The 288358-nt window shown below is 38.2% G+C and overlaps 14 protein-coding genes and 2 long non-coding RNA genes across 26 annotated transcripts in view; 10 read left to right on the top strand and 6 right to left on the bottom strand.

Moving 5' to 3' along the window:
• The window catches only part of LOC109044817 (LIM homeobox transcription factor 1-alpha-like), an 18120-nt gene extending 12606 nt beyond the window's left edge, over positions 1-5514 (top strand). Inside the window, exons 4-9 of the mRNA XM_042719338.1 lie at positions 2915-3147; positions 3270-3433; positions 3515-3592; positions 3977-4097; positions 4185-4340; positions 4434-5514. Coding sequence (XP_042575272.1) covers positions 2915-3147; positions 3270-3433; positions 3515-3592; positions 3977-4097; positions 4185-4340; positions 4434-4585 — 904 coding nt within the window. The 3' untranslated portion in view covers positions 4586-5514. The remainder of the gene's footprint in view (positions 1-2914; positions 3148-3269; positions 3434-3514; positions 3593-3976; positions 4098-4184; positions 4341-4433) is intronic.
• Positions 5515-7948: 2434 nt separating this feature from the next.
• LOC122136389 lies at positions 7949-9809 on the bottom strand. Its single transcript, XR_006154100.1, has 4 exons — positions 9680-9809; positions 8972-9111; positions 8269-8387; positions 7949-8180 (listed from the first exon to the last, which is right to left on the bottom strand). It is a non-coding gene; the product is annotated as an uncharacterized LOC122136389 (long non-coding RNA).
• LOC109048816 (endoplasmic reticulum transmembrane helix translocase-like) lies at positions 9717-25042 on the top strand. The gene is made up of 25 exons (XM_042719329.1): positions 9717-10185; positions 10399-10488; positions 11670-11933; positions 12188-12343; positions 12784-12853; positions 13098-13204; positions 13289-13418; positions 13552-13607; positions 13814-13940; positions 14423-14560; positions 14647-14767; positions 15876-16033; positions 16187-16362; positions 17994-18104; positions 18191-18316; positions 19321-19429; positions 19525-19718; positions 19824-19920; positions 20415-20596; positions 20905-21019; positions 21106-21302; positions 21390-21532; positions 21925-22036; positions 22524-22667; positions 24521-25042. Exons 1-25 carry the CDS (start codon positions 9865-9867, stop codon positions 24629-24631), a joined length of 3555 nt encoding a protein of 1184 aa, XP_042575263.1. The 5' UTR covers positions 9717-9864; the 3' UTR covers positions 24632-25042.
• Positions 25043-26057: 1015 nt separating this feature from the next.
• Positions 26058-30684, top strand: LOC109048799 (kinetochore-associated protein DSN1 homolog). Its single transcript, XM_019066470.2, has 11 exons — positions 26058-26160; positions 26467-26497; positions 26703-26967; positions 27058-27131; positions 27250-27322; positions 28440-28521; positions 28618-28668; positions 28774-28845; positions 28953-29100; positions 29713-29800; positions 30140-30684. Exons 1-11 carry the CDS (start codon positions 26129-26131, stop codon positions 30220-30222), a joined length of 999 nt encoding a protein of 332 aa, XP_018922015.1. The 5' UTR covers positions 26058-26128; the 3' UTR covers positions 30223-30684.
• Positions 30685-34420: 3736 nt separating this feature from the next.
• On the top strand, positions 34421-68546 carry LOC109048869 (pre-B-cell leukemia transcription factor 1-like). 7 transcript variants are annotated; one of them, XM_042719313.1, is made up of 9 exons: positions 34428-35635; positions 38873-38974; positions 42472-42545; positions 57291-57535; positions 57877-58067; positions 58202-58337; positions 60931-60979; positions 64760-64846; positions 65764-68546. In XM_042719313.1, exons 1-8 carry the CDS (start codon positions 35451-35453, stop codon positions 64801-64803), a joined length of 1026 nt encoding a protein of 341 aa, XP_042575247.1. In that variant the 5' UTR covers positions 34428-35450; the 3' UTR covers positions 64804-64846; positions 65764-68546. The 7 variants fall into 7 exon arrangements, with proteins under 7 accessions (XP_042575231.1, XP_042575233.1, XP_042575248.1 ...); XM_042719303.1 differs by having other exon boundaries at positions 34435-35635; positions 60931-61087; XM_042719297.1 differs by lacking the exons at positions 64760-64846; positions 65764-68546 and adding an exon at positions 62882-63426 and having other exon boundaries at positions 34421-35635.
• A 1985-nt stretch (positions 68547-70531) lies between these two features.
• LOC109048845 (lysophosphatidic acid receptor 1-like) lies at positions 70532-74462 on the bottom strand. Its single transcript, XM_019066511.2, has 3 exons — positions 74037-74462; positions 72669-73578; positions 70532-70948 (listed from the first exon to the last, which is right to left on the bottom strand). Exons 2-3 carry the CDS (start codon positions 73408-73410, stop codon positions 70623-70625), a joined length of 1068 nt encoding a protein of 355 aa, XP_018922056.1. The 5' UTR covers positions 73411-73578; positions 74037-74462; the 3' UTR covers positions 70532-70622.
• Positions 74463-80815: 6353 nt separating this feature from the next.
• LOC109048909 (bromodomain-containing protein 4-like) lies at positions 80816-135826 on the top strand. 4 transcript variants are annotated; one of them, XM_042719273.1, is made up of 20 exons: positions 80816-80969; positions 90726-90865; positions 122901-123270; positions 124122-124259; positions 124351-124486; positions 124851-125206; positions 125296-125661; positions 125751-125879; positions 126891-127112; positions 127304-127524; positions 127692-128068; positions 129077-129187; positions 129296-129682; positions 130409-131128; positions 131555-131649; positions 131773-131929; positions 132237-132373; positions 132484-132689; positions 132771-133029; positions 133445-135826. In XM_042719273.1, the coding sequence occupies exons 3-20, from the start codon at positions 123031-123033 to the stop codon at positions 133511-133513; spliced, it is 4326 nt and encodes a 1441-aa protein (XP_042575207.1). In that variant the 5' UTR covers positions 80816-80969; positions 90726-90865; positions 122901-123030; the 3' UTR covers positions 133514-135826. The 4 variants fall into 4 exon arrangements, with proteins under 4 accessions (XP_042575207.1, XP_042575215.1, XP_042575200.1 ...); XM_042719281.1 differs by lacking the exon at positions 80816-80969 and adding an exon at positions 80988-81166; XM_042719266.1 differs by lacking the exons at positions 80816-80969; positions 90726-90865 and adding an exon at positions 101742-102417 and having other exon boundaries at positions 132237-132367.
• Positions 135827-139775: 3949 nt separating this feature from the next.
• LOC109049013 (protein PET100 homolog, mitochondrial-like) lies at positions 139776-141657 on the top strand. The gene is made up of 4 exons (XM_019066684.2): positions 139776-139931; positions 140159-140245; positions 140353-140385; positions 140599-141657. Exons 1-4 carry the CDS (start codon positions 139905-139907, stop codon positions 140686-140688), a joined length of 237 nt encoding a protein of 78 aa, XP_018922229.1. The 5' UTR covers positions 139776-139904; the 3' UTR covers positions 140689-141657.
• A 2972-nt stretch (positions 141658-144629) lies between these two features.
• LOC109090215 (syntaxin-binding protein 2-like) lies at positions 144630-154826 on the top strand. The gene is made up of 19 exons (XM_042719249.1): positions 144630-144781; positions 145712-145761; positions 145846-145927; positions 146200-146276; positions 146383-146458; positions 146589-146692; positions 147101-147255; positions 147352-147436; positions 148912-149042; positions 149167-149274; positions 149350-149407; positions 150507-150572; positions 150660-150740; positions 151944-152085; positions 152179-152285; positions 152642-152740; positions 152821-152906; positions 153777-153937; positions 154032-154826. Exons 1-19 carry the CDS (start codon positions 144679-144681, stop codon positions 154103-154105), a joined length of 1845 nt encoding a protein of 614 aa, XP_042575183.1. The 5' UTR covers positions 144630-144678; the 3' UTR covers positions 154106-154826.
• A 10680-nt stretch (positions 154827-165506) lies between these two features.
• Positions 165507-172130, top strand: LOC109090216 (pre-mRNA-splicing factor SYF1-like). The gene is made up of 19 exons (XM_042719234.1): positions 165507-165663; positions 166090-166238; positions 166332-166455; positions 166585-166782; positions 166895-167029; positions 168053-168217; positions 168299-168443; positions 168526-168677; positions 168774-168893; positions 168984-169115; positions 169421-169552; positions 169642-169755; positions 169879-170041; positions 170173-170363; positions 170445-170567; positions 170655-170826; positions 171117-171243; positions 171401-171507; positions 171629-172130. Exons 1-19 carry the CDS (start codon positions 165628-165630, stop codon positions 171688-171690), a joined length of 2547 nt encoding a protein of 848 aa, XP_042575168.1. The 5' UTR covers positions 165507-165627; the 3' UTR covers positions 171691-172130.
• Positions 172131-172691: 561 nt separating this feature from the next.
• Positions 172692-209239, top strand: LOC109093251 (calmodulin-regulated spectrin-associated protein 3-like). The gene is given in 19 exon segments (XM_042719218.1): positions 172692-173421; positions 185363-185628; positions 192973-193113; positions 193745-193831; positions 194069-194101; positions 195285-195423; positions 195503-195642; positions 201991-202084; positions 202226-202271; positions 202449-202513; positions 202693-202765; positions 202857-204906; positions 204990-205114; positions 205622-205810; positions 205812-205903; positions 205995-206088; positions 206168-206280; positions 206707-206825; positions 206973-209239. Coding segments are annotated over 19 exon segments (4302 nt in total). The 5' UTR covers positions 172692-173288; the 3' UTR covers positions 207276-209239.
• A 673-nt stretch (positions 209240-209912) lies between these two features.
• On the bottom strand, positions 209913-214173 carry LOC109093253 (nuclear receptor subfamily 5 group A member 2-like). Its single transcript, XM_042719202.1, has 7 exons — positions 213962-214173; positions 213303-213418; positions 213049-213190; positions 211705-212456; positions 210701-210820; positions 210272-210419; positions 209913-210191 (listed from the first exon to the last, which is right to left on the bottom strand). Exons 1-7 carry the CDS (start codon positions 214059-214061, stop codon positions 209944-209946), a joined length of 1626 nt encoding a protein of 541 aa, XP_042575136.1. The 5' UTR covers positions 214062-214173; the 3' UTR covers positions 209913-209943.
• A 1391-nt stretch (positions 214174-215564) lies between these two features.
• Positions 215565-216521, bottom strand: LOC109093255. 2 transcript variants are annotated; one of them, XR_006154076.1, is made up of 3 exons: positions 216378-216521; positions 216136-216299; positions 215565-215832 (listed from the first exon to the last, which is right to left on the bottom strand). It is a non-coding gene; the product is annotated as an uncharacterized LOC109093255 (long non-coding RNA). The 2 variants fall into 2 exon arrangements; XR_006154077.1 differs by lacking the exon at positions 215565-215832 and adding an exon at positions 216020-216036.
• A 4353-nt stretch (positions 216522-220874) lies between these two features.
• LOC109092512 (shiftless antiviral inhibitor of ribosomal frameshifting protein homolog) lies at positions 220875-225618 on the bottom strand. Its single transcript, XM_042719193.1, has 10 exons — positions 225449-225618; positions 225018-225159; positions 224742-224791; positions 224447-224485; positions 224253-224306; positions 224117-224158; positions 223849-224004; positions 223649-223752; positions 223360-223517; positions 220875-222325 (listed from the first exon to the last, which is right to left on the bottom strand). The coding sequence occupies exons 1-10, from the start codon at positions 225473-225475 to the stop codon at positions 222114-222116; spliced, it is 984 nt and encodes a 327-aa protein (XP_042575127.1). The 5' UTR covers positions 225476-225618; the 3' UTR covers positions 220875-222113.
• An 857-nt stretch (positions 225619-226475) lies between these two features.
• Positions 226476-233597, top strand: LOC122136326 (retinol dehydrogenase 8-like). The gene is made up of 7 exons (XM_042719189.1): positions 226476-226612; positions 227273-227396; positions 228700-228861; positions 231289-231468; positions 231564-231657; positions 232394-232577; positions 232663-233597. Exons 2-7 carry the CDS (start codon positions 227300-227302, stop codon positions 232876-232878), a joined length of 933 nt encoding a protein of 310 aa, XP_042575123.1. The 5' UTR covers positions 226476-226612; positions 227273-227299; the 3' UTR covers positions 232879-233597.
• A 3540-nt stretch (positions 233598-237137) lies between these two features.
• LOC122133948 (neurogenic locus notch homolog protein 1-like) lies at positions 237138-265740 on the bottom strand. The gene is given in 34 exon segments (XM_042719184.1): positions 237138-238959; positions 239041-239138; positions 239221-239368; positions 239463-239767; positions 240356-240511; positions 240514-240523; positions 240609-240699; positions 240806-241034; positions 241130-241278; positions 241562-241888; positions 241971-242473; positions 242594-242706; positions 242800-243054; positions 243619-243751; positions 243884-244068; positions 244166-244322; positions 244484-244685; positions 244775-245003; positions 245116-245268; positions 245356-245589; positions 245826-245971; positions 246063-246255; positions 246368-246478; positions 246559-246792; positions 248038-248151; positions 249376-249489; positions 250456-250641; positions 250764-250919; positions 251008-251241; positions 251320-251442; positions 252052-252387; positions 252475-252617; positions 264091-264157; positions 265380-265740. Coding segments are annotated over 34 exon segments (7386 nt in total). The 5' UTR covers positions 265441-265740; the 3' UTR covers positions 237138-237468.
• Between the last annotated feature and the right edge of the window lie 22618 nt (positions 265741-288358).

The raw sequence follows: 288358 nt of genomic DNA, 5'->3' as shown, positions 1-288358 counted from the left end.
AGAAGTTTTTATATTGTGATGATATTTTCATGACAATTAAAAATGTCTAACCCCGAATTCTCATTACTGTGCTCAAAAAACAAATAAACCATGTTTAGAGATGAGTAAGATTATTGGTGTGTATTTTACTGGAAAATACAATTTTGGTCTTTCTACTTCAGAATTTCACATTTAGTTTAATTTGTCATTAATTTCTATCTTATTTATTCAAATACAACTGTGATTTATAACTCATCATTTTTTATCACATGATTGTAATGAGAATGACACTTTTTTGTATTATTGTACTAAGAATTGGTAGAAATTACTTGAAATATTAACTATAAAAATTATGTCATAAAGCCAAAAAATAGACTTTGTTTTTAAGAAAAAAATAAATAAATTTCACTTATTTCTTTTGGTTTAGAGGTGAAATATGACAGGTTTCATGAGATTTACTCTCAGAGTCAGTTGCTGTATGAGTTTTTAGAGTTGGTCTTCTTTGATCTGGGTGTAGTAGGTGGTGATTTGGGTAATTTGGCATTTTTGGCAGATGGATTGAGACAGATTAGCCATAGCAGCTGCGTTTCGGACAGGATCATCACATCCGCGCAGATTAGAGGCTATAATGTGCGGACCTGGCTGCCTCTCCCTTCAGCAGATTTCTGATATGACACCTTCATCTCCTGCACTCAGTGCTCTTCAACACACACACACACACCAGAACTCCCACCATCCGTCTCTGCAACTGTCATGAAGTCTGCGTTATCCATCAAACGTGCATTTCATCTGTTCCTCACCTCCAAAATGTTTTGTGTTCATCTTATCATGTGTGACAGCATCTATCCTTTTATTTGCCACCTATATATGTGCTTTTAATTTCATTAGTGGTCACTAATGCATGTATCCCTATTATTATTGCTTATATTTATATAGGGCTAGGGATCTGAAGAAACCCTTAAGCACAAGTATTAAAGGAATAGTTCTTGACAGAATTGTCATTTTGATTGAACTATTACTTTAAATAATACCTTGTCCTGCACTGTGATAGAATGATACGTAAAATTAAGTAGCTTTTGATGATTCTCACCTGGTTGAAAAAAAAATTGCATTAAAGGAGGGTCCCGAGACCACAATATCATAAACTTGGGACTTTTGACTCTGTGTAGACAGCAAGCAACCACCTAGCAATTACCCAGAACACCCTAGCAACCACATAACAACACACTCACAACAGCCTAAAATCACGGCAATGCCACATTTGAAATCTACCTTTTTTTTTTTTTGTCTCGTTCAGGTGTTTGACAGTAACTTCACACTGGTTTATGTCACAATTTGGGTGAATGGTGACTGTTGCTTTGGCTTAATGAACTCTGCAGAAGGATTAGATTGTCATCGACACCACATGAGCATCTACAGGTTCATCTGTGGGTACCTGTCAATATTTATGAGAGTACATGAGCACGGCCGTATAAAGGTGCTGGTAAATGTGTGTGTGTGTGAGTATGGTGTGTTTATTCGAGTGTGTGAAAAAGAGAGAGGAGAGATTAACCCCATGCTATCCTCAATCCCTGGTTATGAGTTTACAGCGTCTGTCTGGGCATCGCACTGTTTAAACAACAATCTAATTAATCCTGTCTTTATTAGTTTCACGGAGCTGGGGAGGGAGGCTGGGAGCGAGAGAGGGAGGACAGGGAATTCTGGCAGAAAATATCAAGCAGTGAGGGAGGGGAGAGAGAGGAGGAAAAAACGAGGGGTTTGGTGGGGATTGAAGAGCGAGAGTGCCTTTAAAACAAATTGTGTTGCTGATGAGCCACGTAGAAGGAAAATACAGTTTTAAGAGGCATTTTTCAGTGTTGGTAGCAGAACAAATGACCTTCTTAATACATTTGCTAACTTTTGCACTGTACATCCCTGTATTTGTTAATCATTTTGGAAATGTATTAAGTTTTTTTTACCATAGAGCACAGTGCCAACAACACCAAGGTCATAGGTTCAATTCCCAGGTGACACACTGATAAAATGTACAGCTTAAATACAGTGTAATAAATGTTAAGAAAATTAAACATGTAAAACCTGACATATGAAATAATATATATATATTGGAACAGCTCCTTTAACGTTAGGACAAAATATAATATACATTTTGCATGTGTATTTTGTTCAGTCTCATATTTGATACATCAGGCTTTTATGGCTCATAAAAACTGAGAATATGAAGATCAAGGAGGAAAAAACATTTATATGATCGAAAAGATGAAATTCTGACTTGTGATATAGCTTGTAATGTAAATCAGTAACATCTTATTAAAAGTATATCCGACTACTTACAGTACATAAAATGCATATAAATTGTTACTCAATATCTGACAATAACTTGTTTATATTTGATGGTGAAAACTTGGTAAATACAATGATGATTGAGAGATGAATAAATAAACATTCCTCAAAAGCCAGATGCATCAAATTTCATACATTTTAACATGATTTTTCTTCTTCTTCTTCTTCTTCTTCTTCTTATTATTATATATGGATAAGTAATTAAACCTACATTGGTTCAATCCATTAAATGTTCATCTTTCAAATATTACTAACAATACAAAAGTTATACTTTTAATTTATAAAAATCACTAAAGATCACCGAAGGTGGATATTTTCAGAATTAAACTACTTGCTAAAAAATAATAAACTGTAAATCAGACGTAAATAAAGAGAAGTTTTTTTTTATTTTTTCCAACAAGGTTTTGATCATGTTAGTGACCTTGTGCATATCAAATATAAACAATAGGCTTTAAGGGGTTAAATGATACATTTTCTCTTTTGTGTGACATCTATTGTCTGTTATCAAATATTGCCACCCAGTGTCACAGACAAAACATTGCATAAAGTGAACGTTCAGAAACATATCAATAATGTGTGCCCATGTGTGTGTCAGGTTGTTTGTGCGGAAGTGCAGTGCCTGTCTGCAGGCGATCGGCCGCTCGGAGCTCATCATGCGTGTGCTGGGACAGGTGTACCACCTGGGCTGCTTCAGCTGCTGCGAGTGTGAGCGCCGGCTGCAGAGAGGTGATGAGTTTGTGCTAAAGGAGGGACAGCTGCTCTGCCGGGGAGACTATGAGAAGGAGAGAGAGATGCTGGCTGCCATCAGCCCGGCCCCTACTGAGTCAGGTAACCTCAGTGACCTCGCTCTATCGCTGAAGGTCGTGTATAATAAAAGGAGAAGAGACGTTAACATAGCCCAGAAATGACACTCTTCACCTTTAAGCCAATGCTCAGTTTCCCCTTTGCAGTAAAGAGTGAGGATGAGGATGGTGGTGGTGTCTCTGTTGGTGGGAAGGCTGGGGATGATGGGAAGGAGCACAAGAGATCCAAGAGACCACGAACCATCCTGACCACACAACAGCGGCGCGCCTTCAAGGCTTCCTTCGAGGTGTCTTCCAAACCCTGCCGAAAGGTCAGCAGTCACAGGCCGCTCATGTGCATTACATGTGGAAACAGCACTTGTGTACATCTCATGTATGAACTTTTATTGCAGGTCAGAGAAACTCTTGCAGCTGAGACTGGACTGACGGTGAGAGTCGTGCAGGTGTGGTTTCAAAACCAGAGAGCAAAGGTAAGCTGGCATCAGGTTTTGGTAAACTCCGAAAACATTCCTGTTCGAAACACTGTTTTGCTTCATCATGACTTACCAAGAGAAAAGCAAAAAAAACATCCTTGTTCAATCACTAAATGATATTTCAGTGTTTGTTATTTCTGAGGCTTAGAACATGGCTTAAAAGAGTAGAACTAAAAAGCCTTAATTGAAAGTTTTAGGGGAAAAGTTTAAAGGTTTATAGGCCTAATGAGCTGATGGATGGATGGATGGATACTTTCAAAAAGACAGACAAAAAAGGCAAACACTTTAAGATAGACAGAGAGATAGATGTATAACTACTAGTTGGGAATGTTGTTCCAGGACCAGGGGATGTCAATGGACTGTTGTTTTTTGTGAGTTCAGATAAAGAAGATCGCTCGCAGACAACAGCAGCAGCAGCAGCAGCAGCAAGAACAGGAGCAGATGGGCGGGACGAGGAGGGGTCCGAGCAGAGGGGGTCGCCAGAGTAACGATGACAGCGAGGGTAAGACACAGACACACCGCGGAGTGGACGGATAACTGTGTGAAATGGCTTGATGCAAGGTGTGAACCGGGCTCTGTCTCTCCATAGATGGCTCCAGCAGTCACGGACTGGACGGGCTGCTCTCATATTCCTCTCTGCCACGCCAACAACTGCTGGCTTTGGATCCCAACATATATGGTAGCGAGCAGTTCCGACACGGGCTCACGCCACCACAGCTAGGCCCCGAGCAGATGCACTCCTATGGTGAGGATATCTTCCTGCACCAACTTCAGCATTGGTTATTTTTTGCAGTTAACCGAAATGTTTGTTTGCATTTGAAAACTGACTTCATTTCAGACTCGGTTTTCCATGACTTGGACAGCGATGGAAGCCTCAGTCATCTCGGAGACTGTCTCTTGTCGACTGCCGACGGTGGAGTTCTGGCAGGGCGGATAGGAAACCCCATTGATCGCCTCTACTCCATGCAAAACTCCTACTTTACCTCATGACCCTGGTTCCAAGTGCTCCTCCACCGCTGCAGGGGGCGACAAATAGATTGAGTCTCACTGCAGGCGTCTTTCATCATCAAAACTAATTGAATCCCTCAATCTTATCTAAGTCAAGCCAATAAAGCTCTAACCAACAAAACCAAGACAGGATCACACCCTAAAAATTCAATTTAACACTTAAAAAAAAAAAAGCGGGTGTTAACAAGTGGCTAAATGGGACATTTGGGTCCAAATAGTTGCTTTCATAGCCTCATTGAGTTTATAATCGCCAACTCAAAAAAATTTTTGTGTTGTGCTCATTTGTGAAGATTATCATGATGAACAAAACATGTATGATTCATAAACTTTTGTTGATCACAGAGCTTATTTTCTGCAATTAAAAAATGCTATTGGGTTTTTGTTTAAGGAACCAGGGTGATGCAAACTTCTGGATTGCCCTGCAAATCATCACTGCAGCTCTCTATATCGACTACTGAATGAGTGAATGAGACAGAACTTCTGTCCACTATGCTTGTGGACACCACTACAAATGGCTCAAATAGTACAGTTTGTAAGGATAAAGGGGTGATTTCAGACACAGCCCAAGTCAGTTTCACAAGTCATATCACTCTCCTTTGCCTTGCCATCTTTATGTACCATCTTGAATAGGAATCAGCTTTTATTTAAACCGTACGTGAAAACCAAAAGAGTCTAGCATGCTGCATAAGTCAAATGTACATTAATATTTCTTGTAAAGAAACGAGGTTTATTAAAGGTGCACTCAGTTTTTGTATGTTGACCAATATAGCAGTTGCTTTGGACTTACAGTGACACCTAGTGGTGTGGATGTAGCATCACTCAAACACAAAAGCAAGGTTATTATAGTAAATTAAAACTAAAGCATAAAAAAAAGTTTTCATTACTTTAAATAAAATGTAATTTAACCTCAATTTAATTGCCAATCCAACACCACTCAGTTTCCAATCAAAAAAACCTTAACTTGATGTACTAAAATAACTAAAACAAATTAAAGTTAATAAAGTATATATAGACATAAACTAATAAAAATGGCAAAAACACAACTAAATTACTAAAACTTTAACTAAAATGAAAAATTAAAATTGTAAAATAGCTTTTATGAGTCTTCATTACATGTTATTGTATATTAGTACATAATATTTTTCAAAAGCACTGTTTTTTTATGTGTATATCTCTTTAAATTAGGGGAAAAAATTACGAGTGCACCTTTAACACAATTTAAACTTAAATGTTTCTTTTCACAAATTAAAAATAATGACAGCTAGTGCAGTATTTTCTTTGAATAAATTTAATTTGGTAGGTTGCCAGTTTCTCAGACAGGGTCTTAGTGTTTTTTGTCTTCAAGCCGCCTTAACTGTGCATTACACAATTCAAGAGACAAAATATTAAAAAGAAAATAATGAAACATCAAAGCTGAAGCAGATCTCTCAAAGAAAATATAAGTGAGAGAGTCTTGGCAGGGTTCAAGGAGCAAAGGAGTCACACATACCACAGCGGCTCAGTCAACACTATCAAAACTCACAGGCTTACAGCAAACACACATACCGGCTCTATTAAATCCAACAAGTATGGAAATTATAATGTCATTTACGATTTCATAACAAAACCACAAAAAAGATTTTTTTATTCTTATTTCAGGTTTTGGACACAGGGTAGATTTCCTCTGATAAAAAGTGAGATGTGAAAACAAACTGAGACGACTCTATGATGAGGAAATAATCAGGGTTATTGCTGTTACAGGGTTAGTTAGCCTTACACTTACAGGGTTGATAATAAATATGACATCTATCTCTTTAGTACTGACAAGAAAAATAGCACAAAGCATTAAAAATCCCCCTTAAATGTTACAGGACGTGTACACTTGGCAACGTGTTGCTAATTGTGCTTTATTGTAATATACTAAATGTGTCGGTCACATGACTATTGTTGTAATTAGCATTATCGTTATAAGTGTAGTTATTTACTTCTTTTAACTTCTGTTCTTGTTGGCTATTTTTAACAGCAACAATAGCATTGGAATATTTATGTTGCAGCATGAGACACTGTATATGTGAAATGTATTATTTATATTGAAGAATGTACAGCAGACTTGCATCAACACCATCTGCTTATGAAAACCTTCAAAATCCTGACAAACTGAGATGTAGTTTTTAGTAGCCTACACTGGACATGAGTTGCTGGTAAATCAAGTGTGCAGCTGACGGCTCACATTTTCATGAAGCATTTTGTGATACTGGACTGTTTCATTTAGTGTGGTGTAATATTTCTTTAAAGGACTGTGGTGATGACAGCTGTTGATGGGGAGATGAATGGGACGTCTTCCTGTTTCCTTTAGTGTGATCACTTTCAGTGAATGTGTTTTTGTGTACGGTGTTCTTGGTTTTCAAATATAACTCGTCATTTCAAACATTGACGGTTGGCTGTGTGATTTATGGCTCATGCATTCTGATAAGTACGCGATTCTGGTAAACGAGTTACATTTTGTTCCACTTTTGATAAATGGACCAAATGAAAGGTTTGTTTAGCTCAGTGGTCAAAGGTTCAAAACCCGTGTCCTCCCTCCCGTTTACCCAGCAGGCAAAGCAGTCCTAATCTAATGCCTCCCTACAGTCTTTTGTTCCTGGACGCAGGGAACCGGGGGATATCTGAGGGGGAGATATTACATGCCTGCATTCTTTGGTTTAATATTATACAGTGACGCCAAGGTAAGGAGAAAAACATACAAAGGGACTAACAGAAGAAAAGCCCCATTATAAATGACATTAACCTGCATATTGTAGATTACACGGGTTAAATAACAAGCATCCCAAGCACATAACAACTAAAAACAAACATATTACAGATAATTATGTTTCCATTGCACTGAAGGTAATTAATATAGATCTAAAAATAATTCAGGTTTCAGCAACATGTGAAGCTACTTTAAAAAAAAAAAAACTTAATAGACAAATAAATAAAAAAATAAAAACCATGTTTATCTAAAATTAATTATATGATTTAATTGTATCCTAACTAATATTAACATTCATTTTAATTATTAACTATTAGTATTAAAATAAATAATTTTTTTCTATTATTATCATTTAAAAACAATTTCATATCTCTGATTATGAGTCCACTGCAGGTAGATTCTCACAGTAGAATTTATTATTGGTTCATGAAAAAAAAAATTATATTTATGGATTCAATTGTGCTTTTTGGTAAAAATGTTGCTAAAATAGGATGCTAAATCTTCAAAAGGCCAGAGAACTATAGAGATTAAAAAAAAAGAAGTGCATATTTTATTGCAACTTCATGTTTTAATATCATGAAAACCTTTAAAAAATCTCATAAATAGTGTGAAAAGTTCCATTAACAAAACAAAACAAACATCACATTGAATAGTTTGAAAAAAGTTGTGCAAAAGATTGAGGCTTGTTTTTGTTTTGTTTTTTGAGTGTGTTACAGTACTTCAAAGATAATAAATCTTTTCCCAGCCTATTTCCTCTCAGTACTGAGTATAAAACACCTGTGTTATTGTCCTCTTTAGCCAGAACGGTGACAAAAACCACCTATGTGGGCTGCGGCGCAGCATTTGCTGTTGGAAGAAATGTTATAAATATTTTAATTCATTGTACTTAGTCATACATTCATGTATAATTATAAACACAGACTTTAGTGCTTACCTATTCCTGAAAGGTCGACGGTCTCAACACAGGTAAGGAAAGTGTGAGGTGACACGCTTCTCCAGCAGACAGCGCTCAAACACTGAATCTGTTCAGATCTTCCTTATCACTGGACTGCACTGAGATGAAAGAAAAACAGGAGGAAAACATAATAAATATAAAATACATATTCTTAATCCATCTATACCAATAGATGTTTTATCAGCTATAGGAAAATAAACTGTATTAAATAAAATACTACACCTTTGCTAGTTATTTAATTTGTCTACTAACATATGCAGAGGATTTTTCACTTTTTATTTTATTTTTTTATTTATTTTTAAATGAACATTTCCACCACAGTCTCACTGCATTACATCTCAAATGATGCATTGTGTTTTATAGCATCAAGTTGAAATTACAAATTGAAACATTTTTGGAAAATTTAATTTAATTGAAAAAAACAAAACAAAAAAACTATATGACTAAAAATATTTCATTTTCACTGACACTGTTGTCTGCTTGGCAAACAAGTTCACTAAATTTTATTAGGTTTTGAATATATATAATGGATTGTCATTGATCTGAATAAATAAAAGCATGGTAAAACAACAGTTTAATGAGTTGAAGAAACTCAATTTTATATATATAGAAGAATACACAACTTTTCATGGCCAAGAGAATATAAATGCATTTTGTCTTAAAACATGCTATATGAACATACTGTGATGAAGTGCACTGTGCCACCCTCAGCTTCAGGTCTGGACACTTCTCTTGCCATGATGCTGGATATGAGACGACACAGGCCCCATATTCCCCCAGCTCCTGCTGGCAGTATTTGGCTGTGATGGCCATGCCGCCTCCCTGTTTTAATACAATTTAATATGTATTAGATTAGATTCCCAAAACTGCAGGTTCACGTTTTAAAAGGAGAACTAATATAAGAAACAAATAAAAAATGATAAAAACGTCAAATAGCCTACTCGTTCATACAAGAGGAATGCAGCTTATGTGCCATCAGAGGTATCTTTAACACTTGTAGTGTCAAAAACCCTGTCACTATTATTAATTTTAGTATAATATACTGTACAGATGTAAGAAATTAGTTTTTTTAATTTAAAAAAATAAGAAAATGGCATGATATATTAACATATTTTATTGTATTTAATATCGTTACATGTTTTAGTAGCCTTTTCGCCCTTACAATTATACAAATTATTACAGTTTAAAAACGTAAACTGTAATTTATTAAGTAAAACAATGTTTTTGGAGCTAGACCATTTTGTTTATACAGAATTTTCCTAATAATATAAATAATCGTGCAATATATGCATTTTCTTTTATTATCCCATGGAATGTGACATTTTTTATAATATAATTTCCATTTGAAATTTTCTGTCAATCCGAAAAAAATCCAGGCATGGACATGTACCGGATATTGCGTCACCGGCGTACGTGCTTGCGTATGCGGAAGCTGTCGTATGTGTCTGAAAATCCTCAGAAATCTGTAGAGTGGCCAGACAAGAGGCCGGTGCGAAGCTGCCTTTCTACCATCAGCGCCTGCAAGGAGGAGGCGGAGGAGAGTAGGAGGGTCGACGGAGGAAGGCACACTCTAGAATGGATGAAGCTAAAAAAGAGGGAAATATGGTCGCAGACGGCGTTGATGGGCCGGGGGGGACGCAGGCGCGTGCACCGAGCGATGAGCTGGTGAGATCAGTGTCTCTCCACAGCCGCAGGCCACGTGTGCTGCACGGTACGGTGTTCCCGTTTCTCCTCCTCTACCCAGGCTGCTTATATTCGTGGTTAGCAGTTTACGGAGCTGCCGAGTACTTTGAGGCCGGCCTGCTGGCGCTCGCCGCTCTCGGGATCGCGCACGTCCTGACAGTGCTTTCTGGCTACTGGTCCGTGCACGCGCACTGCTGGCTCACCTGCTCGAAGGTGAAAAATGTGATAACAACAAATATGTGCCATGTAAACATTGAATATAAATATTATTTAAAATAAATAAAGACCAACACATTTGAATGCTCGCTTTTATTGGCTAGGCTTGACTTGACTTAGTAAACTGTCATTCGTCCAGCCATATGTTTGAGACGCATCATAATTTCGCACAGTAAGATGACTGTAATTATGCAATTATATTTTCAACAGGAGTCTGACCCAGCCAAAGCCACCTTTGCAAAAGTTATACCAACACCAAACAATGGTTCGGCTGAATTGGTGCCTCTTCTGAGGGATAAGGTGAGATCTTGTCATCAACATTTAGGAGTCCCACTTATGATCCTCAGCTGTCAAAATGGAATTAAGATATTAAGTGTAGCTTCTTTTTTCTTCTTCTTCTTTTTTTTTTTTTTATAAAATTAATGTAGAATATTTTGTTTCAATAATATTTATTTTGAGGGAATTTCAAGGTAATACACAATATTCCTTTCTTTATTATGCACCATTTATTCCTGTATAAATACAAATATGCGAAATACATTTTCATATTATTTTCAGATAATACAAGGTTTAAGTTAAAAAAGAGAGCAGAGGTATTTTTAAATCGAATGCATGGAAGGCAGATTGGTCATATTTAGTGGGAAAAATAAAGAAAATCATATATATATGATATGTACATATTGAGGTTCATATTCCTAGTATTTTCAGACATTATTATGTTAGGTTTTACATATAGATATATGTTATCAAAGACTACTTTGAAAACATATATAGTGCTTGATAACATATATAGAGCCACAGTGTTCCTGTGGATCAGTGGTAGAGCACTGCGTTAGCATCGCAAGAGGTTGTGGGTCCAATTCCCAGGGAACACATGTTAGGTGAAAAAATGTAAAGCCTGAATGCACTGTAAGTCGCTTTGGATAAATGCGTCTGCTAAATGCAGAAATGTAAATGTGCTTCATCTTGGCTTATTTGTAGATTGTACCTCAAAAAAAATTCTGTACATTTTTGTATTTCCCATTAATTTCCTATGGCAGGCTTTTTTTATATATATTTTTGAAGTGTGACTCTTTTTAAGAGCGATTAGCCTTTTGTAATCACATCCATGATTGTATGCGTGCGTGTGTGTTCATATAGCAAGTACCACAAAAGTCAACAAGTTTCGTGTTTTTCTTATAAAGAAAAAAAAACAATTTTTTTTTGGTCTAAAATGACCGAAGACCACCAGATTATTTAGATAGAATAGACCACCATGTCTTTATTTTTATTGTGATATGGTGATTGTCTCAAATGTTATTATACAGGTGTGTATTTAGGCTTCATATTAATTCCTTAGTTGGAAATCATGAACATCATAAACACCTAGAAATCATGAACACCTGGAAAAGTCAATTGTTCATTGGTCAAAGGTGTGGAAACCCTAATTTTAGGTTATAACAGATGAAAAATGACTATGAAAAGCCTAATTTTTGGTGCAGGATGAGGATGGAGTGGAAATCCTGTCCTTTGAGTTCCAGAAGATCCGTTATGTGTACGACAGCAAGGAGAAGAAGTGCTTTCTGCCAGTGGCATTTCCACTCAACTTTCCCATGAGTCATTTCCAAAACTGGAAAGGCTATCAGGAGGAGGACCAGTTACGGGCTGCAGAGAAGCGCTATGGCACCAACCGTGCAGAGATGGTGGTGCCGGACTTCCTGGAGCTCTTCAGGGAGAGAGCCACAGCACCCTTCTTTGTCTTCCAGGTACGTCTGCAGAGCATGCGGTTTGATTTTACTGATATTTATGGCGTTTTGCATGATGGATTGATGGCCTGTGCATTATAAATACATGAGTGCACTAGAAATACATCATCGTCTTATGGCAGTGGCTCTCAATCCCGGTCCTGAAGGCTTTCTACCACTGAAACTGCTTCGAATAGCTTATACATCCGGGTCAAGGATTGAGAAACACCAGCCTATGAGTGTGGTATGAACTGTATGTTTTTGTCCCCCTGCAGGTGTTTTGTGTGGGTCTCTGGTGTTTGGATGAGTACTGGTACTACAGTGTCTTTACGCTCTTCATGCTCGTGGCATTTGAAGCATCTCTGGTGCAGCAGCAGATGAGGAACATGTCAGAAATCCGCAGAATGGGGAACAAACCTTACATGATCCAGGTAACTGCAGCTCCCGCCTCCAGTTTTGGTCCGTGTTGGTCTATTAACTCTTTTTGAAATGTTCTTCATAAAGCACATAATGCTGGTTCTGGCTTCTGATTGGTCTTTACAGTGTTCCATCTGTGATGTCATCCACAATATAGTAACATATAAGCACAGCTACAATATAATAGAAAACGTTCTGTTATTGTTTGCTTGTCAGGGACTATATGTATTTTATAGTCAAAGAATATGCTTAATAAAACAGGTTTTATGTAGTAACTATTTCATAAAAGGAATATAATTCAAAAAGGAACTTCAGTGCTTCGTGTTAAACAGTGCATATTGGCTGGGACTGTTTTCGAGATACGGCACACCCTCTCTTACTTTATTGATTGGTTAATAAACAGTGATTAAGAATAAGAGAGATGTATAATTTAAGGCATTTTCATCTGTAACAGGTCTATCGGAACAGAAAATGGAGACCTGTGTCCAGCGATGAACTAGTTCCTGGAGACATTGTCTCAGTTGGTGAGTTTCATGGAATCTGAATGGCTACAGTAGCCTAAAAATATTTGTATATCTGAGACATGCATAAAAATATGTCTTTGCATTTTTATGAAAATATTATAAAGTATTTGGCTGCATCATGTGATGTTCTATACCTGTTGTTACTACACAAGTGCTGACTTCATGCATCCAAAAAAACAAATCTAAGTGTAAATCTAATATTTGCGAGCATGTTAATGAGCATCTATTCCTCATGTCATCACAGGACGTTCTCCTCAGGATAACCTGGTTCCCTGTGACGTGCTGCTACTGAGAGGCCGATGCATTGTGGATGAGGCCATGCTCACAGGAGAGTCTGTACCTCAGATGAAGGTGCGCCTGGCTGCTCTCGCCACCGAATCAGCAGCCAGCTTCAGTAAAATCTGCTGTCTCTAATTAGCTGTGTTGTGTCTGTAGGAGCCTGTAGAGGACCTGGACCCTGACAGGATCCTGGACCTGCAGGCAGACTCCCGTCTTCATGTCATCTCAGGAGGCACCAAAGTGGTTCAGCACACCCCGCCTCTCCGAGCCAGTGCAGGCCTGAAACGTTAGTATTCGCAGCTGTGATTGGTCCTTAAGAACCTTTACTTCTATTTTAGCTCTAATGGCCAATATAACTTACCTGTGAGTTTAAAATTTGTATATGTAATCATACTCCCTCTTTTTCTGTCTTTTCACAGCTGTAGACAATGGCTGTGTTGCGTATGTTTTGCGGACAGGGTTCTACACTTCTCAGGTGAGGTGCTTCATCAGGAGACATGTTTTTGAAAGACATTCGTTTAGACATTGAGCTACTATTAATTTAGAGGGCAGTGAAATATTGACAGGAAGCAATTCAGAGAAGAATGATGGATGGGGTTGGAAAAATTAGTCATAATGCTCTTTTTCAGTTTTGTATTAGAGAAATATCTAAACCTTTGTTGTTGTTGTTTTTGTTTTTAGGGCAAATTATTAAGAACGATTCTGTTTGGTGTGAAGAGGGTGACGGCCAACAACCTGGAGACTTTTATCTTTATCCTTTTCCTATTGGTTTTCGCCATCGCCGCAGCTGTGTATGTTTGGGTCGAGGGTGAGTCACATTCATCTCAAATCTTCTTTTATAGGGAGGGATTTTGTGGGGATAGTTTGATAAATTGTCAAAAGTCTTTTCTACTCTATGCACGTCTCTGTTGGCTATTTATACCTTCCAAGCACAGTGGTTATTGTGAAATATTATTACCATTTAACATGCCTGTTTTCTATTTGACTATATTTTAAAATGTAATTTATTCCTGTGATGTTAAAGCTGAATTTTTACTCCAGTCTTCTATGTCACATTATCCTTCAGAAATCATTATTATTATCAATGTTGAAAACAGCCTAATGTTTTATTGGAAACTTATAAATTGAAAGTTCAAAAGAACCACATTTATTTCAAATACAATCTTTTGTAACATATTTACTGTCACTTTTGAACAATCATTTGAACGGTAGCTTAAGTTTTATTTGTGCATGTACGTGATATGAAATTGCTTGCATATCCCAACATACTTCACTCTCTGTGTCTTTCAGGGACAAAGGACCCGAACAGAAACAAGTATAAGCTGTTTCTGGAGTGCACTCTGATCCTCACGTCAGTAGTGCCTCCTGAATTACCCATAGAGCTCTCACTGGCTGTTAACACCTCTCTCATAGCCCTGGCCAAACTCTGTGAGTGACTGCACTGGATTCAACATGAGCGAATCTCACTATTCTCTCCCTTCTCACACTCATCCTCTCATATTCTTCCCTTACAGATGTGTTTTGCACAGAACCTTTCAGAATCCCCTTCGCTGGGAAAGTGGAGATTTGCTGTTTTGACAAGACTGGCACCCTGACAAGCGACAGCCTGGTAGTCCGTGGCGTCGCAGGACTCAGGTGAAGCCTGAACATCTTGCAAAATTATCTTTAACTGATATCTTCCCTCTGCATTGTTGACCCTTAACACAGACGCTGATCACGTGTTTCGATTCAAATATGTGACGATTCAAATCGGTTGAGATGCTAAACAAATCGCGATTCATTTAGGGCTAGGAGTTTATATGAATGTATTTCTGAGGGGAACTAACTGTCTTCAGAAGAGTTTAGATGGTATTTTTTCTTTTCATCTTGCCTCTGTATAATGCATATTAAACTTCAAGTGCAGCGCTGCTTTGTTTACAGCAGAAACCAAGGAAACGCTTTAAGCGCCACCTGCTGGCAAAGAGTGAATCTGTGTCTCATTCAGATCATCATGCAGATATTTTTATGATTATTTTCACAAAACTGAAGTTAAACCATTCTGTTTTTGCTTCAAAATTCTAAATTATACAATCTAATTTAGATTAAAAAATGATCATGTTGCATTTATGCAGCATTTTTGTTTGGATCATGATTAAAATGCAGTGGATGCCTCTAATTTTAAATGGAAAGAGCATTTTATTTAATTTGTGTTACCTATTTATTTGATTTGGGGCTTGTTTTAAAACTGCAATTTAGTTTTGTTATTTACATTTGCATTTTATTTAAATGTTATCATTTAGCAGACACTTTTATCTAAAGCGATTTACAAATGAGGACAATAGAAGCGATCAAAACCAACAAAAGAGCAATAATATGCAATTGCTATATTAGTATATTATTATAGTGTTATTTCAATTTCACAAAGAAATGTTCAGCATTTTGTCCAAGCAATAATAAAAGGACACATTTAATTCATCATTTGTCATAAAAAAAAAAAAAAATTGCGAATTGAATCTTGAGTTGAGTGAATCGTTACCTCACTACTTTTGACCAACGTATTCAGTCTCTCTATATTTTCTCCTCTTTTTAAAATCATAGAAACTCTATTGTGGATTTTTTCTTTTGCTATTGAATTAAATGGAAGCACAAAAATGGGGAGTTTCTGTTCACCATTATTGAAGTGTACCCAAGTATGATGACTTCAGAGAACCCCAGAAATGTGAAAAGCACGTCCATGGTGTCTTTCTGTTCCTCTTTTCCTTAGAGATGGGAAACAAGTGACGCCAGTGTCAGATATTCCAGTGGACACTCATCGGGTGGTGGCTACGTGTCATTCGCTGGTCACACTAGATGATGGACAGCTGGTGGGTGATCCACTGGAAAAGGCCATGCTGACCGCAGCAGACTGGACGCTCACTAAAGGTCAGATTTAAACTTGTTAAACTCTGCTTTAAATATTGAAAACCATTTATCTGTCAGAAAACGTTTTAATCATTTTGAGTTTGGTTTAACGCAACATATAGTAGACACAGTTGAATTTGTGATGTATGACCTGGTTTCTGTCCCTTTATGTAGATGAGAAGGTGTTTCCTCGCAGCATAAAGACTCCGGGGCTGAAGATCCACCAGAGGTTTCATTTCGCTAGTGCTCTGAAGAGGATGTCAGTGCTGGCGTCATATGAGCGCATGGGCTCCACTGAGCTCTGCTATATCTCAGCCGTTAAAGGTGCACCAGAGACCCTCAAGGACATGGTGAGCTTCTCTTTTGCTCTTTAGGTATATGTGTGGTACACTGCTGATAGTTAGGTGTCTGTGTTCTTCAGCAGATTTGTACCAGCTCTGACAAACACTGATAGCACTGCTAATGTTTTTATTAGCTTAGCGTGAGAAGTTCCCTCAGATACTTTAGTCCCAGGGTTATCCTTTACACTGGGTTCTGACTAGAGATATGGAAAACTGTAATACATTTTTAAAACAAAAGTAGATTGGTTGCTAGAACAACTAGTTGACTAGTTAGTCTAGGAAACCCAGTAAAATTATTTCAGTGAAGGGATTGCTTTTAGGAATCCATGATATTGAAAAACAAAAACCTGACGTGGCATGTTTTTCTATGATGCATATTGCGGGAAAAACAAAGAAGTTTGCAAATAATTCATTATTCTAGAATGATTTGGGTGACTGTAGGTGAGTGTATCTGCACAGAGAATAAATAAAACTAATTAAAAAAAAAAAAAAAAAACTTTTTACTCTGAAAATTTTTTTGGGGGGTGAGAATCACACTTTTAGAGCTGAATAATTTTGGAACACTTAAAAAAATGTGAGGGTTAACACTTCGGCCATTTACACTTTACTAAAATCAAGTACAAACCTTTTCAGAAACCATAAAATGAACAGTTTAAAAACTCACTCAGCAACTTTAGTAGGATTTTAACAGAAAGAATGTTAGATTTTTTTTAATCATATGTTAATATAAAAAGATTCTTGCATAATCTTGTAAACTTTTTATTTTGTGTTTGTAACTCTTGTATTATTTCAGGTTTTTGCCGTGAAGATAATCTTAGATGCTGACATGGCAATAAAAATGAATAACTACGAAGGCTACATTCCAGCTCTTTTTAAACCATTCAATATGCAGTAATAATAATTATGTTTTTATTGTGAATATTATTGAATAAATACATTAAACAAAATAGGATGTAGCCTAATTTGCAATAACGTATCTTAATATAAAATTTTAAAATATTTAATTTAGTATTTAATGAAAAATTTTAGTACTGTTAAATTTCAATACAACTACTTTTATCAAAATTTGGTTTTCATATGTTTAACTATCAAACTTTTATTTTGCTGGCAAATAATTATATATGTGCTGTGAGTGTCAGAGTTCAGCATGGCACTGTGTTCGTTTACACACGCACAGATCATGAAATGGTATTCCAGCAGTCAGAGTGGTTTAAGAGTATCTTTGGCTTCAGCATCTCAGAACAGCTCAATTCACTGTAGATGAACCAAGCCGCTCTGAGACGCTGAAACCACATCATGATCATTCCTTATTATCACGAGTGTGTAAACGAACACAGTGCCGTGCTTAACTTTGAAACATGCACCACATAATTAAGTCAATTTTAAAATAGCACCAAGCCATATCGCAATAACGTTTTTATTTCAATATATCATGTGTGTCTCTAATTGCTTTGTTTGATTAGCTGTGATTTTTGCTTTAATGAGGACCAAAACATTTTTTATTGTTTTACTGTTAACTGTTGCTGCCATTTTGACCTAAAATTGAGGGAATTATTTGCTGCATTATAACTTCTGACGACTAAATAGGTGCTATAGATTGGTGGTTCTGAATAATTTATTAAGACACTGTTGTTTTTCAGTTCTCTGAGTGTCCTGCCAGCTATGACGAGGTGCACAGAGAAATGTCACGAGAGGGAGCCAGAGTTCTCGCACTGGGATACAAAGAGATGGGCCATCTGAGCCATCAGCAGGTATTCAGCAGCAGCCACTAAATGAAACGCTAAACGTCACATTTACACATGCTCTGTTGTTTATCTCAGTCTGTTGTTGTGTGCAGGTGAGGGAGGTGACCCGGGACATGCTGGAGTGCAGCCTGCGCTTTGCAGGGTTCATGGTCGTGTCCTGTCCTCTCAAGACCGACAGTAAGACAGTTATCAGAGAGATACAAGAGGCTTCACACCATGTGAGTGGATTAACTCCATATGTTTACATGTATTTAGTTAACACTTAATATGGCAGTATTGGCAATTTTGCACTGTTTAAAATCATTTAAAAAAGATATTAACAGGTGGGTGTTTGTCTTGGATTTTGGAAGTATCGCTAATTTGTACTTGCATTTTTGCATTTGACATATGTATCATAAATCACAATGAAATGCAAAAAGATTTTGGAAAGATTTATACAAGTTGGCCCATAGTGGTTTAGTCAATTAAAGGAACTGGTTTTATATAAATAAATATTAAGTGTTTGGTTATGTCTACTGGTGAATTATCCATTTTTATGAGTTATTTATAAATAATGTTTATTTATATTTATTATGCAAACTAATTTTAAATAATGTATATTAGAATATATAAATAAAAAAATTTATAATTACATGTAAAAGTTGAATTTAGATATATTTTATGTATTTGTATGTACACAATCGTTCAAAAGTTTGGTGTCAGTAATATTTTTGGTTTTAAAAAGAAATGAATGCTTATATTCTTATATTATAATACTTATATTCAGCAAAGACACATTAAATTGACCAAGAGTAAAGAGCAATGTTACAAAATATTTCTCAATATTTCAAATAAATGCTTTTCTTTTGAACCCGTACATTCAAAGTGTTTCAGGGTTTCTACAAAAAATATTAAACTGGTTTAAACATGAATAATAAGTGTTTTGTTATAAGCAAATCAGCATATTAGCATGATTCCAGAAGAATTATTTTTTTTTTAAAGTTACGTGATTTGATATGTTTTCCCTTTTTTTTTTTTTTTCACAATCTGATCAAAGTCGATCAAAGTGTGGTACAATACCACAATATGATTTGTCTCAGTTTTGATTAAATATATAATATGTCTTTCACAGGGCTGTGTGGTTCCTTGCCAGAATATGTATAGCTTTATTAGGTTATTTGAATTCTGTATTAAGGAATAGTTTTCCATCATTTCTAAAATTTGTCACATTATCTGTCAACAGGTTGCAATGATCACAGGTGACAACCCTCTAACAGCGTGTCATGTGGCCAGAGAGCTGCATTTCATCCAGAAGGAGCACACGCTCATACTGCAGCAAAGCCCCAGTCAATGTGTGTGACGTCCCTGACAATACTGCCCTAAAAGAGCTGGAGGAACATATTTTAAGTAAACGTTTTGCTGAATCTGCTTGCTCTGTTTTTTGCAGCTGAATGGCAGTGGGTGTCCATAGACGGCAGCGTGTGCCTCCCTCTACCTACTACTCCAGTCCCTGATTTGGTCAGGCGCTACGACCTCTGTGTGACAGGAGAGGGACTGGCCCGGTTGACCTATGAATCCCGTTTACTCAATGCCCTGCTTCCTCATGTGCGAGTCTTTGCTCGTGTCAGCCCTAAGCAGAAGGTCAGTTTACATGTTCGAGCAACCTTTGCTGATAGTTGAATTATCACGCTGTGTATTCATTGTTGTTCAGCATGGTTAACAGTGTTGATTTTCCTGTCTGTGCAGGAGTTTGTCATAACTAGTCTGAAGGGACTGGGTTTCGTCACGCTGATGTGTGGAGATGGCACAAATGATGTTGGTGCGCTCAAACATGCCCACATAGGTGAGTCATTAAACATGCTGACCTTATTCATCATATACTTATGGATGCTAAACTGGACACTTCCTAATGAAATCTAAGTGTGCAGTTGTAGAGTATCATCAAATATGGGGGCAGCTGTGGCCTAATGGTTAGAGAGCCGGACTAATTACCAGAAGGTTGCCAAAAAACAGGATGCACAGCGCTCTGTTCCACTCTAAATACCCATGGTGCCCATTGCTCCCTGGGCACTGGATCTATAGATTCCGTGTGTGTTCACTTCTCACTGCTTGTGTGTCTAGTTGGATGGGTTAAATGCGAGCATAGTATGGGTTACCATACTTGGCAAATGTCACAAAAAAAAAATGCACAGCATTTTTTTGAAATTGGATTATGTTTTAGTAAACTACTTCAAAAAAACAAAAATAGATTTTCAGACTATTATTTATTTCATGTGTCAGGCTTTACAGGGTTGATGTACAGTAGATGTATCATAACATGTCCTTTGTGTTTACCAGGTGTGGCGTTGTTGGCTAACGCCCCAGAGCACATGCCTGAGAAAAAGAAGAGAAGCAAAGACAAAGAGTACTCCTCAGGAGAGCCCAGACCCGCAGTCCCGAGTTCAGGGGTCAAACCCAGCTCCCGTGCAGCCAGACAGAGACTGATGGCCCAGAGAGAGGAGCAGCTCGCTGCACAGAAGGTAAGCAGCTCGAGTCTGATTGTGGTTTACATGTTTTGAATGTCAGCATTTAACTAGTTCACCCAAAAATGAAAACTCTGTCATCATTTACTCAGCCTCATGTCGTTCCAAACCTGTATGAGTTTCTTTCTTCTGCTGAACACAAAAGAAGATATTTTAAAGAGTGTTGGTACCCAAACAGTTGACGGTAGCCATTGACTTCCATAGTATGGGGGAAAAATACTATTTTTGAGTGAACTATGCCTTTAAGCTTGAATTATTTACTTCATTCATGTAACCATATGTTGCACAATTGACTTGTGTCGTAGGAGAAGATCAGTCAGGTGCTGCGAGAGCTAGAAGAGGATCAGATTCAGGTGGTTAAATTGGGTGACGCCTCTATTGCTGCTCCATTCACTTCCAAACTGTCTTCCATACAGTGCAGTAAGTAACACATGTTTTAGATCAGCTTGAGTGCTCTCGTTTAGTCCTGTGTACAGTTGGCCTAACATTGTCCCATCTGTTTTCAGTCTGTCACGTGATTAAACAGGGGCGCTGCACTCTGGTGACCACCCTGCAGATGTTTAAGATCCTGGCGCTGAACGCTCTGGTTCTGGCCTACAGTCAGTCTGTGCTTTACCTGGAGGGGGTCAAATTCAGCGACTTTCAGGCGACCCTTCAGGGCCTGCTGCTGGCCGGCTGCTTTCTCTTCATCTCAAGGTCAAAGGTGAGACGAGTGTTTTGTCAAGCTGCTTGTAGTTTGTGATGGCCCGAGTTTCACTGACTGTAAGCCATGTCTGTTTTTTGCCTTTAGCCGTTGAAGACTCTGTCCAAAGAGCGGCCTTTACCGAACATCTTCAACCTGTACACTGTCCTCACAGTGCTGCTGCAGTTTGCAGTCCACTTCTGCAGTCTGGTGTACCTGTACAGAGGGGCACAGAGCAGAAGCCCACCCAGGTATGAATGGAAATAAGATACCTATCACCACATGTAAGAGCCCGAGTGGGATTTCCAAGTATCTTTACAGAAGAATTCTGCTGCAAATCTTAGAAAATCCTGGTAACACTTGCAGGTTGTATACATAATAACCCAAAGTATAATTCAGTTTACCATCCCCAAACTTTGGCCAGTGGCTCTTGTTGTCAGATATCATCATCTGTCTTTAAAAATGATGGATTTAGGGTTGCTATATATCTCTTTCAGTGTGAACGCCTCTTTAGGCTGTTCAGTCAGTACCAGACATTCCTTACATGTGACGTCGCTGTTCACATCCGTGTTTGATTTTCATAACATTTGCAATCTGGCTTCATGTTTCACCTCTCTCTTATCATTTTTTCCCCCTCCTGCAGGACAGAGCAGTTTGTGGACCTGTACAAAGAATTTGAGCCCAGTCTCATTAACAGTACTGTATACATCATGTCCATGGCCATGCAAATGGCCACATTTGCCATTAATTATAAGGTACTTGAATTCTTACTTTGATGTTAATCACATATAATGATGATTTGTAGCACATGCACTTCAGATTTCTATTTAATTTAGAGAAATAGTTCACCCAGAAATGTATTTGTGAAAGGAAAAATGCATTGCAATTAATAACATAACAGCGTTTCCTGAAGTGCAAAGTTTGAATGTTTGAATTTTATTTTAATATTGTTTATGAACTATTATAGCACTATTATTTTTTTGAATTAGCTTTTTATACTTCGTTTATATAAGTATATTTTTATTTTTAAGTTTTAGTAATTATATGTGCTCGTGTCATTTTTTTGTAATTGTTTTGTAAGTAGTAATTTTACTACTTTAACTTATTTTATTTCAGTTAGTTGCCAGGGTGCATTTTTACGTTTTAAAACTCTTTTTAATAGTTTTAGTTAACAGTAACAACACTGCAAGTGCAGATGAGATTTGAGACCTGCAGCCTAAGATTTAACACTGTCTTGTTCAGGGTCATCCTTTCATGGAGTCTCTCACTGAGAATCGGCCCTTGCTGTGGAGCATTGGTATATCCGGGCTTGCCATAGTAGGGCTACTGACAGGATCGTCACCTGAATTCAATGAGCAGTTTGCCTTAGTGGATATACCAACTGAGGTATGATTTCAATACATCTCGCTATTCACATACTAGAATGTCAGTGGAAAAGTGTTTGTTAAAAGGCTTCGTAAAAACAAGAATGATAACTATAACCAGGGGTGCACATAAGTGGTCCGTAGGTCCGCATGCGCGACCAAAATAAAAAATGCGCTATGTAAATAAGTTCTGACAGCGCATTTGCGTACCGACATGGCTGTCAGCTGTTAATACACAATTACCATTTTAGATCGACAAACTTTACTATATTAGATTTCTTTTCAAACTGAAAGCATAAATCTAGGCTATCCCATGCCGTTTTCAAAGCACAATGAAAACCTGTGACATTCATTCACTGATGCTCTTTAATCAGCAGCTGCACTAAATTCGGAAGCGCATATACTTACTTGCCGACAACACGCCAAAAAAAAAGCGTGCTGGTTTTAAGTTTGAAAATGATGCAAACGCTTTTATTTATTTTTAGACGCTTTTATCCAAAGCGACTTACTGTTGGGGAATACATAAAGCGATTCTTCTTAAAGAGGCAAACAAAGAAAGTAGTAGTAAATATTAGCATTTTATTTTTAAGTTTACTATAAAATAATTGTATTTTTTATTTGATACTAGGCCTACCTTTCATTTTTAATAATATTATCACACATTATTATTTAGTTTATTATTTTATTTTTAAAAACTAAATAAATAAAGTGCAGTAATATTATAACATTTATTAATTAATTTTTTATAGTTATATTTAATGGGTCACGCTATATGCAGTGCGAGGACCAAACCAAATCTCCAGGTTCTCTTATGAGAACCAGGCTGAAAAAATTCTCCACACAAAATGTTTGCAAGAATAGAATGTATAGTTTAAAAAAAAAAAAAAAAAAATTCTGAAATAATGTGCCATCTGGGTACTTTTGACTTAAATTCTCAACTAGGGCTGCACGATTAATTGCACGTGATTAATTGAGATTGTCATGCGCATTTAGTTAGTAAAGCCGGTTCTGTGACTAGCAGTAAATCTCCATCACCTGCTTTCAGGTGGAGCAGCATTTATTACACAGAGCCATAGTTCTCTGACAAGCTATGCAAAATTGCGTTCATAATCGCAGGCGATATAATCATAGTATTATGAAATCGACTAAATCTTTCTTGATAATGACATCTGTTTGCGTATCTTCTCCGTGAACTACGGCTCTGTGTAGTAAATGCTGCTCCATCTGAAAGCATGTCAAAATACCGCATTTAATAACATGTTTTAACTCCAAATTCACTTCATAACATCAGTCGAGTGTTTAAAATAAATCCTTCTGTGAGATGATGTGGCTTCTTAAACAGTATAATTAAGGCACACAATATTTAATTGTATTCTAAGCAGTGATAAAGGCTATGTCGATTAGCATTTCATTATAAATATACTTTATTATGATGAAAATTATAATAAGAACTCAGATAAACCATATATTGCCGTAGTCATATGTTTATTAGTCACGTTGAATCAATGAGAGCAGTTAAATCTTCTGTTTATTCAGCTGCATTTCCTGGATTTCTTCTTCGGGGCATATTTGGATTTTCAGCGCGAGAGCGCCCTCTGGCCTTTGGATGGAGAGTTACTACTGATCACAGAACTGTGCTTCACTGAAAGATATGCATGACAATCGCAGCTTCTCCCTAATCATGATTTATTGCCTTTGCGATTTAATTTCGATTAATTGTGCAGCCCTATTCTCAACATAATATTAATAAGGATGCAGTGATCCAATTTTTGGATGCTGTATAGTATGCAAATTGGTATTCAGCCTTTTTCTAAGTTGGCCTCTCATGTGAAGCTATTAATAATTAATTTGTTTTTATATTCTTTCTCTTTGCAGTTTAAGTTAACAATAGCCCAGGTCCTAGTTTTGGATTTTGTCGCCGCCCTTTTGGTGGACAGAGTTTTGCAGTTCCTGCTGGGCGAAGGAACCCTGAGGTTGCCTAAATGAACTGTTATCGCCAACAGTCACCAAAGCAGCTGCTGCCCCTCGTGACCAGACTGTGAACGGGCTTTACAGGAACACGGTACTTGACCGATGACAAACTCTGCGAGATGCGAAAGGATGGGTGTGAAACTCAACACTGTACACTACCCAGTGTTCCCTTGTCCTCCCTGTCTCTGTTCTGTCCTAATAATTTGGCTTCATTTTCTTCTACTGACATCTTTAACCACCCCCTCCACTCTGAAGGCCAAGAAAACTACAGTATTGTGTTGAGGGTGAGAGTGTGTTGGTTGAGGCACACGGCTGTGACGGGGCGTTCTGAAGAAGTGTTTCTTTTTTGTTTTGTTTTAATTCGTTTTCATCATTTTGTAAAAAGACCAATCCAATAAAGACTTATAAATGACCAAAAAAAAAAAAGCTGTTGTTGTGTTATTTATTTCCATGACTCTTTCTTATTAAGATTTTAATTTTAGAGAACAAGCTCATTTTGTACTGCTTTGGATTAACCAAGCAATATATGATGATGAAAGGTGAAAGTACATTATTTTTCAATTGTAATTAAGGCTTTAAATCACATCTAGGAATGCAAATAATGACATGATGTGATTGCACAGTGTGGTGTGGGGTGATATGTTATTAAATCCTTTTATTATGTTAGTGGAATATTTCTTCATATCAACATTTCAACAGGCATAGGGTAAAAACAGAGCCTGAAGCTTGTCTCCAGATGAATATCATTTGAATATTATTTTTCAAAAGAAAATGTTCAGGGTACGGAGGGCCTATACTTTCAGAAAAATTTTAAATATGAAAATACACTAAATATTAGTTGCTTTATTTTACATTTATTTTCTATGCACTATTTCCATATTTTTTTTTTTCTTTTATAAATATAAGAAAAATAAACATTCAAAAATAAATAAAAATAATTTTGCCAAAATGGGATGCAAGGACGTAAGTAACAGGATTGCAACCTTTTTGATCATATATGGTAAGATATTTTTGCCAGTATTTCTGATATAATTGTTTTTTATAAACAGAAAATGGAAAACAACCAGAAACAATACTTGTTTGAGGGGAAAAATAAAACGATTGTGTTAATTTCATGTTTTTTTTGTTGTTGTTTTTTTTTACCATTTAAGCTATTTTATTTTTTATAATAATATTAATATTAGTTGTATTAATAATAATATATTCATCTGAAAATTAAGATGTCCTTTATCCCCTTCAGAAGTTTACTGAGCACTGATGCTTCCAGAAAGCTTATATTTCCCATAAATGAAATAAAATGTGTTTACATGATTGTACATCTCTCCTGTTACAATTTTAAGGAATACTTTTTTCATGCAAAGTTTAGTTTTATATCAGATAATATATGATCAAACATAAGTGTCGCAAACCAAAACACGCTACTGTAACGTGACTACAGTTCCCATGAACCCTCACGGCGGACATGAAAATGGGCGGGGCTCATTTGAGTCTGCGCGCGGTCTTTGAAAGAAAATGGCGGAGCTCCAGGGTGAAGGATTCGAGCTGTGAGTGTCTTATTATTTACAACATGGGGCTATATTCCCTAAATGTTTCCCACTGACACGTGATAATAATTTTTCTGTATAAAGAATGTCCTTTCATAAATCACAGCTTTTAGAATAGCGTTTAACGCCGCTGTTGTTGTCAAACAGCTAACGTAAACTCGCCATACCAAGTTCTTTGCCTTGTTAAAGGACAAAAACAGATAACCGTTGTTTAAAATACATTACAGTAAACCGGATGCATTAAACGAGTTTGTGTAATTTATTCGCTGTGTTGTAATGTTCATGACCATTTAATCTCTCTCATAGGAGTGATGCCAGCAACGTCAGTGTTACCAGGGTAACGTTAAATCTGTTTTCGGTTGTTTTTGAAATGTAACGTAATCATCTCATGCTTAGTGCCTGTTATATTTTGAGACTGACTTTGCTTTTAAAATGTCATTATGCATTGTTACAGCTTCTTTAGTCGTGTGAGAAATGCACAGACAACCACTGTACAGTATATGTATCTAATGCTGTGTTGTTTCCGTTTCAACTAACGCTAGGTCTCAGAAGTGTCTCATGGAGTCAAACGGCCTCATAATAGTAACCACATCTCAGGTCCTCCTCAGAAATCACCGTGCACGTCGCCTGCTCCTGAAACAATGCAGCGTTTAGGAGAGGAGGAACAGCCGGGGGACTCAGAGATGAGTATGAGGGAAAGTGGGACTGTTACGGCTCCAGAACGAAGCCGTCGCTCGCGGAGGAAATCCTGGAGGAGATCATCCCGAGGAAGACGCTCTCTGCCGGCCTTCTGCAGCTCCTCGCAGCGTGAGTGCTGAATCAAACACACTTTCACCAGACGTCATGCCGGAGCTGTTTATGATTGTGTTGATTTTCTCTTCTCTTTGTGTCTTGTAGCTCTGTGTGAAACCATCAGTCTGTCTTTGCCTGATAATGAGAGGCTGGAGATGCTAATTAAAGCTGCTATGCAGGTCTTTAAAATGCATATCATTAAGGAAATTAGATTCAGCTTTGTCATCGTGACCATGAATCCGCTTTCTTGCCTTTTCTGACTGAATCTAACCATTTATTTCCCTGCTTTGTGCGTAGAGGACAGTGAAGAGGGCCAGAAATAGTCTGAACACTGTTCCTGGGGTTGATGCAGAGACACTGCAGGCTCAAGGTAAGTCGGGGTGTTCCGCTCGAGCCAGACGTTCTGATTTCTACTTGTCCTGCAAACATTCTCACTAGCTTCATCACAAAGAAATGATGCTAAAGTTTTGGAATCAAAGGATTGGTAAGATTTTTAAATGGTTGATTTTAAAAGGCCTCTTATGCTGGCCAAGGCTGCATTTATTTGATAAAAACAGTAATGTTGTCAGATATGATTACAATTTAAAATAAATGTTTTCTATTTAAATATATTTTAAAATATAGTTTATTCTTGTGATGCAAAGCTAAATTTTCAGCATCATTACTGCAGTCTTCAGTGTCACATGATCCTTCAGAAATCATTCTGATATGTTGAACTGCTCAAGAAACATTTCTCATTATTTTCAGTGTTGAAAATAGTTATTTTCTCTTTTTATATATTTATTTATTTATTTATTTTATTTATTTATTTATTTATTATTATTATTATTATTATTATTTATTATTATTATATATTTTTTTTTTCAGGATTCCTTGATTAACCGAAAGTTGAAAAATAATTTCATTTAACTTAAAAATATATTTTAAAATATTGAAAACTCTTTAGTTACAATATATACATCTTTACTTTCACTTTTGATCAATTGAATGCATCCTTGCTGAATAAAAGCATGGATTTCTTTAGAAAAAAAAAAACTAAATACTAATCAATTGCCACTATCCTTCAAACCTACTCATTTAAAATATAATAAAATTTAGTATGATCACTTATTCTTTATATTTATATATTTATATATATATATATATATATATATTATATATATATATATATATATAGATATAGATATAGATGGATAGATAGGTAGATAGATAGATAGAATCCAAAAAAACTTTTGCATGGGAGTGGTAGTGTAATTGGGGAAGTGTCATTTTCAACACATACTTATATTTCTAAACAAAATGTTTTCTAATCTCAACAAAACCTCATATATATATATTAGGGTTCTGCAGAATTTGCAAACAGTATTGAAAACATCACAGAAAATGCCCATACTTACTGAATTTTGTCCAAAATATAATTATTTTTATAATGAAATTATGTCCAAAATATATGTTGTGATGTAAATATGAATGCCATTCACTTCCAGTTGAATCTTTGTCTGAAGAGTGTGACAGTCTGGCTAAAGACATTAGAAGAGAAACTCAGAATTCACTTCCAACTGTTGAGAGGTAAAAGTAATTTTAATTCCATTCATCATTAGTCCTTCAGTCCTGAAGCACACTCCAGTTTATCACACTTCTCTCTCTCTCTCTCTGTATATGCAGTGACCCTGTTGTTAACGTGACCACTGCACGCATTCAGGAGGACATTAACAGGTAATTCTCTATCTGCTCTCATTCATCCAAGACGTTACAGTGGAAATCTAATTTACTTAATTTCTGTGTTCATCTGCCGTGGTAATGGTCTTCTTGTACTCATGAGTTACAGGCTGAAAGTATGTCATGGGAGTCGCTACTGAACAAACACCGGAGCAAAGCTGACGAACTAGACAAGTGAGCACAACTTCAGAAATACACCAGCACACATATGGATACAGAAGGATGCTCGGATTCATTCTCTTTGAATTTGTTGTTCGCTTTACATCTCTGTCCCGTTGCAGATGTGTGGAGCGGGGTGAAGAGAAGGGGGTGCCACTGGACCCATCATGCTTTGCCAAGTCCTCACAGAGTCAGCTCATTCTGAACAAACCTGACTATAAGGCGGTACTCATGGGACAGCAAAAACTACTCCGAAACATGGAGCTAGTGGTGAGACCACGATGCTTTAGACTTCAGGAGCCATAGAAATCAGTCAGGCCAGCAGTTCTGCCAACATTTTCACTAGTCAAGATTTTAGCCATTTTTATATTTGCTATTAATTTTTACATTTTTGTTATTAAATGTTATGATTTATTTACCATTTTATGGCAACTATACACCGGAGTGGCCCAAACGTTTTACTACAAAGGGCCAAAAATAAAATTGAGGGCTGTGAGCCAAAAGTAAATGTTGCATTACAATATAACTGGGTCAGAGACAAAAAAAAGTTATCAAAACAATAAAAGTTTAATTTAGCTACAAAATATTTCATACATAAGTTTGTGCCCTGTTTTTTTTATATGCATTTTTACCTTTATTTATAGAAGACATCCACTAAAATGTTATTCAATGTAACAAAATGCTTCATATCACAAGGTTTTACCCATTTGTCAGCAATAAGTTTTTAAAATATAATAAAAATTTATTATGCTAACTTATTTTATGTATTTTTATAAGCACAGGTCAGAATGTTTCATTTTTACATAAATATATTTGAGAGAAACGGTTACATGTCTTTTTCTTTTAAAAAGCTGTTTTGAGAGCTGCTGTCTTTCTTCACAGATGGACTCACAGTGTTGTATAATGAGGGAACTGCTGTCTTTCCATGAAAAATCACAGCTGCTGCTAATGGAGACCAGCACCAGACTAGGTGAGATACTAGCCACTTGAAAAATGAAATAATTACATTTATGTAAAAATGTATTCAAATAGAAAACTTATTTTATGTTGTAATAATGTTTCACAATATTACAGTTTTTACTGCATTTTTTATTAAATAAATGCTTCATTCAAAAAACACAAAAAATCTTACTTAGAAAATCACATGCAAAACATCAGCAGCAAATAATGTGCACTACTTACGATGTAAAGTCACATGAAATACAGTCCCAGGGAGCTGCCTTGATTGGGCCAGTTGGTTTTTATTTAGCCCTGTTTATTGCATTTAAACACTGGGTTTTGTTTGTTGGTTTATTTTTTTTTTTCACAGCTTCCAGGGCAGGATTTCAGAATCTCCCTTCATCTCCAGTCAGACAGCTGATAAAAGGACCCAAATCTAGTGTTTCCTCTTAGTTTACAGAGCTGTGATGACTCCCATAAGATGCTGAGCTTCCACAGGAAAGCTCTGTGATCTGATAGGACCATTTTGGTTATGCATTATTTCTTTTTAATCTAACATTTCTACTTTTTGCTATATCGAAATGCATGTCATTTTTATATTAACCAGTAATATAAATTCATACTAGACGTACAGGTGCATAGTCTGCTCTTGCTTTCTCTATGTGGACAGTAATATAAATTGCTGATGAATATTGAATCGTCTTCAAAGTCTGTGACTGTTTTGCTTCATGTCCTCGATTTAGTGAGGAAAGGTTCGGGATGTGTACTTGAAGCTGGACACTAGATGGCAGACTAGTTATTCACCTAGTTACTCAAAGCTCTACTTTTACCCGTGTTGTTTTTTAAAGATGGCTGTTTAGTGCTGTTTTGTACAATTGTAAAGATTTATGAATATAATTAAATGCCTTGACATTTGCTTCAGAGTTTTTTTCCAGTTGGGTCATGTAAAAAAAAAAAAAAAAAAGTTTTTGCCCCCAAATGCTTTTAAATAGTGTCTAACTGTCTAATGGACTAAGGATGATATTCATTCATCCATCACTGGCTTTTTTTTTTTCTCTTCTGCCCGAATGGTCAAATTGAATAAATGGTTTGTGCTGGTGTCTTGTTTCCAGGACAAACATCGCAAGCTTGTATTTATACGCTTTAAGTCATCATTATTAGCTTAAAGAAAAGACACTGTCCTTCGGGCTTTAGTCATGAGCTCTTTGAGGGCCTTTTAGCCGTCTATTATGCTTGTTCTTGTGTGTCCCGTGACCCCTTCCCCCACACTTCCAGCTCTTGTTCTCTATTCACCATCACATAGGGCTGCTGAGCAAGAAACAGGCTTAGAAGATTCCCAGTGATTTCTCCACTTCACATCCTCTCTGTTTATATCACATTTCCATGCCCACAAGACTAAACACAACCTGCTCTGGACTCCCATGGCATAATAATAGTATTTGAGTTTCAACAAGCGATGTTCGCTCTCAATACTGCGTCCGCTTTGATCAAAGAAATTGAAGACAGACGTTTTAACGATCCCAAAAGAAAACCTTTAACCGTTTCAATCTCAACAGCTCGAAAACGAGGTCATTTTTCTCTCCTGCACGCGCGGGCTGATTAGACTTGGCTTGTATTTAGTTTTCTCTGTTAATGTAGGGATGGAGGTGGTGTAGCAGGAGAGTGAGGTTAAGCGTTAGAAGCACTGGGGGTGGCACAGCAAGAGGGATCGATTCTTATTTAGATGAAAATGAGGCTCAGCGCTTGTGGGCCGAGGGTGCATCTGCCTCAAACAGATTTAAGTATACCTATTCACAGTCAAGAGGGCAAAAACTATTCTCATGGTGGCAAATACTTTTAAATTAAATGTCGGTTGACAAAGATTAATGTATGCATGTGATGTATTAGTTGCCTACGTAGACGCACTCTCAAAAATACAGCTTCTTTATCTGGTTCCATGAAGAACCTTTAACGTCTATAGAACCTTTTAATTGGACGAAATGTTCATCATGGAAAAGGGTTCTTTTAGAACATTAAAATGTTCTTTTTTTTAAAAAAAAAAAAGGTTTACTGGAGGGTCCTTTGAGGGACCCAGTATGGTGGTTCTATATCATCACTGTGAAAACCCCCTTTTGGAACATTGTGTGTAAGTCAGATGGTCCTTTTGCTACTGGACATATTTAAGGAGTAGTTCACCCAAAATGAAAATTTGCTGACGATTTACTCACCTTCAGGTCATTCAAGATGATGATGAGCTGACCTGAAATTTAGCATCACATCACTTGATCACCAGCGGGTCCTTTGCCATGAATGGGTGCCGTCAGAATAACAGCTGATAAAAACATCACAATAATCCACACGACCCCAGTCCATCAATTAATGTTTTGAGAAGTGAAAAACTGCGTGATTGCAATAAACAAATCCATCAAGACATTTTTAACTTCAAACCTTTGCTTCGGGGCTGACATTTTTTGGGTGCACTGTTCCTTTAAATCATGCTCCATTTTCAGTAATTAGTTGAAATTGTGATATTTGTAATAAACAAAAATCTTCATTTTAAAAAAAAAATGTAAATGCATGTCTTATGCAAAATAGGCATTTGGTGTCTACTAGTTTAAGATTTATATATATATCATTTTGTGGTTCATTTTACCACTGCGCCACAGGACCGCGTTGTCCATCGGTTAGGAAATGAAAGGAGAAAGATGGAAAGAAATATAGATTTACAATTACTCAAAATCTCGCTGTGCGAAAGCAACGCTGTGAAAACGAGTTCAGGTTACAGTTTGTTCTCTAATATTTTCATTCTCACTTCAGATTGATTAGTGTTAGATTGTAGCCGAGAGATGTGCTACGCGTCAGCATAAACCAGGACCACTTTTGTCCCATTCCTCTCTCGGCGCACACATCATCAAACTCCCATTGAAATGCTCCAGGCTGAGTCTCTCCCCTCCACATATTCCAGCACCCATTCATCTGAGAAGCCTGTCTTTTTTCTCTGAGTGATGAACTACCCCAAAACATCCACGTTTGCAAAAAAAATTGGGACTACTTATTTTTAATCTGAACTGTCCATGCACTTGAAAAAAGACATTGATTTTAATAATTGATGTTATACTTAGCCATATATAGGGAGAAAAACATGAAAATAATATTAACATTTTGTTAAAGTTAATTTTACTTTGTAATTAAGTGAATACTCTGGAGCTTTTATTAACTTTATTTATATATACATAATTACCATAAAGGTTTAGAAAACGTGTGTACATATATATACACTCACACACTTTCTCTAAACCTTTTTGGTAATCTATTTTCTTATGCATAAAGTAATGCACACACTACACAGGTTATATTTTAAAGGTATAGGCTAGTTCACCAAAAAAGTAAAAAAATCTGTCTTTTACTCATCCTGATGTTGTTCCAAACCTGTATGACTTTTGTTCTTCTGCAGAACACAGAGATGATATTTTTAAAAACAGATACGTTTTTTTTTTTTTTTTTTTTTTTTTTTTGATAGTATAACAGAAATCATTAGTTGCCAAAACGGTTTCATTATTAGCATTCTTCAAAATATCTTCTTTTGTGCTCCACATTTCCGGTCCTGTGGCCCAGTGGTAAAATGAACCAAAAAATGCTATATTTAAATGTAAAAAGCAGTAAGGACATCAATTGTCTAATCTGAACACAACTTTCTTCTGAGGCACATGAAAGATTGTTTGAAGAACGTTGATAAAACAAGTTTAAAACAAGTTTAGTTCTCGTTAACTTCCAGTGTAGGCCTATGGACCAAAAAAAAAAAAAGTCTTCCTCTTGTGCAGAAGTCAGTCAGTCATTCAGGTTTCTATCAACATGAGGTGAGTATATGACAGAAGTTTCGATTTTGCGTGAACCATTTCTTTAAGTGCAAAATTTAATTCAATTTTCAGTTTTTTTAATATATGCCTGTAAATGACCAGAAGAGTATTCAAAACAGCTGCTCAGCTAAATATTATAATGTGCATCGTAAATACACCAGTAGCTTGCAATTTACCCAAAGACATGTTATAAAGCTGAACGTTTTGTCCTTATTTGTCCAGAACAGGAAGCATAGCACCATTATCAGACATTTTGAATGTTGGTTTCCGACCATTCAGGTAAGCTCGATTTGCATCTTCTAGGCATTTCATATTTTGTGATATATTAACAGAAATAGTTTTGGTCACAGTGGTTCACTGTGCTTCGTAAAATACAAAACCATCCACTGAAACGCCGATTATAGAATCTGGACACTTCTGCACTTAAACCACCCTTACATAAATTACCATGTTTTTACTACAGTAACACTGCAATTATTAGCAGGCTTGTTGAAGGTTCATTCTTAATAACCCATCAGGGGAGTGAGTGAATACATTTCCAGTCGTAATTATAGTTTCTAAAGACAACAGCTTGTGTGAACCATAGCTACACTGATCAAAGCACAGCAATGGGGCGCCATTTATTGTTTTACCTTTGGTTACCATGGTCTTGCACAAATACTTCGGTTCACCTATGGTTACTAAACAAAAGCCACTTCCACAAAAAACGTGCATGCGATGTGTTTGACAGAGACGCGCAAGTTGTTTACAAACGTGCGTGGACGTGCGAGGCGTGTGCGCGTTCGGCAGCGGCTCTTTTGTGCGCGACGATGACGCACGGGCTCGTATGCAGTAGCGTGAACGCGCGCAGTGGTGCGCCCGCTCAGAGGGGGAGAAAGAGCCGCCGAGGAGGGCAGAAACACAAGAGAGGGGCAAGTCTTTCTACGACAGCACCGCGGCTCGGGAACAAACCAACTGAGTAGAGCTGGCTGGAATGGAGCTGAGCGTTGCCATTCTGAGCCGTTTCGAGTCGTCTATCTAAGCCGGGGCATTTCGCGTAGAGCCTGGGGGCCAGTTTGCTGTTGGTCCCGGGGGTTTGTGGAGCCCGTGTGAATCTGTTGCTAGCAGCGCTCGAATGCTAGTTAGCCCCGCTGCTAAGCAGCTAGCCAACGCTGCGAGTCAATTGTGTCGGAGATCTCGGAAATACGTGTAAAAAAGCGGTTACGCTCATCCGCCGCTCTCGGGACGCGTTTTGACCGTTGAGTTTTTGCTTTTTCCTAAGTGAGGGACGCTAATAAGCGAACGCTAGAGTTTCAATTTCGATTTATTGTCAGCGGAGAGTTTTTTTTCCTCCTCTCTATTAGCTTGTTAGCTGCTCTGCTTGGTTTAGTCCAGCTTGTCGGAGATTTCTACTGTAATATCTGTCAGCGACTACAGCCCCTTGTTCGCGTATTTGTGGACATGAATGATTGTATCGCGGACTGAGAGTCGTTTAGAGAAGCGATGCTTTGAGATGCCGCGCGTGGGGTACTTCATGTTTCCAGGGACGCTTTTATTTTCTTGTTAGACTGCTTTATGGGAGTGCTAGTGTGCAGGGTTATGCTGTAGATAACACTAGAATTAAAACATCGTTTTTCTTCCCCACATGCGAACCGCTTATCCACCTTCATCCATCCACCGCGCGTCGTTTTGATGTGGTTAAAGCCCACGTTTCAGTCGCACTCTCGTTGTTTTCTCATCTAGTGGTCCGCTCGGCTCCACGCTTGTGTTCACGCCGTCCGTGGTACATGGTCGCTGAGACAGGGCGCTGAAACACGCTTTCATTGGTTTGCGGCGGGGAAACGGCGAGATTCGGCTCGAGGTATTATGGATGATCAGACCCGAATGCTGGCTGGCCTGGGCGGACTCGGCGGACTCTCTCAAGCCGATGTGGGTGACCCCGATTCGGTTCGGAAGCAGCAGTCCCTCGGTCAGCCGCAGCAAGACATAGGGGATATTCTCCAGCAGATCATGGCCATCACCGACGAGAGCCTCGACGAAGCCCAGGCGAGGTAAGACCCGTGTGAGGACGAGAACAGAAGCATGGAGGCACTGTTTGATGCATACTTCATCAGTTCTGTGAGGGGCATTACTATAGATCAAATCTACATCTCGTTATAAACAGCGGCTGAAAATCGCATGTGATAGAATGCATTGCACCTTTTGTTTACGTTACATTTATACAGTTTTACTAGAAGAAGAAAATAATACATGTAAAGTGTTTAATTAATCACATTTGTTTGGGCGTTCTTGCATCTTCCCTTTTCAAGTTGTTAAAAGTTAGCGTTGCGGTGTTTGTAGTTTTAATGACTCGCTTTGAAATTAATAAGCATAAATGCATTTACTAAACATTTGGTTGGTGATTACGTAATGTACTTAATTAACGTTATTATAATGAGAAAGCAGAACAGGGGTCCCTGTGGCTGAAAATGATTCATCATCTTTTGATTATAAAGATCTTTGCCGATTTCTGCTCAAATAATACACTAAATATGCACCAAACTGATAATAAGACTACATTTATGCAAGTATTGTCCCCTCCTGGCTTTGGTAAATAGGGCCAAAAAAGGCTTTTAGAGGTCAACCACTATGTTTGTTATCAGGAGCCCATGGGCCCTGTGAAGCCATTTGGTCTAAAGTGAGCGTCTGCCAGATTGAGGCCCCACTAGATAAATGAATTGGATTAATGTGCTACCTCGTCATTAGCATAGATAATCAGCGCGCGCTTAATTAAGTCATCGCCGTCAAACAGCGTCTGATTTAAACTCGAGATGAAAGTAACCGACAGGTTTGACGACTTTCCCGCCTTTTCCCGCAGATTCTGCGCGCGTACAGTCGGCGTTATTCTATTGATCTCTTATGGCTAGCTAGTGACCTGCGATCTGTTGAAAGGTCAGCTCGAGACACCGATCCTGGACAAAAGCTGCCTTTTAATGAGGGATCGTATGTGCGCGTATATGTGTCATTAGCTTGTGATTTTCCACCAAGCCTTTCGACCACCTGGTTCTCGTAATTAATTCACTTCTCTTTTACCCTCCTCCTCCTCCTCTTGTGTTCATCCTTTTCATTGTGTGTTGGGCGCAATCAATTCTCCTATAATGTGTGCGCGTGTGCAGCTGTCCGCAAATTGAGTTTCTATTAATGAGATGGTACACGCAAACATATTGCCTTTATGTCTATACTGCATTTATTGGGTCATAGAGTGGACTTTGTTTCACTTGTGCAAAAGACCCATGAGTTGAATGTTGTGTTGATTGTGTGTTGGTCTATTTGAAAAGGGTTTTGAAGGTGTTTGGATGAAGACAAGTCTTCTAAATAAGGAATTACTCATCCAAATATTAAAAATTCTTTCATTAGTTTGCTGTATAACCTAGCTGCTATTTTCCAAGTCATGAAAGTGAATGAGGACTAATGCAGTCAAGCTCCAGAAATCAATAAGTATAATTAAAATGATAGTCCATATGAATAGTTTAAGTCTTATGACACCATATGTTATGTTAAAAAAATAAATAAATAAGCATAGACTGTAAAAATAAAACAATTTTTTAGTATATTTTACAAAAACAAAAAAAAAGCTGATTCAGTAATTCACTTTAAAAATGTCATGTTTAATTCAATGTGTTACTTGCCATTTCTTTTTAATTGTGAAATTTACCAATTTCTGAGTGAAAATTGTTTCAACACTTAATTTCTTTTGCCGTAGAGTACAGGGAGAACTTTATTTAAGGTCTTTGACAATGCAAAAGTTAGGCCCAAAATTACTTCCATTTGTATAACATGAAGCATTTCCTTCAACTAAGTTTTGAAGCAAGGGGAGTCTTTCAGTGTAAGAGTATTTTTTATTGCATGGATTATACTCAACAATAAAGATAACAAAATATATATTTTAAGAGCTAGATTGTGTAGAAATCACTCTTCAAGGTAACCTATTACTACTTTTTCCCCTCCGCTGTAGCACGCAAATCTAATTCAATCTTCTGCATCTTCAAACTGGCATGAAGATTTGTCACAGCATGTGTCATGTTAATGATGTAAAACACTGTTGGTTCTTGTGTGTCACATAACTGATCATAATATGGCAAGTTTGAATATGCAGAAATGAATTTGATTTGAGTGCTGCAGCGAAGGAAGCTTTGAGTTGTGTGTGAAAAAGCAGTGTAAACATTGTTCAAAGCATCTCATTGACATAAGGGTAAGTGAATGACAGAACAGTTTTTTTGGTGAATGATTTCTTCAAGGATAATGCCAGATATTGTTAGTGATGGACGTAAATGCATTTTCTCTTTAGTCACTTCTTCTCTGTCAGTGATATTCTGCAGTTATTCTTGAGTTTAAGCCCTTGCCGCCTTCAGTTATGAAGCAAAAAAGCCCTTCGGTGCTTCCGCACAGACCTGAAATAGTTCAGATACCTGAGAGAAATATGCATTATTATTTTGTCAAGTGTGGGATGGTTTTAGGGCAGAGAAAGCAGCTTCATTTGCAGAGTGGGGAACTTTACTCCATTTTTACAGGATTTTACATAGTGGTCAGCATTCTTGGACACTGCAATACATTTTGCTCTTTTTTTCTATCTTTTATAAACTGATTTCCTTTATTTGAGACTAATGAAATATGCACAGTTATGGTATCTCATTAAATGGATCTTAATGCCTCTTAAATTAATTAGTATAATGTGTCCCAAACCTGCATTATTTGCTGAGTGGAGGCACGTGCTTCGCTCAAAAAGGGAAAGAGCGCATTAAGACGTGGTCCTGTCTGGATTGCTTTTTCATTGCGTGTTAAAGCAAATGAAATGCACAAGACTTCTTAATTTGCTTTGGCCTGTTGTTGTCACTGCAAGTATTGTAGATAAGGGCAACCTTTAGAAAAGAGCTAGTTAAATGAAGCATTTATATCACTAAATTACTTTTTCTCTTTTATGCATATGTCCTTATTCATTGAGTAAGTTCTTAATATTTGTAGCTTTAGGTTTACTTTGCATTTAGTAGGTACTGATTTGGTCTTTGTTTCGACATCTCAAACATTTTTTGGCAAAGTCAGACTTGTTCTGATTCCATCCTCATATGCCACAGTACTTGATTTCTGTTTTTTTTTTTCTTCTTCTATTGATATGCATTATTTACTGTGGGGGTCTCTGGTCCCAGTGTAAGGGGAGGATGGGGTGGGATGTTATTGGGACGGTGGGAGCAGATGCCAGCGCTGTCTGAGCCTGCTGCCCTGAGCCTCTCACCCTGTTGCCCTGTGTCCAGATGCTGGCCAGAGGAGGCACCGGCGCAGTGGACCCCACAGAGGGAGGGGGAGCTGGGGGGGAGTACAGCAGGGTGTGCCCTGCCGCTCAACTTCCAGCACAGGTCAGTACAGGAGCGCATGAGTACCCCCCCTCCTCTTCTCTCCCCCATCATCCCCTCCATGCTGATGACAAAGAGAAAAATGCACCATCATACAGTTTAAGACGCAGTTTATTGTTTATACAATATATCAGTGGGGCTAAACATTTAAAAGAACCAAACTCAGTCCCATTTGAATAGACCTAATTGTGAATCAAGTGAGAAAGTTCTCATTTCATTCACATTGCCCTGACTCTAAAAATGGGCTATTATTTGGGTCAGTTTTAGTTGTGATAGTCTGTTCAATAACTTATTAAATAGGTTTTATAGATTTTTTTTATGTATTTTTTTTTACTTTATTTTATTTGTAAACATTAATTTATTAAAAATATTATCAATTTCTAAAAAATATCATTTCATTTATAAGAGTTTGTCATTTGTTAAATTAAATAATATATAATGTCAGATTTTTAGATTTCTTCAATTATAAAGAAAAGCATCTCTGATTGAACACTTAAACTTTCATTTTCACAGAAAACTAAACTTAAACCATTCAGTTTCTGTGTTAATTGTCAATAGTTTACAAATATGCACCTCATTATCTCTAGAAATGAGAATATGTGACTTATCCCCTCTTTTGTTTCATTTCATGTCATCATTCTCTTTGTATAATAGCCTGTAATGGCCAAAATATTTAGAATAATGTGCATGAGAAGGTAGGTATACCTGGCGTTCCTTAGCCTCACATTGCATTTTATAAGTGACAAACACCTCAGACTTAACGTAAAACATACTCAAACCACCTCATAAGATGGCCTTTGTTGTAAAATAAATTTGAGTGGTCACCTAAAAGCAGCATATAGGAAAATTTACCCACTCTCAGGCCCTGGATCAAGAGTGAAACTCTCTTAAGCACCACACAGACTTTATATAGTCATAAAATTTATAAAAAAAAAAACTCCCCTTGTCATTACATCCCAGTTAAAGTTTCAGTTGCGACTCCTTTTCATGATCATCCATCCATAAACATGAGTTTGGATTTCTGATTTGTAATGTCACTTGTTGTTTGATTTGTATCATATGACTCATATTTCATTAGTTTTCGAGCAAAAGAAAATAACCTACATTTAAGACTCAGAGATTCATTTTTGCCATCTCATGTATTTAAATGTTTGTGCCTCTTGCATTGAATGCTACATACCTGAAATATTTGGGTGTGAGCACGACAAAACCAACAAAGAACATTTAAGCAACAAATGAAGTCTTGGCTAGAAGTAAATCTGAAGTTTGCTCGGCCTCTAACTCATGTTGGATGATAAACACGACAGCTGGAAGTAGGCAATGTGATAAGACAAGCTAACTAATCAACAGTAACCTATTCAGCATTGCCCAAGCTAGTGCCGTTGCCCATTTCCAACAAAATTACCCAACGTGTTACACTGTGTGTCATCAGCTTAAGGCCTCATCCACCAAAAACAATCTTTTTTTGGGATTTCCCACGTTATCTGTTTGCCTCGGAGCAAAAGGGAAACATTTTAACTTTGTTTAGCTGTGGCGACTGCAGTATTAGGCAGCGAGTTTTGTGGTGTTCAGTTTAGGACTTTCTATAAAAGATTATTCAGGCTAGTGCGGTGATTTGTAGCATCGGATTTCTGTGAAATGCAACACATTTTTTGATAGGTAATGCTTAAAATAGAAACCTTTTACAAGTTGCTGTATTTCACATGATTTGTGGCTTTATCAGTTTCGTGCTCAGGTGGCATGTTAATCCCAGCTGCTAGCTGAACAGCTTTAACGAGTACCCCTCGATTATTGGCATTTGTTAAGGGTTAACAATGCTCCTGGAAAGCATGCTTCATCTGCTCTCTAATACAGTAGCACTGAAATCTGGCTGCGTGTAGATAAGCTCCCCATGCATCAGAGCTTACCGAGCCTGGAAATAAAGTTTGCTGATGGGAGACTGCCCTGAAATGATCGATGATTGGATTTAGCACATATGATTCTGGCTTTGAGAAGAATGTTTCCCCTGCGAGACAGAGGGTCCTCACTTGTTTTGATATTCTCCAGAGCTGCTCAATAAATTAAGCACATTCAGGGTGTAAAAAGGGCTGGATAATACCATTAAAGGGTGGAATGCTTTTCCCTGAAGACAAATGAGGACCATGTGTCAGTTACTCATTTAGCTGGGGTGAGCTGAGACTACTGCTGTATCTTCTCAATCTGCAGACACTGAGCTTTTTAAAAGACTGGAGTCTTAGTGTGTCCATTACATCTTGATTGATTCTGGAGTTGATGTTTGCACCTGTGATTGTAATCATATTCAGCAAAGAACGTTAAAGGTTGTTGGTATGTCTTCAATAACCATAAATCCTCTGGTTTGTTTGGCAGCCAAATGATGCAGGCTTTAAATTGAGACTTGAAGAATCAATCATTAACGATTCTCTAAAAATAGGGTGACCGTATGTCCTCTTTTTCCTGGACCTGTCCTGGCTGGCATTTCTATATTGCCTAAAATGTCCAGATTTTGGCTTTGTTTTCCTATTGACGTACTCTATAGTCCTTATGCATTGTACGTAAACGTATTTGCATTGCTTTGCTTTGACCGATCTCTGTAGACCCCACCTTCTCACAAACCATGATTAGTCAATTATGTACAATGCCTGCACGCTATTGGTCAAACTACTTTTTAGTCATTACCATTAGCAAGTATGAAAACAATAGGAAAACAGAGCCAAAATCCGGACATTTTAAGCACTGTAGTAATGGACCTTTCCGGCTAAAAACGGAATTTTAAATAAAATTTGGTTAGTATTTTGAAATAAATGGTCTAGATAGTAGAATCTATGATTACAGATAATAAAATTTAAGCATGGTAAATGAAGTGAGCACTTATTTTACACAATATATACTCAAAATTCACAAAAATGTGAAAAGATTTTGGGGCTAACTCTAAAACCCTAGGCACAAAATGATTTTGTGTAAAAGAGGCTTTTGTGTATGTTTTCGGTTGATTGTGGCAGCAGTAATTAATCAAATAAATATGAAATGATGTAGAAGGGAATTATATCTGGCCATATATATTTAGATATGTGCAGTAGACATGCCTACTTTCAATCTTTTAAAGAGATGTGGTAAAGTGTGGCAGATTGTGTTGGTCTGCTGCGTCCTTAAGAACTGACCCATTGCCCTTTGCAAAGTTCATTCGGCACATATTTTGTGGGAGCGTTTGTGCTATGATCTTATTTGAATAATTTCTTTAGTCATTCGGGCACTAAAATAACATGTATGCAAAGCATGTAAATAAATGGCTCTATCAGTGGCTTTGAATTTCCCTTTACATGTTTATTTCTCATCGTCGAGGCTATTATTGGTAAATTTGGAAACTGACAGAAGGGCACTTTGTTAACTGGGCACAGTGTTCGACAGATGCCAGTAAATTTGAAATGGCCAATTAGCGGTCGATATGTTTGAAATGAAACATAATCAGAGTCTCTCTAACATTTTCCTTTTCTCTCTTACAGAAAACATGCACTGAACTGCCACAGGATGAAGCCGGCTCTCTTCAGTGTTTTATGCGAGATCAAAGAAAAAACTGGTAAGTCGTTCCCTTACTCTGCCAATGCAGACGTTCTGTGCGAGTTTGTGTCTTGAAGCCACACTCCCACATTGCAAATAGATCTTTTTCATTACTCCGTATCGATTCTGCATTGACCATATGCAGAGACAGGTGTTTAATAATCATCACACTGAATTTCTCTGGACTTTCCAGGTGTCTTATTATATCACCCACTGCAATCATTAAGTGTCATAACAATGGCTTCAATGTTTACATTGTGAAATCTCACTTGAATTCTTTTCAAAGCTTTGAACTAGCAACAAGTGTATTTGCTTTAGTCTCATTGCTTTAGAGGTTACATTTCTCATTGTGAACCCCGTCCACGCAAACCATCCCGGTCCAAACAGGTAACGGCTCCCGCATCTTAACTGGAAGATCCACAGAGTGGTCAGTTTTCTGGCAGATCTGCAGCTTTCTCCCCTCAAAAAGAGAGGCTGACAAATGATTAAATATTTATGGAGGTGTTGGCGTTGTCTTTGTGCCATGGTTTCTCTCGTTTCTTTCCTGTCATATCCTGCAGCTTGAATCCATCTCAGCTTCTGTAACAAGCATGCTCATGTGGAATTACAGTGCAAAAATGATGTGCAGCGGTCTGTTTGTGGCAATCTGTCAATAACCCAGTCTTACTTTCCTATAATTGGATGCAAGTAAAGGGTAGGCTAGAGGAATGGGTATCGGGGGTTGTCCCTGTTGCCAAGGCAACCTGCTGTCTTATTTACCTAATGTCATTCACTTTGATTTTCACATTTAGCCTGCCAGTGGAGAAAGGGCCGGGGAGAAATGCAGCACTAAATGGAAGGTGTTGTCGGCAGTGCAGACAGGCGAAGTTAATGGTCAGAATTTTTCCATACATCACTTCGGTTATCGCCAAACTTAATCTACAATCCGTGTTTTACCCTGAAGACTTCGGCGTAAACGAGCTGATTTACTAGATGACAGGAGCGAGGCCATTACTGTCTGATCTGAGCTGCGGTTTTGCTGTTAAAGCCTGTTTATGGTAAATTCATTGTGACAAAACGCATTTTTTGAACCAAAACTAAAATTCTTTTGTATTTGCAATAAATAGTATTTGGGAATTCGAAATCACAATATATTTTATTATGTATTTGATTTTTTTTTTTAATATACAATTTATAATGCATAATTATATTTATATATTATTTTATATTTTTTAAATATAATAATTATAAGTATATGTGTGTGTGTGTGTGTGTGTGTGTGTGTGTGTGTGTATATATATATATATATATATATATATATATATATATATATATATATATATATATATATATATATATATATATATATATATATATATAAACAAAATAAAATATTACATTTATTTTAAAATAATCTGTATTTTATTTTTATTTTTGTTAACTGTTATACATTCATCCAGCGCTGTACAAAAAATCTCTCTCTATTTCTTGCTATTCAATGGCAATACTTAAGGGGAAAAAAATGGAGTAATTAAAAATGTGGAAACGTGCTGAAACGTCCTTTTGGGAGAATACAAAACATTTGGAAAGTCAAAGAAATTTATATCCTGGATTGATGGCAGCTGTTTTGTAAGCATATTAACGTCTTGTATTATTGTAGTAAAAATCTTGGTCACTGCACAAAAAAAAAATTTAAATAAACGTTAAATAGAATGTGAATCTGGATTCTATTTTCTCTACTCAGTGAGATTTAATCGTTTAAAAAGTCAGTCTAGCATTTGAATAAAAACAACGGGTTTGCATGCTTGAGTTTGCAGAGATTTTTGTTTTGCTTGAAAATCTGCTCGGGCTTTGTCTGAACAGGCCTCAGCTCTGAGTGGAGTTGTGTGGTGGATGGTGTCCATCATTGTGATCAGCACGTCCCCCACCGCCTTCCCAGCTCCATATATATGTATGTGTGTGTGTGTGTATGTGTATATATATATATATATATATATATATATATATATATATATATATATATATATATATATATATATATATATATATATATATATATATATACCTGCACTGCCTCTCTCCAAGACTCCCCGCTGCTTTTATCTCCTGCCTCTGGAATGTGAATTAAAGAAGGCAGCCTCCTCTACTGCACATGATTGTAGTGCTGATCAGTAGTCTTTACATCTGTTTTCCTCAGTCTCGGTGTGTCTGCCTGTGTCTCACTCTCTCTCTCTCCTGCACCGAACAGCAGGGATAAAAGCATGCTGGAGCTCAGGCCTTTCCCTGGTATTGTGGTCTTGTCCTCTCCTCCTCCTCCTCCCTCCTGATGCCTTGCTTCCATTCTTGAAAGAGAAGTCTTGCTCTGAACTCGGGGCTTTGATATGGTAATGGAGGTGGAGGGGAGGGTTAGGGAAGAGTGGGGGAGGGGCATTGAATTCCTCGGTGTGCTGCTGCAGTTGGGAAGATTGTTTTTTATTGTTAAGGAAATGTTCCACTCAAAAGTCACACTAACCACCCCCCTCGCAATTCCCCATCTGTTTAACAATGTTTTAAATGTACGATTTGTTAATTAATCTCCTTAGAAACAAATTAAGAGTGAGATGAGGTTTCGAGCCAATTGTCTCTTCGGTCTTGACCCTCCCCCATCGACTTAAAACGGTTGCAGCGAGTTGATTCTCACCCTTTTCAGCACCCGGACTTTTGTTCTGGCTGCCCAGCTCATCGCCGAGGTCATGTGCTTTTGTACTTTCTGTTTTTATGTTTTTGAATTTTAAATGAAGCACAGCCAATATTATTATAGCTAGTTGATGATTTTGGGTTAAAATGCAACTCAGCGATCACAGTGGAATGTTCGGTCACAAATTTTAGTTGAACAATTTAAAACAAGAAACATTAGGTAAGCTTAAAACAAAAAACATTATTAATATATAATTAGCAATATTTAAGATTCGGCACTATTTCTGGGTCACTAATCAAAGCACATTTGTGACGTTGATCATGTGAACTTTATCAGATGTTCTTGCTTCCACTGAAGCACAAGATGCTCTTTGGATTATTCTCAAGATAATACGGATGACATGAGGTTTCACACAAATTTACGGAGAATACAAATGCATTTTGTAATTCAAGCTAATTTTTCCAATTCCACTTTTCACTCAAATTGTTAAAAATCTAAAATATATATATTTTTAAAAAGTTCAGAATGGAAGCATTTTAACTAGTGAACTTAGATTGTATGTTTAATGGGAAAAGTGTATATTTTATGCTGTGGCCGGTCACCATTTTTTTTCTCTTTATAATTTTAATACTCTTTAAGCTTTTTTTTTGCAGTTCATTTACATAATGCTGTTATTTTTAAAGGAACAAATATTTAATGTCATCTCTTAATAAATATGAGGCCATAAAAACTGCATGTTGAGTAACAGAAAAGAAAAATTTATTCAAAAAAAGTAAAACTGGGCACCAAATGCACTTCCTTTTGTGTCCTACACCTGTGTCCGTGGTACAGATGGAAAAGAAATGTACAATTCTTCTGTTCATAGAGCTTAAAATCCTGAATTTGTGTTTCAGAAGGTTTTCTGGTTAACTCTCTTGGCTCTTCTATAGCTGTTAACTCCCTTGCTAATAGCTCAAAATAGTGAAGTCATGTGATGTTTGAAGAGTACCTACCAGAAGAACCGGCCAAGTCAACTTTACTCTTAGTGCATTTCTGCTGTTAAAATCCCAGAAACAAATAAATGATTTGGCAGGACTAAGAACGCCATGGCCTCAAATAAACCTAGCGCTGTATGAATTAAATATGAAACCACATTGAATAGGCTTTAAAAGGACAAAGTGTCCAGTGCACTGGTGAGCTACTTGAATAGAAAAGGACGTGTCCATGCACTGGTGACCGTCAACTGCATTTCCAGTATCTTTCCAGTTTCCACAAAATAATCATGTCTATTAAATATAAAAACTATCAAAATTTCATTATTAGCAAGAGCACAAGAGTGGTCAAAAATACTGTAAGTTTCAAAATCCAGCTGGCCAACGTTCAGACATATAAACTTGCCTAACTATAGCTAGTGGTGTTTTAACACATTGTTTTACATGATGCATGGTTTGTCCGGTGAAGGTTTGTTAAGATTGGCTTGATATCGGTAATTTATCCTGACGGTTTAAGTAGCAAATCATTCAAAGTGCTCAAACAGTTTGGCACCAACAAATGGCTTTCCAAGTATTGGAAAACCTCAGCTAATGACGCTATCACCTGCACATCATGTAAAATTTCTAGATGGTTTCCATGTAGATGGATGTAGTTCCACAACAAGCCCATCTGGTTTAGAAAAACAAGCTCAAATCCTTGTTTATAACCAACCTGTATGAACTACATGACTCCAGTTTCACGGTCTGGCTGCTCAAAGTCCTAATTAAGGGTTTTTAATTATCATTCATTTTTGAAAGACCTTAATTTGAATCCTCTTGTAAAATTTTATGAGTTGTTGGATATCTCAGACTCGTTTTACGAGGCAGAGCCTGCAGGCCTTCGGGCAAAGGAGCCAGTTGAGTGTGAGACTTTTTACAACTTAAATAAACTGCAATAGAGATGAACTCAGACTAACAGTTACTTGAACAGACCAAACATTTGTGCAGCGTGACTAATGCGTTCAACCTGGCTTCAGAAAAAAAAACGGCAAAAATTACCATTTTGAACATGCATACAGCAACCACACATGTAAAAGCAGCCCCCTGAACATCATCATTTGGTAGGGGCCCTATTTCATTCGGCATTTCTTGTGTGGTGCGCTCTGTCACTCAATCTGTTTTTCTCTCCTCTGTTCCAGGAGTGAGAAAGATAGAGTGTGAAGGGAGGAGAGGGGGGAGAGAGAGACAGCGATAGAGAGAGATTGATGAGGCAGTAAGAGCAGCAGTAATTACTCTGTGTCCATTCCCCACGCCGGATTGGCAGACGGCTAATATCACACAGACCCCTGGCCCTGACAGGCGCCCCCCTTCCCCCCATCACAAGGTCCAGAATGGTGGGGGGAGAGCGTCACCCCGATGCTCGTCTTCATCCTAATGCTGTGTGGGCTGAGCGTCTTTCCTCTCATTACGCTGTTCCTTGAGGAATCAAGCCTTTTCTCAGGACTTGACGAGCTATATTGCATGGTGCATTCTTGAATGCAAGGAAACGTTTAAAAAAACACCCAGGCCCTTTGAGTTGATAGGCCAAGTACTTCCTCTGTGCAAATCGCCTAATTTATTGGAAAATGCAATTTAAAGATGACGTGAAATCTCAGTTGACCCTATTTACTAAATGATGGTGTCTAGTTCTATTGTGTACAATTCATCAGCGTGCGATGCACTCATTTCATCAAAATGTAATTATTTTATGCTTTGCATGTGCTTGCAGCAACTTTTCTGCTGATGTTACCAAGGCTGTGATGACGGGGAAAATATTAACCATTAGCATTATAGAGCAGTGGTTCTCAACCTTTTGAACTCCACGGCCCCCCATTGTTCACAACGATATTCAAAAGTCCCATGAATTTTCCAGTATTTTGCGATTTACTGGATAAGAATTTTTTTAAATAATTTTTTATTCACAATTTGCCATGATTAAATTTTTTAGAAATCGAGGAATCACGATTTTAAATAGAAAAATTACCAAATGTTAGAATTAGACACTTTGACAATGTGCCGGTGATAACAGTAAAGTGAAAAGAACGATCCAACCGCATGTAGGTGCACATGATTAACCACTCACCTTTGACGCGCTCAGTGAAGGACCATGAATATAGCACTAGACGTCATTTACACAGAATGTGCTTTTGTGTTGACAAAGATGTGACGCGGGCAGTGGAATGGGTAAAACATGCAAGAAGATGGGAGTAAAATTCTTTTAACTTGAGCGCCGTCTTTTTAGAATGGCGTTTCATCCATGAGACACTGCAAGAGACACGAGCGCAACAGTCAAACACATCCACGTTTACACAGAAAAAACAATAGAAAAGCAGCACAATTGAAAAAAAAAATCCTGTATAGAACTACTACTGTTTATCTGATATTTCATCTTTGCATCATGGTGACAGGCTGAAAGCTGCTGTTGTTTTTAAAGAACATTTATAGTTAATAAAAGTCTACTGGTGTTATACCTTCAGTCATTTTGAATCTGAATTACCTTGACTTTTGAGATTTTGTAAAATAATTTTCCTCCTATTATTTCTGAACACATATATGTATGTATAAGACAAGTTTGTACAATATGTAGCTCTAGTTTTTGCATCTTTCTGCAAAGATATTTAACAAGTAATTTGTTTAACATTAACATCATGTTGACAACATGTGTGCTGCACTTGGAATAGAATTTTCTTTAACTAAAAGGTTAATAAAGAAAAAGTAACTTGAATCATGTTGTAGTTATATTTTTAAGGTGACTAGTTAAAAATAGTCAAAAAATCGAGAATCGTTCAAACATTCTGGAAAAATTGAGATTTTAATTTTTTGCTAAATAGCCCCTGCCATACATATATATATATATATATATATATATATATATTATATATATATATATATATATATATATATATATATATATATATATATATATATATATATATATATATATATAATGATGTGAAAGTGACGTCACACACACACACATATATATATATATATATAGGCCCGAGGCCCCCTGGTTGAGAAGCACTGCTTATTTTAAGTCACAGAACTTCAATGCATTTTGAATGTTGTATGTCATTTAGCACAAAAAAAATCTAAAACATCATGACCACATTTAACCATATTAATTAAAAATGTTGCATCCTTATTTGTAAATAGCATGTAGACACATTTGTTTGTCACTAACTGAATTTTTAGGAGCAGAGTTCATTGCAGTAGAATATGGTTTTCGCTCTCTTAAACACCCTCACTTTGTGTTTACGGAACGGGATTAAGCACTCGAAAGAAGAGTGACAACCGTATTTAGCCGCGGTGTGTTTCAAAACTCATGGAGATGAAGGTCTAGGGAGCAGTGTTTGAAAGAAACCCATGTCTCTTTAATTAAAGATATGTAAATGTAGCCTCAGCTGGATTACATTAGCTGGCGTGGCTTTGTTGGGGTGGGAGAGAGTCAGAGCCCAACACCTAATCCAGACTAATTAAGGATTAATTACAATTGATGGGAGCCTTCCATCCCTATGTGGAGGTCCTCACTGCAGTCTGTGACTAATCTAGAGCGCTGGAGAGGGGATTTGAGCAGGGGTGATCTGTCAGTTTGCCCCGAGCTCCTCTCACTTTAAGCTTCTCTTGAGGGAGGGAGTTTTGAGTTTCTACGCATGCCATTTGGATTGAGGCATGGCCTTTTGTTAAGCTACAATAATCTGTTTGTCTCACGCAAAGGTGTTAATGCAAACTCGCTCTATAATGTAGGTTAAGATGGAAACACGGATAGTTAATGGTGGTTGCTAATGCTCAAACATAGGGTTAGGGATTTGAACAAACCCTCCAAATAACGTGTACTGTACCAGTTGCAATGGACTTGAATGCTAGCTGGCAGGAGGTGCAATTTATTTATTTTTTTTTTTTAATTAAAATAACTGTTTATTTCTGTGATGCAAAGCAAAATTTCCAGCATCATTACTCCAGTCTTCAGTGTCACATGATCCTTCAGAAATCATTCTATGACCTATGACATGACGATTTGATGTTCATTAAACATTTCTTATTATCAATGTAGAAAATAGTTGTGCTGCTTCACATTTTTGTGGAAGTCAAGATGCATTTTTTCAGAGTTCTTTAATAGAAATTTTGATTTCAAACTCTGTTCTTTTGAACTATGTCTTTACTTTTTGATCAGTTTAATGCATCCTTGCTGGATAAACGTATTAATTTGTTTAAAAAAAAAAAAATCTTACTGAACCTAAATTTTAAACGCCCAAACTATCATTAAGCCTTGGAGATGAGCTCTTTAGCCTTGGGCCAATAAGCAACCATCTAAAATACCTTTGCTATTACATAAACGACATGCGTGAAACCGCTCAGAACACCTTAGCAACTGCACAGCAACATCCTGGCAACCACCCACAACATTCTATCAAAGGGATGGCAACTTTTGAAGCATTTTGAAATGAAGGTGGGAGACATTCTCCAACATTTAGCAGTGGTTCTCATGCAACAATCTGGCTAGCGTCATCACCTATTCCTGATTCTCCTCCTTGCTTCCAACATTTCCTGTACTCTCTTTACTCTCCTATAAATAATAAAAAAGGCCAAAAATAACATTCAAAATGTAGTTTTACGATTGCATGAAGAGCACAAGGAGATGCAGTAAAAGCTTCAGCGCTGCAGCTGTGATCCTCTCGTCTTTTTACTTGAACATGCTGTGCCATTGACCTGTACACATGGCACAATGCGGTGCACACTCTCTCTTTCTCTCTCTCTCTCTCAGTCTGTCTGTCTGTCTGTAAGCCTGAGCTGCAGTGGGCTAAGGTTAGTTTACACACCCCCTCAGTGCAACCAGCCACCACTCTCCCCGGCCCTGTTTGCCTCTGTCATATTTCTCGTTCACTCATTATAAATGGGAGCCACTTCTCTGATCTATTGCTTAATTGCCACCTAATTTGCATAACAGTGCAAATTAACGACCTCTCAAATGAGCGTTCATTTTTCACAAGGTCTTTAGGAGCTCCTTAAGAGGCGGTGCTAATTAGCACAGGAGGCAGCTGTGTTGATGAGCCGGGGAGCAGGCGAGAGGGGGGCGTGTCGGTAGGATGTATCGCCACGGCAACAGCCTTCTTCCTCCTCTTCTTCCCAGAGTGAAGTCATCCAAAGAGGCTCCTTTTGTCCTCGGCGCTCTGTTTCACCTGACCGCACCGAGTTGGCGGAGGTGGGATGGTGTGTGTTCTCACCTGCATGATCTTGTTTGACCGGTCCCTGCGTGCCGAGTGAAGCCTGTTGTACCGCCGCTTGGGTCTATGAAATGCTAGTTGAGTTAATTAAGAGCTGATAAATGACAAGTTGGAGCAGACGGCATGTTTGCCTAAGGTAGGAGTGCTATTCACACCCTAATCGTATCCTCCTTTGTTGACGCTGACCAATGGCCGCTCCTCACAGGGCGTGGACGGGCCTGTGTGTGCGCATGTCAGCAGCCGAGCCACCAGGTGCGTGCCACTGGGTGCCGGCAGACCCTGCTTAACCTGAGCTGCTTACAACAGGAACTTACTGGTGGATTCTGCAGCTTTATACCACCCTGGCACTCGCTCAAGAAGCCCTCCTCTCGTAGCTTCCTCTACTAGCATTCTCTACAAATTCGTCAGCGTTTTTTTTTTTTGGTTTCTGGGATTGACTGTCTCTTCGGTCATGTGTTGTTGCTTAAGTTATTTTGGCAGTTGTCTCTGAACCAGTAACTCTTGTAGCTTTACCAGCACCGTGTACTCCATGGGTGCCCAAACTCGATCCTGGAGGGCCACTGTCCTGCAAAGTTTAGCTCCAACCCTAATTAAACACACCTGAACCAGTTAATCAAGGTCTTACTAGGCATGCTAGAAATATCCAGGCAGATGTGTTGAGACAAGTTGGAGCTCAACTCTGCAGGACCGAGTTTGGAGACCCCTGCTGTACTGGCTGCTGGTAAGCCTGTTGTTTATTCATCACTGATTCTTTGTCTGAAGTTAGCACTCGTTTTGGACTCTTGTTTTTTGTTTCTAGTTTTTATGAAGCCAACACAGCTGCAGGTCTTCTTAAGAACTAGCGTCTGGATCTGCAGTTGGACTACGACTTGCATTTTAATGTGCGTAAAAGACTCTTGAGTTTCCTCAGAGTTCACAAGAGGAATGGCCAGTGTTAGTTAAATATGCATGTGTTGTATGTGTGCATATCTATAAAACTTTTAGAAATATGCTTTGATCAAACTCAAGAACTTCATAATAAATGAACAGATTGCTTAACAAAATCAAGATGTGAGGTTTTGTTTGATTGTTTGTACTGATTTCTGTTGAAGGATCTTATCAAAAGGCAAACCAACCAATACCACAAAACCTCACAGAAGTCATTGTCTATACTTACTGATGGTTATGCCACTAAAACTGTGTCACTTCCTGGAGGATGATGTCATGATGGTTTTTGTCAATGAATTGTGATATTACAAAAGTTAACAGAAAAATGATATTTAGGATGCAGAGTAGATGTTTGTGGTTTAAGGACAGTGTGCTGTCAGTAATCATTTTGAAACAAGTCTCAAATGTACACCAAGGCTGCACCAAAAAAAAAAAAACGCAATATTATGAAATATTATTATGATTTAAAATAGCTGTTTTCAATTGTAATGAAACATTCATTTATATGAATATATCAATTCATTTATATGAAACAGAAATATTTTGTAGCATCATAAATGCGTTTACTGTAACTTTGAGCATTTTAACGCGACAATCTTTGCTGAATAAAAGTGTTCATTTCTTCTCTTTCAAAAACGGTAGTGTAAATAACTGACATCAATGTTCCCCAAAACCATAAAATATTTTTATAGGAGAAAGAATAAAATTACTAAACACCAGGAATATTTAGTATTTACGCAGTATATTAAGGGTGTGTGTGATGGGGGTCAAAAGTAGGAATGGCCCTCGTATTTCACTTCGACTGTAATGGCAATGCAGTCATTTTTGTTTTGAAGACAGATTCCCCTTATTTACATCCCACTTAGCTCTCAGGTTAGCATGTTTGTTTGCGTCCATGTGGGCGTGTTTTTCAGCGTGCACAGATCCCTCCCCCGACGCGTTCGCCTCCCTCCTTTTGATTTATTGGCTGTTGCGGTCAGAGCGTTGTCATTTCATAAGTGTCGCCCCACACTCGTTTGCAGCCCACCGCGATCATCTTCAACTCTTCCTTTCGCGTTCTCTCGTTCACGCTCTCCCTGCCCCCTCTATTTTTCCATCTCCGTCTGCTCTCCTCCTCGTAGTTTTATCTCCTCCTTTGACTCCCTTTTGCTGCTTTCCCCCCACAATTCTCCTCTTTTCTCTTCTTACCTTCTCTTCCCCCCTTCTGCTCCCTCGCGCTCTCCCAGTGAAAGGCTGAGAATACCCAAGGGAGCTGATGCAATTAAAATGCTAATCCTGTCTGTCTACAGAGAGAGGTAGAGGGGGGCTGACAGCATGAGGGATTGCGGCTCACATGGAGAACTCGACTGAAATGGAGAACAGAGGATGGGGGGAGGTGGCTGGGGGCACAGAGAGAAAAGGAGGCGGGGTATGACGGGAGAGCAGCCCAAGCCAAAGGAGGAGGGAGGGTGAACAAACCAGAGAAAAAGACAGACGAGGCCCGAGCCTCGAACACAGCCGTGATGGACTGCTTCTCCAGTAATGCACAGAAAATGGCAGCATTAATGTACTGCTTCCAGCAGCGAACACAATACCTTTGTGTGCGCTTAACACATCACCTGTGCCGTACCTGCACCACGTTCTTGTGCCTGATTATGTATGCGGTCGAACCCAGCCGGGCGCTCTGAATATTTCATACCGCTCTCCAGCTCTGTCTGCTAATGGCTGGATGGCTGCTGGCTTTTTCCACTCGGCCCTTCGCATTTCCCGTCTGCACGTTTTCACCAATCCTTCACAAATGAGGGAATACCTCGCCGTGAGGAGGGTGTGCGTTCGCGTCGCTCATTCATAAATTTAATGGAAGGATATTAGTGCAACTTGGACAGATGCACCGCATTAAAATGTACATTATCTCATTAGCATGGCGGTGTGTTTGTATAAATGAAGTGTGCTAATTGAAAGATTTAACAGGCTGGCTTTATTAATCTTCTTAAAGACATGCAAACATTGAGATGCAGTGGCTTTTCTGGCTAATATGGTCGGGATTCAGAATGTAGTTGTAAGCGTTTACCGCAAAGCTGTTATACAACGTACCCAGCCATAGCAGTATCGCCGCTTTATTCATGGCTACATTATTAGGGTTTTCAAAATCAAGGCTCATAAATTGAAATATAAAGGGGTGTTAGAAATTTAAAGGGGTCCATGTCATCTAGTGCCGAGTTATTTGTGTAATTATCAGTCATCACAGCTTAATTGAGATAATTAGGCTAAAGAAAGGGCTGTATGCTTGAGGTACTGGGCTGGAGGCAGAGCTTTTAATGGATATTGTGGGTGATACTCTTTGGGGAGGTGGTACATTTCACTCTATTGATTGTGGGACTGTGGTCGTAAAAACATCAGCCCTCCCCTCACCCATCAGACTACACACACACACACACACACACACACACACGGGGAGTCTGGGTCACAATTCAGGAAAACAGAGATGCGTTTTGAGTTTAGGCTAGACACATGCTTTACTCAAGTGCGCGTTGCAAGCATATGTTCTTTTGTAATTGTGACACTAACGATGTCAGATGAAATGTACAATTAAAATGTGTGACATTCAGTTAGCTAGCTGTAAACATGTCAAGAGTCTAACGAGCTTTCTCAGCAATTGTTAAGAGTGTTGCTCTGCCTTGAAGATAGTTGAGGTGAAAGGGAAAACTGAGAGACAGAGCACTATAGCACCCCTTGTGGTAATGCTGAGAATGCTTTATAGAAATTTAAATAATTCTTAATAAATAATTTAAATGAATTTAGCTAGAATGAATGAGACATGTTTAAAGCATTTAATAGAAATAAAATATTTGTAAGCACAAATTTTTTAAATACTTTTTGACTTAATTTTTATCCTTTGTTTTATAAATTGAATAATTAGTGAAATAATTAACCACCAGAATGAGCTTTTAAAAAGCAGGTTTCTAGCTTTTGTTTTATAATAACAATAATAGTAATAATTTTAATATTCATTGTAATTTACCACTAGAATGAATGACACAGAGTTCAGTTTTATTAAAAATTAAAAAAAAAAAAAAAAAACATTTTTCTCTGTTTTAAAATGATAACAATAAAAAATTATTGAATTTACCCTTTTAATTAATTTAAAAAATTGTCTTTTATTATTAAAAATCATCATTATAAGAAATGAATGACAAGAGATGAAAATCACATTTGCAAACACTGGTTTTCTGTCTTTTGTTTTAAAGCCTGACCGTAGGCAGAAATGAATGCATGAAATCTTATGCTACAGTGTTATTCTTTATTGTTCCTGTGAAATGACTAAATAGTGTGCCTTCATAGCGCATATAAATCAACAGTATGCTCACATGGTGTTATTCACAAACATAATCTTATTGCAGAAATCACTTTGAATCAAACTTAATGTACTTTAGAATCCGTTCTTCTTTTTCTTTGACTTTCTTTGAGTTTTGCTGGCTGAAAAAGAGAGGGAAAGAGCGAGGGATGGTGAATCGGGGTCATTAGTTCAGGCGGCTGGGTCTGCTGCATTCCTGAGCTCAGAGAGGGGGAGAAACGAAAGATGGAATGTGACTCAGAGAGAAAGAAAGAGGGAGGACCTGAGTGGAGGGACCCTGAAGGGGCAAGAGAGAACAAGAAAAAAAAAAGAGTGCTTGCCAAGGGAAAGAAAAAGTTTTCAAAAAGAACGAGGGTGGGGGGGGGGGGGGGGTTGTGAGAGGGAGAGCTGGAAACAAATCCTGTGCTGTTATTGGGGGAGGGTATGAGCTGAAGTCATTAAATGTGTTATCAGTTAAAGGGAGGATGGGAAAAACAGCTTTGATTTCAGTGGGGATGGTACAGACAGAACATCCACATAATGCTGATTGCTTCCAACACATGGCCTTTTAGTTGCACTTTTTGTGTTTGAAAGTTTCTCTTTCTTTCAATTCACAAACAAAATAAACCCAGTGCACTATTGGAGTCTTTATAGATGGTTTATAGTTGGATTAAAATCCGATCACTGTGCTTACGTGTTCAGATCTACTCAAAGCATTCAAAACAATGTGTGGGGAACTTTTTAAGTGATCTGAATGTGTACATTGAGATATTCCCCCCCTGAACACAGTTTATAGTTGGATTAAAATCGTAATTTATTCACTCAAGTTGTTCCAAATGCCTGTGACTTTTCCTTCCTGCATGAAGTTAAAAAGGAAACATTTAGCAGAAGCTTCTTTTTTTCCCTGTACAGTGAAAGTAAATGGTGTTCACAGCTGTTCCTGAATCACATCCACTTTTGCAACATGGAAATAAAAGCTTAGACATCCTGCTAAATATCTCCTGCAGAAAGAACGTCTTTCAGGTTCAGAATGACATGAGTGTGAATAAATGATGACAGAGTTTAGGTGAACTTTTCAGAAAGAACATTGAATATCTTTTCATGCTCCTTTTTGTTATTTTTATTACATTTAAATCATCCTTTTCTAAATTTACTTAAAAGCAACACCTTTACATGTTAATTCATGTGCCATTGGCATTTCCACCACATTCTCGCACACCACTAGGGTTCGTGAAACTGTGGTCTAGAGGAAAGACAAAGACCCTCGGTGTCATGTATTTCTGTATTATCTATCTTACACTTTGCCCTCAGTCACTGGCCGGGAGTGTGTGTGCATATGTATGGGAGTGTAGGCGAGGTGCTCGTATAGGTGTGAGCGATGGCCTCGTAGCAGGAAGTTGACAGAGGTCTTTCTTTAATTCAGTGCCGGAGAGGTGTGTACTTATGGCTGCTTGTGCTTATAGTGACAGCACATGCTCTGCTGTTATTGGACCCCTTCCACTGAGGTACCATGCTGCCCTCTGCTGCCTCAGCCAGGAATTGCACACTTAATTTAGTAGTTTCTATGGTGTAAGGAAAGTACCTTTAATTCTACATGGTGTGATGTAAAGCTCTCCGTCTGATTGACCCTGTTGTGCTGTTTTGTCTTCTGCAGTGCTGAGCATCAGAGGTGTACAGGAGGAGGACCCTCCAGATCCCCAGATCATGCGTCTGGATAACATGCTGCTGGCCGAAGGAGTGTCTGGTCCTGAGAAGGGCGGCGGATCAGCGGCGGCGGCCGCAGCTGCAGCAGCGGCTGGAGGATCACCGAATGACGGCAGCATCGAGCACTCTGACTACAGAGCCAAACTCGCACAGATCCGCCAGATCTACCACTCCGAACTAGAGAAATACGAACAGGTGAGAATCAGACCCCCGTCTGACCTTTAAGTAATCTCAGCAGATTCTTGTGGGCTTGTGTAATTTTCCTGGTTTGTGTTTTTTATTTTTATTTTTATTTTAATTTTTTTTTTAATCAAATTTACTGATTTCATCCACTGGTGGAGTGATAATTAGAGGGAAGTAATAATAACGTCTTTCAGAAATTTTAGGTTTTATTTCAGATACATATTTGACATCCAAAATATTTGGTGTCTAAGAAATTCATACTTTTATTCAGCAAAGAAGACTTCTCTCAAAAACTTTTAATGGTAATGTATATTTGTATGTATGTAATGGTCCTCAAATCTATTTGAAAACAGGCTTGCAGTGAGTTCACCAATCACGTGATGAACTTACTGAGGGAACAGTCCCGCACACGGCCCATCTCGCCCAAAGAGATCGAGCGCATGGTGGCCATCATCCACCGCAAGTTCAGCTCCATCCAGATGCAGCTCAAGCAGAGCACCTGTGAGGCCGTCATGATCCTGCGCTCTCGCTTCCTTGATGCCAGGTGTGTGTGTGTCTGCTTGTTTGATCTGTGGCTGTTTCTAATAGAAGTGTCTTATTCTAGTGTGCTGCACTATTCCATTAATTATTAACCTGTTATCAATCAAACACTCATTTTTCCACTTACTTTGTCCTCAGACGTAAGAGACGCAACTTCAATAAGCAAGCCACAGAGGTGCTGAATGAGTACTTCTACTCTCACCTCTCCAACCCTTACCCCAGTGAGGAAGCCAAGGAAGAGTTGGCCAAGAAGTGTGGGATCACTGTCTCTCAGGTATAGTCACGCATGGCCTACAAATAGCCCATGTGTATTGCAAAACCTGGAATCCAGTTTTCCGATAATGGAGCGTGAGGAAATCCTGCCCCATTTTTATTTCAATGAAATTATGCAGCTTTGTCAAACAAGGTTTTCATCTTATATAGAAATTGCAGGATCATTTAAGCATCAGTAATTCGTTTGTTGAGATCTGTCCTGTCAATAACGTTGCATCATGTCCATAATGCTGCTGTTAGCGCCTGAGTGTCATCACAAGCAGATACAGATCCGTCTCTGCTTAAGCATTATTTCCATTCTCCTAAGTAGTTAGTGATGCTAATTACTGATATCACACATTTCACAAAGATAAGCACTTTTTGCACATATTGCAGTGATTAAAAATAATATAATGAGGGCGTCATTTACTCGCCCTCATGTTGCTCCAAACCCGTAAGAGTTTGGTTCATCTTCGAAACACAAATGAAGATATTATTAATGAAACGTGAGTGATTTCTGTCCCTCCACTGTAAGTCCTTTACAACAAAACATTAAGGCTTCAGAAAGTTTATAAGGACTAGTACATTACAAAAGAAATTCATAATTCATCATTCATCATTCACACATAAACATTGATTATTGCACATACATAGAGCACATCAAATATGGTAACAACAACATACAAAAACATACCAGCGTTCATAGCATTAATTATAATATATTCATTTGTGTTTTGGAAGGTTTTAAATGACATGACTTTAATGACAGTATTTTTAATTTTTGGCTGAACTATCTCTTTAACTGCAACTGCAGAGTTGAGCTGTGAACTTGTGCTGCGTTCACATCATGTCAGACTTCCTGTAATTACACGTTTCCCACTTGTAAAAACCGTTCATGTTTGTTAAATTCTTAAAGTCAGCTTCAAAAGTTACAGTTAGCGACTTCTACACATTTCTGTTTGATCAGTGCACAGAAATTCTTTGACTAACAATAGAAGAAACAGTTAGGAAGCATTGCAGCTAATGTTAGCTCAGATGTGTGTGATCAGAGAAGCTACAGCTATCATGCACAGCTGGCATTAGATGTCTAGATGCTTACCTTCATAATGGAATGAGATAACATTTTGAACAGATTTGAATTCTCACCAACTGATAAAACCTTATTTTTATTGTTTTTTTTTTTTGTTTTTTTTTGAAGTCATAGCGGGAACCTTCTAATTGAGTGCATTGCAGAAATATTCATTTAAAAATAATTTAAGATTTTTTTAAAAGAATAATTCTTCAAACAAATAAATAATGATACTGTGAAATATTAATTTTTAAAAGAATAATTTTTCTTACCAAGGCTGCAATTATTTAAATAATGATACTGTGAAATATTAATAGAATTTAAAGGGGTCATGAACTGGCATTTTTTTATTATTTTATACCGTCGTCTGAGATCCACTTATGACGTTTGCATGGTTTTTACATTCCAAAACATCAAAATCAATAAGTAATAGGCTATTTTCTACCCGGCTCGAGAAACGCTCAGTTTTTATGGGCGTGACGCATTGAAGACTTGGAAGTATACGCCCACTGCTGTGATTGGATAATAGGTTTGCATAGTAAACAATCTTTTATGTGTGTCTTTTTGACAAGCTACGTCCTTCATAGTTGGAGCCTTCTGTGACTTTGGTTAGACACGTACACATAATCAAGACATATCAAGCAGTCTCAAACAAAGCAATAGTGACACATAGTACAAATATTTTTTACTCCCATAAGTGTGCTGCGCCAGTCCTGTCGGATCCAATGAAGATTGCACAGCATTGCTTTTTAATATCAGTCTCTCTGCAAATCCAGTGTCAACCTGTGTCTTGTTTACAAAGGAATCCACGGTGAAATAAAGCGAACAAACACTCACTGTTTTACTCACGTGAGCTGAAACTTCATTAAAAATAATATATTTGAATCTGAAGGAAGGTTATGCAGCGACTGTTCTTTCACAACCAGGCACTGCACAATATTTTGCGATCTTTAGCGGCATGTTAATTGCTTGGTTGCTCGATCCAGTTTAGTGCCACTTATGTTATATCCCTACTATGTCATGCGTGAATCAGTGGGCGGGGCTACAGAATTAGGTGCTGATATTCTTCTGTGGAGGCGGTGTTTAACCTGTCTGTCGGAAGGGAGGCACATTCCAGGATCTGGTGTTCGCTGGGCCTCGTGTCAATAAAAGCTTTTATTTCAGTAACAAGGACATTTTCAGTTCTGAAACTTACAGGATATTCTTGTAGTATTTGAATTTATTTTAAAATGAAATTTATTCCTGTGATGCAAAGCTGAATTTTCAGCATCAACAATTTAATGCATACTTGCAGAACAAAAGTATTCATTTCTTGCCAGAAAAAATCTTTCTGACCCCAATTTGTTTTTAACAGACGTGTAAACTCTGCAGTTGTTTAAGTTAGTTCAGCAGAATGCAGTGACAACGGCTGGATGAGCACAGGATGAGAATCAGTGTCCGAATCCTTTAAATGAAAATTGCAATTCTTTGAAAAGTACAGTAATGTCTTAGTAGTAGTAGTTCACTGTGATGAAATTGTTGTCTGATTAGATTTGTTTCATCTCAGGTCTCGAATTGGTTTGGCAACAAGAGAATTCGGTACAAGAAGAACATTGGTAAGTTCCAAGAGGAAGCAAACCTGTACGCCGTTAAAACAGCCGTGGATGCTGCCAATGTGTCGGCACAGGCCAGCCAGGCAAACTCTCCAGCAACACCCAACTCAGGTAAAGTGCACGGCAGCCCTCCCGTCATCTCTAGCAGATAGTGAAGCTACACGACGCACACCACTGGCCACAATCACACTCCTGTCTACATGTGTTTCATGCTATTTTCATTCCATTTCAGTTCTGTTATTCATCCGTTCTCAGGTCTGTTCTTGTCTGTCCATCATGAGATCTTTTTCCCCTGTCACAAAGAATGCTTGTTTGTTTGTATTTGCATCATGTACTTGCTGGGTGAGATTTAGATGCTGTTGATCTGGATTGTGCTGTAAAGCTGATCTGATTGTATCTAGGTAACAGCTGTTTTATCTTAAGGATAAAGCAGTCATAGTGTCTTTTTTCTATTGTCCTGGGAGGTTAGATGGCATACATCACACATCCATAGAAAAGTGTTTATGAATGGGTATAGTTGGGCACAGCATGAAGCAGAGTTTAGTTTACGGTTACATAACAACATCACATTAATATGACATTGTATGGATAGGAAGCTGATGTGCGATCACAGGTTTCAGGCTCAGTCAGACAGAAATCACAGTCTGTTTTTAAACTTATGCCAGTCTTGTTAATTTGTTATGAATAATCTTATTTTTTGTTTCTCATCCATCATGTTACAGAGGAAAAAATACAAACCATCTCATCTGATTAAAGCAGGGTTTCCCAAACCGGGGTTTGTGAGGGAACTGCAGGGGTTTTGTAAGTTCATGAAAAGCTAAAAATAACTTAAATCATAAAACATTTTATATTTTTAATAAATCAATAAAGATTAAGGTAAATAAATGATAAACTATTAGTATTATCCATTCAAAAACAATTACTAAAAAGTTGAAATCTATAGATTTTCCTACATGTCATGTGACCATTAACCGTCAACATGCAAATTTGTTGTTAAATGATTAAAATATTAACTTAAAATATCAAGGGATGCTTAGGTAATTATTTGGCTGACAAAAAACTTTGGGAATCCCTGGATTCAAATATTTAATCAGAATTGGATTGTCTAAACGTAGACGTGACCAAATTGTTGTTAAATGAAACACTTGTCTGTTGAATTTCCATCATGTTATATGAAGTCACTTATACCCACACTTATAAAATCACTTATGATTTTGATCATACCATCCACTCTCATCTCTGGCCATCTGAACATTTACTTTCTTTTCTAGTTTTGCATGACTTTTTCCTCTTAAGCTATGGCAATAACCAATAACTTTCCATTGATTACTAAAATATCCTCAGGGTTTTTTTTGTTTTTTTTTTGTTTGTTTTTTTTATCCCTGCCTAAATTATTGATGCTGTTTTGGCTTTTTGTTTGTTTAACATTTTCATGTTACTTTCATATGCACATGCACATCCACACACACTTGTTTAGAGTAGTTGAACCTCTATTTGCTCAGGAAGCAGAATGGAGAAGGTAGGTGATTTAACTTGGTGTTGTCATTTTTAACAAGAACAAGTATATTTTTAAACCCCATCTTCATATCCTGCTACATATCCGGTGGCCGGCATACCAACAATGCATCAAATCATTTAGAGGAAGTAGGATCTTGAGTTGTACACCTTCATGTAAAGCAACAGTCCGCATCAGCACATACGTGATACGTTTGTTCTGTCGTCTCTAGTCAATCGGAAATAGTCCCAACAGATTATCATGACCGTCTTTGGATTTCAGAATGTGACTTGTCCTGACTTTCATGCTCAGCATAGAGAGCAGACAGATTTTCACCACACACTGTAGGCTTTTCCAAAAGCCAACCCGGGCAGGGTTGCGTGCCTGATGGGCTGCGTGTATTGCTGCAGGGTCGTCTGGGTCGTACACGCTCTCTCACGCAGGAGACGCCTACCTCGGGCTGCGTTCACTCGACGGGGATGGCGTCAGCGTCACTCCCGCTGTGCAGCAGCAGCAGGTAGGCACTGAGGACGTCCCCTCAATGCCCTTCCTCTTCCATACCTGCTTACAGTGTAGTGATCTCTTCCCATTTCCCCAAAGCTACAGCCCCAGTCTTGAGTGTAGAGCTCTATCCTGGAAACGAACTCCGCCATCTTCCCTGTGGCATTGCTTCATTTCATTTCTTCGTCAGTCATCCACAGCCATTCCTTTGTCTCCTTCCTGTTAGATGAACTCTTTTCATCAAGGGCTCAACAGTAAGGATGTTCTACTGATGTCCCAAGGCCTCTGAGAGTGCTTTGGGTCGGTGTTTCTGAACAGTCGCCTGCCCCATCACACCACTACTACATGTGTTTTTATGACTCACAAATGTAGAAGTGTATTGTACTGTGAATTTTTTTTTCTTCCTATAAATACAAATTTTGTACCTGCCAAATTTTTTTTTATTATTATTATTAATAAATTGTTTTTAAACCAATAAGTTGTTTCTAAAATAATTTATTTGAAATATTATTCATTTTTATTTTTAACGTTTTGTTAGAAATAAATGTCTTAATTACACTACAGTGAAAGTTTGTTTTGTCATGGTTTTTAAAAAGTCTATTATGTGTTATAAGTCATAAATATTTATGTTAAGAGAACTTTTTTTTATGCTGGTTGAAAGTCTTTTCACATCCCGATAGCTATCCCTAATTGGTCTAAATGTATTTAGATGAATTTATATCATCTGTGGAAGCCATAGGACTATAAAATGTTTGACCAATCATATCCTTCAGTCCGAGGGCTATGATAGGCTGTTCCACCTGCCTGTCAACATTCGTGCAGATATAATGTGTCAACAGACCGGTTCCATTACGCTATTGCAGACAGAGTGAGAAGGTGTTATTATTGTAATATTATGCACTTATGCTTTGTACTGTTCTCACCATTGAATAAGACATGAGGTAATCTGACTGCGTTGCATTCAGTCCTCCACCAGCGCCGTCTCTCATCGTGTTGCTGGTTAGCCTCTGGTCTGCATGTGCATGTTCATGTGTTTTCAAGAGTGATCTGCAGAGAGGGTGCAAACTTAAGCTTTCAAAGCTAGCTTGCTATTTCTAGCCAATCTAAAATCACCTACTTTACCTTTAAGAGAGCATAACTTAAGAAAAAAAACATAAATGATGAAAATATCAGTACAAATATGAGCTACGTGCCAAAACACTTCCTTATTGTTGAGCCCTTATATATTGCTCTGATGCCACATTTACACTGTCAGCCAGTTGTGTTGATTTTATACTTTATTTTTCCAGCATCTGGAAAGGATCAAACCTTGTTGTGTGTGTGTGAAATAGTTTTTCACGTCTGACTTTGAGAACTTTCAAATGTTTCTGAGTTAAATACATATCTGATAAGGTGTGGTAATGTGCTAAACACTTAGTTCTCATTCCTCTCTTAAGTCATCTATATGAGTGCGGTGCAAATCAGTTTGGACTAAAAAGGAAACAGTTTGGCCTTTATTCACATATAAACATGTCAGTTATGTCAGAATTTTCATTTTCTTTCATGACTATAAACAGACAGGGCATCATCATATTAGAGAATTATGTGGTATAGGCAGTGCATCGACTCTGAACTGACACATATATAACATTAAAATGAGTTTGTGTTAGTGAGCATAGATATGGAAAATGTCATTGATTTAATGTATTAGCAGTGTTATTTATACTGTTACTGGTATGACTAAGACACCAAGATAGTGATCGAGTTTGACCTTCGATGCTGATGTGATGTATGTGTGTGTGCTACAGGTGGATATCCTGCACCGTGCTACACACCTGACGGCAGGCTATGAAGATCTGTCAGGAAGTCCTCTTTACGCCCCACACCATCTAAACGTGAGTACAGCACTGACCCACACACACACACAATCTCAAGCCACAGACTGCTTGTTAAAAGAAAAATTAAACCATTTGCTAAAAGTAAGAAACTGGAATGATTTTCAGTAGAGCATTAATCATCATGTTGACAAAGACCTAAAGATAATTTTGAAGGTCTGATGTCTGCAATTTGTGGTTTGTATGTTTCCTGTTTCAACACGTTTTATGTTCTGGTGTGAAGTTCTCTAGAAGATGCTTATCAGTCAGCTGCAGCTGAATACTGTATGGACACACGATTTGAAAAAACCCCTAACACTAAGAATTAAATCCATTTTTACAGAAATTCTTTTTTGCAATTGTTTTTTAAATCATTTGAAGTATTATGCCGTTTTATATATTTTTTAATTATTATAATTACACTACTGTGGTGAAAACATTAAGGTCTGTAAGATTTTTTTTTTACCATTATTAAAAAAGAATTCTGTTATGCTCACCAAGGCTGCATAATACAGTGATATTATGAAATATTATACCAAGTTAAAATTATTTAAAATATATTCTATTTAAATATATTTTCTAAAGTTGTATTCCTGTGATGCAAAGCTGAATTTTCAGCATCATTACTGCAGTCTTCAGTGTCACGTGATCCTTCAGAAATCATTCTGATATGCAGATTTGCTGCTCAAGAAACATTTCTCAATATTATCAATGTTAAAAACTGTTTTTTTAGGAAACGTGATACGTTAAGTATTCATTTCTTTTAAATAAATTCTTGCTGACCCCAAACTTTGAAATGGGAGTGTATCATTTTCATATAAACACAGTGTTTCCATTCATCTATATACAACATTCCATGCATCCTTATTGTTTTGCTGCAAAGTCTTCTGTTTCATTGCCTGTGCTACTTAACCTCATACATGTGACTCTCTCCACAGGCTAACAACAGCTGGCAAGACAACACCAACCCTTCCTCCATCACCTCTCCACCAGGACCACCTGGCAGCATCCACTCTGACACCTCCAGCTAATGAGGCTGGCACCACACACACACACACACACCCACACACACACAGAGCATCTCACCATCCAGTCTCGCCCGTTCTCTCCTGCTCACAGCTTTCGTCCTTCACTCTAGCAGATGTAAAGGTCTTCCATAGTCCTCGTTCCACTTGGTGTGCCAGGGTTCACACGCTGAACCAGACTGAAACACACGCACTCTTCAAGCAAAAGACACAGAACGTCACATTTGCTGAGGATGAAAAAAAAAACAAACGTCCTCCACAAAGGTCTTCACAAAGGGTGGACGGTCTACGCCCAACTCCATGTTACCTTTCCTGTTTCGACCTGTCATGATGGGGATTACGCAACAGCTCCCTCCTTGCTTTTACCAAAGTGCTGTCAACGGTTGTTGCACCTTCTGCTCTTCGTAGAACAACCTCAGACAACTAAACCACAAAAACACCCTTCAGCCTGCTTTTTAATATGGTTTCCAGTCACTGCTTCTGGCTTGCTCACAAAACAATCTGTTCTGCATTGTTCAACATTGTGTTAAGCACAAATCCTGTCAATAACACTTTGAGCTGCTGGTTGGATGGAGAGAGCTCCGGATCCATCAGTGTAAAAGTACGCTTTAACTAGCTGATGGCAGGAGAGTACGGTGTGAAACGGGAGAAACGCGGATGATGTGCGGTCGGCTACTACGTGTTTCCTCAGTCTACTGTCTCAACAGAGATGCTGACGTTGACCTTGATTTTAATAGTTTAGCTACACTATTTTTTCCTGCAGCCTTTTGTCCCCCTTTAAAGATGCACCAGCCACCAAATAAAAGACCCGACGAGAACTCTAAGCCCTTGTGTTCGGGAAAAGGGGTGTGGACGGATAGCTGGAGTATTCGTTTGGATTGGGACACGGGTGGGTATTTAGAAATATTTTTAAAGGGAAAGAAGAAATAATATTCCACTGTCTTCCATGCATGTAGGGTGTTGAGATGTTTTAGTGATTCCATTTAGCCTGTTTTTGTTTTTTTTTTTTTGACAAAAAAAAAAATTAATAATAATTATAAAAGCAGAGGGTGTGAAGAACAGACCAAATAAACAAATGAACTTCTCCAGAAATGAAAACTTCATACTGCCCAATCCAGTACTTCGTGCTGGTGTTTGGTTCTCTAGGATTTGCGGGATATTTTATCGCACGTTTTCATAACCGTGACCACGTTTCGTGAAAACCTTTCTGAGGAGGCCATAGCAGTTAACCAATAACTGTTACAGAGACCGAGGAGTTCTTTTGGTTTGCCGTGTGCTGTGGCCTCTCATGGTGTTTTCTAAGGGTTGGGTTGTCTCGTCACTCACTCGTGCTTTTGAACTGATTGTATTGTACGTGCAATTGAAAGCACCTGTTCCTTGGTAAAGCATGCTGTCTTTTTTTTTTTTTCTTTTGTTGTTGTTGTTGCCTACAATTTCACTAAACAAAGGAACTCTGTTGTTTTGTAATCAGTTAACATAGCCAAGCAACAAGGGCTTTTCTCCTTTCAAATTTAACCAAAAATAAGCACTGGATGTGTTGTGATTTGAAACAGATGGACTAAAGCTAGTAAAGGAACATCAGATGAATTTATATTTACTCTTTCCAGACAAGTTGTTTGTATTCCCGGAACTTGTTTTTATGGTTTGCGTGTTATTTTTTCCCCCCCTCTTTTTTTTTTTTTTCCAAGTTTACCTTTAGTCGCGGAAGCACCAGGGCGTTTTGATATATGAATGGAAATTCTATATATTACACAAATGACTAAATAACATTGAAATGTAAATTGGGGTTTTGTTTATATGTACACATGGAAAAACAAACTCTGAGGAGCTTTTCAAGCTATTATTGTGTCCTCTATAGATTACTGTTAGTTATAAACATTTCATATGGATATCTCCAACTAATGCTATTACTACACCAAATTTCTTTGTTTTCTTTTCTATCAGTCATCTATGGATGTCACTGTACAGATTGTGGAATGTTTCAGTGTATTTTCTCTTTTTGTACGCTTTTATTTTTGTTGTTTTGTTTTTAATCGCTGGGGGCTTTGGATTCGCTCATGAGCAAGAGTAATATTTGTTAGTCTCTGTAATATTCATTTTAGCGTTTCAGTTACATTTTATTTGGAGCGGGAGTCTCGAGTGTTATTTTTTTTTGTGTGTGGTTTTGTCCAAGCTGGTAGCGTTTGTTTGAGGTGCTGTGAAAATCCACTCGGTCGATCATCACTACTAACTGACAACAAGAATAATAAGAATAAATTTAGGAGTAAATGTATTAATTAATGTAACAGTATAATGATTTTGAACACTACATATCAAAGGTAGATTTGTGGTTCCTAAATGAATTTTTCCCAGAAGAATCAGTTTGGAAACTTGGGATTATGATCTGAGATGGATTCCACAGCACTGTATCAAATGACATCAGCATTTTTTTTCTCGATTTTTATCATTATTTTACTAGAATTGTAGTACACGCTTCCTTCTGTATTTACCATTCTCTCCCTCCTCTCTACCTCTCCTCTCTCCATTTCACTTGTATATAAACCCCACCATTTTCAGACTTGGTAGTCTGTATAAACTCCTTTTATACCTCAACTTTAGAACTGTTCTAGTGAGAGAGAAAAAAAGAAATATGAGAAAATTGTAGTGTTCCTTATTAGAAAAACAAAAACTAATAAAATAATCTAGTGTGCTTTTGAGCCTGTAGTTTGTTTTTCTTGTTGCTGTTCATTAAGGGGCTATTTGCATATCACAATTCGTAAAAGGATCTGGTTAAGGCGGTTATGAATGAGTCTGCCATTTTTCAGCGCGCTAGCCGATTGTCTCGCCCTTCCTGAATATTTATGTGGCATAAGAATAATAATATGAGGATCACAATAAATCAGATCTTTTCTCCTCATCTCAAATTGATTATGTGCTCTGTAACAGCAGAGTAAAGTTAGAAACATGGCAAAACCAAACATCAGGAATCACGACCATTGTTTGTTTCAGGTGGGGCTTTCTATATCAATATATTTCTTTAGAAAAGTCAATAATTCATGATCATTTGAATTGAAGATCATTGTCAAAATTACATTTTATCAACAAAACAGATCACCGCCATGATGTCAGAGTGTTCCTGTGTGGTTGTTAGGGTTGCTGTTATGAAGTTGCTTGGTTTTTACACAGTGGACCAAGTCTGTGTCAAAGTTCCGTTTTCACACGCTTAAGTTTATAGAATTTCAGTGCCAATGTCTTATTATTATTATTATTAGGGTTTCAGCAGGTTTTATGAAGGTACATTTAAGGGATCAGTATGTCACTATGTTCTTAAATGTGAATGTCAAGGAAAAATTTAATTAGTTGCATTAGCAATACATCTAAGTTTAAAAATACAACTTCCAACCAATCTCTATTACTTTTTAATTAATTTTATGTGGGGGAAAAAGGCTTATGACTTGAATATGTCTGCTCCCAACCACTAGAATAAGGAAACAACTTCTGATCACATTGCAAAAGTGATGTTCTTCCTCAGTATTTCTGTCTTGTTTTTCAGTGCAAATGTCTAAAGATCTTAAAAACAAGATACTTGAGAAACAAAATGATGTAAGAAATGTTTATAATTAAAAAAAACAGCAAATATCTGAAAGTGGGCTCAGAAAAATCTATTTAATTCAAAGGCAAAAAAAGCTGTCATACCCCATTAATAGAGGATTGTTTGTGCTTTAAGCATAAATAAAATTTTGTTCAAATTTTTAATACACGTGTTTATATTTTTCTATTGGAAAATAAATATCCATAGGAAGATATAAATTTTTTGCAATGCATGCAACATTAAATGCTATGATTTAAGACCCACAGAAACCCTGTATTATGCTTTTTTTTTAGATTGCTTTTAGTATGTTAATACAGCTTTTTGTGCATGTAAGCGACCTGCAGTTACAACATACAAACTCTACGCCAAATCGCCAACAGAAAACACTTGCCTGAAACTCCTCATTTGTAGTTCTACCATTACTTCTGTGGCTACATCACCATGTTAGAGATTTGCATAATGTCCACCTACTGGCAGCTTTGGCCCGCCCTCAAAGAACAGTTGTGAAAGTGATTTTATACATCGAGGAGACGCTGTTTTTGCTTGTTTGTTTGTTTTTCCCACGAGGGAAAAAAACATTGAATGGGCTTGTAACAACCATGGCATAGTTACCATACATATAATACTGTTTACAGCTGCTCATGAAGCCTCGGAGCTGAAACCTGATTATGGCAAGCGGCATTACATTTCCAACATGCTTTAGGCAGTCGACCAATCAAAGCAGACTTGGCGCTTTAAATACACAGGAACAGAGGGATTGCAGCAGCAATGTACAGTATGAAGAAAAAGTTATGTACATGTATTCAAGCAGACCCCTAAAATAAAACTACCTAAAAATAAAACTGAGCATAATATGGGCACTTTAAAATGAAAATCCGCAAGTCTGATTTTTTAGTAAAAAAAATAGCACCAATATTTTTCTGTTTCTGATCTTATTCCAAACACAAAATGCTCCAAAAAGGGCTGTTTTATGAATATTAATGCTTTTGCTTTGGGCAAAGAAAAACTTCCTGTGAGCAGCCAAACTGCCTGTGCCTTGTAACTAAACGACACAAAAGACCCCAATACATCTGTTGTCAAAAAGAGAAAAACGTACCAAAACAAGCTATCTAAAATGAAGTATTATTTACTCTTTGTACAAGCTGTGATCATTCCACTAAACAAATACAAAGTCATTTATTTACACCGAGAGATGTGTTTTCTATAAAGACAATAGGCTTTGTGGAGAAACGGGCTCTAAACTGGTGGAGTTATTGCTGTTTTTCTCCGAGGGTGCCACAGGCTCAAAGCGGATGCCAGAAGTCCCCTCATGCTGGCGCATTCTTCTCCAAGGGAAGCAGAGAATGCGTTTGTAGGTGGTCCTCATGTCCTCGTCCCGAAACGAGTAGATGATGGGGTTCACCAGAGAGTTACACTCGGCCAGAACCAGGCAGTACTTTTCATATTTAAGAACCTGACATTCACTGCAACTGAGACCATCCAGTAACAGAATCACCAGACCCGGCGTCCAACAGATCACAAAGGCACCTGTAGAGAAAAACGGTCACAAAAAAAAAAAAAAACGAGTTGAGAGTAGGTCACGGAACAGTTTGGTTATGAGGTGTAAACCACCACAGCATGCAAAACAAATGCATCGTCTTGCAAAATGTTTGATACCGTAAACACTGAACCAATCTGTGAACACTGGATTATGAGGTGAGATATACACAACAAACACACAACTGTCCGCAAAATGTTTGTAGCATTTTCAACAGTTGCAATTTAACGATTCAAAAAAATGTCATGTAGATTTCCATTTCAAATCAATTGTTCTTTTGAGCTTTCTATTTATCAAATGATCTTGAAAAAAAGTATTAATACAAATGTATTAAGCAGCGCAACTGTTTTCAATATTGACAATAATGAGAAATGTTTCTTGAGCAGCAAATCAGCATATTAGAATGATTTCTGAAGGATCATGTGACACTGAAGACTGTAGTAATGATGCTGAAAATTCAGCTTTGCATCACAGAAACAAAATGTAAAAAATATATATATTACAACAGAGAACAGTTATTATCAACTGTAATAATATTCCACAATATTACTATTTTTACTGTATTTTTGATTAAATAAATGCAGCCTCGGTGAGCAAAAGAGACTTTAAAACATTACCGACAAATCTTACCGACCCCCTGCGGTAGTGTACATTACTGTTCAATAGTAATTCATGTTTGTTCATTATACATTAACTAATGTTATTTTATGAATCAGAAGATTAACCAAGATTGATAAATGCTGTAAAAGTTGATCGTTAGCGTATGATACCTAATGCATCAACTTATTAGCATTAAAGGTGCTGTATGTAGGATTGACACCGAGTGGTTGAACTAGGTATTGCAGTCCAAATTCAAAATATTGAAGAGGGTTTTTTCACCCGGCCTCTTTCTCCTCAGACTTGATGCACACGTAGGTTGCCAGATTGAGGACACAAACAGGAACGATCGCACTTGGCGATGAATGAAATGAAATACACTGTTTTCTGCCAACTGGCAACCCAGTAAACTGGCAGTGGGCAGGTTTTACAAACCAAAACAAAGACCAGTATTCCAGCCCAGAACGCATATTTTCAAAAGAGAATAACTGACTGTAGCATTGTTTTTCAGATAAACAAGTATGTTAACTAAGCATGTTTCTTAAATATCTAAATATTTTATGCTTTAGTAGAGTTAAAATCTTACATACAACAGCTTTGAATACACTTGAGATATATATATATATATATATATATGAATCATTAACTGATACACATCACCACATGTTTTACAATCTGGACTGAACTTTTCCTTGTCATGATAACATTATGACTGGCCATTCCTGAAGTTAGTGTATTATTTTTTTGTTGGTTACAACATTCTTTTATTGTAAATTGTGTCACATGGGCTCTCATTTCAAGATTCTCAAATTTCTATATCTTTTAGTTTAATTATAACGTATAATTTGCATGTGATTTGAAGTACATTTACTCACAATAGCACCATGTGCTCGGTTGATGCATTTCTTTCCACACCACTTGAGTTCAATCCAACAAATTAATGCTCTGTATCCGAAAATCTTAGGGTAACTAAAATAACTGATTCTGTAGACTGATAAATAAATAACTGATAAAGTAGACAATTTCATTTTCAAATATTAAACTTTGACTCAGTCAACACACAGCGAGTAATCTCACAAACGCCTGAAGTCTACATAAGAGTCAAGGCCTTACCCAGAATCATGGACATGGTCTTCATGAGGCTGATAACAGTCTGATTGTTGGAGGGCTGATCCGTGTGCAGGGACATTGATCGCCTCCGCCGGCGAACGTAGATGAAGATGTGAGTGTAAACGGCCACCATGATGAAGAAGGCCATGAGGTTGAGGATGGCCCAGAACACTAGGAAGCTGCGGGAATACAGCGGCGCTACCGTGCAGCACGTGGACAGATCACAAACACAGTTCCAGCCCATGATGGGCACCAAACCCATGAAGACAGCCACCAACCAGATGGTGACTATCAGCATCACCACACGCCGCTTGGTCATGGTGCTGTGGAGCTGCATGGTGAAGATGGTCTGATGGCGCTCCACTGCCACCGCCAGCAGGTTGACTACAGACGCGGTCAGGCTCATGTTGATCAAAGCTCCGCGAATGAACCACTCTTTGATGCTCAAACTGATGGTCCACGGCCCCGTGTGGAACACAAGGTTGAGATACGAGATGCCGGCGAAGAGGTCAGCAGCTGCCATGTTCCCAAGTAAGTAATAAATGGGATAGTGGAACTGTCGGTTAATGATTACGGCCACTATGACCAATATATTTGCCAGAATAATAAAGACACAAATCGGGAGCCCGAGACCAACCACGATAAAGTCATGAGTGCGCCAGTTCGGGCTGATGGGCTTGCCAGTCTTGTTGTAGAAAAAGGACACTGAATTGTTAAAAGCCTCACAGGTTGAATTAAATAACATTATTGGAGAAATAGTGCATGTAAATCAATTGAGCTGTTCAGTTGTTGCCAGTTTTTCCTGATGCTGTAATCCTGCCGTGATCAGCTACCATTTGAAATAAAGCCTTTACATGTCAGAAATGCGCCAGTGTTGCTTCTTACAAGGAGTGTCTTTTATTGTTTTCCAACCCTAAAACACAAGAAGACAAGAAGACAACAACAACATTACGTCCTTATAAGTCCAACAAGTAAACAGGTTAATCTTTAACAAGAAAATAGAGGATATGATACCAATTAGTTTTCATTAGACACACATTATCTAGATTTGATATCAACGCAAATTAGCCGCAAAGTAAACTAAGTAATGAAGTTTAGCCCCCCGTTTCAATTCTGACTGCATAGTTTATTGCTTAAACGCATGCCTTTTTAAAGTAAACGTGAAGTCGAGAACTAGAAATGAAATTCGTTGTGGTTCTGTTACTTCTTATATTCAGTGAGAACTGGACGCAACAAACCTAACGTTACTCAGAAACACTTTATTCGTCCCTGCAGAGGTTAAGTTACACTGTACAGTGAGGCTCGGTTGTCAACACAGAAGCAACAACAGCTATTTTCTTCTAAAATGACACTAGGGGAAAAAACACTTACCGTTGCCAGAGCAAACAAAGCAAACGCACATAACAGCAGCTAAGAGTTGGCTGTGTGTCGATGTTTTGGCACTCGCCGGAAACACTCGTCTAGGTTTGGCGGAGCTCGTGGAGAAATCTTCGAGATCCCCTTGTGCGCCTCCCTGAAACCTGATTTGGTAAAATCACCGCCCGAGGATCCTATAAACGCGAGACTTTTGTGCAAAACGTTTGGTGACAGATTTAAAAAGTAAACATTTGAATTCATTTCCCAGAATCTGCTGCAAGTATATGGCAAGCCGTTTTCATATTTATTCCTTAATCCATGTGACAACCATTAGATTTCATGTCAGTTTCAATAGACGGCATTTAGTTATTCTTAACTATTAGTAGTGCTATTTTTTTTTTAAATAAAATAAAAGAATATACATTAGTACATATTTATTAGACACTAAAACGTTACTTGTAACTTTTTAATGAATTATAAAGTAGACATTCATTGCATATAACAATTAAGATTACAAAATTACAATTATGTTACTGGTGACAACTGTGAAAGATAGTGTCTCCTAATGAAAAGTTGGAAGTAAAAATTGGATTAAAAACCAATGTCAATTGGAATACACAGTCAAAAGTGAACAGTTGATATCTAAATTAAATGTTACTTGTTACTATTTGGATAGTGACTAATTTAATAGATAGGCTTCTTCACATCACTATTGGAGAAAATTATTATAGTTAGGAATAAATATAATAGCTTGCCATATGAGGTGAACACATAACGAAGATCATTTAAAAATGTTTTTGTGACTTGGGCTTATTAAAGAGTTCACCACAAAATTTATATTCATTTAGATTAGATTTGTACATGGAAGATAAATTTAGCAGATTGTCCTGCTTTGTTGCATACAAACAAAAGGGATGTTCAGACTGTCTGGCTCCGAAATCATCATATAACCATTAAAGTATCATAAACATACCATAAAAAAAATTACAAAAGTATCACAATAGTCAGTATGACCCATGCACTATATTCAGTCTAACAAAACCATATTTTATGTGAAAAACCAACTACTCAAATTAAAGTTTGAGCTATAATTAGAAATGGATGTTGGAAATGACTGACAAAAAGGGTATAGAGAGAATGTTAACTGCTTTTTGTAACAAAGGTTACTATTTTTAATTGTGACGTATTATAATCATCGTGCTCAGTATGCAGCCTCCTCAAGAATCAGGGATTCTTAATTTGTCCATTGTTGTCACTAATATTGAGATAATTCAGCACACTGAGCATTTAACATGCACCCAATAATCACAGGAACACTGAGCCAAAAAAATAAATAAAAATGGAACATACACATGAGACATTTTGATGTGGTTGTACAGTATTTAGTCATTAAATTTAAACAGACTGTAAAACATGACAGGCTACACTCCTTGGTCATTATGTTGGATGTTTAACTTAATGTTGAACTTATAATTTAACATTTGGAAGAAAACTTTGCATATACCTATAAATATTTCCTAACATAATGAGTTATACAACATAAATTTTCTCCCTCGCCCATGTGAGACAGTTTACTGAACAGATCTCAAACCAAACAGGGAGTTTTTTCTATTTCTTTTACTTCATTTAAGACAAACCAGACTAAATGAAAGTGTTATTTTGTCAGTGAAAACCAGAAACCTTGATAGAGCTAATAACTCAAAATAATTTCTTCATTGATTGTGTTTTATTATGTTTTTATCTAGAACAAAGTCTCATATGAGTTTGTTGACTTTCTCAGGTTGATCTTGCTGAACCCAGTGGCTGCATTCGGGAATAGTGTAAATGACAACCAGACCCCTTACACAAGGCTAAGTACCACCAGACATGCCCTCAACCAGTATATTGTCTGCTTCACCCCAAATTAACACATAGAACACACTGACATCCTGTGTTACTCTAGAAAGAGAAGTGCATAATTACCACTTAAAGCTATATACCACCAATGACACAGAAATTAAAGTGTGATTCATTTTATACCTGAGAAGAGAACGAAAGTAGTTCAGAGGGCCTGTGAGACCCCCGGGCTGGGACAGCCGGTATAGGTACCCCTCCAGCTGGGTCTCAGTCAATCATCTGGATTTGTTCCTGATGCCCAAATTCCTGCCACAAAATAGACTTCGAACCAACTATACGCACATGAGAAATACGAGTTGCAGAGAACCCGCTGTCACCACTTCTAAACTGTCACCTTAGACTCAAATGCAAAGGACAGGAAGTTAACTAGAGTTGATCTTCAGTCTGTTTCCTGTTACAGGAATATCACTGTCAAAACACATTACCATGGGCTTAAACATTAGAGGGCTTAAAGAGTTAATGGTTAAAAGTGCTTATACTACCTTAAAATCATGAAGAGACAAAACAATTGTGGGCAGCATCGTTAACTGGAAGAAACATGCATGTCCTGAGCACAACATCTGAGGGGATCTTCTCAGAACTGCATCTGGGTTTTCCAGAAATGACTATCAATTGTCTGTGCCCACATATGTTTTGGTTAAGAATCAGAGTTGTGTTGAAAAACAGAAATGAAATGATGCCCTATCTCGAAATTCTCAGTATATGAGGCATGAGGCAGGATGAGGGCAATGAGAAGTTGCACCATGTTTGGTCTCTCCAGTGCAAAATGCCATGCCAGATCATGGCCCACCAATATACAACTGGTGTGACCTGTAATTAAACACATATCATTCCAGGGCTTATTTACTAAGACAATACATAATTTACATTCAGCTGTGGCCCATCTGTATGGGCAGGAGGGGCAGTGTCCCACCTGAAAAAGAGCAGTTGCAAAAGAACAACTAATAAAAGATAATAATAATAAAAACAAACCAAACAAATAGCCTGTAAATATAGTTTCTTTATGTGTGTTTAGTAAATAAGCAAGCGCTCATGATTACTTGGTTATTTAGATAATTGTGTATCTTCCCCATAAATTTATTTGAGAATGTTACTAACAATATATTTCTGCCTCATCATTTGACCAAAATCTACATTAGATCGCAGTCAGAAGTTATTACAAATACTCAGTGGTGACTGACTTTTAAGTCAAAGTGTTGTATAAATTGTAGCTTGAAGCTAATTGTAGCTATAATTTCTCTGTTACTCAAATGTGATTATATTTCATGAAGTATTGTATCAAAAGAATTCACATGAGTTCATAAGATTTTTAATTATAGTAATATAATTTATATGGGGAGCAGAGGAATGTGGGTGGGCAAGACTGCCAGAGTAAAGTAATGCCACAACATCTGTGTTCAGATCACCTTTTCTCCTGACAAAGCCAGTGTAATGGCAATATTTCCATCTGCTGAATGTAAGCTTTTCCATATTCCAAGCTTTCCTGATGCACTGGTGACTTCATGTTCCTGTGCGGGTCATGACAATTATCAAAATAAATCTAGGAATTATTGGATTGTTGGATTTCAAATCAGACGGGGTTGAGGCATCAAAAGGAACTAAGTAATGAGTTGTTTTATGGATGGCAACTGTAATATTATTACTGAAATCTTATTAGTAATAGGTTACACTACTAGTTACTGCAAAAAGTAATATTATTACAGTAACTTACTAGTAACTAGTTACTGCCCAACACTGATCATTGGTTAAACATATAACCTCCGGTACGACCCAGAATCTATCCTACCTTAATTTATGGTCAGGGGCCTCTACTATACATTTGTGATATAGTCAGTAAGTGCCCAGTTCATCGATGGTGTCTCTGATGTCATATAAGAGTGTCTTCAGTTTGTCAGAATCTCCACAGCCACGCGCATCTAGCGCCACCGTGTGGTAATGACTACTGAATTCCTGTAATTGGTAACGCCAGGAGTAGCTGCAGGTCATATATATTAAGTAATTTAAAATGATAATATATTTTATATAAATATAAAACAACATAATATAATATATCCAAATTGCAACAACATTCTGATATAATATAATAAAAGAATAATCTGTAACATTATTTCTGAAATGTCTGTATGCTTTCACAAAACGATATGCAGAAACACTTTACAAAACTTACTGCATCAGATCTACAACGTAAAATAAGCAGAGAGAAAAAAATTAAAGGAGGACGTAAACAGTTTTCGGGGAAACCATGGAACAACATTAGGGACTTTCTGTGGTCTCATTTGGTTACATAATGAAACCTCAAGCCGGAGTCTGAAGGGTAAAAATACCAAGAAATGTCACAACAAGAGGTCAAAACATTGCAGGTACAGACCGACTGAGTAAAAAAATCAATAAATAAAACTTGTGAATACCTCGCCACTCTTTTCAATTCCTATTCCACCAATATTAAATAAAAATCACATTTGAGAAAGATTAACACTGAGTTTGCTTGTCACGCTGCTCCGTGTGATTTCATCAAAGACTAAAGCGTCGTGTTCATCGTCTAAACACAGGTGGCGCAAGAGCACAAGATATGGACGATCATTATTTAGCCTTTCATTCACCGTTTTAACTAAAGAACGAACACAGATCACACAGAAAAAAATATGACTTACTTTAAAACAAATTACACTCAGAAATTGCTAGTAAATGTCCTAGATAATTACAAAGAAACGGGAAGTAGCCTAACCAGTGTTGGGCTCGTTACTCAAAAAAAGTAATTTATACTTGTTACTAGTTACCCCTTTCAAAGGTAATATTATTACTTTACTTCTTACTTTCTAGCAACTAGTTACACTACTAGTTACATTACTGTTCCTTCACGCACCACAAAAGTTGTAATTGTGTATCTTCCCCATAAAATCCTTCTAAAATGTTGCTAATAATATATTTCTGTCTCATCATTTGACCAAAATCTACATTGGATCCCCGTCAGACGTTTTTACAAACATTCAGTTGTGACTGATAGTGACTTTTAAGTAAAAGTGTTGTATTAATTGTCACGTGTAGCTTGAAGCTAATTGTAGTTATAATTTCTGTTACCCATTTATGATTATATTTCATGAAGTATTTTATCAAAAGAAATCACATAAGTTCACAAGATTTTTAATTATGCACTGGTGACTTCGTGTGCCTGTTCAAGTTGTGACAATTATCAAAATAAATCCAGGAATTATTGGATTGTTGGATTTTAAATCAGTAGGGGTTGAGGCATCAAAAGGAACTAAGTAATTTCAGTAATATTATTACTGAAATTATTAGTTTTTTATTATTTTATTATTAGAAATTAGTAATTAGTTACACTACTAGTTACTGCAAAAAGTAATATTATTACTGTAACTAGTTAATAGTAACTACTGCCCAACACCGGAAGTAACACATTGAATTAAAGTGAAATCTTGAAGTCGAAAGACTGAAATAGTATTTTTCTTACTCCAATAATCGTTTTATTCACATCTTCGACAGAGTATCTAATGACCTTGTGCATATTACTTTGTTAAGTGCTTTTAAATTCATCAGATAGGCCTTACATTTTTTTACATTCTTCATTATAAATCTTCTCTCTGTGCCCTTCAGATAGGCATGCTCACCAAGTGCAGGGTCTTTCAGGCAGTCTGGGGGTTTCTTTCGGACGGTCCCATAGGGATCCCTAAATCCAGGCCATGAAAACCACACAAGCAGTGATTCCAGCTGTGCTGAACACAAGCATTTAATATACTGAAGAGAGAATTAATAATCTTAGTTGTGTTGGTAATAAAAGTAGGTGCATCAAAGTATTGCACTGCATGACTAATTTTAATAATCAGAGAGACACGGGATCTGTGTAGCAAATGTCCCTCTACTTCAGAGAAGTTCACCTTTCAAAATAAACAACTGTCACTGAACAAATACATGGTCTGGGAGACTGGCTTAAATACAAGCCTCTTTTTTTATTATCTTAACTTGAATGTATATATGTAGCCTTTATATTTATATTCCTAATTTATTTATTTATTTATTTAGGTATTTATTTATTTTAGTTAAAACTAAATTACATTAATTTTTCCTGTCCAAAGTGGTTGAGCAGATTGCACACATCAAAAATACGTAGCCTACTTTTCCGCGAAATATGACTTTAAAATGACAAACATGAATATGCATCTGCGGTCTATGAAAAAAATATACTTTATACATCTCAGTTTTTTTTATAAAGTCTTAAATTATATTGTAAAATGTATTATTTTGAGAATAGGCCCCACTTTTCATTATAAAAAATATCATGGGTGTTATTTTTCAAAAATGTTTAACCCTACAATATTATGCCGAATAACACATAAAACAGTATATATATATATATATATATATATATATATATATATATATATATATATATAATATATATATATATATATAAACCCTATTTGTTCTCTTTCTCTGGGTCATGGTGCACTCTCTTTGTGATTGAAATCTCAGTGCATTTTCATTGTAAACATTGTAGCTCTTGCTCCATGCAATAAATGAATGTGCTTAAATGAGCTGGTTTTTCTTTAGTTCAACTGTTAATATTAATGGAATGACCCATTTCAGGGGCGTCCAAAATTACAATTTAAACTCAGGCAGAGCTGTAGAAATTAATCTTCATATTTACAAGAATTTTTTTTATGACCCCTTACTTGTTTTTATGTCTTTAAGGGGGAATCGAGTCTTGTTCATAGATAGATAGATAGATAAATAGATAGATAATTTTAAGTTACTTTATTAATAGACTCAATTCGGCGCATATATGTAGTTTATTTAAATCGTACTATTTAATCACGCACTTTTGATTGCACTGTTAACACCGATCTTCACACAGCAGACGGAAGAGATCAGAGCGGAGCGGTTTTAAGCGAGCTTTCACACACGTGTGACAGCAGCGCTCACGGTCCTCACGTCCTGTGCGTCCTCCGCGCGCATGACGTCACCGACGTTTCGAGCTGTTTGTTCTGGATTGTGGGAGAGAAAGAGCCCGCGCGCCCTCACAACAAAATAACGAAGGTAAATACACAAGCAGACTTGTGCAAAGCGTTTAGCTCTTCTTAAAGGTCCCGGCGTGTGTGGCGTCGTTTCGTGCAGCGGTCAAGCGCGCGATTCAGCGCTGAAATGATTGTCTGGTGCGCGCGGGGAAAGCGGCCTGTGCGTCGCTGAGTGCTAAAGCTAACAGCTCGGAGAGACATCCCCATTCATGATAACGGGTCAGTTTGGATGTTACTTCGTTCTTGTGCTGGTTGCTTTTGCGTTTTAGCGCCGAATTATCCCTTGTACGTCAAAGAGAGCGGCTAACGGAGGGCTCCGAGGTTGTTTATTAGCATTAGGCCGTTTGCTGTCCAGTGCTAGCACAGCATCGCATCCCTGCTCTGCGCAGCTTGACGGCCGAGCTGCGCGATAATCTCACGTTTCCCTGTGCGGGAATGCTGGAAGATTTGACGTAAAATTGAACGAGAATAAGCGCACACGTTACGCAAAGTCAGATTAATTTAGTCGGGTTCATGTGATCCGCGCTCGTCTCAAGCGTCTGACATTGACAGACGTGTTTTAATAACGGGCCGCGCTCGCTTGAAGCTCTGGGTGTTGAGTGTAGAGTGTTGTTTTGATTGCACGCACACACACTGATAAGTACACACGCCGGACGAGTCCGTGTCGTACACCGTTAGCATCTTTAGCGGGACGAAGGAAACGTGCAGCGCACTCTCCCGCTTTTAATGCCTGTTACAGTCTCTCAACCGCATTACATTGCCTTAACAAATGTTTTGCATGACTATAAACTCGTTTAATGGTACTATAATGGTGTGGCCCTAGGTGTTTTAGCGACTTTGAGCATAAGCACTCCTCTGAGCTGCCCGCAGTCGCCATTTTGTGTTGCTCCTCCGTGTAACGGAGAAACACACAACCTCTACATTTTTATTAAAACAAAATGTGCGTGAGTCAGTGACGTTAGTCATGTTTTAGTTTCATCTTTCCGCATTTATTAAAGTTACTATTCCTTACATTAAAGTGCGTTTTGTGAAAACGGCATCAGTTTGGAGCAGTGTTATTAGCCTCGCAGCGCTTTCGGTTTGCGCTCAGATTTACTGAGTAACGTTAAATCCTCCGATTTTGCAGCAGAAATATCCGATATATCTACTTATGGACAGGTTTAGACGCTCAGTATATTAAGTGCATTCAGTGAACGCTGTTAGTTATTCACCTGAACTCGTGAGCGAAGCAGATCTGTGTTTATCTGACATCATAGATGTGTGATTGACAGCTGCTGAATGACTGACAGGTTTCCTAGTGTTAACTTGTTTTTGTGTTCAGCGGTGAGTTTAGGCGCTAAGCGTTTTTGCTCGCTTGTTAAATATCGTTATGTTGGAATTCGAGGTGAATTGGTGTCAGGTTCCGTTTGTGACTGTGAAATTGTATTAAGGTTTGGGGTTTATTATATTCTAGAGAATTGAAATGGCTTTTAAATCACAACCCAGGTGAGTACAGTCAGTTGTTTCGTTTGTGTATATTGTGGATCTGGCAATATTTCGTGATTTTTGCTATCAAAACTGACTGGTTTTGAAGCAGTAATTTTCAGGATTTTGAGAAATACACTTTTTTTTTTTTTTTAATTAATTTATTTATTTTTTTAATAATTGATACCGTGTGTTCCATATTATGTGTGACATTTTATGTGCAAAAGTCATTCATGACAGTAAAAATGCAGAAAGCTTGTTTATTTTTGTCTTAAATTCTAACACCAACTTTACACAATTTTATTAGTTATTTTTGATCTTTTGTTTTTGTTAAAAATGAGAACAGATAAACAATAGGGCAAAATAGGGCTGGGTGATATGGCCAAAAATATGATCACACTTTTTTTTTTTGTGTACTTTTTTTTTTTTTTTTTTTGTACTGTATTCATATTTTATCATGATATTCATGTACGTTAATGGGTTGGAAATGCTTTGCACGTTTGTTAGCCCTTGAGAACACATGTAATCATAACTCCAAATACCTTTTAATTTAGAGCCACGAAATGATTTTTTTTTTCCCAAATTCTATTTTTTCTATTTTATTTAGCCTACTTGGTTTTTCTATTCTGTTTCATGATAAATACTAATTTATCATTAAAACAAATTTTAAGTTTAATCAGTCTCTTATAATGAAATCAAATGAAAATATAACAATTTACAACAAAACATTGCATTCTTATTTTTTGTCTAAAGATGCTGCACAACAGAACTCTATAAAAACATGGATGAAAAATATTTAGGTTGTATGATATTCCTTATTGTTATTACTTTGAGGAGTGTATTTCAGTATACAATAGTAATATTTCTATATTACACAGTAGTTTTTCTCAAATGAAACTAGGGCTGAAACAATTAGTCGACATTAGCGACAATGTCAACAATAAAAAAAAAAAAAAATTGTTGACTTTTTTTTTTTTTTTTTTTTTTTTTGATCTCATATGACCTAATGTGAGAGCTTGCAATAATGCAGTTTGACCAGTGTGGCGCTGTAGCGCAAGACTGTAATTCAGCCCTCCCGGATGCAATTCAAGAGAAGACAGCGCTTCAGTTCGTAAATGCAGCCGAACCTGAAGCTGCTGAGCGTTGTTTGGATGAATGTGTTAATATATGCTGTGCGCTTTCCACTCAATAACAAAATAAACACAACAAAAACTGACCGCAGTGTGAAAGCAGCACTTAAAAACACATCTGATTACAGCGATGTGGATGTTTGCACGAACTCTGAAGTTCGGCACTCCAGTAAAGAAAAGTCCAGTCATATCACGTTTATTTATATAACACTACTTTATGCAATAAATAGCCTTAAATCAAGCAGCTTTACAGTACTGAACATGAAAAAACAGTCAGTGTCACTTTCAGTTAGAATTATATCTTGTTTTTCTTTTGATTTTTATAAAGCAGCTCTCCAGTGTGGAGCTAGCTAAGGATAAAATCTTTTTATTAGTGGGGAAAAAAATATTTCATTAAAATTTTAGTTTGGTTTGATTTAGCTCAGGGCTCTTTTGCTTATCATAACCCTATAAGGTATTTTAAGAGAGATTATGTTGTGAATAAAATGTACTTTCAATTAGCCTACCTTTATTTTGTTTCTTAGAAATATGACTTACAACGAGAGATGTTAGGCAGAATGTGTCATTCAGGTACTTTGTCATATAGCTAATTAAATGGCGAATGAGAGAGTTTCTGTCATCTCATTTTGTGTGCCAAATATATTTATTTGTATAAATTAATGACTTTCAAAAGTTGACATTCCTTAATTTATTTGTTAGAATATGTATATTTTAAGTAATTGCAAAAGCCAAATAATCAATAAATGTCTGATTGATCAGTTAAATAATCGCCGATTAGTTGACTAACTGTTCTAATAATTGTTAGATTCATTGATTATCAGAAATCGTTTGTTTACACACAAACAGTGTTAGATATGTGTCCTAATGTACGCTTGACTGTAGGTCAGCGTCTTCAGACCACTTGTTTGCTGTTTGGTCGTAACTGCACAGGGATCTTCCAGAGTGTAATTGAGCTGTTGTTGGGTGGAACGCCTCTCTGTGTGCATGTCTGGTTGTTTTCCTCTCCTCACAGTTTTTGTTGCCATAGCAACTTGATCATTGGCCTCATTTAGGATGTGACCCCTGAATGGGGGAGCAGGAGTGAATGGGTAGCAGACCAGAGAAACAGAAATTTTCTTGTATTTGTACTTCATTTCAGTATGTGATTCATGGTAGTATCTGGAGTACTGTTCTTTGCAAGTCAGAAATGCCCAATTATCCTGTTTTTTTATTTTTGTTACAAATCTGTGTGTGGCAGGTTCTGGTTGATACTAGGGATGGGCATTTTTAAAAAATACTGTATTCGAATATTTAGGCTCATAAAAAACTAATTTGAGTGTGTTTATTTAAATGACATTTAAAGGGATACTCCATCCCAAAATGAAATTTTTGTCATTATTCACACATGTCGTTCCAAACCCATAAAAGCTTCGTTCATCTTTGGAACACAATTTAAGATATCTTGGATGAAAACCGGGAGGCTTGTGACTGTCCCATAGACTGGCAAATAAATAACAGTGTCAAGGTCCAGAAAAGTATGAAAAGAATTGTCAGAATAATCCATCTGCCATCAGTGATTCAACCGTAACGTTATGAAGCGACGAGAATACTTTTTGTACGCAAAGAAAACAAAAATAAATACTTAATACAAAATCAGACACAAAATATCAAATGCCGTCTGCAGAGCTGGGTAGTAACGGATTACATGTAATCTGGATTACGTAATCAGATTCCAAATCTCAAGTACTTGTAATTAGAGTAAACTACTTTTTAAAATACTCGTAATCAGACTACAGTTACTTTTTTATGGATTACATGATTACATATTATTTACACAATGGTAATAAGTTGTTCACAATTAATTGATTCTATGGAGTCATCCTTTTTTAACGTTTATATTTTTTCCTAATAAACCTGCCGCTTACATACATTCGTGATTCTTTGAGTTTTTTCCGGCGGAGAGGGGGGAGGGGTGGCAGAATCGCGCTCAGAAGAATTCAGTAACATGATAATGGAAAATAGCGGGTAAAGCAGCCTTTAATCACTGGATGTACAGACATCATTTCATTTTTAAAGAAAGACACGGGATAATGTCACTGTTCTGTGAAAGATCTGCCTACCACGGATTAATTTGCTGTCCACGGAAATCTTTGACCTAGCAAAGTTATTGCTGGGAATTTCATGTTCTTTAACATATTTTTTGTAATGTTGATTTTTCTTCATTGTTACTACCTTAGGCACTTCAAAGCCCCGTCCACACGGAGAAGCGTTTCGCTGTATACGCATACATTTTGAATCGTATAGTTGTTTCGTCCACACAGATCCGGCGTTTTGGGAGAGTGAAACCGATATTTTTTTAACTGGGTCCCAGAGTGGATAAATTCGAAAATGCCGCCTTTGCGTTTTCATGTGGACCACAAATCCGTATATTTTCTGAAACGATGACGTCATCAGCCCACGTCTCGCACCTAGTCAAACACTGCTACGTCTCCGTTATAAAGGCAATTCCTGATGGATTAATATGTCTAATGAAAGCTTCCCTTACTCATGAGTCATGCACAAAACAACTTTCACAGTTATTTTTGGGAGGTGTCTCGCTTTTAAGTAAAGATTGTAATAATAAATATATTCGTCAACTTTTTCAATCTCGAAACTCAATTTCTCCAAAAGGGAAATTTTTTTGGGGTTCTAAAATAGATAACATTAAATGGAGGAAAACATGGTTATTACCATATAAATACTGTATACCGAATAAAGTAAAAGAAGTGCACTTCAAAATTTTGCATAATATATACCTTTGTAATGCTTTTTTGTCTAAATTTTGTGATGTAGCGGATATATGTACCTTCTGTAAAAAAGAAAGTGAAGATATTTGTCATTTATTTTTCTCATGTAATGTTTTTTTCATTCTTCTGGAAAGATTTGAGTTTCTATTGTTTTTCTAAAATTAACGTGAATGGTGTTTTTCACATTAAGGATATTGTTTTTTTTTTTTGAAAACCAAAACAAATCTTTAGAATCAACAGTTAACTTTCTTATCCTCGTGGCAAAGTTCTATTTTCACAAACAAAGATTTCTTAAGAAAATACCTACTTTTATAGAGTTCTTATGTGAAGTAGAACATCTAATTAAATCACTGAGAGTAATTAATAACAAAAAAATGTATTTCTTTTTTGAAGAGATATGATGAGATCTTTCATGTAACGTGATTAATAATTGTTTTGTTATTTTTATTTATTTAATTTTTCTTTAGAATCCTCTTTTCTTTACTTGTTCCGTTTCTGTGTTTTTTTTTGTTTTAGTTATTTATTTATTTTTATTGTTTTCTATCTATTCTCATCCATTTGTTCAGATGACGTTGGATGTATTGATGATACATTTCGTGTAATGTATGCATAGTTGTTTTGCATTAATGTCATCTTTGAATTTGCAATAAAAAAAAAAAAAAAAAAAAAAAAAAAAAAACACTGCTACGTCACGTAACAGCAACAAAAACATTAACAAACACTGAACGATTGTCTTTTTATTAACTAACATTAACACAAATTAATAAATGTATTGTTCCATGTTCGTTTGTATACCGAGCACAATGTTTATGCGCATAGTCCATGTCTTCTCCGTTCTTAATGTGTCTCTATGGCAGAATTACAGCGCCACATGCTGGTCTGGCATGTATACTACATCGTTTTGTGTCTTTTCCTCATTGTTACTATGCACTTAAAATGTTTTGAGATGGATAGAAATGTCATTTCTGTGTGAATTTAGTCTTTTTCAGAATTCATGTTTGCAATGTAGCTATTTTCTGATGTTTTTCATTGATACAGTCATTTTTTTTTTTTTTTGTTTTGTTTTTTTTTTATATTTGTTTTTTTTTATATTGACCTAGCAGGGATATTGCTGTTAATTTAATGTTTTTCAATATTGTTTTTTGTAATGTAGCTGTTTTCTAAATTTACTTAATTCTAAGTAAATATGCTTTAAAATCAAAGATGTGATTTTGTTTTATTCAGTGTTACTAGCAAACACTAACAGCAAGGTACATTAGTGTTAGTATTTTTTAAGTATTAACTTTCCATACACTGCACTTGAAAAAGAAGCTATTGTGGCTCTTGTTGGTGAATTAAATATATTTTTTAAAATTTATATATTTTTTTTTATCTGTCAAAATAGCACAAGATTAGGCTAATTCATTATATGTGATATCAAATAAGGGTTAGCACAAATGTAATCTAAATGTAATCCAAAAGTAATCAGATTACGTTACCAAAAATGTGTAATCTAAGAGATTATATTACTGACTACAAATTGTGTCATGTAATCTGTAATCAGTAACTGATTACAATTCATAAGTAGTCTACCCAGCTCTGGCCGTCTGCGTACTGCTCAGAATTGCCAAATTGGCGCTATGCTGATGTGGAGAGACACTGAGGAGAGGAATTGTTGAATAAAGTCATTATTTTTGTTTTCTTCATGTACAAAAAGTATTCTCGTCACTTCATAATGTTATAGTTGAATCACTGATGGCAGATATTCTGGTGATGCTTTTACTTTTCAATGAAAAAATATGCCTAAATGAGAAAAATATTTTTACTTAAGAGAATGAACGAAAAATGCAGTTTCGGTTCATTTTTGTGCTGCGGGAAAGCCATCCTTTTTTTCTTTAGGCTTATTTTACGCACAATGTTTTGTTTTTATTATGAACGTACACAAATAAAGGCAAGCCGTTTACAATTCCGATTATCTTTGACTAAAAGTAGTTGTTTCCACTGTTTATGACTGAAAGGAGTAGTTGCTTCCATGGTTAGAAGGAAACAATTCAACTGATTGCGCCGGCACCGCATGCGCGCACACAGTTAAGCATTGCTACCTCGACAATGTAGCCTGTTCATTATCATAATGAACTACAGTCAGCAAACATATGGAAAAAAACACACTGCTCAGTTTAAATATGTAATATAATCTGTGCATTTAAGTGTTATCACCGTACCACCGTGATGTTATGCAAAACATTTTGTTTTACGTGGATAAAATGATCTGTGTATCTTTTGGTCTTTGATTTTCTACTTAAATAGAAATAAAGAGAAATGAGAAATGGTTTGATTTTCGTTTTGTTTAAGAACATTATTTTGTGCATTAGGCTTGCTGCGATACTGTTTTGGCGATGATACCGGTGTTAAGCCGCAACACTGGTGACGTCACTTGCCCACCGCGGCACCGTCCCCCACCGTCGTTTATAAAAAAACTAAATTATGATAAAACTAATTTAGTTAAGTTAGAGGACACTACAATTAAAACTGATTGCTGCTGCTGAGTGCAGCACACAAACGACAGTCGCGCGTCACAGATCAGATTTCATTTATCACGTGAGGAGAGTGAGTTGAGCTGGCTGACAGAAGAGTGAGGTAAAAGTTTCAAAACGAAAATGTAAAAGTGCCCGTTTTAAAAATAATTTGGATTTTGAAAAGCCTTTTTACTTCTGCCATTAATCTAAGTGATATTGGAAGTTTTTTAAACATTTGTTTCTCATTTATTTGGTTCCACAGTTATTGCTGATTTTTTTTTATTTTATTAAAACAGTTTTTTTTTTCTTCCTTTATTATTTTACATGATGGTTTATGCTGTCCGTGCCTCCAAAAATTCTTATTCGTTTCGATAATAAACGCTCTGTTTAATAATTATTTGTTCTTCATTCTTTACTGATTTTTAGTTTTGTATGTATACCTAGGGCCCTATGATTTCTGCGATGCGGACGAAATCGCGGAATCCAGTCATAAAAACCGAGTTCACAGTTTAACGTGGAATGTCACGGAATTTGTCAAATTCTGAATTAATCAAACGTAGGTCATTACACTTAAATCAAATCGCTATATGGACTAGTATCTGTAAATATTAAGCTGCAGAAGTCAATTTAAATATGAATCCTGCATGTTCTGTTAATGAATTGCACAGATGCGCGGATTCATGTAGCCTACTACACACACAATGCGCACACAGCTGATACTCGCGGTGATTTCAGCGTCTGCCGTCTCTCTAAATGAGGATGTAAACACATGAACAACATCTCCAGAACTGCTTTGAGAATCACTTCATGAGAATTTGACCATTTGAATTGAGTAAAACTAGCGTCATATCACATACACAGAACTGTAAAGGTGTTCATGGCAACCCGTCAATATAAAAGTCCGGTTTAATTTAAAGACATTTTTCAGTAGAATGTACATAGCCTACTACTACTATTACTAAAATGAAACAAAAATTATTTTTTAAGGAATAATCACACATTTCTTCCATGTTTCAATTTTAATAGTAAATCCCCTTTGTTTGCCAAAAAAATAAAGTTTGCTTAATTTTCAATAATTAAAAGATAAATAAAAAATTGTATGCCTTCATTTGATAACCAGAAAAATGTAAATACACAACACATAATTTCTGAGGAAAAAAAATTCATAAGGCTACTTTAAGAAAAAAAAAATAAGTTGAGTTGTTTTATGCATTTAAATAATTAGACATGCTAAAACACAGAATTTGGTAAAAATAAAAAATATGGTGAGAAAAAATAAAACATTCCATAGAGCCCTTAACATGAATTTTTTGTTAAACTTTTATTAAACTGATGTGGAAATGTATGACTTTCATGATTTTAATTAATAAGACATGCTTTTTGATTAATACAAATCTAATTTAACTATTAAAAAGTAAAATGCGCATGGTGCTTTTATAAGCTATTTATGGAAAGTGAGGGAAAGAGGATAAACTCAAACGAAGATTCATACGCCCCCCCCCACCACGGTGATATCAGAATTACCGGTGTTGTCCCGAATCGATTAACCGGTGGAAAAATTTCCTCACCGTCACAACCCTATTGTGTATTTGGTGTAATTAAATGTTTTTGCGGTTTAAGGTTAAAAAAAAACACTATTTTCCACATACCGTACATTTATTGTTTCTCCTTTGTGAAACCCTTCGTTTTTGCAAATCTCATCGGTGTGAAAAGTGAGGTGTGCTCTGATTGGCCAGCTATCCAGTGCTTTGTGATTGGCCGAATGTCTCAAGTGTGTGGCTAGGGAGTAATTAAAATGTTATTTATAGAAGACAGTCAGTTAGTTTAATCAAGCGTATCAGTACTGTGCAAGTGTGCTGTTTAAATGAGTGGAGACTTCAAAAAAGTCATTCATGTCTCTCTCTTTTTTTCTGTCTGTCTACAGTAGCGTGATCGCCGTAACCTGCGTCTGAGCTGGTGACTTTTTTTTTTCTCTGGACGGCTTGAAAGCAGCTCTTCTGCTGAGTGCTCCTGGAGAAGATGTGTGCGCTCAGATAAGAGACTCTTCACACAAGAGACAAAAATGTGAGTCACTAACCTGACAACACCTTCCATAATTCCAGAGGGGTAATAAAAGCTTAATCTCTAATAAATAATGTCTGCCAAATAGGCAAACAGCTGTATGCAAAGTGGTTAGTGTCTGTCAGATCATGTCCTTGTAGTCTGAACATTTTCACAGCAAAAATGAGTGGCAATACTTCAAAATGTGTTGATTTTGTTTTTCTTAGGGTTGTCACATTACCACAACAAAAACTAATATGATAACAAAGGCTCCTTTTTTATTAACAAAATAGCTTGTATGTAAAATAATGGCAGTAATGTTTTTTTTTTTTTTTTTTTTTACTCTACTAGTAATAATGTAAAATAACATTTTTATTCATCATTAAATATTGTATAATGTATTGTTCGATATAATGTTTATGTGCCAAAAGTGAACAAAACAGCGCTACTCATTTGAATTGCGCCACATGGAGCATCATTTATCTGCTCTGCTCAAAGTTCAAACGGCAGCGCAACACGAGCTTACTAGAGCAGATGTGTTTACTTGCTGAAGAGTTTCAGTCATTTGGGCACTGAACAGCGCTAGGATCCAGTGTGAAGCACTTGAATTCAGAGTAGAACACATGACTCAGTGATTTAAACGTGTTTAAAGCCGGATGAAACAGCGCTGACAAACAGCAGAAACGCTGTATGCAATGGTACAATCAGAAGGCTTTTCTATCTACAAAATCGCCATCATTAACCGTATTTACTGTAGTAACACTAACTGCACCATGGTATCGTGGCAGAAATGTAAATTGTATTATATTAATGTAGATATGTATATAATGTATTAAAGGAGGAATGAAAAATAAATACAGTATTTTTGGGGATTGAGCTATAGCGCTTGTGCACTAAATGTAGGCTATTAAGACTACTGTTTTTTTTATACTAATACATAGAAACCATATAGTTAAATTTTTATACCATGGTATTGAGGTGCTATATGTTTGGTTTTAACTGTGGTTATCATGATCTAAATATATGCTACAATGGAAGACCAATGGTCAATTCTAAACTCAAAAACAAACAAACAAACTAAAACCTCTCAAACAGACAGAATAATTAAATTTCACCGTATAAATATGAGGTTGTTACAGATGTTAATGTTTTTGATAATGAACATAAATTGACAAAGACAAGCAAAGCAAACCTTTTTCATGATTTGAAACAATATCATTCATTAGAACATGCAGAAACTAATAAATTTTTCTATTAAGATATATTTATTTTATGGAAAAATTACTGGAAAAGTCTAAAAAAAAAATTTCAAAAATGTGAAATGTTTGTCATGTTTTGCCAATAAAGAGTAGTTTAAAGGGGTCATATGATGCTGCTAAAAAGAACATTATTTTGTGTATTAGGTGTAATGAAATGTGCTTATGTGATTTGAGGTTCAAAAACACATTATTTTCCACATACTGTACATTATTGTTTCTCCTCTATGCCCCGCCTTCTGAAACGCATAGTTTTTTACAAAGCTCATCCGTCTGAAAAGCGAAGTGTACGCTGATTGGCCAGCTATCCAGTGCATTGTGATTGGCCGAATGCCTCAAGCGTGTGACGGAAATGTTACACCCCTTACTATACTGTGATGCCATGTCCTGGTCAGAACAATGGCACGACGAGACAAAAACATTAAAAACGAGGCATTTGTTGCATCCAGTGGGGACATAATTACGGATGATAATGACTTATACTGTCTTTTTATGTGTTGCGTTGCATCGTGCTGCGTAAACATAAAACCATGTCTGCATTTGTGATCAGAGAAACGACAAACAACAAGCTATACTCTACACACTGCTCAAAACTCGCATTTGAATCATCATTGGCAAATCCTTTACATATGTAAACGTACTTACAGACTGTGAGTCAGAACAGCAGGCATTGTCGTCTGCTCCCAGGATCAGGAAACAGTCTTCCGTAAAATGTGCTGCACACATCAGAATATTTAGGTTGAACTGTTCTGGAACATTGTTATAAATACAAATTAACCACTGATTTCTAGTCGTGTCCTCTTTTGGAAGGCCAAACAAAGTATTTTCGCTTTCGCAACAAAACACACAGCGTCTTCACAACATGGCAGCGGCGGTGGCAGCAACAAAGTTATGCATTCTTTCTTTGCGTGAACATTTGGACGGCGTTATGCAAATCTTCCCATATCATGATATAGACGTGGGGGCGTGTTTAAACAAAGTGTTTTAGGAGGGCGTGGACGAGTCTTAACTTTTAAAAAGAATATCTCTTTGGGTTTGAGACTTTAGTCTTTGCAACTTTAGGGATCTTATCTATTCACAAACAGCTTGTAACACTCCAAAGTGAAAAGGAAACTTGAAATCGCATCATATGACCCCTTTAAAACCACAATTAACGGTCTGGTTTCTACAGCTTTCAGCTGGGAGCAAAAATCTGCCTTTAAACTGGAAAGAGATAAAGATTTGAAGGTTATTGTGATAATTATCGATATTGACTGATATGAAACATTTTATCGTGATAATATTTTTGGCCATATCTCCCAGTTCTAAGTAGTAACTACTTAAATTATTATTATTGTGCATGCATTTATTTGGCTGTCATTACGTCTAACCTAAAATCTTCAAAATGTTAATTTTGTGTTTCTCAAGTTTGTCATTATAACACAACAAAAATAAATATGCTAATGTAGATCCTTTTTATCAATAAGTTAAATATATCAAAACAATTGCTGTAATATAAAAAATGCACAAGCAATAATACAAAAATAAAACCATATTTTTTGAAGTACTAACTGCTTAAATGCTAGGGCTGGGTAAAAAAATCTCGATATTAATCAATTCTCTTTTTTTACGCAACGATATAGATTCTTAAATCCAAAGAATCGATTAGTCTAGCATGTTTACAGTTTATGGATAGAACATTGAAGGGCACTTCCCATCCAATAAATCACAATAAGCATTGTGCATTGGTGCTTAAATATGAAACAAAGTCTCAGGTTTCAATTTATGTCTACTGTATTGCAGTATTCAAACAATAAATGCCATTTTGGTGCTGTTTAATCTGGAGTGACAGATCGCTGTAGCGCCTCAGTTCAACAGTTGCGGAAGCACAAAATAATCATGACTAAACATCTGAAGGTAAGTTAAAAGAAAGAGTACAACTTTACAATCTGTATCCTGTCTTATGTGATCTCTCAATCAGTGTTTCAGCCGTGCAAATACGTCAGTATAAAGTCTTGTAAACAATGTCACGTAACGTCACATTCACCTCAGAAACAAACACATTCGGTGACCGTAAACTCGTTAGTCACACAGAAAAATAAACTGTAGAGAGGGGCATTTGGCTAAATATATGCACCATATAACATATTCATTATAACTTTTTACTGTTCTTATGTTTAATTTCTTTGAATAAATCATCAATTTTTTATGACAGCCACCATTTAAATTTTTATATTTAAAAAATATGAATTGAAGTAGAAATATTATGTAATTAAAGCTTTATTTTAAAAAAAATCATTGTGTAATTTTAACAGTTGTATGCTATAGCTTACAAATCAGTCAGTTTTAATCTTCAATATTATAGTAATGTAGTACCAAATGACTCTCATGTATATTTTACAGCATTAGTTGAGAGATTTTTCTCTTTTTTTTTCCCTTGAGAAAATTTGGCAAGTACTATATATATTCAAAATAATCGAATCGAATTGGGAATTGAATCGAACCGAAAGCTTGTGAATAAGAATCAAATTGAATTGTGAAATTTGTCAAAACCCAACCCTATTAAATGTATTTTTGTTGTTTGTTGTTGTTGTGCATGCATTTGTCTGGCTGTAATAGCATCAAACCTCAAGATGTCATTTGTTTGTGACTGTCACTTAAACTATAATTTACGTACTTGTGACTAAAGCACGTGGCGAAGGCAGAAAATGATTGCAGCTTGTCTACAGCTGATAGACTTGATTTCAATGCGATGACAGAACTCCTGAATTTAGTTTGAACTACTAATACTGTAGAAAAACTGCTATGGGAAGTTACTTTATTTTTTACTATATCAGGGAAACTTTTACCCAGCCTTAAGGTGTTTCTGGCCTCCTGTCACTCCTGGCCCGCTACACATTATTCTGAAGAATCCCAGCTTTAGAAACAAGTAGCAGAAGTTTATTTTTAACACTGTCCCTGATCTTTTCAGACTGATCTTAATATTTGTGTTTTGCATTTCGGCATGGAATTTTTCAATGATTTTCTCACAATGACAAAGAGGTTCTTTAGAAGTTAAAACCTTTTTAAAACGGACAGTTTGGCATGTGAGCAGATTTGGAGAAAATGCTCTGTGCTAACAGTTTAAAGGGGTGCAAAAGAGGGTGCAGAATGGTTGTTAAAATCTAAAATATCTCTCATTTTAGAGCCCCCAAAAACTTGCCAATAGTAGATTAACAATAGTGAAAAGAAAAAAAAAAGCTTAACAATGAATTTAAAAACTACAGTGTGTGTGAAGATTGACACTTAAACATCAAACTTTAAAAACCTCAAACTCTGCATGTCAGACCTTTTTAATTTAGGACAGTGAAAAAAAATATATATTTTAAAAATAAACCTGTTAATCAGTTTCTCAAGTGTGTAATGCAGATCAGTAGTATGTTTGCAGTATTTGTTTCATGCACAGCAGTTATTCAGTTTCCTCCTTTGCTAAAATCCTTTGATCCACCTCTGTTTTGGAGGTTTTAATCGGTTTGGTTTATGAATACTCAGTTAATTAAAGTGTACTTTTAATGTATGGCAAATAAAAACAGTGCAGTTACGATACAAAATAGTAAGAGTGCTTCAAACTGACTCTCATTCGATTGTCTTAGGCTGATGATCTTTAGTTAAATGCACAATGAAAGTAAACCTAATAACAGTATAAACTGCAGTTTTTGTTGTGTGGATCTGGATGTTATGGCAGCTCATGTGCCATGCATTTGCTTCATAAAATATACACTACCTTTCAAATGTTCAAGTTCAGATTGAAGTAATGATGCTGAAAATTCAGCTTTGCTTCACAGGAATAAATTACATTTTAATGTATTCAAAGAGAAAATTTATATTTTAAGTTGAAATATTTCAAAATATTATGGTTTTATTTTTGATCAAATAAATGCAGCCTTGGTGAGTAAAAGAGACCTATTTTAAAAATATTAAAAAAAAAATTACCAACCCCAAAACTTGAAGCGGTATTTGAAATCAGGAATAAAATGTTACCAGTGCCATCTTAAATTGTGGTTAAGTTCAAATCAGACTAGAACCGTCCTTTTCAGGCTGCTCAAAGCTAATGTGCATAAGTAAAATTCCACTCTTAACAGTAAGCCGTGACTTTCATATTGAGTGTTGTGGTTTCTTTTATTCATAAATGTACGAAGGGACCGATTCTCAGCCATTCTTCAGCCTTCCATACTGAAGGTGCACAAGACAGTGCAGACATTTTCAGTTGGGCTTTAGGGCAGTGTTTGTTTATATCTGCGTCAAAAATAGTTGACTTGTTTCTGCTTGTGCCCTTTTGAAGATGATCTGTGTCCTCCAGAGGACGTCTACTGCTGTGAGCGCGTGCAAGTTAGGCTGTGTGCGTGCAGTGCAGCGGCTTTATGACAGGAGGCACAGAGGGGTCAAGGTGTCTGTTGGTGCTCTTGTGTGCCAGTGTATGGCTACTGTGTCACTGCAGGGCACATCGTCCCAAACGACAGATGGGAGGGGTTCTGTCCCATGTGCCACAGGAGGCTTACGTTAGGAGCAGATGGGGAGAAAGGAGAGCTCTTTTTGTGTGCGTGTGTGTCCTCTTCATTTCACTCAATGGGTCACATGAAAGCCTTTCATTGTTCTGTTTTTTTTTTTTTTTTGTCTATCTTGTACTTCCCTATTTCCTTCATGGTCTCACTCTCACCTGCTGTAGCCTTTGTACTCCTCCTTGATGCGGGCATACACACACACACACACACACACACACACACACACACAGAGCAGATTACTTGTCCCTGTTCTCTCCAGCCAGTTCCCTGTTGGCTTGGGCTTCTCAAACATTCAGATGATTAATGGGCTCAAAAGTCTGAAGGCGCTTGCCTGCCGCCGCCTCCTCCTCATCCATTCCCCCCATCCCCCTTATTCTCTTCCTTCTCCCCCAAACCCATCTATGTTTGAATGCAGGATCCCACACATAGAAAATTAGCCACCAAATGCTGGTGAGGGTCGTCCCAGCCTCTGAGTGTTAATAATCAACTCACTCAACTTATATAATGACTAAATCAGTGTTGGGGAAGGCATGTGCTCTCCGGGTGGAGGGATTGCCGCTGTTTGGCCAGACTCTGGTGCGCTGCTGCAGAGTGCTTCCTGACAGAATGTGAAATCTGAAGGATGTCTTTTCCTCCCCCAGCCATATATACAGCTTGAAGGCACAGAAAATGCACAGATCTCACATACACACACACACTTATTGGAGTGGTGGAGTCCTGTGATGGGGCAGTAAAAGTGAGTGCAGATGGTTGGGGCTGGATAGAGGTTTACCTGGAATGTGAGGGGTTAAGGTCAAAGGTCAGGGTTCCTGTCCCCTCGGGCAGGCAGGAAGCACTGTGTGTAAAAGTTTTGGTTTACTTGCAAGGGCCAAATATCCTCACTAATAGAGTGAAATATCTTGAAATAATTAAATTTTCGACAAAAATTTGAAAAGGCACAATTGTTTTCAACAGTGGTACTAAATGTTTCTTGAGCAGCAAATCAGCATATTAGAATGATTTCTAAAGGATCGTGTGACACTAAAGACTGGAGTAATTCTGAAAATTTAGCTTTTGCATCACAGGAATAAATTACATTTGAATGTGTATTCAAATAAGCAGTTATTATAAATTGTAATATTTCATAATATTACTGTAGTTTTGATCAAATAAATGAAGCCTTGATGAGCATTAGAGACTTCCTTCAAAAACTCAAATCATACTAAGCACAAACCTTTGCATGATAGTGAAAGATAGTGTTATCCAGGTGAAAATTGTTTAGAGCTCCTTAATATCAGGCCTCTCTCTTCAATGCATGCAATTGAGATGGTATTCATGTTTGTAGTACAAACAGCACAGGTTATGTGCCAGTTTTTTTACACGCAGGGATTTGAATTTGAACCCCTTAACCATAAGTATGAGTAATGATGTTTGCTTTCGCAAGCTTCAGTAATTAGCCCTTAAAAATTAAAGGTGGTCAAAACTGGCACTGTGGTTAAATGCATGCAGTATAATATTGAGCTGTGTTCATGTTGTGACTTTGAACCTGGCTTATTACTTTCCCCTTTGGTGCTATACCTATGAATAAAAGCAGTAAAAGGCATAAAAGGCGGGTAGGTAACAATGTTTTTGTCTCCGTCTGAGCAGTGAAGGTTTGGGTTTATAAAGAGGTGGATGAGCTTACATAGGATTTCCGTCACATCTGTTCATCAACATTGTATCTGCTGTTGTGACCTCATCTATAGAGATCCGTCACTCTCACATGGCCCAGCATGACGCCCCTCTTTTATTCTCACTGGCACTCAATACGTGATAATTGCTCGTTAGCTTCTAATTTAAATCCCTTTCCCTTTTGGGTTGGACTGATTGTTTGCAAGTGTCCTTTAATGAGACAAAAAATCTACATGAACCTTAGAGTAGACGCCGTATTTAATTTGATGCCAATGAATAGAAGTATAGCCTCTTATTGAGGTTCTAGACCACAACAATTTATGATTAATATATTGGAGAATAATTTGCATAAATGTTCTAAAGTCCATGTGAGACATTTCAAACATTTGAATGTAAAGGTAAATATCAAATAAAATACAAAGATAAACAATGAAAAATATGAAAGTCTTCATATTTTTAATTTATCAATATATGAACATTGTTCCAATATAAGATAATGAGCAAGTTATGTATTCTTTTATTGGGGCATATAAATAAAATGACATTATTTTTCCTTTATTTAAAAAGTTTTGAATTTTGTTTTGTTATTAATTTTACTTTAAACATTTTTCATCGTGGGTACAATGTTTGAAATATCCGTTTGTCTGATGGACAAAAATTGCCCTTTAAATAATTTCAGAGCAAATACATTAATATTAAAACATTAATACATTTGTCGAAAGAAGATAAATATTGAGATCTAACTCTTAATATGTAAACTCTAGATGTAAATAATTCAACCACTGAATTGAGTATTAGCTTTGTCAGTCTCTGGAGTAGATCACTTGTTTTGGTTTAATTATTTTTTTTAATTCATGCCCTTCTGCCAGTTACAGCAGCTCACAAACCATAGGGCCTTTCGCACCGCGGGAACCTCTTCATAGTACCAGAACTAATTGTGGAACTACCCACTTTTTGGCATTTTCGCACCACCGGAACTGGGTGCGAATTTTTTTTTTTTTTTTTTTTTTTTTTTTTTTTTTTGTACCGGACTGCCTTTTTCGAAAACCAAATTAGCTCTTACTCCGGAGCAGGGTCGAACCAGTACTACATGTGACGCAAGTATACATTGATTGGCCAAACGTGTTTGAAAACGTCCTCACCCGCCATGATTTAAAACGCCGTGTAAGCACTGTAAACATTGTGTCAACTTATTTCGCAAGTATGGAGAACAGCGATAGATGGACGGACGCTGAAGTGCAGGCACTTGTAGCAAATATAGCACTGCCAGTTGTCATTGGAGATTCTTAATCCTCCTTTCCGTTCTTTCAATCACTTTACGTATACGTCGACTTTCCATGCCCATTATTGTGAAACCCGCGAGACACAACAAAAACACAGCTCCGATTACAGTGTCCTCCATCCTCCTGTTGTTAATGTTGTAGTTCTTCTTTGTTTCCGTAGTTGAATGCCGCGCACAAATGACGTCGCTGTGGACCGGCTTACATCACTTCCTAGTACACACTGTCGGTGCGAATGCAACCCTTTAAATGGTACTGGGAAATAGTTCGTGCGAAATCGTCCCAGTACTTTAGTACTGTTAATTAAATTCATTAACCAAAGCCATCTGACATCACCTAATCGCTCTTCTGTTCCTCTCTCTCCCTTCCAACATTTTCCCTTGCACCGTGTGCTGGATGTCTGCGTTTGTGACCGCTGTGTAACTGGGTGGCCCTGAACTGAGAGTAAAAGAGACTGAGGTAAAAGTGGCAGAGAAGGTGGGAGGATGGGAGGAAATTAGCCTGAGTCATGATGATGATGATGAGGCGTGTGTGTGTGGACAGATGGTGGGCTGATGACATCGGAGGAGGAGCAAGTCCATGTAGACGGCAGGTCTTTAGGGGAATGAGAGGTCGTCCCACTCTGTCACACAAACATTGATGTGTAATTCTGTTTAAAGGGATAGTTCACCCATAAATGAAAATTGAAATTTACTCATCACTTCATTACAAACTCCCAATTTTCCATACAGTGGAAGCCTAAAAGTGAAAGTAAAAGCATAAAAGCGGAACTTTTGGTAGTCATATATAATTTATTCTAAAGTTATACAACGGGGTAATACTTTATAATAAGTCTCTTTTGTTAACATTATTTGTTAATGCTTAATCTAGAATGAACTATCAATTAGCTATGTTTTATTATTCTTTGTTAATGTTATTTAGTAAAAATACAGTTGTTTATTGTTTGTTAGTTAAAAGTGCATTAATGGTATTAGATTTAACTTTTGATTAAAAAAAAATGTATAAGAAATTGTTGAAATTTACATGACGTAAGATTAATAAATGCTTTAGAAGTATTGTTCAATCTGGGTTAATGTTAATTAATGTAGTTAACTAATGTTAACAAATTAAACCTTATGCCTACAATAGCTTTGTGTGATAAACAGGTGTAAATTTAAGTTCTCAAATATCACTTTCACTTGCATATGTTTACAGATTAGAGTTCATTGAGAACAACGGCCATTGGTTCCCACATCTCATTTTGAATATGCGAACAAATGCAAATGAGAGCTGTGGAAAGGATTTTTAGTGAGCAATGACTTCTGTTTTTTACTCACACAAATCTTCTGTATGGCTTCAAGCGACTTGTAATATAACACATGAGTCATGTGGTTTCCTTTAATGGTGCTTTTCCTTGTTCCACGGAAGTAGTCATAATTTAGACATGTTTGGAAAGGCATGAGGATGAGCCATGCCACAGTTTGCATTTTGTGTGAACTAACCCTTTAATAAGCCACGGTGGCTGAAACCACTCCGCTTTAGACTCAACATGAAGAGCACCGATGTCAAACAAACGCTCATAATTTCCACACCAAACTTGAGGCCGTCTGTATCAAAGTTTGTGAATCATGCAGCGGAACAGGCAAATGACGACATTACCTTGGAGAACCTTGAAAAAAAATCCTTCCCACAGATCACACTACTGAAATTGACACACAAGCAAGCAGTGTCCAAGGAGTATTTGCATCACTTTCATGTGTTTTATGGAGGTTTATCCCTGTATTGTCCTCTAATTCACCCTCCCGTGGGTCCACTCGCTCACTGTTTCCATCTACTCCTCGCCCCTTGTAAACCCTCCCCGTCCAAACAGCGTCTTGAGCATCCGTGTAGTTTGACACGAAGGGCAGTTCCTGGTTTTGTGCCGATGCAGTCTAGACGTGTGAATGTGTGCGGCGCGTGGAAAGGCAGCTGATAAGATGGCCCTCAGTGTAGTGGGGGAGGCACGCAGGAGATCGGTCTGAAAAGAATGAGTGGGGGAAGGCGAAATGGAGGGAGAAAGGGGGTGGGGAGCTGAAGGTGTGTGTGTGTGTGTGTGTGTGTGTTGAGAAGAGTGAAAGAGCCAGGCAGGAAGAGAGAGAGAGAGAGAGCTATTGATGGGGAAAGAGAAGGGAGGGGTTAGAGAACGAGCAAGCGCTGGAGAGGCGAGGGAGGGGTGTGTGGGTAGAGCCTCTTCTCAATGAGGAAGCACCAGAGCCATTTTCACTGTTGAGTAAGAGCACGCTGCTCTCGGCGAACGAGCGAGAGAAAGAAAGTGCGCATTCTGGGTTTTTACGCAGCCGTCTTCGCCTGTTCTTTCTTTCCCCCGCTTTCTGGCACCCTGCTGGAGGCGGTTTGTGTGTGCGAGGCCTCGGGTGGACACACAATGGGGCGAAGTGCCTGTGGCAACTGGGCCGTTGTGCTGCTGACGGGGGGAGGGTGTAGAGAGCCGACCGGCGCACAGAGCTAACAGATCCAGCCGGCCTCAGGCCTCTGCGCCTCCCTTTCTCTCTCTCTCTCACTCGCGAGCGAGACTCTGTTTAGAAGCTTCTCAGGAACCACAAAACCTCTCTCTCAGGACTATGGTGGACTAACTATGGATTAACATGTATTTGGTGCAGTGGATTTTAGGACACACATGTCAGAACTGGAGATTCGAGAGCGAGGAGTCGCTGTGTTTTGGGAACGAGTGACGAACTTTTCTTGCCTTTAGTTCCCTTTCTGTTTTGCTTTTGTGCCGAGAGGAACTCATAAATGGATTACAAAATGCATTCCAAGTCCAATGATTTGCTGGATTTTCAGACACTGGATGCTCTTTTGGAAAAAATTGCACATTGCTCCGTCCCTGTTAAAAGGTAAAACTGATAAGTTTTCTGTATAGCTGCTTTTCTGAACATTACACAACTAATCACCAGTGTTGTTTCCTTGTGTAATATCTCTTTTTGTTGCTTGTTAGCTTGTAGTTTGATCTTGACTCCGTAGATATTCAGATTTAGTGTGAGCCTTTTGGTTTGCCTTGACATACTAGATTTTACATTTCCACTTTTTCAGGTCACCAATATTTGTCCTTTACTGAGACTTTTTCTCAGAGAGAGGGGGTGTGTGAGTAAGCAGGGGGAGGGGTGGGTTTTTTTCAGAGGAAGAAGGGGGTGGTGTATTTGTTGTGGCAGAAGGAGAGAGAGTTCAGCCGGCTATGATTTAGCAACTTTAGTGAACTGTGATCTCAAGACTAATTACATTACCTTACTTTCAACCCATATATTTCAGACCTTATTGAGCACATTGAGCAAGTGTGTAGATGTTTCCTATTGCTGAAAATATGAGTTTTAGTGGGCAACATTCAAAATGAATCAAGGTCTGCATTTACAATAGTTTCTCTTTTTTTTTTCTTAGAAAGTTTGTCCTTGTTTATTCACTCTCTTCTGTGGGTTTTTTTAGAATAGACTTCCTTCTGTCCTTCGCCTGTTTAACCAGACAGAGTCCTTCAGGTGTACCTATAAAAGGAATTCAACCCAACTACTCGCTTTATTGTCTTTTAGTGAACAATCTAGCATGAGTTTGGTGTGCTCATGTTGCATTTTAGTGAATGAAAAAGACTAAACGCTCCCTTAAAACTGTGTTCCTTCTGAATATTCATCAGCTTAACCTATTAGCATAACAAACGGCCTTGAGGCTTGTGAATGTATGTCACATGCGAGCTGGACATTCCCACCCTGGAGTTCGAGTGGTGCGAGGCATGTGGAACATTTGCGGTCAGAGAGCCGCTGCAGTGGAAAAAAAGTTCTCCAGTCACATTATGCACATGCCTACCGTGTGCCAGTGCGCTCCTGGCTCCGTTCTCCAATAGACATTTGTTAGACCCCGTTCGGAGTCATTTTGGGTCACTGATCAAAGTGCTAGAACAAACACAACGTGACACAGCAAATGTTCAAAACACCTCTGTTTTGTTGACGGTGGTGGCCATGGAGTCCCTGCTGATGTTTGGACAGATTAGTTCCCTCCACTTCGGGAGCTGTTTGTAACACTGCTGTGAATTTAGACGGTTTTACTCCTTTCTGCTGGCAGCTGAAGCGGCTATGAAGCCTGAGATGTAGGGAAGAACAGCTCCCAGGAGGAGCACTGGCGAGACTGGAGTGTGAAAGAAGAGAGGGGAGATGGATGAAGGAGGTGGACTCTTGGCCTGAGCAACTGACACTGTACAGTTTCATTTATTATTTATGCATATGCTTTCAAGCAAATAAACCTGCTGCCCCGGTCCTGTCCCTAGACCCTCCACTGGGAGTCTGGAGCTCTCTGTTCTTAGAAACTCCCAGTAAGCATTAATGATTAATTGTTTACTTTCGTTAGGGATGCAGCCATTTTGTTTGCCATCAGTTTTTACATCCACCCTTTCGTGTGTCAAGGTTGGGCTTGACCTGCCTGTAGAACCAGATTTCCTGGTGTGTGTGCTCATGTTCTTGGTAACCAGAGCTGCTTCCTCCCTCACACACATTCCATAGTGGTATGTAAAGATCGGTGTCCAGTTCAGAGGTCAGCTTTTATTCCGCTGGGTGTTTGGGGCAGGACGTTTAGATCCCTTGGTCAGACGCTGCTGCAGTTATTGTCACTCCTTGGTGGTCATGGGAGTTTTGTAGGGAAGGTTCATAAAGTTCACATTCTTATTAGTACTGCAACCTTTTTTCTGTGCTTTTTCCAAGTCTGTAAAGCACTGTAACACCTGTTGCACTCGTGCAATTATTGAAGTTACGCTGAAAAATTAGCTTTGTTCAGTCATTCTTCTGAATAATACTAAATAATGTTGAGCAGAGCCTAGGAGTAAGGAAGAGTTTCACAACCCAGTGTGCCCTTACAAATTGACAGTTTTAACATCACTGCTAAGTTGTCCAAAGCTAAAGCATCGGAAGGTTATATTAGCGCATTTATTGCTGCTTTTAGTTGGTGTGGATTTTGACCGTGCCTGTGCTGGAAATTTTTTATTATTATTATTATTATTATTATTATTATTATTTTTTTTTTTTTTTTAAGTATTATGCAAACAAAATCAGGCTTTTGATAGCGGTGGATGCTACTGACAAGGCACTGCTTTGTAGAGTTTGGTTATAGGTAGCCTATCTATACCATTTACTATTCTGCATGCCAGTTTCAAAAGACGTTAAACAAAATTTACACAAACATTAAATAAAGCAGTCAGTTTCTGAGACTCTTGGTGCTTCTCATTTTGACGAGTGTGTGAGCGGTCAAGGTTAACGGAATAAAACGTAAAATAGAATGAAAGTATCAGACAAAACTAAAGTGTATGAATATTTCACAAACAAATCATGGTTCATCAATAACTTTCAAACTAAAATCTATTCTAAAGTTACAAAGAAATGTAGGAACAACTGAAATCTCACACACACAATCACTATGGGTGGACTTATAAATGTGATCATTTAAAAAATATTAGATTTGATCTTGAATAAATTTTTTCATACGAAAGTGTTAGAAACGTTGTGTTATAGCTTAAACGGTGATGTTTCGCTATATATATATATATATATATATATATATATATATATATATATATATATATATATATATATATATATATATATATATATATATATATATATATATATATATATATATATATATATATAGCTGGCTAAAGGTTGTGGTAAAGGTTATGGGGCATGTTTGGGTTTCTTTTATGCAGATTACTAACCTCATGCACTCGGTTGCTTATTTAAAGTACTCAAAATTCATTAACATTAGAACGAGGTTAAGAACAAACTCATATGCGTAAGCACGTGTTGTGATTTAGGTTGAAATTTTTTCGTGATAAGTTCTCCTTTTCTTATACTTACGAATAATCCATGCTATTATTATTGAATGAGACCCAGTGCCTTTTGATCTCTTGTCATGCATTGTCCGTGCTCTGCTGTTAGTGTGTAAGAGTAATTCATTATTTTTAATAATGTAATTTATTCACTTTCGTGTGACATTGCGAAGGGAAATTTTAGCTGCCAAAATGTTTGAAATGAGGAAAATAAAATGAAGGTTTAGCATTCCTAATGCATTTTATATGGGAACCCGACAGCAGATATGAAACATTTTACAACATTTATTCAATTAGTTAGCAGCCCTAATGAAATTTGTTTAGCTGGTAAGTGATGATATTTGTAAGACCTGCATTTCCCTTTTCACATTGTTTGCAGACAGGTTTAATCCCACTGCTATGCTGACATATTACAGCCTTCAACCTCCTTGTCTCTCATGAGATGGTCAACCATATCATGGAAAAATCAAGCTTTTAGCAAAGTAGCAAAACTCCTTTTAAAGTCTATTTAACTGTATTAAGGTGTTGTAATGGATTTAGATACATTGTTTTTATCCACCACATATGATGTGTGCATAAGTAAAGCAATTTTTTCTGCCAGCCATATTTCATGAGATCTCTGTTTTAACGATCTATCACATCTTTTCTACCCTGCAACAATATGCCAGCTTCCATCCCAGTCGGTGAGGTGGGCTCTCATGGCTCTGACCAAAGGTCTAGATTGATATTTTCTCAAGGTGTACCTGCAGGGGTTTTTGATATACTGATAACAAGTCCTTTTTCCAAATTTCACTGCAAATGAGACCTCTGTAGCACTGAAATTGTTCAACTGCTATCATATGCCGTCAACGTATGACATTTCAATTGTGTAATGGTATACTCCCATCTAGATGCATAACTAACTCCACATGACTCTTAAGTGGTCAGAAGAGCTTGACTATTAATACTGATCAGAATTTGCTCTACATTTCCTGGGCAATATTGCTCACTGCAGGTTACGATCAAGATTTGTTCCTGATTTCAGGATTCAGAATCTGACTCATGGTCACTATATTTATTGACATTGTGCTTGTTTTCCTGGGTTAGGTAAATGTGTTTCATAGATGTGCTTTGTGATGTAATCCTGTTTTTATTGTACAACCAGTGTATAATTACTAAAGTATTTGCAAGGTCTATCTTATATCATGCATATAGAAATGTCTTTGATTTAGGGCAATTTGGCAATTTTCCCAAAATAGTATATAACATTCTTATAACACACAATTCTGATCCACTATCTAAATCGCAATCTTCGCGAAGTTTGAGGTGTACTATCGTGAATATCCTGACTGGAACAAGCCTATGGACTTTAAAGTCCAAAGTCTAAAGGACTTTAAACTCTTTAAAGAGTTTAAAACCCAGTACTGCATTAAACAATCTGTTGTCAAAATAATCATTAAATGATCATTTAAAATGCTGCATAACTTTCCCTGTATGAATTAAATATATATTGATTCTTATTAAAGTTTCACGCGATATTCAATCAATAGCAGTAAATGATTTTCTCTGTCGAGTGCTTAAAACTAAATTCCTTGACAATCAATGACAAGTATTTTATCTGGAGATGTGTAACATTATTCTTATAAAATAAGTATTATAAGTACTTTTTTTAAATTCCTCAAGAATTTATGAAATGAACATATACTAGTATTTTCCTCAGCTGTGTTCATTTTGTTAGCTGCCTGTTTTCTATTACTTGTTTCTCCATATGTTATCAAACATGGCTGAAGAGAGACTTGATTGAGGAAGTTTAGTCTGATATTACTTGACAAATCACCTCAAGCTACTCAAGGAGTACCATTTATTAAAAAAAAAAAAAAAAGCATGTTGTCTCAAGGTATGTTTACGCTGTGCAGCACTTTGCAAGAGTGTGTGCAAACAGTGAACTCGTGCACACAGTGTTTTGATTGGCTGTGATTTGTGGTTGTCACGCTGCACTGCATTTCTGTGTTTTAGTGTTCAGGAATCCTGTTGTGTCTGGCCTGGTTAGGGCATATTGTAATGATTATAATTATTGAACAAGAACTTGAGGATAAATATTCTTGCCAAGGATGTCAAAAGTCACGTTAAGTAACTCGTAATTGTTTAAGCACTAGAGTACAGAAGTGATGTAATCAAGATATCCCATTTGCTTGTATGGAGGAGTAACATATAATAAATTAGACTGAAACTAGCACTACAGAGGGGATTTTCAAGAGCATTCAAGAAACTGAATGAACAAATATAAAAATAAAACACTATATACACTTCACTGCATAAATTAAACATTTATTCTTATTAAAGCAACTGTATTAAAGTTCTTCTAGGGGAGTCGTGGCCTAACGGTTAGAGAGTTTCACTTCTAACCCTAAGGTTGTGGGTTCGAGTCTCAGGCCGGCGTTACCACGACAGAGGGGCCCTTGAGCAAGGCACCGAACCCCCAACTGCTGTGTGTGTACTTTGTATGGGTTAAATGCAGAGCACGAATTCTGTGTATGGGTCACCATACTTGGCTGTATGTCACGTCACTTTCACTTTTTTTTTTTTTTTTTTCAGTCAAGAGCAGTGAGTGATGTTTCTCTTTGTTTTGTTGTTTATTTAACATTAAAGGGATAGTTCACCCAAAAATTGTCATCATTTGCTCACTCTCAAGTTGTTTAAACTTAAATGAGTTTCTTTCTTCTGTTGAACATAAGTTATTTTGAAGAATCAAAAGACTAGCAGCTGTTTAGTTACCCATATTCTTCAAAATATCATCTTTTGTGTTCAGCACAAGAAAGAAATTAATACAGGTTTTGGACAACGTGAGTTAGCAAATGATGACAGAATTTTCATTTTTGGGTGAACTATCCCTTTAAAGACAAGTGGCAGCATAGTAGAATTAGTCTGCTGTTGCTTTAAGAGCTGCACACATCTAATATACAGACAAGCATCTGTTTACTTTCACTTTTGTTACTTTGGAAACTTTTTAATCATCCGAAAATCGTCATATTGCACACCCCTACTCTGATGCCAGTTGAACTTGGGTGTGCACCAAAAGTGCTAGTGTGAAAGCACCCTGAGGCTGCAGCAATTGCTTGTACTCTTGATGGGTCAAAAGGTATTAATATTTCATGTCATATGACGATAGTGACCAAAGTTATCACGATTATCAATATTATCACAGTTTTGTTCAAATGAGATGAAAACGTTCAAAAAGAACTGATACACACACTGAAAAGTTTTATATTTGAAAATCGACAAACAACAAACTCACTTAGCAGCTATATGCACTTTAAGCATAAACATTAAATTGACATGGAGTCATAATAATAATAATAATAATAATAACAATAATAATAATAAATCACTTCAAAATTGCGATAATCAAAGACAGTTTTGATGATGATTAAATTTCAAACAATAATACTAACCCAGGGTGTCCGCGGGTCCTTAAAAAGTCTTAAAATGTCTTAAATAACGTTTTCCTAATATAAGGCCTTAAAAAGTCTTAAAATGTCTTAAATTCGTATTCGATGGGTCTTAAATATATTTGGTCACATTGCCGCTAATATATTAAGTCTGATGGACCTAAAGACGGTTTACAATCATTGGACAGACCGAAGATTTTTTCTTCCCCGCGGTAAATTACTACGTCATCAGAGAATTGCAGTAAATTAGCAGAATACAGAATACAAGTTCGCGCTGAGGCTCACTCTGTTTGTCTGTTTGTCTCTTCGTGAAAGACTTCAGAACAAATGAGCGTGATGGCACACATAAACTCAGAAGAAACACACTGAGGTAAAAATTAAAATTGTTTAGTTTATTCATAACATGATATAGTTAAGTAATACCAGGACAAGTGAGCTATTTAGCTCAATATTCGTTAAGTCTAGTGCGCTTGCGCATTTACACTGCACTCTTTCACTGCATGATTACCATATACATTACAAATGTAATATTGATTTTTTTTTTTTTTTACAACAGTTCAATAAACTAGAGGTTTTATTAAGAGACGTTTTAGACACCATATCGCCTATTTATGCTCTATTTCACCAACAAAAATAATTCCAAACAAATCCACAGCGCTGTTTTGCGTCTTTGCGTTGCCATTTTGTTCCTGAATGAATCACCCTTTTAAATGATTCGGTTCAGTTGCAATGACTCACTTATGAACAGTGACTTTCTGCCACCTGCTGGCGGTTTTAATTTCACATTTAAAGTATCTTTTCATTTTTTTTATTATTATTTCAAATATCAGTATTCAACGTTTTATGTTTAATATATCAGATTATTTATGCATTTGTAACTGCAGGTTAAATGCATACATGTTTTGCATTAAACAGTATGTAAATACTTCTAGATCCCACTTCAGGTGCAGCTTATGTCTGGATTTTAAAGAGGAATTTTGTTGATACTGATTTCATTTGCTTAATAACAGCCCAAATGTCTTATTATTCTAATTCACTGATTAAATGTACGATTTTGACTCAAAAGATAATGCACAGTTATGGAAAAAATGGCTTTAAAAAGGTAAAATGCCCATAAACGGTAAAAATCTATTTAAACTTATTAGAAAAGATTAATTTCTATTTGATCACCACACAGAATATGAAGAATATCAAAAACTTTAGGAATCAGCTGTCCACGAAAGTCCTTAAGATAGCAGCATGATAACATACTCAATCAGTTGAATGAATGACTCAGTGATTCACTCATTAAGTGACTTACCGCCTGCACTTACTGGTCGTTTAGTTGAGAAGTATGTTGGAAAGTATGCATTTTTCCCCACAACCTTTCTTATTTGTATATTCATAAATGCATTTAAAACATTAATCTAATAACATTATTTATTGCAGTTGTAATCATTTTTATTTGCAGTGTAAATTATTTAATCTGCCTTGTAGCAGCCCTATAGTGTACATTGAATTTATTAATAAATTGTAATAATTTGACATGAAAGATGATGCATGCATCTAAAAAGGTTAAACATAGGCCTTTGTACAGGTAAATAAAAAATATGCAGATTTAAGTATGTAAAACCTGATAGAACAGAACATTGATGAAAATATTGCTTCAGAATAAATTGTTTACTCCACCAAAAATCTCAGTAATGCAGCTATTTTGCAGGGATATTTTGTATGGAATATTGTCTGCTGACATTAAAAGTTTACTGTGTATTGTAGTAATAAATATCATTTATTACAGCAATGATATTTTGTTTTCTATTTAATTTAAACACATTAAATATTACATATGAATGTAATAAAAATGTGTATTTACATTACAGGTTTAGGTCTTAAATTTCATATAAGGTGGTATTAAAAAGGACTTAAAAAGTCTTAAATTTAACTGGTTCATGTCTGTAGAAACCCTGTAACCATCAGGACATTTTATCGTGATTTATCATGAAACCGGTAATCGTTCCATCCCTAGTCAAAAGTGTCTGTTCATGTCACAGTTAGCTAATTTAGTAGCTTATTAATAGCTAATTTAATAGCTAATTTACTGATGTCTGTGTGTATGACCTCGTCTGTGTTTTTAATATGGGCAATAATGAACAGTTTTTCCCCATTTAGTTTAGTTCTTTAGTTTCACAATGTAAGCTGTGCTCATTTAATTTTAGATATATATTGAAAAGTTCCATGGGATTTTTAAAAAATGATTTTTAGAAAGTCCAGTGAATTTTTATTTTTATTTTTTTTTTATTATAAAGGTCATTTTGGAGTAGTTATTTGACTGCCAACTACAAATGTATCTTACTGTCTGTGATGTTTTTTATTCTACATTCATATAAACCCCCACCCCAAAACTTATATTTTTCTTCTAATATTTTGAGAAAGGTGAACAGTGAGCTTGCTGTGCCTGTACAGTTTTTTTCTGCTATCGTGTCTATTCTCTCCTCTCTGCGTCTGTTTTTTCGTGTGTCCCGTCTGTAGTCAATTTAATCACCAAATGAATGTGCCACCTTCACTGAAGCGCACACACACAGCTACAGACAGTCACTTGTAGGGTCTTATGAAATCAGTTTTATTTTTTCCTAAATTCAGTTTTTTCCGTTTTAATATTTCTGGATTCTGTTTTTTTTTTTTTTTTTTTTTTTTTTTTTTAATTTTTCTCGACTACTTTTTATAGTTAAATTAAATTTTATTAATCAGAAAGCATGTCTAATTAATTAAAATCATGAAACTTTTACATTTTCACATCAGTTATTAAAAGTTTAACAAAAATTACTTGTTTAGGGCCCTATGAAATGTTTTATTTTTTTCTCACCATATTTTTTATTGTTACCAAATTCTGTTTTAGCATGTCTAATTATTTGAATGCATAAAACAACTTAATTTATTTTATTTTTTTTCTTAAAGTAGCCTTATGAATTTTTTTTCCTCAGAAATTCTGTGTAATGTATTACATTTTTTCTGGTTATCAAAAGAAGGCATAATACTATTTATTTTATCTTTTAATTATTGAAAATTTAGCAAACTTTATTTTTTGGCAAACAAAGGGGATTTATTATTAAAATTAAAACATAGAAGAAATGTTCCTTAAAAAATAATGTTTGTTTCATTTTAGTAGTAGTAGTAGTAGGCTATAATTCTACTGAAAAATAGTAATAGGCACGATAAGCACGTTTACATGCACACCATTAAGCTGATAACTCACAAATATCAGCTTATTAAAATAAACAGGTTTCCCCGTTTACATAGACCTCAGTAACCTGACAACGCAAGTAATCTGCGTTTATGACTTTATTAATCAATCAGGTTATTTCCCTTTAGTGACATCAAAATATATATATATATGACTCCGATTATTCCATATGTTTGTCAGTTGTGATGTTAAATAAAGCTTGCAACATGTCAGTGCAAAATTTACAGCTTATATTATCCTCTCATGCAGTTATATAACCACTTCTACTTCTGTTGCTCCAGATGAAAACACTCATTTGTCTTCGAATCAAACCGGACTTTTATTTTGACGGGTTTCCTTGAATACCTTTATAGTTCTGTGTATGTGATATGATGCTAGTTTTATTCAAATCAAAAGGTCAAATGCTCATGAAGTGACTCTCAGAGCAGTTCTGGAGATGTTGGTAATGTGTTTATGTCCTCATTTACTGAGACGACAGAAGCTGAAATCACCGCAAGTGTCATGCGCACTTCAGTATGTGTGTAATAAATGAAGCGCTGCGTCTGCGCCATTCATTAACAGAGACACGCAGAACATGCAGGATTCATATTTAAATCGACTTTTGCGGCTTAATATTTACAGATACTAATCCATATCGTGATTTGATTAAAGTGTAATGACCTACTTTTGATTAATTCATTCAAAATTTGAAAAATTCTATGACATTCCGCGTTAAACTGTGAATTCCGTTTTTATGACTGGATTCCGTGATTCCGTCCGCTTTGCCGCATCACGGAAATCATAGGGCCCTACACTCGAACACAGAGATAAAGCAGCACACACAGAAACCTTTCAACACTGCTCCATGACTTTTTTAGACAAAAAGTTGTTTGCGAAAAACATTATATATCTCAAAATGATTTCTGAAATGATTGTGGTTAGATGAAGTAACTGTGATCAGATGGTTATTTAATAATCATGACAGCTGGTACTTTTTTTTTATTTTAATTTTTTTTTAGTTTGTGTGTTCTCTCTTAATAAAATGGGAAAATTCAGAGCCTGACTTACATTGGTCTAACTGAAGGAGTTTATTAATGTTTCTTCTTCAACACACTATACACGCAGAGTTGTCAATTGATGATAATAGTTTAATAGTCTGTTGACTGTTATTCTAAACCTCTCTAGAGCGAGTTAAAGTAAAACCTGCCCTGGACGGCTGGAAAACAACTGTTAAATTGTTAATGAAGCAGTTTGTTTGTTATGGAAAAATGAATTATTTGGCTGTTAATCTTTATAAGCGTATTGAATGAAAGTTACTGCACCACACAGATTTGGCAGTTATTGGCAATCTGTGTGCGTGCGGAACCAGCTAAGAAGTTAACTCATGGTGAGGTTGTGTAGTGCTCACAGCTCCAGTCTGTCACTTAAGTGCGAGCTCTTCCTGGATTTCTCATGTGTTTTCTGTACAGCCTGTGTGTGTGTGAGCACTCCACTTTCACTGCAGTCACAAAAGCTCATTTGCATGTTGCTGGTACAAGACAGCTGGTGTGTGTTTTGTCTCGCATTGGCACGTGATTTCCTGATGTTTGTTCAGTTTGGGAGCTCTTCCGTCTTAAACCCTAAAGCGTGGTGGTTTATATCTAGGTGAGTTCAAGAGACCTCTTGGGCTTTAAAGAGAAAGTTCTGGGTAAATTGTAGTTGAGCTCTATCAACAGCATTCGTGATGTCATTTTGGAAGTGTCAGTCCTATTTAATTGCAGTTCAAGTTACTGGAAACCCAGTGTTTGACATGGTGATATCTATTGTCTGTACTGTAAACAAACAGGTGCCAACTGTCTATGCTGTTTGATGAAAGAAAGAGTATCAACTGGAGGCACATTAACTGTCAGCAGTTATAAGTAGACTGCTGTTGATAAGTTATGTGCATCGAAGTTCACATTCACAGTGAACTTGCTGACTTTGGCCTTGTAAATCATGCTGTTGTCGTGGCCAGGTGTAGTTACTCTGGTATCATGGGCAGAGGGTGAACCAACTCCAGTGTAAGGCTAAAATTTAACACACACATCATAAACTTGTCTTTTTAGTAAAGTACCTATGGAAGACCGTTTTGCCACCGAATAAAAAAAATAAAACAAGGTAATTACGACTTATCTCAATTCCTTTTTCTCACTTTTGTAAATTTACATCGCACAATTGACTTTTTTTTTTTTTTTTTTTTTTTTTTTTTTTTGCAATCACACTTGCAAGTTGTAAAGTACAATTCTGAGTGGAAAAGTCTTATTTTATTGTGAGTTTATATCTTGTGAGATAAAACAATGTGAGAGAAAAAGTCACAATTACCTCTCAATATTTTTTAATTTAGTGCCAGAAACGTGCTTCCATAAGTAGGATACAAGATTTGTCATGTAAAAAAAAATAAAAACTACAAATAAAACGAAAAAAAATCATAAACAAACAAAAAACACTTTAAACCACCAATAAACCTTCCATTTTGGTTATCATTCAAACATTGAGATAATTATATACAGAAAGTGAGCAAAGAACATTTACATTATCAAAGAACATTATCACAGACTTAAAGGGGTCGTGATGCTATTTCAATTATTCCTTTCTCTTTGGAGTGTTACAAGCTCTTGGTGCGTAAAGATCTGTAAAGTTGCAAAGACTAAAGTCTCAAATCCAAAGAGATAGTCTTTATAAAATTTAAGAGTCAACCACGCCCTCCTAAAACAGCTCGTTCTAACACGCCCCCACATGTCTATATCACGATGTGGGAAGATTTGCATAAAGCCGCCCAAATGTTCACGCAAAGAAATAAGGCGTAATTTTTATTCTCTGGGTTGTCGCGGCTGCCATGTTGTGGAGATGCTGTTTCGTTGTGAAAGCGAAACTACTTTGTTTGGCCTTCAAAAGGAGGACACAACTAGAAATTGGTGGTTAAAGGCTGATTTATACTTCTGCGTCGTTGTCCTCGTCGACACGCAGGACATACGCAGACCGCTAGTCGCAGTGTCAACAGGCATGTTGCTTGTTACCCACAGTACCACCACAAAAGCCGAAGAAGCAGCGGCTCTTCAGAGAAGCATTATAGCCAATGATGATTCTAACGCAAGTTTTGAGCAGTGTAGAGTAGCGCTTGTTTGTCGTTTTTCCGATCACAAATGCAGACATAGTTTTATGTTTACGCAGCGCAATACGCAACGTGTAAAAACACAGCAAGTCATTATAATCCGTAATTATGTCCCCACTGGATGCAACAAATGACTCGTTTCTAATGGGTTTTATTGTTTGTTATTTTTTTTTATTTTTTTTTGTCTTGTCGTGCCAGGAGACAACATCACAGTATGGTAAGGGGCGTAACATTTCCGTCACACCCTTGAGGTATTCAGCCAATCACAATGCACTGGATAGCTGGCCAATCAGCATACACCTCGCTTTTGAGAACGTTGAGTTTTGTAAAAATCGACACGTTTCAGAAAGGCGGGGCATAGAGGAGAAACAATAATGTACAGTATGTGTAAAATGTGTTTTTGAACCTTAAACTGCATAAACACATTGCAATACACCAAATACACAAAATAATGTTCTTTTTAGCAGCGTCATATGACCCCTTTAAGTCAAGCGTGAGTTTAAGCGATCTCAAAAACCTTGTTATTATCAATGAAGCTGCATACAGTGTCAAATTAATCTCTTACATTGCACGAACATCTCTACTTTGTTGTTTACGATGAGAGAATTCACTGGAGATCAGAATACAGTGGGGGCAAAAAAGTCAATAATTAAACACTACGTGGTCAGTGTTGGTATTGTATCAGACACTTGCACTTAACATTAAGCTATATGAAAAACCAGCTCAAGTGGAGTTAACAAGGTTTTTGCTGGCGAATGAGGAGATCTGTGTTTTGTCTGTCAATAGAATGGCTGCATCTGAGGCATTATACGCTTTCATCAACTTTTACAAGTTATATAACGTTTATTGTTGCTATGGGCGCTTAGTTTTTCTTGTTGTTTATTCTTGGCCAAAATCTCATGATATAAACAATTAAGCACTTATGCACAGGATATTTAAAACATACAAAAGTATATTGGCTAGATGGCAAATAATCTACTTCTCCGCTCTTCAAACACACAAAAAAATTAGCCTTTACAGACATAGTGTCGGAGTATAGAAAATGCTGTACAATTCAAACATCAGTTATTTATTTACCCTTGCATTGCGAAAAAGCGGAGATCTGTCTCCTCCAGGCTGTGCGTGACGCATGAATCTGAATGGAGACGGGGTGAAGTTAAGAGGTTTCGCTGAGAGCTTGAGGATTTTGAGGCTTGAGGGTTTTACTGACAAAGATTTTTGTAATACTTATCAGTGGTTAAATATTTGTAAAACCCTCTGATTTAAAATAACGAATTATAAAAGAGAGATGAATTTTGGATAATTTTTCATGGCACACCTGACTAATATGGAAACGCCGCCCTGATCATTACTCCAGTCTTCAGTGTCGTGATCCATTAGAAATCATTTTATTGAGCTGATTTGCAGTGATAAATTTTCTTCAGGACTCTCTGGTGAACAGAAAGTAAAAAAGAATAGCATTTTAAAATAATTGTATAAGTGTAGTGTAATTAGTTCAATTTTGTGTGATGTGTATTCGTCTATATGAGTTCTAACTTGATTTTTAGGGAGGCCCAGAATGTTTCCCCGGAGCAGCATATGAGTGAGCATTTACTGGTAACAGACGGTTTGGCATTCTTTCCTGACTAGTCATGCTGGCAGATCATCAGTTTCCTCTTTCTGAGTCTGAGCTCTAGGGTTGAAACAGTGGTCATGTGACCTACCCACTGTTTCTCTCGTCACTAGGTGAGTCATCAGGAATGCTGTTAGTCAGATATAAACAACTGCTATGTGCGTATACAGATACTTTTAGACTCGGAAAATAAGTTAAATGTGTGGCAGCCTGAATGTGTCGTGTCAGAGGACCTGCGGGGTAGGGCTGGGAGGTACATGGAGTTTGTACAATATATTGATCTATCGATATACAGTGGTTTGTTACGAGCGTATCTGAAAAAATATCAATGGAGGACACAGACTGGACTGCTGCAGAGAAAGTGCTTAATAAAATTTGTTCTAAACATGTGACAAGCTTTATATTAAGGGCTTTAAAAAACTCGTAAGATATAGTAGTTTATAGTTTCAGTTTAAAGTGGCTCGCCCCGTCAGATGCTCTGACAGAAAGGCTGCATGTGTCACTGACAGAGACGTGCTGTTTGAGATGTGCTGTTTCCCTAAATGCATAACTTAAATTTAACAGGTATATTCTCCATCTGTAAATGTTAGAAAGCCGTAGAAAAATTCCATTTTGCTGACAGAAGTGCATGAGTTTTGCTTTGCGATTCTTCGCTACACTTCACAGACTTCATTTAGAACGAGCTCCGCCGAGCGCATGTGCACCAAACAGACAGAGCTCAATGAAATTGGAGTGCAATAACTCTGACTAAAATATAAATTTTGCTGAAATATTTGTAGCTGGACAATAAATGTGACATGTAGAATTTTAAATCTACAAGTGTATTTGTATGGTAGCACTAACTGTAAAGTGACTAATGGGTAGGGATGGGAAATATGGGCTTAAAAATGTATCACGATAATTTCTGATATTTATTGCGATAACGATATCAATGACGATAATTTAGGGAATCCTGTTTTTTTTTTTAAGAGAAAAGTATTATCTTTCCTAGTTTTACCCAAAATAGGGTGTTGTGAGCAGTTTCAGAGCAATTTCACGTCCGCATTCCTTCACATCACTCCACACAGTTGCACACAGAAATGTGTCATCAACTAGACTTTATCGTTATTATAATATATAGACAAACCTTAAATAAATACCACCATAAACAAAACAATAATATATCGCAAATACCCATAAAAACAGAACTAATGGGGGTAATCAAAATAGCCTTTTTATTCAATTAGTCTGTGGTTTTTTTATTTTCTTTTTTTAGTTTAGTAAATTTAACTTCTGCTTTAAAACCGTTATTTTTGTTTTTAGATTGCAGTGTAAATGTTAGAATGTAATGTGATTTTAACCTTTTTTGCACATAATATACAGTGGGGAAAATAATTATTTGATCCCCTGCTGATTTTGTAAGTTTGCCCACTTAAAGAATTTTTTTTTATGGTATTATTTTAACTGATAGAGAGAAAATCAAAAAAGCAGCATACAAATGTAATTTTTTTTTTTTTTTTTTTTTTTTTTTTTTACATTTTAGTGAGTCAAATAAGTATTTCATTCTCTACCAACAAGCAGCAGCACCATCTAAATGTTTCAGAGAAGGCTTGTGAGAATGTGCTGTGGTCAGACCAAAATTGAGCTTTTTGGCATTAACTCGACTCGTCGTGTTTGGAGGGAGAGAAATGCTGACTATGACTCCAAGAACACCATCCCTACAGTCAAGGACGGAAGTGGAAACCTTATGCTTTAGGGCTGCTTTAAGGCTCAGGGTACAGGATGACTTCACCGCATTGAGGGGCAAATGGACGGGGCCATGTACTGTAAAATCTTGAAAGTGACGTGACATATGGCGAGTATGGTGACCCATACTCAGAATTCGTGCTCTGCATTTAACCCATCCAAAGTGCACACACACACCATGAAAACACACCCGGAGCAGTGGGCAGCCATTTATGCTGTGGCGCCCGGGTAGCAGTTGGGGGTTCGGTGCCTTGCTCAAGGGCACCTCAGTCGTGGTATTGCCAGCCCGAGACTCGAACCCACAACCTTGGGGTTAGAAGTCAGACTCTAACCATTAGGCCATGACTTCCCCAAATCTTGGACGAGATCCTCCTTCCCTCAGCCAGAACACTGCAAATGGCTGAAACTTCGAGTTTCCAAGAGACAGCCAAGAAACCTTAAGGATTTAGAGAGGATCTGTAAAAATGATCCTCTTACATATCACTGAAATGTAAATCTGTTTTTTTTTTATTCTGTCTCTATTAGTTAAAATAAACCTACCATAACATTTATTTTAAGTGGGCAAACTTACAAAATTAGCAGGGGATCAAATAATTATTTTCACCACTGTATGCCTACATGGTTACATTCACTTTATTTGTTTAATCCAAATGCAAACTACGGAGATGTATAGCATTTATCGCAAATCAGACAAAAAATACAGAGATATGAATTATTGCTCCTACCCAGCCCTACTGCGGGGTAATTCAGCTCCGTCCCAGCCCACCCCATTTTGGTTGCATTTTCTCCATAGTTGGGTGTATTTTTAGCTCCGCGCTTTTGTGTGTGTGCTTGTGGCCTTGGGCTGAAGATTATTCTTGTGCTCTTTGTGTACCGACTTGAACATGATGTCCCCCATTACAGAGCTAATTGGAGCAGTGAAGTTAACTCTGAGCTGAACGTCCACATCCTGGGCTTTCCAGAGATCCACAACATGAAGATGCTGGTAAACCCAGCTACAGGCTCTGCCAGACGCAAAATAAATATTTACCCTCAAACACACTTTTAAGAACAATTTTTCAAACACATCCTGTTCTGAAGTTATACAGTCACAGACTGTTGGCCAGTCCAGGAAACTTCATTGCAGATCCTGGATTGCTTCTGAACACTGAATGTACTGAGTTTTGACAGGTCTGCATTGGATAATAGAAACCCCATAGTTTACTGAAAGTACAAAACTATTATTTATATTCCATTTGTTCTATGCTCAGTTTGTATGTTTATTTCATACCACCAAACTTGCCACCTTTTGTTGAATATTGATGTTCTGTAGTTGAAATGTGCCATTGATGCAATTTCAGAATTTTCCAAAACTATTTCAGCTGCTGATTCCAACAGATATTTAGAAAGAAAAATTAGCCATTTCCCCCCAACTACACACTATAGATTTATTTTCTAGTCTTTGTTGAGTACTTGTAATATAGTAGTACATGTAGATCTCAAGTATGGCAAAGATAAGTTTAAAGTTTGTCGATCGCGCTTGTCAGTGAAGCTGAACTCTCCTCCTGTCAGCATTCAATTCACACGGACCGACCGTCACACAGAGAACACGCGATCATGCAGGACACACATCCACACTTCATAAGATCTCACAGCTGGATTCGACTAAGTTTGCAAGGTTTTTGAAATTAGATGTTCATTAGTCATTCAAAGATTTGTTTAAATGATGTAAAAGCTTATTTGCTGAATGCTGAAGGCAAACGAGAAAGTATTATGTTTGCCTTTCTATTACTAACAATATAAAAGCAATCTTTATAATACTTTTTTTGAATACATTTTAATTCATTTGTTTAACCATTCTATCTGATTATTAGACAGACGTCTATCCATATTAGACAGAACTGTTAACAACGACAGCAAACAAGAGGGAGAATGTAAGCACTAAGTGTTCAGGTGCTGCATTCTCAGCGCCGTCAAATTAAAATCCCGCCATGAACGCATCGGCCAAACAGAAAAACTTATCTGCCGATATTTGAAAAATGCCAAATATCGGCCGATATATCGGCCTTGGCAATATATCAGTCAACCACTAATTGAAACCCACTGAATGGCCTAATATCATGATTGAATGCTGTAACAAGAATCTAAAAGAGAAGTGAAATGAAGTGTGTCAGTGAGAGATGTGCCTGGCTTTTCTGTGGGCCTGGTGCAGGACACTTGGCAGCTGCTGTGCTATAAAATCATCATAACACTACTGTTTTTAAAACATCCAAAGCTTGTGTACATTATATGCAGAACACAAGTTCACTTCCTTTTCATTATCTGACCTGCAGCGGTAAATACCCCTAATTTGACTACAGAAAACCACACTGGAGGACGCTTTGAAAGACTGGATTCATTTTGCATCATACTACTGTAGCAAATTCAGATTGACAATTTGTTATTCAGATTACTCTAGGTGAATATTGTGTTGTTTTCTTTTCCACCTCAGTCATTCTTAATTCAGGAATGGCAGTCACTGTGGACTCATCCTGACTGAATGCATTCTGGTGTATCATGTTTTATGAAGCCTTGACAGGAGACTGGGGGACTTGACAGGAGACTGGGGGACTGTGCCAGTGAGTCACTACAGCACTTGTGTTACAGTGAGATACATGCTGTCGGGGAGTAGCAATCTGTCCGCACACTTCATCAGATGTCACAACACATTCCTCTGATCTGGTTTTCTCATTTCTTTAAACACAGAGACATCCAGTTCACGCTGAATGTTCCCGTTCTGATTATTTACTGCGGTCTAAACCTGAAGCATTTTTCAGTTGAGTCATCCAAGTAATACTTTCGGTAGTAGTGCTGCATTACTGTTGTTTACAAGTTGAAAGCCTGTGAGCTTGTAGAAAGATTAAATCGAAGGCTCTAGACAGCAGTATGAGGTGACATGAGGTTTCATTAGCAGGAAGTGTAAGTGTGGGGATTGCCAGATTACCCAGGCAGCAGTAGTAGTGGTGGGGGTGTGATTACTAGAGAGACAGATATTTGGGCCCTCCTTTGGTAATAAATTACAAGGCTGACCTTTAACATGCTTCAATCGAAAAACAACTGGCTGAGGAACAAGAATTGATTGTGGAGGTGCAGAATGGTTTCGTCTGCTGAGCTCCACTCCGGCTGTACTCTGCCACATTACTCTGTGATGGAGCTTAATTTGGAGGTGAGGTCACCTGGTCACGTCGTGTTGATGAGCTGACACTAATGTGCGCTCGCACTCTCTCTTCTCCTCTTCCCTCTCTCTCTCTGTTTTTCCCTTACTCAAGCACAATTATCTGATCATCTTATCAAAACAAACTGCCAGTCATTGGCCAGCCCATAGTAAGCCATAGGGCTTGTTTTCAATAAGCATACTTTTCTGTAATGGAAATCACCTAATGCAAATTTGAAAGCTATATTCTATGGCGTTAAGTTCTAAAGCAAATGATCGTTTTCTTCCGCTTGTCAATTTCAGTAGTCGATACCAGTACCAGATAACTTTTGCCGTTATCACTAGATTTTTCACATCAAAAATGTTGTTGAAAATGTGAAGTAAACAGCATTTTTCATGGAATTTAAGTAACTGGTTACTAATAGAATTGTTTGTTGCACTACCTTTTTTATTTAAAAAAAAATATTACAGAAACATGACAAGTGAGAGTAAAGATAAGCATAGAAGTTTTTAGGTATCAGCAGAATCGAGGATTCAGGTTTCAATGTTAAAGTCAGCATGAAATAAATTCTCCCTATATAGTTTCTATAAATGCATGTTATTGATCAGTTTATCTATGCATTTTTTTGACCTCGTAATTTGAAGTAATAACTTGATCTTCCAGTGAAATGACAGTCTTTTCTCTGATGACACATGCCTGAATTCTCCAATCATTTAGTTGGCTTAAACGCTGGCCCTTTTATTACAATCGACTGCAAGCTCTCATTCTCATCTGCCTCCATCCAATTAACAACATATGCACAGAACCATGCAAGTCCCCACCCTGTTTTTCTTTTTCGATGGTCCATTTCACTCAGATGCACTTAACAATATGGAAGAAAAAAATGCTAGTATCCATGTCAGTAATTAAATGTAAAAAGATAAAAATAAAAAATGTTATGCTTGTCCCACATCTGGCCAGACGGCACCTACTTGGACGTGTTACAGAGTAATAAGAGCTGTCCCAAAACCCAGTAATGGACTTGCAGACGATGTCAATGATTCAGACCGCATCGGAGGATAATTAGAGAATCCAGGGGCAATTACTTAAGCAAACATGAACCATTTGAATAATGCTGTTCTGGGGGGCAGAGAGGATGTGTGCTGGTAGTTAAGTATAATTGAGATGATAGTGATGATTACAGTGATGGATCTGATGCAGATGGCATAGATGCAAATTAAAGAGCTAATGACTGTGATTTGCTTCCTTCACAGAGAGCCCAGCGAGGAGTGCAATGGAATTAGCGGTGCTCTCCCTGCGGAGCCCGCGCCCGGCTCGAGACTGAACGAGTGGTGTCCTGCCCCACCCCCTCTCGCCCCTCTGCCCGCGATCCACCCCACCAGTATGGGGGACGGCCTGGACGCAGTGCAGATGTCGGGGAGCAGCATCAGTCAGGGGCAACCCTTGTCCCAGGCCTCTAGCGTCTTCAACCCCTGCCCCCCAGAAATCATTAACCCTACCCGGCCCAAGCGCCAGACCAACCAGCTGCAGTACCTGCTGAAGGTGGTGCTGAAGACTCTTTGGAAGCACCAGTTCGCTTGGCCTTTCCATTCTCCTGTTGACGCCGTTAAGCTGAATCTGCCTGTGAGTGAACTAACTGTCCATTTACAGTCCTGTTATGTCTCATGAGCAGATCCTGTCAGACAGCGTAGTGGCACTGACATTTACTGCAATTGTTTTGCCACTGAAATGGTGCTAGTTTTCATACTGGATCAGATCTTCTGTTTGATAATGTGCTATTTGGTCTTTGAACTGCCCTGCATTTATAGAAAATGTTACTTCATAACCGTACGTGCAAACGAACTGCATCAGTAAGTACACTTACTTCAAGCATTGACTGCAGGTTTTTGCAAAGCCTGACATATAAAAGAAGAATCAAAAGCCATTAGATTTTAGGTTTTGAAAAACTTGGTGAGGTCATTTTCCCGCCCTCTGTCCTCTGACGTTAGCAGTTCCTAATTCAAGACCAGCAGGTTGTTGTGGCTGTTGCAGAGCCTGTTTCTCTGGCTCAGAGCTGTCTTTCCTGTGATGGGAATGGTGGAACAGTTCTAGATTGTGGATCATCACTCTATTGGTGGAAAAGGAGCTTTTGAGTACTCTCAGGGGACATCCACACAGAATAAGTTTTTCTATTCCAATGCACTACTTTTCCATTGTTTTCTATGTAAACACAGGCTAGGCAGACATGTATGACTGTTACAATCGCATTGTGTCAAGTTAAAGAATTTGAACTTTTGCACGCATCACTGCTCATGAATGTCAATTCCAAAACAGTAAACCAGTCAGAGGACTCCAAAGGCAGGGCATGTGTTGTGTGTAATGTTGTGAGTCTCAAAGCTGCTTGCTGTTATTGTAAAACAATAAGGTCGTTATGATGATGAAAGTTATGGATTGTGTGATGTGCTATGCTGACTTTTGAAACCTCTTCTCACTAGGACTATTACAAGATAATCAAAAATCCTATGGACATGGGAACAATCAAGAAACGCCTAGAGAACAATTACTACGTCAATGCCCAAGAATGTATTCAAGACTTCAACACCATGTTTACTAACTGCTACATTTACAATAAGGTACTGGTTCACATTTCTGCTCCCATCATTTATAATGGATCATAGTGGTGTGTTTAGGCGTGTGGTTAATGGTATGTGTCGCCCCCTGCAGCCTGGGGATGACATAGTCTTAATGGCAGAAGCACTGGAGAAGGCGTTCCTCCACAAGATTTCAGAGATGCCCCAGCAGGAGATTGAGTTGACGACCACATCCGGCAAGGGTCGTGGCCGGGGCAGGAAGGATCCAGGTATAAGTCTCATACTCTCTCTTACCTGAGGGCCACTCACACTGCTGCCATTTTAGGGATCCTACACAACTGCTGTGGCCAGAAGGTCATTTGAGCTTCACTGTCTGTCCCAAATAGTGCTCACTGCAGAGCCAAACGACATCCAGCTCCCCTTATCTGGATGTAATGGGTGGAGCTTTGCCCAGTCGAGCTACATCGCTGTAAACCTTATGGGTTTAGTTATGTTTAGTGAAAGGGTATGGGTAGGGTTAGGGTGTGATTGGAGAGTCTAGTTCCACCCATTATGCTGGACATCAAGCGCTACCCAATGGCTCTAGAATTAATAATTTTAATTTCTCCGTATTCTGTGTCTCTGTATTATTAGACATGAACCTGAAGATTGGACCTGGCCTGGAGTCTACGCATACAAACCCTCAAACACGTGGCCTTTCCAGTCTTGCCCCTGGGCCACAAACGAGAGGACCACCGCAGGGTCCGCCTACTTTACCTCCCCAGTCCACCATGCAAGCCTTGCCCCCTCGTGTACCCCCTTCACTCCCTTCACATCCTCCCCTTGCGCCTCAGTTAGGGCCACCTTTTTCTATGGGCCCCACAGACTGCAACCCACAGGTCCCCTTGATGACGGCTGTGCCTCCTCCGACCCAAACTGCCCTGCCACCCATGCACATGCAGCAGAGTGCCCCTCCTATTCTACAAACCCCCATCCCAATGCTTCCCAAAGTAAGTTGGCCCATAACATTCAAACACAGTGTCATTCTTCTTGTTTTTAGTCTTGCGTCTTTGTCTTCACTCGCTTTTTTCATCAACAGCAGAGAAAAAGTCAGAAAAGGAAAGCAGACACCACGACACCTACTGCAAACGACCCGCTGAACGAGTCCTCGCCTGCTGAGTCAAAGTCAGGAAAGACTCTGCCACGCCGGGATAGTACACGACCAAGCAAACTATCCAAAAAAGAGGCACCAGACTCCCAGCACCATTGGACACCCGCCACTGGAACCCACAGCCCCAAGCAACAAGAGCAGCTACGCTACTGCTCCGGTATTGTAAAAGACATGTTTGCCAAGAAGCATGCAGCATACGCTTGGCCCTTCTACAAGCCAGTGGATGTGGATGCTTTAGGGCTACACGATTACCTTGACATCATCAAGCATCCCATGGACCTCAGCACTATTAAGGTGAAAATACAGCTGCTAGTTCTAAATCAGAGGATGAGCCACTTTTGCTTTCCAGTTTTATTCATTCAGTTTTCTCTTTGGTTGCACAGGAAAAGTTGGAAAACAGACAGTACAGAGATGCTCAGGAGTTTGCAGCAGATGTACGGTTAATGTTCTCCAACTGCTACAAGTACAACCCTCCAGACCATGAAGTGGTGGCTATGGCACGCAAACTGCAGGTATGTGCATACTTGCAAATCATTGTGTACATTAGGGCTTGCATGACGAGTCGTTTTTACTAGTCAGGCGTCTAGCTGGTTAGCCACTGTTTACATTACGTAAGTGACTCGCAGTAGTCACATGCTGTATTACCTGTCATTGTGGTATCCAGTAAATCTAGCGATGCACTGACAGCCGGGTCAGAAATTAACTTCTCCATTAAGAGGCAATATTTGAACCTTATTTTTAAGTAAACCGCATACATAAAGTATATAAATTGTACAAATAAAGAACAGCAACTCACTACGGGGCAATATTATGGCAAAGTAATTGTTGATTTTTGCTCATGATATGTAATGATTATTATTGTTGATCCGTAGACTGCATAAAATAATGTTTTTGTGTTTAGGTAGATGACTTGTCATTCTGGATATGTGAACTAAACCTAAAAAAATGTTTATGAATTACTTTATTGCTTAAGATGATTTAATGGTTATTTTAGTAGATTGAAAAATGTTATTCAAACTGGGAATAAACTATATACAGAAAGCAAGCAGAGAAAACGTTCCCTATCACTAAAGCGGTTCGTGACTTCAGTCTAGTGTAAGTAATGCTGAATGCTGCAAAAAAAAAAAGCATCTAAAAAGAAATCAAATGTAACGAGCAGATCTAAATGTAATGCTGCAATCTACACTTCTCATTCACTTTCACACTTTACTTTAATCACCACAGTCGTGATAGATTTAGTTTAATTGTGAAGAGCTGTTTTTTTGGCCCCTTAACTTAATTTGGGGTGGATATTTTGGCCCAAAGCCCCTGGTAATTTCTGACTCTAATTGACAGAGATGTGTGCAAGTGGTTAAGAAATTAAATCTGTGAATGCAGCAAAAAAAATGAATTAACGGTAATGTTCCACCCTTATAGTTTCTATAATGTTGTCAGAATGTATCAAAGTGTACATTGCTGAATTCTTAAAGGAAGATAAGAAGTGTCTTACAGTAGATCATCAAAAAGGTTTTCTCTTTTTGTAGGATGTGTTTGAGATGCGTTTTGCTAAAATGCCCGATGAGCCAGAGGAAATGCTGGGACCCACTTCTGCACCAGTGCTCCACCAGGCTCCTGTCAAGACACAGCCACCCATGGGCACGGCCTCATCCTCTGACAGCTCCAGTGATTCCTCATCTGAATCGGACTCCTCCACGGATGACTCTGAAGAGGAGAGAGCCCAGAGGCTAGCAGAGCTTCAGGAGCAGGTGAGCAGATCTATGCTTCGATTTTGCCAGCACGTACCCAAGTAAGAAGGCTTTTCAAGGACAAGCTGCCCGAAAGATCTGTCACCATAGATACTAGAAGTGTAAAAAAGTTTACACTTTACAAAGGTGCGATACTGTCCCCTGAGAAGACTTGAATCTCCTTGTTTTGTTTCTTCTCTTTTGTTGCTCAGCTGAAAGCGGTTCATGAGCAGCTGGCTGCCTTGTCCCAGCCTCAGGCCACCAAACCAAAGAAAAAAGAGAAGGAAAAGAAGGAGAAGAAGAAAGACAAGCACAAAAAGAAAGTGGGAGTCATGCCTGCACTGGAAGAGATCCTGGAGCCGCCTCTTACCCTCAAGGCTCAAGGAAAGCCTAAGAACAAGGATCCTCTGCCTAAGAAGCCCAAGAAGCTGAGGTGAGCTTATATTTGATTATACAAACACATTTCAGGCAAGAAAGTATCCAAAATTACATGGTTTAATCACTTTTATCAATGTGGACAGTCTGAGAATTTTGCGGTTTACCCATTAATTGTATAGTGTCATTGAAAATGAGAAGTTCTTGTTGTCTTATGCCCCATAGCAAGAAGGAGGGAGGTAAGGGCAGTCGCTCCATGGCTCCACCAGGTGCTGCTCCACCAACCCTGCAGCCTGTGGTGAGCCTGGATCCTGAGGAGGAACTGGGTCTCAGTGGAGCAGTCGCAATGGCAGGCATGCCTGCTGGAGAGAAGTGTAAGCCAATGTCCTATGAAGAAAAGAGACAACTGAGTCTGGACATTAACAAGCTGCCTGGAGACAAACTGGGCCGTGTCGTCCACATCATCCAGTCCCGCGAACCCTCGCTTAAGAACTCCAACCCGGATGAGATTGAGATAGACTTTGAGACGTTGAAGCCTTCTACGCTGCGGGAGCTGGAGAGATATGTGTCGTCCTGCCTTCGCAAGAATAAGAAGCCTGCTGGTGAATGATTTTACAAACCTCTTTAACGCTAAGGCCCTGTTTACACTTTTCTCTGATGGTCCTACCAAAAGGGCTCAGCCACATCAGAGGATTGGCTGTACAGACACTTGTTTTGACATTATATTGTAGGTAATCCTAGAAAAGGGTTGTCCAATCTTGCTGCTGTAGGGCCGCATTCTTGTAGAGTTTAGCTCCAAATCACCTGCCTGGAAGTTCCTAGTGATCCTGAAAACCTTGATTAGCTTGTTTATGTGTGTTTAATTGGGGATGGAGCTGAACTCTGCTGGAACGTGGAGTAAGATTGGACACATCTGTCCCAGAATGTTGTCTGGGATGCATTAGCATTGACTTTCCAAATTTGATATGTGCATATAAAGTGCTGACCATCGCAGGAGGTAGTTTTGAGTAATTGTAACACTAGCTACATGAACATGCAACCTAATACTTTGATTCATTGCTCCATTAGATTAGGTAGCCTTCATGTAAACACCACAGTTGATCCGAATGAGCTCAACCCACATTAAATTTTGGTCATATTGGAAGGGGTGAAGACCTGAAATAATCCAAACAACAGGAAAAAATTAAGCATGTAAATGCTTGAAACCAACCACCATCATAATCAGATTCAAAAACACCTTGTGCACATGTGCAGTGCCATGATGTTTATATTTACATTCGTTTTACATCTTACAAATGTTTATTTATAAAGAAATTAACTGGTCTGTGGAAGAGACTGCACTGAAGTTTTGTTCAGAATGCATGATGAATACATGAATCTGATTTTAAAGTTTATGGTTCATATAAACAGAACTTTAACAATCTTAAATAGAACTGGGTTCATTCTGATTGCCAATTCAGTGCATGTAAACATAACTAGAGTGTCTCAAAAAACATTGGATCCCTTCTTACACTTGTATTTAATGCTGTCTGTTATGTTGCATTACCCAAAATCAACATAAAAACCAAGTGTATACATATTCTTATAGATCATTGTTTCTTGTACTTCAGTTCCAGAGAAGACCATGGAGGCAATGAGTGCTGCAAAGATAAAAGGCTCATCATCCGAGATGGGCAGCAGCAGTGAGTCCAGCTCCTCAGAAAGTGAAGATTCAGAGACAGGTGAGCCCTGTAGATCCAGAACGTGAACAGCCGCATTTCTAAAGCTTTTGAAATGTTATATAATTCAAGAAGCTGTGTTTTATGAAGAATCTCCCTCCTTGAACCCAGGGATGGCTTCTAAGCCGAAGAAGAGAGGGAGAGGTGAAGGAAAGAAGGCTCATCACCAGGTGGTGGCTCCAGGCATGCCTCAGCCGCAAGTTCCCCATCAACCCCAGACCCCTGCACTGCAGCCCAGTGTTCAGCTGAAGCTGCAGCAGCATCCTTCTCCCGCCGCTTACATGCCTCCTCCCGTCACAGCTCTGGAGCCCTCGCAACTCCTGGAAAACCCCTTTGACCCTCTTGCCCACTTCGTCCAGCCCCTCATGCACCTTCCCCACCATGCCAATGACTCGCCTTCCCCTGCGCCGCCTCACCTCAACGCTCACCCTCCAGGAGGCCCAGTGTCTCCTGAGACCCACCCATTCCTGAACCAGCACCCCATCCTCCCATCCCCAGGTAAGTGGAAAAGTCCTGTTTATTAAGTCAAAAAATACTTGAATACCATGTCCTAACTAGGTTAAATGTAGAGTACTTTCTGGATGTACTGGGTCAAAATTGCAAAAAATAAAATAAAAAATAAAATTCAAAAACACTTCACATTTTCATTCCCCTCACTTCACAGCAAATGCTTTACACGTACTTGTAATGCTTTCAAATACAGAACATTCAAAAACAAATGATAGTGGGATTCATGTTAAACAGCATTCATTATAAATGCCAAGCCTAAATGTCTTTAACTACCAGCATGTGGGAAACACTTGGGATCACATACTGCACAAATACAGATGTTGTGTGCTGTTTATGCATGTTTTGTGTGTTTGATGTCAGTTGCATTATGTAATAGTAATAGTCGCTTTTGAATATACGTTGCAGGATGTTTCAAATAATATGACATATATTCCAGAAAATACATTAAAAGGACAGAAATGATTTTTTTTCCATGGCTATAGGATTAACCAGTTTTACTATTGGTTAGATTATTGCTGGACTAACATGCCGATTTTCACACTGCCCACCTCTCATTGGTCCAAACTTGTGTAGATATGCTCTGATTGGCTCTGTTCATTTTATCTTGCACTTTTGTTTACAAAAATTATTTAAAAATTGCGGGTGTTGTATATTGACCCTTTACTTAATCTTGTTTTTGTGGTCTTCCTCTCTCTTCGTGTTGTTGGTCTCTAGCCCTGCACAACGCAATGCCCCAGCAGCCTTCAAGGCCCAGTAATAGGGCAGCCCCGCTACCTACTAAACCTCCGCAGCAAAGCACGCCCCAGCAGCAGCAGCAACCCCAGCAGACCCTGCCGCAGCAGCTCCAGTCCCAGCAAGCCCCTCAGCCCCAGCACCACCTCCCTCCTCACCTCCTGCATCCTCCCCAGCAAATCCGCCAGCGGCCCCTCTCCCCACCCACGCTCACTCCCCAGGGCCTGCTGTCCTCCCAGCCCCCACAGATGCTGCTAGAGGACGACGAGGAGCCTGTTCCCTCCATGCCCCTGCCCATGTACCTGCAGCACCTGCAGTCGAACCGCCTGCAGCAGCAGCTGCCGGCATCACTAATGCAGTCTCTGCAGAGCAGGCCGCAGCAGCCGGGCCAGCAGTCTCTGCTGCAGTCAGTGCAGGTTCAGTCTCAGATGAGCCAGCAGAGCTCCCTGCCCCCACCGCAGATTCCTGTTCAGACTCAAGCCCAGCCGGCAGTGGCGCACCAGCCCTCCCCGCAGCTTTCACAGCATCAGGCCAGACACATGCAGCACTCGCAGCAGCTGAGCTTCTCTCAAGGCCCTGTGCAGACCACGCAAACACACCCTAGTCAACACAAAGTCTCCATGCCCTCCACAAAAGCACAGCAGATTATCCAGCAGCAGCATCACTCTCCACGTCAACACAAGTCTGACTCCTATAACTCAGGTAACACAACTGACTTTAAAACAATAGCTTTTAATTTAACAGCTGAAATTGCTGTAACAAGCTATTTATTGGTTCATTTGTTGTATACTTTTTTTGGTAGTGAAATGGATGTTTAAACTGCTAAATATTTATCACAATATTTGATGTTTATTTTTTGTGTTTTTGTTTTTTATATATATATATATATGTCATATTTATTTTTGTAAGTCATTTTTAGCAGATTAAAAATTTTTCTTTTTCATTTAGTTGCTTGTCATTATTTTGTGCCAGAAAAATGCTCTTCCCGATTAAAAAAAAAAAAAAATCCCACCACTATCAGTAGTTAATAGTAGTTTGCTGAGTACTTTGTAGCTGCAGTTTCAGAGCTCACCTGTATCAGACAGCACTGTAAATATTTGTATTCTAATGGTGTCTTTATTTTGACAGCACACATGCGAGATAACCCCTCCCCGCTCATGATGCATTCCCCTCAAATCTCTCAGTATGGTTTAGTCCACCAGTCCCCTCCTCAGGCCAAAAAGGTCAGTACCATTTCCATTTCTTTGCTTTGACACTGGTTGTTTCCATTGTCCACATGGATGTCTATAATGTGATGAATAGCTTTTGGTTTTATAAATGTGTGTTTGTTGCTTTGTTTGCTTCAGGAACCACAGCAAGGTCCCTCAGCTTTGGGTGGCATTAAAGAAGAGAAGCTGCCTCCTTCACCTGTGATGCGTGGTGAGCCCTTCAGTCCAGCCATGAGACAAGACCCTCACAAACACCCTGAGAGCAAACCCACAATGCCAGGCCACAGCCAACAAAGTGAGTGAAACTCCTGAGTTTCAAAGTATGCATGTTCACACTAAGCACACTGTGCTGATAAGATGACATTCAAAATTACACAAGTCTTACTCAAGTTATATTGCTTTTATACAATAAACAATAAGTTTAATATCAAGTAATATCAACTGTTGAGTATTTGTTTCCAAGCATTGCACAAACAGATGTGAAAAAGATGTGAATGAAGTTGTGCTTTAAAAAAATAAAATACAAGATAAATACAAAATTCTGCACCCTATGCAAAATCAAATAAGAGGACCAGAACGAACTGTTTATCATCTTGTTTTAGAAGCAGATATGAAACCACTTGAAAGTTCCCGTCCTGTCATCCGCTCCTCTGAGCAGAGCGGTCCACCACCTTCCATGCAGGACAAAGAGAAATTCAAACAGGAGCCCAAGACTCCTGTGGCACCTAAAAAGGTACAGGTGGGTGGAAGGGACGACTTAATTCATTTTAATTTCAATGAATACAGCGGTTCTGGAATGGTTATGCTATGTTAATATGCCTTGTAATGTGTCCTTCGTTTGGTCCCCAGGATGTGAAACTGAAGAACATGGGTTCCTGGGCAAGCCTGGCACAGAAATCCACCTCTGCTCCCTCGTCTGGTCTGAAGTCCTCCAGCGACAGCTTTGAACAGTTTCGACGAGTGGCCCGAGAGAAGGAAGAGCGAGAGAAAGCCCTGAAGGCCCAGGCTGAGCAAGCTGAGAAAGACCGTCTGCGCAGAGAACAAGAGAAACTTCGGTAAGAGAGCCGTTCAGAAACCTGTCATTTTTAAAGGTTTAAAAGTTTAGCAGTTTCAAGACATTTTCTTCCTGTCTGAAGGGGACGAGATGAGGAGGACTCCATTGAGACGTCTCGAAGGCCTCAGGAGGAGCCCCGCAGGCGGCCGGAGCAACAGCAGGTCCAGCCGCCACAGCAGCAGCACCAAAATCAGCCGCAAGCCCAGAACCCGGCCCAACCGCCCTCTGCCCCACAGCCTTCCCAAGGCCCACCCCAGTCCCCCGCCGCTTCCCAGAGTGCACTTGACCAGCAGAGGGAGCTCGCACGTCGCCGGGAACAGGAGAGGAGGAGGAGAGAGGCGGTGAGTTACAGCTGCAGTCACATCACTTGTGACGCATTAGCTTTCAAAAGAAACATTTCTTATTATTAGCAACATTGAAAACAGTTGTGATGCTTAATATTTTTTGTGGAAACTGATGCAGATTTCTTTGAATAGAAAGTTCAAAAGAACAGCATTTAAGTAAAAATCTGTTGTAATGTTGAATTTGTTGTAACATGTCACTTTGATCAATTTAATGCATCCTTGCAGAATAAAAAGATTGTTTTTTTTTTTTTTAAACCTCGCTGACCCCAAACTTTTGACCAGTACCTTGTAGTAAAGTTGGTTACAATTGTTCTTTAATCACTTTTCCATAAACACGTGCATTTAATTGGAGATCTCCTTATCAGTGTTGTCAATTCAGAAATATACATTTTTGTTTTCTTCACCTCTACAGATGGCAGCTACAATTGACATGAATTTCCAAAGCGATTTGATGGCTATCTTTGAGGAGAACTTGTTCTGAAGCGCGAGAGGAAGTGAGAAACTGCGAAACTGCTCATGGGTTCCTCTACACGGACAGAATGAACTCTAAGCAGTAAGGGAAAAAGACCCCATGTGACCACAAGAAACACTGAAGAGGCTGAACTAGCGATGCATAAGCTGAGGCCCGGGAGGGAGGCTGTAGCTCTCCTTTTGCCTTAGCAGAAAGAGGGACCCTCACACTGGGACGGCACCGCCTCTCCGCCATTCCTCCTGGATTTGCCATTGTGACCATGGCGGGAAAGAGAGGACTCGTGTGACTCTTACTTCAGAATATGGGAGCAATGGACAATGTGATCGCCAGGGGAATATCTGAACGACAACAATGAAATGTACTGATTCTCTGTACTACGGCGTCCGTCGACTGCCAGATGTCTGTGGGGGATTAGAAAACGTCTTTGTTTCCTGTTTGATTTGGTTTCCCTCCCATCGTTTCAATTTTCGCTATATCCTTCCCCCCCCCCTTTTTCGTGAGGCACATGGCAGGATGGGATCGGGGGCACTTATGACCTTCCTCAAAAGAGGAAGTACAGCTGGCCTTACACCTCTGACTCGTAACCACGACAACACAAACAGGGGCTGTGACAAATGACTAAACATGGTGTGTTTCACACTGTTATCATGTGCAGATTTTTCATTATGTAGGATCTACTGTAAAAAGGTATTTTCTTAATTACTGTTTTGGTTGATTGGTTGGTTGTATTTGTTTCTTTCCTTCTTTTTCGTTGTTGTTTTTCTTTTTTTAAAGATATTTTTAACTCTCTTACCAACACCTTACCCTCTGATGTCTATGCCAAACACCCATATCCTTTTATGCTGATAGCTGAGACCCGAAACGCTTCACTCTTAACATGTCTTTCTAAATATATAAATATATTTTCTTGTTCTCCCCACTCGTCATTAAAAATTTAGGTAGCCTTGTAGAAAATAAACCCTAATATATGCATTATTCTGACAAGTGTTAATTGAGGACAGAATCATGGAGATATACTTTCATTGCTCATCGTTTTCATGTAAACCCGGTGAGGACTCTCACCACGGGCCGGAGCGTTGACCTGGAAGGGCGGTTTCTGAGTATCCTTTAGTTTGAATATAATTTAAAGAATATGAGAACTATTTTTAAGTGTATAATACATATAGACAGAGAACACGCAACTCTGTGCAACTGGTACACGCGTTTGAGAGCGTCTTGCGAACACCAGGCCAACGCGACGGAGCTCTCAGCTGGTTTCTGCATGACTCCTCTTTTCTTTTCACAGATCTGTTTATTGCACCTGCACAGAGAGAACTCTGTATGCTGTGCTAGATATAATTACAAAAATTTCGAAAGGAAAAAAAGCTAAAAAAAAAAAAAAATCAAACCGTTCTGATTTATCATTGTTCTTGTTCGATTATAGTGGATGTGTTCTAATTCTGTTATTTGACTCGGCAAGGGGGGCGGGGGGCACAGTTCGAGACCTTGGCAGGTCCTCTAAGTTTTCTCTTATAGTGTTTTCTCCAGTGCCTGTATTGTATTGCGATTCTAGTTGGCATATTTTATGTTCTGGGAGGGCGAGGGAGGGGCACGGTTGGACGGGGAGGGGAAAATTGGGCGTTTAGGGGCGAGCGCTTGTGTTTAAGAGACGAAAAAAGGAAAGTAAACATTTTATATTTTACCCATTTACAATATTCAGGTTTAAATCTAGTTTTAGCTGGACTTCTTATATATATACACCGAACAACTAGTTTTTCGTTTTCTCGAAACTGCTAAGAGGACATGTCCGATCATCATCATTAACGTACGTGTGTGTGTGAGTGTGTCAGGATGTTTGGATGGTGTACGTCATGTCAGTACGGTTGTCGGTATGTGACTGGGGAGGCTTTTCTTACCCAGAGGTTTAATCGCAACACTTCATTTAAAACGATGCTTTGTGAACTTTTTTTGGTTCTTGTTCTTCTTCATGAAGTCCATTTATATAAATATCTATTTTTTCTTTTCCTTTGTTTTAATTTGGTCTGTAAAAGTTCAAAGAACAGAAACACTTCATTCCTTCAAGCCTTTACATGTATTTTCTTTTCCACGGTAACAGTTGGACATTATGTGCCATAGATTCGGATTCTCCAGAGAATGTGCTGACCTACAGCTCAGCAGAGAGTTTGCTTTATTCAGGTATATTATTTTCTTTTCTTTTTTTGGGGTTTGTTTAGCATTCTCCTCGATTACTGTTTGGTATGTGCGTGGGCTATCGAGGTCAATGGTTCAATCTGTTATGATCATGAAATAAACTCATCTCTTTTATAGAAAATTAAAATGAAACAAATGTGCCTGTCGTCTCTTTTATAATTCAGCAGCTCTATGCACAGTCTGCTATGTTGTCCATTGTGTTGCTGCATATCAGTTTTCACTCCTCAGAGAGTTGAAACTGGTGCCTTAATATATGAAACTTGTGTAGTTATATTAAGGGTCGTACTGCTTGACTCAACCTTATTAAGCATGGTAAAGTTAGTTTTAGGTTTGATATTGGCTGGATATTCTTCTAGTCTGCTTAAGGGACCGTCTGCAAATTTACCTCTCATTACAAAACGAAGTGCAATAATTAATACAAATTGTTTACAACGCCACAGTAAATGCCTTGTGGGCAAACTGACAATATGTCGCTACAAACAATATCTCCCTTACTGTATGTACAGTACACACAAACTATTTTCTTTAAAAAATTACTATAATTCACCAAAAGTTTTTTTTTCCATGTTCCAAAGGTTGTAGTACATTTGTAGTTACAAGACTGACTTACTACAGCTGAAATTTTGCCAATATATCCCTTACTTTATGTACAGTACATAATCAATCTTCAAAAACTATTACTGTAATTGACCAAAAGGGTTTTTTCATGTTCCAAAGGTTGTAGTTACAAGACTGACCTACTACCGGTGAAAGTTTGCAGATATCTCCTTTACTGTATGTACAGTACATAATTATTCTTAGGAAACAATTACTGTAATTAACCATAAGGCTATTTTTATGTTTCAAAGGTTGTAGTACGTTTGTAGTTACAAGACTGACTTACTACGGGTGAAATTTTGCCAAAACCCCCCTTACTGTACATACAGTACATAATTATTCTAAGTAAACAATTACGGTAATTCAACAAATGTTTTTTTATGTTCCAAATGTTGTAGTACATTCCTAGTGGCCAGACTGACTTACTACAGCTGAAACTTTGCCAATATCAACCTTACTGTACATACAGTACATAATTATTCTTAGTAAACAATTACTGTAAATCACCAAAAGGGTTTTTTCATGTTCCAGTGGCTGTAGTAGATTTGTAGTTACAAGACTGACTTACTACAGGTGAAATGTTGCCAACATCTCCTTTATTGTACATACAGTACATAATTATTCTTAGAAAGCAATTACTGTAATTCACCATAAGAGCAGACTGACTTTCTACAGGTTACATTTTTACATTAACACCCTTACTGTATGTACAGCACAAAACAATTTTTTATTAAAAGCTAATTCACCTACAACCTCTTTTCATTTTCTAAAGGTTGCTGTACTCTCCTAATGGCCTTGGATTTTATAGCAAATTATTCATAATTATGTATGGATGTAAGTATGTGTGTGTGTGTGCTTGTGCTTGTGTTTGTATGTACAGTGCATGCATAATTATTAGGCAAGTTGATATTCTGATCATAGTTTTTATTTTAACAATAACAATATTGAACATTTAACAAATTCCAAACCACATCAATCTTAATAACTACTATTATTTTTGTATTTAATCATTTATAAGTGATAGATAATTGTCCATGAAGGCTGGATGTGAAAACATTCATATATTCAGGTGTGCATAATTATTGGGTAGATTTTCTTTTACCAATAAAATGAGGCAAAAAAGTTATTAAGATTGATGTGGTTTGGAATTTGTAAAATGTGCTTGGTTTAAAAAAATATGATCAGAATATCAATTTGCCTCAAATGTATGCATGCATTGTACACACACACACACACACATACTTGCATTTGTGGTTTGCGGGGACTCTCCATAGGTGTAATAGTTTTTATACTATATAAACTGTATTTTCTATCACCCTACACCAACCCCACGTCTAAACCTACCCCCCAACTTTTGAATTTCAGAAAACACCATTTTGTTAGTTTTTGTAAGCCTTTTGTTTTACTGGGACACAGGAAGTGTCCTCATAAACCATGTTTATGTTGTAGTACCCATGACATTATACACATTTGTGTCCTCATAAACCATATATACCATATATAAACCATATAATGAATAAATAATAAACAAATAAATATGAATATAAATATAATAATCTGCTGTAGAATCAAAAGCCACTTGGAGCGTACTACAACCTTTAGAACATGAAAAAAAGTGAATTAGGTGAATTAGTTTTTAATGAAAATATTTGTGTGCTGTTCAAGCAGTAAATGTGTTATTGTGAAAATTTAACCTTTAGTAAGTAAGTCTGGTCACTACGAACGTACAGCATTTTTTTCTAAGATTAATTATGCACTGTTTGTACAGTAATGGAGATATTGACAAAGTTTCACCTGCAGTAAGTCAGTCTTGTAATTAGGAATATACTACAGCCTTTGGAACATGAAAAAAACCCTCTTGGTGAAATACAGTAATTGTTTTTTAAGAATAATTATGTACTGTATGTACAGTAAGGGAGATATTGGCAAAACTTCACCTGTAGTAAGTTAGTCTTGAAACTACAAGCATACCACTACCTATGAAACATAAACCCTTTTGGTCAATTACAGTAAATGTATTTGATAATTAATTATGTTCTATATGTACAGTAAGGGTGATATTGGCAAACTTTCCCCTGTTGTAAGTCAGTCTGGCCACTAGGAATGTACTACAACCTCTGGAACATAAAAAACCCCATTTGTTGAATTACAGTAATTGTTTTCTTAAAATAATTATGTACTGTATGTACAGTAAGGGGGATTTTGGCAAAATGTCACCTGTAGTAAGTCAGTCTGGCCACCAGTGATGTACTAAAATATTTGGAACATAAAAAACCCTTTTGGTGATTTACAATAATAGTTTTCTAAGATTAATTATGTACTGTACATTCAGTAAGGGAGATATCGGCAAACTTTCACCTGTAGTAAGTCAGTCTGGTCACTAGAAATGTACTACAACCTTTGGAACATGAAAAAACCCTTTTGGTGAATTACAGTAATTGTTTTCTAACAATAATTATGTACTGTATGTACAGTAAGGGAGATATTGTCAAAATTTCACCTGTATTAAGTCAGTCTTGTAACTACAAATGTCCTGCAACCTTTGGAACATTAAAAAAAAAAAAAAAAAAACTTTTGGTGAATTAATTTTTAAAGAAACTAGTTTGTGTCTACTGTACATACAGTAAGGGAGATATTGTTTGTAGCGACATATTGTCAGTTTGCCCACAAGGCATTTACTGTGGCGTTGTAAACATAATTTGTATTAATTATTGCACTTCGTTTTGTAATGAGAGGTAAATTTGCAGACGGTCCCTAAAGCAGGCTAGAAGAATATCCAGTGACTATCAAACCTAAAACTAACTTTACCGCGCTGCCTTAGCGCAACTCCAGGGAAAATGGTGAATCTCAAGTACATGTAGGGACATATTTCACCCAAAAACAAATTGTGTGTTGAAAAAAAAAAAGCCAATTTAAGATTTCAATAAAGCAATTGTATTTTTCCCTCTTTGATTTTGGAGTGAAATGTGTCCGGGACATTTCTTGACCGTTTCTGGGAGATTCACCCCCAAAAATGAAAAAATGTCATATTCTCACCTTTTCAAAAGGAGAATATATCACAATATTATGGACTCAGACAATATTCACTTTCAATGCGCCTTTTCCATAAAAAGTGACGTAAATGATGACTGAAACACGAGTCATTTTGAGGAATTTATGATCATTTCATTTTATGTGAATTTCTTTCAGATTTCATTAGACGTGGGTAAGCAAAAAAATAAATAAAATACTGGTCTTACAGGTTGAAGGAGCAACTGCCGTATCTGTTGGAAAGTTACTGCGTGCTTACATCATGTTACTGTACCTGCATCCGGTCAACGATTGCACGCGCTTTCATAAGCCTTCGGCTGGCTTACGTAAGAGGAAAGCGTATGCTGTAAAGATGGTTTGTTACAAAAATCAAGTTTGAATTACACATCTGGTTTTTTTTTTTTTTTTTTTTTGTAAATTCACGTACATGTCTGTTAAAAATATGAATAAAATAAAATACACACACATGCCCAGAGAAGTATTTTCATTGCGCATGAATATTTGTGTGTGTTCAGCGCGACCTTTATTTTGAAATCGTACAAAACAGGAAGTGCCTGCATGCGTGACTGTCAAACTGTAGGACATGGGGGTTAAAATAGAGGTTTTTAGGGTGAGTTTGATGACATTTACACTTGTAAGCAGCTCGGTCTGTCTAATTAAACTATAAATGAATAGACTAAACCATCTTTGGGGGATTTAAAAAGACGCGCAGAAGCTGTAAACGTCCCACTTTGCTAAACACTAACCTCAGTGCTTTGCTCACTACTGCGCATATGTTAATAATAACCGATCAAAAATGAACATCAACAGATTTATAATGTTTATGATTTCAAACAGATGATGGTGTATCTGTCGTTTCCAGTGGCGATGTTTTGGATTTCAAACCAAGCGGAGTATTTTGAGGAATACATCGTGAAGCGAAAGGTTCACAATTGCACTGAAAAGTCAATTTTAATATTCTGGTATTATATATTTAGCAATTCTATATACAGTTGCTCTGTATGATCAGATTATATCATTACATTTTTCAGAGGGAGATCTTCCCGCCTGATGAGAAAATGCATGTAAGTATTTTCTCTTTAATTTGACGCACTCAAACTGCTTTTACTTGGGCGGATGCAGTGGTTAGGTTAAACAGATATTTAGGTAGATATTTTACTATTCAGCAGAAACATTCCTCAGGAATGCTGAAAATTTGCTTAAAAATATGCATAGATTATATAAGTGAGATGCAATGACGTTCTGTTTTGCATGTGGCTTTTCTCATGCTGAACCAGAGGCGAGAACTGGAGGATTTCAAGGAGCGCATGAGGAACCGGAGGGAGCAGAAGATGCTGAAACAGATGGGCATGCAGTCGGAGGAGTGACTGTAAAACAACAGCACTTGTTATTGCATCAGAGTGCAACTTCGGGATCAAACCTTTATGTGAACACGGAAACACTAATGCTTCTCCCAAAGTGTCAACTTTGTATAGTTGAAAGCAGAATAAGACTTGTTTCCAGACATAATTTAAGAAATAGGTGAGGAATATCTATATTTTTGTAGTTTCATTGCCTTTGAACCTTCAAAATCAAATGGTTTGACTTTATTGTGTGATATTACTTTTTTATTATCTGTAAAAACACTGCTTTTGTTGTTGCTGTTTTTTTTTTTCCAATTCAAAATAAATTAAAATGAATTCCATTTTAGGTGTATTATCCATATGATCAGAATATTGTTTCATGTAATAATTTAAATAGCAGATGTTTGCTTAAAGGAACATTAAGAGTTCGATACAAGTTAGATCGACAGCATTTGTGCCACAATGTTAATTAATAATTCAATAATATGAAGCTTTTATACAGTTACTTCTGGAGAACTTGTGTGTTTGAGCTGTACAACTATTTAAACCAAACCTTACAGTCTCTTTAGGGTTTGTCATGGCAACAAAATTGCAAATAGTTTTTCCCCCCACACTAAAATCATGTTATCACGTATAGTTTACATATTGTGGCTATACTGAGACTGGATATTTTTGGTCCCATTAATTTCCAGAATGTGCTGATGTCATTCTTTTTATGAAGAATTTTGAACATTTGTTTTTCCTGATGCAACACCTTTGATAACAGTGAATGTAAAGAACTATATGTGGCAGTAATTAGTGGACAGTAAGCGCTAATTGAGATGATGTGCAGATCTTCAATACAGATGTTACTCATGTCACCACACCTGTCCCAAGTTCTAAGACATTATGCACATGTCCCCACCAATATCCAGCACCTACTGAATTGTCACTTTTATTCCACATTAATTTGGATCAAACAATATATTAATATATAGCCACTGTTGTCCATCAGTGTCTTGTCGGTTTCTTTCTTTCTTTTTTTCGTGTTTTTTTTTCTTTAACCAATCAGGAAATGTCCTGTTAATAATTTCTTTCACAGGAGCGTCCTGTCTCAGATCTTTTCCTCTACTCTCGAGCTTGCTGGTAAGGCTATAATGTTTGGCCGCACCTGAAATGGGTTATACTTTACTGTTGACATTACCTGAGAAGTTAAAAACGTTAAACCTGGCTCATTAAAGGATGACCATGTGTTGCATTGACAGAGCAAGAACACATGCACAGTTCATTTGAATGATAAAGTTTTGCCTCTCGAATTCAATGCTGTTAAAACTGAATGTACGAAGTAAACTATTTGCTGTAATATCCACACTCTTAACAACACCGGACATGCGCCTTTTCTGACTTTACTATGTTTTTCTCCTCCATAGGAACTGAAAATGGAGAAATTTGAGACTAGGGTGAAATTTTCAGTTATGCACAAGCAAACAGTGAAGTAATAGCTATTATCGGGGTTTGTTGAGGTTGTGGAAACACTGTGCAGCACTGCCTCCTGCACTCCTTTACACTGAAAACATCGATTTATCACACAACTAGTTCTATTAAACGGGGTCAGCTGTCCAGAACGGTCAAGAAACTTTGAACTTTCTTGATTTTTTTTTTTTTTTATATATTTTTTAATTATTGTCAATTAATTCTTTATAATTGTGTTAGATCATTTTTAACCATTAGGCCAATCCACAAAGATCAGTGATCAATTGAATCTGTATTATTTATTATTATTATTATTATTATTATTATTAAACTTAAAGGGTTACTCAACCCCAAAAGGAAAATTTTGTCATTAATCACTTACCAAACCCGTAAAAGCTTCGTTCGTCTTCGGAACACAATTTAAGATATTTTGGATGAAAACCTGGAGGCTTGAGACTGTCCCATAGACTGCGAAATAAATAACTGTGTCAAGGTCCATAAAAGGTTTGAAAGTCGTCTTCAGAATACTCCATCTGCCATCAAATGTGCAATCTGCGATACGCTGTTTTCTTTCAAATCAAAGTTAAATACACGTAGAAACAGCGCATCCTTGTGGTGGATGATACAGAAGAGCATACGCAGCATACAGTGATATGGAGAAACACAGAGGAGAGTGCTGACAAAGGAATTGTTGAATAAAGTCGTTATTTTTTATTTCTTCGCTTACAAAAAGTGTTCCCGTCGCTTCATATAACCCAGATTGCACATCTGATGGCAGATGGAGTATTCTGACGATGACTTTCATACCTTTTCTGGATCTTGACACTGTTATTTACTTGGCAGTCTATGGGACAGTCATAGGCCTCCCGGTTTTCATCCAAAATATCTTAAATTGTGTTCCGAAGGCGAACGAAGCTTTTACTGGTTTGGTACGACATGGGGGTAAGTGATTAATGACAAAATGTTCATTTTGGGGTGGAGTATCCCTTTAATGCAATCAGACTGAATATTATTATTTTTCCCAGCCCATATACAAATAAACAGAAAGACTATAAAACTGGAAAATAAATGCTGTATAGCAACCCTTATTTGAGTGCTGCTGCTGCTCCAACAACAGGTTATGTTTATGTTGAAAGTTTTAAATTAGAACTAGATAAAAAAAAAAAAAGGTAATCAAGACAAACTTTAAGTTGGCTTGAGAAAGTCTAGCCTGAAAGTTTGAATATTTAGATCAGATAGATGTTGATAGTATGCTAGGAAGCATGATTAGCATGTTTTTAGCATGATTGGCCTGTCACTAGCATATTGGTAGTATGATTAGCAAGTGACTAACATATTTCTAGCATGATTAGCAAGTTGCTAGCATGATTAGTAACTAACATGTTTCTAACATGATTAGCAAGTTACTAGCATGTCGCTAGCACGTTTCTTGCATGATTAGCATGTTACTAGCATGTTGCAAGAAGAAGAATATATTTAGAAAGTGTATTTTGGCATGTGCATAATTTTATAATTATTTACTTTTTTCTTTTCTTTTTTTTTAATTAGCACACGTCTTCTTAATGTTTTAAAACTTTCAAAAACATTTACACAGCATAATTTTACAATTTAAAGAACAGCTATTTGGGGCTGTTTGTGAATGTAAATACACTCAGCAGATTCAGAGCGAGAGGAAGCAGCATTTACTTCATGTAAGTTCATTAAAATGTTGCAGCTGCTCTGAAATAGCGCTCACCACTGAGGCCCGGTGGGCGTGATGCGTGGGACCCACAAGTTATTTTAGAATTGAGCTACTGCTAATATTTCGAGTATATACCACTAAATGCGCAGACTAACATTTGAGATTTTCTCATTTGCATGAATCATAATAACTTTGAGAAAATGTCTTTGTACTTTTTTATAAAGCCAACACCTTAACACTGCCACAGCAAAAAAAAAAAAAAAAAAAAAAGTCCTTTGACTTCACTTTACTGCACTAACTGTAGTTTTTTTGGATTTCAGTGGAAATAATGTAAATTCAAAATAAATAACCAGTATAGTAACATGAGGGACTCTAGTTTATTTTAACGGTTTACTATTTTTTTTTAGTGCTGTCAAATGATTAATCGCGATTAATCGCATCCAAAATAAAAGTTTTTGTTTACATAATTTATGCATGTGTACTGTGTATATTTATTATGTATATATAAATACACACACATGCATGTATATATTTCAGAGAAATATTACGTTTATATATGAAATATATTTATTAATAATATAAATATAAACATGTAAATACATGTAAATATTTTCAAAATATATACTGTATGTGTGTGTATTTATATATACATAATAAATATGCATTTTATGTTGTATGTGAATAATCGCGATTAATCGTTTGACAGCACTAATTTTTTTCATAACCTTAGTTTTTTTGACACCACAGATTTTATAAAATATTGCCATGGTAATAACAAGAAGCCATCCATCGTTTTTGTTCCTTTGTAGGCTAATGTTGTCGCCTCGAAGACTTTTATTTTGAATTGTATCTTCCGGGTCTTCTTGTCCATCAGGGTGTGGATGAGTTTCAGTCATTTCTGCCTTCACAGGCTTGCAGCAGGAATCTGTCAACAGGGAAGTCTCAAGATGGCCCCGAGTGGACTAAAAGCGATCGTAAACGAGAGTAAGTTTGAGTTAATCTCTTAATACGGTCTTTAAACCGTATGCTGTTCGTGTAGCAAATGTTTCAGAGCTTACGTAGTGATATATTGGCCTGTCAGGATGTATAATCATAGCAACAGGTGTACAGCGCGGGCTCGATACGTCATAATGGACAAAACTTCCGTATGAAGCTGCTGAGGTTTACACTCACATACACACTTCAAATTGTATTCACTACAACTTCAACAGAGTTTAACTACTTTACTCAACACTTTTACTCGTCAGAAAATGTCGTTTGTGTAAATGGAGGGGATAACAGACTTGTTTGCACTGCATTTTTTAATAAATGTTGTGTCACTTGTGGTCTTGTGATCAACCTCACGCCGGACATAATAAAAACACAGGAAATGTCACTTTTTTTTTTACTCTTGTGACAATGCACAACCCTACACCCTACACACTAACTAATATCGTTACTACATTACTACATTATTAGCCATTATTACATTTCCCCAGGTCTGTTTTATTCTCATTTATCATAATAAGTATATAGATTTCATGCACGACTGCTTTATCAAGACGAATTTGACAATATAACAATAACTGTATTTGAATTAGAACTTTTTGCATCCTCATGCATAATAAAAATCCATTTTGAATCTATCTATCTATCTATCTATCTATCTATCTATCTATCCATCCTTTATTAACCAGGGATGCAATTTGAGAACCAAATCTTAATATCAGTCATTTATTTATTTCTTATTTTTATTAGTCTTTATTTTAAAGCAAATACTCCAGAAAGACATTTAACCTGCTTTATAAAGCTAAAGTTAATCATCATAAGGCTCAACATCACCATAAACATAGTTTTGTCCTAGTTTTCCTGTAGTAAACACTAAGCGAATTGTTGATGTTGTCTGACTACATTGCTGATCCCATTTGTCTGTAGAAATCCTCAGTGGTGTCATCAAGAGTGTGAAGAAAGATGGGGAATGGAAGGTAATATCGGTACAGTAGCGTGTCATTTTATTCTTTTCAATCTGTTTTCAAATAACTCACTGTATGGTTGTTGTGTGTATTTAGGTGCTCATCGTGGATCACATCAGCATGCGGATTCTGTCCTCTTGCTGTAAAATGTCTGACATCATGGCAGAGGGCATTACAAGTGAGTATATTTCTATTTTTTTCCTTTCACAGGTCACTTTAGTGATTTTAAGATTTTACTGTAAAACACTTTTAATTATAAAAATGCCAGTGTCAGATATTAAAGTGTGAAAGGTGTTTTTTAAATTAGGCTGCTAGCTGTTGCAAATATATTGTGCTAAAGAGGTTTTTATTGTATTGTGTCGGTATTACGCTTCACTGCTTGTCCCATGAACCATTAGGAAAATATTGAATTAAGGAAACTAGATGTGAGCTGTCCTGTTTTCTTCACAGTTGTGGAGGACATTAACAAGCGGAGAGAGCCGATCCCTAGTCTGGAGGCCATTTACCTCATCTCTCCTCTGCCAAAAGTGAGCATCTTTACTGCCACACATCTCACAGTTGAAGCGTTAATTCAGTCCCTAGTGTTGTTAAAAATTCTCTTTTAATTTCATTGCTCTAATATCTGTATTTCAGTCAATTCATTCTCTGATTGGTGATTTCAAAGACGCAGCCTTCACATACAAAGCAGCACACATCTTCTTTACAGACAGTAAGACAGCTGATTTGACTGTTTGCTTTGATGTTTCTGTTTTGAAGACGGTCCATCATGGTTGCCTACAGGGCATGGTCTGAATTTGAGTAGTTATTATATTGTCTGTCTCTGTTCATCCTGCATTCAGCTTGTCCTGATGGGCTTTTTGCTGAGCTTGGGAGGTCAAGGGTTGCCAAGGTCATCAAAACCCTGAAGGAAATCAATGTGGCTTTCATACCATATGAGTTGCAGGTGCGTGGTAGCATTGCAAGCACATACAGAAACTACCGTTCAAAAGTCTGGGGTCGGTAAGATGTTTTAAGAAACATAATAAGAAACATTTCTTATTATAATCAATTTTGAAAACACGTATGTGCTGCTGCTTTTTTTTTGTTGTTGTGGAAATCATGATACATTTTTTTTAGGATTATTTGAATAGAAATCCTTTACATTATACAATCCTTTACATTGTCTGTACTGTTACTGTTTTTATCAATCTAATGCATCCTTGCTGAATAAAATTATTAATTTCATTTAAAAAAATCTTACTGACCCCAAACGTTTGGCTGTGATGTGTTGGTGAGTTTTGCACGAGTTTTTAAATTTTCTTCAAAAAAATAAAAATCTAGTTGCTTCTGACACACTTTGTTTCTGTTGCAGGTGTTTACTCTGGACAACCCCAGTTCCTTCCACACTTTCTACAGTCCATCTCAGACTAATCTCGATGACAGGACCAGGATGATGGAGGCCATGGCCGAGCAGATCGCCACACTCTGTGACACACTGAAGGAATACCCAGCCATCCGCTACCGCCAGTACTGATGCCCTTTCACTCCCAGTTCTCACATGCACTTTTAGTTTCCTAGTGTAATATGATTAGTTTGAAGTGTAAACCAACTGTGTTTCTCTAAGGGTCCAAAGGAGAATTTCACCCTGGCTGAGATGGTGATGGACCGTCTGAATGCACATAAAGCAGACAATCCCAGTATGGGAGAGGTGAGATGTTGGGATATTTATGATGCACTAATAGTTTTATTGTTTTTTGTTTGTTTGTTTGTTTTTCCAAGCACCCTCTATCTTGTCACACATATACTTCAAACTTTCTTCAGTTTCTTCAATTTAAAGTGACAGCTGTTTATTTTCTTACCCTGTTTTCTAGACTATTTTTCTTCTCTCTAACTATCTTTTCTTTTCATTCTTCTTTTTCTTCTGTTCTTGTCTGTCAGCTGATATTTTCCTGAGCTTCAGGTGGGTGTCAATGCAAATCTTATTTTTTTTATTGCATTTTTTTGTCATGCTTTGCTGCATCTATGTCCCTCTTACTTTTTTTACTTCTAACCCCCCATCTGTTTTCCCTTGGATCCTTCCTTTCATTTTCTGAAATTTCAGAATATTCTTCAATTCAGGTGCAATCACCAGAGCTTGTTCCATTCAGCTTTAGAAAATAAATATCAATAGAAAAAAACAGTAGATAAATGGTAAATAAAAAAAGTCCCTTGGAACTCCCAGTGAACAAGCCTAAAGTGACAGAAGTGAAAAAAAAAATTCCCTAAAATGTTTCAGTAGATGAGGAAGGAACCAAGGGAGGAACTAAGACTCATCTGGGGAATCCCTCCTCCCCGGACGGACACCAGACATTGTGTTAACAAAAACAATTTCCAGTTGAAATGTCACTGGACAGCACAATTTAACAACCTTGTCTGACTATGAGCCTGTTTGGCTGTAAAAAGCTAGTGACACATGTCATTAAACCAAACACACACACACACACACACACACACACACACACACACACACACACACAATGGGTCTCTCTTGCCATAGGTGACATTTAATAAAGACACTGACTAATGAATTTAGTGACAATGTCAATTGATCTATGCTGTTTGCAACACATATACAAATAAAAAACAGCTACATTTTAATTTTGTATTAGGAAAAACAAAACATACAAGCCTTTATTTTTATGAAATACAACATCTGTTTCATGGCTGGTAAGTTAATTTTGGACCCCTATACATTAGCATTCAGAGTTTCAGGGTCACTAAGATTTCTTTTTTTGAAAGAAATTGATACTTTTATTCAGCAAGAATGCATTAATGTGATCAGAAATGGCAATAAAGACATTTATAATGTTACAAAAGTTTTTATGTCAAGTAAATACTGTTCTTTTGAACTTTTAATTCATCAGAGGATCCTGTTATGTTTCTACATAATTAACTTGATTTCTGAAGGACCTTGTGACACTGGAGTAATGATGTTGAAAATTCAGCTTTGCATCACAGGAATAAATTACATTTTAAAATATATTGAAATAGAGCATAATTATTTTAAATTGTAATAATATTTCACAATTGTTTTGAACAATTTGTTAACAATTTCTTATGTCTGACATTGAAACATTGAAAATTGTTATTTTAAAAAAAACACACTTTAAGGAACTATAATTGCAACTTCTATATCCTGGGCAGGGCACGGATAAAGCTCGCTCCCAGCTGCTTATAGTGGACCGTGGATATGATCCCATCTCTCCAATCCTGCATGAGCTGACCTTTCAGGCTATGACCTACGATCTGCTAGACATCGAGCAAGACATTTACAGGTGCGTGCTTGTCTGCTTTTCCAGAGATGCCTCCGGTACCCATTATAATCAAACAGAAGTTAATCTAAGCAGTGGTGTATGAAATCATTACTTTCACTTATGAATTGTTGCATATTGTTGGCAGGTATCAGACGACAGGGATCGGAGAGGCTCGAGAGAAGGAAGTGTTGCTGGACGAGGACGATGAGCTGTGGGTGCAGCTGCGGCACATGCACATAGCAGACGTCACCAAGTAAGAGCAGCGCTACCTTCACGTCTCCCGCCTCTCTGCTGGCTTTCTGTGCTGATATCTTCTGTTCTGTTTCAGGAAGGTGACGGAACTGCTACACACCTTCTGTGAGAGTAAGAGGATGAACACAGACAAGGTACACGCTTTGTCCACTAGTGATGATGTCACACTGAACATCATCAGATGTGTCAGTGTCATATAGTAGTTCAGATTCGTTTGCACTGACAATTAAAACCGACTTACTTGTGGTGGTTTATGGTTAAACAAGGTAATTAAACAAGGTTATGGAAACCATCAGCAGTGCTGCACAGGACTTGCTTCCTGGAGAAGTGCCCATACGAGGAATTCAGCCCTTTATGACGTCATACTCGAAAAAAAAAGCACAGAAATACTCTGTCATACGCCCAACTCATTTTTGAAACTTTGGCCATGTTTAGCATGAGAATCCAACTCTTTAACTGTGTAAATAAATCAGAATGCATGAAATAGCATTAGACCTCCCCTTTAATTTACACATCTTGAAATTTAAAAGAGTGTGAATTGAATTAAGTGTGAGCTGAATGTAATGTTTTCAGACTCATAGATGTATGTTAATACAGTCTTTTGGCAATTCGTTAGTGTTGTACATTTTGGCGAATTGGTGGCTCATTCAGACAAATTTGTATGATCTCTTTCGTGTGTTTTCGTAGGATCAACTCACATCTCATTAAAGGTTATGTTTAGGGCTGGGGTTAGGGGTGGACCTCCATGCTTGCTTTTTTCTTACATTTTTGTACGATTTGCATTGTATGCTTTTAGGTGAAATCACCACCTCATAAAATAATTACGTTTTTCTGTGAGATTGGGATGGTTAATTGCAATTAAATGAAAAGGATTGTTTAAATTAATATTAAATTCAATTAGCTGTACTTTATTGACCCACTTAAGCAGGACTTAAGTACACCTTTATGCATAATAATAAATACATAATGATTTAAAGTGTACTGTATTTTAAAGTATATTTTCTACATTTGACTTTACATACAAAGTGTGTACTTAAGCGGCATTTTATTTCATTAATATTGAAGTACACTACAAGTGCAAATTCAGTTAAGCACACTTTTAACAATCAACACTTCTACAGGGCAAAATTTTTGACTTTTTATTTAAATTTTGATGAAAAACAATAAATAAATTGACTCTTTTTTTTACAAAAACTGTATTTTGTACCTAATTCATGCTACTTCATCCCTCAGGCCAACATCAAAGATCTGTCTCAGATGCTGAAGAAGATGCCGCAGTACCAGAAAGAACTGAGCCTGGTACGACTTCTCACATAACACATCTTCGTTCTTTCCTTAAAGGTTTTATCTCAAGGTGATTTAAACCTCTTGTTTGTATTTTGACAGTACTCCACTCATCTGAACCTCGCTGATGCCTGCATGAAGAAGTTCAAGAACTCATTAGACAAGCTTTGTGAGGTGGAGCAGGTCAGTGCTTCCTGGTTGGGATTCAGACCAGATTTGATCATTTCACAGTGTTATTTCATTTTGACTGTTCTTTATGTGCTGTATTTATAACACTTGGTGGTCTGCTGATGGATAATCTCAACTACCTCCTATTTTGATGGACTCACATGCTTATGACTTAAACTGGAATTATTTTATGTAATTTTTTATGTAAATATCTACCTCAGCATCTGCCTCTGACTAATGGCTGTGAAGTTCCAGTTTTTTAACAAAAAAATAAATAAACAAACAAATAAAATAAAAATTGTAAAATAAATTACAAATGAAAAATTTCACACAATTAATGGTTATAGTTTGGATATTGTTTCCTATGAATAATTTTATTAACATCTTATTCAGCTGAATTTATTACGGAAAAAAATATTTAGTTTGTCTCATTAATTTGTACGATTTTATGATTCCAAGTCATTTAAAAACTATTTTGTTGTACCAAACAAATGTGGCAAACAAATGTTGGAAACAAGCTGTAACTATACACTACCTTTCAAAAGATTTGAGGCAGTAAGATTTTTAAAAAATAAATTAATATTTTTATTCAGCAAGGATGCATTAAATTGATCAATTGTGACATAAATAAAAATGTTACATTATTACAAAATATTTGTTTTAAAAAAAATGCTGCCTATATTTTGAAATATTTATTCATTAAAGAATCCTGAAAAAATTTATATATATATATATATATATATATATATATATATATATATATATATATATATATATATATATATATATATATATATATATATATATATATATATATATATATATATAAATTGAGATTTAAACTGAGATTTAAAAAAAAAAAAATATATATAATGTTATTATCTCACACTGATATAATCTAGTTTCAAAAAATATGGGTTTGGTACGATTTTTTATGTTTTTAAATGATCGTACCAAACCCATATTTTTGAAACTAGATTATATCAGTGTGAGATAATAACATTATATATATATATTTTTTTTAAAATCTCAGTCTGATTACCTAGAACAACCATAAAACATCTCTCCTCAACAAGCCGCATGATTTGAGGCATCATTCACTCCCATGAAAAATGTTGCATGATGAAGTTGAATTATTATAATAATTAAATAGTAAATAAATGATATGCATTATTGAGCCCTAATGTTCTCAGAAGTAATGTTGCATCTCCTCTGTAGGACTTGGCTATGGGATCAGATGCTGATGGGGAACCAATCAAAGATGCTATGAAGAGTATCGTTCCTGTCCTGCTCAACACTGAGATCGAACCCTACGACAAAATCCGCATCATACTGCTGTACATTTTCCACAAGAAGAAGGGTATGAACACTCGCGTTTATGCATGACTTTATTTAAGACTGACAGCTTAAACTTTTGACGAATTAATCAGATGTGATTCATCCTAACACACAGGCATCGGGGAAGAGAACCTCACAAAACTCATCCAGCACGCAAACGTGCAGCAGGACAAGGACATCATCACCAACCTGCAGCACCTGGGCTGCCCCATCATTACTGGGGTAAGATGAGGCACTCTTTCCTTTCCTTATTCATGAACATAGGAGCTGTACTGATTTTCTTCACAGGGAATAACTGTCCAGGCTACCGGTGTGGGCCTGAAGATGTTAACTAATTACGATTACACTTTATTTTAAGGTGTCCTTGTTACAGTGTAATTATAAATTTAAGTACTGATTAATATTAATTAACTACATGTACTTATTATATGGATAGGGTTTGGCATAGGGTTACTTGCATGCAATTATGCAAAATTAATTGTTATTGTAATAGTCTGTTCATGTAACAGGTGTAACAAGGACACCTTGAAATAAAGTGTTACCTAAATGACATAAATGTTCTCTGTCTTTTCTTTCAGGGGGCTAATGCTGGTAACACTCTGCCTGACAGGAAGGAGCGCACGGAATCCACATATCAGCTCTCCCGGTGGACACCCACCCTTAAAGATGTGATGGAGGTCAGGAAACGCTGTCCGTAATATTTTTATAATCATGTAAGAATGTAATTATTCTCATTTAAATTCCTTTGGCTCTGCAGAATATCATTGATGACAAGTGTGACAGGAAGCAATGGCCGTTCCTGTCTGAACCCGCCCCCATCTCCACCACAACCAGTACACCCAGGTACCAGCACTGACACGAGAGACAGTAGTGACTGAACACATTATAATGCAGCTTTTGTGTTGTCAGTTTCTAAACTTTTAGACTAGTCACCTGACAATGTGACAATGTCAAGGCAAAAAAATAATTGAATGGCTTTTGCTATTTACTTGTGTAACATAGTGAAAAAATGTAATTCATTGCTTGTTATAATTGGTATTATCACTTTAAATTAATATCTATATAATTTAATATTTATAACTCAATGTGGGTCATTCAGAGGATTTGTACCTGGAAATTTCAAGTTTTTATTTTTATTTTTATATATATATGTAGTTTTTGCAGCTGAACTTAAAAATGTAAAGTTGTAACCATTAAATGAGTACATAACTGAGTAAATACTGGTAGTATTCACTCACTAGTTTCATTTATTTGATATTTTATTTAATTATTTTCACATCAATGGTACCAGGATCTCCATATTTTAAAACATGCATTGTTAAAGGTCAGTGACTGAAAATCAAAGACCAAAAAAATCTATAAAGCATGATATTTCTTAATTTACATAAAAACAATATTTAGGTTGAAGTATATCTGAGGAGGCATGCAAATGACAGATATTCCAAAAAAAAACTAACATTCATGTTTTATTTTAGAATTCCTTTTGCATTACACATTGAACAGATTTAAATGGATCAAACAATGTGGCTAATTTCATTTATTTATTTTTTAAATGATATCAGTATTAAGTCATGGATACATACAGAAAACGAACCATAGACAGAATTGTTTTTTGGGCAAGTCGTGGTTTGCACTAAACCGTTGAGGTTTCAGTGCTACAAACGAGACACTATTTTGCATGTGGTCTGACGTTACTGTCGAATCCTATTCCAGCAGCGCACGGTTTGGACACTGGCACAAGAACAAGTCTCCCACAGAGTACCGCAGCGGCCCGCGCCTCATCATCTTTGTGATTGGCGGCATGACACATTCAGAGATGCGCTGCGCTTATGAAGTGACCCGGGCCACCGAGGGCAAATGGGAGGTTCTGATTGGTGAGAGGAGACGACTTTCGGTTTATTAATTCACCGCACAGCATTTATTGTTTTCATTGTTGTTAAAAATGTCAAAAATCATTTTCTTCGGCAGGATCAACTCACATTCTTACTCCAACCAACTTTTTGAATGACCTAAAGAATTTGGACCAGCCCGCACCCGTTTAGCAGTACATGACTGAAGAGATTCATCCCGCTGAACTCATGTGAAACCTGATACTCTGCAGTGAAGTTTCTCTCAAAGGACCAGTAAAAGACGCATTTAAATCTTGCTTACTGATTATTTGCTCTTTTTTTATAAAGTAGTCATTTTAATTACCCAAGTTAAACTGGTGGTCTATGTATGTATATATATTAAAGCTGTTGAAGATTGATGTTTAATTTAAAAGAAAAATTATATATATGTGTGACGAATGACGATATATGTGAAATTATTTGAGGACCTGTTGCCAAAGGCTTATAATTGTGCAGATAAGTGGATTAAATCTTGCCTTAAACCATTTAAATATCAGTCCTGTCAAATTCTGAAGTAATCTGGACATCTCTTTAGACCTGCGGACTGGAGCAAATGATCACAATGGAGTTCCACTGTAAACCAGCACAATGTAGATTTTTGCTTCTCCTTTAAAGCAAGATAAGCCTGCTTATAGTACAGTTGTCTATTTCTGATTTCCAGTCATGTTTTGTTATATTTTCTGCCCCTGTGTTGGTGAAGGCATCAGAGGTTTCCTCTCAGTATACAGTAGATGTCTTTTTGTTATTCATGCTCTGAACTTGTGCACTTTCTTCTTTTACTGTTACGTTATCACATATAGGTGGATGTGGTTCACTGGGTATTTTTGTTTGTTGTCTATTTTAATGATTCTAAATAAATTTTGCTTGTACCTCATTCCAGAAAGAGATGCTTGATTATTGCAACATTTAAACAGGTAGACCAAAAATTGGGGTCAGTATTTAGTTTTTAGTTTTTTTTTTTTTTTTTAATAAAGAAATCAATACTTTTATTCAGCAAAGATGCATTACATTGATTAAAAAGTGACAGTGAGAAATTTATAATGTTACAAAAGATTTCCATTTCAAATAAATGCTGTAGTTTTAAACTTTATGGTTGTGAAAAAAACTGTTTCTATGAAAACATTAAGTAGCACATGCATTGATAATAATAATAATAGATGTTTCTTGAGCATCAAATCAGCATATTCGCATGATTGCTGAAGGATCATGTGACACTGAAGACTGGAGTAATGATGCTGAAAATTCAGCATAGAAATAAATGACATTTTAAAATATATTAAAATAGAAAACACTTATTTTAAACTTTAATAATCAAGTCTGTTACGTATAATATACTGATATTAGTATAGTATACTTTCTGAGGTTAACAATTAGTATTTTAATTGACAATTAAGCACTTCGTTTTTCTGTTTTTAAGACTTCCAGGTCCTGTTTGTTACTATTTGCAAGTGCACTTCCTGTAACTCAACTCTTGATGGAAATTTCACTCTCCCTGTACATCACATTCATAATATTTAAGCCTGTTGTATGCTGATTTTCAGAATCTATTAATCGGTTCCATAGAGTTATTAACCTAAACACAGACTGATGGTGTCAGCAGGTCTCTGTTGAGAGCTATTGATGTCACTGCTTAAATAATTGTCATCATCTCCCATGATAAAAGATCATGACTGTATGATAGAGAGGATTAACTGGTTTTATCTGGGATTAAAGACCGTCCCCGTCTAGGTTTCCTAATGGGTGTGGGTTTATATTAGACCTTCTAAAAGCTCTCCATCCATCACTTCATTCTAGAGAGAAGCTCGCTCACAAGTTGTACAGAAGTACGAGACCGCAGCATGACTGAAATTTTAATACTTGTTTTGAAGAAGTATGCACTGATATCTTTATTTTAATAAGAAGAAAATCCAGATGAAGATTGTAGAATTGCAGATTATGTCTGTGGCGGATAAAATGGAGGTATTTCATACTTTTTATTTTACATTTTGTATATTTACTACCGTGTTAAAATTTTTTCAAACTGAATCAGTTGTTTTTGTCTTGACAGCAAGTGTCAGGCGAACAGGATCAGTTGTTTTCCCTGGTTAGTAAAGCTCAACATGGAAGAATGGATGGACAGCGCTGTACCTTGGGTCCAACATCACCTCAACAAGCTCATGCCTTCAGCCCAGGTCAGATATACTGTGATCAAGATACGAGTTAATTGTTGAAAATGAATTTATTTTCACCCTAATCTTTTAAATGATCCTCCTTATCAGTAGTATGTATTTATATATTAAAGCAAGCCAAAGCAGGGTAAGGTGAATATGGTTTTAAAAAATTAAAGATATCTCTATACCTACACATCTGAACATTCACAGAACATTAAGATCGTTTTCTGAAGTGTTGTATTTAAAGGGATACTCCACCCCAAAATGAATTTTGTCATTAATCACTTACCCCCATGTCGTTCCAAACCCGTAAAAGCTTCGTTCATCTTCAGAACACAATTTAAGATATTTTAGATGAAAACCGGGAGGCTTGTGACTGTCCCATAGACTGCCAAGTAAATAACAGTGTCAAGGTCCAGAAAAGTATGAAAGTCAGAATACTCCATCTGCCATCAGACATGCAATCTGGGTTATATAAATCAACAAGGATAATTTTTGTATAGGAATAAAACAAAAATAACGACTTTATTCAACAATTTGTCTCCTCCGTGGATCTCTCCACATCAGCTTAGCGCTATTTGGCGAATCTGAGCTGTACGCAGACAGCTTACGCTCTTCTGTGTCAGCCGCGACACAAGGATACGTTTTCTACATGTATTTACACTTTGATTTGAAAGAAAACAGCGCATCTGTGCAGCGCATCTGACACAGAAGAGCGTAAGCTAACTGCGTTCATCTCATATTCTCCAAAATGACGCTACGGTATAGCGATATGCAAATTTGGTATTTTCTAATGAAATATGCACTCATTTACATACATTTCCAGAACAGAAATCTGAAATTAGGATAAAGCTATAGGTTCAAATTCTTGTTTCATTTTGGTCATCTATTAGAGTAAAAGGTTTTTACAGAGGGATTTTGTATTTATCACTTAATAAATCAGAAAATAAAAAAACTATTACTGTCAATAGCCAGGAAAAAAAAGCTTGTTTTTAATAAAATGTTATATAAATCAGATAAATGAATGATATAGGAACAAACCCCTTTGTAAAAACCTTCAGAATATATGTACGAGAATAAAACTGTTAAAGGGGTACTCCACCCCAAAATGAAAATTTTGTCATTATTCACTTACCCCCATGTCGTTCCAAACCCGTAAAAGCTTCGTTCGTCTTCGGAACACAATTTAAGATATTTTGGATGAAAACCGGGAGGCTTGTGACTGTTCCATAGACTGCCAAATAAATAACAGTGTCAAGGTCCAGGAAAGTATGAAAGACATGGTCAGAATACTCCATCTGTCATCAGTGATTCAACCGTAACGTTATGGACACAGAAGAGTGTACGCAGTTTGTGTTCAGCGGATATTCTCCAAAATGGCGCTACGGTAATGCGGAGAGACACAGAGGAGACAAATTGCTGAATAAAGTCGTTATTTTTGTTTTCTTTGTGTACAAAAAGTATTCTAGTCATTTTATAATGTTACGGTTGAATCACTGATGGCAGATGGACTATTCTGACGATGTCTTTCATACTTTTCTGGACCTTGACAGTGTATTTTACTTGGCAGCCTCACGGCTTTCATCCAGAATATCTTTAATTGTGTTTCAAAGGCGAACAAAGCTTTTATGGGTTTGGAACGACATGGGGGTAAGAGATTAATGACAAAATTTTCATTTTGGGGTTGAGTAACCCTTTAAGTTTGGTGTATGTAAACAATGCTGAAGTGGTTATTTCTGGCTCAGTGCAGCATAAAAAAACTGCAGGAGAAAACAGCCTTTAAATATATGTATTGTAATTGAAATCTACAGATGCAGATGAGTAAAGTTTAATATAACACTTAAATGTTTATTTTGAGATGTTTTCCTTCCACAAGTCTGAATGAAGACAAGTTATGGAAATAGTACAAAATAAAAAAATTTACCAGTGCCTGAACAATATAGTATCTTTCCTTAAAAGTAACTTTTACATGTTCTCTGCATGTTCTGCACCAGATCCCGATGAGTTTTTCCAGTTGCTGGTCAAGAGTCAAAGTCAACGATTAGATGACCAACGGGTGACGCTTAACTCATTGCCAGGGATGGAGGCATTCATGATCAAAGATCCAAAAGATGGAAATCTTCTGAAGACAAACTTTGATCAGTTTTGCAGCATGGTCAGCAGAGCTCATGTGAGTTTTCCAGTCAACTCTGGAGGACATCTAGACATCTGTTAAGACTATATAACACTAAACTGTAAAAAACTATTATTTTTCAATATTGTAAGTAAAGACTATTAGTTTAAGGTTATACATTTTACAAGAAAATGCTCATTTCTTTTTCAAAATGTTATGTTTAATTCAGTGTGTTACTTGCAATTTCTCTGTAATTATTTGTGACATTTACTAGCAATTTCTGGGAGAAAATTTTTCATGTAAATGTTGTAAATTCTCTCTCTATCTCTCTCTCTCTCTCTCTCTCTCTCTCTCTCTCTCTCTCTCTCTCTCTCTCTCTCTCGCTCGCTCTCTCTATATATATGAAAGGTTTAAGAATAAATTATTATATAAACATTTTTTTTACCTGTCATGTAGAGTTTCAGGAAACGCAACCCTCCAAAAATGAGCCTGACACCTGGGGCCCAGGGCTCTATGAAAAGATCAAGCTTCAGTCCTCAAGCTACTGCTGATTCAGACACTTATAACACACTCACAACCAGATCAGCCTCATTCAACCCTATATCAGACAAGGACAGAATGGACTGTGAAAGTTTTCAAGTGAGCATGAATATTATATTTACAGCAGCCTTGGACATTTAAACCATACTTTTTCTCCAAACATACTAACAAGTATGAAAGCCTGTTATTTCTTGTTCTAAATCCATCAGCGTGAGCAGGACCAGCTGTTGTGTCTAGTTAGTCAAGCACAAAATGGACGAATGGATGAACAACGCTGCTCGATTAACCCTTTATCACCCAGACATAAGGATAACAGTCAGTCAGGTAAGTCTGCCAGCTGTTGTAATTGATCAAATAGATACAAAGGGCAAACCAATCAGTGCAGTTTCTGTTTCTCTACACCTTCAAAACAGATCAAGATGTTGAGAAGTTTTTTAAACTCATTGCTAACACCCAAAATTGCCAGTTAGATGACCAGCGAGCGACGCTTAACCGGTTGCCAGAGATAAAATCGCCTCATGGTATGACTGCTCAGGATTCAGATCAGCTCTTCAGCATGGTCTCCAGAATGCAGGTGAGTAAAGCGTTGATATGTTGCCTTCATCATTTAAAGGCATTTTACACTGCCGTTCACAAGTTTGGGGTCAGTAAGTAAAAAAAAAAAAAAAAAAAAAAAAATGAATACTTTTATCCAGCAAGGATGCATTCTATTGATCAAAAGTGACAGTAAAGACATTTATATTGTTACAGAAGATTTCTATTTCAAATAAATATTGTTATTTTTACTATTCATCAAAGAATCCTAAAAAGTGTAACCCGGTTTCCACAAAAAAAATTGCAGCATGTTTTCATAATACATTTAACTCTTATTAAAAAAAATCAAGGAAAATATATGATTAATGATAGGTTTGTGAGACTATGCAAAGCTCTAACAAGAGCCCAAATATAGGACAGCAAAAAGGGCTTATTTTAAGATCTTAATCAACATGTACTAGCGCTCTCCTGCTCAGAAATAGAAACCTGGATAGACTATCATTTATTTAAAAGCACTCTGTGATAACGATGCACTCTTGTATTATTTTCTCTTTGGCAGGGCTCTCGGATAGATGATCAGCGCTGCTCTGCTCCCAAAATCCACCTGGGGTCTCCCGCCCCCCCAAAGAAGTCTCATTCTCAACCCGTATCCCCAGCTAACCGTCCATCTGAATCAGGCTCCCCCACTAAATCAACCCGGAAATCAGGATCATTCAGTCCTGACTCTGAGGTGAGCCAACCACACTGCACAAATCAATCCAGACAGCATCCAACTGCAGCACAGGCATTTCTGAATAACATGTAAAAGATCACTGCATAACCATTTTATAGGTTATAAACATTATTTATAACCAGTTTAGCATAACAGTACCACTGAAAGTGACATTGTATATATTTAAAATTATATATATTTTACAATACCAGTCAGTTAAAATGTTTTTGAAAGGTCTCTTATGCTCACAAAGGCTGCATTTATTTGATCAAAATTACAGTAAAAACATACAGTTATACAGTAATATTGTGAATTTTTTTTTTTTTTAGCAACATAAAAATATTTTTGACTTTGTAATACCAACCTGTAGCTCTTGGATTAGTTCACACAATATAAAAATGAGATTCATTCTATAATTGTAAAAAATAATTCACAATTTGAATGCAGAAAGGTGTTCTGGATTCAAAACAAGTGCATTGTTGTGTCATGCTGTCAGTTACCACAGGCAGTTTTCATATGGAAAACCAAACTATGACCCTGTGAACCTAGAATGCTTCTGAACATCAAATACAGCTGAAATTCACATTGATTCACATAGTGTTTTCTTTCTCTGAATAAGTACAAAATTGTATTGGTCAGGACCAGCTTTTTTCCCTGCTGCATCATGCACAGCATCGGCGAATGGATGACCAGCGGTGCTCATTTGAACCCTTTAAAAAGGCTTCCTCCTCTCCAAAGAATCCAAACGCTAGTCCCACAGGTAACCAAAGTCTGCTGATTGTTAATGACCTGCTCATTATAAAAAAATAAAATAAAAAAAAACGTAGCAATCCTAATATTTCACACTATTCTGGCTTGTTGCGTGCAGCGGAAGATCCTGAGCAATTGTTCAGAATGGTGGCCAACTTTCAGAGCGGACGACTGGATGACCAGCGTGTGACACTCAGTGCATTGCCAGGCATCCAGAACTCCAGCACTGGAACTAAGAGAGAGAACAATAAAACATTAGCCCCTAAAATCACCCTGACCCCCGCCTCACCTGCTGTGCCAAAAAACGTTTGTTCCAGACCTTCCTCTCCCACTCTGAGCGTCAGTGAATCAGACACACCTGTCAGGCCTCCCCCCAGATCGGCCTCATTTTCCCCCGAGAGATTACTGCATGATGATATGTCTGCACAGGTGAGGGATTTTGTACTGAATCTATTTTTGCTTTTCATCCCTAAAAATTCAACTGAAGTGGTTGATATTAATTGTAAGCACACTTTTGTTTTACAGATAACATTTCAAATTTCCATGTGCTTCCCTCCACATCAGGTAGGTACTGTAGATGACCACAAAAATTGTTTACAGAATGAAAGTGATTATAATTTCTCTAAATACATTTTGTGATATGTGCACAATAAAAGTGTGAAACAATCTTTTGTTTAAAAATAACGCATAAAGTTGGCATGAAAGGAAAATTCACCTAATCTGTTTTCTAAATGCATGTTATTGGTTTCATTGTGAAATGTATGTTGACCTTGTTATGTTGCATTAAAATGTCATCACTTAATTTTATCATGACTTACCAATACTAGCAATATGTAAATTCATCTAAAAATGAAAGTCTTGTCATTATTTAGTAACCCACAAAAAGCACTATAAAAGTAGCCCATAGAACTCTTCTGAAGTCATACGATGGCTTTGTGTGAGGAACAGACCAAAATACGTCACAATGTTTCAGCTGTTTTTGTCAGTATTATGAAAGTCATTGGACCCAAAGCTTTCAAGCTCCAAAAAGGACTAAAAAAAGGGTGAATTTTCCTTTTTGGGTGAATTATGCTTATGAATTCAACTCACTCGCTCAGTGATCTGGTTCAATAATGTTCCTGAGTTAACAGCTCACTGGATGGGAAGACTCTTAGTAAATAAAGACATAAAATTTGGTCGGATCCTCACAAAAATCTATCAAATGGCTTCAAAAGACTTAAATACAGAATATATACCACTTTAATGATTTGGTTAGGGTTTTTTTTTTTTTTTTTTTTTTTGGTAGTCACATTTGTAGCTTAACAGCTTGGCCACTATGAACTTTTCTGTTTGTATAGAAATGACTTGAATTTTTATATAAAACTAAATTGCTTTTTGCAGGCATTTCATTCAAGTAAAAAGTGTTTTCCTGTTCCAGATGGCTACTTATTTATGATTGAACATTAGACCGTAAAATAAATCAGAAGCTGAGAAAAAGTAAAAACTTGAGGCAACCAGCCTCAGGACTTTTATTTATTTATTTATTTATTTATTTTTGTTTTGTTTATTTACTCAGCTTATGGAAAAAAATTTTTTAATATAATATAAAATATAATCAAAACACCACATAGAGCTAAAATCTATTCTTTGTGAATAATGTCATCATAACTTTCTAAGCTTTGACCAAAAATACTATTCAAGTGCATCAATAGTGAAAAGTCTAATGTGTAATATAGATTTGTGTGTCTCTTTCAGACGCTAGGAGCAAATAACCAGCCGTGTCCATTCCCTGAAGTCTTCCTCACAATCGGACAACCAGGGGAGGCTATAGTAATTCCTCTCAGCCCTAGGCCTGGCAGACCACTCTCTCTCAATGTGAACCCACACAGACAGCATCGCTCCAGGTCAGTGTCTCCTTACATACTGTACTCCAAAAAAAAAAAAATAATAATAATAATGTCCAGTTTATTTAAAAAAAAAAATAAAAATAATAATAATTTAACACCATTGTATTAGGTTTCTCATTCAAAAACAATTGCACTGTGTGAAACTGACTGAACTCAATATTTCCATTTTGCTTTGCATTCATGTTTTTGGAATTTGTTACATTCATGCCATGGATGTGACAAAACCATCTTCTGGCCAACGCCTAACAATAAAAGTCTTTACAGAGTAAAGATTTTGTGAAAGTTTTTGATAGATAACATTTGTAAGAATGGTTCTTGAATGTATTCACTAAATAAACCAATCGATTAAACTGGATTACTTGTTTTAATTTTTGTCTGATAATAATTTTAGGGTAATTGAACCTAATAGTTTTGGTCGAAATTAAGAATGTTAACCTGATTCAACTAAATGGCATTGAATGAACCTTATGTGATAAACTGATGTTTACTGAAATAAATAATGTTAATTAAATGCAACATAACCCAGTTATGTGGAACCTGTTGACATAGAAATGTTAAGTAAATCCAACTTATCATGTTTCTGAGTGCAGGTCTCCTGACAGTCAGGGACAGTCGAGACCCTCTTCTCCACACCCAGGAGACATGTCTGGTCCAGTGGGCCCATATGAGGACTACTTCTCTCTGAAACAAAGAGTCCACACCACTCAGCTGCAACAGAATAACGTACGGGACAGAGCAGAGCCGAACAAGGAGGCTGAGAAGGGAAAAGGAAAAATTAGTGGAAAGAAAGAAAAAAAGGAGAGAAGCAAAGAAAAGAGAAAATAGGACGCTATGCATGTTCATATAGTCTGGTTTCACATCACCTGGATGACTGTCAGTATTACAAACAAGCTAAACACCTCGGCTTTTAGATAAAATAACTAGCATGTCAAATTAAGTGTGTTCACAATGGAAATCAACACAGCGTTTAGAAATGTATTCTCTATTGTTTTTGTTTCATGGTTCGGGGTTTGTGTAAACTGACCGAGATGTATTTTATTTGTGTGTCTGTATCAAGTGAAGGTGTTTTTTTTTAATCTGCTGTGATGAATGATCAAATAGGCTTGTGCTGTGTCTGTTGTGTCTGACAATCTCTTGTGAATTAAATAAATATGTATTTGTGTGAAGCTTTATGAGTGTTTTTAAGATTAGCGTTACCTGTGCTGTTCGTGTTTCATGAAGAATAAATCATCTAATTAGGAGACTGATATTGATCTGCAAATGTACATGACTTAAAATATGTTTTCCAATATTACTAACAACTTCATTAAGTGTAAAACCTTTTTTTTTTTTTTACACTTAATGTAGTTTATTAAATATATATTTAGCGCACTTCTTTTTCCTTTAAGAGAAAAAACTATCAGCTATCGCCGTCAGCTATGTTTGCTACAGTTATACTTCTCTAATAAAACATTTTCGTTTTTTATTTTTATTTTATTTTATTTTTTATTTTAACGAACTTTATTATGAACAATGCACAGGACAATAGGTACAGAGAACACTACAAATACTGTGCAACCTGCACAACAAAAAATGACATGTACAGACCAGAGCATAATAACATATTAATTAATATGTAGAAGGGGAAAATTAAAAATTATTCAGTTCCTTCAGGAGATGAAATGTTCTTTTAGCCTTCATATTTTGCATGTTTTCTATTGTTTTGTAATATGATTTAAAGTCCAGATGAAATACATTAAAGCAAGGTTGTGAATTAGACCATTTACATTTGTGAATATGGTATTTTCCGAAGATAATAGTTGAATAACAAAAATTAAATTTTTGGACAAACCACATAAATCAAAGTATAACATGACATCAAAAATATTGATTCTGATGTTTACATTCAATTTTGTGATTATAAATTCTTCCAAATCAGACCCAAATTTTTTTGTGTACATACAGTGATAAAATAAATGAAAAATAGTCTCCCTATTTGATTGGCAAAAGAGACTCTTCTATGTTTATTTTAAATCTTCTTAGCGTATCTTTAACAGGATAAATTTGATCTAAAATTTTAAATGAAACTTATTTTATTTTATTATTAATACATTATTTATAAATAGTAGTATTAGCCTTTTCCCAATTTAAATCACCCATGGTTGAATACCAAAAAAAACTTTGCAGCAGGTGGAACCGAGCACAAAATTTGATTTCTAATATATTTATTGGTGTATTCTTTCTTTGTAATGTCTGTATCTCCAATAAAAATTCTGTAAAATTCAGCACTAATATCTGTGAATGATATGTGTTTTAGAATTTGAAGTGAACCTGTAGGGATTGCATCAAATACAACTGGGTATTCTTTTGGTGTCACTGGGAAGTTAAAGTTCTGAAGAAATTCTGAATATGACATGAGAAAACCATGTTTGTTCAGTAACTGTCCTACCAACAGAATTCCTCTATCAAACCATGGCCGACAAAACAGAGACTTCTTTTTATAAAGGATTTCTTTGTTATTCCAGATAAAGTATCTATGTGGACTAAAGTTATGTTTATAGATCAATATCCAAGATAGAAGGGCTTGTTTATGGAAGTCAGCTAATTTCAAGGGAATTTTATCAATAGAAAAATTACATTTCAGTAGAAAATGTATGCCACCAATAATATTGAACAAATATGATGGAAAAGCATTCCAGATGCTGTCAGGACTTTTCAAGAATTCTATAATAAAACATTTTCGTTGTAAAACCCACACATACAGTAGCTCACGTCACAATAATGAAAAGCCTCACGTTGATATAAATTTAGAACGCTCTAATCCTAATGGCTCCCCCTAGAGGAGAAACGGTGACGCAACCATGGACGCGACAGCCAATAGGAATCAACTTCACTCGGAAAAGGCGGGGCTTTTGTACTTGAACGTTCCCAACACGCTGGGAAAGTAGTTGTTTTGTCAAGAATAACAGAGTTTTTAACAATATTACAAGGATTTTCTCTGGGAAAGGAAAATGTCAACGCTTAGCGGAAAGGCAGACGTTTTATTTGTATGTATTTGTGTTTTTTAAAGTCTGTTCTGTGACCTTTAATAGAGTCTGTTCTCAGCTAACGTAACGTTAGTTGTGATTAGCTTGCTAACTCAAAGAATATGAGATACACCAATATACAAAAATATATTTTTTTAAGATTTGATTTACTAACTTCTGGTATTTATAACCTGTCAAACACGAACTGTGTTGTCGTGTCGTTTGCATTGATTGATATCATATTTAATAACAGACTGAATGGGTAACAGTAGTTAGCATATATGTTGTTAACTAACGTTATATATTTGAAATTAAATAACCATTTTAGGCGAGCAAATGTGATAGTGCTCGAAATATTTCTAGTTCCCTAACATGACTTCATCTTTTAGAGCTTGCATTCATCGTTGTAACCTACATATAGTTAATAGAGTCATGTGTATATTGCAGGAAGATGATGATTTGCCTTATGAAGAAGAAATTATCAGGAATCCGTATTCAGTCAAATGCTGGATGCGTTACATTGAGCACAAGCAAAATGCTCAGAAATCAGTGCTCAATATGATCTATGAAAGAGCATTAAAAGAGCTGCCTGGCAGGTATGTGCATGTCATCTTGTTTTCTCTTATAACGAAAGCCCTGTGCTTGAAACCTAAAATACATTTGCTTCTTTTTAAAAATGTATTTCTCAGTTACAAGTTGTGGTACAACTACCTGAGAGAGAGAAGGAAACAGGTGAAAGGCAAGTGTGTCACAGATCCAGCATACGAGGAGGTGAACAACTGTCATGAGAGAGCACTTGTGTTTATGCATAAGGTAAAGTTGAAGTTTCATGTAGTTTTATGTTTGTATAGCCGCAGTACTGTGTGACAACATCACTTGTGTGATTTGACGGTTGCCCATTTATAGCGGTGTGAATGTTTACTTTTTTCACCGCCTCCTCAGATGCCGAGGATATGGATCGACTACTGTCAGTTCATGGTATCTCAATGCAAAATTACACGGAGCCGACGGACGTTCGATAGGGCGTTAAGAGCGCTGCCCATTACCCAGCATCCTCGCATCTGGCCCCTGTATCTTCGCTTTGCTCATAACTTGCCTCTCCCAGAAACAGCTATTCGTGTTTACCGCCGGTACTTAAAGGTGAGGGTTGGAAGATAACCAAATACACACTTGATTGTCTATAGTTGACATTTCAAGCGTGTTAATTAATAAAGCTATCTATTCGCTTGCTTTTCCTCTGTCTTGCTTGTAGCTGTCTCCTGAGAATGCAGAGGAATACATTGATTACCTTCGTTCAGTTGGACGCCTGGATGAAGCTGCGATCCGGCTGGCAGCTGTGGTCAATGATGAAAACTTTGTTTCTAAAGAGGGAAAGTCCAATTATCAGGTTAGCAAATAACAGTTTTTAATTTTTATTTTTTTTACTGAGTTTGTCCACCTGTACATCTGGGGTGTAAATACACTATTGTTCACAATTTTGGGTTGATTACATTATTATTTTTTTTAAATAAAGTAGTCTCCTATTCTCACCATGGTTCCATTTATTTTATCAACAATAAAGTAAAAACAGAAATATTTTGAAATATAATAACAATCTAAAATAACTGTTTTCTATATAAATATATTTGAAATGTAATTTATTCCTGTGATGGTAAAGCAGTCATTACGCCAGTCTTCAGTGTCACATGATCCTACAGAAATCATTCTAATATGCTGATTTTGGGCTCAAGAAACTTTTCTGTTATCAACGTTGAACACAGTTCTGCTTAATATTTTTGAGGAAACCGTGATACATTTTTTCAGGATTCTTTGGTGTGAACAAAGTTCAGAAAACAGCATCTGTATGAAATTAAAAATCTTTTGTAACTTTGTCTTCACTGTCAGTTTTTATGAGTTTAATGCATCTTTGCTGAATATAAGTATTGATTTCTTAAAAAAAAAAGACCTCTTACTGACCCCTCACCCCTAAAACTTAAATCTTACTTACCCCAAACCTTTGAATAGTAGTGTGTTTGCTTTGACAAAGATTTATATTGATTATGGTTCTTCACTAGATGTGTAACGAAGATGCTGCAGTCTGAAATTGGTCACCATTTTATTGGGTTATCATGCTGAAGACAAAAATGTAGGTTGCAGATCTGGATTTGGTGGCTTATCATAGGTCAATAATTGTATTTTGGATTAGAAAAAATGAGTATCTAATACACTAGTCATTATTATATGAATTATAATTGCTAAAGTTCCTAATCAATTCAATGATTTGTCATTTTAAGACCAATGCAACAAAGTGGCTTTATGCCTCTAATGTCCATCTCAGCCTGTATCTCCATATAAGCATTAATTTAGTATTGTAAATTATATACATACCATGCAAAATGTACATATTTTTTCTTTTCAAATTCAATTACAGCTCTGGCACGAGCTCTGTGACCTCATCTCACAAAACCCGGACAAGGTGACCTCACTGAACGTGGGAGCGATTATCCGAGGAGGTCTCACTCGCTTTACTGACCAGCTTGGCAAACTCTGGTGTTCTCTGGCTGATTACTACATCCGCAGTGGACACTTTGAGAAGGTGAAACTGCAAGTATACAAAATCGAAGATTGCTCTGGATAAACTAAATTGACACTATTACCATTATTCTGCTTTTTCAAGGCTCGAGATGTATATGAGGAAGCCATCCTAACCGTAGTCACTGTGCGAGACTTCACCCAGGTTTTCGACAGCTATGCGCAGTTTGAGGAGAGCATGATCGCAGCCAAGATGGAGACCACGTCTGAGCTGGGACAAGATGAAGATGGTGAGAGATTTTTCCTTGGAAGAACTTGTAGCAAATAATCCTTGATGTTGGTCTTTCAGAAATCCTGATTTCTCCTCTCTAGGTGACATTGACTTGGAGTTGCGATTGGCCCGTTTTGAGTTGCTGATAACTCGACGGCCACTTTTACTGAACAGCGTGCTGCTGCGTCAGAACCCTCACAATGTTCACGAGTGGCACAAGAGAGTCAAACTCTATGAGGGCCAACCTCGACAGGTTGGAAACATCATTAACATCTTTAAATCGGTTGATATTTGTCTCAACATAACTGCTGTGTGTGATTTACAGATCTTATTCTGCTTTTTCCTGTAGATTATCAACACGTACACAGAAGCTGTGCAAACGATAGATCCTATGAAGGCCACGGGAAAACCTCACACTCTCTGGGTGTCCTTCGCCAGATTCTATGAGGATAATGAACAGCTGGATGATGTACGGCACTTCCTGTATACTTGCAACTTTGTAGATAATTTGTTGGTACATTCTTGTAAACAGATGGTTAACTATTTTGCTTGAACTTTGGCTCGGACTATCTTTGAGAAGGCCACAAAGGTGAACTACAAACAGGTGGATGATCTTGCTGCAGTGTGGTGTGAATATGGAGAGATGGAGCTGAGACATGAGAATTATGACCAAGCTTTGCGTATACTAAGGGTAAGAGACAGGAAACTACTACATTACCACTAGTGCTTTAGTGAAGCGCAGTCTTATTTTACTGTAATTGAGGTAGTATTATTATAGTTTTTATTAATATTTTTATATTTTACTTATTTAATATTTATATAGCTTTTTTTTGTCTTTATTTAATGTCTATACAGTTTTTATTTTTGATAATATCTTAAGCCCAGTTTCAAAGTTTGCTTTGTGTCATAGTTTACTGTATTTCATGCCAAAGGGATATAAATTGGAGATCATGTCATCCAACTTTTTCCAGATGTTGACAGTCTTTTTTTTAACAGAAAGCAACAGCAATTCCAGCCAGAAAAGCAGAGTATTTTGATTCATCAGAACCAGTGCAGAATCGAGTTTATAAGTCCTTGAAAGTGTGGTCCATGCTTGCAGACTTGGAAGAGAGTCTTGGCACATTCCAGGTATGTTGCTTTGTCGTTTCCTTTTCTCTGAGGGAATGTATTTATGTTCTTGCTGTTTTGTGTGTTAATGTTGCTGTTGCTTTTGTCAGTCCACAAAGGCAGTGTATGATCGCATCATTGATCTCCGGATTGCCACTCCTCAGATCATCATTAACTATGCCATGTTCCTTGAAGAACACAACTACTTTGAGGATAGTTTCAAGGTAAGGGAATTCAATATAACATTCTGTTTTAATCATTATTGTTTTGCTGTTTTCTTTTTTTACTTCTTTTCGATTTAACAAATCCATCTAATTATAAATAAATCTGGATTTAATTTTGATTGGGCATACGAGCGTGGCATTGCCCTCTTTAAGTGGCCTAATGTCCATGACATCTGGAACACGTACCTCACCAAGTTCATCGACCGTTACGGAGGCAAGAAGCTGGAGAGAGCACGCGATCTGTTTGAGCAAGCGCTGGATAGGTGTCCTGCTAAATATGCCAAAAGTAAAAATGCAGAAAACACAAAATGATATGATTAACTGCATTCACTTAAGATTAAGAGTAAACGTTTAAATCCTTTACTTGTAAGTGGTGCCTTAAAACCAGGTTCTGATTTAATTTGTGTTGTTTAACAGCAATCTACTTGCTGTATGCTAAGCTGGAAGAGGAGTACGGCCTGGCGCGACATGCCATGGCTGTGTATGAGAGAGCCACTGCAGCTGTAGAACCAGAGGAACAACATCAGATGTTCAACATCTACATCAAACGGGCAGCCGAGATTTATGGAGTCACTCACACAAGAGCCATCTATCAGAAAGCCATTGAGGTAAACCACTCAGCTGTCACTCATTTTAAATATATATCAGGCAGTGTATATGCTATAATGAGTTCATTTGGTTTGGTGCAGGTCCTGCCAGATGAGCACGCCAGAGACATGTGCCTGCGCTTTGCGGACATGGAAAGCAAACTTGGAGAGATTGACAGAGCAAGAGCTATCTACTCCTACTGCTCACAGATCTGTGATCCAAGGGTAAATCTTACAGTACCGCTCCATATTAATTTTGCTCATATTGTGTGTGTGATCCTGTATTTTGACTGATTAACATCTCTGGATCAGTTGACCGCTCATTTCTGGCAAACATGGAAGGAGTTTGAGATACGCCATGGTAATGAGGACACCATCCGCGAGATGCTGCGGATTAAACGCAGTGTGCAGGCCACATACAACACACAAGTCAACTTCATGTCCTCTCAGATGCTCAAGGCAACCATCAATGCTACTGGAACAGGTAAGAACAAAATTACTAAAACGTAGTAAAATTAAAAAAGAAAATATAAATATTAAAGCTAAATAAAAATATGCTAATAGTATATGAATGATACTGAAACTGGACTGGAGGATGGTGTAGAATCTGTTTGTTTGTAGACATACAATCTCTATTTGCATGTGAAATTTATTTTTAACACAGGTGAGAATGGTAAGCAAATAGGAGTTGGATTAATCCAGCAATTGAGGTTGTATAACAGCATATAAATTCATTGTATGGTTAATCTCTTTTTAATTGCTTGTGTGTTTTAGTGTCAGATCTTGCTCCTGGGCAGAGCGGAGTGGATGACATGAAGATGCTGGAGCAGAAGGCTCAACAGCTCGCTGCAGAGGCTGAGCAGGACAAACCCAAACCTAAAGATAAGATCCTCTTCGTCAGGTATGTACTGCGCCCTAGTCTGAGGCAGGCCACACCGAACAATCAGAGCATGCAGGTGGTGTGGCACCGGCTCAAAGACTTATTTAAAGGTTCTGCCCTTTTTGAAAATTAAGTTTCGATTGTATAACATCACTTGGCTTTTGTTTGGTTTGTGCAGGAGTGACACCTCTCGCAGTGAACTTGCTGAACTGGCCAAACAAGCTAACCCAGATGAGATTGACATTGATGATGAAGATGAGGATGCAGAGGATGGGGAACCAGATGGTTAGTTCAGATGGGACATGCTTGTTTTTTTTTTCTTCATCAGCATTGATGATTTCAGTGGTGTGTCTTTGAAAAGTTGCTTAACATTGGTAGTCTGATCATTTGCATTGTGTCATTGCAGAGGTGCAGTTGGAGCAGAAGTCTGTCCCTACTGCTGTCTTCGGAGGACTAAAGGATGACTAAATTTGCTGCAGTTTTACAGATGATCACAAAACAACCAGATTCAGTAACCATGAAACAGCAAAAGGAATTGCAACATGCTGATGTGAATTCATGTAAATGGCTTACTACATTTTAGCAGTACCAATTCAGACCACATGGTGTCACTCTTTACAGCATTTACATGCTTTCAATTTGTTTTTCATGACATTGGGTAGATACAATTTTGAAGCGCTTGAACTATTGTTTACCCCTCTCTACTGTATATTATAAGAACAATCAACATGCCTGATATCTGCAGATCATTTATTATCTGATTGCAATACTGTAAACTCTCTGAAGGCCCTGCCCATAATTGCATGGACACATGGGAGGAGCTTTTCAGATGTTTGTTTGTGCAAACATCTCAATGCTGTGGTTTGAGGAAAATACCAGTAAAAAAACAAACAAAAAAAAAAAAAACAGCACATTTGGTCAGTGTTGTCACTCTGCCACTTTAAACTTTCATTGTACATGTTACTTCAACTGAAAGTTTATTCTGTCTGTAATGGGATGGGGAGTCATTTTCGCAGTTTTCGAGTCTGTGTTTATATAAATAAGCATTTTATTTGCAGTACATTTTGAGTGCTGGTGTGCTGGAAAACCAAAGAATGAAGAAAAACAAATGCCCTGTTCCTCCCTAATTAGATTAAAATAGTTCTGTGAGTTAATCGTCTTACAAAGTTACAGCAGTGGTCTCTTTACCATCATGTGACCTGGACCTTCAGTGAAATCTGTCCTCTGTTAGGTTTATCCACAACTGAGCTGTGCTTCTGAATCATTTTCAGTTTGATAGTCACTAGTTTATGAGATGCCGTAGCCTAAAAACTTGTGTTATTTTATAAAATATCCACAACATCATGCTGATCAGTGTGTGAGGCTAAATAATAGGCTGTAACTTTGAAACAAAATGTACCTTTTCTTCTAAAACACGTGTAGAAATATAAAAAGTCTTACCAAAAACATAAGAAAACTGGTGCGGTTGACACTATAATCCGTTTAGCACTGTAATGCCCTGACGATTATATGTATTACGCTGTTTATAATGACTAATATTTCCCTTTCGCTCCCTTCTGAGCAAGTTCTACCTGTCCTGCACCTGTTTCCATGAGTTAAAGCGTCTTCCTACCTGCTGCTTGAGTTCACATTCTTTGCCCCGCCTCCTCAACCTTGTGTCCTAAATCCTGGCACCTGATTGGATGCCCGGCGGGATGATTGACAGGCGTATGGAGTACCTGGAAATCAGTCGTTTACGGAGCGTATCAGCCAGAGCGATGTGGACTCTGAAGCGGGGTCGAAAACAGTGAAACATCCCCGGGAATATCGTTGAATTTGTCGCTCCGATAGACTGAAACATAGCTCTACGGCCACCAGCTCTACTGTATGTATGAAGAGAAGATCTAGAGAGGAATTAATAGTAAATTTACATTATTTTTTTCGCCGGAACGCTACCCAAAACATCGGCCTTTCGCAATCCCAATGCTGTGGTTGCGTGAAAGAAAAGGATGACTGTTTGATTTGGTTTAATTCCTCACCGCATCGCCTTCCTCTCTTTTTCCCGGCCCGTCTGTTTTGGACCTGCTATGGTGGACTCGAATGCAATGAGGAAGACTTTTGTGGTCCCGGACATAAAGCCATTGGATCAGTACGACTTGACCAGAGCCAGAATCTGCGCCAGTGTCGGGTGGCTGCTGGCGAAATCTTACGGCAATGCAGGTATGCAGTGCTCCTGTGTCAAACTAGTGAGCTGCCTAGTTACCTAGATTGCATTTTCCCCCCTTCTGAGTCAGCTTAACTTTTGGGCATCATCATAACCCGAAACAGTCTAATACATTTTTATTTTCCTCTCGAATCATGTGCTGTTCTCTCTCTCACCTGTCTGCTTTGAGGCCAGCTTTTGCTCATTGTTCAGAGACTGCGGAGGAAAGCATGTGTGAAGGTGAACCGCGTGTAAACTCAGTGTTTTTCACAACACAAAGACCACACGAGAGGTGCAAAGCTGCTGGTTGTGATCCAGCTGTGTCTTGCTACGATATGCATTCAGTCTGGCAGTCTCGAATTATTTCTTTAATTAATTAGTAGTCTGATACAAGGTCTAAAAGTGTGCTTTCCACCTATTTGGCACTGATAACACGTGCATAATTATGATAAAATGTTTGCATACTGTAGGCTTAAAAGGACAAATCAGTCAGATTCGTATATAACTATAAAAATGATAGGGTATATGAATAGATCATTTAAAATAAAGTAAATTCTTAAATAAAAATGAACTATGCCTTAATATGAGAGAGGATAAAACGTGTCCTTGTTTGCCAGTGATAATTTTCCATGAGGGTTTAATCGCGCGTGCTTAATCCTTGCAGTAGACTCGTTGTTGTCTGGGAATTGTGATATGATGGGTAGAAATGTAGTAGGTTTGACCTGAATTTGAGTGTGTGTATTTTGTGAGCGCGTGCTCTGAAAGCACCTATGCGTCATGACGCTTGTACACACCCTCTCTCACTACCCCTTTTGTTAATACACCCCCAAGAGCACTTACAAAGATGAAAGTCTTGGTTTCTGACAGAGCAGACGATTGATGATTGCTAAAACGCTTAATAGTGTGTTTAACTATTTACTGAAGAAATATTAATTATATATGTACTGATGGTCTGTGTGCATGGATAGTTGACATGACGTCAAGCGGGGACAGCAGTGTCCTGCAGTGTGACGTCATATATAGACATCACTTCCACTGCTGCTTAATCACAGCATATTAAAATAGTTTTGTATGTTGTTGTTTTGTATGAGAAATTTAAAATTAGGCCATGATTAAATATGCACTAATTTAAATACATTTCCAGAACAGAAATCTGAACATTGAACAAAGCCAGGTTCAGAATTCATATATTGAACAAGGTTTCTGCTGTGGGTATTTTGAATTGGTCACTTCATAAATCAGAAAAAAAAACAAACACCTCTGAATGCAGATTAATAAAATAGAACTGTAATGTTTGGTGTATTTAAAGGGATAGTTCACATTCAGTTGCTGGTCCCCATTGACTTCCATAGTATGGAAAAAAAAAAAAAAAAAAACTATGCAAGTCAATGGGGACCAGCAACTGAAGGTGAACTATACCTTAAAGTGTTGCTGAAGTGGAGATTTCTGACTTCCTTTGAGAAAACAGCCTTCAAAGATATGCATTATAATTAAAACCTACAGGTGCAAATAGATAAAGTGCAATAAAATAAACACTTAAATGTGTATTTTGGATGTCTTCTTTCCACTAATCAGAATGAAGATATGTAAAGGAAGCAAAATAGACCAAAATCTCAAAATTGACCAGTGCATGAAAAAACAAAACCCAATGGCCTGTAGTGTCTTGCCATTAAAAGAAATGACCAGTCCCACTTTCTAAAATATGCATTTTCCTTTTAAACATTCAAAAAGATTAAAAAAATGTCCATGTTATTTGTCAACTCGATTTATTTCCCACTGTGACCATGCAGCCTTACATACTCTGTTGCCCTTTTTGTCTTTTGCACTTGTAGTTAACATCTGTATTGGTTATCGGGTTTTAAAACCTGATGAGAATATTTTTAAATTAGGCCTAGCTGATGCATCACTCGATTCATTCGCACAGTGTGTAACCTCAGTGTTCCCCTCACAGTCAGATGAGAAGGATCTCTGTGTATGGTGAGGTGCTCTGTGCTCAACGACAGCTCACTGGCCTGTGAATTGAACCTCACAAGTAAAAGATTTGTTTTTCTTTTTGGGTGCAGCAGTTCAGGGTAGTTTGCGGGTTCTTGGGTTGTTTTTAAAAAAGCCCCATTGTGTTCACCTAATGAGCCACTGTTAATTCAGATCTTACGTCTGCATTCCTGTGTTTGCTTTACTCCTTGATCCTGTTTAGAGTCGTCGTGAGCAAGTACACTGACTGCAGGCCTGGATTTAACGGTTCTCCTTAATCATAACGTTAAACTCCGAAACAGGTGGCAATTTAGTAGATAATTAAAGATGTTTTGTGTTTGCATGAGCAATGTAATCTTGTCTGTAATTTTCAGCTACAAACAAGAATTTCGACAATGCAATGGCGTGACTTCTATGATTTATTAATGTTCTTCTGGAACATGAAGGTTATGGCATCAAGGGAAGTCACAAATAACAGTGTATCATAACAGAACGTAAGCTATATTTGTGTTAGATATTTCTGTCATAGAATGCATTGCTTAGTGCAAAAATGGCTGAGGCAAGATTAAATAAACTTGTTTTAATATTGAAAAGTATTGCTTAAAGAGTTCAGTGTAATTAAAAATGTATTTTTGTTTCTAATATTTGTGTGAAGTATAGTATCACACCATTAGCTTAGCATTAGCAACATAGCATTAGAACAGTAGAATTCCTAGTGGAAAAACTACATTACCCATGATTCTGCAAAGAAATCTACACCAATCAGAGAATTGTGACAAGCAAAAGAACACTTTAGTGGCCACACACTCCCATGAAGCACTGTGCATATTTGCAATAAATGTATAATGCATTATTTCTGTATATATAATTAACATCTGTCAATAAATAGTTTTGTATTATATTTTTTTAATTTGATCATCATTTGCAGTGCTTCATGGGATTGTAGTTCTTTCCCTCTTTAAGCTGTTAAGTACACAGTTTTGTCCCTTTTATCTTTTTGACGGATTTTCAAATAAATTTTGTCATTTTTTGCTTCAAATCAATGTTTGTAATGTTGTGATACACCTCGTAACTGGTTGGTTTGGGTTACAATTTGTAAGTCCTTAAGACTTTTTCAAAAATGCTCCTATAAGCAATGCACTATATTGCTGTTTGGATGGTGTGTGGAGTTTTTGCAATCTCTGTAACTTTTGAGATTTCATGATGGGCATGATGCTGCCTTATTAGGGAGCTTTCTATGAAAGAAACAAGCAGTGAGACAGCTCTCTAGTTTTTGAGCAGAGCTAATGTTTCAGTCACAATATGATCACGCTTAATAAGTTAAATATAGAAACATCTTAAACTCTACAGGCATTGAGCTTCTAGATTTTCTCACAAAATGTTCCTTTGGTTGCAGATTATCCGCCACACATAGAATCTGCCCTGAGTGTGCATCTCCTTAATTCACCTGGTTGATGTGTAATTAAGTTGTGAATGCCAGTATGTGGCACTTCTGTGTTTGTATTCACTCCCTGCATCAAAAGCAGACCTGTGTGACCACGCCCTCTGGTCAAAGTCACCCGTTCTGGCACACAGAGCCGAGCCAGAGAGAAATCTCACCAGATTAAAGAGGCTTGGCTGTATTTCAGCATTGATACATGACTGTGTGTGTGTGACTTTAGAGCTCTGATCCAGCGCTGCACTTGTTTCCCTGCTTGAACCCGATGACATCATCACTTTGACCGCGAGTCTGAGATGTAGCCTTCAGATTCATGTCAGAGCCCTGGCCCCCGCTGAGCTGTAACCCACTTTTTTAAGGCATGCTGCGCTGCTAATTGCTACCTGTGTTATCAGTAAGGTTTACTATTTACTTTTTTACCCTGCTTTACTCTGGATGAACTTGGCTCAATAAAGAGCTATCACTGAAACACTGTCCTACATGCAGGAGCTTTGAGTTCAATTACAGCCTGAATGCAAAGGATGAGATTCAGCCGAGGCATGTTTGACTATTATTGTAGCTTTTACTTTGGGGTTGAGAATTTTTCAAAACCCCTAACATAGTAAGGTTTTTTGCAAGTATTTGTGCTATGAATGTGAAGGATAAAATAGCCAGAAATTCACCTTACCTTAAAAAAAAAAAAACCTGCACTCTAATAATGAAAATAGAAAGACTGAATGTAAGATGAAAACCACTACTTGAATGAAAAAGGGGCAAATGTTTGACTTTTTAATGTATAGTGAGAAAGATTACATGTGACTGAAACATTTGCTGCGTTTTCATTGAAGTAGTGGTTTTTATCTTATCTTTTTCATTAGGGTACATGTACATTACCACAGTGTACTAAAAACCGAGTTTTTCTTTGCATTTTCAAAAGGTTTTGCATACACATGACAACGTTGTCAAAGCGATCCCTGTTCACGCAGATCTGCAGAAAGACTTAAAACACCGTATTCAATTCAGTTCAATTCAAATTTATTTGTGTAGTGCTTTTCACAATACACATTTTCAAAGCAGCTTTACAGAAAATTCATGTGTCTACATTGCAATTTAACGTGATCTATTATCAGAAGTGAATGTGTCCAAGTAATATTCATTTCACAAATAAATAGTGCAAGATAATAGAATCATACAGAATCAGAAACAGAAAGAGCTTTATTGCCAAGTATGCTTGGGCATACAAGGAATTTGTTTGTGACATAAGCTTCCAGTACACAGTCAACAACAACAACAAAGACAAAAAATATACACATATGTAAATATAAATAGACAAATATTGAAAAATAAATAAAAAAATAAATACAGTTAGTTAACATGAATTAATTTTATACAGAAGCTCATTAAAGCAATTATTACAAGTGTGATCATAATGATTACAGTATAGAGAAGTTTTGGCAGTTGTGCATGTCGATTTAGGTTGGCGTGATCTAGGGTCCTTGCAGGCGTCAGCATCATCTCTCCAATTCATGCCAGGCCAGTAGCTGGCGATGTCACTTTGTAAAGAAAGACAGAAATGGTATCGTTTTCAAAAACTTGCACTTTGAAACACTCTTTCAAAAGTTAGCATTTTCAGGCCCCCTAAACACCATTGTTGTGTAAATGATTGGCCAAAACACTTAAGTTTTCTATTTTTAGCTGAAAGTGGTGTTGTGTAAATTCCCTCTTAGAGTGTGCGGGTTTCTTTTTTAATATTTGTCAACATGAATGATAATTCAAACCATGTCGCGTCCTTAATGTATTATTTACTTAAGTATTATGTATTATATACTAAGCTATTATTATGGGTTAAATACCTGTTACTATAGTTGTAATTATTATAATTTTTGTAGTAAATAAAAAAAAGTGCTGCTGGGGTGATACCTTTTAAAAAGATACTAATATGTACCATTTAGGTATTGATATGTACCTTTAAGGTAATAATATGCACATTTTAGATGTAAATTAAGTACAAAGGTGTACCTTTTGAAAGGGTATCACTCCAGTTTTTGTACCTTTTATTTTCTGAGAGTGTACTAACTATTGAAATTTACCCGTGTACAAATAAATAGTAACTACACGTACTCTACACTTTAGCAGCTGTGTGGCAGTGCCCTGGCAGTGAATTTTGCATGGTTAGGTGGTACTAATATTGTCTACAGAAAATGTAAAAATCTAATTTGATTTTCATACTGTAAGCCACAGCTTCAATCTGGATGAATTTGGCCTCAAACCTTGGAGCTCTGTCCTAGTTGTAAAAGCTTTCAGTTCAACACAACTGATAAAATAAGCTGATAGTGATTTCAAGCCAGGCTTTTAGTAAGATAAACCTACAGCTGTGCAAGACATTGATGCTAGTACATCTATTCATGTAACAAAGTTTTACGCACATCAGCAAAAAATAAAAAAATAACAGAACTGATGCAACACGTATCTTTAACACTATGAAATCAAACTCCCTTCTCAGATGGCAGAATCTTTCTTATCTCCCTCAATAACTGTAATGAAGAATGATACATTTTCACTGATAAAGTGTTAAAATGTTCTTTATCCATATGCTTGTTCCTCTCTAATGGTCCTATGAGCATTTGCCTGTATTAGTCATGCTGGAATCATCAGTGTGTCACAGCAGTGACTCAACAGGTGAGCTGGCTCAGAACGGCTGTGGCCTTTGTTTTTTATCATGTTGTTTGGGTAATTACTTGAAGAACACACCCTTAAAATCTGAATTGTCCTTAATGAATGATAAGATTAGAATGAGAGTCCAGTGGCATTGCCTTGTCTTTTTAACCAGTGAAGTTTGGACACAAAGTGGGCACTTGCATTTTCTTTTTGGTTTGCTGACTCAGCATTCTGTGTTAGTGTTTATTATAGATATGAAGAACGGTTTGTTTGTAGGCATAGGGCTTTGTACAGATGCTGGTCAAAACACAACCACGCCCTTCAAAGAAAGAAGTTCATTTGGAAAAGTGTTTTTCCTCTTGTTTTTTGTTTTTGTTTTTTTTGTTCAGAACCATTAACCTGACTGAAAGAAACTGTACATCTGGTAAAAGATTAAAAGCCAGTTTGTAGACGACTTTACTGAAGTTTGCCATGCTTGATGTTTTACTAAATTAATAATTAATTCAGTGTATGCTTTTTAAAATCTACAAATCATTAAGAAGTTTGGATGTCGGTATGATTTCTTATGCTCATCAGGGTTGCATTTATTTGATCAAAAATAAAAATAAAAATATTAGAGAAAAATGTAAGATAGATTGTGTATTTTAGGGAAAATATTTTGTTCTTGCATTGTTTTATGAGCTAATTAATTGGAAAAACTAAATCGAATATTTGTATGTTTTAAAAAGTAAAAGTAAACCGCCAAAAATCTAAAGGGTGATCTAAAATAGTTATAGAGAAAAATTATATATATATATATATATATATATATATATATATATATATATATATATAATACATATATATATATATATATATATATATATATATATATATATATATATATATATATGATATATAATATATATATACACACACACACACATATATATATATATATATATATATATATATATATATATATATATATAATATATATATATATATATATATATATATATAAATAATATTTATGTATGGTATATTAGGGGTGCACGATAAATATCGGGCGATAATTAATGCGCATCTCGTCAGTAAAGCCGGTTTTCTAATCAGTGGTAAATTCCATTAGGTGCGTGATTTCACATAGAGCAGCTGTTACTACACAGAGCCGTTATTAACTGTAAAGCTGCGCAAATCCACACTGATAATGAAGGACGAGATGCGCATTAATTATCGGCCGATATTTATCGTGCACCCCTAATGTATATATGTTCTTATTTGTAATGTATCTGGTTATTGCATTATTATCAGTGCATATATTTTTCATTTTTTTGTCAAGGACATAACAATTTTGTTAAATGGATTATTCCCAACTCGAGAGGCTAGTGGACCAGAGCATGATGGTCATAAGACATCTGTGTGGTCCTCCGATTGTGCCTGCTGGCCTTTAATTAAAACAAAACTGGACTTTAATGCTCAGTGTTCCCATGACAACCCTCTTCAAATCTGAGGCTGACCCTTCTCTGTAGTGTAAATGTAGTGCAGCTATTCAGTTTTCTTTTGGAAACTTGAAACAGCGCTCCTAACGGTGTAATGTTCTTTTGTTGGCTTTAGCTGTCTGTGTTTGGAGACATGCTGTGATGTGACAGGCGTGTAAAGCTCAGCTGACCGCATGAACTGTGGGTGTGGGGATGCTGCATCCTATTTGCTGTTGTCTCCTACAGACTTACGTACAATCTTATTTGCTTTTGGAGTCCTGCTCAGCTGACTCGAGTCAATCCATTTTAATGATCATCTACTTAAGTTTATTGAATTCACGTATCTGTTCACTCCTGCCATTGAGCCAGACCTCCTGAGTCTCTTAACCTTTCACCTCTTCATTGACTGAAATTGGTGCATGTGTGAGAGAGAACAAAAGCAAATCTGACAGTGTGTTTGTCAAGGAAGAACAGAGTGATATGGGTAACGTTTACACATTTGGAGTTGGTGTTTGCTGTCATAATAGTGTCTAGGTTGTCATCTAATATGCTCCTTATTGAGTATTTACCTCTCTTTCCTTGTTGATTCCCTTTCTTCCACTTCTTAAATGTGACAATGCTCATCGAAACAGTGTGTTTGTAGACTCAAAAGTAGAGGTAGCAATATTACTAACTTAACTGAATTTGCTAGCTCATTCATTCAAAATAGTGTGCTTTTTCTAGTAAGAAGCTAACAAAAGATTTTTTTGTCCACACTGAATGTGAAAATGCTGCATCACGTGACACAATTACAGCCAGTCAGAACATACAGAAAAATCTGCATTAAATATGTAGTTGTAGTTTTGACCAATGATATTTCACTGGGCAGAGCTACCATGACTGATGCAGCAGAAAATCATACGGTCACAAAAACTTTTTTAAATTGATCATAATTGGCAGTAAAAACATTTATAATGTTGCAAAGGATTTATATTTAAATGGTGTTCGTTTGAACCTTCTATTCGTAAAGAATGTATCTGAGTTTCAGCAAAAAATAATAAGCATTGCTAAGAAGAAGAAATGTTCCGTGAGCAGCAGATCAGCATATTAGAATGATTTCTGAAGGATCTCGTGACATTATTGTCATGTGATCATGTGACACTATTGACGTGTCAATACGCAGTAATATTTTACAATATTGCTATTTTTACTGCATTTTTAGTCAGATAAATGCAGCCTTAGTTGAGCATAAGAGATGACTTTCAGAAACATAAAGAAATCTTACAGACCTCAAAAACGTTTGTAGTGTGTTATATTATTTAATGCTTAGCATTACAACTGAGCTAGCTTTGAGAATAATTGGCTGCTTAGCATTACAACTGAGCTAGCTTTGAGAATAATTGGCTACTGTACCCTTCAACATCACCTCCTTTGGGTTGTTTATTTTAAAACTTTAGCAAAATATGATATTCATCTAACTACTTTTTCTGACTATAAATTGTGAGTAGCCTGTAATAAGAGGAGCTGTAGTTCCAAGCAAACTTCCCAGCACTGGTGTGTGTGGGTGGGTGGGTGGTTGGGGCGGGTGCGTGTGTGTGTGTGTGTGTGTGTGTGTGTGCATGCACGTATCCAGTGCTTGTCCCACTAAATTCTGCCCTAGTTTAGCGTCACCCTCTCTATTTTCAGGTATTGCTCTCCCATCTTTTCTCTGAAGGTGCAGTACAGAGCAGTCATTCATTCACAGGGAAATGAAGCCTCTATCAGCCACCCTCATCTCGCATCACTGCGGCTTTTGCATCCTGCTTTGCATTCTGGGTTTGAGCTTTATGTGTCACCCAGTTGGTGGGCAATGTATTGTTTCCCCCTTTATTTTACAAATGATCATTGTTTATTTTTTGGCTTGCTGTTTGTTTCAAATATATTCATTATGTCCTTATAATCTTTTATCAACATGTCACAGAAATCTTACTCCGTCCTGTTCTGCTGATGTCACATAGGCCACATTGGCTTTTGCGCTGGGCAGTTACAGGAGCTAGCCACCAGGGTGGTCCACCGAGGACAAAATTTATACTCTATAATGGAGTGCCCACTTTTCATAATCTAATCAATTTTTATTGAATAAAATGAAGACCTGTTTTATTTTATTTTTCTCCTCCTCCCCATTGAATCCAGTTTCACTCAGAAATACACTACCATTCAGAAGTTTGTAGTTTTTAAGATTTTTTTTTTTTGAAAGAAGTCTCCTATGCTCACCAAGGCTGCATATACAGGAAAATCAATCTGTTTTCAATTTGAACAGATTTTAAACTGTAGTTTATTCCTGTGATGCAAAGCTGAACTTTCAGCATCATTATTCCAGTCTCCACTGTAACAAGATCCTTTACAAATCATTCTAATATATAATATATAATATATAATTAATGTTGAAAACAGTTGAGCTGCTGTAATTTTTTTGTGGAAACATTCATTTTGTTTCAGGATTTTTTGATAAGAATGTCCAAAAGAACAACATTTATTTGAACTAGACCGTTTTTGTAACATTATAAATGTCTTTATTTGTCTCAATTTAATGCATCCTTGCTGAATACAAGTATTATGTTTTTAATTCATTTTAATTAATTTTTTCTTTCAAAAAAATAAAAAAAGTACTGACCCAAACTTTTGAACTGTAGTGTATGTTATATTATGGAGGTAAAATGCTTCATGTTGAATTCAAGAACACAATGAATTGGTGTTCCTGGTGTCTTGAACCTTTGTGTACAGGTGCACAGTTACATGATTCATAGCATAAATGTTCTTTGTGAGTGATCAGGTAGTTATCGTCAAGTTTACTGATCGTACACACAGATTGAAATGCAAGATCAAATGCAAATAACATGTACACTGGTATCGCTGATTTGAGCTCCTATCAGAAGCATTTTATCCTAGAACAAGTCCCATGGCTTCTGGCTGCTTGTTAAACATGGATGTGGCAGAGAAGTGCCGTTCTCGTTGTGGATTCATGATCAGCCCTGAATGTGGCAGAACCAGTTCATGGTGGGCGTGTGAGGTGTATGTTTCACAAGGTTTTGTGTTTATTTGGTGCTTGTTTATAGAAACCGTCTCACACCAGCCCAGGAGCTGTCTCTCTTTGTCTGTCCTTTCACAGGTGTAGGCTTGAGAAAGCATGACTGTGTAAAATAATTATTTATTATGTGCCCCACATTTGTGGATCATTGTTTCCCAGCCCATGAGGTACAGGTTTCACATTTAGCTGGTGTTTGTCACCTCACTAGGGCTCTCAGTGTGTTTGTTTGAGAAAAAGAGACACAGACAGGTGGAATCTCTCTGCTATTGTACAGCACATCAAACACACTGCACACCTGGCTCTAATTGGCTCCACAGACCTCAGCCCTGAATTACTTGGCTTTTTTCTTTTTTTCTTTTTTTTTTTGAAGCTATCTCGGTGTGTGTGGCTTTCTGAGACCGGGCTCTGGGTGCTGGTGTGTGCTCAGCTGTGGTGCACCCTGGGGAATATGATGTCACTGTTGCTCCAAGGAGTCGATTTTTGGAGAGGCAGTGACTGGAGGAAATGGCCAATTAGCAGAAATTGGACCAGGAGTGTTTTCGCCATCACTCACATCTACAGCTCCAACTCCTGTGTGTCGTTATTTTTCTGGTGACATGCATGTTGGTGTGTGTACGGTTTGTTGAACCCCTGGCCTGCTCACCCGATCAGATGATTTGGGCTTTAGGGCATGATGGGGCTGTTTTTCCTCATAGCTAGCTTTGTTTTCTTCTATTTGGTTATTCTTTCTCTTATGTCTTCCCAGGTTGTTGAGTGTATTTATATGTACACTACCACGTCATTAAGGTTTTTAAAAAAATAATTAGTTTTATTCATTAAGGATGCATTAAATTGATCGAAAGTGACAGTAAAAATTTATTATCTTACAAAAGACTTCTATTTCGAATAAATGTTCTTTTTAACTTTCTGTGTCTGAGAATGCTGTAAAATGTATCACAGTTTCCACAAAAATATTAAGTAGCAACTGTTTCAACATTGATATAATAAGAAATGTTTTTTGAGCAGCAAATTAACATGTTAGAATGATTTCTGAATGTGATGCTGGACTGGAGTAATGATGCTGAAAATTCAGCTTTACATCACAGGAGTTCAATTATATTTGAAAATATATTCAAATAGAAAACTGTTATTTTAAGTTGTTATAATATTTCACAATATTACTGTTTTACTGTATTTTGATCAAATAAATGCAGTCTTGGTGAGCATAAAAGCAGTTTCATGATTCTTAATGTTCATGTATATTATTTATATTATTTTATTAAGCCATATTAATTTGAATGCCATTCTTCTGCTAGTAATTATAGTCTTTAACATGTAAACTAGCGGTGTTGCACACAGTGATGTTAACAAGTAGCTCAGAAGTAGTTTCCGTCTGAACACGTCCTGTTTCTCTCTCTCACCTGCAGAGAATGTTCCGGTGGAGCTGCGAGACCCGTTCTACTGTGATCAGTATGAGCAAGAACACCTGAAGCCTCCCGTCACGCGCCTTCTGCTGTCCCCTGAGCTCTACTGTCGCACTTACGGCCTTCTGCTGGGCGGAAGCCCGGGAGCCGAGGGGCCCCCCAAAGACATCACAGCACTCCTACAGGTCCTGGGCAGGAAGGGCTTGGCACCCAAAGACCAGAATGCCCCCGTGACAGAGGCTGAGCTACGACAGAAGCCTATCAAAATGGTAAGTCGTATGAGCGGTGTCAGCACATTCCTGTCTAAATTATGTAGAGAGCCGAGTTTGGAGTTGATACAATGGCTTTTGTATCTTAAAACCCAGAGCTGACTTGTCTGCCACTGATTTGAAATCCAATCCTAAAGTGACTGATTTGAGATGCTCTTCATAGACAGCAGTGTGCTGCGTTAATAGCCGTCCTCATATGACCAAAACACCAGAGTCTCAACTATTGATCATGGTTAATCCTAAAGTTTGCATATAGCTAAGATAAAGAGTCTAGGATTTTAGAAAAATTGCATCTATAACAGTTTACTGGTATATTAAAAGTGATCGTGCCACCATATAATGTAATATTTTTGAGTTATAGGGGTTTTTAATAACACAGCTATGTCATGATTATTCAACCCCTATTCAACATTGGTGTTTTTAAGTCATTTATTTGTATGGTGTGGAACAAAATTGTCTTAAAACACAATTAATCCTTTAGAAACTCTAATAAAAAACTAATTAACTTGAGCTGTTACATTTATATAAACTAAGCGCATGCAAATGCTGAAGTTCAGTAGCAAATATGGCAACAGAGCTTTTATTACATTAGAAAGTCTAAGGCTACATGAAGATTTCCAAGACATTAAAAGCTCCTAGAGAAACAGCTGCCAGACGTATTTCTAAGCTTAAAATGTGTTGTACCAGAAAACCCTCAAGGGTGGTGAAGAAAAAAGCACAATAAAATGTTTGATCAGAGCAACTGAGAAAAACCTGCATTGTACAGCCAAAGACTTGCAAGATGACCTGATAAAAGGAGAGAGAAACATTTCAATGCAGAGTATAAGAAGAACATTACACAAGCATGGCCTTCATTTTGAGGCATCTTTCCAAAGATGAGCATAAAAGGCCTACTTTAATATGCAAAAATTCATTTGGATAGACCCATGCAGTTCTAGAAGAATGTTTTATGAAGTGATATGACCAAACTGGAACTTTCTGGACCCATGGATCAGCAGTATGTCTGGTGCAAAAAAGGCAAAGCTTATGAGCAGAAGACGATCATCTTCATGGTCAAACATGGAGGTGGACCAGTCAATGGACTTTCCTGTATTCTTAAAAGGAATTTTACTGACCTTGCTGTAGTTCATAAAAAACACATGTGATCCTGCCAGAGATTTTGGCCAAAATTAGGTATTGTAGAAGGCCAAGGAAGTCCCTGTCAAGGAAAGTCTTCACTCGGCAGCCATATTTGCCTCCGGAGCAGCTATTTCAGACACCCAGGACCAAGTCCAACAAGTAAAGCCTTGTATTTTAGGATGATCCAATCCACCTAAGCGCGTCTCAGGATGCTGACTGTCCTCATGCCAACCAGAGCTCCTCTAGGTAGGAACCTCAGTAGGTCTTGGGACAGAAATGATGTATCTGTGATTTATTGAGCATGGGTGTCTCATTGTAGCCCAGTAGCTCAGATCAAGGGGATATCAAAGCTGATTTGGCCTGCCTAAACTCACAATCAATTGACCTTCTTTGGATTAGGACACATGGGGATGGTTTCATTGCAGCACTGGGGGATGTTTTCTGGAGGTAAAATGATTTTGGGGAGGGGCAGCTCAGGTTTATGCTTGGATTCCAGGGATATTATAGCATATAAAGCAGCACCCCCTCTCAAGCAATCCTTGAGTAGATCCAGCTGTAAGGGACAGGACAGCTATTGAAAAACTGCATGTTAAGCCCAGGCTTGCTGGGGTGGGCGGAGAGACATAATGCAGGGGCTGACAAATAGTGGCAGGGTCGAGGGATCAGGCCTTCAAACAATACCAGACAGAAGACAGCAGACCCTGTTCTGATGTAGCACTTTCCTTCCTGTTTGAGAGGGTCTTTCTCACAGCCGGAAAGGCTTTAATGGACACTAATGGAGTGTTTGATTCCCCTTGGGCCCAGAGCTTTTTACATTAACTGTAGAGTTTCTCGTACCTACATTTAACTAAAACAAACTAGGTGATAGACATCAGTGTTGTCGAATATAAATAAGTCATGATTAATGATAGGTCAGTATATCAGAAAGGCTGATTAATCAGGTGATTTAATATTACAGTTGTTTTATAACAATACTTGATTACCTACTTGTCAGAAACGTTTTTTCCCATGTGTCCTAAATCTACCAACATACAGTATTAGTAGATGCTACAAATTTTGTTGTCAGTTATTTACAGTAAATAACACATAGTAACATGTTTGACCCGTTGTACATAAAAATTCACCAATTTTATGTATGTCTCATTTGAGATCTTCAGTCTTGTTTTTTTTTTTTTTAATGCAGGGTTTAAATAAAATATATAAAAAAACAAACATAAACACCAAACAAAATTACTTAAACTAACTAGAATTAAATAAATAATATTTTAAAATAATGAACAAATTAAAAATATTGTATTATAAAAATGGAAAATATAAAAATAAAAACTGATTTAAAATATTAATAAAACTGTAATAGTAATCCAATGATACTAAAGTTCTTTGTTTTTTTTTTAAGAAACAAGCTGTCCCATGAATTGCGCACAGATACATTGATTAAAACAGTGGTTGTGCCAATGACTTTGCAAGAGCTTAGAAAAGCTGTACCCTTTGGCAAATTTGGCAAAGAGATAATTTTGGACCTTGATAGCCTTTTTTTTTTTTTTTTTTTTTTTTTTTTTAACCATTCTCTGCAGTGACCCAATTCTTCCTTTGTCTCGCCCGCGTTATACCCTATTTAAATTCTGTATATTTGTTCCAGCATCAGTTCTCTAGCAGGGCCATCTCTGAGTGCTGACTCCTCTTAGGATGCATTGATAGCATGTGGTGCTGTGGGCAGGTGAATGTTTAGTGCTCTGCAGTCTCCGTCTGGGGTTCCCGGCTGCAGGTCCTCTGCTGGTGTCATGATGTGCTCGGCGAGCTGTGCTGTGAGCTCTGTGCTCATCTGGTGCTGTCTGGCTGCTCGTGGTGCACTTCCCAGGCCTGACTGTGGAAGCGGCTGGCTGACTGGCTGCTGTAGCAGTGTGATGAAAGTGGGTCATGATGTAGAATTAGGATGGAATTGCAGCAGTCTGAAACGAGGCCAGTAAACAGCTTTGGAGCCGCTGAAGTCTGTTTTAGCGATGACTATGACTTTGCATCAAAAATCAACATTTGGCATACTTCCTGCACAGAAAGTGGTGATAACTAAAACTTGATATACTTACATGGTATTCAATTATTTTTTTGGAGATGCACCATGATAATACCATAGTATGCCACAGTCCCATCTGATCGTTTCATAATTGATGAACTTTGCAACACTGTTATTGAACTAAATTGAATCAACACTGACTTCAATAGTGACATGGCTTTACAGCTGAAATCAAAGTCATTTTTATAACTAATTGAATTTGCAACACTTGCTGTTTATTTCTCTTTGAAGCCGCTTGTGTTGTATAAAGCGCTATACAAATAAATTTGATTTGATGCAAAGCACTTTTTTTTGTTCTGCTCTATGTAGAAACAGGGAAGACATAATCTGGAGAGACATTGCTGTGACCTTCCTGGTTAGCTGTTCACATCTCTGCAGGTTTGACATTTTCCGATTGGATGTGGTGCATAGAGGATAAAGATCTGTGAAAATTAGAGATAATCTGTGATCCAGACTTGGCGTCATCATTCAGCTGAATACAAGACATGACACATTTCATTTCTGTTGAACTGATCTGAGAGGTGTATTGTATTTGATTTCATTTCAAAAGGAAGCAAGATGTCTCACAAATTGCTCACAGATTGCATTTATTTTTCATCCGTGTCTCCATTTTTGTGTGATATTATTTATTCTGCAATACCGTCAAGTAATGATCTGTGATCCAGACTTGGCATCATCATACATTTGAATATTAACAACCAGATGCCACATTTCAGTTCTGTTGAATTGATCTGATAAGTGTATTTTATTTTATTTTTAAACCTGTTTTTAATCTATCTATTTTATCCTATTGTAATATATTTAAAAAGGATGCACTATGTCTCACCAATTGCACACTGATTCATTGATTTATAATCAGTATTATTCATTCTGCAACGCCGTCAAGGCCTTCCTGTGAGCTGCATATGTGTAGTTCCATGAGAGCCTCAGGTTGCTGCTGTTGTTGTTTTGCTTGTTTAAGATGTTCTAGGGGAAATTGTGTAAAAAAAAAAAAAATTGGCTCAAGTTTCTGTAACCAGACCTGATCAGGAGAATTTGGAAGGCAGATTATTGCCGTCTACTTCCTGAAGTTCCTGTACAGCTGTGAGACTCAAGGAGCTGCAGTCCTCAGTATTTAAGCACTGCTTTGTGTACTGATTCTTGGTTTTATTAATAACAAACACAACTTCAAATTAGAAATGGTTTTAGTATACAGTGTTTGTGTTTATATGTATGTGCTTGGAGAATGAGTTAATTCGGTCCTTCCTGTAAATCACTCCCTGCTGCGCCCCTGGCACACTTATCCTCCTGTCTGTGGCATACTGAGGACTGGGGGTTAGAAATGAGCATTCACAGTTATAATAACCGCAGTGAACTTTGTTTTGCCTTTGCCCTCCATGTGGAGTATTTTGGCGGTTGTCACAGGACTGCCTGGGTTTGTGGTGAAGGAACAATGTCATTAGGACTAGCTGTTGTGTTACCTCAGGATTTCCAGCTTTATCTGTGCACACTAAGCTGTGTTAAGGTGCATTGTGGGTCATACTGGTTGTTATGGTGATTTGGCAGGCCGGTTGTGCTCTGCGTTCCAGTGTTGGTCCCTCTCTCCTCTCTTTAGGGACTTGTGATTCGGCTTAGTGAGTCTTGGAGTGTCGGAACGGGAAATCCAAGCCCCCTACCGTCTGCTCTCGCTTTCATTCCTCTCTTTTGTCGTGAACTGCTCTCCCATCCCCTCTCATAAATAGGCTATTTCATATTATTATCAATGTTGAAAAGTGCAGAATTTATTTGAAATAGAAATCTTTTGTAACACTATAAGTGTCTTTACTGTCACTTTTTGATTATTTGTACGCATCCTTGATGAATAAAAGGAGCCAGTCAGTGGAAGCTGAGGTATAAATGCTTTCTGACAGAGCTGCTCCTCCCTCGGCACTTTGCAGAGGTCAGCACTTCAGTTCACGCTCGGAAAGACACCACCGTTGAAGTGTGTCACTGTACTGGACAGGATAAACGCATTACTGGGTGGTTGCAAAGGATGAAAGCTGCATGTATTGTGTGTAAGGGGGCAGACACTGGTTGGGACAGATTAGAATTAGCCGTGTGTGGTAGAGAGGCGGGCCGCATAAGGGAATGTGTTCCTCTGACCTGTTTGACTGTTTGAGAGTTAATGATTATAGCAGACTGAGTGTGGCCAATACGGAAAAAAGAAGGCATGGAAGACATTTAAGTGAGGACATTCATGTTCACAAAGCAGCGATGGATAACATGACTGGGAACATGTGAAAGGCAACGTGTGTTCTATTGATTTTTTGTCCAAGTCTTTTGTTTTCATCTTAAAAAACAGAAAAAAAAACCCTTCTGAATATGTCTGGCGTTGCTCCAACTGATAGTGAATGTTTGTCTTTGGCCCTGTTTGTCTTAGACATAAATCAAGAGGAAATCTATTAGTTTTATAGTCCTTGAAAAACGTCCTTTCTTTACTGTAAAACGTAACCGTCTGGATTTTGACTGGAAGGATCGTTTACCCTCATTTTGAGTTAAATGTCCCCTGGAGAACTGCTCTAGTGACCTTGTGTTCCCATTGTGTTGCTGTGTGAGTGAGTGTCACATAGACTGGGCTATGTTTTTATCCAAAATCAAGAGATTACATTTTGCTTTTTGTGTAATGATAATTCACATTTTAATGCTTCATCAAAATGAAACTTTGGGACATTAAGATTCATTATTTTTGCCGTTATGCAATTAAATTCAGCATAAAATATTTATACTTTTATTATTTTTATTGTTATAAAAAAATTCATGTATTTTCACTATTTTCATGTAGTTCACCTGAACATTAGATTTAAATTGCTATTGACTACACTGACACTCTCAGTGGTTTGGGCTACAGGTAGTAAATGTCCCCTGGTTGAAGTGCAGAAAGTAGTTAATGGCTTAACCCTCTTAATCGCAGCTAAGGTGCTCTCCATGACTCAGCTGATAACGTGGTTGGGTTGATTTAATGGGCTTGGGCGTAAGCAGCCTCGCTGTAATGGACTGGGAGGATGAAGAACAGACCTCATCATCTGCGTCTGCTGTAGGTTATCGTTTCTGTTACAGCATCTGGTGTCATTAGATAAGACAGATGGTTTTGTGAGTAGTGATACCAATAACAGTGTCACAATTCTTGATGCAAATTAGCTACCACCAGAAAACAGATATGCAAAATGAACACACTTCTTTAATGTGTTAATGTAACTTTTTTATATATATAAATTAAGCATGTAGTCTACAAGTACTTTTTGAATTTTTTCCAGTTCAAAGCTTTTATTTTATTATAAAATAATATATGATATATATTTATTATTATTTCGTCCCTTTATTTGTTTACATTATTTTAGACGTAACCAACTGTGTTTATATTAATACTTTGGCAAATTGCCATTTTGACCAAGAAGCAGACACGTTGAGCATGTGCATGAATTCACATGTGAGCATTCGAAAGTTTGCTAGTTTTAAATTTTGGCATAATTACAGTTGACTTTTAACAACAATTTGGTACTAAAATACCATTTCCTTGTGAGTATTCTGTGCACACTCACATTGGGTATCTGATGTGCTCAGAATTTCCAGCACATACACAAACACATACTGAAGGCAACACAAATGTGGAATGCTGGGGGTTTGAAACTGCACTCCCAAAAAGAGCTGTTCTGCAGCGCTGCCCTGTATCCTGGAGTCTGTCACACGTGAGTCATACTGCAATATATCATTGAGAGAAGAGGAGGGAAGGGAACAATACTGCTGCAACACTTAGAGAAAAGGAACAACAGGAAGTCAGTATTGAATATTGATTTATTTCTTGCTGCTTGATTGCACAGTGCTTCAAGTATGCATTACACAGTAGTTAAACATGGCACATTATTTTTCCTTTGCTCAGAGTCATTCACTCTGTACACTGTATTTCTCTCTTGCAGAGTCAATCAGACTTATGCAGAAAACCTCAATAAAACCTCAATAAATATCTCCTCAATAAAGACTCTTCAGTTCTGTGGCATTAGAAAGGCCTTGTTTTCTGACGTTGTTCTGAATGTTACTAGACACTGTTATTACATTAGGCGCATTAGGTCAGTGTTCAAATGACAGCTGGGTTTTCTCCAAGCTCTGACTGTCCTGTTTGTTTCCTCTGATTGGTGCAGAGTGCCCACTTGGAGTTGATAGATGCCTTAATGGCAGTGGCTGCCATGGAGACGGTGAGCACAGTTATGGCGAGCAACGGATCAGAGCTGCTTGGTACAGATGCAACATGGGACAGAGCCCTGCTTTCCTGGGTGAACACGGTGAGTCTTGTTAAGAACCACAGCAACAGAGTTTCTTGTAGCTCAAACAACTCTTATATACTCTCAAAAACCTATAAATCAATATAAAAACTTTAATTTACAATATTTAAAAGAGTAGTAAAAAAAAAAAAAAAAACTTAATTTACTTCATCATTTACTCACTCTTATGTTGTTCCAAACTGTTGAGCACAAATAGATGCTAAACATAATATTCCAAATATTTTTAAGGTGGGGAACATTATCTATAAATAATTCATATGGACGACTACTGTTTTACTTTAATGGTGCTTTTTTGTCATTTTTGGAGCTTGAGAGCTCTGTCCCAATTCACTTTAATTGAATGGGAAAGCACCTTGAATATTCTGTGTTCTATGGAGGAAGTGAGTATGGAACAACATCAAGGTGACTAAATCATTTTTATTACTGGGTGAACTATACCTTACACTTTCCTGTTTACATATACTTGCTGACCTCTAATATACAATATTACTGGCCCTAAAATAAAGCCCTGTGGAACACCTTCACAAAAGACTCTCTGGGTGTGGTCTTCAGCAAATAAAGTCATCACTTTGATTTTAACTTTTGATGTCATGTCATTGTCATAAGTTGTTTTCTTTTTTCTTTTATGTAGCTAAATCAAAAACTGAAGGAACAATCAGAAGGTACACAAAACGATGCATCTCAGCCTAGTACTGAACCACAGCCTTTTCAACCTTCGGTAAGAAACAGTCATAAACAAACAGACAGACTTGCACACAAAAAAGCTCAAAGCGTGCATGTGTACGATAACTTGACCCCTACACCTCTACACCAACAGTCACTCATTTCCTTAGCAGCACTATCTTTTTCCTCAGGGTCTACTTTGCTGTTTAAATACCTATCCTATCTTCTTTCTTCTCCTCACTTCCCCTCTTACCTTGTTCTCCTCTCATGTCCCTTCACTTCTTTCTGACAGTGTCCCACCCGCTGGTACTGGAAACTTGTTCCTGTAAGTCTTTCTCTTGTCTTCCATTCTGCCCTACTTTCCTCCATTTTCATGTCCTAAACACATATAAATCTGTCCTCTTTCGCCTCCTGCTGGCGGTACAAATTGCATAGATAGAATTTGATTCCTTTGACCTGTTTGAGCAAAGAATCTAAATTATTTCTCAATTTAAGAGTCCCCCACCTTATAACATGCTATGACTGATGCATATATTACATGGAAAAATAAATATAATAATATTGTCAGTGACTTGCAATATACCTTTATAGTTTATAGTAAAATAAAATAAAAAGTAAAGATGCAGCTTTTTGTTGATAGCCTGTGTATCTTATCATGGCACGTATGTATCCTCAACATTGCACTGTTGTTTTTGAGAGATGTAGATTTAGTCCTTGTTCCGGCACTGTAGATTATGCATTTAAAAGTCACATGGATCTCTTGAGGAACATGACTTAGATTCAGATATATCCTCTGGGTGAACCAAATTTGGATTCAAAGACCGCATCATTTAGTATCAAAGTTTTCTGAGAACACCTCTTAGATTAGAGGAGAAGTGTCAGTTGTCTTAACATCCTGCATCATCATTTGCATTACAAAACATAAGCCAGAAATAAGCATGGCATGTAAATTAAACCATAGTTTATGGTGGTTAAGTGAATATAGTGTGTCTTTGTTATTAGTGCACTTATCTGCCAGTGCATGTTGTGTGTATCAAGTTGAAAAGGTCTGTTGATGTATCAGGTGTTGGCTGTTCACACAGCTGCCTCTGTTCATTGCTCTGACCTGTTGAAGACTAAGTCTCTCAAGTGTTTGCTGTCCCACTTCCCATTAACAATGTCTTTGCTGTTCCTCGACTTTTACTGTATTTTGTCTTGATGCACTGCTTGCATGGATTCTTTGGTTGTTGTTTTGTTGTTTTTTCTCTTTTTCTCATTTATTGCCATCTCTGGTTGTCTTTTGTATACATTTTTAATTTAGTGTTTGTATCTTTGATATGGATATGTTTCCATGCATTGCAGTTGCACGTAATGGATAACAAATTTGTGATTGTGTACTGTCACTGTTTAACAAATTCACTGTCTGCTGTCAATGAAAAATGAACAATTTCACAATAACAATTTTGAGTAACAAGCAACATAGCACTTTATCCAGTATTGCAGTTAAACCCAGTATTTTTCTTGTTTAGATCCGGTACAGGAAGGACAGGATGCAGTCTAAACTCAAACCCTATTTTCCTGTGGTGAATGAAGTAAAGGATCTCTCGAACGGATGTGCTATTGCTGCTGTTATTCACCATTACTGTCCCGGTCTTCTGAGATTAGAGGGTATGGTCACATCTCAAATCTGAATTTGTCCTTTTGTAGATGAGTAAGAAATTTATTAAAAAAAAAATTGTTCTATCAGATGTATGTATGAAGGACTCCATGTCTGTGGCTGACAGCCTGTACAACCTACAGCTGATTCGAGAGTTCTGTGACAGCTGTTTGAAGAGCTGCTGCCCTCTAGTGTTGGAGGATTTGCTCTACAGTCCAGCAGAATTAAAGGTATTGTTACGACCCCAGTGTGGGTCATATTGTGTGGGTTTGGTTGTCCTTTTGTTATCTGTTTTGTAGGTTGGAGTTGGAGTGAGTGACGCCATAATGACTGATGGTTTACACCTGTGCTAGAGCTGATGCCGGCACACTAAAGCAGCTCCCTTCAGTCGTGACGGGGGTTGCTCTCCCCTCGTGCCATTTTGTTGTCTTGTTCCCGTTTTTGGTTTATTCTTTTACTTTATTACTTTTACTTTAATAAATGTTATTCCTTTTTGCATACAACTTCAACGTGTCATTCCCTTCTTTGTCGCGGCTTGCGAGCCGGCCGTGACAAATGGGGGCTCGTCCGCTCGTTTGTTAAAGAAATTCCTGTTATTTGTCGACATGGTTTAGAAGCGTTTTTGTTGCTTTCGGTTATTTTGTAATGAACGTGGCACGTTCATTAACTGAACATAAAACCGGGAGAATGTTGTTTGATTAACGCTATTGTTTGGTAGGTCTTATTCGTCGTTTGGAAGGAAATGCGCGTTGAATTTATTTGTTTTGAGGACTTATGTTGCTGTATTGTCAGTTAGCTGTTCTATGCCGTTTTTTAAGAGGTAAGTGATTTTGCAAATCTTATCGTGGGGAGATTATTGTTGATGTTCCCTTGTTAGGGGTAGCTGCTTGGTCCCTTTTGGAACAAGTAGGTAATGTAATTTTTGTTATTTTTTGTGTGGTGACCGTGAGTAGAGCAGTTGTCTCGGGAGCATGGCCGTGGTATGAGATAGTCGCCAGCTTGCTGGTTGCTTTTCTTGTACCAGCGGGAGTTGGTGCTTAAATACCCCTCGCCAGTAACCACACACGAAGATTAGGGATGAATTAGTTAGTTGTTTTTTTTTCTATAGATAGGGAAAGGGAATTTTTTCTTACCACGTGAGATTTGTGAATCACTATATTAATTATAACGTATATTTTAGAGGCAGTATGTCTAATCTCGTAGAAGATTTTATTGTTTCTCCCTCTGAAGCGTTACTTGAATTGTTCACAAAAGATCAGTTATTTAAGATTGCGGATCATTATGAAATCGAACTTGAAGATAAAAGATTAAAAAGAGAGTACAATAAGAGAAACAATTAAAACAAAACTGATAGAACAAGCTATATTAATTGAAATGTCTGATACAGCTACTGCTAGTCAAAGCAAACCACCTGTCAACCTTTTAACTTTTGAACAACAAGAAAGGTTATTACTGTTACAGCTTGAACAGGAGCGTGTAAAATTAGAAATGGAGCGTGAGAGAAATAGAATCAAACAAACAGATATAGAGCTGCAGAAATATCGCTTGGATATGATAAGAGAAGGCAGAATGGATGATGGTTCAGATTATGCTCTTCAGGGTGCTTCTAAAACTGTTTGACACAGCGGGAAATTTGCGTTTGATGCCTAAATTTAGTGAGCGAGATCCGGATACATTTTTTACCTTGTTTGAACGGATTGCGGAAGCGAGAGGTTGGCCCAGTAAGGAAACGTACACTACTTTTACAGTGCGTGTTTACTGGCAGGGCTCAGGAAGTCTATTCTTCTCTTCCAGTCTCAGACTGTAACGATTATGACATCGTAAAAGCAGCAGTTTTGAAATCGTACGAGTTAGTACCAGAAGCGTATAGACAAAAATTTAGAACATTGTCCAGAGGTGTTAATGTTGCTCATGTTGAGTTTGCTAGAGAGCTCAGTATTGCATTTAATCGCTGGTGTATGGCATCTGAGGTAACCACAGTTGAGGAATTGACTGACTTAATTGTGCTGGAACAGTTTAAGAATTCTGTACCCGCTCGTATTGCAACGTATATAAATGAGCAGAAAGCGGATACAGCTGCTAAAGCTGCTGAATTAGCTGATGATTATGTGTTAACACACAAGAGTTTTGAGTTTCGGAAAGGGGACGAATTTTTTGAAAATAAGGGAGATCATATGTCCAGAAATTCGTCTCTTATCTGTAATTACTGCCATGGTAAAGGCCACTGGAAAAATGAGTGCCCTGTGCTTAAAGCCAAGGGTAGAGGGGGAAAGGCTCTTCGCGTTAAACCAGCTGCTCTTGTGGCATCTGTGTTAAGTCCTGTTGATTCACTGGGTGAAGGATTTCCTAAATCGGGTAACCTTTTGGGAAATGGTGATTATGCGCCTTTTATCACCTATGGACATGTGTCGATGATTGGAACGGAGGTAAAAAATTCCAGTAACAATATTAAGAGATACGGGAGCTTCGGAGTCTTTTATATTGGAGGATGTCTTGCCATTTTCATTTTTGAGTGACACTGGTACTAGTGTTCTTGTTAGAGGAATTGGGTTGGATGTGATGTCTGTTCCCTTACACAGAGTAACATTGTCATCTGAACTTGTGAGTGGTGAAGTGGTGATTGGAGTGCGTCCATCATTGCCCGTGGATGGTGTGGATATAATCATGGGGAATAATTTGGCAGGGGATAAGGTGTGGCCTGATACCTTTTTCATCTCCTGTGGTTTTATCTGTTCCTCTTCCAGGTTCTGACGAGAGTCACAAAAATTATCCGGATGGTGTTTACTGCATGTGCGGTAACTCGTTCCATGACCTCCACTCAGCCAAGGGTAACCTCTGATTCTGCTGTAGTCAAACCATTCTCTTTGCCTGATAACTTTTCTGTTTCTCCTTCTGAGTTGGTCCAAGAGCAGCAACTTGATTCTTCTCTCCATCAATTGTTTGAGAGGGTGATGTCTCCTGAGGAAATTAGAAATGTGGCTCATGGTTATTTTTTGCAGGATGGAATTTTGGTGAGAAAGTGGATTCCTCATGGTAGTGATTTTGCTGGGGATCCTATCATACAGGTGGTAGTTCCAGAGAAGTATCGCTCACTGGTATTGCAGATTTCCCATGATAAACTTGCAGGTCATTTAGGGGTAAAAAAAGACCTATCACAGAATCCTTTGTCATTTTTTTTTGGCCAAAATTGAAGAAGGATGTGTCACAGTATATCAGACATGTCATACTTGTCAACTAACAGGCAAACCAAATCAGAAGATCAAACCTGCTCCATTGTTTCCTATTCCTGCTGTCAGTCCGCCATTTGAGCACCTGATTATTGATTGTGTAGGCCCGCTGCCTAGATCAAAGTCGGGTAGCATTTATTTGCTCACGGTGATGTGTGCCTCTACTCGATATCCTGCAGCATATCCTCTCCGTACGATCACTGCCAAATCAGTGGTGAAAGCCTTGACTCAGTTCATTTCCATTTTTGGCATTCCCAAAGATTGTGCAGAGTGATCAAGGTTCTAATTTTACTTCTCATTTATTTTCTCAGGTCTTGAAACTGCTACACATTAAGCACAATAAAGCTAGTGCTTATCATGCTCAAAGCCAGGGGGCATTGGAGCGTTTCCATCAAACGCTGAAGTCTTTACTGCGTTCTTATTGTACAGAGATGGAAGGTGATTGGGAACAAGGATTGCCGTGGTTGATGTTGTCAGCACGTGAGGTATGCCAGGAAAGTACTGGGCTTAGTCCCAATGATTTGGTGTTTGGGCACACAGTTCGGGGACCACTGGCTGTACTCAGAGACCAGTGGGTTGAAAGTGCACCACCAAAAAAACTTGCAAAGCTATGTGAATGACTTTAAGCGTAGATTATATGAGGCAGGTAAGGTGGCAAAAGAACAATTACATTCTTCGCAAAAGCGTATGAAGACAATTTTCGATCGACGAACTGAGGAACGGAAATTCATGCCTGGCGATCAGGTGTTGGCTCTGTTACCTGTGGAGGGCTCACCATTTCAAGCTCAGTTTACAGGTCCGTATGTGGTAGAAAAACAAGTTACTGATTTAAACTATCTGATTGCCACTCTAGAGAGAAGAAAATCCACCCAGTTGTGTCATGTTAATTTGTTGAAGCCCTATTATTGCCGTTCTCACAAGATGTCAAACGATGAGGTGAAACCTGCATTAGTAGTTGGGAGAATTTCGCTTGTGGGGGAGGGAGTAGATGAGGGAGTTTCTTTTCCAGAGGATACAGTACTATTGGGACGTCTAAAAAATTCAGAGACTCTTAAAAATGTGCATAAAAATGTTGGCCCATTTGCCGGATGATAAATGTGGTGATTTGATTGATATTATTAATCATCATGTTTCTTTATTTGGGGATGTACCTTCGCGTACACATTGGTTGGAGCACGATATTGATGTTGGGGATTCAGAGCCCATTCGCCAGAATTTTTATCGGGTGTCCCCAAATAAACTCCTGCATCTTAACACTGAAGTTCAGTATATGCTGGATCATGATATTGCACGACCTTCATTTTCCAGTTGGGCATCTCCCTGCTTGCTTGTAAATAAATCTGATGGTACTTATCGGTTTTTGCACAGACTATCGTAGAATAAATAGAGTAACAAAACCAGACTCATTTCCACTGCCTCGTATTGAGGATTGTGTTGATCGGGTTGGGTCGGCAAAATTTGTAAGCAAGTTCGATCTGCTTAAAGGCTATTGGCAAGTTCCATTGACCAAAAGAGCTCAAGAGATTTCCACTTTTATTACATCAGAGGGGTTATTCTCCTATAACGTTATGAGTTTTGGCCTGAGGAATGCGCCTGCAACCTTTCAGCGACTTATGAATAGGGTTGTTTCTGGGTTAGAGGGAGTGGCCGTCTATCTAGACGATGTAGTAGTTTTCAGTGATTCATGGGAGCAGCACTTGGAACATGTTGCAGACCTGTTCTCTCCAGTTTGAAGAGGCTGGCCTGACCGTCAATCTGGCTAAATGCGAGTTTGCCAAGGCCACTGTGACTTATCTAGGTAAGGTAGTGGGACAAGGATGTGTGCGACCAGTTCGGGCCAAGGTTGAGGCCATTGATCAATTTCCTTCTCCTACTACTAAGAAGGAGTTGATGCGGTTTTTGGGGTTAGTGGGTTACTATCGGGGATTTTGCAGGAATTTTTCTACCGTGGTAGCCCCCCTCACTGATCTGTTGAAAGCAAAGGCAGCTTTTGTTTGGACATCTGCCTGTCAGGTTGCTTTTCAGGCAGCTAAATCACTGCTTACTTCCACTCCTGTGCTGGCAGCGCCTCGTTTTGATCGTTCTTTTCAGGTATGTGTGGATGCTAGCAATGTGGGTGCTGGAGCGGGTGTTGTTACAGGCTGATGAGGAAGGAATTCAACGTCCCGTTAGCTACTTCTCAAAAAAGTTTAATTCTTATCAGTTGAATTACTCTGTGGTTGAAAAGGAGACATTAGCTTTGATTTGGGCTTTGCAGCACTTCGAAGTGTATGTGGGATCCGTGTCAGACCCATTGGTTGTGTATACGGACCACAACCCGCTTGTCTATTTACATTCTTTGCGGTGCCCAAATCAACGATTGACTCGTTGGTGTCTTTTCTTGCAGTCATATGCACTTGACATCCGGCATATCAAGGGGACTGACAATGTGGTAGCTGACGCATTGTCTAGAGCTCCTTATTCCTTTTAACTGATTGACTAACTATGTTTTGTTTTGCTCTACTTGTCTTTCTTAAATTGCTTCCACAGGGCCCGTGGTTGCTGAGGATATTGGAGAGTATTACAGAGTGGTGGGTCTTTCCAGTTTGGGAGTTATTGGGTGATGGGGTTTATATGTCCACCCTTTTTTTTTTTTTATGGGGGGGGGTGTTACGACCCCAGTGTGGGTCATATTGTGTGGGTTTGGTTGTCCTTTTGTTATCTGTTTTGTAGGTTGGAGTTGGAGTGAGTGACGCCATAATGACTGATGGTTTACACCTGTGCTAGAGCTGATGCCGGCACACTAAAGCAGCTCCCTTCAGTCGTGACGGGGGTTGCTCTCCCCTCGTGCCATTTTGTTGTCTTGTTCCCGTTTTTGGTTTATTCTTTTACTTTATTACTTTTACTTTAATAAATGTTATTCCTTTTTGCATACAACTTCAACGTGTCATTCCCTTCTTTGTCGCGGCTTGCGAGCCGGCCGTGACAGTATATATAGAAACCTAAATTAAAACACGAAGAGGAGAGGGAGTCTGTATAGTGTAGTACAGTTAGTAAAACAAGTACAGATTATGTAGTGTGTTGGTTATGTTAAGTATGCAGTAGGCCAGTGCACTAAGCCATAGGGCTGCACAATGTAGCATTTTATTTTTAATTGCAATTAGTTCAGTAACAATAAGCACTGAAGAAACATCAACCGTGGATTCTCTTCACATTATTATGAGATAAGATCATGAAAGTATAAAAATATCTATATTTTAATTGTGCAATACAAATGGAAATAATCAGTCATTATGATTTTTGTAACAATTAAGCAGTACTATAGGACATACTATTGTATTTTATATGTAGTGTATTTTTCTCTCTTTCTAGATAAGCATACTGAGCTTTCTGGCAGAGCTCTTGTATTGGTTTGAGGTCTCAAAGCCAGAGTTTGTTCAGCCCCTGCAGGACTCGGAGCTCACTGGTAAGTGCATGAACTGATGAATGAATGGTTTTATTTTCCTGTAGATTTGTAAATTTGTATATTCCTTTTAAGATTTCTTCAGTTACAGTCTGTTAAAAAGGGATATGTACTGTAAGTTAAAATACTTTTTTATTCTTGTAGAAACATCTGGAAGGACCAACAATGGCAACAGTGGGTCCAGCAATAGGTACAACAGAATACATTTTTAGCTTTTGGTTGTTTAAAAAACACATATATAATTTGCTTAGAATGCACAAAATTATACCCAATCAAATTTTAATTTTTTTTTAATAATCACCTAAATGAGCCTTTATAAAGATCAAGGCTGAACCTTATCATGATTTACTTGTCTTTTATGTGCAAGTGGTTCTCCATCTATCTTCAAAAAGCCTTTCCTGCCCATCTCTTCTCCTGTGACTGCAGCAACAGGTGAGGAAAACATGCTGTCACTCTGTCCTGAGTCATCAGTTGCCATTATGTGTTTGTTCCGTTCTTTGTAATGTATGTAGACGCTGTGTTTATTCTTGTTCACATAAAGGAACAATCACATGGTCTGTGTTGAATGTGTCATCCAGTCATGTGTGTGTTTGTGTTGTCTCTGTGATCAGGATCTCTGACTCAGTCTACCTCAATGTCTCATGTAGAGGCAGCAGGACGAACTTGGACTAAGAAACCACTTAGGTAAGGTTCCTCAGTGTTTTATGCATTTTTCTTTTCTTTTCTTATTAATCATTTTTGGAGGAATTTATCTTTTTTCTTCATGGCTCTTCAGCCGTCCCTTGTCTGCTGTGTCCTTTAGTATTCCTTTTGGACTGGATAGTGATGTGGACATTGTGATGGGGAACCCTGTTATAACTCGGTCTGTCAGTTCGGACAATCTTAACCCTGCTGGTCAATCCATGACACGAGTCCCCTACACACCTCCAGAGGACCTCAGCCACTTGCTGAGTAAGGCTCCTGGGCCTAATGGCCCTCAAAGAGCTTCCTGGGCCACTCAAACTCGTCCAATGCTGGCTGAAGAGAACGGAATTGATGATAGTGAAACAGGAGAGCTACCAACAATTGAAGAGGCACTGCAGATCATCCACAATGAAGAGAAGATGGAGCCTCGCCTTCACCCGGACGGGGCACCTGATGGTTTCTACCTGCATTCACCAGATGATCCAGCAAATGCTAGACTCAATGGCAGCCCAGTGACACTCAGCTCTTCAGCACCATCCCGCTCAGGAATGCTCTACAACCGGTCCTCAGGAGTCCCGCCAGAGCCCAGCCGCACCAAACACCCCTCAGGGGGATCCAGAGATGACGACTCTGTGTTAAGAGATGGAAGCATGGATTCGGATGCCTCTGAAGATCTTCCAAAAACTCACTCCACCCCTGCCACACCGGCTTCGGGTCCTCGCATAACAGGACCACGTTGTGAAAAGACACCAGATAGCGGTGTTAGGATGACCAATTTTGCTGAACGGAAGAAGAAACTTGTTCCAGAGCAGGTACAACCAAGTGAACCACAGGCACCACAAATGACTACATGGGCCAAGAAATTAGAAGAGAGTCCCAGTAAGAGTCCTGCTCTCAGCACTGATATGTCAGAGCTGGGGGCGAGGCTGGAGGAGAAGAGGAAGGCCATTGAGGCACAGAAGAAACGTATAGAAGCCATCTTTGCCAAACACAGGCAGCGGCTGGGAAAAAGTGCCTTCCTACAGTTAAAGAAGGAGCATGAGGATGGGGATGGTGAGGAAGGATGTCAAGGGAAGGTTGACACATCCTCCATAGACGATGACCTCAGCCGTTTGACACTGGAGGAGAAACTGGCACGTTTAGAGAGCGAGGAGCAGCAGGATGAGCAACAGCAGGAACAGTTGAAAAAGGGCCCCTCAGTAGAAGAGGAGGGGAATATCAAGCCCTCTGTCCAACAGGACAATCCAGTAGAGAAAGAAAAAGCTGGAGTAGTACTTCCTGGAGGAAAAGACACAGCCCCACTGGGAAATTACAACAACGCTGTGTCTAAACTAAATGCTGCTCTCAATTCTCTCCAAAATGATATGCAGCGTCTCTCGGAGCAGCAGAACCAGCTGATGATGAAGAAGGTAGCTCCTAACAACCAGGCCTATGGCATCCCACCCAGCTTCAAACCCTCAACAACTGCACCTTCTCGTTTGTCAAGAGAGTCCAATCGCGACCTCCCCTCTGCCTCCTCCTCTCCTTCTCCATCTCGCAAGATTGCAAGTCACACCGCTCCCCCCAAATCACCTGCATCCCACCGTAGGGCACAGTCTGCACCTCCAAAGAGCCCCAAACTGCATCACCACCCTCGGCCTGCAGAGCTCAAGACTCCTGTTTCCACAAGAGTTATAACTGCCCCTCAAAGTGTGGACAACATTCCTCATTTGCGAAGAGCTTCCCCGTGGCACTACAGGGATCAGAACTCATCCTCTTTCAGCATAGGTACCTCCAGTCAGAGTGAGTCCCACTCAGCTTCGTCCCTGGCTAGACCAGAGGACAACATTTCAGACACAGGCTCCAGTGAGGACCATACAGTCTTCAGTATGGAACTGGATAACGGATCTTCACAGGTTCTGCCCCGAAAGGAGCATCAGGGTGGCGGCAGCAGCTCAGGAGCTCCTTCCGAGTGCTCCTTTGAGAGTGACCTTCCTGCAGCAGCTTTCAATGGCAAGCACAAAAGCCTTATCGAGATCTCACTGTCCTCCCTCAAAGCATTAGAGGGTGAAGAAGCCGATCAGAGCCAGGATAACTTCTCAGATTCAATGAGTGACCGAACAGAGCCAGAAATTAGTGGTGGAGTTGGATTCTTCTTCAAGGTTAGGGGAGAATCACATGTTAAACTTTGGAGACATTTAGCCTAAAAGGTGTAGCCTTTATTTAACTGTCTGAAAATCTCTAGCAGGATGAAGCTCGACCTGAGGATGAGATGGAGAGGAGAAGAGCAGCATTACTTGAGAAACAACAAAAGAGAGCAGAGGAGATCAAGAGACGAAGACAGGAGCAAGAAAGAGAGAGGGAGGCAAAGTAAGGCTTACCAGCGAAGCTGTGGAAAGTGACAGCTATGTGTAGTATGAATGATGCCTCAAATCTTTAGGCTTATTGAGAAGATGTTTCATTTTACTTTCTTAGAGGTTAGCCTTTCATTGAAGGAGGGGTCTGAGCCATATGTTATCACAGTGTAATAAACTTGGTTATAATGCTATTAAGAGTTTTACCACTAAGTGTTTTCTTATAAGGGTTTTGTTGAAACTAGAGGCCGAATATCATTGAGACTTTGTTGTGGAGTCTTTTTAACTTGGGGCAGTTACTACCTAGCAACCACCCACCCCTTGCAACTGCATAGTAACACATGGAAAACCACTCAGAACGCCTTAGCAACAGCATAGAAGTTTCCTGCCCACTAACTGTGGGTGGTGGCAAGTTTTCTATATTTTTTATATGCAATCTAATGCACTCAAACTCAATATGTTAATCTCCGTATTACCATTTGGACATTGTGACCTTTATCAATGCTGTCTATAAATGTAACAGTAGGTCATCTTCAGTGGATGAACCTCGCAGAGGAGAGGAGAGACCCCGAACTCCTTCTACCCCTCCGCCTACATGCACACCTCCACCAGAGGGCACTCCTCAGCGGCGTGGAGACTTCACCCGCCAGGAGTATGAACGGCGACATCAGCTAAAAATAATGGAGGATCTAGATAAAGTTCTCCGCCAGAAACCCAAAGGTAAGAGGCGTCAAGAAGCAGAGGCCCAAAACAGTGTTCAGAGATGACTCCGACCTCTCCCGCAGCCCTGCCAAAGGGTTCATTGGTAAGTTACTGATCATTTGAAAGCTTGTTTCCTTTCCATTGATAATCACAGTTGGAAAGACATGTGATATGCCAACTCTTTTCTCTCTCAGGTTCTAGACTAAATAAAGTTTACTCCCATTCAACAATGAATCTGTCCTCCATGGCCAATGACAATGGGACACTAACTGTCAGAAAATCTCCAAGGTAAATCTAATCTGTATGTCTGGTAAAACACCTGCTCCTTATTGTGACCGCATCTCTGAACATTTATTCCTTCCCACAGTCGTTCTCATTCACCATCCAGGCTGCTATCTCCAGGCCGTCTTGCTTCTCACAATGGGGACTGGGAAAATGCATCTATTATTTCATCCACAGCCTCCATCCCAGAATATACTGGTAAACTATAAAAATTACATGATTTGTAGTTTGGTTAGTGGTGCTTAGTGTAAAGCATTTTCTCATTTTTGGGGTTAGGTATTTCAACAACCCAGGTATTAAATTTGGTGAACTACTTAGTGGAGACAGTTTGGTGATAATTGACACCACAAATCCTGTGACTTTTTGAGGAGACTAAGTCTCATAGATTTTCATAAACTCAAGCCATATCTTGAGACCACAATATATATACTTGGACTCTCGTGATTAGGGACAGTGAACAACCGAGTAACCATCTAGCAATGTCTTAGCATCGTGGATTGCGAGTTTTGCATGGACAAGTACCATTTGAGTTTGTAGATTGTTTACATTAGGTCATGTGATCAAAAACTTACTTTGACTTGTTGTTTTTTAACAATGACATCCATTTTTGCATTTCCGTTTTAGGACCGAAACTCTACAAGGAGCCAAGCTTCAAGTCCAATAAGTTCATTATACATAATGCCATCTCTCGCTGTTGTTTGGCAGGCAAGGTCAACGAACCACAGAAAAACAAGATTGTAGAGGTAAGTGACCCATCATTCAACCTCTTTAGTACACTCTGGGATCTCATGACTCACTGCAGAGAGCCAACACATATTTGCATGGGGCATTTGAATGCATGATGTAATGGTCTGCTCCATTCATTTGTATTTCCTTCGTGTCTGCAAAAGGAAATGGAGAAAAGCCCTGCAAACCATTTCCTCATTCTGTTTCGGGACGCCAGCTGTCAATTCCGGGCGGTTTACACCATGAACCCTGAGACGGAGGAGATGGTTCGACTTGTAGGTATCGGGCCACGTGTTATCAATCTCACTATGGTGGAGTCGATTTACAAGTACAGCTCTGACCGCAAGCAGTTCACTGCCATCCCGTCCAAGACCATGTCCATGAGCGTGGATGCCTTTACCATTCCCGGCCACCTATGGGAGCGCAAGCGCCCGGGAACCCCAAAGAAGCTTGGGACCCCAAAATAAAGCCTGCTGGAAATGCCAACTATGCCTAAGCTGGCCACGTCACCCTGAGTTTCTGTCCTCACTCTGGCAGAGTAGTAGGGCACCAGTGGAGTGCATGCCAGGAGAAAGAGTGGGATAACAAAAAAGAAGCCCTACTACAGAAAATCCTAAAATAAAGTGCCCTCAGAGGTTCATGGCTGGTAACCTCTCTGTGTAACTACTGGTCAAGTTACAAAGATCTATTCTGAAATCTCCATTGCCATTTTCTTAAGGTAACTGAAGTGAACTCACGTCATATTTCAAAGAAAAGGGCCTGATTGGTTTTCTAAGATTGTGCAAAATGTGTCCTTGGCATTTTAATGTTAAAACTTTAGATGCAATTTTCCAGTCTCATCTTTCGAGTAAAATGAATGTCCTCCAGAAAATGATCCTCAGAAATGTTACTATCTTCCAGCTCCTTCCCTCCTTTACTCACTGAACTGGATCCGTTGACATGTAAAGAATGCCCCAGATGAAATCGGATCTTTGGTCTTTGATGAATGTAGGGCACAAACCAACACAGGCCTTCTTATCATCTGTTTATCGTCATCAGCTTCTCAGTCTTAAGGGACTGAATGTAGAATTGTATTACAAGGGGTGCAGCCACTCTCCTTTACATCACGTCATGTGAAAAAGTCCCATGCTGCTGTCCATTTTGAGTCTGTCTTGCTCTCTAATCAAACCGCTCTGTCCTTTGGCCTTCCTAAAGTCAGTCGTAGACATCTGGATGTTTGTTTTCTTAATGACCTAAACTTTTGGACCTCAGGAGAGCATGACTTTAAAGACTTGAAATATTTTTCCTTCCCATTTGCTTTAGTTAAGAATGAATTAAAAAATGAAAAGATGCCAGAACATGCTGTTGATTTCCATTAATGATAAATTAAGGAAGTCTTTTTACTCTGTTTAGCTGTAACTGGAAAAATAATGTAAGAAGAAAAAATCAAGGCTGATTTAATATACTGTATATTTGAATGCTGTTTATTGCTGATTCTTTCATTTTTGACAATGATTTGTATATTGTGGAGATTTGTAAGCAATGAATAAGCTACCCTGCTGCTTCACAACTAGAGCTGGATGTGCTGGTGTGAATGAGTGTGAGAGCGGGACCGGGGACAGAATGAGACAGATGGTGAGAAACAGTAAACACAAATCTGATATCAACTCTATGTACCCAGAGCTGAGTGAACAAGTTGTCCTCTTTGGGGCCCCAACATGCAGCAGCAGATAGTGATATACCAATAGTGAATACCAACAGAAAGTGATATAAAAAACATTAAAAGAAAGTGATAAAAGGCATATGAGCAGCCCTGGTGTCTATTATGTTGTTTCTATTACTATGATCTATGAATAGTCTCAAAACCATCGTAACTTGGCCTTATTTGAGTCGTGGATGGCTTGAAGTTGTCTTTTTGTATAAAAGGGGCATTTAGTCTGTTTTTCTTCATCAAAGCACTAAATCAAATGATTCAATCAGGCCACTCTTTCCTGTTTTAGGAGAATCAGTTGAAGTACTTTACAGATCTGCCATAAAGATGTACATATTTTTGTAAAGAGTAAAAAAAAAAAAAAAAAAATTACATGGTTGAATTATATGTTTCTGTGTCAAATGAATGGGAGATGTGTAGGTTGCTTGTGTTTGTCTGTTAGGTAAAACATGATGGTTTAATGTAACTGGATTCTGTGCAATTCTGTAGAATGTTAGTTCACCTAAGGTGTATTTATTGGGTAAGGATGAGCTAGAGTTTTGTTTCAGATTTTATTATTTATGTTCTGGAGAATGTGGTGATTCACTCGTTCACTTCGGAAAGCACATTCATGTTTAGTATTTTTCTTTTAATGTTTCCATGTTCATGTTGGTAGTTTCTGTTTTCTCCCAAATTCTTTGATTATGGATAAATCCCATGTGACAGGATTAGAAAAATAAAACCATTTTTAAATAATCCCAATCATTTCTCATCATCACTGATTTTACATGATGTTATATACATTGTATCAGCTTTTGTTGCCATTTTATGAAAATTTTAGTTTTTACTTTTAAATTTAGATTTTTTTTTACATGTCCACTAAATACATTAAATAAAATAAAAACAGAATAATTAAAGGTTATGAAGTATCATGAAGTAATTCTGGAATAGTTATTTGTCATGAAAAAGTTTTTTTTTTTTTTTTGGAGAAATATGACTTGGACATGATCTTGATTGGCTTCATGATCTTCAACTTTCTATAGCTACAACATAAAAAAAGAAAACATCATACCATAACAACATAGAAATACAAAAACACTATTATAAGAAAAACAATCTAAAAAATTATAAACAAATGAAAAGACTCTTTACGAGCCTCTGTGTCTGTGAAATAGAGATTACAGTCATGTTTTTATACAAATAACAATGTTTGAACGCTTGCATTTTTGACTGGACGTGATCCATAACTAAGTTGAGTAGTAAAAAGAATATATGTGGACGTGCTTTACATCCCATCTCATAATACCTGAAACTAGCTTTTGTTCCTATTGTTTGTTTGTTCTGTTTTTAACTAGTACAGCCAGCCAATGAAGACAACTGGACTTGTTCAAAGCTCAAAATTATTAGATACCAGAGGTCAAATATATGAAAGCAATTCCAATAACAAGCTTTATTTTGATTGTGTCTCATGTGTGCTTAGCATGAAGCATTTCAGTCAGCAATGAGTTGCATGGCAGATCTCCCAGCAGGTGGCGCTGATACAGGTATTCCTCCACCTGTAGACTGATGCTGCGCACTTCTGGTAGACGGAGCAGCAGTTGTCCAAACTTGTCAGAGTGACCTGGGTGGGTTTGCATAGTGTGGTCCATCAAGGCCCTGTTTACACGCTCTTGAGTTTGTTCTACCTGTCTTTGATCCTGTACTGATTTAACGTCTGCAAAACACATGACCCTTACAACTCCGGTCCAACAGGAATCATTAAGATTAAACATTTAAAAAGGAAATGAAACCCACCTGGATTGAAGAGAACCAGATATTTGAGACACACAAACTCCTCTCTGTCTAGCTGTAGTGACCTAAGCTTGGAGACAAGGTCCTGGCTTCTGGACACCAAACTACTAAGAGTTGCTCCAGCCTGACTGAGGATGGTTGATACCTCAATCTGGTACAATAGAGGTAAATCAAAAAAAATGCAAAGACTAACAGTCACTAAACTGTAACTATGGCGAAATGCAAAGTTTCCCAGCCCCGTTTCTGGAGGCACACCAATAGTACAAATTTTCCAACTCTTCCAAATTCGTATCACCTGATTCAACTAATCAGCATATTAGTAGAGACTAAAACAGATGGGTCAGATATGGGAGATATCCAAAATGTGACCTGTTGGTGTGCCTCCAGGAACAGAGTAGGGAAACACTTGCTTAGTGATAGAGGTGTTCTTACCTGCTGTCCAGTAATCAGACAGATGCTGCCATCTCTCCCATAAGCCACCTGCCTACATAAGTGATCCAGGACAAGAAGCTCACTCCAGCAGCTCTGCAGTAACACCATTTGACCCTCCACCTGCAAGAGATCAGGTACTCTATTTATATAGCAGTAGCCACTTGGAAAACCTATACCGGGGTTCTCAACTCTGGCTCTTGAGGTCCACTTTTCTGCAGAGCTTACCACCAACCTTAATCAAACTCACCTGTCAGTAACTTTCTAGTAATCCTCAAGACCTCAATAAGCGTGTTCATTTGTGTTTGATTAGGGTTGGTGTTAAACTGGACCTCGAGGGCCAGAGTTGAGAAGCACTGACCTAGGCAATTGGTACTTGAAAGTACTACAAATGTTAACCCTATCCCTGCTGATAATATAAGCATGCATGTTGTTCTGGACCCTAGGCCAAAGCATGGGATGCTGGTGTCCCCACCAGGCTTCTAAAACAGGGAGATGTCTTGTTACTAGTTTGCAACCTTCACCTGCAAGTTTTGCTAGTGGACAGTATGACCATGGTGCTCCACTACTTAGACCTGGATCTGACCAGCACTAACCATCTTGAACTAGGCTGGTACAATAACCAAGATTTTGCCAAATAGAACACGTCTCTGGAACAAATTCCTAACAATCAAATTTTAGGGATGTGCAAATAGGTAGAGTTAGAATTAGACTAGGGTTGGTATTAGAGACATACACCATTCTTATCGACCATTTTCCCTGTGATTTTACAGGGGTTATAGTATGGTTAGGTTTGGGGTTAAGGGTAGGGTTTGTTCTTTTGAAAGCAATGATGTTGCAAGACCAACAAAAAGATGGTGATCCAGGAATTGCATGGATGGATCATGGTGACTAGCTCAGAGCAGCAGACACATTGATACTGGTCTTTTCAGCATTGATATTGAAGATTACACTAACACTTAACACAATGCATCCATGTATGTACGATCATGTGCAAACTCTTCTACCTTAAGCTCCTTGAACAGTGTGCTGTTTCTTGCCCACTCCACCAGCCCAAACAAAGTCTGGTCAGCCATTTTGCACATGATGCTGAAGGTGTTGAGGCGGTCATGTTTTCCTCGGCAGGCCTGTTCTTTTTGGAGGCTTGCTAACACCCGCATGCAGAGCTGCTTCTCATCTGGCTCAGCCTGTAGGAGCTCGTTTAGGAAGCATGAACTAGGGGTTGGCGTTGAACTGGGTGTCAAGTTCTGTGCTGTAGTTGGGGTGGAACTTGGAGTTGAGGTTGGTGTGAGTGTAGCAGTGGGTGTAGGTGCAGGAGTGGAGTGAACAGTAGGAGAAATTGGAGCAGGGGAAGTCACAGAAGCAGAGCTGTAGCTAAAGGGGAGCTCTCTTTTCTCAGAAGGGTATCCGTGGAAGCCTTGATAGCACAGTGTATGGAAAGGTAGGGATGGATCAGACAGTGTCCGGTCTCTGGGCATGGTGCAGTCCAACAGCATGGAAATCTCGGACTGGCTCATGCTGGGATGAAAGGGCTGAGGTGGGTGGTAATGGTCAGAGCCAAGAGAAGCAGGGGAGGGGTTGAGGACATGAAAATCGTGAGGCACAGCAGGTACCAGTGCTTGTGGTCCTTCAATTTTGATCCTATAGGGGGCAGTGTTCGTCTGGTGATAGGTCCCCCTTTGCTGTTTCAGTTTCCTGTCCCGTCGGTATAGAGGTCCAAACTTGTTTCGGCCACCCCTCATTCTGTCTGCACGTACAGCTGTGACAAGTAATTTTACAATTAACTAAACCAACATTGTGATGTTCAAAAGAGCATGATAAATTCTCACAGTTCTAAATTATTGTTTCTCAACCCAGTTCCTGGAGGCACACCAACATTAAACATTTCTGAACTTTTCTTAATCAAACACACCTTCAGCTCTTTAGAGACTCCAAGACCAGAAGTGGATGAGTAAGGTAAGGGGCTCATCCAAAATGTGCAGTAGTGGGGATCTCCAGGATAGGTTTGAGAAGCATTGCTCTAAATGATCAAACTAACACTTTTAAAAAACTGTAAGAAAATACTGACATTTCATACAGATTCTTAACTATTAAAGTTGTGTAATTGACCTTTTTTTTTTTTTTGCGTGTGTGCACATTACATTTTTCGCCTTACTGGGTCATCAAAGATTGCTATTGCAATGGTTTATGGTTTCAAAGATAAGTGGAAACAGGATCAAAGATATCATGGATAGCTAACTGTGAATATCTTTCCATATCTCAGAGACAATAACCACATTATTCTAAAGAACTGAAAGAATGTCTACCAAACTTAATGATCATGGACTCATTGTTTGAGTTTGCAGGCATACCTTCTTTCTTCATGCCAACAGCTAGACATTTCTGAAAGCGGCAGAAAGGGCATCGTTTCCTCTGGGCTGGGTCCATGGGGCAGCACTGTGCGTCTGCACACGAATAGCGCTTGTTGTTCTGTACAGAGCGCTTAAAAAAGCCCTGGTGAGAATATTTGTCTTTAGTGTTTAAGAAGAATCAGGGTGTGGATTTTATTTTTTAAATGAAAGCTACTAATGTGTTCTTGTTACTGTCTGCTTGGGGGTACACTTACCTTACAGCTCTCACAGGTGAGTAGACCATAGTGATACCCTGACACCTTGTCACCACACACAGGACAGCCCTCTTCTTGAGTTGCCTTACTGTCTGGGTCTGGCTTTAACTCCTGAGCTATGGGATATCAAATTCATTCAATTGTTACTTGTCACCTGTCTAGGAGAGGGGTGTATGTTTAAACCATTCTGTGACTAGTCTTTCTGATAAATCGTCAGAGCAGTCTATTATATCTCAAATAGGCTTAGTCTCTTATCACTCGATTGATTAAACATCGAGATATAGGGCTTGCATAATTCTTATAGTTTGACATTTCCAGCAGTCAAAAGACAAAAGATAAATACACTGACTTCTGAAAATATTCTGACTAAATGTTTTTTTTTTTTTTTAAGATTTGCTGAAGCAATTGTCTATTGAATGAAATCATAAATATTTTCTTAAATGATCAGGTCTTCAGTATGTGTACTAAACATGACTGAACTGTTCAGCACAATCAAGTCATATAACAAGATTTTCAGTATACCTCAACAATCTGATTAATTCTTATGGAAAATTGAATTAGTCAGTGACTAAAAGTTTACTACCGCCAAATTTATTATATTAGCAATTAATGCTGTTGCTAAAACCATTAAAGTGTCTCAGATCTGAAGCTCTACTTACATGTTGATGGCGCCTCTTGTGACGCAAGGTCCTGTATGTACTCGGCAGAGTGGTGGGCCGTGGGCTGGAGGTGATCCAGGGGGTAGTCTGAGATGTTCATTGTCCATAGGAGAGGGGTGCCATGGGTAACTGTAAGCTGTCATTCATAACTGTACTGGCCTCCAGGACTCAGAGCAGGACAGGGAGGAAAACAGACGCAGGCTGCCTCACAGATGGTGCCGTGTAAAGGCCCTCAGTCGGACTTTGCTCGATGCTGAGGGTAATAAACCTGAGTCTGTCACACCTTCCCAACAAGCAAGACCTCATTCATCCAAGGTGCATGAGCATTGCAGAAGCAGCATATATGGAGGGTGGCACTCATCATAAGAAAATAAACACCAAAAAGATGCTGAAAAATTAATTGGCATCCATTCACGAATCTACCAAATTAGACTTTTATAACTAGTTTTGATCAGACCAATCCAATGTGATTCCCCAGTGTTCAGTAAACTCCAAGAAGCAGAACATACATTTACATTACAGTCCTCCCTCTTTCTATTCTTCCATATTTCTGTACATTTAAATCCAATTACTTTGTTGCTCAAATGTGTGCATCAACACACATAATAAATATTGTATTTTGCTAACTAATATAGCTTTTATCAATAAGTGAGGTTCCAGCACCTTTGGAATCAATTACAGAGCAGGGAGTCTAGTTATGATGAAGGGAGCAGGTAAGTAGAGTGATGTGGAGTCTGACGTCAAAGGCCATAAAACAGTTCAAGGGTGATAGATTAACCCGAGTAATGACAAAGACACATTGTGTCAAATTAAATGAGGTATTGTTTTGACTCCTAATGAAACCAAAATGTGTGCAACATCAAAAGCCGTTCTTTTTAATACAAACAGGTGGTTGATGATGATTTTTTACTTATTCACTGTCTATACTGAAAAATGTGAAATGTGGAATCATTCTTCTTACTATACATTGTTGAGCAAAAATGACATTTAAAATATAGAAAAACTTTGTTCACTAAGGACCCAAACAAGCTGCATGGTCATCATTCTTTTTTTTTTTTTTTTTTCTTAGTCTGTAAAATTCTGAAGTGTAGATACCAAGCCTGGAAGGAAGATCCCAAACCAAGATCCCACCCACAACTCGTGTTTGACATGGCACTATAGGTGGCACTATAATGCACATTTTTACCCTGTTGATAGTATTTAAAAGCTAAGGCATATGGGTTAGGTCGTTCATATAAGATCATTTAACTGTATTTTTTTCTTCCGAATATTTAAGATCTGTTTTTTGTTACTTTTGTTACCAATCAGTTTTTTTTTTTTATCAATTCAGCACTTTTTTGATATATGAGAAAATAAGCATAAATTACCTAATTATAGTTGTCTCTGCGTACTAATGTGAATAAGAGAAAGTTAGCATAAAAATGCATCATTCTATATATATTTATATAGAATGACAGGAGAAAAAAAAACTCATAGATCCAAAAAGTAAGAGGAAATAGCTTGTAATGCAAGCTAACTGATATCAATTTCAGTTTTCACTCTATATGTCCTAATAATGTCTAAATAATAAAAAGATATTTCAACATTTATATAGTTTTTACACACACACACACGATTATTACAGTTTTTATTTTATTTTCATCACAGCTGCTTATAACAAATGGTTATACACCAAATACCATACTTTTTTTGACAATTCCCCCCCTTTTTTTGTTGTTTGTTTTCTGCTTAACCAAACCCAACCCTTTTACAGTATATGTGCTTATAGTATAATATCCTACAGTGAAATGTATATATCCTATACTCATTAGAAAAAAGATGTATAGCAATTTAGCCAGTACAGGAATAATGCAGTGATGTTCTCTGTGGATCTGAAAAAGAAATTACAAATAAATGTCTACTTAGACGTTGGAAAAAAGTTATACTATTAATTATAATAAGAATTAATTTTCTTATTTAAATGAATCATTTACCTTTAAAAGACATCTCAGCAAAATTATTCCATCTTAGGACACACAGGCTCACCCTCAACAATATACCATGCCTCATTGTGCCTATTCATAATCTTCATTGGGCTGAAACACACACACACACACAATAAAAAAACCTAAGAATTACAGAAGTTAAAGAATGTTATTGGCAAAAAGGATGTATCATCTGAAAGTTAAGTGCACCTGTTATAGCCGACATTATAGTAGTACTCGGTCTCATGTGTAGCCTGTACATTGTCCAGTGATGTCTTCAGACTCTGAGCCTGCGATATGGCCACAGCTGACATCATCCAGCCCCCGTAGCTTTTGACATATACTTTCATACCTGGAGTGTTTGTAAAGTATACCTGCAAAATTGAATTAACAAGGGTAAAAAAACCTCTCTCAATCCAATAGAAAGCACAGAAAATATCAATGAGACTTACAGATGGATTGGTAGTTTGGGTGGATTGCCTGGAAGTTGGAGGGCAGGCGGAAGCTGAAAACATAGACTGATGACTGCCACATGCTCGCGCTATCATTGACTTTAATGATCACTGGAGCAGTCATGTCAATCTTAGCACCTAGAAGATAAGGGTTACAATTTGATTGTAAGGATAAATCTCACAAAACTTGATATGTGATATTTGTATGGTACTACTAGTACCATTTGTTGTACTTTAAATTATATGTATTATACATTTGTTTTTCATGTTGTTCCGGGTTCCCGTCTGCTGTGATGAGTGGTTTGCCATTGTAGCTCTGTGTAGCTTTGTTTTTCTGTTGGAATCTCTATCTTTCTATCACTCTCTGATGTTTAAACTGCTAAAATATTACTTAATTCTCACCATATTTCTGATATTAGCTATCAAACTAATTTGACATTGTTCAATTTTAAATTAAACCTAATGCAGTGCCATTAGCATTCTGTTAGCTCATCATTCACGCCTACGGTTACTTTTCTCTCTCTCGCTGTGTGGTCAGAATCATTCAGCTATAATGGTGAGTCATGGCCTCTTCTCCTGTTATTGTCACCTGCACTGCTTGCCACATTTTTAGTACTGCTTTCTCTGTCAGCGGCATTTGTGGAATTGCATTGGCACGGTTAAAATCATGCTTCAATCACAAGTGCAGTACAGAGTACAACAGGGCTCAATACTAGGGCCATTAATTTTTATGCTTAACATGTTACCCTTGGGATATATCATCAGGGAACATAGTGTTAACTTCCACTGTTAAACTGATGACACTCAGCTCTATATTTCTTTGCAGCCTGATGAAACATACCAATTCGCAAAACTAACGGAATGCATATATTATTGATATAAAAATCTGGATGACGAGGTAACTTAGATGCTCTGGATGGGAGTCTCGGATGCCCCCCTCCAGGTGACTGTGTTTTGTGCGCAAAATGCACCGCAATTGGGCTCTCCATCGGGGGACCTCCATATATCCCTTTGCTGGACTGTCGTCAAGGGTGGTGAAAATGGAGGAACCGGTATATCGTGTTATGGCAGAAAAGTGAAAAAATCACTGTTGAAGCACCCAGGGGTACTCTCACTACACTTATCTGTGAATGGGCAAGGGAGAAACACTGCTTGTGTCATATATTCAGTGACGAGGAGACTGAGAGGTGAATGCATCTAAAAAAAATGACATCCAAAATTTTTCTCAACAATTTCATCGGCCTTTTCTCAATGATGTCAGAGGTGTCTGGGGTCCCAAGTGTGACCCCTAGTGTTGGACTTCGACAAAACATTGAAGTGACCGACTGAAAGGGAATGCTAATTTTTGTGCTTTACTAGCTGTGACAACAATCTGTGCCTGTGCAGCCGAAGAAGCATAAAGGGACTGAAGCCAGAAGAAAGATGACCAACCAACACCCATGAAAGATTTGTTTGTTGAGAATTAACTGATTAATTAATAGAATTATTATTATTTTGCAGTAACTTGTTCAGTAATTTATTTAGTTCCTGAATACCTCTTCAGTAAATGAAATGAACATCAGTGCTTTTATCATTTTTCCATAGCTGGGTATGGGCAGGATTTCCCCCTCCCATTTAACCAATACTGACTACAGATATTGTCATATTATTAATAATAATACTATGATATTATGTATTGCATTGTTACCCCAAATATGCACTATATACACAAATCACAAAAGCGGAAGTGTAAGAGACGATCACTACTAGGCAGGAAAAAAGTTAAATTAATTGTTTTGTAATAGGGGTTATGCACAACAGACTTCCGTATTCTGTTAACCTGGGCTGCAAAAAGCCCCAAAAAAATTTTTAAAAATAAACATATTTTTTAACTGAAACATGGTGCGTTGAACACCCTGTTCTGATGATGCAAGAGTTGTAACTATGGCAGCTGAGAAGGCCATTCTTTTTGAAGAATTGTCAGAGCCTGATGAAATTGGTATAAATACGTGTTTATTACTGCAAAATATGCTCGATGTTACAGTCACTGCCCTTGCCATCCAGAATAAAAGAGAACATCCCAGTCGAGTGAAGGGATTTGTGGAAACTGTGGTTCCTAATTATTGTGATCCAACATTTGCCTCGCATTTCAGGATGAAAAGACAGACATTTCAGGTGAAGAATAATCAACTTCTTACCTTCGAGACTGTGTTATGAGCTATATGACCTCATTATTTTTATTGTGTGTATTAGGCTTATCATTATTGCTGATCACTGTTGTTGTGCTATGTTATTGTAATATTTACTATTATATAATCAGAGGGGTATAGGTTTATGAAAGTGTCACTCCACAATACAATAGCAAAATATATAAACGTAGTATTTTTATGTTACATTATTAATCAGTGTCTAGCACACCTTGGTATGGACCAGAAGACATTGCAATTATTAAATGATATTTAGACAGACTTAAAGAAGTTCCAGATCTATACTTGTCCTCTTATTATTTCAGTTATTTTGCCTTTAATGTAAATAAACGTGTAAACAATATAATTGCTCTTGTGAATTTATTTTGATGTTAATTACATTGTATGTGCTGTCTCTCCATATCACAGTATACTGCGTATGCTCTTCTGTATCATCTGCGCCACAAGGATGCCCTGTTTTCTTTCAAATCTAAGCTAAATACATGTAGAAACAGTGCTTCCTTATGGCGTGGATGATACAGAAGAGCATACACAGCATACGGTGATATGGAGAGACACAGAGGAGACCACTGACAAAGGAATAATTGAATAAAGTCGTTATTTTTGTTTTCTTAGCTTACAAAAAGTGTTCCCGTCACTTCATATAACCCAGATTGATGGCAGATGGAGTATTCTGAAGATGACTTTCATACCTTTTATGGACCTTGACACTTTTATTTATTTGGCAGTCTATGTGACAGTCTCAAGCCTGTTTTCATCCAAAATATCTTAAATTGTGTTCCAAAGACGAACAGAGCTTTTACAGGTTTGGAACAACATGGGGGTAAGTGCTTAATGACAAAATTTTCATTTTGGGTTGGAGTAGCCCTTTAATTGTACGTGCAAATTCAAATTCAAATTATATATATATATATATATATATATATATATATATATATACATACATACATACATATATATACATATATATATATATATATATATATATATATATATATATATATAAGATTTTGAGGTTTAGATTATGAGGTGAGTCTGGCCCCAAGTTGATTTGTTTGAACTTGTCTTTTTATGTATTCAGTTTCTTTATGTACATCTTGAATCTCACCTCATAGATAGATAGATAGATAGATAGATAGATAGATAGATAGATAGATAGATAGATAGATAGATAGGTAGATTTAGATAGGTCAAAAGTTTCAGAACTTACATGTTGTAGTTTGAGGCTGTGCAGAGAGAAAGTGTGCCTGCAAGCTGTTATTTATACATGGAATGTTATGAAATCTGTTCCCTCCTACAAGACACGCCCCAACCCTGTAGTCATGTAAGCATGTTAAGTAAGAGAAGTTATCTCATCCACTAGGGAAGGTCTTTGATTTTGATTATTTTTTTTTTTTTTTTTCTTATTTGATTATCATATGTACAGCACATTTAATGGCAGCTCAGCTTTTTAATGGAGTGGGTCATTTGTGATCATGTACTTGGAAAAAAAGGTGTCTTTTAAGGCTAGATGGGGGTCTACATAGGTTGTAACATAAAGCCAAACTGTATTTTTATGTCAGACATTAGATCAATATGGTCAGGCTGTCAGTGACATTAAATTTATGTAAAATAAGCAAACATAACCTTTGATCACAGACTGACCACAGCTTGACAGTTGTCCAGATGGTTTAAGTAGGCTAAATGTCAAAATTGCTTGGAAGAGGAATATTTTTTAGGTGACCAACTGCAACTTTGATAAATTGACTGTTGTTGGCCCATAGAGTTCAATAAATGCAAATATTTAGCCGTTTTGCTTTTCTCTTCATGGACATCCAATTTATCATGATAGTATTTTTTTTTTAATCAAGAATTATTTATGGACACATAGTTTGTTGTGATTATAGTGTACCCAAAAATTTAGTGTCTTGAACTTTAGTTCTGTGTTGGAGGGTCAAATTTCAGCCATAATCTTTTTACCTTTACAAACTCTAACTTTACTGTGTTCTCTGGCTAAAGCAAAAACCTAGAATTGTGTGTTTTCCTTTATTGGTCATGTATAGATCTCTTAGTTTTTCATGTTTCATTCAGGCTATATACAGAGGTTTAGTTGTTGAAGGATGATTATTTGTCTTCTTTTGTTTAGGGTTTTGTAATGGTTTTACAAGTATTGGGTGTAGCTGGGTGTCTTGTTTCATGCATTGTAGAGTTCATCATATCAAAAAGTTCTCTCGACATCTGATATGATTATTATTTGTCAGTGTAATTATGTGAAGACAATATGAATTAAAATTCTGATATAATTCCAAAGACAAATTAATCTGCGCTCAAATCCTTGTTTATTCCAGATCATTTTTATTTTGACACATTAATAGAAGGTTTAACACATTGTTGGTCTTTGGGCATAATTTCCTCTGCACATGTTCCTGAAGTTTTCATTTGGGAAATATTAGAGTTCACCATTTGTTCACCATATGTGTGTATGACAGCTTGTTTTGTAAGGCTGTCTGTTTATTCATTAGGAATGGTCTGCATTTTTTTCTTAAGTACTTGTCTATGCTGTGTGTGAAGTATTATCTCAGACAAAAAGGAGGTTTATATAGAAATGTAAAGCAACAAATAGGAAAACAACAACTAGGACATTTTAAAGTTGAAAAACTGAATAGTTGGAACACTCTTCTTTGGTGTCATGTAATTTGAAGACTAAGAAACACTTTACAATAAGGTCTTCTTTGTTAACTTTAGTTACACATTAACTAACATTAAGTAACAATGATCATTTACAATCCTTTGCTAATGTTAATGTTAATAAAATGTTCATTTTAATATTTTAGATCACAGTGCATTAAGTAATGCTAACAGATAGAACTTCTGAATTTAAACCTGTATAAATACTGAGATTAATCGTCACTAAGATAAATAACTATTGGCATCAAATGAACCCTTATTGCAAAGTGTTACAGATTATTATTTGTGTGTGGCTTATGAATCCATTGATAAGACCATAAAAATGACAAAAATAACCAATATGTGATCATGTGAGGGGGAAATATAATTTAAATATGCAAATAAACGTACTAACCAACAATATAACATAATTCAGAGAATAAGGAAAGGATTTACCAAGCGTAGGGAATGAGGGACATTAAAAACAAAATCTGGACTTGTCTTTTCACATCAGCGTTGTAATAAACCTCATATCACAGTGCTGCTGAATGCTTGGTTGAGTCATTCCAACTATTAAGTATTTCCAGGTTTGTTGACAGCATTATAGTTTCATATCTCTTCAGTAATCTTTTGTATGGCTGAGAACCACAAATGCTCACTCTCTCATACACACTCAGGGTGTGCACTAATTGATCCATAATTCAATGGATAATCATTTCTTATCTGGATTCTTTGTTTGGTGTGTTTTGCACTGTGTTCATACAGCTTGCAGTGCATTACATATTTCATTCAGGCTGCTTAGGCTTCCATACATTTGTTACTTTGAGTGAATTATTTGAAATTAGATCAAAAATGAAAACACGTTTCATTCAATGCAACAGCTGAAGCGATGTTTGCTGCTGCCTCAGGTGCTGCTGTCAGAATCTTCATCAGACTCTTCTTCAATGTCATCTAGAATGAGCTCATTGATGCTTTCTATCAGACTGCCCTGACTCAGACAGGTGTTGACAGTGGATCCGCTGCTGATGTGAGCGGGGCTGGGGTAAACCACACGTGGCTTCCTGTTCTTCTGTCTGCTATGTGGGTGAACGCATTCGGTACCAGGTACATGGGGCTCTAGGTAAGACAAACATGCAGATGTTTATATTCATGCAGTTCTGCTTTAAAAATGTTAAATCGACATGAAATAGCATTCACAGCCTGTTTTTGCTTCTGTACTGAAACACACAGTGGGGTCCAGAAATCTGAGAACATCTGTGTTTGCAGAATTCCAAAATATGGAATTCAAGATTTGGATTACTTGTGGATTAGTGTAATGTGTTTATCAGCTGTTTGGACTCTAAACTCTGACGGCACCCATTCACTGCAGAGGATCCGTTAGAGAGCAAGTGATGTAATGCTACATTTCTCCAAATCTGTTCCGATGCAGAAACAAACTCATATACATCTTGGATGGCCTGAAGGTGAATAAGTTTTCCACAAATTTCCATTTTTGGGTAGACTATACCTCTAATATAATTTGTAATGAAATTGTTGTTTTAAATGAGAAAATTTAAAAACAGAAGCATTTACACTAGTGTCTCAGACTTTTACACCCCACTGTATTTCCCAATGATGCTGGATGTTTACTGGGTAAAAAAAAATAAAGGGACTCGATTATATCCATCAGAATAGTGATCCATACCAGAATGGGACCTGAATGCAGAACCCTCCTAGAGCTCGTTTTCAAGTCTATTTGCTATTATTTATGTAAAATTTTGAATGTAAAATGTTAACTACCATTATGTTACTGTGCTAACACAGTGCCTAAATGATTATTTGCCTATTATTTACTAATAACTTGCACAGTCCTCTTAGAAGCGCAGCATATTTAAAGCAGAGCAACTTTAGATTACATGTTGTTGGCTTTCAAAGAAAATTGTGTTAACAAATTGTAGTCACACATTAGAGGATCTAGACATCACATCTTGATCTTATGGCTCAATACAAAGATTGTAGTGGTTTGCAGTGTTGCAGTAAGTTAATATATTTTAACATTACCTTTATTGATTGATTTGGGTGGTCTGAAGGTATATAATTAAAGCCTACTGTGACACCTTGAGATTGAGCAAGACCTCTAGAGTTCATTGTGTCAAAAAGCATCAAATTACCCATTCGATTATAACAGTCTTCAGCGAGACAGCTGTGCTGATTTCTTCTTCTAGGCCCAGGCATCATGCTTCTCTTCCTGGGTGGTAGAATCTTTGAGGGGAAAATGGCTGAGCGACAGCCATAACAAGGGGAACGTCCATCCATTCGACCAAAGCCCCTAACAGAAACACAAGACGTTAATACAAAACTCCTCATTATGCAGAAGAACAAAACAATGCCATGGCTGTCATTTAAAACTGAAGAACAGCAATATACAGTACAGCATACAAAAAAAAGTTAATGTCTTACTTGAAGGTCCGTAAGCAGTTTGGACAGTTAAACTCTGCTATACCCCACATCTTGTTGGCTGGCACAGGGTCATACTTCTTTTTGCAGCGATGACAACGTGACACCTATAACAAGCCAAGTGCACGCAGATGAATGCTCAACATGGGGAAAGCACTGAGTGAATGTGATTTGAGCTTGTAGGGTGTGGTCAGATGTCATACCCTTTTCCTCTGAGGCACACGTCGCCACCAGTCCCTGTCACATGACTCGCAGGCAAACTGATGAATGACAGAAGGGATCTGGTTTGCCTGAGCCTGGTCAAACATTCGTTTGTTCTCCTCTGTTAATGGCAGAACTCGTAGACGCGCCCTGAGCTCCTGCAAGCAGGTCTGTGCATGTTAGTTCACACTGCTTACAGTACACATACAGTTCTTCAGTATTAACCTTGGCATAATTGATTGTTCGAGTAAACATTGCAAAGCAACTAACCGCTATATCAGTGTCATCATTGGGTTTTTTCTTGGCCGCTGCCTGAAGTGGGACAGGAGTGATGCAATAAGACTACAGTGTAACATGATGCTTTATTTATCCTGTAAATTCACACCCGTATATGGAAACTCCTTACTTGTGCTGGTTGACTGGCACCACTGGATCCAGATGACTTTGCAGGTTTTTCTTCCTATAAATGTTTGATGACTATCACCATTATACAACTAAAAACTGTAAAGTAAATGGCAGTATCTGGAACTTTCATTTTCAGAAATCATGTAACATAACAAATCACGTTTACAGGTTGTTAGCGGATGGTTGGGATGTTACCTGTTGTTTTTCATCAGCTTTGAGTTTCATAACCACGTTCTATATGAGTGCAGAAAATGTGTTAATGAGTAACACACAGATATACAGTGACCCCAGTAATGGGCACTTAATTATATTTCATTGCATTAGATAACAAATGCCTTTTTTCAAATGCTAAATCCCTGTTATTTTGTAATCTGCTGCAATGTCATTTTATATATATTTTAAATGTGCCTTACATGTCCCAATGATTTTTTTGCTACAAAATAAACCTACAAGTTATTTCCATTAATTTACATAAGTTGAATAAAGTCACCTTAGCTACAGGGTCATTATTCAAAGCTGACATGTCTTCCTCGTCCATCTCTACATACGAAAAAACACAAATAAATAAGATGTGCAGTAGATACAAACACACAAAAAGCACATATTAAATATATATATATATATATATATATATATATATATATATATATATATATATATATATATATATATAAAAGAAAGAAATGGAAAATGCATAAATAGTAGAGTGAGTAACGGCAAATAATAGACTTATGAAAGTTCACAGGAGAAAAGGTTTGCACTTTACCCCTCTCATTATCTGCCATCAGGGCGACACACATTGCAACCATACGATGGTTGTTTCCATAGCGTCGCATGAGCAATACAGCCTTGTCAATTTCAACAAGTCCATGAAACCTCTCTCTCAGTCGCCTGACACTTTTCTCCAACTAAGTCAAGAGAGAGCAAAAAACACATTTACTTTTATTTCTCTTCATTTGACAGAACAACCACGTAGTATAAAACTTAGTAAGACTCGTGTGTGGCCCTTAAAATGAATACTAAGTTGATTCTTTTAATGCATGTAAACATCAATCCGCTTTTAACTACGTACAATATGCACTATTACTGTTGAGGAAGTTACTGCAGTATACTTCCTTTAATAGCGTGTCATATCGTCTCCAATAAAATATCATACGCCATTTAACTGTATGTTTATACGAATCACAAACACTATACCTCCACTTCTTCATGCATTCGGCTCATCTCTCTGTCGTTCGGTGTTGTTTTAGTACCTGTGAAAACAATATATACTATACAGTGGAGCCGTTTCCTTAAGCGTTTTCAGTATGTCAGCGTGATATCACTTTCAGTTTGATCGGAAAAATAATATATCATGACCACTAGAGTTCGCCACAATACTGTTCATGCAAATTTGTAGTGAGGATTTGGATTCATCGACGAATTCGAATCTCCAGAATCGGTTCACTAAAAAGAATCAATCCGGATTGTTCGGTAATTCATTAAATCAATTACGTGTTTCAGTAGAACGTCGTTACGTAATTTTGATTCTGTACGGGCATCAGTTGCATAAACTACTTAGACTAGCCTTAAAAGTTAGTCATCCATTTTTTTCTTCAAGGCTGGTCATAACTTTTTTAATTCAATTACATACAATGGTATATATTGGTCTAATTTGAATCTGAAAAGTAAGACTGATTACCACTTGGTTAACTGCTAATTAGTCAAACTAGTTATTAAGACAGTAGTTCATGCAACTGACCCCTGGTTGACTCACATGATAAACAAACATGCCCCATATGCCCGCCTCCAGCTGATGTAATGGTTAAGAACGATTTAGACAAGATTCGTTCACAAACACCAATTTGTTCATGACTAAAAAACAAAAACATTTCAGAATACGCATTTTCTTTTTATAGTAGCTGAAATAATTTTCTTTTCATATGCTTTCCAAATGTAATTTTCAATAAACGGCTTCCCAGTAACATTTAAACTATATAATTTCAACCGTCAAGTATCAGCAAGATATTAAACCTCTTTATAAATATACAATTTAATATATTTTTATATATATAATTATATTTTGTATAATTATATAGGTAATTATAATAAAAAAAATAAAAATAATAATAATAAAAAAAACAATAACAAAAAAAATAAACAAATTTTAATATAGTGTTGTTGTTGTTGTTGTTGTTATAATTATAATTATAATACAATCAATGACTTCAAATCCCAGGGTTCTCTGAACGCAAACGCAAACGCAACCTCTGCAGCATGATTTGTTTTCACAGTGCCGGCGCCGCTCTCGTGCAGAACTCACGCGTTCCGGCTGAAAGGAGTTTATGGATGATAAGATCGAGGTCTGTCAACAGGACACAGGTCTGTACACGCTGCAGAACGTACGGTTTAGTTGCTTTCAGTAAGTGCATGTCCCAGAACGCTTGAAAGAGGTTTAGTTTTAGGCTTAACATTATATGCTTTTGTATCTCATGTTTTGTTTTTAACGCAGTGCAGCTGTCATTCATGTCATTTCTAATGCTCCCTATTATAACGGGACGACCTTTATGAAACGTCTTGCGGTTTTAGATGTGAAATTTAACGCAGTTTTAGTACATTGCAACTGACCAGTTAAGACGCGCACATGAGGCGCGCTCCCGTGCTGAGAAAATCTGATTAAGTTTTAATCTGTAGTCCAGAAACCTTTCAGCGTTCTCTGTGCATTTATTTGTCCCGTTAAATGTTCACCTAGCACGAAAATGTGACACTTAAATTCAGCGATCTTCTTACAGTGTAGTTACTGACTTTGCATTTTGTAGAGCTTGCAAATGTAGCCTTCTTGGCATTGTTGCTGTTATTAATCATATTTACATAGGCTATGTGTTGTAATATATTTCCACATGTGTAAAACTGAGATTGGCATATAACATATTACCAAAAGAAGATGGTCAATTAACACGGTTGAGATTCTGAACAGAGAACTGGCCATAGCTTTGACAAATATAGTGTTACTAAGGTTTAATGATTTTATTGTGATTTCAGATTAAGAATTATCGTTGAATAAAAGTTATGGGGACACGAAAAGTTTTGGTGACAGGATGCTCCTCTGGAATTGGTTTGGCGGTGGCTGTCCGTCTTGCAAAAGATGAATTAAGGCGCTTCAAAGGTAAGAAGATATGAATGTAAAATGCTCTTATAATCTTATATATATATATAATTTCAGAACATTACAAAGGAACACTTTCGAAAACTGTTCCTTCAAAAATGAATAACTAACACAGGAACTAAAGCATAATGAAAAGGACTAGTAATGCAATATTTACATTGCAGTAACTACTATTAATTAACATGAAACTGTGATTAATGCATTAGTAACATGTGGTAGTTCTCTATTAGTATATCATTTTTTTCATGCCTCCAAGAGGCTACATACAGTTTCATAATTAATGTGAAACTAATCAGTAATTATAACACATGTCAGATTATTTTGATTTTAATTTTGATTTTATCATCTACTTTAACATTTAACCACTTACATAATCAATAAATAATAATATGTTAATAATTAGTACATTTTATCTGTATTCTTATAATTTGAAAGAAATTGATATTTAATTGCAGTTTTTTTGCACCTTAAGATTATATCATGGAGACTACTGGAACATTTTATCAGCCATACACCAAATGCTTTAAAAAAAAGGAAGCTATGAAATGATTTGTTTAACATACCTCATGGAAAGATATGGTTCTATGTATATCTTTTTTGTTTCAGATATCTCTCCTAATCTCCTCTCCTTGTTTCATTGTTGTGATTTTTTTTTATGATTGTTTTACTTCCTATTATGTAAAGCACTTTGAATTACCATGTGTATGAAATGTGCTATATAAATAAACTTGCCTTGCCTAATCATTATGAATGGTTAGAAGAAATGAGATCGGGTTTTCATTAATACTCACTGTAAGAATGAAGGTAACCCACTAGTAATGACTCGGGTGTTGCCTAATCTGAAGGATAAACTAGCTAAAATCTTACAAAAACCTCAAAAGCTTACACTGATTTCAGTCATCACCAGGGAGTCCTATTTTCACTAGCGGGTTTGACATGATTTTTTAACTTCAGAATGATGCATTCTACAGTATTTTAATTAATTATAAAACTATATGTAATTTCTTAGTAGTTCTTTAGGAGGTATGAAAAAAATTGTAGTTACAGATTAGCTTACAGTGAACTAACACATTCATCTGAGTGCTATTACTTACTAATTCGTAAATCGGAGTTTGTTTTTAAAATTAATAATAGCTACTAGAATTTTAATGTTGTATTACTCATTTGTTCCTGTGTAGTTATCCATTAGAGATGGAACAATATTCTGAGAACTTACAGAATGTACATTAGCTAATAATCAGGTATGACATAAAAATGTTTTTAATGTTATTTTAAGTCTTACTGATGATTGTGCTTGAGTTAGTTGTGGCTACTATGAGGGACCTGGATAGGAGAGAAGCTCTGGAGAAAGCAGCTGGAGAAACCCTCAACAGATCCCTGGAGATCCGACAGCTGGATGCCACCTGTGAGGACTCCATCAGAGAGTGTGTCAACAGCTTGTCAGATCGACGAGTGGATGTGTTAGGTGACACTGAGAGTTTCCTTTTCCAACAAATATTTCCTTCATTAGGTTAGGGTTAGTCTTAGTTCCTTAGCTCCATCTTAGTTCCTGAGCAATGCGGCTTCATAGCGATATGACTAAAAGTTGAGTGTCTTTTGACTTGACTAAAAGCTTTTCAACAAAAACAGTTACAGGTACTTCTCAAAAAAATTGAATATCATGGAAAAGGTCTTTATTTTTTGTAATTTATTTAAAAAAGCTAACTTTCTTATATTCTAGATTCATTGCACACAAACTGAAATATTTCAAGAGCTTTTTGTTTTAATTCTGATGGTTACGACTTATAGCTTAGGAAAATTAAAAATTCAGTATCTCAAAAAATTATAATATTTTCTCAAAGATCAATCAAGAAATGTTCAAGATCTCCAAAGTAGGTTTAATTATGCACTCAATACTTGGTTTGGGGCTCCTTTTGCACAAATTACTGCTTCAGTGCGGTGTGGCATAAGGGCAATCAGCCTGTGGCACTGCTGAGGTGTTACTGAAGCCCAGGTTGCTTTGATAGCGGCCTTCAGCTCCTCTGTATTGTTTGTCAGATGTTACTTATCTTCCTCTTCACAATACCCCGTAGATTCTCTGAGAGGTTCAGGTCAGGTGAGTTGGCTGGCCAATCAAGCACAGTAATATCATGGTCAGCAAACCACTTGGAAGTGGTTTTGGCACTGTGGGAAGGTGCTAAAGTCCTGCTGGAAAATGAAATCAGCATCTCCATAAAGCTTGTCAGCAGATGGAAGCATAAAGTTCTCCAAAATCTCCTGGTAGATGGCTGCATTGACATTGGACTTGATAAAACCCAATGGACCACAATTGTCCAGCAGACGTCACAGCACCCAAATCATCACTGACTTCAGAAACTTCACACTGGACTTCAAGCAGCTTTGGATTCTGTGCCTCTCCAGTCTTCCTCCAGACTCAGACCTTGAATTCTAAATGAAATGCAAAATTTTCTTTCATCTGAAAAGAGGACTGTGGACCACTGAGCAACAGTCCAGTTCCTTTTCTCCTTACCCCAGCTGAGATGCTTTTGAAGTTTATTTTTTCTGGTTCAGGAGTGGCTTAGTTCTAGGAATGTGACAGCTGTAGCTCATTTCCTGAAGACGTCTGAGCTTGGTTACTCTAGATGCACTGAATCTGGCTTCAATCCACTCCTTGTGAAGCTCTCCCAAGTTCTTGATTCGGCTTTTCCTGTCAATTTTCCCTAGGGTGTGTTCATCCCTGTTGCTTGTGCACCTTTTACTATCACACTTTTTCCTTCCAGTCAACTTTCTATGAACATATTTCGATACAGCACTCTGTGAACAGCCAGCCCTTTCAGCAATGAGCTTCTGTGTCTTACCCTCCTTGTGGAGGGTGTCGATTATCGTCTTCTGGACAGTTATCAAGTCAGTAGTCTTTCCCATAATTCTGGTTGCATGTTCTAAACTAGCCCAGGAGGTACCCAGTATTTATACTCAAAATCAATCAAACTAATCAAGCTCAAAATGGAATATTTAAATTTTTTGAGATACTGAATTTTTAATTTTCCTAAGCTATAAGTCATAACCATCAGAATTAAAACAAAAAACTCTTCAAATATTTCAGTTTGTGTGCAATGAATCTAGAATATAAGAAAGTTTGCTTTTTTGAATTAAATTACAAAAAATAAAGAACTTTTCCATGATATTCTAATTTTTTGAGATGTACCTGTATCTGCTTATCTTTTAAGTTTTTATTCCACATTTGTGTTACCACACAGAGTTCATCGGATAAACTGGATTTAGTGGATTTGCCACTGACTTTAATTTTCTAATGTTAAATATCTCTGTTTTCACACGTGTAACCTTCTCACTGCTAATGGTGGCAGGATACTGAACCTATGTTTTAAAGGGATAGTTCATCCCAATTTGAAAATTCTGTCATTGTTTACTCCCCTTCATGTTGTTACAAATCTATATGATTTCTTTTTCTTCTGCGAAACTCAAAAGATATTTTGAAGAATGTTGGTAACAAAACAGTTTTGATTTCCATTAACATCCACTGAATGGACAAAAAATGTATCTTTTTATTTTTCACAGAAAAAAAGAAAATCATACAGGTTGATAACAGAATTTTGTTTTTGTCTGAACTATCCCTTTAGATTTAACTCTTCAAAATGCTATAGAATGTTCATCCACATCCTGTTTGGTTTAGACCAGGGGTGCCCAAACTCGCTCCTGGAGGGCCGGTGTCCTGCACAGTTTGACTCTAACCCCTATTAAACAAACCTGAACCAGCTAATTAAGCACTTACTAGGCATACTAGAAACTTCCCGGCAGGTGTGCTGGGGCAAGTTGGAGCTAAACTCTGCAGGACACTGGCCCTCCAGGACCAATTTTGGGCACCCGATTTAGACTCTACCACACTGTTTTGTAGTGAATAATGCCGGTGTGGGTATGATTGGTCCTTTGGAGTGTCAGAGTGTAAGTGATATGCAGGAACTCTTCAACACTAACTTCTTTGGCCTGGTGAGACTGGTGAAGGAACTGCTGCCTGACATGAAGCAGCGTCAGAGTGGACACATCGTAGTGATGAGCAGCGTCCTGGGCATCCAGGGTAATACCACAAAGCTCATTTATTATAAGCTGTACACATTCAACTGAAAGAATTATACAATTACGGTTTTAAAAAATGTATTTTTTTCTTTTCAGGACTACTTTTCAATGATGTATATGCTGCCTCTAAATTTGCTGTAGAGGGGTTTTGTGAGAGTCTTGCTGTGCAAGCTATGAAGTTTAATGTCAAGTGAGTACACAATAAAGCTAATTCTCTAGCAAACTGATAAAAAGGGCTAGGTTAACTAAATATGCTCAGAGGTCAAATTCACTTTTAATCAGCTGGTCCCAAAGTGATTTTTAGTGGATGTTCCATTCTAGTCTAAAATCTGAAGTGTTTTTTTTTTTGAACTGTACTTGCAGGTAAAATAATATTAATGAAATAAAAGGCCACTTAAGTGTACTTAAAAAGAATACACTTTCATGACTATGTTTCTTAACACACTTTAGTGCACTTAAAATGTACACTTTGTAATAATGTCTAACTAAAAGTATTACTTTAAAGTCTTTTATCATGCTTTGAAGAATTACATTTATTTTGATGTGTAAACTAACAGACTAAAGCACATGTAAAGTACTGATTAAACATTTAACTAGAGTATTAAGTGAGATTACATGTAAAGTTTCAAATTTTAATTGTACAAAAATTGCAATGTCGTGCATTTAAGTTTCCTAAAACATTACATTCAATTCACATTTATGTATATTTTTTAAGCATATTGTTTTCATAATGACTCTTTTTAAAAGTATGCTATAGTGTACTTTTTTTTCACAAGGGTGAATATGCGACAACCACAAAGTGTCTAAATACCTGTCTTTTTTTTAAATTATGTACAGTATTTTTGAAACTATTAACTATGTACAGTTTGTTAATGATGCCTAAACATTCATGCATTGCAAGTATGGATTTTATACAAATCCCACAGGATGACGTTAGTGGAGCCAGGCCCAGTTGTAACTGAGTTTGAGAAGAAAGTGTATGAAGAGGCAGAGAAGATGGATCTGTCTGAGACTGATGAGGAAACGGCTCGCATCTTCCGTCAGATCTACCTGCCATATTCACAAAAAGTTTTTAACTCAGTTGGGCAGACACCTGAGGACGTGGCAGAGGTGAGTGTGTGGATGGACTGTTCTTTTGTTCATTGAGGCTCCCTGTTCAACTGAGTGACAGAAAAATGTCTCTTATTTCTTATAGCAAACTCTCCAGCTGATTGGGTCCAAGAACCCTCCATTTCGTCATCAGACCAATCGTTTGTACATGCCACTGACTGCCATGAAGCATGCTGACCCTACAGGGCAACTACCTATAGATGCATTCTATAAAATGATCTTCCAGCATGACCGTATGCTCAATGCTACTCTGAGTATTCTACGCATATTTCACAGGAGAATGGGACAAGGTGCTGCCTAAAAAGGCCTCCGAAGATTTTTATGTAGAAAACCAATTAAAAAACATCTTAGAGACAGTTTAATGGCCCAAAAAGTGGTTAGTGCTCAATGCAAATAATAAAATGCAACAAACCACAATTAGTATAGCAACAGTTTTGCTACTGTGGTCGGTACTTGATGTCCAATGTAAAGTCTGGATCCTGAAGCACTGTTCTGACTTTAACCTTAAGATAGTTATCATGATCAAATGCATAATGTTTATTTGCAAATTGCAGTGTGTAACAGCTCTAGTGCCCTTATCATGGTGTCATTGTCTTTAACAGTGAAGGGGCTGTATGTACAGTAGAATTTCAGAAAAACTTCCACTGGTGGCCATTAAGTGAACTGCAGCCAGCAACTAAAGATTCTATGCTGTGAACTTTAAATATTTCACATACTTTTGAAACTCCAGTGTTTAGTTGATCCTGATAAGCGCTCGTCATTGCAGTTGTAAACACCACAGCTTTCTTTTGTGAGGGAGTTTGGAGCCACGGCATCTTTGTTTCCAGGCAGAACGTTAAAGAACGCGACACACACATCTCCCGGAAATCCTGTAGAATTCAACCAATCCGATGACGACTTCGACACTCCTGCAGTGTTTCCACTTTTGTCTCCCATATGTTATTTTATTTTATTTTATTTTATGTAAATATAGGTCATGGTTTCCTCTGTTAAATCACTGTGCAATAAAACACTGTCAACATAAAACAAATATGACAGTCCATGTATTGCCTTTGATTGAAATGGTGTAGATAAATGACATTGAATCTAACCAGAAGGAAGAAAAATCTGATCTCTTTACCGTTTTTTAAACTTTAAACCGGATGCCTTAATCAAAACTGATCTACAGAAAATGTAACCCTGGAGCTTTCTTTGCTGAAAGGCACATAAATGTCTTGATTATTAATTTACTAATTTGATTATTATTACATGGAAAAAAAGTTTGAGCTTATATTGAGGCTTTTGACTTGGTGCACATTGTAAAATTATTCAGATCACTTCTGAAATTTAGAGAAGACAAATGTGAGAGCTCTCGAGTCTAGAAGAAATATCTGAGCACAGTGTGTAATGTTGTTGAGATCTCTTCTAAACTTTTGAGGAGACAAATGTGAGAGATCCACATGAGAAATATCTGAGCGCAGTGTGCAATGCTTTTGAGATCTGGTTTGAAACTTTGGAGGAGAAAAATGTGAGACCACCAGAGTCTTTAGACTAAGAGAAATATCTGAGCACAGTGTGCGATGTTGTTGAGATCTCTTTTAAAGCTTTAAAGGAGACCACTGTGAGAATGTTAGAGTTTTTGTCTCAGGAGACAAGTTTGAGAAGCAGAAGACTCAAGCAAAAATCTCCATTCAATCTTAAAGTAACCTCATTTCTGTCTAGGAGAAATATTTGAGATGTTAAAGAGATCTCACTTTTGATTTTTCTTTCCTATGGGTTTCACTATAAGCTGTTCACAGGTTGGCAATAAAAAAGCGATTAACACATGAAACTTCTAAGCCCTTTAAAATTAAATATGAAAAACATTTATTTTTAGTGTTTAGAGTCTGCAAGGCTTCTCCCGTGTGGGAATATTATGATGTTTGGGTTCAAAAAATAAAAAATATTCCAATGATTCAGCAAATTGGCACTGTTGGAGCTCTATTGGTAAACTGGTACTTTAGTTGCTTAGCAATGTACAAATAAATTGCAAAAAACCAACAAACAAACCAAAAACGAAAAAACACTGGCAAACATTTTATTTATTTGTTTGCTTAAATTAATCTCAATTATTGAGTGGGTTAGTGACATTATGTGGTTGCCTTGCAACAATATAAATAAGCTACAGGCTTGAAATTTCCCACATGTGCAGAAACAAACAACTCTTGTATTCATGACTTTACATGGAGAAGCTGCAATATCACTGAATACCAATAGAGTTAATGTCAGATTTTGTCAATGTCAGATATTCTCCATATGAAAGCCTCTCCACCACGAATGGCCGTTGGTGTTTAATCATTAACACTGAGTATCCAAGCGAGTTTATTTTCATTATGCGCATCATTAAATAGATGTTTTAGATTGATATTTGACAAAAAGTGTTTAGTGAGTACCAGAGTTTCCCAGTTTGTGTGTCCTAAACCAAAATACTTGATTCAGAATGCACAGAAATATAACAGAGGTGAGACAAAGAATAAGACATTAGTGAAATGTAGTTTCTACTGCTTTATTAGAAGTAAAATATTTTACAACTTTGTCTGTAGAAAGAAACTGTGAAAAACTGTGTATATACAATGATTTAAACTACTTTTAAACAAGTATAGGAAATTAATAATGACAATAGAAAATATCTATGGCTGTTCTAGTTATGCAAGACCAATACACAGTCACATCCTCACCTTAATGCTAATAAAAAGTACATTTACTTTTTGTTCTTTTTAGTACATATTCATTTTAGAAACATAAGACTTCTCATAAACAAGTAGACCTAAACAAGGTGAAACATATTTACAGAAAGGTACTGGAATTTCAAAAATATCTGGAGAATTGTATCATGAGAAGTGAAAAGTTGTGAATTAAAGGAAGACTCACGCTGGGTTAGCAAAGCTTAGTAGTACTTATGTAAGATAACAAAGAGGTCCAGAATGTGCTCCAAAACCACCACAAGCCTTGAAATGTGGTACATGAAGATTTAACAGTTACACTCAGTACAGATTAAGCACAAATACTATTTAAAAAATAATAATGTATGGCTGAAAGCAATGTTTATGTCCCATAGTTTAGTGAAATGGCCATGTTCCTCTTGGCGATAGCAAGAAAACACCAGTCCGTATCATCAAATGCAGGTCTTAAAGTTGGGAATATAGAAGAGGGATGAACATATGGATATGTTACAGAAAGCTAGGGGCATCACTACATGGTAGCGTTTCCCATCTCACGCCTTCTGACCAGACACGACAGATGTCATCGTCTAGGCTGATGGGGTGGGAACTGCTAAAGATGCAGACAACACTGCATGCTATATAACACCTCCCTGAGGAGTAACAGAGCAATAGCAGACCATTAGAACCCCGTTAGCCATGTACCCAACACACAACACATATGCTTGCTATCCAAACCAAAAGGAGCTGGAATATGATTAGACCACATGGAAATGCTGGACATGAGGGATCAAATTACATTAAAATAAATCAACCACTCTGCCTTGGCTTCATAAAGCCCCAGAGGAAGACTTTCTAGTGGTCAGGTGTCAGCTGCAGCTGTTCAGTATTGAAATGAAGTGCTTGTGAGGGCTCAGGAACACTGTGAGATCAGTTTTGCAGCGGTCATCGGCTCCACGAGTGGTTGGTGAGCTCTGATCAGGAATGTTTGCGGAAAAGAAGTTGGGTGTCACTGAAGAAGTGATGCAGAGCAGCAGCCTATTAACACAGCTTAATACATCAATGTAACTGTTGTTCCAAACTTGTGGTTATAAAAGGAAAAATAGCAAACAAATTTACACAAGGCAAGACTATAAGGCAGTGACTGGCTGGGATTTTGAAAGGGAATGGGTAGAGTGTTGGCCAGCTCAGGCCTATGTAAGACGGTGAGGTCACTGAAGAAACTATGTTCAGTGAAATCATTTCCACTGATACAACACTGAAAACATTCTAAACACTGGCCTGTTTTAGAGATGCGCTTTTATGCACTGTTGTTATAAATGCTGAACTAGGATTTCAGGGTCGTTCTCTCTCGCTCAAGCTTTTCCCCTTGAAGTGCTTCACAGATGCCCCTCTACATTCATACAAATACTTTTACAAAACGTATAAAATCATTTTAAATCAGAATATTTTCACTTGTATTGGTCTCTATATACCTCTGTTTTCATGTGCCAATCTGTTTCTGAATGCTAGACTAAATAAATATCACTAAAATTTGTAAAAATTCTAATCTCATTATGTGTGTGTATGTCACTCCAAAGCCTGGTGTATAAATTCTGACTGTATCAGTTGCTGCTGATGAAACTGGGGCGGTAAGTGAACTAAGCAATCATGAGTTGCTCCTCTTGTAACAGTAGTAACATGGAACCTGAGGAGATCTCACAAAGTCCCACATAATATATTGGGAGTAGTAAGGCAGTTGTTATGGGGGTCACTAAAAACAACAGAGACAGAAAGAGGGTGAAAACACCCACAAGGCAGTTTGGAAAACATAAGACAATAAATAAAAAGTAAGAAATTTCCTTCAACATTTCACTTTTCTCTCAATCTATTTTTAAAAAAAAAGTTTGTTAGTTTCAGGAGTGTCCCCAAGTCTTTGAAATGAAAGACGTGGTATTCTTCATATACTTTTTTTATAATTAAAAAACAAGTCCATCTGTGACAGAACGTCTTACTTCATTAAATTGTCTTTTCTTTTTAAGACAACACAAATTTCCCTTTAACTTTCTTTCTGCAAACACCAGCAGACAGTCTTTTTGACGCAAAACAGTCAATCCTAATCCAATTAAAATCTTGGAAATGGGCTGACAGGTAAGTAAAAAAACAAGCCCTAGAGTGAAGCTTGTCAACTCTACTCTCTCAAAGTCACAAACATTAAAGGTAGTTTGAGTTGCTCAAGCAAACACCTGCATCTTCCCATTGGACTCCTGGACATGCGAAATCTGGGTCTGAGTAGGAGCTGTGACGGCTGGGCTGGGGGTGGAGTCAGACCAATCGGACACACAGTGAGGGGAGGGACTGGACCAGGGCTCTGGAGACTCTGGAGAAGGAGTCAGGTAAGGATGTTCACTGGGCACATGCAGGTAATGCTTGGGTGTTGCATCCATGGCAGAGTTGCAGCTGTGCTGGGAGGGCGGTGTGGGGTAATCCTCCGGGCCTGTGGTGCTAACACTCGCCTGTGCCGGGTGTGCCTGAGACAGGATAGCCTGTGCTTGCGAAGGCTGAGGGGCTGTCGAGGCTTGCGGTGGCTGAGTCTGTGGCTGCTGTGGCTGGTAGAAAGCTGGAGGAGGCTGGGCCTGTTGTGGGGTTGGGGGAGTGGAAGAACCCATGCGGGTGAGGTTGGGGTTGGTGAGGGCAAGGCTGTGAAGTTGCTGCGGCTGCTGCTCTGCAATGGGTGGCAGTTTGACTGGGCTAATAGAGGGTGCGTTGGAGACGGGTGTCGGCTGCAGGATGGGCTGCTGGGCATTACGGAACATCTGCTGCTGGTGCATGAGCATGCTGCTTTGCTGCAGGGTCGGTGTCTGAGGGAGCATGCCTGCTTGGCTACTTGCTTGATGCATAATGTTGACCATGGGCTGACTGCACTGAGAAGATGGAGGCATGCGGTTGTGCCAGTCAAATGGCACGCTTACTGGACTTACTATACCCATGTTGAGGCTCATCTGGCCGGCATTCAGCACGCAGTTGTGGGGGCCTTGGTTGACGCCGCCTCCTTGCATGACCACACGCCCATGCATGGAGAGCCCACCATCACTCAGGTCGCTCAGCTGAGCTAGGGAGACTGCAAAAGGGCTGGTGCCATTCAAGATACTGCTGTGCACCATTGGAGTGGTAGGGACAGACATTGAGGAGTGGAAAAGGCCAGGAGAGGGCATGGCGGCCGGTGATGTTGGATTGGTGATGTAGCCGGCATTGCTGGCACCTCCACGTGGCGAATCCAGCGAGTCGACAGGGGAGAGCGTGACGGAGCTCTCCAGCAAAGCACTCTGCATGTCTAGCGTCAGCCGTTTGTTACGTGCTTTGGCTGAATCTTTCAGGCTGGTAGTGTGCTGTCCACCTATGCCTTTAGCCCCTGGGCGTCGGTTCTTCTTACCCTGCGGGGTGCTTTTCAGCCCTTGGAGGAAGTTGCTGGGAGGGCACATGAGTGGTGAGAGGGTGTGGCTACCAGATAGGTGGTGACCTGCCCCTACATGTCCCTGCGGACTTCTCACAGTGTTATATTCATCCAATAGCTGTACAATGTCATGGTGCATGCGCTCCTGTGCGATATCTCGAGGGAGTCTGTCCATGTGATCTGTTATCTCCCTGTTAGCAAAGTGAGCCAACAACACCTTTACAGCCCCACAGCTACCTTCCCTGGCAGCCAAGAAAAGTGGAGTTTCCTCCTAAAGATAGTAGATAGATATAAAAATTAACAACATGGTTGAGATAGTTATATCTGAATATTAAATAATAAAATTGCATACCTTAAGGTCCTGCATATCTTTATTGGCACCGTTCTTCAACAAGGCAACTGTAGCTTCAACATTGTTGACTGCTGCTGCCCAGTGCAAAGCTGACTTTCCTGTTGGAGAGTGAATGGAACCATCAGAAACAATGCAACCTCACATAAGGAGCAGGAACTTTTTCTTTTCTTTTGCATTTACCGATTTCATCAACAGCATTGACATCAGCATGACAGGTGATCAACTCTTCCACCATGCCTTCTACTGCCAGACGGGCTGCAAGGATCAGAGCAGTGGAGCCATCATACATGCGTGCATCCAGGTCTGTGGCACGGTTCCTGATCAGAATCTGCAGAAGCAAGAACATGGGATACATTAGCACTGACACTGTTACAATAGTCCATATCTACTTATACTTTATATTTGGTTGTAGGTGACTTTACCTGGAAAACCCCCTGGGCATCAGCTGCTACAGCTGCATGCAGAGGTGTGCGGCCAGCGTTATCCTGTGCGTTTGCATCAGCTCCAGCATCCAGGAGTCGTTTAGCTGCGTCAGCTCGGGCATAGCGTGCAGCCAGATGCAGAGCGGTCTCTCCAGTGCGGTCGGTCTGAGCTGCAAGCGATGCTCCCTGGTAAATGAGGTCGGATATGATGTTGGCGGAGGATTCTTCTGAATCATCATCTTCGGTCACCTCTGGCTCCAGCCCACCTCCACAGAAGGATGCCAGCATCAGGGGTGTGAAGCCATCTAAATGAAATAATAGTTTGTAAATGTTTTGAATACATTTGCTATTATTGCAAGGCAACTGATAAGGTGGGACAACTGGGACTAATCAAAGAGTACAGGTGTGTTCACACTTGTCATGTTTGGTTCGATTAAACCGAACTCTGGTGCGATTGCTCTGTTAGTGCAGTTCATTTGAGTAAGTGTGAACATTTCCATCCGAACCCTGGTGCGTAACAAAAAAGCGGACCGAGACCGCTAAAAAGATGGGTCTCGGTACACTTCCAAATGAACTCTGGTGTGGTTCTAATGAAATATGAATGCAACATGGACCCAATACTTCTGTATGGGTACGTTGATGTCATCGGTCTGTGTTCGGTGAGTTCTGGCGCACAATATACGTCATTCAACCTGACCAATCAGGTTGTGAACGTATCACAATGCCTTTAGGATCAGTATCTTTAAGTTCGCTGTCAAAAATGCCAATGTGAATGCTGAGTGGACCAGGACCAAATGTATAGTTTTCTTTTTTTGATCTGGACCAAACGAACCAAGAAAACCGAACTACAAGTGTGAACGCACCCGAAGAGTAGAAAGCCAAACATATCATACCAGGGCCTCGGACATTGACATCCATGCAATCGCTGTCAAACTCTCCCTGTGGAGGTGTGAGAGCCATGGAAGGAGGCATACGGATATCTGCCGCTGCCAAGTGGTGCTGTGTCCACTGTCTGCTGTCCACTGCATCCTCACCATCTGACAGAATCTAGGCTCTTCCACCTGTACAAAAAAGCCAACATTAGTAAGATATACAACTGTTTCTTTGATGCATACATTGTAAGAGAAATGATAAATGGTCACTCACCTTAAGTCGTTTTGCCTCTGGGCAGTCTGTGTCTATCCACTGGTCACTGTGATCTGCCAATAGAGACTCTTCCGCCGTCTTTGGCATGTGTCTGCAAAGAGTCATGAATGCTAATTAGTCCCTTTGAAAGGGATATTTTGATGAACTATACTGACAATAGTTATATTAAAAGCACTGATAATGCATGAAAAACTCACTTCATGCCCAGGGAATCTTGCCCCACAGGTTCTCTGCGGTTCTTGTTACTGCTTGTTTCCTTCTTGAGGAAGAAGCCCTCAGGGAACCAGAGTGTGCTGTGTTCACGTTTGCGGCGGGCAATCAACATGCCCACCATCAAGATTACCAACAAGAAGAGTGAAGCTACTCCTACTAATAGTAGCTTACCCCATCCAAGATCATCTTCAACAGGATCTTTTATTTTTTCACCTGAAAAAGTATGATTAGTATGATTATAAAATCCAACTGTACCGATGGGATCTATGTAAGAAAGCAATTAAGTCTGTGTAAGTGTGGATACTTACTGCGCACTTCCTTCAGGGGGTATGGGAAATTCAACATCTCCTTAGCAAACAAAGCACCCAGGTAATCAGCAGCGCTGCTAGCACTGCGGAAGCAGTCATCTGAACCCTGGGAGCAGAGCCTGTTGTCTATTTCCAAGTATACAATAGACCTGCAGAGGAGCAAAAGAGTATTAATTAAGGCACATTCACATTAGTGAAATTCTGGTGATATTTTGCTGGCAAATGTTCGGTATTGTCAATTTTGTAGCAATGCATGAAGCACCGCTTACTGAGAGGTTACTTCCAAACTAAGCTGCTTTATATTGGTCAATGTTCCAAGTTCAAGAAACTTGAATCTGAGGCGAAATGCTCATGAGGAATGCAAAATTTCGCTGTACAAAGGTAAAAAAAATTAATGAAATTGCACTGATTACTTCAGTAACCCCAACTTACCCAATGACCTCCGGCTGAGGTTGAAGCTCCCGTTTAATGCGTGTCTCATGGCCTGTATAGGGTTTGATCATGTATTCCCCATTCTGATCTAAACGGAAACGCAATGTAGTGCGCAGGATTGCACTTAGTTTCTGCAGGAAAGCAGTTTGTGTCCTTAGCAGCTCCTCGGGAGGCAGCAGAACTACAATAACCAGCATGCCTTCTGCAAGGTCTTCTGGAATATTCTCCGCACAATCCAGTCCATCCCAGCCACACTCTTCAGTATTGCAGCCTTGGTCACAGAGCCCATCTGCGTAATGGTTGGTACAGTATGTCTCATAGCTGGGGCTGAGGGAAAAGAGAATGTGTTAGAGAAAGGCCATCATTAACAGTCCTATCAAGCATAATTAAAGCTTAGTACAAGACTTACTTGCAGACTTTTTCTTTGTTCTTGCAGTCGAAGTTATCATAAAGGCACTCTGCATTGTTGCAGAACTCATCACACTGACTGTTGCTGAAGAGCCGCCAGCAGCGAGGGTCTGTGCAGCGTGCCCAGGGGTTCACAGCCAGAGAGCAGTCACCTCCATCCCAGCGGCAGGCAAGCGTATTACATTCTTTATCACACACACCGTCATTGGCCTTGCCTTGACATTCAGCATTAGGCCTTGGTTCCTGTTCGCATCGGTTGCCCGTCCAGCCGTTGATGCACTGGCAGTGGAAAAAAGGGAAGCTGGTCTCCTCTGTACACAAGCCTCCATTGCGGCAAGGTTTGGAGGAGCAGCCCTCATTGCTGCGGTGCTGACACAGTGGCCCGCCAAAGCCCTGAATACAGGTGCAACGTGCACCTCGTGAGGTAAGACTACAGCTGCCACCATTGTAGCAACGCAGCTCTTTGCAGTTCATGCTCCTCTCACAGTTAGCACCTGCATACCCCTGAGAAAGAGACAAGGAGGAGTTAAGTAGTTGCTTTTGAAGTTTAAAAGATAAAAGTAAAGATGGAAACAAGAAGATAATAATGCTATAGTTTATATCATATAAGGCCTGCATACTCACAAGCTGACAGTTGCAAGTGTATCCCAGTGACGAGCTGCTGGACACGGAGCATACTCCTTCGTTCTTACAGGGCTGAGATTCGCACACACTGAATCTATTCTGACACCCTCGTCCTGAAGACACAATGAAGTGAGTAATTAGAGACACATTACAATGTTGTTTATGTAAATCCCAGACACATTTTTCAGTTTCAAGACATCCCTTACCTGTGAAGCCGGGTTTGCACATGCACTGGTAATCATTAGGCAACTGTATGCAATCCAAGCTGTTGGAGGATTTGCAGGGGTTGGAAAGGCACTCGTTGATGTCTCCCTCACAGCGTTCTCCAGTGAAGCCAGGAGGGCAGTTACACCTGTACCCTCCAACCCTGTCCACACAGGTGCCATTGTTTTGACACTTGGGCATGCCCCGAGGCCATGAGGGAATTGCGCAGTCATCCTCATTTATCTCACATAAGACCCCTAAAAAGGTCATAATAAAAACATTACAGCGACCTTATTCCAACCTATGTCTAACTATGTACTCTACTGTTCAAAGTTTAGGGGTCAGTAAGATTTTTTTCTTGAAATAAATTAATACTTTCAGCAAGGATGCATTCAACTGACCAAAAGTGACAGTAATGTATGTTACAAACAATTATATTTTAAATTATGCTCTTTTTGTTCTATTCTTCATAGAATCCTAAAAAAAAATCATGAAGCACAACTGCTTTCAACATTGATAATAATAAGAATGTTTATTGTGCATCAAATCAGCATATAAGAATGATTTCTGAAAGATCATGTGGCACTTTGCATCCCAGGAATAAATTACTTTTTCAAATTTGCTAAAACAGAAAAGGCTGATTTTAAATTGTAACAACTTTACGGTTTTCTTTACTGTGTTTTTATAAAACAAATAACTTGCTGACCCCAAAGATTTGAACAGTTTTGTATATTTGGATTTTTGCACTTGAGACTTTAATTCTTCGCATTTTACTCCATGTCAGGTATATTATTTAAATGTAATTTTGAAATCTATCTTACCTAGTGTGCCTGGAGGGCAAGAGCAGATGTAATGTCCCACCAGGTCAATGCAGGTTCCTCCATTCTGACACGGATGAGACTGACACTCATTGACCTCTCTCTCGCAGTTGTTCCCCTCATAACCAGGCATGCACTGGAGGAAAAGCATGTCAGTTCAAAATCAGTTCTAAAATATCTTCAGTTCTTCATATTCTGTAGGTAATTAGGCTTTATACTAATACAAATCATAATATATACTATTTGTAGCAGTGGTAAGATGACTCACATCGCAGGTGAATCCTCCCATGTAGCTCCTACAGGTGGCACCATTGAGGCAAGGTTTGTCCTCACAGTGGTCAGACTGGGACTCACAGTAGCTGCCTGTATACTCTGGGTGACATTTGCAGTAGTGTGTGTTGCCAGTATTGACACAGTGTCCAGCATGGTGGCAAAGCTCATCTGTTTGGAGTCCTGTGTGAGAGAGAGAGAAAGAATGTGGACAGTTAACAATGAGATCACATTTAAACTATTTGTAAAATAAAGTTATATTCAATGCAATATTATATACCTCTCTGCCTGGCTGCAACTTCACAAGACACTCCTGGGATGTCACAATAACGACCTGACCAGCCTCCCAAACAGTCACATGTGAAGGAGGCATCTTTCTGTCTGCAGCGACCACCATTCTTGCATGGGTTAGACGGCCTGCACCAATCAACTGGATACTAAAAGACAGAGGAACATTTTATTCTATAATTTATTTGAATGATTCTATTCTATCAGTGATTTTAGTTGTTTATTCTTTAATTCCAATTTTTTTTTATTGTATGTAACTTAAGAAAAGTTGCAAGCATGTTTAGGTTATGGCATAATCTGGAATTAATACCTGGCAACGGGGGCCAGTGTAGCCTTTTGGACACGAGCAGCGATATGACTCGAGGGCATCTTGACAAACTCCTCCGTTAAGGCATGGCTGAGAGTCACACTCGTTCACCTCGTACTGGCAGTAATCTCCAGTGAATCCTGACCGGCAGGTACATTTGAACCCCTTGATCCCATCAGTGCAGGTGCCTCCATTAAAACAGGAGCTAAAACAAATGGGGGATGTTATTTGTTTTTGTGCTACTATTGGCTACAGCATTTTTTTGATAAGGTATGAGGGAATTCACGGTCTCACCTTTCAGTGCAGTCTGGTATGTTGGTCTCACAGAGAAGGCCTGTGAAGCCTGGTTTGCATGTACAAGTGTAGCTGTTGACGTAGTCGGTGCAAGCTCCTCCGTTCTTGCAGGGGGCGCTCTGACACTCATTTACCTCGGTAGCACAGTGTGACCCTGTGAAGCCTGGCAGACAGCTGCAGCGGAATGAGTTTACTCCATCTGTACAGGATCCTCCGTTCAGACAGGGGTCTGACAAAACCAAAAACACTATGAGACCGTGGCAACTGTGCTGAAGAAAAGTTGGACCATTTTATTTGTGAGACCAGCAATAAAAACCTGGTTTCTGTTGAGTTCGACTCACTTGGTGAGCATTCATTAATATCCGTTTCACAGTTGGGTCCAGTGTAACCAGAATGGCAGGAGCACACATAGCCACCCAAAGTATTGGTACAGGCCCCGCGGTTCTTACAGGGGTTAGAGTTGCATTCATTTATGTCAGTGTTACACAACTGACCTGTGGTGGGAAGGACACTTAGAGTTAGACATTCTTTAGCAAACTCAATTCTTATAGACTTGAATCAGAATGCATTTATTGACTCACCCTGCCATCCGGGTTGGCAGTTACACTGGTAGCCGTGGTAGTCAGGTGTATGCACACAGGAAGCATGGTTGGCACAGGGGTTCGGAGTACAAGGGGTGAGCAGTTCTGCACAGGTGGGTCCGCTATAAGGTGGCTCACAGAGACATGTGAAACTGGCGACTCCATCAACACAGGTGCCCTGATTTAGACACGGGCTGGAGGCACACTCGTTGATGTTCACCTGACATAAGTTACCTGAGGATAGGAGACAGCTGTCACAATGTAACTATTGGCAGTGCAATTTTTAAGAACTTACAGTAGGGGGAGTTATGTCTGAGTTTTAGGGAAACATTAAACCCTTTTCAGCAGTAGAGGTTGAGTAAAATATCAGAGAACAGTCTGTTCTTTTCGGTAGAACAATGTGTAATAAAATCTCTTTTTGTTGTTATTATTGTAGTATGCATACTGTGCTAATGTAATGTATATCTCACCTCTAAAACCTTGCCGACACTTGCAGGTGAAACCATTGAGCTGATCATAACAGGTGCCTGCATTCTGGCAGGGGTTTGGCAAACAGTCGTTTCGGTCTAGGTCACAGTTCTTACCCACCCATCCAGGCTCACAGTCACATCGATAGCTGCAGGAGCAATACAAACTAGCGTCACACTCAAATCAAGTCCCCATTTATTTAATTCCTGCTAGTTTTGAAGCTTATTATGGAACTCTACCCATTAGGATCATCTCTGCAGGTCCCATGCAAACATGGGCTGCTGGCACACTCATCCACTTGTGAATAACAGTACGGGTCATGGAAGCCTTCAGGGCACTGGCAGCGGAAGCCATTCTCATCATCTACGCAGGTTCCTCCATTGCGACAGGGATTAGACTGACACTCGTCAATCTCATCTTTACATTGAGGCCCTGAAACGGAGAGAAATTTCTAATGAGATTTATTTCCTGCATATCCCTGAATTTGCAAACTTTCCCTTGATTTGTATAAGAAAAGAGAGGGGAAGATCTCTCCCTGTCTCACCGGTAAAGCCAGGCTGGCAGACACATTCATAGCGGTTTATGCCATCTTTGCAGATTCCGTAGTCACAAGGGTTGCTAGCACAGTCGTCAAAGTTGATTTCACAGTTATTACCTGTGTGAGAAGAAAAAACCTATTTAATATGAAAGCTAATGTAACAAATGCAGTTGAATTATTGATACATCATCCCTCACCTGAGGTGCCATGTTGACACTGGCAGATATACTTGTTGACTAGGTCCACACATTTGCCCCCATTCTGGCAGGGGTTGCTGTGGCACTCGTTGAGCTGGTTCTCGCAGCGGTAGCCAGTGTAGCCAGGGTCACAGTTACAAGTGTAACTGGCAATGCCGTCTACGCAAGTGCCGTGGTGGCATGGGTCAGGCTTGCAGTTATCGATGTTGCTCTCGCACAGCCTTCCCTCAAAACCTGAAGACAAAGAGGAGAGTGAATAAGCAGAGAATGGTACTTTTCTGTTAACGTGACATCTCAAGGACTGAGTGAGGTACTGAGTACGGAGAGATATCAGATGTGCATAAAGTCTCTGCTGCTCTACAGGTTCCTGTGTTTGTGTTTCTTGCCTGTCAGGAACAATTTCCCATGTGGGCCATTACTGCACAAGCTAGGTGAGACAAAACTGCATTGTCCTCGTTCCTACTATTTCTATATTCTGTCTGTTCATGACCACTGTAGCTCACAAAGTCTGCATGAGTGATTCAATGCCCTTTATTTGTGTTTTTGTCTGGGGTGTAAATACTTTCGTTGTACCCTTTATCCTTCTTAACCAGCAACCCCTTGACAGCCCCCTCTTGCTTTTTTGGTCTGAAAAATTTTCTCCTCTTTTCCTAGTCTCAATCATTTTTTTTCTCTTTTCTGTCTGCTACCTCCGTTTCCTTCTTTCTCTCTCTTGTGAAAGCTTCTACAGTTTGGAGTCTCTGTTCCCTTGGTTTCCATGCCGACAGTCTGTCAAGGCAGCGGCCGTGTGAGGAGCAGGGCAGGGCTGGGCTGTGGTGATGAGAGAGAAAGAGAGAGAGAGCCCTTCACAGGCCTCACAGGCCTGCTTTTGTCCCGTCGAGCAGCAGGACAATACCCTACGTCCCAACTAACGGGACAGCTCAGCAGAGGGGAACTGGAGCACGGAGAATATCAAACAGCAGGCTGCTTCAGACAATACACAAACTCCATGTCTGTGCTTTCTAAAAGCCTAGTGACACATGCAGTATGTACTGTACCTTAAGCCCAAAACATTCACATGCAAGTTCATGCTAATTTGCTGGATAAATTAAAACCAGAAAATAGCCATTCCCGCATGCACAACTATGTGAAAGTGAATGCTGGGAGCTTTGGTTGTGCCATACGGTGCTGTGTGGGTATGCATTGTGGGTTACAGATGAACAGATGTCGGGGTGATGACTGAGCATAACCCCCCTCGTCAGCAGCTGCCGGCCTTGGTGACCCTGTGACATTGGGGTCTGCAGGGCAAAGGAGGGGGATTTGGGGCTTCTTGTCAGCCTGCCCAGCAGTATGATTATAGAAACAAGAAGCATCTGACCCTGAGATCACTACGTTCAGGTGTTTGGATCTAGTCAGTGATGGTGAATTTGACTTTGAACCCTGAAGGGCTCCACTAAACTCTTGCACAGCAGGCACACACATCTTCATTTAGCAGCTTACCTTCAGCGCAGCGGCATTCGTACCCATTGGGACGGTCAATGCATTTGGCTCCATTCTGGCAGGGAGTGCTGGCGCACTCATCTACGTCGATCTGACACATGGTGCCAGTAAACCCTGGGACAGGCAAACATAGGGGTTAGAGGTCAGTCTGAGGCAGCAGAGGTGAGCTCCACACACTGGTCAGGTCATTAGGTTCAGCTTTGGGGGCAGTAGAGCTCGGCCTAGTTGGAGATGTCTGCCCCTTGGATTATTTGAAGCTAAAGCGGAATTGAGTTTTCAAAGAAGGTTCACTGAATCTCCATTCGAAATTTTTGATCTTAGTGGTGTATATCATTATTAACATACACTGTGTTTTGATTCTCTTCCAGACTGTTAATAAACAGAATTTGAAACATCTGATTTGAAGTGAATACTGGAGGTTTAGAATATGCCCAGGTTTTACATTCTCTGAATCCATCCAACAATCACAATCTGGCCTAGACTAGATTTGAAAATGTTTTTATCAATCATATTCTAGATCTGATCTGTGCATTATCCTGTGCATGTGGATAATTTTTGAGATCTATGTCTAAATATTTACTGGCCTATTATATGTATATTGGCAGGCATTAATCAAGTTCGTCATATTTTTGTAGTGATTAAAATGACATTATCTGGAAAATGAGCAGTTGTGTAGGCACTGAGAGGGCAGTGGGCCTTAAACACTGACTGATATCCCTTGTCTGGGAAAACGTACTAGTAAGTTCATAAAAAAAGGCTGGGGCCCCACAGAAATGTTCATTTCTGCATCTTTAGAGGGTGTTGTGTTGATTAACAGTGTTATGATGGGATCTATGTTGATGCCTAGGGCAGAAGGTTAGAGGGGGAGATGCTAGAATTGTTTTCTTCAAGGCCAGCGGCCCTCCCTCTTTCCTTGCACAAATGCTACAGGCTCAATAGCTAAATGGGGGGTGCAGGGTTGTCTGCCCCAGATGTAAATTGCGGACATGGAAAAGAATCTCATTAGCAGGGCTGCTGTTCCCCCCCACAACCTCCATGCATCGGGAGACGGGTGAGACTGCTGTCCCTTCTCTGTGGACAAGTTGGGAAGAGGAGGGGTGCTTGTGTTGAGTGGCCACAATGGTGTCTTTGTTTGGGCACACAGTTGCATAGCGCTCAAGACCTTACTCTAATGAGTAATTACGCAAAAACTCTATCAGGCTAGGGGGCAAAGTTGGGTTTAGCCTGCTATTACATGTATCAAGACTGTATATTAAGCAACCACACAAATGAACGTTTTGCATTCTTTTGACACATACTGTTGATCTGGTGATACTGGGAAAATGACATGTTTCTTACCTGGCTGACAGGTGCAGGTGAAGCCATTGACCGCGTCTCGGCAGATGCCATCATTTACACAGGGGTTGCTCTCACATTCGTCAACATCCACCTCACAGTACTTCCCCTGATAGCCTGGTAGAGAGACAACCAGAGTGAAACACAGTTCTAACCCTTGATGCACTGAAGATGGATCCCAGACTGCAGTTTCTCACAACACAGGGGCCCACAGATGCACACTGAGATGTTCTGCTACACTGCACCCTAGAGCAAGTTCATGTTTCAGAGGAAATGGAGAATTACTCCATCTATGCAAACTGGGGCCCCTGCTTTGACTAGAAGCACCACACCCTACTGTCCACAGGATGCCCTGTGGTCATCTCTCCATTGAGAACACACATGTTCTATAATCAGCAGAGTGCTGCTCTTGTGTGTCATCCCATTCAGGTGAAACAGAGTGTGGGCCGGTGCCAGTGCACTGACGACAGCATGGAATCAGAAAAAATTGGCCCCTCCACGTGAGCCAGGGCCAAGTCGGCGAAGATGAGGAGGGTGGGGAAGAAGAGGTGTCTGTGGAATTGAAAGGGGTATGAGCAAAAGTTGGGGGAGGGGATGAGAGTGCTGGGAAAAAGTTTGCTCTCCCTCTATGTGTGAAGGGCGAGGAACGGAGCACAGAGGGGCCCCATTGTTCCACTCGATTCCCACCACTCAAGATCTCATTATAATTCACTGCACACTCCTCCCCCTCTCTCCCAGATTGCCCAATACACCCCGCTCCCAGTGCAGATTTGTATAGTTCCCCAGAAAAACCAAAGAGGCATGTCGTGCAGGGTACAAGTTTTTACCGAACATGTGCTGAAGACACTAAGCCAGTATTGGTCTGTGGTTTCTTTAAATTACATATGTGGACTAAACTTTCTATTTCAATTGATTACCCTTCTCAAATGACCACTATGTGGTCAATTATTACATAACAAATCCTTCTCTGGACTTTGCATGTTTTCTTAAGTAGGTCTACATAGTCATAGAGTCTGGAAGTCCACATTGATTAGAAGCAGATTTAGTGTTCTGTGTAAGTTAAGGTCAAGTTCGCTGACATACCAGGCATACAGATGCATGTGAACTCGCCGATACGGTCCAGGCAGGTGGCGTCGTTCTGGCAGGGCATGGACAGGCACTCGTTGATATCAATCTCACAGCGAGGGCCAGTGTAACCCCGTCCACATTGGCACTGAAATGAGCCCTCCGTGTTTACACACTTCCCAAAATGCTCACAGGGGTTGGCACCTGGCACAAGAGAGAGAAAGAAGAGTCAGTTAATACTTGCTCTCTACTAACAGAGACAAAAAGGAGGAAGAGACAGAAAGAATCAACGAGAGAGGGAGGCATTCACAATGCAGTAAATTTACCAATGGAACATTCATCCATGTCTTGGTTGCAGGCTCCACCAACAAAGCCAGCAGGGCAGGTGCAGATGGCGCGGCCGTTCAGAGGGTTAGTGTCACACACTGCCCCCTCATTACAGGGGTTACTGACACAAGCATCATCCAGATGACAGAGCAGACCTGCAGGAACAGCAGAATGTGACTAATTGGACTCTGAGAACAATGGATAAAACCTACAAATAAGGAGTGATGATGAAGATAGTCGTACCAGTTTTGCCCACCGGGCACTCGCAGAAAAAGGATGCCACACGGTCATGACACGTGGCCCCATTGAAACAGACAGCCGTAGCACAGTCGTCAATGTTCTCACTGCAGTCGTCCCCAGTCCAGCCATTGACACATACACAGGTGTGTCCTCCAATGGTGTTAAAGCACGTACCGCCATTGTGACAAGCATTGGGCTGCATGAGACACTCGTTGACATCCTCAGCACAATACTGGCCTAAGAAAAGAAAAACAAATGTCGAGTTATTATAACTGGAAAATTAAAAGTACACATAGAAAAAAAGTATGTGTTTACCTGTCCACTCAGGCAGACACTGACAATTGTACGTGTTGACACCATCTACACAGATCCCACCATTCATGCATTTGTTCCCAGGGCAGTCATCCACGTTCTCCTCGCAATTGTGTCCCTTGAAGCCTAGGCAGAGAAATTAAATGGTATGACACAGGAAACAGGGAGGTAACTGTGGTAGTAACAATGTCTGACATATTCCTCTCCTCCCCAACACACTTAAGAACTTTCACTTAATCCTGCTCCACAGCTATTAATAAATTGATGTGCAGAGTAAAGTGAGCAGTAAAAAGGTTCAGTGGGTGTTGAGTGTTTACATATTCTAATGGCAGTTCCCACAGCGGCAAAGCCAGGACCTGACAGAGCTCTGCTCCAGAGGGCCATACTCCCTGCCATGTTTGCTTGTTTTATAATCTCTCATGGTTTCAATGACTTCCTCTTTCGTGAGAGACATTTCCTGCTTACTCCCCAGAGGGGATCAGAAAGGCCATAAAGTAAATTCCTGCCACACCAGCCCACTTGCTTTCTCTCTTCCACGCTTTGACTGTTTTTTTCACTCACTCTCCTGTGTATTGTTCTCTCACTCTGAGCTATTAATAGCAAAGTATGAGGTATCACTGCCTGGAAAGTCCAGATGGTTTGGGAAACCCCGAACCCGAGGGATGAGAATGAGTATGGGAATATGATAAAGGGTGTGTCTACATGAATGCCTGCATGGCTTTTGTCTGTTTGTACCTGGCAAGCAAGCACAATCGTAGGTATGGTCACCGGTCTGATGGCAGGTGCCCCCATTGAGACATTGTGAGGGGGCGCAGGGCTGGGTGGGTATCTCGCATGTGCCCCCGCTGTACCCAGCAAGGCACTCACAGCGGAATGAGCCAGCTGTGTTCTTGCAAATGCCACCGTTAAGGCACTTTCCAGGTTTGCGGCATTCATCAATATCATTGCGACAGTTCTTGCCCTGATACCCAGGTGGGCATGAGCAGTTGTAGTGATTATTCCAATTGGTGCAACGGGCACCGTTGGCACAGGGATTTGTGGCACATGCATCAATCAGGGAACAATCCTGACCTGCAAACACACAAAGCATCATTCACAAACAGACCTATATTTTCCACAAACTGTATCATGACAACATGAAGACACCCTAATCCTTACCTCTGAACCCCCGCTGGCACACACAGGTGTACTGTGGGATTCCGTTGGCTACCTGGCTCTTGCAAGCTGCTCCATTTAGACAAGGCGAATGGTGACAGGGGTCCGGATGCTGACAGAGCGAACCAATATAACCAGGCCGGCATCTGTCGAGGGGCACAAATTTAGAACATGAACACCTGAACTTAGAAGCATTTTAGTGGGACATCAGAAACTTTTATCAACAGCCCAGGTCAAGTATCTCACCCAACTCATGCAAAGAACATCTAACTGTTAAATATTAAACATCTTATTATAATACAAAGTTAGTGAGCAGGTAATAACACACACACAAACACACACAGACGCAAACATAGAAAAATACTCAATTTCGTGCTGTACACCAGATGTTGCATACATGTCTGCCTTGACTAAAACAGCAGAGCACACTTTCCACATTCTCTGGTATTCCGATCCGGAAAGCATGCTTCTCTCCATGCCAGTTTGCATTCCAGGATTATTACTGATTTTCCAATCTCTCCACGGCATTTAATAGTAAAACACGGTTGTGATTGACAGAATTGCCTGTGTTCCTTGCAAACTGTATACAGTGTTCAATGTGTTAACTTCACAATGGAGACCACTCAAAAGACAGGAGACAACAAACCATAGGTATGAGATGGTGGTCTAGCCACTTTGTGGCAGTTGAACACAGTTCTTTTTTCTCCAATTCTATGCTTTTCAGTACAGGATGTTATCTTGATGGACAATTGAGTGGGACCTGAAACTGAACAGGTACAATAAAATAAACAACTTTTTCTTAATAAATGCAGTCTCTCTCATGGGTTCTGGGGCCTTTGGTAAGCTAGGCTTGAGAAGCCAGTGTGTGTTGGGTAACCCTACACCCACACAGGGAGCCCCGCCACAGGATGGAGTCCCACATCAAACACACTGTTTGAAGCTGATGACAAGCACTGGGATGGTCTGTTCTCTCTGTGTCCCCCCTTAGGTCCTATCTCGCTTTTCACTGTAAAACAACCCCTGGGCAGAGACAACAATGGCTTTTCCTCCTTTTTCTGTTACAGGATGACCACTTTTTTACACTGAGCTATTTGTTCCTTTGTTGTTTTGCCTCTTTTGTGGCTGGCGTCTCCTCCCCCGCACTTATTTGAAGCAGTTTCTCTCTGACCTCAGAGAAGGCATCAGATAAGGGCTTGGCCTATAGGGGGTGCCATTTTAGACCTCTGCTTCACCACAGTGAGAGCCTGCTAGCCTTTTAGGAACTATAAGTTCCATTCAACTGTTTCATTAAAACGAGACATACTTTGAACTGCCTTGACAACTGTTTTTCTACCCAGCAAGACAATGGAGGATGACACCAGTGTTCTGTTTGGAGGACACACCTACAGAAACGCTTCATATGGGAGTATTATACTATTCTGGAATTGGAGCCAAAAAAACAGATATAAGGGAGCCAAGCTTAAGCTTATGATCCTAAGTTGCTGGCTTTGAGAAGCCCAAGCTTTATGATTAAAGAGATTTATGTTATGTTTAAGTTAAGTATAAAATACTAATTTGTACCTGCCTGCCATGGCTGGTTCTTTTTTTTTCTTTTTCTTTTTCTTTTCTTTTCTTTTTTTTTTTTTTTAACTCAAAGTGTGAGAATTTGAAGCCAAAGAGGCCTACTGGACCAAACTGAAGGCTGGTATCAAAAACATAATTAATCATGTCTGTTATTACTTTTAATCATGTCTTTTTTCATAAGTTAAGGTTACATGTCTGTGGGGAGTTTTTTCTCAACCTTTTCCTTAAAAACAAGGAAGAAAAAGAGCAGCGATAAGAAAAAATTCTTCATGGATACCATCTTCTGAAGCCACCAACGTGGCACACTGCTTTTCCCTATGAACCCTTCACATGCTGGGAGGTCAAATGTCAGAGGTTAGCAGTCTGATTGTGATGATAATGTCAGGCAGTGTAGTGGGGGGCAGGTCGGGGGCGTCTGTTAGGGAGAGAATGTCTTTTGGAGGGTGGGATGGGGGAAGAGTCCGGTACGGAGAGTCATGTCATGTCATATTTCCTGTAATCCCTCGTCTCCTGCTCTGAAAACACTCACACTCTTTCTGAATCCCAGATCCCTGTTACTGTGGCAACCTCACAGACGACCGAGCAAGCCTGACACCCCACCAATCACCCCCTACCCTTCATCCCCTTGGCTATTTGTCATGGCTTGGCTGGGTTTATTTAGAGGCAAATTAACTATGTCTGGAATCTCGGGGGTCATGAAAAAAATGAAACTAGGAGTTGCAGCACAAAGAGTTTTGAGGAGACGGGGAGGAGACCCGCATCAAGGTTCAACTAGCATGCAGTCTGATACTCAAGCCCTTAAAAAAATTACCATTCCCGGCAATGGGCCTTTAAATGCTGAAAAATGCCTAGACAGAGCCTATTTTACAACCTGTTGTTCTCCTGTCTTTGGCTCTAAGAAGCAGTTGATGTAAATGTGCAGAGTGAATGAGTGCATGTGTACATGAGCAGTTAGGAATGTGCGATGAAGGCCAAACAGGTCAGATTCTGGGGTACATCTTCTAACTGGGCTATTTTTACATGTATCCTCTGTTACAAAAAAAAAAAAAAAAAAGTGTGGTCAGCAAGTGGTTAAACAAAAGAGAAACTTTTGGACGGACCACAATAGGCACAATCACTGAGGAACTGCTCGTGGGATTTCAAAGAGTTACTGGACTATGAGGAATTGTGGATGTGTTGACAAGTGCTATTTCCACACCAAAGAAAGGGGGCCTCTGGCCTTGCAAAACATGATAACATGCATGTGTTTGTGAGTTTTGGAACTAATTCCCTCTGTGTGTGTGTGTATCCGTGCTGGAGTTCCATACCAGTTGCATAGTGAAAACCTTGGTGAAAGTGTGTGAGAATGTGTAGATATTGGTCAAGTAGCAGCAGGGGGAGGTTAGGATATTTGTCCTCACACGGTGTTCTGCAGCCAAAACACACATTCTTTTGTCTGGGCCTTGGCTGTGCATATCAGTCGTCTAAAAACATACAGTCAAGAGTCCTATCAGAGCTTTCAGAGTGAAAAACAACTCCACTGGAATTCCACTGTGAGTGAAGATGTTTTACAAATAAGTTGGACATTTTGAGTGTGATATGGATGGAAATTCGCTGTTTCGCTTTTAGCCAGGTGTGGGATATTACTCAACATTACTATTGAGTCAAATATTCCAAGACTTGACCCCTGGCCCCTAAGTAATATCAGAATAGACAAGGCTGAGGCATGAATAGGGCAAAAACAGTAATCCCCCAATGTCACAACACCAATGATGGTTCACGCCAGCTGCAAATAGCACTATACAACTGTTCACATCTGTCAGGACTGCTTTGGCTGTCTGCCTTCTCGCTGCTTCTTTAAAGGATTACACCCAAAACAATGGCACTATTCTGTCTGTAAGTCTCCAAACAGATGTGCACAGAAAGTGACGTGGCTGTATGTCACGTCACTTTCACTTTTTTTTGTCACTTTCAAACACACACATGAACGCAGGCTGTTAGATCACATGCACAAGTATAGCAGCACAGTCACAGCACACTTTTCCTGATACTGTTAAAAGGAGGTTAATGAAGCAGTCGGACAGGTTGACAATTAAGCAATGATTCTTAACTGAGAGACAAACAAACAATTCAGGGAACCGATGCAGTCAAACACCTCCACAAATACCTCACATGCACACTCAAACACGCTGTGTAACTTACAAGCACTTTCATCTCCTAGGACGCTGAGAAACCACAAGATATGGCAGATTGAAAAAACAATGGATAGGGCCTCATTCAAAAATATTGTATAGGTGTATCTCCATAGCATATCAAAAGAATTCCATGGGACCTGAAAGACTTTTGGACTCTCAAGGACTTCTGTAACTTATATACTGTATGCATGCACACAGGGGCTTTTTGGATGCTGCAGCTGGAATGATTAATGTATGTGAAGTTCGGCATCTCTGCTTGCTTTTGAAACCTAATGCCTTTTTTCCTGATCTCAGGGTCATTGTGGCAATGTCACCTGATACTATTCTCTTTAGCACAATACCATACAATCATCTAGCAGTCTAAGGTCACGACACCTGTGGATGAGAAGCAAAAACACACTGGTTCTCCCTGAAAGAGCTTCATCTGGTCAGTCATGGTCCAGGAGGCACCAAGCAGGAGAGAGTTCCCAACAGGATTCCAATCTCCTTGAAGCCATCCTTCCAACACTGAGGTGAAAGACAATAACCATGTATTTCACAAAGCCAAGTCTTTCCTTAGTAGGAAGTAAGTTGAGTGTAGGTCATCTGCTATTAATGTCACTGAAACTAAACCCTGTTTTGTTTGCTTTAAAAACAATGGAAATCTGAGGTTTAAAGCAACTTTCAGGGTATCAAAATGCCGAAAGTCCCCTAAGAAAAAAAGTCTGGCAGTGTCTGGCATATAGCCGCTCCATTCCTTTGTGAAGAGCCCATACTGACACCAAACTGCCAAGTAGAGCCTGTTCCCCCTCCCCCAACTGCCCCCTCCCAGCTCCCCATCTTCTCAAAGGGGAACCAAAGTGGGGGTAGGGGAGTCAAAATAAAAATTTGTGGGCCAAATAAAAGAGCTAAAGTAGTCAGAACCCCATTGTTTAAGGACGGGGGAGCAGTGGCCCAAACAGCCGGGCTTTCAGGCCTGCGCTCAAACGAACCAACAGGCCTCTGCTGTAGCCTGGCAACAGTAACCCATGGCTGAGGAGAGAGCTGAGAGGGTGGGGGTTTGTGAGGACAGAACTTTCACAGGAACTGAACCTTCCAAACTTCTAGAACAACTTTCTACTAATCGCTGGAAGAAAAGGATATTTTGAAAATTGGAATAGAAAATTAGGCCTACGGCACATGGAAGGGGGTTTTGGTTTTTAGCCAGTGATTTTTGTAGCTTGCATGAATTTTTAACTATAAACAGACGAACTGAACTTTTCAACAAGAAGCACCTGTCAACCTATGGAAATATACAGATGGGTAGATGTCCATGAAATATCCATATTTTTATTCCTTTGCCAACCCATTGTCCTGCTGTGTATTGGCCACATAATTATCTATCTGTTAGATTATTATAATGAACGGACTGGAAGTGGACTAAATGAAGCAGCAGACTAAATGGACATGAATATGGTCCTTAAAAGACTTCTGACAAAAGCCTTAAACATCTTATCAAACTAAAAGTTAACAAAAACACTTACTTATGTTTATCAGATCAGATTTAATGCTTTTGAAACAAATTAGAGTAAAGAATGTAACTATGCTCAATGCTCACAAAAAACCTCTGGAATTTCTGGTATTGCTGACAAGCCAGCCATAACCACATTGTATGCACCCCAGACTCGAGGTCTTCCAAAGCATTCTTCACTGTACTTCACCACAAAACCACACTCCAGCACCTAAACCGATACAGTCCGCTTGTAACTCAAAGAGAAATAGTCTTTCCTTACTGATTCTGCAGATCTGAAGACTATCAGTAGTGTGTTTCTATACTAACATGCCTCAAGAATCTAAGAAAACTAGAGATGGAAGATCTGTTTTTCACAACCTCAAACTAACTCCACATAACTCCAAAATAACTTCCAGCTATAACCTGGAGTGTCCTGCATTATGCATTAAGCAATCTCACTGGGAATTTTACAGTCCTTCATTTTGTAGCATGAAGAACATCCTGTAAAATGCTGCCAACCATTCTAATCTATCACATAAATCACAAAACATGCAGATAGGTGGGATGAAAATCAGAAAACTCCCAGTTCATCGCTACATCATATTTGAAAACACTTTGGAAAGCTTTAATGTTGCTGTGTTTAGAAAACACAGAGCTCCAGAGAGCCTGATAAGAATGGAAGAGAACACTCAGGTAAAGGCCAAAGAATGCTTCTTATCTCAAGCTCTGCCTCACATAAATTACTCCAGTTCTTGCTCTAATCTTTCCCATTATCAATAAACATCCAGACAAATAGCAACTTTCCTCCTTACATTATCACAGCTGGGCTACTTTATCGCAGCACTACAACGTGTGAGTGTATGATCATACTGGACTGAATTCAATAAAAGTGATTAGCAAACATTGGAATCAAACACTTAATGGTTTAGTTAACCCAAAAATGAAAATTAGCTCATAAATTACTAGTCATCCTAGGTGTATATGACTTTCCTCTTTTACACAAATCCAGTCAGATTTTATTAAAATTTGTCTTTGATCTTTCAAGCTGTTTAATGGCACTCAGCGGTTGTTGCAGTGCATCAGTCCAAAAGAAGTGAAATAAAAAGCACCCATCCATAATAAAAAGTGTCGCAAATGGCTCCGGGGGGTGAACAAAGCCCTCCTGTAGCGAATCGATGCATTTTTGTAAGAAAAATATCCATATTTAAAATGTAATAATCACTTTAATGTAGCTTGTGCCAAAAGTTGTACACAGAAGCAGCTCCGGGAGGATGACGTATGAGGTCAGCGTTGTGCATGCGCTGCTGAGTCTCGTGAAAACCAACGTTTGTTTACGGAGCAAAGGAAGCAAAGTCTTACTTTAGCAAAGGAAAACCAGTCTCCTCTTGGCTTATATCAAAATCCTCTGATTTTCTCCTTCACAAATCATCATTCTGTACTTCTAATTAGTGACAGTTGTTTTGTTTTGATCTCTCCCCTGCGCTTTCGTGTTCGTCACTTCTGAGTGGCACACTCGCAACGCTGACCTCATACGTCATCCGCCCGGAACTGCTTCCGTGTACAACAGTGAGCACAAGCTAGATTAAATTGATTATTACATTTTAAATATGTTTATTTTTCTTACAAAAACAAATCGATTCACTTTGTTCAACCCCCGGAGCCAAAAACACCCCCCCCCCCCCCCCGGAGCTGTGTGAGACACTTTTTATTTCACTTCTTTTGGACTGATTCACTGCAACACCCGCTGAGTGCCATTAAACAGCTTGGAAGATCAAAGACAATTTTTAATATAACTCCGACTGGATTCGTCTGAAAGAAGAAAGTCATATACACCTAGGATGAATTGAAGGGTGAGTAATTTATGGGCTAATTTTAATTTTTGGGTGAACTAACACTTTCAGGGTGATTAAAGTAGATTACATCTCTCTGGAGCCAGTAAGCCAACCACACTCACACAAAACAGATTTGAGGTGTGGTGGTTGAATATCTGAAGGGTTAGAAAAGGAGTTAGAAAATGAGAGAGGGCAAGAACCCATCATAAGCTCTCCTCAGCTGTATTGATAGACAGGATGTGAGTAGAGTAGAAGGGTCAGGAGTCAGCACTTCCTGTGACAGGGCCTGGGAACCAGGACTCCCTGTTTGCAGCATTAAACCATAAAGGCGCACATTACACCCCAAATGCTCTCCACCACTATCAAATTAGTACGGTTCTCTTCTCAATCTGCCTACTTTTGGGTGGAGTGACTCAATTCACTCACCAAGCAGACATTACCGTACACATCTTTTTGATATTAAAATATATTTTTAATATCCTGGATCCTAAAAAGACTGGAGGCAATGACAGCAATGAATGCAGTGTTGGCAGAGGAGGAATCTTACAAAGCATTCCAAACTAATCCACTATAAATTAAGGGAAAGGAACTTTATCTCTTAAGTGCTAAACTCAATATAAACAAACAATGTTCCAGCCCTTTAAGATATAAACACATCTATTGGTGTACACTATTCTTTAAGTAAATCAACAGAGGCATTTGATATCAACTTTAATTACTTTATGTAAATAAACTACAGTTGTTAGTTTGCAGAAAGCCAGTGATTGCTGGGCCTGCTTCATGTCTAACTAACTGTCCTCATAAATCATTTCTTAAGAGGCAGAGAGCTTCCATGGGTCACTAAAACACAACGCTCACAATTTATAGACTCACTCTGCTACTGGGGTCAAGGTGAGACCATCAATAACGGACAGAGCCCCACTGTATCCACTTCCTTTCTGACCAAATGGGTGGGAAAGTGCAAACATAGATGTCTCTTTATTTTTCTCATCTCTACTCAGTGGCTCACACACTTTCATCTTCGCTGTTTGTTCTCAGAGAGTGACAGTGGCCTGGGCTTGCAGAGCTTGTGCAGACAATGGAGAACCTCCACATCAGTTCGCTGCGTGTGTGTGAGCATGTGTTAGGAGGCCCGTGGGCCACCGGCTCCGCTCCTCCATAGGCCCGTCTGTCTCGGCATGGGGCAGCAAGCCGTTCAATGGGAGCACCTGGCCCTCCGCTCCCCCTTTGTAAGGGTCTGACTTCACTGGATTACCATCACAACATCCACCAGCTGTCCCTCTACACCCCAGTACAACCCCCTTTCTCCAACACACATCCCCACCCCCGCCTTATTCTTCCAGCTGGACTATCTCTGAATGACACTCTCACAATCTGCCTAATTATCTCTTTGCTTCAGTCGAGACTTTATCCCACACCGTGGCTGCACTTGCTTGCACGCTCTCCTCACTGGGGGGATGCGATTAGAGACACTTTAACAGAACTTCCTGACTCTTCACCTAGAGTGACATTCCTGGAGTCTTCACAACAAGTGTGCTGTCATTCCATGCCTCACGTCTCCTATTGATGAGGGATTCAAAGAGCGACAGACCATAGCAGGACCAGAATTTAATAACTGGATCCACAGAGCATTCTGCGGTATACCCCAAGATACCCTGACTTTATCCCTTGATGTCACCACCATGGGGTCAGTTTTGCAAATACATAAACAGTTGTCACAGGGATTATATGATGAGATTTAGACAACTGTGCCACAATAAAGGTACAAATCAGGTCCCCTGAACAGTCCAGATGTTAACCCTATGTCAGCTCATGAAAGTAGCCCAAGAAGCATTGGACAGTGGCCCATTGTGAAGAAGCACTCAGTGGAGAGAGTTAGAGAGGGATTACTTCTGTAATCTGTCATGGACTGCACCAGCCACTGAAGCTCTCAGCGCAGGGGACCATGAAATGACATAGGAACCAAACAAGAACTAGGGCTCAATATATACCTCAACCAGACCCTGGTAGAACAACAGTCAACATAATTATCAGTAACAATTACAGTCCTATGGGGCATATTTGCATAATATTACAGTCACTAGAGAGCTCTCTTGCAACAAGGATACTACACTAAATAGGATAATCAACTTCCTTCAGGCACATTAGCTCTCGTCGCAATGAAGAGAAAACATGTCATGGAGAGAAACAGGTGTAAGATTTTTTGGCAAGGTTTTTCTCAGAGACCAGATTTCAACACAGCTTTAAAATTTCAGTGAAATTCCGAGGTCCATCCAGTACTCCTTACTATGTCTAGTTCAGCCTTTGCCTCTGTTTGCTAAAAGTACCATTATCCACTTTTTTCTCTGTTGTTCCCTCACTTTCATATGCCCTTTCTTCTATACTCCTCCTCCTACTCTCTCTGGTCTTTCTAGCGGTGCTGGGTTACAGGTTGGTATCTGGAGGAATAAAGGTTCCTTTCTGGTGTTTTGGGTCTCTGGTTTCATCAGGACCTCTGGGGGGGGGCTGGAGTGGGACTACTGTCCCCGTAGCTCAAGGACTGGTTTGACCACTCTCTTGTGGCTGGCCATTCCACATGGTTGTATTACCATGTTGTGTGGCATGACATTTACTGTCCTCCTTATTTAAGAAAAAATCCTTTTCACTTTTCACTTGACACCAACACAACAGACTGCGCGTGAACTGCTCTTCACACACATACAGTAACATTTTAAACATAACAATAACATTAACTCTTTAAAATATAAAATGCCATAACGTAAGTCAATAAAATATCTAATCTAGAAAAATTTCTGGAATGAGTAGAGCAGGAATGAGCAGGGAAGAACAAAGCACTGTTTAACACCATTACACATTTACTAACACACTGTGTACATAACTTGGCTTGAAGTGTGATGGGTAAGTGGGGAAGTAGCGGACTCCCAATCGAAGGGTTGTGAGCGAGTCTCGGGCCGGCAGGAATTGGGGTGGGGGGAGTGAATGTACAAAGCTCTGTTTACCCACAATACCACGACTTAGGTGCCCTTGAGCAAGGCACACACTGCTGGGCGCCGCACATAAATGGCTGGCTCCGGGTGACAGTGTGTGTGTGTTCACTGGTGTGTGTGCACTTCGGATTAAATGCAGACACAAATTCTGTTATGGGTCACCATACTTGGCTGAATGTCACACAAGGCTTGTCCAGAATTTTACCATAACACTAAAAACACACAAATTACCAAAAAATTATCTAACTCCAGAATTTTATGAGAATTCTATATACACACAAAGTTTCAAAAAACAAATCACTGACTTTTAGATTTGCCCTGCCACTAAAACGCTTCAGTTTACCTCAACAATTATTAATCAGTTAGGACTTAACTCACAGTTTCCACAACCAACCACCTCTGGTATGCGTTTGCATTAAAATTCAGGTTTAAAGTACAACAAGGCTTCATCCAGGATACCTGGCCAGTGAGCAGGCATTAACAACTTGCCTGAGGGTATGAGATTCTTTGGTTGATGATTTAAGTAGGAAGTTATGCCTTAAAGGCACAAATAGGAGCATCTAACAGATTTTAAATAACCAAAGTATCCTAGATAGTATATAAATAAACAAGCTATATAAATGATATAAACAGTTTTCTTAGAGGGAACACTAGTGTCGTCGGGGAGGGGGGTTTACTTGGTTGTGACATTTTTGTTTTAAGTGAAGGAGTGGTCACATACCATAAAGTAATAAACATGACTGCAGAGTTTTATTTTCAAATAAAGAACACAAAACTGTTTCCTGCTTCTTACAACCACTGATCTGTAAAGATAGACGTACCAAATATAAAACATACTGCTTTTAGTTTAACACCCTATTGATTTTGCCATTACATACAACCACGGAGAGTGGTTCCCACGTACTAGTGCCTCCTGGAAAAAACAAACAAAACACTAATCACCATGAATGGAAGCTAGAGTGCACGGACACAGTTTTCCAAATCAGGCGGGAAACATAAAACAACAGCCCCAGGCTTTCATGTGATAACAATCTATTTGTATTAGCATAAACAATAAAGACAAAGACTGTGTGAAGGAACACTATGCATTTGGAACACTTCTTGGCATGATCAAAAAAGAAAAAAAAAAAGCTCACTTTGCCTGACAATCATGAGTATTTTATGACTGATATATTGTGGACAGGTGTAGTGTGGCTGAGTGCATTTATTGTTAGCACAAAATTTTATGGTACAACTTGAGTTAATTATGAGTCATAGATTCAGGTGAATGATTCAGATTCTTATACTAAAACTCAAAGGACACTTAAAAAAAAATACAGTGTAAATCACCTATATAGACATTAAGACATTGCTATGTGTTCTTGCTACACTCCAGTTACTTTCCCCACACTGTGCAATAGTGACTGAAACTGATAACCAAGGCCTAATAACAGCAATGGCAACAGTTATCCAGTTAACCTGTTTAGACCGCACCACTGTGAACATTATTCATTAAAGGAACCAGGAGGTTTTAGCAAACAATTTTGAGTTAGATAAAGTGTAGGCTATAGAATAAAATGGTATTTGCAATAAAATGACAACTGTGGGCTTACAAGCATCTTGAATCCATACACATTCCTCCATTTTCGCACGGCCTGCGTGAATCCACGCAGCGCAGTCCTGTGGAAAGAGAGGGCACAATGAGGCACAGACCACTTTATATTGAAACGACAGAAGCAAAGATACTTTTATATTCAACAACCCTGAAATAGGACATGTTACATTTCTGTTATATTTACAGCCCGCATATCCCGCTTATTTCAGATACAAAGAATCCCTCATATCTTTAAGTTTGTTTGCTTTGTAAATGTACATTGCGTCTTATCTGTGAGTGTGCCGCGAGATAACATGCAGATTCTTTCGCTCACACTCCCGCTTTGTTTGAATGACAATAGAATTCAACACGTTAAGTCTTATAAAATACGAAGCAATAGAACACGTATGTTTTCCGCTAATGTTCGAATTCTTCATTGAGGCAGTAGTAGGCTACTTTATCGATTTAACTGTAACTTTTGGCTATGAAGAAGAAGATGAAAAACAGTTGTTGATTCTTCTTTGTATGTAAAAGACACCTGCACAATAAAGGATAAAGCCGCTTCGTGTACGAGAAATCCCACAGAACTCATCATTTATGTCTCCATTCTTAATATTTGATAATATCAAATATAACCTAGTGCAGTGATTTAACAGCAGAACCCTGATGACAATCTAAATTATGCATGTTGATAGGTCGTTTACTGCCAGTGCAGCGAAGCGGACATTTACTTTACTTTCTCACGGTTCATACAAGGACAAAACGCACACAGACACAAGTAGCCTAATACAATGCCCTCTAAAATTATTAATGTTATGTAGAAGAATTAAAGTCGTAGAAATGACACCACAATAAATATTTGGCAAATGCAACATTCCTCACCAACAAAGAGAATGTGTCCTCGTGTGGTTTGAATACTTTAAATGCCATCATCACTGAATAACTGGTGCATAACTTTCTGCAGTGATCTTCACAACATCGTTCAGCGCGTGCTGGTGCAGCGGTTTATTAAAAAAAAAAAATCAATGCTTGACATTTAAATGTATCCTGACCTAGTGATGGACTGAAACAAGCACGTTTATGAGAACAGACTATCAATTAATGGCACAGATCCTGCACCAGACTTTAAAAAGCTATGGGCAAAGCCGCAAAATCTCATGATTCTGCACCTCGTCAAAGAACATTAATAAATCATAGACAAGTCGTTACGTTTTATGTTCTTTCATTGGTTCTAATGTAACAGGTTATACGTCCACACATGTCCTATAAATCAGTCAGATCCAGACAAAAAGAAATCGGTCATCTTACCTTCGCTGTTTTGCACAAGATGTAAAATTGACAGAAATATCCAAAAACTGTAATTCCCCATTTCTGTGAAAACTCGATCCTACTCCTTTTTTGAAATGTTAGCACTGATACATCCTTTAAAAAATGACACGGTGGTTAAAGTTCCAAGTAATCACATTAAGATGAAGTAGCGTCATAAAGTTAACCTGAGTGAATTTCATAGAAATTGAGCGTTTTCGAAATAGTCCAGTGCCGTATTTCCTCTGCAGCTCGGGCTCCTCTTTCTCTTAGTGTTTAATGGCAGTGGGACAGCTCGCATTCAGCTGCCGTGCGTCTCGAAACACCTCCAGGAACTTTTGAGAAAGTTTCACCACTTCACTTCGGATCCGAGTCCACCGCCGGGCTTCGTGTCACTCCGCCCCCTTCTCAAGGCTTCTCTCACTCAAGTTGTTGTTTGTCCTTCCGCTGAACTGAATAGTGCAGACTCGTCAAAGGCTTGGAAATGAATCCGAAAGTCTTCCCTCGAAAAAATTAAAAATAAAAAAATCTGTAGAAGCTTAAAACTTAAACAAGAGTAACATTTACTCTTTGTGTATCACACTAATCCACAGATAAAATATTGAAATGACTAAAGGTAAGGAAGTTTAATGTGTAATGAAGACAAATGAGATGTTTAAAATAGTCCAAAATAGTGACTCATATGTTAAGTTTTGGAATATAGTCGATTGAAATAATGTATTTATTTACTAGAAGAAAATGGAAATATAAGGCAAATAATGTTTTCTTTTGTTTTTCTGTCTTTTTCTGGCCTAGTGTCTGTAGGCTAACATGAAATCTTGAATTATCAAGAATCATCCATAACCGACAAGCATAATGTCTATTTTAGGGAATATACCAAAGCACTTTAAGAAACAAAATAATACTTAGTTAAAGGAAATGAACTGTTTCATTAAGATATGTTAAAACTGAAAATCATGCTAGTAAGTCACTGCTAAGCTCACTGTAAGCATAGCAACTTCAAAATACTCTAAAGTTTTAGATTAAGATCTGAGGATTTGCTAATCTGTCCTTGAGCACTGTTTGACATAACCATATAAGGGGCCTAGCAGTCTCCCACATCATGCATGTGTACGGCCACTTGTTTGTGTATTTACACTTGATATTGTGCTGAAGAATAAGAGTTGTGTTTGAGAGATGGGAATGAGAGCAGACGTTGCCCTCCCTCATTTCTCGCAAAGCAGCATGGACATTCATTGAAGCTTCTTCCCTACACCCTGCCTTGGTGTACTCATTTTCTGCAACATATAGAGCCTCAGTTGTTCTGTGGCATATAGCAGAGCTGGTTGCTTACAGAGACAATGGCAGTGATTTGAATGAGAAAAGGGCTACTGCATTATGACACAGTTTCTCTCTGCAGGGGGTGCAGGAGGGGGAGGGGCAAAACACTAACATTTAGGGACGTGGCTTGTCCCACCCATCTATCGTTGAATAAATTAGTTCAAGCAATGTGTATGGAGTCTAGCAAGCTCACAACAAATAAGTTTGTTATTAGAGAACATCATTTTTGGATAAGTACAAAGTTTGCATTGGCCTATCTAGCACCAACAAGTATTATTTACTGCAAGAATCAACCCAGAGATTCATAGAATGATTGTTTTCTGAATTGTGTGGCAAACACATTGAGCCTAAAACCATAACATGTATTTTATTTTAGTGATGTGGGTAATTATTATGTTATCTCTGAAAACTGGTAGTTCAGTACCATATCAGTTTTTTGCTTATATTATTAGAGATTTTTTTTTCTTTTATCGGTGTTGGTTAATATTAGATATGCTGTGTATGCTTATTTTGCCTAATTTTAATTTAAAATTGCTGTTGCTGTCATCCAAGCCTCACTTTTATTTTAATCTTTAATTAAACACCTACATTTTTATCAATTTCAATTTGAATATCCATTTTGTAGTGGGTATAGAAAAGAATCAACCCCCCCCCCCCACTTTAAAATAATCACATTTTGTTGCTTTGGAGCCTGAAATGAAGACAGACACATTTTTTGTTATATCCAGCTGTATTTACTCAGTGCATCTTATAACATCCAAGTGAAAGATAAAACACCAACATGTCAGAAAAAGAAAAAAAGGATCACCCCCCTTTTGTCAGTATTTCGTTGAACAACCTTTTGCTTTAATTACAGCCTTTAGTCTGTCGGGATACATCTCTACTAACTTTGCACATCTAGACTTTGCAATATTTGCCCACTCTTCTTTGCAGAATTGCTCAAGTTCAGTTAAATTTGATGAGGAGTGTTTGTGGACTGCAGACATTTGTGGATGAAGTCATTCCACAGATTTTCAATGAGGTTTAAGTCTGGGCTCTGACTAGGCCATGCAAGGACTTTCACATTTTTCTCCTTCAACCACTGTGTGGTCAGCACTGTGTGCTTTGGGTCATTGTCAGTTTTGCTGTGTGCTTTGGGTCATTGTCATGCTTGTATTTAAACCTTCTTCCCATTGACAACTTTCTGGCAGAGGGCAGATTTTCCCTAAAGAATTTGACTATTTTGCCCCATCCATTTTTTTCCTTCTATCCTGACAAGTGCGTCAGTCCCTGCTTCAGAGAAAAACCCCCATCACAGGATATTAACATCTCAATGCTTTACTGGAGGAATGCTGTTGTTTAGATGGTGAGCTGTAGTGGATTTCTGTCAGACATATCGTTTAGTGTCAAATAATTAAGTTTTATTCTCAACTGCCTCAATCTTCACGGTGCGTTTTGGCAAAGCTCAGTCGTGACTGCATGTGGCCTTTCTTGAGGAGTGGCCTTTTTCTTGCAGCCCTCCCATACAAGCCACATTTGTGGATAATTTGTGATATTGTTATCACATGCACACAATGACCACTCTTTGTCATAAATTCCTGCAACTGCTTCAGAGTAGCTGCAGGCCTCTTGGTCGCCTCTCTGACCAGTTTCCTCCTGCCTCTTTTATCCAGTTTGGAGCGACGTCCTTATCCAGGGAGGGTCTGTGTGTTGTACCAATACCTTCCACTTCTTAATAATAGACCCCACTGTGCTTCTAGGCATTGATAAATCTTTGAATTTTTTTTGTGTTCATCTCCTGATTTGTGCCTGTCCACAACTTAATCCCGGAGATCTTTTGACAGTGCCTTGCCTCCCATAGATGACTGTTTGCTTCAGTTGCACTACCAAGGACTGAAATGCTCCAGGAAAGCTCTTTTCATGCTGAGCTAATTTAAATGACCACAGCTGATCACAGTTGAAAGTCAAATGGCTTTTGAGAAGGTCATTAACTACACCTGTTTGAGTTTACAAGTCATTATAGGAGGGTGTGAGCATTTTTCCAACTCGGTGATTCTATTTTTTTTATTTATTTTATTTTTTTCTGACATGTTGGTGTTATATCTTTCACTTGGATGTTATAAGTGGCACTGAGTAAATACAGCTGGATAAAACCAAAACGGTGTCCGTCTTATGTGTCTGTGATTATTTTAAAGGGGTGTGATTCTTTTCTATTTTTTAGATTTTTAGGATTTTTAGATTTATTAAATAGAATATATAGTATGAAATTCAAATTATCTGTTTATTGGTATCAGCCACATTTTTAATTTTGATGTGCCTGCATTCAACAGTATTGGAAATAGTCAAGCAATAGGCATCTAGGACTAAGCTATATGTCATACAATTTGTTTTCAAACAGAGAAATGGGATACTTCACCTGCCAAAATTCATTAGAAACCATAACTTTAAGACTTGCTCTTATTTGTGTGGTTTTATCTACCTGATTAGGAAATTCAATTTGGTTTCACCACTTTTCACGGTCTCTACTATTTTTAATCAGCCTCTTCTAGAGTATTTATATTTCATTGAGGATGTGCTTCAGATTATCAGGCTCTCTTCTGAGAATGTTAAGCAACACTTGTCTGATGTATCTTCTTTGAGATGGCATTTTGAGTACTTGTGGATTTGGAGTGGTAACAGGAGGTGTTCTCACCCCTGCCATGTTTTGGGACACCGTTTTGTTTATTGTTTTGTGTTGTACACGGTTAATTCGTGCACACTATCCACACTGTAGTGAAGGGGAGGCAATATATATATATATATTTTTTTTTTGTGTGTGTAAAGATCCATATAGATGCCACTGTTGTCACAGTGCTGTAATAACAGAGAGAGAGAAGGTAATCTTGAGTTCGTTTTAGTTCAAATATAATAGAAAATCATGACGAGTTTTGATTAATGGTTCTCTGCAGCAGGAAAAAAAGAAAAGAAAAAAAGCTGTTTTGATGTATCCCATTAAATGGCAAAATGCATACCATGAAATTTCAAAACAATGTATTAGCTTATCAGATGAGAATCTTTAGTCTCATTAAGCTTGACATGATATTTTTCATAACGCAGTGTCAATTCATCACTTAAAGTGTCGATTTTAACACTACTAAAGATCATATATGGTCCCAATCTTTCTAGTGTTAAAAGTACACTGTTTGTAGTGTTGAATTTTTAGTGTTAATATAGCACCTTACAGTGTAGAAAAATTACACTCCAAGTGTAAAGTGTCACACTTGCTATTGTTGTTTAAATTTTACACTATGGGGTATTTAACGCCCCTGGTGATGTTTTGATCCTTTAAGTGTTATTAATAAAGTATTCTTTTCAGTGCAAACAAAAAATTCTTTGTGTGGTGTACAAGATCAGACATAAAATCAAGAGTCTTCAGACAGATGTATAAATTTCAACGTTTATTTAACAAATGGGCAAAGTGGCAACTTTAAAGCATATATCAGATGTGTAGAGGTTAATTAGTCAAGTCACATTCATTAAGTGTTGCACAGAAACATAAAATAGTTAATACTGTAAAACACAAAATTATCAAATTTACCTAGACATGAACAAATATGACAGGTAGATTTGACAGTTGTGTAGCATCCATGATGTTCCACGTTGTCCCATCAGTGAGCATGTATGGCTCTTCTATCTTGCTGGTGCCTGCAGATCAAAGACAAAAATAAAACTCAAGGTCAGCTCTCCAACTGATTTTATTTATATAAGTCTTTCATATACAACCCATTTGGCAATATTTTGAGGCAGACAATAGGTAGTGACATAAATGTCCAAATGTACCTTTTTGAAGATGTTTTTCAGCTTGACAGGATGACATTTTTCCAGATCCCTTGCAGTCTTGTGATGATGGTGGAATCAAAGGAAGTAGGAGACCAACTGATGCAATATCATTGTCCCATTCTAAATAACAGATATGACAAATTCAGCAAAAAAAAAAAAAAAAAAAAAAAACACACAGAATATAGATTAAGCATGAATATAGATATTGTTATTCTGAAATATAGTCTAACCTTAGACATCGGTTTCATCGTCCTTTACAGCTGATTCTGAGGTCAATTAGGTCCTTGAAGGTCTTGGGAGAAACCAGGAACTTGGCTTCTTGAAAAAAAAAAAAAAAAGAAAGAAAAAAAGAAAAAACAATTAATGACAACAATATCTCTCTCAGGAACCATTCTGCTAAGTTGATTGTGTAGCCACACAGTGGCTCTGTTCACAACCTGTCTTTAGCACACATCTTGGGTGACAAATATGGCCACATTCTTTTATTACAGAGTTAGTTAAAAAATGAAAATTTCATCAGTTTACTCAGCCAAGACTTTTGTTATCTTTGAAACACAACTGAAGATCAGGGTTCCCACATCTTGATTAACTTTAAATTCAAGGACCTTTCAAGGACTTTCCTGGTCCAATACCCTCCAATTCAAGGACTTAATGTGGGGACACATTTCAAGTGAGAGTGAGGTTACATCGTGTTATCTTGTAAAATACATTGTTACAGTTTTCATGTCTCAAACACAACTGCAAAAAAAAAATTTTTTTTTCATTTATTTTTGGCCATGACCGAGATCTGATATTATATTTGTTGTATTTCTGTTTTGCATAAAACTGAAGAATATTCGGTACATCCTATACTGTATTCTAAAACGATATTAACTTTTGCATGGATTTTATTGTAAACAGCTTAGGCTCATGTAACCAGAAGTTTTATGATATATGAATATGCTTTTCCTCATGGGTTTACATTATCTTAACAAGAAAAGCAATTCAACATTAATTTCATGATGTGTCTGTGAAACGTTGAGGTACCATCATATTAGTTTTGTGCACGCATGAACATCATGTAGGGTGACCATATTTTCGTTTTCCAAAAAGAGGTCAGTGGGTGCGGGCGGGGCAGGAGGCTGGGTTGTGGTTGGTTGGTGGTTAAAGTAGTGCCCAAAGTAGTGCAATGACCATATACCAAATATCAAAACAGAAAATGTCATTTCCATACCTAAAATAAACATTTTACAGTTACTGTTATGCATATTGATCATAAACAGCTAAAACGCTTCCTACCTGTGGCCCTCTTTCACAAAACTTAACATCTAGCACAGCTTTATCATAGGCAGAATGCAAAATGTTTCAATACAAGCATTTCAGTCAAATGTAATTTAAGTAACATTTGAAACCTTTAACCCACAGGGGAAAAACAACCCATTAACAGTTTAAAAGTAGCCATAGGAAAAAAAAAAAAGCAGACTTGGCAACCCTGCATTCAACACGAGCTGCAGGAGTCAGATTTGACTGATCACAGGTTGAGGAGCTGATAGATCATGCTGGAGGATCTGCTGCTCAACAGATCCTGAGCTTAATGACAAATACCTGAGACGGACACTTCTACACGGTGTTATGCGTCACAAAAACGAAATTGTTAGTGCGTAATGTTTAACAGTCCCACTATTAAAGTTACCGTTTCAAAGCATGGAAACAGCGAAACGCCACACTCAGTGCTTTCAAAAAATAAATTTACCATTTGATGAATTCTCTCATTTGAGTAGAAAACTGCCCAAATAGCTGCTCCAGACTTCAGTGGCAGACTCGTAGTAAAACCAGGCCTAGGCGGGAATGGAGGCGAGAGTATGTGTCAATGAAACGAAATGAAAGAAGCCAAAAGCATATATAACATAAATTGTAAGCACATTCCAAAAAGTTATTTTTAACCGCATTAACCTTTTTTTTTTCAGGAAATCGAACCGGCATGAGAAACTTTCACACTCTTCTGTAACTTAGATCTCTGCACCTCACGAACACAAACTTAACACTAAACCTGACAAAAACACTCGCAGTTAGTAATTTCTAAATGTGTTTACCACCAATCATATTTTGAGTAAAATGATCAACAAAAATGTTTTTTCCCGTGTACTTTTATCAAGAGAAAAGCAATACAACTAACTGTCTCGGTCGCTTGAAGAAAAAATGGCGCCGTCGCTTCATGATGCAGCAGTCATTGAAGGGCAGAGTCCAAACAATTCGGCGGGTTTTTATTCCGCACTTTTAGTGTAAAAGTGAAATTACACCATATAACAACACTGAACTTGAGTACTGTTTAACACTGTAGATTGTTAATTCAGCTCTTTGGGAATTAATAACTTTTAACACTGCAAATATTACACTGCTGATTTTACTGTGTATGTGCACCGCATATGCAATTAATATGTGGCCCTGATATAAAGATTACGTTAAGCTTTTTTTATATTATATATTATAGACGTGGGTTTTAATGAGCATTTTGTATTTAATGTATTGAGCATTTAATGTTAAAGGACACACTATATTATTTGTTGATTTATGTCAGCAGTGTGTGAAACTGCAGAGGTGTGTGTGTTTTTAGAAAGGAAAATGAAAATGAAGGGGAAAAAAGGTGATGAGATTCTCGCAGAGCTCTGAGGGGTTCCAGCATTAGACAAACAAGAAGGTGACGGACATTGTGATTTACTGCCCTAGTTACTGCTGGCGAAGGCAAAACATGGTCTCACGCTTGCCTTCAGCACCTGGGTGCACAGTTAAATGTAGAGGTCATTTGCCTAGTTTCTGATTAGTTAAACAACCCATTGATGTGGTAGGCCCTATTTCTGAACAAGCCATTCCATGTTAATGGCTGTCATTTGCTCAGCTGTAGAGATTCTTACTTACTAGTACATCAAACATCACCACATATTTGAGTACTATTGTGATGTAGTTGTGCTTTGTAATCCAGTCTGCTTTTTATTTATTTTTTTGGTTGTAATACTTTTTTCTATTCTTTGTGTGGATTGAATGGTACTGTATGTTTGCCTTGTTCTAAATGAAAATGGGATGGTGAATCTACTTTGTCAAGGTGGACCACCCTGTGGGAAGCAAAGCCAAACGTCCCTCACCCACTTAACCCCCCACCTCAAACATCCCAGATTGCTAATAACTGCACACTGATACATACAAGTAAGTATTAAGAATAATTGGGGTGATAAGCAGTGGAAAAAGGGAATGAAAGCTACAGAACTTCACTTGAATTTAGGAAGGAGAGGACAGTTAATAGTGAAGCAGAATGGCTTATGTCATTAATATCAAAACTCACCGATCCTGTTCAACGATTTTCTGGTTTTGAATTGACTGTTGAAAATCTTATTAGGAAACGTTAGGAAGGTTTAGATGTTCTTTTGTATAATTTCTGCATTGCACAGTGTTTTCCACTACATCCGTCTCCCTTTGTTTGGTCAAACAGGTAAAAACTCATGCCATTGGTTATGCTAGTGTTGCTATGCTAGTGTTGTCTGTCTTCAGTTACACACCCACAGGTTGTTCCAAACCTTATGTGTTTCTTTGTTATGCTGAACACAAAAGAAGATATTTTAAAGAAAAGGGGTTTAAACAGTTGCTGGTCCCCAATGAATCCCTTAGTATTCCCTTAGTTTCTGTAGTAGTGTTTTTTTATTCGATAACAATTTTTTATATTATTTTTACTAGTATACAATGTGGTTTAAGTGTTAAGTCATATGCTTGTCTAAATGTATGAAACAAGTGCTAGAACATTTGCATTGCAGAGCTGTTTGTAGCATCAGGCATTTTAGTGACTACTACACAGCATACTTTGCCTAAAGTGATAAAAGATTGCGTGATCTCTGACTTGTTTAAATGCTGCCTACCCTTTTAGCAGGAAGAGGATTTGTGTGAACTATTTGTGCTAGCATACTACTTGGCCTTTAAGTGCTAGCAAGCTATGAGGCCTGAATAGACAATAATGATTTTACCACCCGAGTGCAGCGTGATTTATGTGGGAAAACTCCACTGAGCGCCTGCAGAGAGTGTGGAGAGGATTAGAGCCCCCACCACAAAACTCGTCATGGCCAATCAGCAACGCAGACCCCCTACTAAGAAACGTCATGGCCAATCAGAAAGTTGCTTTTGTGTTCACTGTCTTTATGACCTTAGCTTGCGCTGTGTCCATGATCAAGGTTCAGCAATTGTACAACTGCCCATGGTTTTAGTATTGTTTTGTTTTACACATCTCTGTTTGTATTTTATATTTTCTTAGCCTACGAGGAGAAGCTGCAGTAAAGGTTTGGAAATGTCCATTCATGGTTGTACCAGTGATGTCACCATTTTCTGCATGTAATAATTTCCTAGTCTTTCCTCCATGGTCTGATGTTCTCACACCTACCTTCTGCACTCTCTCTGTTCCTTGCATGAGAAGAAATCATTTTGCATGACAAGAAGTCATTTTGGTATGGTTGGAAAATGAGGGTTATCTCCCAGTTACACCTCTGCATTTCCCAAACAGATTTCTTTTTAAAACTCTGATTCTGAGAAAGCCCACAGACCACAGACCCCATAGCATTGTTATATTTCCTCATGTTGATGCCAAAATATTGTCTTTTTGTGTTGTTCCCACAAAATAAATATCCAGCTCAAGTAAAAACATCCATTACACATACTGTACATAGAATATATAATGAGTACAGCAATTCGCTGTGCTATTTCAAGCTCAGACTTTGGGAAGTAAATCTGTTTTTATTATGACCTGAAACACAGCAAGTTATTTGGTGAGCAGTTTGACCTCTCCTAGCACATTCCCCCACTTTCCTCTCTTTAGTTTCTCAAATTAACACACACAAACACGCATTACACAAAGAGGTTGTTATCCTGGGCAAATAAGTGAGCAATAGATCACTGCCTGCATTGTGAGACAAGGTGTTTGATTTTCACACCAGCTCGCTAAATTATTATTAAATTGTGTGAAACTGTGCTGCTGTGTTACAGTGTCTGTATGTGTGTGGGAGCAAAGGAATGTTTATGTGTAGGGATCAAGGGTTCATTTATTCTTTGGCGCATTTCCCATTCAATCTCATGTTCTGTTTTTTTTCCTCCTTCTTGATTGTGCTGGATCAAGGCAGAAGTGATTCCTGTCCAGTTGGTGGGTTTAATTGCTGGTCTCAGGAGTCCAAACCCAGAATTTCTCAGTCATGAGAAAGTGCAACACTGTCCCATCTCCAGTGCAAACTGCCTGGTCCCTTTTAACAAGTCCCATCAGAATCTGTTCACAGTGTCTTTTACCGACGTCCGTTTTTTGCAGTAATTAGTTGAGTGTGCAGTAGCTGGCTGCTCAGTGTCAGGAACTATATTTCAGATGAGGGCTGGACGAGACCCAGCTGGTGGAATTCTGAATGCCATTGCTGTGTTTTTGTGTGAAATAACTGCTTAAAGGGTTACTCCACACCATAATGAAAGTTTTGTCATTAATCCCCCATGTTGTTTCAAACCCGTAAAAGCTTCTTTCGTCTTCAGATAACAAATTAATATATTTTGGATGAAAACCGAGAGGCTTGTGACCGACCTATTGACTGCCAAGTAAATAACAGTGTCAAGGTCCAGAAAAGTATGAAAGTCATCGTCAGAATAGTCCATCTGCCATCAGTGGATCAAAATTAACTTTACAAACAGACGAGAATACTTTTTGTACATGAAGATAACAAAAAATAACGACTTTATTCAACAGTTTGTCTCCTCTGTGTCTCTCCGCATTACCGTAGCACCATTTTGGAGAATATCCGCTGAACGCAAACTGCATACACTATTCTGTGTCAGCCACGACACAAGGATAAGTTTTCTACATGTATTTACGCTTTGATTTGAATGAAAACAGCGCATCCGTGCAGTGCGGCTGACACGGATTGAACCACTGATTGCAGATGGACTATTCTGACGATGTCTTTCATACTTTTCTGGACCTTGACAGTGTAATTTACTTGGCAGTCTATGGGACATTCACAAGCCTCCCGGTTTTCATCCAAAATATCTTAAATTGGGTACCGAAGATTAACAAAGCTTTTACGGGTTTGGAAAGACATGGGGGTAAGTGATTAATGACAAAATTTTCATTTTGGGGTGGAGTATCACTTTAAGTCCACTGTGGACAGCTGCAGGACAGTGCCCCCTCTGCGTCTGTCTCCTCCCTAGGGCTGTAAATCTGACTCGAGGACAGGAGGTACTGGTGACTTGTTGAAAAGGGCTCCCGTGAGGGTTGAGGTTTAGTGCTCAGGGTCAGGGCTATGTTAAAGGCCCTGGAGCTGAAGCTCAAATGCCAATACTCACAGATAACCCATCGTACACCTGAGGCTACACTGTTGCTCATCTTTCTGCTCTTGCCTCTCAGGGCTGATGGGTTTGTGCTTCCATGCTTGGGCCGATCTCCACTGTGGCGTCTATGTGCACGGAGACTGGTGGAATGTCTGGTCATTTAGTCAGCCATCACGAAGGAGACTGCATTTGACTAATCTGACAAATAATCACTAAACAAATAAGTGATGGAATGTCTCGTTCCCTTGGCACTGGTTAAAAGGTCTTTGAAGGGTGTTAAGAGTGGCATATGTTCAACCTAAAATGTCAGATAGAGACATATTGAGAAAAATGACTGAATTACAACTTCAATTGATCCTGCATTTGCCTCTGAAAAAAAGAGAAGAAAAAGAGTTTGAGGCAACCCTAGGCCTCTGTTAGACTGCGTTCCTCCCGAGTCAATTGTTCCTCAAGCCTGGTGTCAACCCTGCGCCATCAATCACCCTCTTTCAGAGGAGGGGAGACAGGCTTGGGACACGCCCCTCAGGACAGGGGGGTGATAGTTCTCATGCCCTCCCCACTTCGTACAGCCCCACGTCCCCACAATCGCAACTCCGACAGCTGGTCTGGTCATTAGAGGTAGGCCGGGACCCGTGGGCCCCTGAACAGCAACGACAGCTGCCAGCCCACTGTCCCCCGGCACCCACACGCTCTAATTCGCCCCCACTCCAGACTATGATATGTATTATATCTCTAATCTATTGTCATTCTTTTTTGGCTTCTTTAGGGAGGCCAGGGCTTATGTACTTAACTTACTTAGATATGCTTTAGTATACCAAAATCTGTTTGCATTTTCATATTTGGCAGTAGTCAACCAGCTTATTAGGTGCAAGGTTAGCTGTTGTCATTGCAGAATGATTGCTGTATAAGTGTAATGTGTATTAAAATACAGAATGCTAATTTAAAACTATCTAGATTTCAGACCTAAGGAATATTGTTTTTTTTCTAAGCTAAATAGTAAATTTTTATGGAAACCTGTTTCTACCTCAGAGTAGTTGCAACTCAATATCTCACAACTGCAACTTTATTTATTGCAGTTACGACCATGTCTATTTTATTTATAATTTTATTTATTTGTATTTATTATTTTGAGGTGGAACGAGCCTTCCTTTAATTTATGAACACCCTACCAGTGACTGTGCTTCATAATAAACTTGCACATTCTTCCAGCAGGTTATTACAGATAAAAATTATTTAGGGTGATGACACGCCTATCTGTCTGCCATTATTTTGCTTTGTCTGTTTATAACATGCATCTCTATTCACATTAATCCACAAGCATTAGGTTAATCATAGCCTTTGTGTGATTGCCCACAAAAGGTAATGGAAAGGTAATAGAAAATAAAATCTCAGCGTGAGTGTCAAGTGTCAGTATGGTTGTGTTTAAAGAAGGAAAATGAGGCAAAACATTAAGGGCAGTGTCAGAAAGTTCATGCACAGATTGATAATCTTAAAATGATTGAGTGGTTCAGTGTGTTTACGTGTGTATCTTGTGCGTGTAAGTGACGAAGGAAAAGAGAAAAGAAAAGTGGTAGTTGAGATTACGCCACACTCCCTCAGGCTCTTGTTACTCATGCACTACTGGCAGATCTCTGGTTCCCACGCCTCCTCACAGAGGTGAGTGAAACTACACCCACAACTTCACCTGTACGTGCCTGCCTCAGCACAACCCATCAGCTTCAGCCAAACTATGATCTGTTTTTTTTTTCCCTAGAAACGAAAAGAAGACTGAGAGAGGATGACAAATTGGCATGATTACAGCAATAATATCAGCCAGAAGATCACAATGGCAGAACTCACTTACAAAAGGTGTTTAATTATTACCAACATGACAACAGAAATTCACTGAAAGACCTCCCTAGCAGAGATATATTAGTTAAGTCTGATATAAACAGGTTTGGTAGAGAGGTGTAATTTTCTGTCCCATATGCAGTTTTTTGTATCACCTCATAATTTTTCAGTGCACTTACTGCTTTGATTTGTGTACTTGTTGCATTTTCTTCTTCGGTTCAAAGGCTGCGTTACAACGGGTGGATAAATATGCATTATTTTTATCAAGTTATATTTTTAAATCTTACCACACTAATCCTCTTCTTCACCACTGAGCATAGACTATGCTAGATATTTACTCCAGGATGTTATCACACTCTGCGTTGCAGCTGCTCTTTTACTTCATCATAGTGGAAGTTTCTGACAGACTAGCCACTTGGCTGGCTTTACTGAGCCCAAGAGGGGATTAATTCCAGAGAGAGAGAGAAAAAAAGGAAATGCAGAGGGTGGCAAGCAATTTATTCACGGATTCCACAGGACCTTTAGCTTTAAATCATATTCAACCGACCCAAGCCTATTGTTGAGGAAGGGAAATGCCTTAGCAGTTTGAGAGCTGGAGAATGTAATATCGTGAAACAGGAGTGGAGAGCTGGCAGTGATGAAATAGCTTGCATACCTTATGCTTTAAGGATAACCAACTTTAACAGAGGAATATTGTGGATGATATTTTACTCAGCTCCACTGCTCTGTCCACAAATACACTCTTGCCAAAACAAGCCATACAGGATTTGCTCATCGAGATATAGTGAACACAAAGAAGCATAGTTGCCTTAGCCTTGTTTCTCCTCATAACAGGGTATCTTGTCTGGAGTATTCCTGGGAATGTTTAGACAATCCTCTGGAACTATGTGTCTTTATGTAACAAAAACATATAATGTGAAGTATGTATGGGAAATATAGTGCCGACTTATTGTAATCTTTTTCTCCATATTTGGGTTCTGCTGGTCAAGTGTGTGATCTTGCTTTTTTTCTTCAGCAGTAGGAGGGAAGAAGCAGCAGACATTCCATGTTGGCCCGAGGGCAAGGTGGGGGAGGCTCTAAGGCCACTTTTATTAAAATATATTAAAGGAAAACAACAAGTTGCACTGTTGGAGGGATGAAAAATCAGCATGACAGACTTTCCTCTCTAGAAGCTTAAGTCTCAAAGTCGTTCACCTAACACCCCTCACTTTCGTTCTAAGTGTTGATCTTTTAAACTCCCCATTTGTGCAGCTTCACTGATTTTAGTTAATACTTTAAAAGTCCAGTAATTACAGTCCCAGGATCTCCAATCTGATTTACTCTTTTACTGTCAAACTCACTCTTTCAACCCTTCATTTCCTCACTCATTATGTTCCTTTCTCCATGAATACAATAGCCCACTGCCTCAGGTGAGGGTTATTGCACTGGGTGTGGTTCACAGTCCACGACTAGGGAGTCACATTCCACTGACCATGTATATCCTAGCCCTCCTCTTTATGAGGGTGATTAAGTAACCCTGCCTCTGGCTGCACTGACCCTCATGACTTGGTCCATGTGCGTTTGTGGACACTGACTAATTAGAGACCCTATAATGCAAAAGAAAGCAGCTTTTCACCTTAGTTCTCAGATCTCTGTCCAACCACTCACCTCTACTGAAAACAAATGAACATTTCTGACAGCAACAGTCCATGCACTTTAAAAGTTTAATTTTCAGTTAGACTGAATAATTTGTGTGTGTGTATATATATATTAATGTAAATGCTTCCATCTGACTGAAATCAGTTTGAGGTTTGCAAAGTCAAACTAACAGACCTAGATAATGGAATAGTAGCTTGCCTTTTTCAAGCTTGTGTATGTGTTTGTCAGTCTTCAGTGGCTCTTAGACTTCCATTTTATCATTCCGTTTTTTGTGAACTCGCACTAACAGACATAGATAATGTGATTGTAGATTGCCGTCAAAGACCATATACAAATATTAATCAGACAATTGGTCGCATCGGTATACATTTGATCCCGAAAGCGGCGGTAATGTTCAACATGCATTTAAACTTTATTCTTCTGTGAAACACAAGAAAATAAGTTATTTTGAGGATGAATTATTTGATCTAATGAAAGCCAGCATTAATCAAAATATGTTCTTTTGTGTTCACCGAAAATAAAAGGTTGTGCAGGTTTGGAATGACCTGAGGATTCGCAAATATGACAGAATTTGCAGTTTTGTGTGAACTATCCATTTATACTTTATACATACTTGTATTTCTTACATTAGAGAAGTGGGTGCATTCAGTGTGGCTGCATCTTGAGAAGGAATATTGCCCACTGAAGGGAATCTCTTTCATCCACAGTACTGTGTTTGATTTGCCAGAGCTCTGAAGTGGGAAAGCAATGGGGCGATCCTGGCATTCCAGGGCTCTGTCGCGTCGTCTCCTGGTCTCTAATTTGGGAGCAGCTGTCGGGCTCTGCAAGACATCAGCCATCCAAGCCCAGCTAAATTCCCTACAGAAAAGCCCTAACTCCCCAGCATGCTTTCCAATCTCAGGTAGCTCATGCCAAGTACACAACACCTGCACCAGGTTAAGCACAGTGGAGATTACAGGATGACTGTAAAGTTATTGCGGGTCATAGTAAAGAACTAGTATAAACAGATGGCCACTTTTAGGAGGAAAACTCTCCTATTGGGAATAGAACGCTTGCTGTCTTTTTAGATCAATCTTCTCTCTTTGTCAAGGTGTCCTAAGTGAACTTTGCGGGAAGTTTTTCTGAATTGCTTAGTTTGCTCCCAATATAGGACACCTTCCAGCTCTTTGCTTGCAGCTATAAATGGAAAAAAATGAAGTGCCAAATATTGTGTTGTTTTAAAAAGCAAGTAAAGGCTTAAAAAAAAAAGGTACAGATTTTTTTTCCCGCCATGAAATAAAAACATTTTTTTAGCCTTACATTGCACAACCTCAGTGAAACACAGGAATGGCGATCCCTTTATGATTGTTGGTAACCATGTGAGTGTAGTTTCTCACACTGGTGGGCTTGTTGAGACACACATACCCTTAAGGATTCCAGATGTGGTCTGGTTTCAGTTCTATGAAAACCATTAATTACACCATTAAGTCTTCTGCGGGCCCTAATTAGTGGGAATCAAACTGTGTTCCAGGTCAGGTGAATAGTGATGGATTTATTTTGTGTCTGCCCTGTCTGCTCTCTCACTCCTCCTCTCACTTGCCCTCTACAGGTCATGTTTACACAACTCTACAGACAGTTACATTTTGTTTTCCTCTCTTTTTTTCTGGAAACCACAAAAGTGTTTTTTGAACATGATGCTTTCAGCGTGTTATAGTTTAAGATTGCATTCATTGTGAAATTTTTCCAAAAATAGGATCAAGACCTGTTTTCTTGTGGTGCTATTTCAACAGCCTGTATCAATTCAGCTCCTTCCTTATTGCCATTGGACAAACAGAGGAAGAAGTAGTAAATCCCATATCCCAACAATAAGATCAACCCTGGGGCTCAGGCAGGAAAAGAAGCTGTACCAGTGGGACTCAGGGCCCAAAGGGATGTGGTGGTGGGGAACTGCTAATCAAAGATAAGGGGTCATCTGTATCCTTTCACATATTTGGTACTTTTTCCCCCATTGTGTAGCTTTGTGTATTTGCAGGTTCAGTAGTTGTTAGATGTTAAAGGTCTTGTTTTCTGAGCTGTTAATGCAGTACATGCTGATTGTGATCTGTGACTGTTTTTTTCATTAAATGTAAATTTTCACTGTGATGTTGTTAATAGAGTTCTAAGTGCAACCATTGTGTAGTTTTTATTATTGTATTATAATAAACATTCATCTATTTTCAATATTTTTTTCTATGTAATTTATATTTATAAATGATAATTGTTTAATATTTAATTTAATAGAATTTTTATTTCTAAACAAGTTACATGTGATTTAAAACTATATTTGAAGAGTTCAGATGTGAAAGCCTCTTAAGTGCTGTCTGAAATTTTCATCTAAAATGAGCATTTTTATCAGGCTCCTATATTTATGTTTATTTATTTCACATTATGGCATAGAAAAGTTCCTTTACTTTGCCATTAAAGTAAAATTCCTGAACCTAAACATAGGAGCCTGATAAAAATGCAAATTTTAGAAGAAAATTTCAGATGTCTCTTAAAGGCTCTTAAAGGCTCAGGCACTGTTTTGTACCATATTCATGGAAATTGCAAACATGCATTTTTTCTACATTTCTACATTTCAAACATTTCCTATTTTTCCAACCCCTCCCATCGACTGCTTATCATTTAGAGATCACTTTTTACAGTCCAATCCTGGACAATGAATAGAATCAGAACAAATTTCTTGTTTTACTTGGAAATATGACTTAACATGGGTTACAAACACCATTATATGTTGACTTTAAAACCCTTTTTTCCTGTGGATGATCCTTCTTTTGGGATCCAGTTTAAACACAGCTGGAGGGCAGGAGAAGATCGTTGTGGAAACATTCTGCATCTGTGGTGGGCTTTGAACACCAACCTCACACTGCTCTGCCACAAGTATGCAGTGTGACTTAGGCCTTCTTTGAAATCGAGAACAAATAAATGGAGGGATTTTAAGTAAAAAATGATTTACAGATTTGAGTTTGATCCTGAACTTTCCTTTGAAATAGAACAGTTGGAAAAATAATTAAAAATAATCAGCTATTAAAATTATTTTTATGAGTTGGTTAAGCAGTAATGTATTTACTGGATGATTTTAGTTTAGTGACTTGAGAAGACAGCTGGAGAAGTAAAGATTAGTTACAGGTTAAGACATGAATTTGCCCTGGAGTATAACAGGTTCTAAAAAGTTGAATGGTAGTGTTGTTTTGATGTGTTGCACATGGTGGTGGTTAGTGATTTATATTTTTCTTTTATTTTTTATATTTGTTGTGACTTAAAGGGATAGCTCACCCAAAAATGTCTGTCATCTGTCAAACCCGTTTGACTGACGTTCTACTGTGGAACACAAAAGAATATATTTTGAATAACGTTCCAGCTGTTTTTGTGGTAATTGAGGGTGCTATAGGGTTCATTCATATTTGGAATATTCTAAAACTCTTGAAGTGCACTATTTATACAGTGCTTCAAGTAGTCACATTGATCTCTTTGTTTTTGTTTAATCTTCCATCTCCTTAATCGGCCTCCTGCTTCAATCTCTGATGGGTTGTCCTATTTATATGCCAGGCTGTTTACAGTGGTAACAGATTTTCTAAGAGGCACAGCACTTAAGTCAAGAGCTTCTTTAAACATCTGTTGACACAAACACATGGGTTGTGTGGACACGTATGAGTTTCGAGACTTAAGTAACAACAGCCTGGCACCTTCAACATGCTGCAACAATGCATCTTCTGTTCCATGACTCAAAATCCCAAATGTAGATAATCCTCCTCTCGGTCTTGTCATGAGCTTACTGCCAGCACCAAATATCTGTATTTAACTTCCAATGTTTTTCTGTTATGCAGACTTTGCTAGGATGCTGTTAGCCACTGTACTGCGGTTTTGAAAAATTAGTAGCGGGATGAAGTTGAAAGAGGAGCAGTGCACAGAGCAGATGTCAGGCTCTGTGTTTATTTGCGTTCAGGAGGGGGTGTTAGTGTGGGAAAGCTCCTCTCCACGGTTGGGATCAATGTAAGAGAGATAAGCTCATGGTGTGGCCTTGGTCAAGCATGGATGCAAACTGTTTTGGTGTGAGAACTTCCTCCCATGTTGTAATTTCAACATAACATGAGTCTCAGCAAGGTCACTATGAGTACTTTTTTTGTCTTTTTTTTCCCTCTCTCCGTGTGCTCTCTCTGTATACACTACACCGCAAGCCTTTGGGAACTAGAACAGGGACTTGATCTAAATGTTCCCATCAGGTCTGTGGGTTAAGCGTGGGAATTGAGAGTAGTGATGAGAGGATGTGGGAGAGTTTTCTCTTTAGCTGATGAATAAGAATGGCTGTGATTTTAAAAAAAAAGTGTCTCAGAGGTCCATCCATAGTAGGCAAGATATTAAAATGACTGAATGGTTGGATTTGTAATCTCTTGCGAAACCCCTATGTTTTCTAAATCCTTGATGCACATGGCTGTGGTTGATGGCAACTGCCTGATAGGAGTTTATGATTGTATTGTGAGAAAAGAGTAAACTGTCTCTACCTGATCCTATCAGCACCTTCCCATTATGACTTGGCCATGCTTTTTCTCACACTAACTGTCTCTTGGTTCAGCATACTCCTGCCGCTGTTATGTTGTAAAATTTGTTATTACAAGGAGGGAAATTACTTCAAAGCAGCTCAAGTCCTTCTCAGTGGCCCACAGCATAAAGCATGGAGTACTGCCTTTGGGAATTAAACTCTCTCAGTTCCTCTCATTTGGTAGCTGACAGCCTGGACTGTGCATATATCACTTCTAAGAATATTTCAGTCTAGCTGTAGCGCAAAGAGGGATAAGGGTGAAATATGGATGAGTGTAACACCATGTAATCAGACTTTGATATACACCTAAAGACTTTGGTCTTGATTAACAGATGTTTTAAAGACCTTTTGTTGATCTCAGCCTGATGCGTGGTGTTTACAGGGTAGATTTTAAATGTTGATTTTAATTCAGTACTTTTTTTGTAATTACTTTTTTTATATAGTTGCTTTTTCACATTAAGTAAGTGTTTGGATATATAGTTTTATATTGTATGTTTGACATTGTTATTATTAACAACTAGATTGATTTTTCGTTTTTGATTATTCTATCTGTTAAATAGCAATTGAACTGCATAGTTTAAAACCTGTTGCTGTTTAAATTTCGTAATGTACCAATTACAAAGTTTCCTTATATAGTTTATAGCATCAGTTAAGAGAGTGTTTACTGTAGGAAAAATGGACATTTTAACTAAAACACACCCAAATAAAACTAAATCCAATCAAATCTAAATCTGATTTCAATCAAGAACCTATGAACTGGAATCAAAGTAAATAAGGAATTTGAATCAATACCCAGCTCTAATATTTGGACACTCTATTATCAACATTTGTAGCTTAACTGTGTCATTCTTTTGTGCTCTCTTTCTCACGTTATCAACTGTGGTGCTCCTGTTGAATAGACATTCTTAGGAGAAGTAACATTGTTGGACTGTGACACAAAATTAAGATTCATTGGAAAGGTATTTCCAAAGCAATCACACTAAGTGATCCAGGGCCATTTTTGACCTATAGTGAATGAAGTCTTGTATTATCCCTGAAAATTAGCACCATCTGCCCCCAGCATGAGAAAAATGTGTGAGTTTTTCTCACGGTGTGCACGTTACTCTGAGGTAAACACTGAGCACTCATTCAGAAAGAGATATAAAAACCAAAAAACGCCTGATCTGAGAAAGGGACAGAAAAGACTGAAGCAGCATGGATTGGACGAAAAAGCAGAAAATGCTCTAATGTGGCATTTAACTGTAAACAGAACTGTGGGCAGAGTTCTGTGGTGCATGCTGTGTGGTCTCTGTCTTCCTTCTCAGCAGTACTGTGGATCTACAGCTCTTAGTTCTCTGCTGCGATCTTGTTTGAGGAAAGGGGAGAGGTCCAATAAACAGGCCTTTTTGATGCGGGCACAACCCTCTGCCAAATCCTCCTTTTGTTTCGGCACAGACAGCACAGCCATCTCGCAGTCTCTTCTGAAGCCACAGACACTATTGCACACAACTTGCTGAACAGAGACAGGGAAAAAGAGAGAAGAGAGTCTCCTTTATCTGTATATAACTTTAGACTATTTTATGTATGTGTGTACCTACTTGACTATATTTTGGGGTTACATTTGTACTGAGAAGTGTGCTAAACCTGACAAAACCACCTTTTGGAGACATCTGAGGACATCCTTATTCATAAAACAGCATAAAAATAAAGAATTTTTTTTTCATTGTGAATATGCAGAAGTTATAGTACTTACAGTCTCTATGGAATGACCCAGTTTAGACAGCCAAGTAAATATGTGTATTTGTGTGTGTACTTTCTTTGTCTTGTGTTGAAACATTGCACAAGACAATGTAGACAGCATGCACCCGTTATGAATATTGTGTCCACCCAAAGCACATGATACCTATCTATTTCTGGCCCAGTTGCTTCACATTGTTTCTTAAACCTGGTTTTAACAGGTCCAATAAACAAATCAAGGTTGTCCAAGCATTCCTCTCCAGTTGGAACTGGTTGTAAAATATGATGATAAATTTTCTGTTGAGAAAAGCAGTGTTCTGTTCCATGAAGACATTTTCACTTCTAAGCTCCTTTTTGCAAACTTGATTTATAGCTACAATTACATGTCCTCAAATATTTTTCGTATTTTATCTCCATTTCTGAATGCAACGGGTATTGGAAGGAATTTTACAAGGGCTGTTTCACTTGTTGCCCATCTCATATGAGCTATGGTTTGGCTCAGACTCTTGGTTTATCAGACCAGCTGGCTCTGGTGCAAGTGCACAATATTTTTTTGCTCTCACTAAAAGCTAAATACATGCTTCCTTTAGTCCCAGTTTTTAACAGTACCAGTTTAAAACCACATTGTACTACACATTCATATCAGAGCAGACACTGAATATCTCTGATTCTGCTCCTGTCCCCATGTGGTTGCAATGAACTTATTTACACCAAGCTGGAATGGCTTTCTGAGAATAGGATTTAAAAGCAGAGATTTTCTTTTAGTTTTTGTTCTCTCCTGCTTGGCAGAAGGGGGTTGGAATGCTTCCAGTTGTCAAGGGGACTGTGATTATCACCATCAAATGCCATTTTGTTGAGTTATTATTTCAAGCTAAGCCCAGTTCTCCTGATTCTCTCTGTTCCTCCTAATTTGTGGAGCTAGTTTGATGAAACTCTAAACTGAGCTTGGGATCAGATGCACTCTGCATGCCTATTTCCCACAGTTGGGAGCAGGCAGCGCAGGCCAGATATTTGACACTAATCAGTCATTAATAGCGTAATGCAGCTCCTAGCCAAACCAATGAGACTGTGCCTGTGACAGCTGCTGATATGTCTAAGCAAGAGATTCCAAGAAAAAACAAAAAAACAGAGAAGTCTATTGTAAAGCCTCTTTTCTTTTTCAGAACCTGCATTTCATTCCATGTGATAGTTTCAAGATGGCGAGAGAAGTATTGGACACTAACCAGTGTGGTAAAACAATCAGATTAAATTAATGGAGACGGACAGGGGAAGATGAATGAAAGAGAGCGGGTGATGTTGTTTCCTGTGGAGTGGGTGAGAATGTGATGATGATGGTCTTCGTCATTTTCCTCCAGCAGAGACTGATTTAAGGGACTGTGCTGTGTTTTGTATTTAGGATGTAGATTGGCATCATGTATTAAAAGCAGTCCCTGATCTGGAGCGCTGATTTTAATGAGCATATAAGAGTAAATTTCAGCCAGAATGGCTGTCTGCTAACATTGCATAACAGTCTTTCTTGTTATTTGTCATGTTGTTATGGCGCCAGTACAATCACAAATTACACAATCTTTGGCCAAAAGATATCCCTAAAAAGCGTAAAAAAACAAAATAAAACCTTTTGCACATTTGGGTCCAAGCCTGGGTTAAGCCCAAACTCTTGAAATGAAATAAAGACTTTGATAAATGAAAATAGCATGAGATTGTGACACATTTATTTAGCTGAAGTTGTATTTTTCTATATATAATATCAGTGTTTCTTTATAATATTTTTTTGTCAGTATATTGCCTTGTATACCTAATATACATG

Source organism: Cyprinus carpio, chromosome A3, assembly GCF_018340385.1.
Source record: "Cyprinus carpio isolate SPL01 chromosome A3, ASM1834038v1, whole genome shotgun sequence".
Taxonomy (NCBI): Eukaryota; Metazoa; Chordata; class Actinopteri; order Cypriniformes; family Cyprinidae; genus Cyprinus; species Cyprinus carpio.
The sequence above is the reverse complement of the archived record's forward strand: the minus strand, read 5'-3'. Positions and strand labels throughout refer to the sequence as shown.

Bases quoted from the DNA above. Each gene is read 5' to 3' on its own strand.
- LOC109048845 (XM_019066511.2), bottom strand. From the start codon at position 73,410: ATGTTATTTAATTCAACCTGTGAGGCTTTTAACAATTCAGTGTCCTTT. The intron at 70,949-72,668 runs GTAAGGCCTTGA...TTTTCTCTACAG, and splicing joins GACCATGTCCATGATTCTGG to GTGCCTTTGTGATCTGTTGG.
- LOC109049013 (XM_019066684.2), top strand. From the start codon at position 139,905: ATGGGGGTTAAAATAGAGGTTTTTAGG. The intron at 139,932-140,158 runs GTGAGTTTGATG...GATTTCAAACAG, and splicing joins TTAAAATAGAGGTTTTTAGG to ATGATGGTGTATCTGTCGTT. The intron at 140,246-140,352 runs GTTCACAATTGC...TACATTTTTCAG, and splicing joins AATACATCGTGAAGCGAAAG to AGGGAGATCTTCCCGCCTGA.
- LOC109090216 (XM_042719234.1), top strand. From the start codon at position 165,628: ATGTCAACGCTTAGCGGAAAGGCAGACGTTTTATTT. The intron at 166,456-166,584 runs GTAAAGTTGAAG...CCGCCTCCTCAG, and splicing joins CACTTGTGTTTATGCATAAG to ATGCCGAGGATATGGATCGA. The intron at 170,042-170,172 runs GTAAAAATGCAG...GTTGTTTAACAG, and splicing joins TCCTGCTAAATATGCCAAAA to CAATCTACTTGCTGTATGCT.
- LOC109048869 (XM_042719314.1), top strand. From the start codon at position 35,451: ATGGATGATCAGACCCGAATGCTGGCTGGCCTGGGCGGACTCGGCGGA. The intron at 42,546-57,290 runs GTAAGTCGTTCC...TGTCTTCTGCAG, and splicing joins CGAGATCAAAGAAAAAACTG to TGCTGAGCATCAGAGGTGTA. The intron at 58,338-60,930 runs GTATAGTCACGC...GTTTCATCTCAG, and splicing joins GTGGGATCACTGTCTCTCAG to GTCTCGAATTGGTTTGGCAA.
- LOC109048909 (XM_042719260.1), top strand. From the start codon at position 102,317: ATGGATTACAAAATGCATTCCAAGTCCAATGATTTGCTGGATTTTCAG. The intron at 128,069-129,076 runs GTGAATGATTTT...CTTGTACTTCAG, and splicing joins CAAGAATAAGAAGCCTGCTG to TTCCAGAGAAGACCATGGAG. The intron at 133,030-133,444 runs GTGAGTTACAGC...TCACCTCTACAG, and splicing joins AGAGGAGGAGGAGAGAGGCG to ATGGCAGCTACAATTGACAT.
- LOC109048816 (XM_042719329.1), top strand. From the start codon at position 9,865: ATGGATGAAGCTAAAAAAGAGGGAAATATGGTCGCAGACGGCGTTGAT. The intron at 13,419-13,551 runs GTTAGTATTCGC...GTCTTTTCACAG, and splicing joins AGCCAGTGCAGGCCTGAAAC to CTGTAGACAATGGCTGTGTT. The intron at 19,719-19,823 runs GTCAGTTTACAT...CTGTCTGTGCAG, and splicing joins GTGTCAGCCCTAAGCAGAAG to GAGTTTGTCATAACTAGTCT.
- LOC109093253 (XM_042719202.1), bottom strand. From the start codon at position 214,061: ATGAACATCTCAGACTACCCCCTGGATCACCTCCAGCCCACGGCCCAC. The intron at 210,420-210,700 runs GTAAGAACACCT...CTATTGTACCAG, and splicing joins GTCTGATTACTGGACAGCAG to ATTGAGGTATCAACCATCCT. The intron at 210,192-210,271 runs GTGGGTTTCATT...TGTGTTTTGCAG, and splicing joins TCTGGTTCTCTTCAATCCAG to ACGTTAAATCAGTACAGGAT.
- LOC122136326 (XM_042719189.1), top strand. From the start codon at position 227,300: ATGGGGACACGAAAAGTTTTGGTGACAGGATGCTCCTCTGGAATTGGT. The intron at 227,397-228,699 runs GTAAGAAGATAT...TGCTTGAGTTAG, and splicing joins TGAATTAAGGCGCTTCAAAG to TTGTGGCTACTATGAGGGAC. The intron at 231,658-232,393 runs GTGAGTACACAA...CAAATCCCACAG, and splicing joins GCTATGAAGTTTAATGTCAA to GATGACGTTAGTGGAGCCAG.
- LOC109090215 (XM_042719249.1), top strand. From the start codon at position 144,679: ATGAGTTTCAGTCATTTCTGCCTTCACAGGCTTGCAGCAGGAATCTGT. The intron at 146,277-146,382 runs GTGAGCATCTTT...TCTGTATTTCAG, and splicing joins TCATCTCTCCTCTGCCAAAA to TCAATTCATTCTCTGATTGG. The intron at 152,086-152,178 runs GTATGAACACTC...CCTAACACACAG, and splicing joins CATTTTCCACAAGAAGAAGG to GCATCGGGGAAGAGAACCTC.
- LOC109092512 (XM_042719193.1), bottom strand. From the start codon at position 225,475: ATGAGCCGAATGCATGAAGAAGTGGAG. The intron at 224,486-224,741 runs GTGACTTTATTC...GCACTCATATAG, and splicing joins ATAATGACCCTGTAGCTAAG to AACGTGGTTATGAAACTCAA. The intron at 223,518-223,648 runs GTAAGACATTAA...TGTTTCTGTTAG, and splicing joins AACTGCTTACGGACCTTCAA to GGGCTTTGGTCGAATGGATG.
- LOC109048799 (XM_019066470.2), top strand. From the start codon at position 26,129: ATGGCGGAGCTCCAGGGTGAAGGATTCGAGCT. The intron at 27,132-27,249 runs GTCTTTAAAATG...CTTTGTGCGTAG, and splicing joins TAATTAAAGCTGCTATGCAG to AGGACAGTGAAGAGGGCCAG. The intron at 29,101-29,712 runs GTGAGACCACGA...CTTTCTTCACAG, and splicing joins TCCGAAACATGGAGCTAGTG to ATGGACTCACAGTGTTGTAT.